This window comes from Lynx rufus, unplaced genomic scaffold, assembly GCF_022079265.1.
Source record: "Lynx rufus isolate CCGP_SWC_20201006 ecotype Redwood Valley unplaced genomic scaffold, mLynRuf1.p SCAF_25, whole genome shotgun sequence".
Lineage (NCBI taxonomy): Eukaryota > Metazoa > Chordata > Mammalia > Carnivora > Felidae > Lynx > Lynx rufus.
In genome coordinates, this window is record NW_025814840.1 from 17841523 (window position 1) to 18129159 (window position 287637).

The 287637-nt window shown below is 51.2% G+C and overlaps 1 protein-coding gene across 2 annotated transcripts; it reads right to left on the reverse strand.

Moving 5' to 3' along the window:
* Nucleotides 1-29392: 29392 nt before the first annotated feature.
* On the reverse strand, nt 29393-222489 carry GALNT2 (polypeptide N-acetylgalactosaminyltransferase 2). Of its 2 annotated transcripts, XM_047088639.1 has the most exons (16): nt 222315-222486; nt 122754-122847; nt 98806-98959; nt 66366-66464; nt 65794-65861; nt 65510-65575; nt 61888-62009; nt 59349-59436; nt 55677-55764; nt 54970-55073; nt 50378-50504; nt 45091-45183; nt 44682-44765; nt 42071-42197; nt 35919-36038; nt 29393-31853 (listed from the first exon to the last, which is right to left on the reverse strand). In XM_047088639.1, the coding sequence occupies exons 1-16, from the start codon at nt 222438-222440 to the stop codon at nt 31698-31700; spliced, it is 1716 nt and encodes a 571-aa protein (XP_046944595.1). In that variant the 5' UTR covers nt 222441-222486; the 3' UTR covers nt 29393-31697. The 2 variants fall into 2 exon arrangements, with proteins under 2 accessions (XP_046944595.1, XP_046944596.1); XM_047088640.1 differs by lacking the exons at nt 29393-31853; nt 35919-36038; nt 42071-42197 and adding an exon at nt 43521-43939 and having other exon boundaries at nt 222315-222489.
* Nucleotides 222490-287637: the final 65148 nt, after the last annotated feature.

A 287637-nucleotide genomic window follows, 5' to 3' on the forward strand; every position in this document is an offset into this window, starting at 1 on the left:
CGACTTCGGCTCAGGTCATGATCTCACAGTCCGTAAGTTCGAGCCCTGCGTCAGGCTCTGTGCTGACAGCTCGGAGCCTGGAGCCTGCTTCGGATTCTGTGCCTCCCTCTCTCTCCGCCCCTCCCCTGCTCATGCTCTGTCTCTGTCTCGAAAATAAATAAAAACATTAAAAAAAAAACCTTTTTAAATACATTGCATTTGCTTCTTTCTGGTGGTTTCTTCTGGGGGAGGGAGGGTATGATGAAGGAAATTCGTGAAAAGCATCATGGGATCTGTTGCCAGACTGAGTAATAGAAGAGGTTGGGCAAAGCCTGGCGAGCCCACCCTAGGGACGCTCCCAAAGGAAAAGAGTGTTGGCAGATAAGGGGGCCCCGGGGGCCTCAGGCATGTCTGGACACCTGGGCCTTCTCAACTCTGCTGCTAATCCTGGGGAAAGTCAGAGGGGTTCCCGTGGGGGCCTCCTCAGTCTCCCCCTCCCATTGTTCATGTTGGGGGTGGGGGGGCAAGTGGGAACAAAGGGTCTCTACCCATCAGAGGCCGGATTGTGCAGCCTGCCACTTGTCAGCTGCTGCCATCACCACAGCCTGTCATTCTCCTCCCCCTTTCCAGAAGGTTCTAGAATTGGACGCATGAAACGGGGGTGAAGTTTCTCAGAAGTTAGGTCCTTGTGAACGAGGGAAAATGGGAGGTGGTAGGCGTGGGGGCATCAACAAAACACAGGGGCCGTGACTTTGGCTTTGGTGGCGATATCCTACAAGGCCACAAGATGGGGCTCGTTGTGAACACAGAAAATATTTACGAGGGACGAAATGTCAGATCCCAGTTTCCAGTCTTCTTTTGACACTTCATCACAGAATGGAAAGATTTGGAGAAGCGTGTGCTTGTCAACTTAAAATCCGAATTAAAACATCCTCACTGCACATACTTGGCAACGTCTTAATTTTTGAGAGAGAGGGAGAGAGAGAGAGAGCGGGAGTGGGAGAGGGGCAGAGAGAATGGGGGGCCGGGGATCTGAAGCAGGTTCGTGCCGATGATCTCACGGCTCGTGAGTTCGAGCCCCGTGTCGGGTTCGGTGCTGACAGCTCGGAGCCTGAAGCCTGCTTCAGATTCTGTGTCTCCCTCTCTCTCTTCCCCTCCCCCACTCACACTCTGTCTCTCTCAAGAATAAACATTAAAAAAAAAAAAAGACTTCAAGGAGACAGAAGACCCTTTATAGCCGGGAATGGATGACAAAATTTATTTTACTGATACTAGGGTCCCAGCCTTCCCTGCCGTCTCTTGGGGCTCATGGGACTCCTCAGAAAAGCTAAGCTGCTTTCTGGTTTGAGAGAGAGGAAAGCTGAAGGAAAGCGGAATAAAGGCCATTCATTGAAGAAACTTTTATTGAACTCTTCTAATCTACTAGCTACTGGGGACGAACAAGAACGCTCTCTTCCGTCATGGGTTGTCAAACAGTGGGAGACACACACACACACACACACGCACACACAAATACCTCGTGACCAGAATAATAATAGCATGTTAAAAAAATAATCAAGGAATGGGGTACCTGGGTGGTTCCGTTGGTTAAGCATCTGATTCTTTTTTCTTTTTAAGTTTGTTCATTTTGAGAGAGGGAGAGGGAGAGGGAGGGGCAGAGAGAGCGAGAGAGAGAATCCCAAGCAGGCTCCAAGCTGTCAGCACAGAGCCCAAGTCAGGGCTCAGACTCATGAAATGTGAGACCTTTGGCTCATGACCTGAGCCAAAGTCAGACACTTGACCGACGGAGCCACCCAGGCGCCCCAAGCATCTGACTCTTGATTTCACCTCAGGTCGTGATCTCATGGTTCGTGGGTCCAAGCTCCATATCGGGCTCCGTGCTGATATAGTGCAGTGCCTGCTTAGAATTGTCTCTCTCCCTCCCTCTGCCCCTCCCCACCCTCAAACTATATTAGCATTTTTTTTAAAGAAACAATGACTATATTTTCTCACCCACAAATGGGGATACATTGGCTGAACCGTGTTCTGTCACTGGGGTAGCATATTTTTACAGGAACTGTTACAGGAGATCTATACGGGCCAGAGAGATGTCAGGTGTGAATATGACTTCACAAAACGAATCGTGCTTGTTTCATGGAGTAAAACTGGGTGACACTGGTTCATCTTGGGCCGAAGGCTCTGGGATTTGCCATGGGGAGAGTCTTGGACTAATAGGTACAAGCCCAACAACTGTGCCCCAGTTTAATCACCCTGATGCCACAGGGCAAGAGAACGTGAGATCCGTCCATGTTAAAATTTATGCTTAGAGAAGAAATATTCAATCCGGAGGGAGAAACCTCCTGAAGGAGTCAAAGTCGATTGAACACGGACGCTCTGCACCAGGCACACCCTGATTAGGGGACAGTGGTCGACTCACCCTCCCTGTCCCCCTCCCCACCCTCTCCCCAGTCCCAGGAACTAGAAAAACATGGGGTAAGACTTGTCATCAGGGACTCCCTCACCCGGTTGCCCCCGCCCTTAGCCACCTGACCTTGGACACCTTGTGGTAGCACTTTTTAGTCACGTTCACCATCCAACAGGGGAAAAAGTCTTGAGACCATGAGCAACTAAACCCCCCAGTCGACACCCATGACCTGCATGTATATTCATGGAGATAACGGGATGGAATATTTAAAAATCCAGAAGGATTGTTGCCCACGATTGGAGTTCTGGAAGAATGAAATGGAGGCGGCTTTGTCTGATTTCAACAGTGTTAGAATGAGAAAAAGAGGAATATTTAACAACCTGGTCTGACCTTGATTCAATCACCTTCCAGACCCAATTTTTGGTCTGCCGCCCCTCCCCCGCCCCGCGCTCCCCCCGCCGCCCTCCCGAAATTTGTCCTCCTTTGAGATGACGCCTTTCCCATGTCTGTCCAGCAGAGGGCAGCAAAGTACACCTTATGAGCCTCAACGAAGGTGAACCGTACAGAGCCTTCATTCAACAAGTATGTTCCGAGTTTGGGGTCCAGGGGTTGTTCTAGGCACTGTGGATACACAGTAAATGGGACACACAAAGTCTCCACTGGTCCAGAGAAAGGAGGGAGACAATAGAGACGCCTGACAAATCTCTGCCCTCCTGGGGCTTATGTTCTAGCAGTTGGGAGAGGACGCAGGAGCCTTTTTAAAAGATGTCGGGTATGTGGAAGAAGAAGAAATAGGTTTTGCAGGATGCTGGGGTATGAGGCAGAGGGAGGGTCAGGTTAGGTTCAGAGGCTCAGATCAGAGAAAGTTCCAAGGAGGAAGTCAGTCGAGCAGCATCAGGGACCCACTGCGGCTTACGCTCAGGCTTGCTGTGCTGGGATCATGTGGGGATGCCCGGCCCACCCCAGGCCAAGTGGGGGACCACTGGTCTAGAGCAAGCGGTGCCTGGGGCAGAGCAGGGCTGCAGGGCTGTGCAGGGCTGTCGTGGGGAGAGGAGGGGGCTATGGTTAGGCCCCAAGAGGCCCAGCGGGACAAAGAAGGTTGACTCCAGTGCTGCGGGAAAACCAAGAACATGAGCACAGACAAGCAAGGAGCAGTGAGAGGGGAGGAGGGGGGGAGGGGGGGTTAACTGGCTTCAGGGATAAGGGCAGGAAATGGTTACTAGACTAGGGGAGGGACGGGGAGGAGAGACGTGGAGGGAGAGGAAAGGGTGGGGTGGGAGCAGCCTAAAGCCCATCATGCAGTGGGGCCAGGGGAATAAGTACCCCCACACCTCTCTTCCTGCCCCTCAGGTCCTGCCACGCACTCGGGGGGCCAAATCTGGGCAGAGGACTGAGAGGCTCCCCCAACCAGGGGGAGGGCGGGGAGCGGCTCCGCAGAGGGGTGTGCAGCCCCCGGGACCGCGCCGGGGGTGAGGGTGGGGGGAAGGTGGAAGGAAAGCAGGGCTGCAGTGTGTATGGAGCCCAGCTCTGGAGGGGCTGGGCTTCCAGGGCCTCCCCGGAGTACTGCCCGGAGGAGGCGGCAGGGCCCTGGCTTCTGATGTGAAAACGGGACCCTATCTGCTTCCGTTTGGGGGGGCCGTCCCGAACAGCCAAGGGGAACGCAGAGTTGGTGGTGGGTTGGACACGGGGCTCGGACGCGCCCGGAGGTTGCCAGAGGGCCGCACAGGGTTTGCGGCGGGTCCCCTGGAGTCCCTGCCGCTGGGCCGCGCAGTACCTGCGCTTCACGGGAGAGGGCAGCCTGGAGCAGCAGGAAGGTCCTCCTGGGCCAGCCGTGCTCAGAGCCCAGGAGGCCCAGAGTCCAAGTGACCAGAAAGCCGGGGACGACCCTGGTGCAGCGGAAGTGTGCGGGACGGGGCGGTCTCCCTAGGCCCCACTCCTCCCCCCAGAGCAGGGAGCCAGGCAGACCCAAGGAATCCCTGCCGGTCCTGTTCCGCCAACACGGCCTTGCCCGCTCCGTGGGGGTCCCAGATGTGTCACACGGTCAGCCTCTCCAGGGACAGGCTCTGCTCCTGTGGCTTCTGGGGTAAGAGCACCTGCCTGGCTTCCTTCCCAAGGACCCGGTGACGACACTGGGGATGTGAACATCCGGGCACTGCTGTCCTCATTACCAGCACCACGGGCTCAGCCCGCTGAGTGACAAACCCAGGGCACACGGGAAGTCAGCACTGTCCCAGGCCACCTGCTCTCTGTCACCCAGTTCCTTGTACACAGGTGGGAGGCGGGTGCTGGTCCAAGGACAGTCCTGCGGCCCAGCCAGATGAGCCCTGCGTCTCACCTCACCAGGCCACCCGTGTCCGCGGGGGCTCCAGCTCTGTCTGGTGCACCTGTCCCCGTGCTGGCCAAGGAAAGCCTAGCAAATAAGACATTAAATCTCTAATAAACTTGTTATAATTGCATATGCAGATGGATGACGATAGATAGAGAGATGATCGATAGATAGAAAGCTGTTTTGGGGGGGGGCGCCTGGGGGGCTCAGTCGGTTAAGCGCCCGACTTCGGCTCCGGTCCTGATCTCGCGATTTGTGTGTTCGGCCCCGCGTCGGGCTCTGTGCTGACAGCTCGGAGCCTGGAGCCTGCTTCGGATTCTGTGTCACCCTCTCTCTCTCCGCCCCTCCTCTGCTCATGATCTCTCAAAAATAAATAAATGTTAAAAAAAATAAATAAAAAATAAAGCAAGCAAGCCAGCTGTCTTTTTGTGAACATAAACTGTGCCTGAAGCTGGCCTGGGCGTCCCCTTCTGGATCTTTTCTATTTCTGAGATCTCATCCTTAGCTTTCCGGGATGTTGCGGATCCAAAGCAACCGGGGTCCAGGCGGGGAGGGTCACCCGCGCAGGGAAGGCCTCCGGCGTCCACATGATGCCCTCTACTCCTGCTGCCTGTTGGCGGTCTTGATGCCCTGGGGGATGCCCTGTGATGCCGCGTTGGCCGTAGGTGCCAGGGGGCCCAGCAGACCTCCCTGCCCCTACAAGGCAGGTGGCCTTGCAGAGAGCTCCCCCTATCTAGATCTGAGGAGGCGGGAGGGGCAAACGGCTCTAAGACCTCCCCCACCTCCTCCTCCCCCTCTGCCTACCCAGCACACCCCTCGAACCCTAAGAAGTCACCTGCTTCTGAAGTCTGCGTGTTTTAGCAGCCGCCCCTGTCTGTGGAGGGTGTTATCCTCGAGCTTTAGAAGAGGGGCTGCCTCCAGGTCAAAGCAAAACGTGTTCACAGAAGTGAGGATTCCAGCTATGCTGATCCGCAAAAAGTAGAGAGGAGCCTCCAGGCCGTTTCCACGGCAGCTGCGCCATTTTGCATTCTCAAGGAAGGCGCACGGGGCCCCCAGTGGAAGGCGCACGGGGCCCCCAGTGGAAGGCGCACGGGGTTCCCAGTGGAAGGCGCACGGGGCCCCCAGTGGAAGGCGCACGGGGTTCCCAGTGGAAGGCGCACGGGGCCCCCAGTGGAAGGCGCACGGGGCCCCCAGTGGAAGGCGCACGGGGCCCCCAGTGGAAGGCGCACGGGGTTCCCAGTGGAAGGCGCACGGGGCCCCCAGTGGAAGGCGCACGGGGCCCCCAGTGGAAGGCGCACGGGGCCCCCAGTGGAAGGCGCACGGGGTCCCCAGTGGAAGGCGCACGGGGCCCCCAGTGGAAGGCGCACGGGGTCCCCAGTGGAAGGCGCACGGGGCTCCAGTGGAAGGCGCACGGGGCTCCAATTTCTGCACGTGCCCCGCCTCCCTCGCTGTCTTCTTTCTTTGATAACAGCCATCCCAGCAGGTGTGAAAGGGCATCCCATTGTGGCCTCAGGTCGCATTGCCCCGACGGTTAGTGATGCTGGCCTTTGTTTTTCGTATACCTGTTGGTTGCCTGTACGTCTTCTTTGGAGACATTAAAAACAGAACGACCACAGGACCCAGCGATCGCTTCTGGGCATTTACTCAAAAGAACCGAATCCGGGCCTTCAAGGATTCGCGCTCACGTGTTCACGGCAGTGTTTTCCACAGCAGCCCAAGAGGTGGGGACAACCCAAATGTCCACCAACAGGCGAAGGAATAAAGAAAACGGGGAATATACACAAGACGGAATACGATCCAACCTTTAAAATAAGAAAAGTCCGCAATACGTGACAACATGGCTGAACCTTGAGGACATTATGCTGAGTGAAATAAGCCAGACGCAGAAAAGGCAAGTAATTCAGGACCCCGCTTCTAAAGGCATGCCTCGGAGATATGGAGGGGTCTCTTCCAGGACCACTGCAATCAAGCAAATGTCATAATTGAGTCAAATAAATTTTTTGGTGTCCCAGGGCGTAGAAAAGTTATGTTTACACTTTACAGTATAGTTACTACAGATTTTGGTCTATACTACAGATAGTATATACTATAGTATATACTATATATATATATATATACACTACATATATACTACAGATAGTACATACTACATATAATATATAATATATACTATATAGTATATTATATATATATAGTATATATATAGTATATATATAATATACTATATATTATAGTATATATATAGTATATATAGTATATATATTATATACTATATATTATAGTATATAATATATACTACAGATAGTATATACTATACTACAGATATGTGGTCTAGACATAATAGGATTATGTCTAAAAAAACTGGGTGGCTCAGTCGGTTAAGTGGCCAGCTTTGCTTCAGATCATGATCTCACGGGTTTGTGAGTTCAAGCCCCGCGTCGGGCTCTGTGCTGACAGCTCAGAGCCTGGAGCCTGGTTTGGATTCTGTGTCTCCCTCTCTCTCTCTCTCTCTCTGCCCCTCCCCGCCACCCCCCCCCCGGTCCCGTCTCCCTCTCCCCACCCCCCTCTCTCTCAAAAATACATAAACATTAAAAAAACAACGTACAGACCTTAATTTAAAAATACTTTATTGCTAAAAGTGCCATCATCATCTGAGCTTTCGGCGAGTCGTAATCTTTTTTGCGGGGGGAGGGTCCCGCCTCGATGTTGTTGGCTGCTGACTGATCAGGGTGGTGGCTGTTGAAGGCCGGGCGGCTGTGGCCGTTTCTTGAGACAACAATGAAGTTTGTCGCATCGATTGCCTCTTCTGTTCGAGGACGATTCCTCTGTGGCCCGCGATGCTGTTCGATAGCACTTTACCCCCGGTAGAACTTCTTGGAAAATCGGAGTGGATCCTCTCAAAACCTGCCGCTGCCTTCTCAACTAAGCTTATGTGATATTCTAAATCCCTTGTTGTCATTTCAACAGACTTCACAAGCATCTTCACCGGGAGTGGACTCCAGCTCCAGAAGCCACTTTTCTCTGCTCGTCCCTAAGAAGCAACGCCTCATCCGTTCAAGTCTGATCATGAGAGGCAGCCCTTCAGTCCCGTCTTCGGGCTCCGCTTCGGAGTCCGGCTCTCTTGCTGTTTCCACATCTGCAGTGACTTCCTCCGCGGAAGTCTTGAACCTTCAGCCCGAAAAAAAAAAAAAAAAAACAAACCCCAAAAAACAACAACACCCGATATCTGCAAAGCGCAACAAGGCTAGATATCATAAAACGAGGCATGCCCGTAGAAGGTGCATACGGCGGTCACGTTCACAGAATCAGAGGGGGCTGGTGGTCGCCGGGGGCCGGGGGAGCGGAATGGGAAGTTACTAATCAATGAGCATAGAGTCTCAGTTACGCAGAATGAGCTAGAGATATCCTGTATAACTCGGTGCCTAACGTACTGCCTTGACCTTGAAAAACCGGTTCGGGGGGTAGATCTTTTGTTGTGTCCTTACCACAAATAAAATAAAATTGAAAAAAAAAAAAAAGAGTCATGAACCACGAGGGGTGTAGCCTGAGCGGCTGGAGGGGACCGTGGCCGGCAGCGAACGCCCCTTCCCGGCCATCAAGCCTGCGGGGGCCCGGCGCAGGCTGGCGGGAGAGATCTTCAAGCGTTTTGAGCGAAACAGATCCTGTCTCCATCGCCCTGAAATGGATCCAGGCTTCTGGGGACCTTCCCAGGGAACCCTACACTGACCTGGAGGGCCGTCCGTTCCGTGGTGACCTGGCGGCCCGCGTGTCATCGGGGCCTGGGGTTGTCGTGGTCTGGGAGCGGCTGGATGCGGTGAAGCCCGAGTGACGCTTGGGGAGACCATCCCTGCGGACTCCAAGCCTGGGGCCGTCCGTGGGGCCTTTTGCATCCGAGGTGGCAGAAGCACCATCCACGGTGGCAATTCCGTGGAGAGTGCGGAGAAGGAGACCGGCTTGTGGTTTCAGGCTGAGAAGCTGGGGGAGGAGGAGAGCCGGATCTCCGAGTGAACTAGATCTTCCGAGTGGCAAGAGGGCAGACCCCAATGCCTCGCCCACTCTGGTCCCTCTTCCTGGCATGGGCAGGGGCCAGGCTGTAGCAAATCCATTCGTTTTTGAGAACTGCCTTAAATTTTTTTTTTTTTTTTTAACATTTAGTGTTGAGAGACAGAGACAGACAGAGCATGAGCAGGGGAGGGGCACAGAGAGAGAGAGAGAGAGAGAGAGAGAGGGAGACACAGAATCCGAAGCAGGCTCCAGGCTCCGAGCTGTCAGCGCAGAGCCCGACGCGGGGCTCGAACCCACGAACTGCGAGGTCATGACCTGAGCCGAAGTCAGACGCTCCACTGAGCCACCCAGGTGCCCCCTGAGAACCTCCTTATAATCCAGAGGGGGACGCGGAGCTCCCTACACAGTATTATGCGCTACTCTCAGATTCAAATGTTTCGTCCGACAGAAAAGCAAAAGAAGGAAAGACAGGAAGGAAAACGGAACCGTGAGCTGGTCCCGTGGCGGCGGGACACGAAGCAGGCCGTTCGATTCCGCCCTTCGATGTCTGGCTGGCTTAGTCAATGAATCAGCAAGGTGTCTCGTCCGTGCACAGGTCAGGCGCCCGGTGTGGAGCCAAGACATGTTTCTGGACATCTTCGGTACGACGATAAACAAACGGCAATCTTTCCAGAATGGGGGGTAGGTTGGGTCAATCTTTCTGTACAGCTGGTGGATTACTCTTTTTTCTTTAGTATCTATTTTGTTTAAGTGAAATCCGAGTTCACTAACATACCGCACAATAATGACCTCAGGAACAGAGTGAAGTGATTCATCACTTAGATATAACACCCAGCGCGCGTCCCAACAAGTGCCCTCCGTCACGCCCCTTTGCCCCTTTAGCCCATCCCCCCCCCCACACCCAGCCAGCAGCCTTCAGTTTGTTTTCTGTATTTAAGAGTCTCTTACGGTTTGTCTCCCTCTCTGGTTTTATATTATGTTTGTTTCCCTTCCCTTATGTTCATCTGTTTTGTCTCTTAAATTCTGCATGACTGAAATCGTATGGTATTTGTCTTTGCCGGACTTATTTCACTCAGCATAATACACTCTAGTTCCATTCACACAGTTGCAAATGGCAAGATTTCATTCTTGCTGATCGCCAAGTCCTACCCCATTGTGTACATACACACATCTTCTTTATCCGTCCGTCGGTAGCCATTTGGGCTCTTTCCATACTTTCGCTACTCTCGATAGCGCTGCTATAAACATTGGAGTGCCCGTGCCCCTTCGAATCAGCACTCCTGCATCCTTTGGATAAATACTGGGTAGTGCGATTGCTGGGGCATAGGGTGGTTCTATTTTAATTTTTATCTTTTTTAAAATGTTTATTTACTTTTGAGAGAGAGAGAGAGAGACAGAGTGCGAGCCGGGGAGGGGCAGAGAGAGAGAGAAGGTGACACAGAATCCGAAGCAGGCTCCAGGCTCCGAGCGGTCAGCACAGAGCCCGACGCGGGGCTCGAACCCACAAACCGTGAGAGCGCGACCTGAGCCAAAGTCGGACGTTTAAACGACTGAGCCACCCGGGGGGCCCCAAACTATTTTTAATTCGTTGACGAACCTGGTCCACGTTAATCTTGCCAAGGACTGGTGGCAGAGATAGAGGGACCCCTGGGGGTCTCTCTCCATGATCTGATGATTGGCACCGAGTGCGTCGGAGTGTCCTTTCTCTGCTCCTGCTGGCAGGGACCCCGGGGGTGGGGGCTGCCGGCCCCATGTGATCTGGAAGCCTCGGCAAGTCCTCCTTTCCCACATCACTCACACCTCAGAAAATGCCTGCTTTGGTCTTCTGAGCATCTCCGATGTAGGATACAAAGCCCGCACCACTCCGAGGGTGATAGCTAAACCGTCTTCCGTGAATGGTTTCATGTGAATTAGTTAACTGCTATCATTCATTTTAACTCATCTCAGCCGGTCTTTCCAGAAGACTCTTCCATAAATCAAGGAGGCGGGTTTTAACTATTGCCCGGATGCCAGCTTGCAAAGACCGATGAGACCCCAGCAGTCAGGAGGAGGGGGGTGGAGACACAGTGAACCACCGCAGACCCAGGGGACAGTTCCGCGCAAAGCGCTGTGGAAACCTGAAAGAACATTCCAGAGAGCTGGAGCAGTTGAAAGCTAGGACTTCGGGGAAGCTGAGAAGAGCCCTGAAAATAGAGCACATTCCAGGGACAGGCCCAGCAATGAATGGGCCGGAAGTGGTTGGGAAAGGGTCCAGGAGGTCGATTGAGACCTGGTGATGACAAGTCAGGGCAGGAACACCTTTTCCTTTGTTTTGTTTTGTTTTGTTTGTTTTGCTACAGGGCAGGCGTAGAGGCTCCAACTGTAAAGAAATCATTGCTCTGCGAACGTATATGCGATTTTTCTTTTTCTGGGAGGAAGGTCCACAGAATTCCTCAGATTTATAAAGCATATATAGAGGCGCCTGGGTGGCTCAGTCCGTTGAGCGTCCGACTTCAGCTCAGGTCGTGATCTCACGGTTTGTGGGTTCGAGCCCCGCGTCGGGCTCCGTGCTGACCGCTGTTTCAGATTCTATGCCTCCCTCTCTCTGCTCCTCCCCCCCCTCGCACTCTTTCTCTCTCTCTCAAAAATAAACAAACATTAAAAAAAATTATAAAGCATATATAGTCTCAATAGTTGGGCCCCCTGCCTTCCTCAATGGCAAGACTTGGAGAGCTTTTTAAATTTTATTTCTTTTTAGGGAGAGAGAGAGTGTGTGAGCTGGGGCGGGGGCAGAGAGAGAGAGGGAGACACAGAATCGGAAGCGGGCTCCAGGCTCCGAGCTGTCAGCACAGAGCCCGACGCGGGGCTCAAACTCATGAACTGGGGGATCACGACCTGAGCTGAAGTCGGAGGCTCGACCGACTGAGCCACCCAGGTGCCCCAAGACTTTGAGAGCTTTTAAGCAGGGGTGTCTCTCCACGGGAACGCAGCTGCGCTCTGGCCCTTCCTCCTTCGGCCACGGGGACCACTGGGCACCTACTTTCTCCACTTGAGAGGAGCCAACATTGAAATGGATTTTTTTTTAATTTTTTTTTCAACGTTTTATTTATTTTTGGGACAGAGAGAGACAGAGCATGACCGGGGGAGGGGCAGAGAGAGAGGGAGACACAGAATCGGAAACAGGCTCCAGGCTCTGAGCCATCAGCCCAGAGCCCAACGCGGGGCTTGAACTCACGGACCGCGAGATCGTGACCTGGCTGAAGTCGGACGCTTAACTGACTGCGCCACCCAGGCGCCCCGAAATGGATTTTTTATAAAGTTGCTGCCAGCATCTTTATAAAGGGAAACATTCAGCAGAGCGCCTGGCTGGCTCAGTCACTACAGCATGCGACTCTTGATCTCAGGGTTGTGGGTTCAAGCCCCACATTAGGGGTAGAGCTTACTTTAAAAAAAAAAAAAGAGAGAGAGAGAGAGAGAAACATTCATTCTTCATGTAGTTCCTTACGCGTCTTCGATAGACTTGACACTGTTCTGGGCATCGGATGTCCCTGTTCTGAAGGATCTCATGTGCTGGGGGAGAGACATACAGTGGACATCACACGGAAACAAGAACATTTCAGAAAATGTCATGGAAATAGAAGAGAGGAGGGGCAGGGGCATGGGAGCCATCACAAGAGGCATCTCTGAGGAGGTGACATGTGAGGCTTCTCTGACAGTGAGGAGGAGGCGGGTCCTTCAGATTGGGGGGCAGAACATTCTAAGCGGCGGAAATGACCAGAGCAGTGGAAGTCAACTTTGTAGCTAAAACGGGCAAAAAAAAAAAAAAAAAAAAAAAAAAAGACGGGGCTGGAGGGGCCAGAGTGACTGGGGGGAGCTGGCAAGTGGCAGGGCTGAAGGCGGGGGGCACAGGGACAAAGCCCGGACTGAGCGGGGCCCCGGGTGGGAGGGACTAACACTAACAGTATTTCGAAGCCTTTGCAGTGTTTTCGTTTTGTTTTTTAAAATGTGAAAGCTGGGGCACCTCGGCGGTTCAGTCGGTTGAGCGTCTGACTCTTGATTTTGGCTCAGGTCATGATCCCAGAGTCGTAGGATCGAGCCCGGCGTCAGCGAGGAGCCCGCTTAAGATTCTCTTTCTCTCCCTCTCTGCCCCTCTCCCCCGGCTCATCCTCTCATCTCTCTAAGATAAAAACGATAATAAAAAAAATACAATGTGGAAGTAACCTCATCTGAGGTCTTTTTTTAAAATAATTTTTTATTTTGGGGCGCCTGGGTGGCTCAGTCGGTTACGCGTCTGACTCCCGATCTCGCGGTTCATGAGTGTGAGCCCCGCGTCGGGATTCTCTGTCTCCCTCTCTCTCTGGCCCTCCCCTGCTATTTCAAAATCAATCAATCCACTTTACAAAACACTGACATAATGGTTTATTTTGAAGTAGCTCAAGACTCACACCAAGAAGTGGCAAAAGTCGTCAATTTCCCATGTACCTTTCACAGGGTTTTGGGGGGACAGATACTTTCCTTTCTCTCGGGCAGGGGCCTTGGGGGTGGAATTGTGGAGTCCCGTGGAAACCCTAGGGACCAGGGTCGAGGAGGTGCCAGGCTGTTTTCCAAGGCAACTGTGCCACTTCGCATTCCCACCAGCCATGCGTGAGGGTCCCAGTTTTTCTCCGTCTTTGCCGACGTCTGTCCTTTCCGTTACAGCCGCCCCGGTGGCTGTCACGTGGAGCCTCATCGTGGCTTCGGTTTGAACTCCCCGCACGATTACTGAGGTTGAGCGGCGTTTCACGAGTGATCTCTTTTTTGAACGTGGCTTTCGCTCTCGGTGGAGACAGCACTGGAGGAAGGCGATCGTGGACACGAAGAGGCCAGTCTGGGGGGCGGGGGGTGGGGGGTGCCGCCGGGCACCAGAGGGCAGGAGCGTGTTCTGGGGCAGCTGAGGAAGACAGAAGCAGCCTGTGACCTGGGATACATGTTGGAGGAGAGAGTAAGGAGAGATGACTCTCAACCACGTGTGGACTACAGGTCAAAAAACAGAGCCTCTGTTTTCCGGGTTCCGTGAACTTGGCTATGGGGCCCCGAGTACTTCACTTACTTAAATCACTTCTTGCCTCGTAACTTGGAGCGCCACTCTGGGCCCTTGGAAGAGTTCCCAGTTGTCGAATATTTGAGGTGCCGTCAGGACAAACGGATTTATCCGCTACCGCTCAGAATCAGGGCCAGCGTTGGGCTCCATATGAAAGAGCGTCTCCTAATAATTGGAACAACCTGCAGCGGGTTGTGCCGCCCCGGCGGCTGGGAATCCGTTCACTGGACGGCAAGCTGCTGGTGCGTCTTAAATCGGCAGCCCTCGAAGACAGTGCGCCCTTGGTGAAGGGTGAGGTCCACTAGGACCCCAAGGCCTGGACGCTTTTGGACTCTAGTTTCAGCACTTGTAGAGTGAGAGTTGAGACCGGGTAATGTGGAAAGGCATGGGGGTGCTTTCACACCGGTGCTCTCTCCGGGTCTGGAGGCATGGGGTGCCCAGGACAGTTCTGGGTGGCGTGGGGGGGGGGGGGCTCGAACTCACGCGCCACGAGATCATGGCCCGAGCTGAAGTCGGACGGTTACCTGACTGAGCCCACCCAGGCGCCCCTCTATTAGCTCTCTTCGACCCTGACACTAACCTTATGAAGCAGGCACTTTTATTATCACTAATCTACAGGTGAAGAAACGGGAGCACAGAGAGGTTAAGCCACTCGGTCAAACCTCACGGCGCGTGGGCGATAAAGCCAGGGTGTGACTTCCCGCAGCCCCGCCCCCCGAAAGCCCAATCTCTCAGTCATTACATCACATCACTGTCGCATCAGTAAAGTGTGGCTTCCGGGAGACTTTGAGCCAACTGGGGAAAATCTGATTTTACCAGGTAAAGCTGTTTCGAAAATACGCAAGGCAGCATTAGAGTTCACGATCGTTGTTATGGCTTCTTCAAGTGGCAGCTGAAGGTGAGAGAAAAGAATGTTCAGAGTACGAACCTCTCTCCTGCCAAGCTGGTTTTCCCTGAGAGGAGGGAGTGAAGAAGGCTGAGTACGGTGGGGAGGCTGTCCTGGGGGTATCCCATCTGGAAAGCAGTTCCATGAAGGGGGAAAGCTGGGAGAGCCTTGCTGTGGCCTTAAAGCAGCTCACCAGCGCTCCAGGGGAGGTTCTGGAAGGAAGTCAACAGATTGTGGACAGTGATAACACATTGAGCTCTGGGAGGTGGGTGCTCCATTCACTCATTGACTGGGGACACCCCGTTTTTAGCACAGAACTTGCAGAGAAGGGGTTTAGTGCCTTCCCACCATGCAGAGCTCGCACCCCAACGAGAAGCTTCCGTCCCGATGTCCTGCTGGCCTGACCCTGGCGCTCGCTACTCTCAACGGCAGGGGAGCTGGCTCACTCTGGGGCATCTGAGGGACACGGTCCCCAGGCAGGCCTGCCTGGGCCGCCCGACAGTATATAAAGCAGCCGGAAGCCCACAGACCCTCAGAGATGCTGAGTCCCTCTGAGGCCGCCACGGGTCCAAGGCCAGGCCAGGAGGTCAACCATGTTCACCGGAGAACGTGCCACGGGGCTGGTGGATACTGAGAATCCGGTCATAGCCCCGAGGTCACTCTGTGCCGCTGCAGACGCGGTATTGACAACAGTCTACCCCGACGGGTGACTCACGCTGAACTGGGCACATTCCTTGGGGGAAGAAGCTTCATGCAGAAAACAACCCCAGCTTTTTTTTTTTTCTTTCTTTCTTTCTTTCTTTTTTTGTTTTTCTTTTTTCTCTTTTTTCCTTCTCTTTCTTTTCTTTTCTTTCTTTCTTCTTTTCTTTTTTCTTTTTTGTTTTTCTTTTCCTTTTTCTCTTTTTTCTTCCTTCTCTTTTTTCTTTTCTTTCTTTTCTTTTTTCTCCTCTTTTTTCTTTTTTCTTTTCTTTCTGTTTTCTCTGTTTTCTTTTTTCTTCCTTTTCTCTTTTCTTTCTTTTCTTTTTTCTCCTTTTTCTTCCTTCTCTTTTTTTTTCTTTTTTTTTCTTTCTTTTGTTTTCTTTTCTCCTTTCTTTTTTTCTTTTCTTTCTGTTTTTTTTCTCTTTTTTCTTCCTTTTCTCTTTTCTTTCTTTTCTTTTCTTTTCTTTTTTCTTCACTTTCTTTTTTTTCCTTTCTTTCTTTTCTTCTTTTTCTCTTTTTTTCTTCCTTTCCTCTTCTTTTCTTTTCTTTTTGTCAAATTGGGAAAATAAAGCCATCAGCTGCTTGGTGTTCCCTGTGGAAGTTCAGAGCTCAGGGGCGGGGCCCCACCTCCAGGGAACAGAGGCTGCAGGAGTGGGGGGGGGCACTGAACTTCTGGGGGTTCGGGCCCTGGGGATGGGTGGTCTCCCGGTCTCCGGGGCACACTGCCTTCACTCCTCCCCGCACGGCCCTGCCAGCCCTGCAGCCCCTCTCAGCGGTCACGGTCACGTGTCTGCACTTGCAGGGCGGAGGCGGTGTCCCCGTGGGAAGGCCGGCACCTTCCAGCCGGAGGGTGAGGAGGCCTGCGGGGCTCCCGACACTGGGGAGCAGCAGTCAGTGCGGTGGGGGTGCAGCTGGCACAGTGACTCCCTCTCTCAGAACAGCTCATTTGCGAACAGCTTCACCTGCTCCTTCTCTGGGGTTTTTCTGGAGCGGGTACCTCCCTCTGCTGCCACATCTCCCCCGAGGGACTCCCAACGTTTCAAAGCCCAGCGGCTCTCGGTTTCTCTTTCATTTCCTCCGGCTGCATGGACACCACGGAAGCCCCCCTTCCCCCTGCTGGCCTCCTTCCAGGATCCCCATCTCCATAGCTCTCTGGCCAGCAACCCTCTCATGACCAGTGGGCCAAAGGGCACAGGTGGTGAATGTGTCACCCTTCCCTGGGGACACCTTCTCTTTAGTGATGCCCATCAACACACGGTGTCTTTTTTTTTTTTAAGTAGGCTTCCACACCCAGTGTGGGGCTTGAACTCACGGAGATCAAGAGTTGCATGCTCTACCGACTGAGCCAGCTAGGCAACCGTCCCCAAGACACGATGTCTTAACAGAAGGAGCAGTAGAGAGGACAGTGACCCTCAAAGGTGTCTCTCCCTGGAATCTGTGAATATGCCGCCTCACGTGGCAAACAAGAACTTAAGTGGCACACGGAAGTAAGGTTGCTAGGCAGCTCAGCTGGAGACGGCGAGCTGGATTATTCTGGATTATTCTGGATTATCCCAGTGGGCCGGTGTCATCCCCAGGGACTTTATAAGTGAGCCCCTTCCCCAAGTGTGTTCACAGGGGAGGAAGAAGGGTAAGAGGTGCGGTGCTGCGGCCGTTGAAGGCGGAAGGGGCTGCACGTCGAGAGGCGTGAACAAGTTCTAGAAGCTGGGGAAGATGTGGCTATGGGATCCTCCCCCAGAGCCTCCAGAAGGGAGCACAGCCCTGCAGACACCTTGGTTTTAGCCCAGCGGACCCCAAGCCAGGCTCGGACCTCCCGACTGTAAGACTGAGCCACCGGGTTTGAGGTCACTTGTTTCAGCCCTGGAGAGACCTGAGGGCAGTTGGGACATGGAGGAGTTTCTCGATAAGCACGGCGTGAGCGGCTACCCAGCCTTGCAGGAGCTCCTGGCCTTGCAGAAGAGCAGAGGGAGCCGGTTTTCCTGGAAAGAGTAAGAACCCGGAAAGACAAGAGCATCTGACTTTTGTCCCTTCCGAGTGCACACGCGGAGGCCAGCCTCGAGACAGACTTCTGTGTTTCTGATCCGTGGGGGCAACGAGCAAAACGGTATTTTAACAGAACTGCCCCAACGGCCAACCCACGCGATCACGGCTGTTGTCTCAGGCGAAGCCCCCGCACGGAGCCCGAGTTTATCGCCACCGAAACCAAAGAAGACTGTAACACAGGCAGGTCAGTTGTGATCGGGCCAGGAAGAGGCCGGGCCCTCAAGTGCCACCTGCCGGGACGGGACGTCACGCCTAGGACGGAGACACAGTGGGCAGCGTGGAAGGACGCAGAAGGCAGGACCCTCCCACCAGGGGAACACCTCCGGCCCTTTTCCTGCCTCTCCCACCCCGTTTGCCTCAGGCTGACCCTGCGTTTAAGGACAGAGGCAGGCCCTGGGCCTCACAGTGACAGGCCACGTGCTTACGAGAGGACGCAGCTCCCGTGTGGCAGGAAGTGTGGCAATGGAGCTGGGACTCTCGGACTCTCGGACTCTGCACTGCATTTTTTAAAGTTGATTTTTGAGAGAGAGAGAGAGAGAGTGAGCGGGGGAAGGGCAGAGAGAGGGGGACAGAGGATCCAAAGCCGGCTACGTGCTGACAGCAGCAAGCCCGACGCGGGGCTCGAACCCACGAACCGTGAGATCGTGACCTGAGCCGAAGTCGGACGCTCAACCGACTGAGCCACCCAGGCGCCCCTTGGGGGGCCATTACAGAACCTACCACCATTCCACACTCTGGCGGCCAGATATTCACGTCTGTCCCACGTGCAACGTATATTCACCTCATCCCAACATCCCTGAGAGGCTCAACCCACGACAGCTTCAACTCAAGTTGACAAAAATCTCATCTTTATCTCATCGAAAGTTCCGAATCTCATCATCTAAATGGGGTATCGGTGAGACTCTGGATATGGTCCAACCCGGGGAAAATTTCTCTCTCTCTCTCTCTCTCTCTCTCTCTGGGCCTATGACACTAGGAAATAAGTTAATCTATTCCCCAAACACGAGCGGTGGGCAGCCGGAGAATAACAGTTACAAGATTCTCATTCTAAAAGGGCAACAGTGAAAGGGAAAGGGGGTCAGCAGTCCCAAGCAATTGGGAAACCCAGCAGGGCAGATTCCCTTAGGTTTCAGGGTCTGGGATCTCTCTCTCTCTCTCTCTCTCTCTCAAAAATAAACATTAAAAGAAAAGAACATAATACTTTTGGGGCGCCTGGGTGGCTCAGTCCGTTAAGCGTCCGACTTCGGCTCAGGTCACGATCGCGCGGTTCGTGAGTTCGAGCCCCGCGTCGAACTGGAGCCCGCTTCGGATTCTGGGTCTCCGTCTCTCTCTGCCCCTCCCCCACTTGTGCTCTGTCTCTCTCTATCAAAAAATAAATAAAATGTAAAATAAAATAAAATAAAAAGAACATAATACTTTTAAGCACGATCATATCTTAGGTACAGGGCAAGCCTGCCTCATGACCATCACTCAGGGCACCTGGCCCTTACTGAACTTTCTTTCCAGGCCCTTCTTTCTTCCTGGGCTGGAGGTCTGGCGGATGGCCAGCGTGAGCGGGATCATGACGAGGACGGGCAGAGCCCGTTCTCCGGGGCAGCTGTGCACAGCTGGTTCCTGCCTCGTTTGCATCCCCTCAAACACGGCCGTCTCAGCCACCATTCAGGCGGTCACGCCGGACGGCGACGAGCAGGACGGGATAGAGGGCGCCAGCCTTTCCTGAAAATGGGTTTTACCGACTTGCTCACGGCAACACGGGAGGCAAATCGCTTCACGCAAGGTCGGCCGTGCCAGCCGACACGGGCTGCTTCTTCCGTCACCCTGTGCCCTCCAAAGAGTGGGCTTTCCTGAGGGGACACCACGGATTCCTGCGTGAACAGCGTCCCCGCCCGCAGCCTCTCGCTCGGCCTTTCTGCCAACTCGTCCCACACATCGCGCCGGGAAAGGCCCAGACGTGTATGCGCTTTGGAGACGCCGGCAGGACCGGGAAGAGGCAGGTGGGGACGTGGCCTCGCGGTGCGAAGGTTCCCGGGAGCAGCGGGACCTCCTTCGGAACCACAGATCCGTCTCCTTCCCTCACGAGGACCAGGAGGTCCCCAGGCGGAGGAGGAGGATGGGGCCGCAGTCCGCGGCCCAGCAGCCTGGGTGCTAGCGTGGCGTTTAGGTCAGCCGGGTGTGCGGCGAGAATCCACGTGTTTTCCCAGCAGGAAAACACCTTAATACAAAATGTCTTAAGAAAAAAGCACTTAGGGGCGCCTGGGTGGCGCGGTCGGTTGGGCGTCCGACTTCAGCCAGGTCACGATCTCGCGGTCCGTGAGTTCGAGCCCCGCGTCGGGCTCTGGGCTGATGGCTCAGAGCCTGGAGCCTGTTTCCCATTCTGTGTCTCCCTCTCTCTCTGCCCCTCCCCCGTTCATGCTCTGTCTCTCTCTGTCCCAAAAATAAATAAACGTTGAAAAAAAAATTTTTTTAAAAGAAAAAAGCACTTAGGAGCTCACTGGAAGGGGCGGGAGGTGCTGGGGGGCTCTTTGTATCCTCAGCGTCGGTGGACACAACACAAAGAGCCCTGGGCCAGGCTTCGGGAGCACCGGCATCGTCCCTAGAGACCCCCGCTGCCCCGTCTTTATATGGACGGTGGACCTGGCTTCCTCGCAGGCGTCTGCCCCCTCTGGCTGCCCATGAGGCTACCATCGCTCTTCTGGAAAGCTCTGACATCCACGGGACAAACGATTTTAGTGGTAACACGGCAGGTGGTGTGACAGATTGACAGGTGGTGACCGTTTGGAGAAGGGGGATCTGTTGGACTCTCTCAATCCCATCACCCAGGCAACCTCTCTTCATAATCACTGGCCCTGGACCCCGGCCGCCGGGAGGCAGGCTGTGTCCGTGAACCTTGGCTCCGGCCCTCGCCTCCCCGATGGGGCCCACGGACGTGCCAGAGACCGTCCCTGCTCTAACGGGCTTCTGGACGTGGAGACATCTTCCGCGATTTGGATCTTCTGCCTCTGGGGCTAAAAGGACAGCAGGGCAAGAGAAAGGAGGAAAAGCTGAGCTGTCACCAGCGTGGCTGATGAAATTCGGGTCAGGTATGTGACAGCTGCGGTCCTGAGCAGTTCTTTCCCCAGAAGTGTCATCAGGGAGAGAGACTTTTTTGACAGACAGCAGTGTTGATCACCCTGGCGACTCTGCTCCAGGCCCTGCCTTGGCGGGGGCCACGGGTCGTCTCGGGGACCCCCAGCAGCGGGAGGACACTGTGCGTGTCCCCGGGAGGCAGCGGTGTGCTCACTGCACAAAGCGAGGACTCAAGAACCCGCTCCCCACCCTCCACTTCCCCACCTGCTCCTGGCAGCCGAGAGAGCGCAGGCAGAAAGGCTGGGACTTTGTCGTAATAACAAAGGGACAGCTTGGGGAGTGGGGGGTGAGGTACGGGCTGCGAGCCTTGCCTTGGGAGTGAGGTGGAGAGATCTGTCACTCAAAGGCTCCTGAACCCAAGGATCCCACACCGAAATCGCGAAGTGAGGATCCGTGATGTGAAATCCTTTCGAGCAGCAGGTGCCCGGGGTGGGGATGGTTTTCTGGCAAAGCAGGTCCGGGTAAAGGCCGAGTTGGAGGACGCCACCATCTTGTCCCGGCAACTCTGTTACTGTCATATCCCCATTTTTACCGACGAGGGAACAAGGGTACGGAGAGGTGAGAACACTTGATCCAGAATCCTACAGCCTGGGTTGGTGTGGGCATTGCCTTTTGCGTTTTTGCTTTTCAGCTCCCAAGGGAATGGCAAGATGCAGCCGAGGTTTGAGAATTACGGGTGTCAGACTCGGAGCAGGAGGTCTGGGATGTTGCGAAGCTTGTCATCTGCTGTCACCTTTTCACATTCTAACGTACTGGGGGTTAGCACTGCGGCAAATGAATTGCGGGGGAAGGGCGGACGTAAGTCCTCTGGGGCAGGGATAGAACACCCTGCTTCGCGACTCCCCACACGATGTCTTTCTCGTACGCGAAACACATTCACCCCGTCCCAACAGGCCCGAAGGCCTGGACCGATCCCAGCATCCACCACAGGTCCAAAATCTCGTCCGAACAGCACCCAAATCAGGCGTGGGTGAGACCAGAGGTAAAGGTGTTCTCGACGGTCTCAAACTGGGGTTTCAAAGCAGATGACAAGTTGAAAGAGGACTTCATCCACCTCCATTCGGACCTCAGTCGGCACCAATTAAATTCGTTTCAGCTTCTCTCTTCACTCAGGCAAAAGGCCCCCCCACAGGCCCAGCATCCCGCGATGCAACTACCCCCTGGGGAAGCAGGGCTGCTCCGAGCCGCAAGACCCCGCGTGCTTGACCCCGAGACAGCGGTCCTCCACCTGACCTTCATGCCGGGGCCACTGACCCTTGTCCCACGTTCTCCAAGTATTTTCAGCACTTTGGAGAGTCTTTGAGCCGCCAGTCGGCTGTCTTTCCGGTGTTGGCCTCACGGAAATAAATTCCTTGTTCTACCACCGCTCGTGTCTCTGCCTTTGGGTTTTGCCAGCGGTTTTGCAACCTGGTCTGTCTGGGACCCCCCCTGCGCCCCGGGTGAAGTTAGTTATCTGCTTCCAAAGTAGAACAGTGGATCAGAGGACAGATGTCCCCAAGCCCAAAGGGAGAAATTGGGAAGAAAGGGGTGGCGGTCCCAAGCACGTCTGAAACCTACAGGGCGAGTTCCTCTCGATTTTAAGGCTCAAGAATAACCCTCTGGCTCCAGGCTCTGCCTTCTGGGCCCACCAGGGTGGTGACCCTGACCCTTAGCCCTGACCCTGCTGAAACGGAAGAAGAGTCAGCTCTGTGCCCCTGGGGCTGTGCCCTCGGGCCGGTGTGGCAGTGACGGACACCTGTGACCTTTGAACTGTCTTCAGGGTCATCCTTCTCTTGGCCTGAAGGGCGAGGCATGCTCACAGCTGGATGGCTGTGCTGTGCTGTCCGGCAGAGTCCCAGAAGTCCGACAGCCTTCCTCCGTTTTGTCCCGTCTCTGGTCCCCTTGGTCTAAGTTGGCATTTCTGCTGGTGTACAATTCTTTCAACACTTGAGATGGGTCTCAGGAGTCCCAGCCCTCAGACAGGAGGCTCGTCACAGACCTGGATAAGCCTGCTTCTATTCCCAGCTTCTGCGGAGATGGCTATTGGGATCCTCGGGTGACAGGCCGATAGTCTCTTTAGCAAACTTGGCCCTGCCTCCCGTTGAGAGATCTCTCCAGAACAGGCTTTCCCACTTTGGGAAGTGCAGATAGGTGGGGAGTTTTCCAAATCTTCAAGTTCTGATTTCTCTTCCAGTTTGTCTCCTTTCTCTTGCATTTTTACTATAAATAGCAAGAAGAAGCCAGGCTGTACTTGCAACCATTTGCCTGGAAACCTCCCCAGCTCCGTACCCGGCTTGGTCACGTACTAGTTATACTGTCCACAAAACACTGGGACACGTTTCAGCCAAGGTTGCGACCACTTTTTGACAAGGTCTGCCTTCCTCCAATTTCCAGTCAATGGTGCCTCACGTCCATCTGAGAACTCTTCGGGAGCATTTCATGGTCTTTAACTTTTTTTCTTTTTTAGTTTTATTTATTTTGAGAAAGAGAGAGAGAGAGCAAGTGAGCATGTGCAGGAGAGGGGCAGAAAGAGAATCCCAAGCAGGATCTGTGCTGTCAGCAAGGAGCCTGACTTGGGGCTCGATCTCACGAACCATGAGATCATGATCTGAGCCGAAATCAAGAGTCGGACGCTTAATCACCTGGGCCACCCAGGTGCCCCGGGAACACCTTTACTGTCCATATTCTAGCAGCATTCTGTGATGATATATGCATCTCCCTAAGGCGATGTAAGCCTTTTCTTTTTTTTTCTTTTCTTTTCTTTTCTTTTCTTTTCTCTTCTCTTTCTCTTCTCTTTTCTCTTCTCTTCTCTTTCCTTTTCTTTTCTCTTTTCTCTGTTCTCATTGAGCCTTCAAAAGAATTGCTTTCATGCCCGTATTTCTACCAACTGTTTCTTCAAGGCAATCCAGGCTTTTTCTAACATTCTCCTCAAAACTCTTCCAGCTTCTACACAGTACCTAGTTCTGAAGCCATTTTCATACCTTTTAGGTATTTATTACCCAGCTCCTGGTCCCAAATTCTGCGTGAGTTTGCTAGGGGGGCCAAAAAAAGAACCACAGACCGGGTGGCTTAATCAATAGAGATTTATCTGCTCATAATTCTGAAGGCGCCAAGTCAGAGACAAGGTGTTGGCAGGCTTGACTCTTCCGGAGGCCTCTCTTCGTGTGTAGACAGCCATCTCCTCCTTGTGTCTTCATCCGGTCTTCCTTACGTCTGTCTGTGTCCTAATGTCTTCTTCTTTTAGAGACACTAGTCATGGGGCACCCAGGTAGCTCAGTCGGTTAGGCATCTGACTCTTGACTGTGGTTTAGGTCATGATCTCACGGTTCGTGAATTCAAGCCTCACATCGGGCTCTGCGCTGACAGCGCGGAACCTGCTGGGATCCTCTCTCTCTCTCTCTCTCCCTCCCTCTCTCTGCCCCTCCCCTGCTCGTGCTCGATCACAAAATAAATACGAACTCAAAACAAAATAAATAAAACATTAAAAAATAAGATTACAAAGACACTGGAGCCTACCCCAATAACCCCACTTTAACTTATTCACTCGTTCCAAGACCTTACCTCCAAATATAGTCACATCCTGAGGTGGTGGGGGGATAGGATCTCAACGTGAATTTTCTGAAGGTGGAGGGAACATAAACGGAGGCTCCATAATGAGCCTCAAACACTTTTTTTTTTAATTTTTTTTAACGTTTATTTATTTTTGAGACAGAGAGAGACAGAGCATGAACAGGGGAGGGTCAGAGAGAGAGGGAGACACAGAATCTGAAACAGGCTCCAGGCTCTGAGCTGTCAGCACAGAGCCTGACGCGGGGCTTGAACTCACGAACCGCGAGATCATGACCTGAGCCGAAGTCGGACGCTTAACCGACTGAGCCACCCAGGCGCCCCAAGCCTTGAACACTTTATTTTCCACTTCCTAAGACCTGACCCACGTGGCTTAATGATGTCACTCTGTGGCTGTGCCCTGCCCACCCCCCACTGTTGCCCCCTACTGGAGAGACCCGGACCATGCTCTCACCGGGTCTTGCTCCTGGCATGTGGCTGGGGGAGGGGAACACATAGGATGGAGAGGTGCTTAGCTGTCCCTCTTCTGAGGCCCCTGGCGCCACTCCCAGGATGTGTAATGTGCATGGAGAACTCAGCGTCTCTAGCACGGATCGCCTCGGTTCCCCTGTTCAGTCGCCCTTCCCTCTGTGGCCCCCATGTGCCCACAAGCCCGCAGCAGAAACCACGCTGGCTGGTGGCTGGTGGCAGCCGCCGCCCCTCCCTGGGAGGGAGGCGCTCTTCACGACTCCCCTCTTCTTGGCAATCATCCCGCGTGAACCGACTGTGCCCATTTCACGGCCCGGGTTAAATGACACGCCTTGGGTGACACAGGTGGTGTGAGGAACCACGCCCGCCCTCTGTCCCCTCAGCCCCCTCCGGCCACCGCCCTGTCCCCCCACAGCTCTGCGCTTGGGCTCCACGCTCCCCTTTAACCACCCACGGCCCCTGTCTCTTCGCTGCTCTTGTGAGCAAACTGGACGAATGGCTTGGCTTATGGGAGCCTCAGTTTCCCCGATGGTGAAACGGGGGTGACAACTGCTTTGTGGGCGGTGAAGATTAGAGGGGATTCGGAGGGTGGCACTTTGGTTCCAGGGCCTGGCAGGTCACAGCCAGGCTTCTTGGGGTCACCCCGTTCCACTTGCCTTTCTCGCTTCCCCTCAAGCCTTACTCTCTATTCTGAAACTCCCGCCCCGCATGGCACCCGGCAGTGGTGTTCCGTCGATCGCGCACCTCGCCCGTGTCGAGCGCTGGTGCGGCCCCGGGCGGGCCTGCGGTGAGGAGCTCCGTGGAAGCAGGTGGACCGTCCACGCAAGGCGGGCTTGGGGGTGACGGGCTCCCGGAAGACGCCGTGCCAGTGGCGGTCGAGAAACCTCTCCGTCCCTCTCCTCCTGAAGCACTTCTACAACATCCCCATCATGCTTCCTTGCTCCCTGGACGATCTTCTGCCTCCTGCATTTCCCGTGCGGATCCAAGAGAGCGAGAAGTCGGTCAGAGAACCCCAGGCCCCTTGGCCCACAGGTCATAGGTTCAACAGGCGCTTGGACGTCCTGAGGACGAGGGGGCCTCCCTGTGGCCCTTCCTGGGCTCCCTCCCTCGCCCGCCCGAGGCATTTATTACCTATTATTTCTCAACACGAATGCAAATTCAGTGACCGTGAGTCTCGGGTGCGTGGCTCACACAAGTCTGTCCCCAAGGGGCACCTCTTCTCACTTGGCCTTCAGCATCAGGGCGGGGGCCCAGGTCCAAGGTCAACGTCCGATTCACCTCTGCTTCGCTCTGCCTCACACACTGTTCCCATGTGATGCTGCAGCAAGGAGACGAACCCCCCGAGGCTCAGAGATGGTCCCAGATCGCAGACGTAAGTCGCGAGTGTCATCTACACTGGGGTTCTTAGAATTCAGGGCATCCGGAAACTTCGGTGGGGCAAAAAATGACATCTTTATTTTCACGAACCTCCAGTTGAATTGGAGAACTCCAACTGAACCGAGAACTTTGTCACCAGTTAAAAAAAAAAAAAAAAAAGGAAGAAGAAGAAGAAGATCACAGGGGCATCTGGCTGGCTCCGTCGGTAGAGCTCGTGAGTCTTGATCTTGGGTGTTGTAAGTTCGAGCCCCGTGTCGGGTGTCGAGATTACTTAAAAAAATAAAATCTTCAGAAAAAAAGATCACAGGTATTTTCATATTACATTAATTATTGCAGATTTTTGAAAATCCTGCTCATGCCCATCACGACTTTGAAATAACAGTAGCTACGAGATTAGAAGCCTCGTTATTTAATGCGTTAAGAAGCACGTATCACAAAACATTGTGATAATTGTGTCTCCCTCTAATTAGTCGTCTCTGTAATCCCAGGCCACGGGTTTTATTCATTTGAAAACCTCAGAAGAAACCCCACGTTGCCGGCAGACATCAGACACCGGGAGACTCAGAAGCCACCGCTCTCGAGGATGTAGGGACGCTGCGACCACATGGCCGTCCAGCTGTCCACAGGCCCCGCCTGTCCAGCTGCTTCCAGGACTCTTGCAAGGATGAGCAGTTCTCCCTTCCTGGTCCTCCTTGCCAGCAGAACCCATTTCCACGACTGAGGACAGTGGCCCTGGGATAGGACCGTTGCTGGCTGACTAAGCACCTGAGTGCCCGGTTCTGCAGGGGTGGGGTGGGGTGGTCACTGGGAAAGATGTGTCTTCTCCAAGGAGAGAAAGGAAGGGAAAGAGAAGGGAGAAAGGAAGGCAGGCAGGACAAAGAAGAAAGGAGGGAGGAAGGGGGGGTGGGGGGAGAGAGAGAGAGAGAGAGAGAGAGAGATAAAGAGAGGGAGAGAAGGAAAGAAGGGGAGAAAGGAGAAAGAGCCTGGGTGGGAGGGGGGAGGCGGGCAGTCAGGCAGAAAGCAGTTCGTTTTGTTCACGACAACGTCAAGCCCCAGGATTGACCTAGAACCCTGTCACCTGTGGATTTCTTGTTATACAAGGTAACAAATGTCTCTTTTAATCTAATCTGTATGTAACTAGGATTTCTCCCACCCAATCCAAAAAAGTGCTCTAACAGAGAATCTTCTGCAATTCAACAGCAACACGACAGCTCATTTCTGAAAGTCCTTCGGTGAGCCCGCATCGGCCACTCCACGGTCTCACATCTTGACCCTCACCTGGTGACCCCTCCCCCAGGCAGTTGCTCACACAGCGGTGAGAATAAAGAGACTCAGTCTTTATTCTCATAACTGTGTTCAAGGTCTGGTTCAAAGTCTGACTCCCCCGTGGGTGGAACCCGGGATGAGGACCACGGTGGTCCTTTTTGCAGCCCTGGCCCAGCAGGGCCCGGACCCCCAGGAGCTCAGGCAGGAGCCGACACGCCAATCTTTCTCATTACTGCTTTGAGACCCTACGGTTTTTTGGAAATGACGTACGTCATTTGCAGGCACACATAATACAGAAAATCAAGCATCTATACACTGTATTATTGGTAAATTAGTTAGGGATATTGGGAGAGAATTTTCTTTCTTTCAGGTGCATCCATAGACGGGAGAGAGCATAAAAGGTTTTATTTTGTTGGCTGATGTTTTTTTAAGGTTTATTTATTTTTGAGCGAGTACAAGTGGGGAAGGGGCAGAGAGAGGGGGACAGAGGATCTGAAGTCAGACGCTCAACGGACTGAACCACCCAGGCGCCCCCTGGCTGAATATATATGTATATTCTTTCAATGTGATTACTGCAGAATCAAATCGCTGGGTCAAGTCACATACTTGATTATAAAAAATGTTGCAGATCTGGTCCTCTTGCTCCAGTCCAGAGCTCATAGAGCTCCCCTCCCCCTGGACCAGCCCAAACTCCTTCCAGAACAGTCCAGAGGGCACAGCTGGCTGGACTACCCAGTCTCGGTCTCTGCAACGACCCCACTCAGAGGCTACAAAGCACGCTGTCCTCTTTCCTGGCATTTAATGTTTCCTCCCCTCCTACGTCTTTGGGACTATCAGGACAATATAGTTTCTCAACAAATAACGAAGAAGCTTTCCCTGATGTCAAAGCAAGACCCCTGCCCCCAACCCCACCATTCCTAAAGGACTCTGAGGGATACTGCACAATTACGCTAAGAGCTCTTTTTAAAAGATGGCAGGAGAACCAAGTTTTTGGTTGTCTCGAATAGTGGAGAAAGGGGATGCAGAGATGTGGCTTCCGGAACATTAAAAAGACTCATCTGTCCAGCCTTTTCAGTGACTCCCCACACCCCCAATCGCAATCCAAATTGCTCAACAAAAAAATCAGTCATTTCAGTGTTTTCTTGACATGCCGGTGGGGTTTTCCAAAGGTAGGTATTTCATTTTATTCAAAACAATTTTTAATGTTTGCTTTTATAATTTATTTTTTTAATTTTTTAATGTTTTAATCTTTGAGACCGAGACAGGGAGACACAGAATCCAAAGCAGGCTCCAGGCTCCGAGCTGTCAGCACAGAGCCCGACCTGGGGGCTCGAACCCACAAATCGTGAGATCGTGACCTGAGCCAAAGTTGAACGCTTAACTGGCTGAGCTCCCTGGGTACCCCAGCAGTAGCTATGGTAAAAGACAGAAGGGAAAGGACCTCAGCCAGCCTCAGATGGCACTGGAGAGCCCCAGGAAAATGGTAAGCAGGTATATAGATTTAAAATACTATAGAAGCTGGGGTGCCTGGGTGGCTCAGTTGGTTAAGTGCCAGACTTCGGCTCAGGTCACGATCTCACAGTTCATGGGTTCGAGCCCCGCGTCGGGTTCTGTGCTGTCAAGTTCAGAGCCTGGAGCCTGCTTCGGATTCCGTGTCTCCCTCTCTCTCCGCCCCTTCTTAGCTTACACTACTCTCTCTCTCTCTCTCTTTCTCAAATAAACAAACATTAAAAAAAATTAAAATGCTAAGAAGCTGTGAAAATATTTGCCCCCTGCCCCCACCCCGGTTTGGCATGCAGGCTCTAAGTGCCCAGGGCAGACTCCAGGTGAGCACTTAGAAGTGGCATGACCTTGAGCACGTTATAGCCCTTGACCTTGAGGAGGTTAAGGGCTTCCAGCAGCAGCCTCTCTGACCAGCTATAAGAGGCAGCCCATCACTCTGTCTCACAGGCGACGAGAGTATGTTCCCGGGCACGGCTCAGGGCCTGGCAGGCACATCGGGAACGTTCCACAAACAATAACAGTAACAGTAATTATTACAAATAAGAATAAACCCCGCGAGGGCGCAGCAGTAAAAAGTGAATGCGTTTTAGAAGTGTGATAGGAAGCGGGGTCCCCAAAGCAGACAGACCGTCTTCCTGGTCCTCCCACACTAGTCCCCTCCATCCTGTAAAGCCCGGGAATGACGTTAGCCACCAGCACAGAGCGTTATCTATAAAGTATCTTCTCTTTATTTAAGTTAAACAATTTTCGAGGATGGTTTCCATCTATAAAATGGACAAAGTACAAGCTCTGTACAGCAGTTCTTTTTAAAAATCAACTGGAAAAAAAATTTACCAAACTATATTTTGAGTTTGCAAAACATACTCACAGATACCATCGTTTTTAGCGTTTATGAGGACGTAAGAAAAGACCACCACAGAGAAGACGACTCACTTTGCCACGCTTTGCTCAAAGGGCTCTTAGGAAAAGAATCCGCACTTGTAAAAACGGGAGAGGGTGGGATCGTCCCGATGACTAAAAAAATAACGCAACCACAGTAAGTCACTTTGGCACACTGTGTCATGTAAACATAGCTCACCTGTAGACACTGGTTCCCGCCCCGCCTGCGTCCCACAGCCTCTCGCGGGTACCCGACGCTCTCCCCAGGGGCCCACCTGGAGTCGAGACCAGCCTCTGAGGACACAGGTGTGCCGCGTCGAGCCGGCTAGGGCCTCCCTGCCCGCTGAAGGCACCTCTGGGTGCTTGGCAGGGGGCCAGAAAGGAAGACACAGGACAGTCACCCGGCCACGCCTCTACGCCCGAGCCCAGCGTCCCGGAGCAAACACGCGCAGGGCTTGTGCAGTGGAGAACAAAAGACCGGGAAGATCCCCTTTCCTAGAGGAACAGGCAGGGAAGAGAGTGGCACTTTGCAGAGCGTCAACCCAGCGGAATCTTCTGGGGACGCTTCTCACTCTGTGACCTCCCAGTCTCTGCCCAAAGGGGCCCGAGGAGGTGAATTTCTGAGGCGCGCCCCACGGTGCCGCAGCTTGTGGGTGGCCGGCCTCTTTGAGACCGGGCCCGGGTGTGGGCAGCAGGCAGGAGAGGGGAGAGGGAGGCAGTGGCCGCGAGAATGACCAAGGAGCCACTCTGTCCCTGCGTGCGGGGCCGCCGCAAAGGCAAGGAGGACTCTGCGGGGACATTGCCGGGTGCCTCTTCCTGTAGTAGCTTTAGTTCCGGTCTCGTGGTTTATACCGACAGCTGCTTCCGAAAGCACAACCCTCGTGTTCCATGCCCTCCGTGTCAACGGATCAGGCGTCTTTCGGTTTGTACCTTTCCTAACGGTCGACCCAACGCCCACGACCGACAGCAGTCACCTGGGCCCGGGAGGGACAGTGTGGGCAGGCCAGATTCCAGAGCCCAGGGACCGTGGCCAGCCTTGCCAGCTCGCCCAGACTCTCCCGATGAGTCCGGGGCTGGTCCCTGACAGCTTCCTGCCATCACCTACTGAGGGCCGTGGGAAGGGGTGGTTTTTTTTTTTTTTTTTTTGTCTGTTTCTGTTTTTGTTTTTTTTTCCCTAAGAGAAAAGAAATTGGAATTTAAAAAGACCCAAAGCAACGTCTGCTAAAATAAGTAACCCATCCACGTTTACAGATACCGAGGGCACAAAATGTGGATCCCAACATTTGGCGGTGACTTCCGGGCTGAAGCCAACAGAGGCGCCCTGTGTAGGGCAGCCCCCCCCCCCAGCCCCCCACCCAGTGGCCCCCATAGCACCTGCTCATGAGGATGCTCCGGAGGGCAAAGGAGACCACCTCCTCCCTCCGGGAGAGCCCCGTCCCTCTTCCTTCCGGCTGTGAACTGCTCTGTGGAGAATTTACAAGATGAGAACAACCTACAGAAACCATAGGGAACTGACCGTACGTTCGTTCTATATACTTATATTTAGTGTCCCACTGTAGAAAAGTTCATACTCAGATACAGCAAGTACATCATGTGGAAGAGGGGGGGTCTGTGCTGGGAAGACAGCTGGGAATAGAGGAGTGGGGACAGGGGACTACGACGTAAACCTGCAAAGCGACGTGGTTCGCTGCTGTGGAAACCCGACGTGATTTCAATGGGATCAAACATGGAGATTTCGAGAGTTCTCCTCGTGGTGACGTAGCAACGACACCCCTTCCACCCTCCCTGCCCCCAACTCGTACGCGTTCGGGCCGCTTCTCCGCCGTCCCTGGGGGGTCGTCCGGGGCTTCCCCGGCTGAAACCGGGGGGTGGGGGGGGCACCGGGGGGGCCGTGGCCTCGGAAAGGGGGCCCGGCTGTCTCCTGTGAGGGGAGGAGAGCCGTTGCTCTCTCCTGGCCTCTTCTGTGTCCGCCCAGGCCCCGCGCCTCGCAGAAGTTCTCCGACTTTCAGACCGTGATGGAATACTGAGGTATATAGTTTCGCGGAAAGTTCAAGAAACATAATCAATAACGTGATCACCAAACTCAGCCCGACGGTGTAGGAGACAGGCCGGCGCGGCCTCCCCGGCTCTCCTACTGCTGCAGGTTGAGCGTGAACTTCCACTGCTGGGACAGGGCCGGGCTGCACACCTCCACGCTCAGGCCCCCGTTCTTGGCCGTGCGGCTGTCCAGGCACAGGTTGCTGCCCACGTGCCGCAGCTTGGAGTTGCCCTCGATCTGTTCCCACTTCTGCAGAAGACAGGAGAATGCCTTACAGTAAGGGTGCGAACGGAACGGCACGAAACAGATCCTTTTGGCGGGGTCTTCTGACTACATTAAAAACCCAAAGAACCAAGTATCTTTTTTTGGGGGGGAGTGTGGTCTCTGATCACGATGGATGGGAGTTACCAACGGGCCCCCCACAAAGCAGCCCCAGCTGCTGCGAAGCGCCCAGGAAAGAAACCTCCGCTCTCCGCCTCGGTCTGCAACTCAAAGCCTCCTTTTGCAGGCCGCCGGGGTCCGCTTCTCCTGTCCCGCCCTCTCCCTCCTGTGGCTGTGCCCTTGTCCGAGCACCAGCGCCCGGGCACCTGCTATCCTCAGTCATTACAAGGACTTGATGTAGGGACTCTGCATTCGTCCCCAAGAAGGCCTCATCTGATGATCCTTCACCTCAAGGAAGGAGCCCTAGGAAGCTGGCCAGCTCGGAGGGGACCCCAATCGTGCCCCTGGTTACTGGAAGGCAGCCCTGCCCAGAGGGCATGGCCTGGGCACCTCCACACTCTCACGTAGGCCCTCCTGCTCGGCTGAGCCAGAGGAACTGTGTCAGGTGCAGCGAGAGGGAAAGAGATGCTTGAGTGGCCAGAATGTCACGTTGAGGAATCTGTTTCTGGGCTGTCCGTTTTCTCTACTAGTCTGTGGGCTCCTTGGGGGCCGTGTGTGTGAGAAACTTGCCTCAGCCACACCAGAGTCTCCCAGTGCTCTGCCTGGCACAACCGAGTTCCAAACGGGGCACTTGGAGAGCACAGGGCAGAACGTCTTCTTACTCAAGCGTGCGCACCCTCCCCCCTACCAAAACCAAACCCAGCCCCCAACCCGCCAACCTCAACCCACGAGCTAACCAAAAACTCAATCAGCCAATCAACTCACCAATCAATCAACTCATCAACCAACCAACCAACCAACCAACCAAGTCAGGAGACAAAGCCCACAGCCTAAAGGAAAGGGAAGGAAAGGCAGGAAATCTGAGCCCCCCCACTCTGCTGTTTACCCCCATGTAGAAATCTCGAATGTTTGTTCTTTAAAAAAAAAAAAAAAAAGTATCACACTTTTTTCTCCCCAAAGCTCTCCCTTCATTAACATAGTCCGTGATTCTAATTAATTTTTTACACTGTGTGTGCTAAAGCTCCTTTCCGTAAGTATTTCTGCAAATCCTTTTGACACCGTGGAATTGAATTTTCTTCCTCCTGCCTCCCTTTCCCCTCTGACTCTGCAAATGCACACACAACACGAGCACACAGACGTGCCTGGAAACCAAATGGTCCAACTGGCAGGACGGTGCGGCTTCAAGATAAATTTAGCTGAGAAGCCTCGTCTCAAATGGCAAATGAACGAGGTGGGGAAGGAGGCAGAAGAGGTGGAGGGGAGCCCAGCTCCCTGGGAACCGACCTTCTGCACAGGGACCCTGGGATACGCATTCGCACGGCCCGCTAACCTGGAGTTTTTGCCAACAGTGAAATTCAGCGTGATCAGAGGAACACGGGGGAGGTCATGGCTAACTACCTGTCATCTCCTCCTTTCTGGCTCCCTGGCCGTCAGTCATTCCTCGCGCAGGTTTCCTCCACTGTCATGGGAAGTGTGTACGCCCTGCCCACATCCCCGTGTCACTCTGAGTGGCCAAGAATCGGGTTTGACAAAGGACACGGAATGAATGGAATCTGATTTCCTTCTCTGGAGGGGCTCTGCCTGTCATGTGTCAGAACATCAGCTAAATGGAAGGTCTTTAAAAAAATAACCCAACCCCAGCTGTGTCTCTGGAAGGCAGCGCCCTCCGCCCGGGCTCACGGGTCAGATTTCTGGGGCATCAAGGCTCTCCTGAAACAGCCCCCACATTTCCACGTGCCACAAAGCCAGAAGAGTCTGCAACAATTTTCCATCTCCTGGTGTGAGCCTCTCGGGGGGTCACTGACACTTCCTAAGACCTGGGACTACAGCAGGATTACCTGTCAACTCCTGAGATAAGACCAGCTCCCGCTAAAGTAGCTCCTCCAGAGGTTACGCGTCTGTTTTGTTCTGTTCTTTTAGGAGGTTTGGTGACCAGATAAAATCATCAGTTTGTCCCTTCTTTGTGCCTCCATGGGCGCCCCTGCCCCGTGACACTCCATGGTAGCGTGGCTGCAGCCTGAGCGGGGGGCATCACGGAATCCTGGGTGCATCGATGCCCAACCAGCAGGACTGTGGGCGGCCCGGGTCCAGGGGACAGGGGCCTCCCCGTTGGGCGGTTGCGCTCGCGGACTAGGGGTACCGTGCACTCCTGAAACCGTGCCGTCAACACAGATGAACGTTTGAGGACGGCAGACTGTGGGCAGACAGCCGTGCGGGGGAGGCACCCGCTGCTAAACCAGGGATTCCGCTGAGTAGAGGATGCGGGGACACCCAGCGGTCAGGCCAGCGGCGGCCAGAGGCAAGCGTTTCTCCGACAACGGGATATAATAAGCAAGGGACCGGGTTTTGGCCTCGGTCCTCCCAGGGGACCCTGGAGAGAAGATGCGGGTCTCAGCCTCCCCTTTTGTGAAGCCGGTGTTGAACTAGAAGCCCACTCAGGCTCCTGGCTCTGTGCCTCAGTTTCCCTACACCCATCCACCTGAGAAGAAGGGGCTGTATGAAGACAAGCCCGCTCCACACGTTGGCATGTTGGAAGGTCCTTTTGCGGCTACGTTTCTATTTCTGGCACTAGCCATTACCCCAGTCAAGAAAGGGCATGTCTCCATGTTACCCCCTGGGAGTATGTCAGAGCAAACCCGCTTCAAAGGCAAAAACATTCTAAACTGTTTGGAAACATACATACATACATATGTATATACATGTATGTATGTGTGTGTATATATACGTATACACGTGTGTGTGTGTACATGTATATACACACACACACGTATACACTTGAGAGAGTGTGCGTATAAGGTTTCATCCACTTGAACTTACGTAGCGTTTTTGTAAGTTTAAAAAGCAAAGATATTTAACAAATAAGAACGTAAGTTTTCTTTAAAATATCCAGCGGCATGGAGAGAATGAGACTAACATGTGAAATAAGCAATGCCAGGCCACTGGCTTAAGAAAGAAATACAGGTGTGTCTGCACAGGTCTTTCCTTCGGGGCTGAGGGTTTGTCAGCGCCCCAAAATGCAACAGAATGAAAGCACCCCCCCCCCTTTGGCGATGTTGTTATGAACCTCCCTTCCTTTCCTAGCACTTATTTGTGGCTCAGTGTTTCACTAACTTCTCAGCGGGCTCTGAGCCCGGGCCACGTTCCCTCTGCCCGCACGCACGCGCGCACGCACGCACGTCAAACCTGCACGCCTGCTCGGCCCGCCCTGCGCTTCCGGCCGACCCTTCCGCTCCTGGGCCCGAGGTCCTGTGCCCCCACGTGCAGGGGGGTCTGACGAGGCGGAAAGTTACGGGGTTGCGGTCATCACGTCCAGCACTCAGACCTACACACCCACAGCCACCACCGTCCGTTATCTCCTTGGTGCTCACCGACGTCACCAGATACTTTCAGCGTGCCCACAAACGAGCAGCTGCTACAGAGAAGCTTCCGGACAGGGGACCACCAGCCCTGCTTCCCTTGCACAGCACGGAGGGGAGGAAATGACCTGCCCCTACCACCGTGCCCAGGCTAGAGAAGGCAAGGCGTTCACAGACCTTCGGAGGAGCCGAGCATACAATCACGAAACAGATCGGTCAAGAAGTTACAGGGAGCCATAACCCAGGACGGGCCACTCATGGGAGAGCGGCTCACAGGGGGCAGAGGAGAGAAAGCACGCCATCCAGGGCCGGTGCCCATGGAGACCAAGGAGCCTTCGCAGCACTCGCACCCCGCGCCCTGCAGAGACACGACGATCCCACGTTCGCCCAGCACGGGATTCGCGGACAGCCGGCCACAGACGGGGGGCTGCCCAGCAGGGTAGGGGGACGGCGGGCAGATCGTGGGAGCTGGAGTCCGGTAGGGCAGCCGGCACGACAACAAACACGGCGTACGCGCTGCCGTCGAGGCCACGGAGGAAGCACCGGGAGGCCAGGCTGAGGGGCACGGGCACCCTACCTGTCTGCTGTCGTTTTCCCGGCAGCCCTGCAGCTTTATGACCGAGCCCGGCGTCCGGTCCACCACCGTCAGGCACAAGTCCATGTGTTTCACCGACTTCTCCTTCGTCAGGGCCCATTCCTGGAACGCAAAACTGCAGGTCAGGGGCGGGCCACGCGCGGGCCCGTGAGGGGACGGGGCCCCCAAAGGGAAAGGGTCACGCTGCGGAGCCGGGATGTGGAGCCCCCTGGGCCAACGCAGGGCCCACACGCGACTTTGCGCCTAAGGGCGGGGCTACAGCTGGGGGTGTCCGGGGGTGCCTCCCGGCGCAGCACCAAGGTTTTTGCAGACCGTCGTGGCAGCAGGGCTCCGAGAACGCCAGGAACCAAGATACACAGTATTAACTATGTCAGCCCCAGACTCAAATCAGAGCACCGCGCTCATCTTCTACCCTTACGCAGAATTCTATCAGGACAGCCCACCCGCGGCGTCATTCCTGCTGCGTGCCCGGGAAAGCTGCCACGATACAGCCGTCCTCGCAGTGACTCCACTGCGCCCTGCAGCGACCCAGGTGCTCTCGCAGGGCCGGGCCCAGGGTGGTGAACAGACAGGCAGGGCCCCGCCCTCGTGGGGCTGGCTCTCCAGCGGGGAGAACACGTAACGCACACATGAATGTACCACGGACACTTAGGCGCTATTAACTGCTTTGGAGAAACTATTTTCCTTTTCTTCTAAGGGGACGGAGATGAGAGAGGGAATACATTATCATTTTTCTAAAGTGTATTTATCAAGAGAGAGAGAGAGAGAATGAGTATCTCAAGCAGGCTCTGTGCAGTCAGTGCAGAGTCCAATGTGCGGCTCAAACTCACGAAGCATGAGACCATGATACGAGCCAAAGTCAAGAGTCAGACGCTTAACTGATTGAGCCACCCAGGCACCCAGGGAATAAATGACCTTTTAAAGAAGCCTCACTATTCAATACCCAGGTCACCCTGGGACAAATGGTGGGCCCCAGACAGGCAGCCCCCGCAGGGACTGGAAAAGCCGTTAGCCTGTTCTCCGGCTTCCTCGCTCCTAACAGGGAGGCCGACTCGGGCCAGTGCCCTCACTCCCCTCGCCTTCAACGTCCTCAGCTTTTAACTAGTGTTTCTCAAAGTGTGCTCCATGAGGAATTCTATGAAGTTAGTTCCAGGTCAAGTACACTTGGGAAACGGTGAGTTTGGGCCATGTTTCCCTCCGCAAATTCGGAAAGAAGTCTCTTAAAGGCTCTGAAAGTCCGAGGATAGAAGAAACCGCCCGGGCTGCTTTCCTTTGCGACTCTCAGACTCGGGAGCTCGGAGCCCTGTCCCCACCTGTCCCCACCAGCGGCTCTTGGCAGTGAGCTCTGCAGAGCGCCCTCTGGGAAGGGCCACGTGCCGCCTCTGAGGGGCGACTGCAACCTTCCACGATGCCGTCACTCAACAGTCGGTGCTTCTCAAGTGCCAACAGGTGCCCAACGTCACCGGCACTTGAGGGCGTCACTCACGGTACAAAGGCCCCCGAGAAGGAGGACGTGCATGCGGTCTTTCGTCACGTGTCCAGCGAGGCTTGTGTGAAACAATGGCACCGAGACACCCCCCCCCCTCCAGCTCCGGGCTAAGATTTTAGATGGTTCCGGGAAGCAGGTGTCAAAAGCCGCTGGAAGGGCTGCAAACAGATACCCAGTTAAAGCTCACGTCTCAATGTTTCTACGAGCTTCTTGCCACTGTGCGCTTAATTATTTTAAAGCCGACTTTAGGCTGAATTTCAGAAAAACTAATTCAGCTGTGCAAACAACACAGCTAGTTGCCACTTTGTTCTTCTGTGTTGCATTTCAATGATCTGGATTTGTCAAATAAAGTTCATAAATATTTAAGGAACGCTTTTTTTGAGCCGCTCCTCTTAAAAAAGCCCGGCCATTAATGTTCCCATTTCCTGTGTGTCTGCTGGGGCTCAGCCAGAAACCACATAACAAACCTTACTCTTCCAGAGCACGGGACCCTATTTTCAGTGAGGGAATGTTATCTACCCTCAGTTTTCACCCATGTGGCACACTCCTCAAGAAAGCATCACTTTCCGTCAGATCAGATGGGGCTCACTCGTGGCGGGTTTACGAGTCGGGTTCTCTGCAAGCGGCAGGCGTGAGCTCTGCCTTCCAGAACCACACTCCCCAGTACGGTGGGAAAAAGAAATTTTTTTAATCCTTTATTTTTGAGACACACACACACACACACAGACACACACACACACACACACACACAGAGTGAAGGCGGGGGAGGGCAGAGAGAGAGGGAGACACAGAATCCCAAGCAGGCTCCAGACTGTGGGCTGTCAGCATAGAGCCCAACGCGGGGCTCGAACCCATGAACCACGAGATCGTGACCTGAGCTGGAGTGGGACGCTTAAGGGACTGAGCCACCCAGGCGCCCCGCCTCGGTTCAGTTAAACAGAGCAAATGCCTCACACCCTTGGTCGCATTAGCTACGTTCTGAGTGCTCTGTCGCTGCAAGTGGTCGGGGAGAACCGCACTGGACGGGGCGGACCAGAACACCGTCCCCACTTTACAAAGCACGGCTGGATGGCGCTGATCTAGAAGGCGGCTCTCTCTGGGCCTCAGGCCGGTTCTCGGAGGAAGGTGTTCCCGGGTGTGTGGGTGAAAGTACACCACGTCGTCATACTGCCTCCCGGTCCCTCAGTGATGTGGCCTCTCCCTCGAGGAAACTCTTCACTGTGCAGCTGCTCCTTTAGAATCACCCGCCTCAGGAGCTTTCGAAAGCCCCAGTGCTCTGTGGCCCCGGGCCAAGTGAAATCCCAGGCTTTCTGGGCATGGGACCTGGCGTCCGTATTTCTTAAAAGCCGTTGGGGCTATTCCAGCACAAAACCACAGGAGGAGTGCTCAGAGCGAGTGGAAACCTGCTCCCTGGAGAGGCGGGGCTGTGTCCTCCTGTCTATGACCCCTGAGGCGGCAGCACCTGGCACAGCGGGTCCCCCGCAAATATCTGCTGAAAGGGAGGAAAAGTCACCCTGTGCGAGAACAGCAATGGTCTCACAACAGGAAAGGGGAAAAAAGAGTGGGAACGGGTTGGCTCCGCACAGGCCGTCACGTGTGTTTGTCACGACAGCCCCAGGCGCGGCACCGGGGTCTGCTGTGCGCAGGCTCTGGGACAGGCCAAGGTCGGGGCTGGGCCACAGCACCGTCGCCTGTGTGCACAGCTGGGAGCAGCCGTGTCTGGGTGGCCTCCTCCACTGTCCCCAACTACTTCCTCCCCCGAAGACGGTGCCCTGACAGCAGCTCGCCACCAGCGAGCTCCGATGCCTAGACATCAGGGGACTATAACCAGGACACCTCGGACACTGAGAGGGGGAGCAAAGAAAAATTTCACGGGGAGAAACAGGTGTAAACCGAGAATGTCCGGGGCAAGCCAGAGGCGTGTTCGTGGGCTGAGATACCAACATGCAGGCGGCAGCCGTCACTGGTGGGGGTGATCACATGGGCCACCGAGCGGTCGAGAGCCAAGCACAGAGCCCCGGACAGAAGCTGGTGCCTGAGACGCTGACGGCAGGGTGGGCGGTGACGGGAAATCCTTCACGGCCGGCCGGCACACTTACTTTTAGGATGCCCTACAGAGGGGCACCCGGCTGGCTCAGTAGGCTAGGCCCCCGACTGGATTTCGGCTCAGGTCACGATCTCACGGTCTGTGAGTTCGAGACCCGTGTCGGGCTCTGTGCTGACGGTGCGGAGCCTGGTGGGGATTCTCTCTCTTCCCTGATTATGCTCTCTCTCTCTCTCTCAAAATAAGTAAAGAAACATTAAAAAAATTGCTTTCAGACGTTCTACAGAGTAAGACTTCTCACTGCCCAGGAGAGCTGCTAAAATATAAAGGACTGAGCCCTTTAACTTTCACTGGATCATCAGAACATCGCGAATGTGACAGAGGGGAACCCCAGGAACGAATTGGGTGAAGCCAAGGCAGAATTATAAAACGCCTAACAACAGGGATGGTAAATAACTTGAAGGCAAACTTTCAGCAGTTTCATCATGGCTTTGGACACAAGCAGATAAAACCCCCGCCTGTCCCCGTGCTCACACCCCTCCCACCTCCCACCGCAGCCCCGAACCTCTACTGCTCGGCGTAGAGGGAGCCATCCCTGCACGGCCTCCCGCAGTCAGACCTGGGCCGGGACAAGGATGACAGCAACGCCACGTGACCCCGTGTCATCCCCTGTTGTGTGAGGCTGAGTATGTCACGGAGGCCATGCGGTCCCCAGCAAGAGGTGGGATCACATGTAATTTCACTGCCTCGGACTGAAAGGCAGGAACAGTGCCTCCCCGCCCCCCCTCCCACCTCCTGTCCCCAACCAACAAACTGCCCGACTTGTGTCCTCCCTCCTCCTCTCCTTCCTTCCCTCTTTACGGGTCTTCCTTCCAGCTGACCCCTCACATTTGGGGGGCCTGGGAAAGAGTACAAACGGGGACCCACATATCACAGGCTGAAATACTTGAAATCCGTAAGTCCGGCTGCACCCAGAGGCTGGTCGGGCGCTCACGCAAAGCTCACAGCCTGTCCAGAGGACAGAGGCTCTGGGGACAGAGGGGACACCCTGGGAGCCCAGGCGGGGGGCGGTGGGGGCGGCACGCAGGTGCTGGGCCGGCCCTGGCTGCCGCCTGAAGCTGGCTCCCCGCCTCTTGTCTGATTTAGGGTGTCCGGACCATTCCAAGCATCTGCTAAGATGCCATCACCAAGTGAAGGGAGCATTTGGGGATCGCACTCTGCCTAGATACTCCCTGGGGGTGGGGTCTGGAGCCACCAGCTGTACATGGGAGCAGGGGCCCTCTTTTAAAAATAATCCTTTTTTGGGGCGCCTGGGTGGCGCAGTCGGTTAAGCGTCCGACTTCAGCCAGGTCACGATCTCGCGGTCCGGGAGTTCGAGCCCCGCGTCGGGCTCTGAGCTGACGGCTCAGAGCCTGGAGGCTGTTTCCGATTCTGTGTCTCCCTCTCTCTCTGCCCCTCCCCCGTTCATGCTCTGTCTCTCTCTGTCCCCAAAAAAATAAATAAACGTTGAAAAAAAAAATAATAATAATCCTTTTTTGGGGCGCCTGGGTGGCGCAGTCGGTTAAGCGTCCGACTTCAGCCAGGTCACGATCTCGCGGTCCGGGAGTTCGAGCCCTGCGTCAGGCTCTGGGCTGATGGCTCAGAGCCTGGAGCCTGTTTCCGATTCTGTGTCTCCCTCTCTCTCTGCCCCTCCCCCGTTCATGCTCTGTCTCTCTCTGTCTTAAAAATAAATAAACGTTTAAAAAAAAAAAATAAAAATAATCCTTTTTAAAGAAGGCTCTGGGATCAATAAACCTGGATACACCGAGTTAAACTGCCTCCCAACCCCCGCCTCACCCCATTTAAACTGCAGGCCCTCTGAGAGCTTGGCATATTTTCAAGGAGGTAAGAGTACTTAGCATTGCCCAACCTTTTTTGCGTACAAAGCCCATGGTTTCCCAAACACCTATTATTATCTCATTACAAAATGGCTTTCTAGACTGTTGTCTTCTGGAACATGTAGGCCACGGTTAGGCCCATCAAGCCTTCTTGGTCTCATTTTCAGGGAGGATAGAAGGTGGTGGGGTTTTATGCTTCCTGGAAAAGTTGTGTGTGTGTGTGTGTGTGTGTGTGTGTGTGTGTGTGTGTCAGACCGAAGCTAGTAATTATTAATTTTTCTATCTAAGCCGTTGCTGTCTAACAGGCAGGGGGACCAGGAATGACTCTGGCGGCTGCCACAGGGACTGTGGTTAAGTACCCATTTAACTGGGGCATAGGTAGGTGTTGACAAGCACATTCGGAGACTGGACACAGATGGGGACACAGAACAGGTGCTCTGGGGATGAGCACACATCACAGGGAGGACGGAGGCAGCAGGAAGACGAGGAAGAGGAGGAGGAGGAGGAGATTAAGACTGGCCCAAGGCTGCTGACAGGCTCCACGCCTCTGATCCGGGACACCCCACCCGATCTGGTGGCCGTCTGCTAGCAGGTGACAGGCAGGAGCTACCTCACGGACAACTGGGGTCACAGGAGAAAGGCAGCAGCTAGGACTTGTAACGTCAGGGCCCCTTCCCCGTTGTCTCTGGGTCTCCGGGAGCTAAAGTCCACCCCACGCACATACCTGGTTCCCCCCTGCATTGTGGCACTCGTAAACTCCGACGACACCATCAGCAAAATGTCCCAAAGTGTCCAGGCAGTTGGTTCCCTGCTGCAAGGCCCCAAAAGCTATATCCTGGTGGTCGGGAACCCTGGAAAGCAACGGGAGAATCGTCTGCTTAATTCCGCGGGAGCCCCCAGCTCCCGCCATCCACTTCCTCTGCTTGGTGACTTTATCTCAGGCAGCAGGAACCACGCGAGGAAGGCCTCCACTAGGCCCCGTGCCCCTCCCCCACTGGCGGGCGGTGTCAGCGAGGCAGCGTTTCGCCCACGTCCTGGATTTCTAAGCCCGGCTGAAGATCACGTTGGAGGACGAGTCTTTGTATTCCACGTCAGGGAAACGTTTCTGGAAAGGAAAAGCTCCTGTGTTCTTCGGTGTTGGTCCGTTGGGAGTTCTTTAGGAAAGCAATGAATGAGGGGCGCCTGGGTGGCTCCGTGGGTTGAGTGTCGGACTTCGGCTCAGCTGACGGTCTCGCAAGTTCGTGAGTTAGAGCCCCACCCTGGGCTCGTTGCTCTGGGCCCAGAGCCTGCTTCGGAGCCTCTGTCCCCCTCTCTCTGCCCCTCCCCCGCCTCGTGCTCTCAAAAATAAACCTTAAAAAAAAAATTAAAAAAAAAAAGATATGTATTTAAAAATAAAAAAACAGTAAAAGAAAAGCAGTGAGCGTGGTCACGTGCCGCTTGAACTTCCCAGAAAACTTAGGATCTGACCTTCGCCCGGAAGAGGGGAGAACCTGAGTGGCTTTGTCGGGCGGCCTTGCCACAAACAGACCCAGGTCATGGTGGGGGGGGGGGATGACGCGCCTTGGGATTCGACCTGCATCTGCACCCGGCCTGGGCCCTGCACCAGCTGCGTCGTCTCTCAGACCTCCTGCTCTCTCCACACCTCACCCCCCTCTTCTGCACAGCACCCGAGGAACAGTTCAGCTGCAAGTTATCATGTAAAAATACTGCCTCGTAAGTCAGGCTCTTGGGAAGCACTCGGTAAGTGGCAGTGATTACCACGGCCACAACACAAGTACGAAGTTGGTGTCTCTCTTGCCTGGCGCAGGGCGGGGTCGGGGGCAGCGGAGTCACCTGCCGGCACGGTGCGCGATGCTTCGGACACGGTCCAGTGGCACCTCGGGGTGAAACCGCATTTGATGTCGCTCTTGCCTGGCATCATTACCCACTAAGACCCAGGCCAGCAAATACGAGGTGGGTGCCATTGGGGGGCTACGATCTGCTGCTGGGAGGCCCCGCATGAGCTGAGAGAGAGAGAGAGACGACGACCGGGGGGCTCCCGCTGGTGACCGACACCGTTCCCAATCCCCAGCGAAAGCCATCCTTCACAGAGGGGGCCGGGGGGAGGACACCGTCCCGCTCTGCCCGCTCTTCCGGCTGGGGGTGGGCGGGGGGAGGGGGGCAGGACATCGTACGTTGCTTTAAAAGCCGAGGCAACGGTTCCAGGGAGGGATGTGCGCGAGTAGCCGCGATGAGGGCCAGCCGCATCATCTAACCCTCCAACGCGTCTCTGTGACAAGGGCTCTGGAGGAGCCGTTAGTGCAAAAGATCACGGTGGGGGCTGTCGCGTTCCCGGTCCCCGGGCTGGGAGACACGGGACTCGCGGTGGAACGCTCTGGGCATATTCAGAATAAGGGATGTGCCGCATTAAAGCCAAGAGCTGTCTGGCAACCCCTTTACGAAGATGAAGCGGAGATGGATCCCGAAGGCCGGAGGCCCGCGCGCCCGCCGATGAGGGTATCAGTGCTCCCTCGGGACGCGGGGCTCACATTAATTTACAACGAGACGCCGGGTGTGGACAGAAGGCGCGGAAGAGTGCTTCTGATGAGCTCTCCTGGAGGGAAGCAGGGCGCCGGCGTCATGACCCCCATTTTACGTGGGGTAGAGACCAGCCTGGAGGAGGGAGGCGCCGTGGGTGGGGTCCCGGTCCCCGCGCCCCTGCTGGGTGCCACCATCGGCGGTTGCACAGGAGGGGGCGGTGGTGCCCGGGCAGCAGGGGCCAAACGGCAAGCGGCAGAGTGGAGGTATTCTTGGATCTGCGCCCGGGTCGGTGCTGGGTCTCAGCTCCCGACTCTCGCCAACTGGGGCGAGACACGCGAGGACGGGGAGGCCCGGGGCGCCAGAACCGGGAGGCTGCACGGAGGCAGCCGGGCAGGGTGGGCACAGCGCACACACCTGGGGGGGGGGGCGGGCGCTGCTCCTCGGGCCGCTTACACGGCCGGTTAGAGCACAGTCCTCGGCCGCTTGGCCCCTGCCCCCCTTGCCAACGGGGAAGGAGTTAGATGAGGGGACACCTGGGACTGTCTCCACCTCTCCAGAGAAGGGCAAGGGAACGCGCGGCAGGAGGCCGCCATTCAGGGAGCACATTCTCAGGGCCGCTTGGCGACAGCTGCGGGGGAAGGACACGCAGCTCTCACTGGGGGGGGGGGAGGGGGTCCAGCTCCTGGCCTCCTGTCCGAGGTGCAATCTTCACTTCCTCACCTTCCGAGGCCTTGCCGCCTCTCCGATACTTGCTGCTCCTAAGCCCCGGCGAAGTGAGACCCCCCGCCCCCCGCAGGTCCCCCCGGGGGGCTTACCTTAATTCTGGGTAGACGTTTTCGAGGTACCATTTGAAAGGCTTGCAGCTAAGCTTCTTCCTAAGCTCCAGTCGGCTCTGAATACTGGAGAAGAGGGAAACAAGATTCCTTTACCAATCTGAAGAACTGACCGGCTCCCTCCATCAGATCTGCTCCTGAGAACGGCACTGAGGCGGCAGTGGACCTTGGACCCCGCACGCTCCTGTCCCCATGACCCCGGGCACCTCCCGCACCCCGCCTGCCCGAGGCCCTCGCCCGGTCCCGAGCAGAGGCCCCTGCTTCGACCCCCGGGCGCCTGTTCTCGACTCTGGAGGCGGTGTGGTTTTTGGGGTGCGGGCTGACCACGGGGCTCCCCCCACCCCCAAGGATCCCGAGCAAAGCAGCACGAGAGGGTGCAAGTTACACTTACTTTCCATAAGGGACATTTCTGGCAGAAGGCACTGCTGCGTAATAGAAGTTTTTGTATTCGTCCATCCAGACCTCTGCTGCCCGGCGGGTGTTACTAGAAACCAAACAAATCTCCTTGAGCTGTGATCTGCTTCCTTTCCATCAGCGTCACGCTGTGTGTGCTCGTCCGCTCGGAGTGCCACTCAGGAAGGTCCTCCGACGCCGGCCGGCAGCTTGGGCAGCGGCGTAGAGAGCGGGCTGTCCCCGCTCAGCACCCAGGCCCGTGTCTGCGGGTAGCTGGCATTCAGTGGGTGCTTACTGAACAAACAGAGCTCGCTTTCTCGGGTTGCGCGAAAACGGATTGTCAAAGAGCAAAAGTCGGAGTCAGAAATGCAGCACAGGCAGGGACTGGGAAGAAGAGACTGGGGCTGTACCATCGGGAAGGACAAAGCGTCACGGCAACAACCCGTGCGAATGTGTGCGCAGAAGGAAGCACCCGGGAGGACAGCCGAGAACCCCTCGGCCTCCACGGCCCTTCTCATCACGGCTCTCACCCTACCAGACGGCCCCGGGCAAAAGTTAAAAATAGATAAGAATTCCTATTAAAAAAGACTTTTTTTTGCCTGCAGACCTGAGCTGACAGAGTGTCCTGTTTGGACAAGGAGTCGTCACATGAAGGGGACAGCAGCTTTACGCCCCACACGTGGGGCTCTAATCAGCTACCCCGTGCTTTTCTAGAAGGCAGGAAAACCACATGCTTCGGTCTCAAAACCATGATGCATGATCAATAAGGCCTCTGGAACAAGCTACTTTTGCACACATGGCCTGCGTTAAAGGATTCACGCGCACAGACGTCCACATCTGACCCTGCCGGCATTCTTTGCAAAGCATGTATAGAGCAGCATTCATACAGGGGGCCTCTCTGCTCCCAAGTCCTGGACTCGGTACCAAAGTAGACTCACCACTCCTTAAGAATCCGTACAGAACACATTATGTTCTTCCACAATAAATTATTAGGGAGGCAGCGTTCACCTTCGAAAAGAATTCCTTTTCTCTACCTTCGAAAAGAATTCCTTTTCTCTACCTTCGAAAAGAATTCCTTTTCTCTACCTTCGAAAAGAATTCCTTTTCTCTACCAAAAAGGTCTCTTTTTAAGTAGGGAGGCTTTCAAATGATGTGAGCTACAATTATGAAGATAATTTCTATTCGGGGCATATATCTTTCACCTAAAGTGATGCAGAGCCCCTTTTTCTCTTCCTGAGATAGAAGATGAACTGTTCCAAGTGCCATCTACTAGACAGACAAGACAATACGAAATAACATGGCTGTCCTCTGACCTGGCAAGTTCCCGCTTCTACAACCTACCTCGTGGAAATTTATCGGCTAGGAAGGAAAACACACATGTGAAAATACGCTCACTTCAGCATTGTTTATAATGGCGAAGAAAATTAGAAACCATACGACCATCGACAGGGAAGTGATCAAATAAATGGACTTCTCTGCAGCCACTGAAAATACTGGTGTGCGTCTTACATGCTGCCGTGGAATGACGCCCTTGACTGGCTGTTGGGTGAAGAGAAAACAGGCTAGGGAACAGCACGCGATAGATATGTGCGTGCAGGGAAGGGAGGGGGAGGGGAGGGGGCTGGAGAGAAGGACCTACCACATTAGAAGACTACCATCTTTGTTAATGAAATTGGCGATACTGTTTATTTTCGCTCTGTAAGAAAGACGTTCAACAACGAGCATTTAAAGATCTGAAGTGCCCGGGATGCGGGATCGTAAGTATTATTTCTCAGAAGAGCCATTAAATATGCTTACTGGGATTCGGAGTCTTACCAAGTGGCCCATGCCTCAACTTAACACCCAATCTCCAACAGGCTGTGTGACGTCAGTCCTCTGGGACCGGGATTGCTCATCAGTTGGATGAAACGGTTAGATTCAAGCATCTCCTAGGTCCCTTTCAGCCCCGAACGCTTCCAAGGTTTTCTGAATTCCAATCACACAGTGGTTTTGAATCACCTAAGTCATTAACCCATTTCGCAATCCCTAAACGCAAGGCAACATCCTTCTGTCTGCTGAATAGAGAAAGATCCATAGGTAAGACTCAACCAATAAGCTTCACGTGCTTACTCCGCCCCAGTTTCCATTCATTCATTCAAATATTTATTCAGTACCTACTATACGCCAGTCTTCTTGGTGCTATGGATACAGCGGCACCCAGAAGGGTCCACTTTGATTTATCCAGGTTTTCCTTGCCTTTGCTTCCTCTCTGCCCACCCCTACGCTCAGCGCAGACAGGGTAGCTCTCTCAGAAAGCAGGCAACAAAAGAAGGTGTGAGTCACACGGGCCAGTTCTACTGCACGGTGGGAATAACAGAAAACAGTCCGGTAAGAAAGTAAGTTTACACCGCTGGGTTTCCTGTATTTCATTTCAATCGCATTGGTGAAGTCTCGCCATTAACTCGAAACCTAAAACCCAATACCCGTCTCTAAGGGATGTGCCCCACCACCCAGCTGCTCTTCTGACTGGGGCCATCTCTGGCCTCCGGGTAAATTCTAATTCACACATACACTCCAGCACGCACACAACACCCTACAGTCTCTTGAGGGGCCTGCAGGAAGCAAACTGGACACGTCGCGACGTCGCCCAACTGGCCCACTCTCAACTGGTCTTGAGGGATGTGGCCGCCACATCCAGAGACACGAAGCAAGGATTTGCAGGTGGGTCACAGCCTTACCCTTTCTAAAGTGCCAGTGCCCACATGTGCACACGGGAGGGGTAAAACAAGGCAGGATCCCACTGGGGCTGCTTGCTCCATTCATTCACTCACTCATTCATTCATTCCTCCCTCACTCACTCACTCGCTGACAAACTAACCTACATAAATGAGATCATCCTCTGCGTGTCGTTCTACCGCCTCTTTTAGCATCTAGATAAAAAGATCGGTATGTGGTAAGGCCGTGGAGTCCGGAGCCCGGCTCCCCGAGTGGCAACCTGGCTCAAGTGCTTTCCGGTTGTGTGAACTTGGCCGGAGGGATGACGCTTCCGCCGCCTCAGCTTCCCTTATCTCTGAAGCGGGGACCAATCAGAGTACTTCGTTCATAAGGTTTTAGGAGAATGACGTAAGCTAATGTTGGTAAAGTACTGAGAAACAGCCCGACGCACACCAATCGCCACATACGTGTTAGCTCTTGTCGTGAAGTCCCAATTGTTAATGGTGAAATACTTACACACTTGATGCCGCATATCAGAGGAAACCAGAAAACGCGGAACTGGAAAGGGACCTCAGAAACCATCTAATTCGGCCCCCTCATCTTTTAGATGAGTCAGCTGAGGCAGAGGGCCGCGGAGATGCGCCGCAGGCCAGCAGATCTCTGGGGGCCTGGGTCAGTCTTTTGTCTGGGCCTCTGGTGCACAGACTTCTCGGGGGCCATAAGTTACGGCGAAGAAGTTTCCCTTCTAAACAGCTTAAAAACGACACTGCGTAAAGCAATGTTCTGTGTATGTTAACAAATACCTTGTGCTGGTAGCGACCAAGGGCTTTAATATGTCCACACGAGAGGCTTTTGGGAGGAATCTCATGTTGTCCCCGGGAAAGAACAAACCCCTCACTGTTTATTTCGTGGAGCTCGCTGTAGAAGAAATACTTCCGTTTCTGGTAAAGAGCAGAAATGACGTCAGATGGCATTCGGGAAAGGACGTACTGTTGAAAGAGGGTAATCTGGCCGGAAGTTTTATTTGATACTTGGCCTCGCTGGAGGCTCCCAGAACTCAGACCCTCCGTGCTGACATTTTCACTTCTGCTGAAATAATTTTCACTTCCGGGTAATAATAACGTGTGTGGTGTGCAACCTGCACTTGGAACCTAAGCTGTAAAACAGTGGACCAGAGAGAGGCTGTTTGTTCTCCCGGGCTCACTTCTGCTCTCTCTCCAGCTCTCCGGGTTCGGTGGGGGCACCGGGTTGGCAAAGCTGACCGCAGGCCTGGGGCTCGCTCATAATTCCCGGCCGCCGGTCTCCGGCCACAGCCAGGCCACCGTAATCGCTGCCTGTTGGCGCTCCGCTGTCACAGCCACAGCCCCGTCCGCGCCACCTTCTCTCTGCCTGGGCCCCCGCCCCTGCCATCGGTTCCTCCTGATGTCACCTCCTCACCACCCTCTGCCCAGAGGCCATGAACACCTCGCTAAAGCTTAAAACAGAGAAGTCAGATACCTGCTCAAAAGTCAGGTGCCTACGGTAACTCCCCCCCTCCGGCATCCAAACATCATCCCGAGTTTCCCCCCACCTACAGGGTGCTTGGCTGGGGCTGGTCGAGCTCTCCCACCCTGTCTACTGTCCCCTTATTCCCTAGGCTCCGGGCCCACCTGGTGGCAGACACCGATCTCAGCGCCGAGGACCTGCTCGTCCTGCAGGGAGCGCCGTCCCCCAGGAGCCCAGAGCCCCTCCCTCCCACCTCTGGGTCTGAAACGAGGGCGCAGAGGGTCCCTCTGTGTCCAGTCCGCTCCCGCTCAGCCATGTGACCACCGGTGATCCTTCTCTGATCCTTCTCGCGGCATTTATCAGTGGCTGCCGTCTTACTTAGCTATTCAGATGTGGGGCTGACCGCTCCCAGCTCCCTGGGGCCAGGCTGGCCACGGGCCTGTGTGCCGTTTTATCTTTAGCATCTGGAAGACTTCCCCAGAAGACACCCGTAGGCCCACGATGGGTAATTGGCCTGTCTTCTTCAGAAAACTCTTGATTTGGTATCTTCACATTTGCGAAGATATTTCTGTCATCTACCATAAATCATTTCCATACGCCGCGTCTTTTTGGCGTGAATTTAGTATGGCCTGACTTTCGTGTTGTTCACATACGGTGCCCTGAATGGTAACATATCAAGTTCCTCTTGTTCACAATAACGTTTTCTCACATATTCTGCCAGCGGGGGGGTGGGGGGGGGTGTCCAGTTGTCTGAGCTTTCACACGTGTACAGACTGGTGTCATTACTACCACATCAGGATGCAGGAAGGCACGGTCACCCCGGACACCCCTCAGGCTGCCCCCCTGTACTCACGCCTCCGCCCCACCCCTGTCTGCTCCCTGTCACCGTAGCTGTGTCCTTCTGACACCGTCCTAGAAACGGGATTAAACACCATGCCACTTGTCACTCAGCAGAGTGAGTGGCACCCGTGCTGCTGTGGGCACAGTCGGTCCCCGTCCTTGCTGAGTGGCACCCCAGGGAAGGACACCTGCTTCCATACAGCCCGAGGTTAAGTCCCGTGGCCACCGGTGTTCCCGTCCCCGCTCAGCCCCTCATAGCCACTCACCGGGCGAAGACGGTGCCGCTGCCACCCGGGAAGGTGTAGGGGTGCTGCTTCCGGAACACGTGTCCCACGCGGCTGCAGGGGACGATCTCCAGGCTGCCGCCGCACTGCCACACGCGGAACGAGATCTCTGAGGCGACGAATGAGACAGGGTGACTGACGGAGCCCTGGACTGTTCTTAGCAGCAGCTACCCCAGACAGGGCACAGACATCCACCCGCCAGTAGCCCATCAAAGGGCTCTCGTGCCCTCGTCTCCTGAAGGAGATGTGAACAGGGAGCCTGCCTCCTTCCAGAACCTGTCCTGAACATTCTACGGTGGGGACACTGGACACACCCAGTAGCTCCTGGCTCCATAGCACAATCAGGAAAGTATGTGCAGGCAGGTCAGCCTGACTGTAGCGAATACAAGTTGCGTGCCTTAAATATACACAACGTTAAATCGTCAACGGCACCTCAATAAAGTTGAAGAGAAAAAAAAAAAAGATGGAACGAAAGTTCGTACTGCGGTTCACCAAGAGGGTGTCTCCACAGCGGTGTTTTTTTACAGAAATGGGAAGTGGTGTAGACAAAAAGAAGAAGGTCAAACAAACTCCCTACCCTGGGACATTTACTAGCTTAGATTTGAGCACAGATCCAAATTATGGAGTCAGCTAGATCTGTGTTACCAAATCCCATGTTTGCATTCAAGAATTCAGTTCCAAATTAAAAACAAAACAAAACAAACAAACAAAAAAAACAACAAAAGAGCACGCAGAAACGTTTTTCAGATTCAGACGAGACACCTGCAGACAAGTGCGATTCTCTGGTCTATTTTGAACATGGAGGGACTCCAGGCACAAGACCTCGCGTATCCGTGCGGCATCACAGGTATTAACTGATGAAATGCTTGCCCTGAATTCTTCACCAGCGGGTTCGTGATCAGGGGCTATTACGTTCGCACTTGCTTTGTATCGACACCCTTAGAAAAGGCACCAGGAAGGTGTATAAACATCCATGAATTAAAAAGCATGAAACACCCACAATGGAGCTTCGATGTCAGATGTAACCGGCCACCGTATAGGCCAACTTCCTCGACAACTTATTTTCAGGGCACTGACCACAAGTAAGCAGCTGGACTTTCTCTCTTCAGGAGAAAACGACCCTCCCCTTAAATTCCAAAATTTACGCTTATCCAGAACTGTGCATTATTAGCAGGCTGCAAGTCACCTGGAAAGTTCACAGGTGCCTTTGGACTGTGGTAATGACCAAAGATGCCCGAGTAACACAGAACCCTCAGAGCTGGCCATGGACTTCATTGGTCAGTAACCAATGGTTCACCTGCTTCGACACAGAATCTACCTGCAGGAGTAATGAGATGCTCAGGCCAACTTCAACATACACACTGCCCTGAGCGTCTGTACTGGGGAAAAGCTCGGCGCGTGGCTGGCTTCTGGAACAGCCCGGCACCCTCTGACCAGGCACCTGTCCTCCTCACCAACCATCTCAGTGACCGCAACAGTCTTCATGGTTTGTATAAAAAGGGCACTTCCTCGACATCACTTCACACCCGTAAGAACACGGTGAGGAAGCGAGATAGAATGCACAGAATTAGCAGTCACTGCTGGAAGTATAAAAGGGTCGGAAATAAGGTGGGATTAGGGCACACCACAAGCGAGCTGCTGGATAAATCCTCCAGGCAGAGCCCTGTCCGTGGCAGTAGGCGCCCAGACCGCACCGCTGAAGGCACGTAACACCCCCTCGGTCACGACGGGAGTTCCTAGGACTGGATCTAGCAAACTCAAGTAGGAAACCCCTCGTTGGCTCGAGAGGAGTGATCCATGCAGCTGCCGTGGGCCTCTCATAACCAATTCCCTCGCAGCCTTGAAAAATGTAGGGTCATGACCAACCCAAGTCTCTGCCGTGACGGGTTTAAGCTTTGAATAAGAAGTTCTCTGCGTTTCAGGAGAATAAAAATTTAAATATACGCTCGCCTAACTGGAACATTCGATCTGGGGGCTAGGAAGGCCCTGTGGCTTCCGTGGAGGGCGTGTGTTAAACCAGGAAGGGATCCATTCAGAGACCTGGCGGGAGATTTGGAAGGCCACACAGAAGTACGATTACGTTCAACTCTGATTGCACTTGAACTTGGGGACGCTACAACTTGGGAACGATTACGCAGGATAACTTGGTGGCTTTTGGATCAGGCCACTTGTTTGCTTCTCGGCTCTGCTAACAACCAGCCGTGAGGTCTCGGGCAGGACCTTGGTCCTTCAAGAAAGCATGAAACGAGACGCACAGCGCTGGCGAAAATCTCTAGGTTGCGCACCCGAAACTAACGAAACCGTGGCGCCGTGCCTAACTACACCTCAACCGAAAAAAAAAGAAAGCAAGCACAAAATGAGATGATGCACCGGAAGCAGTCAGCATCTGGCTAATGCTGTGGGGACACGGCACAGAGGACAAATCACGTGTCCAAGGAGCCTAACGCCTACGTCTCACAGGGGCCGGGGACCAGGTTCTCCGTCTTTCTTTTTCATTGCTTACGTTAGACTTACGTTGCCAGCTAGGAAAAGCGGAAGGTGCAGTGGTTTTGGGGGGGGGGTGCACCTCGAGGTGGCCTTGGGTGTTACTCGGAGCACCCCACCTCTCCCGACACACGTCCACACCCACCCGGCGCTCAGAAAAGAAGTCAGAGAGGTGTCAAACAGACTCAGACTGGGGACTTCTCTTGCTGAAGCCCTACGCCTGTTCACCCTCCAGAGCCAGTGGGAGACTCCTCGAGAGCGGCTTTACGGAGCCGGGCAAGGGAAGGGACGATGCCAGACGGCACCCACGCAGGGACTGTTCCAGCCCCTTCCTCTCTGTCCGGTCCCACCCCCACCGAGGCCCCTCAAGCCCTTCCGCGGGACGTCACACATGGCACAGCTACATAAATAGAAAAACCAAACCAACAAAAACTCCAGGGCATTTAAGAAAACGGCCTCCCCTCCCTCAGGTCTCTGGTGACATGTCCCCTTTGGTATTTATATCGACACTCTTCTGTGACACAAAGGCTGGCTGCCACATCATTGGCCTAATCCATGCTTTCAGCTGACAGCACACCTTTTGAAAACCACAGTCACCCAAGTGATGCCCTGTCCTACTGGGTGGTCCCGGCTGGCCAGATTTCCACGAAGCCATCAGGAGATGTCTGGGGACCGAGGGTGACGCGGAATTCTCTTCAGAAGGTTAATCATTTTTCTGAAGCCTTTCGTGCTCAAACGACTTTCATACAAGTCCCCCCTACCTGTCACCGTGTCATTAAAAAAACAACCAAAAGGAGTTTGACTCATGGTCCTTTGTCCCAGTGTTGTTACTGAGCCCAAAGAAGCTTTCAACATCAAACCGAGGCAGACAAATCTCCACAGAGGAGACGCTATCACTAACTTTAACATCATAAAGTCAGAGAAATAAAACAGGCGCGGCGAGCTTTTTTCTTCTAAACTAACAAAAAATGTCAAAGTTTCTGTTACGGGTAAAAACTCCTAAAACTGACGGTGACATCATTTGTCCTCTCCTTTGTCCCTGCCCTGCTTTCTCCCAGGGTTTGCCCACCCAAGGGCGGATGGTACCGAACAGCGTCAATAGCTGAGGAGAATCAGTTCAGGACCCCCAGCAAAAAACGACGATGACAACGACAAAAAACAAAACCAACCAAGCAAAAATCAAACAAAACAAGAAATCTTTTCATCTCGATGCAGTAAGTATGGTGCAGGTACTAACCCAGACCAGAGTCTATAAAATTTCATTGTATAGAATTGGGCGCCTGGGTGGCTCAGTCGGTTCAGCGTCCGACTTCGGCTCAGGTCATGATCTCGCGGTTTGTGAGTTCGAGCCCCGCGTCGGGCTCTGTGCTGACAGCTCAGAGCCTGGCGCCTGCCTCGGATTCTGTGTCTCCCTCTCTCTCTGCCCCTCCCCTGCTCAAACTCTGTCCTCTCTGTCTCTCCAAAATAAACGTTAAAAAATAAAATAAAATTTCACCGTCCCTAAACCTGAGGAAAAACGATTAGCACGGGTTAGTAAAAACAAACAAACAAAAAAATCAAACTAAATGAGAACCGTTCACAAAGTAGTCAAGGAGGGATTAAATGCCAAGGCCTCTTCACGCCGTCTGATTTCCGGGACTACGGTCAACCCCACGAGGCTGGCCCGGACTCACTTTCCACTCTACACGGCTGAAAGCAAATCCTATAGCCTGAAGCCCTTCCCCGTGTTTGTTAAGCTCGCTTTCCAAACCCTCGGGTCCACACGACATTGAAAAGTTTGCATTTTCCTTCAAAGACAGTGTCTGTCTTCTAGCATCCCTCATTCTAACTTAGGGCGACGGATTCTAACGGCCAACCCAAGACACCTTGAAGAGAGAAAGGTAGGTTATCGATACTTATTCGGGGACGGACGGGGTCTGATGAACGGTGACTAACGTCTTTATAGCTGGTTGCCAACTGGCCGCCTGTATACCACAAGCTCTTGCCTAACAGCCTCTTCCGAGCTTCCGCTTTTCAGTCGGGCGCCCTTGCTGGGCGGAAGGCCACGGCTTCACCAGGCTTGGAGAGCCAAGACGCAGGCTCACACGTACCCAGGTTCTCTCCTCCCCACACGTCCATCATCATGTCGTACTTCCCCAGCTCTTCAAAATAGAGCTTGTCCATCACGAACAGCCCTCCAGCAATCATAGGGGTTCTGAAAAGGCAGAGAGGGTGGAAGGGAAGAGAGGGAGAGGTCAAAGGTCAAGGACAGCGCTCCTGCATTCTACTGCCAAGGTCAGGTCTATAAGGTGAGCTTAAAAACGAAGCCACAGCCACCGTTCCCCAGTCGGGGCTTAGGATGCTGTCGCTGTTTTTCCGCTGCTGACTTCAAATGCTTCCCGCCTGCCCTGCTCAGACGCTCCCACAGCGCAAGGGGCCGGACCCGGTCCCCTACGAGACAGTGACCACTGAAGCCGGGGGCACTCACTGACAGGTGGCCTTTCCGTGCCTCCGTTTCCTTAGAAGATTACGAAGAACGATACGTATAAGCTCTCAGGAGATTCTGCAAGCGACCCAATAATATCAGCTGCCCTTATCCTGGAGCTGGTTCCTCACGTTAGATGCGACCCATCACCTCTGTGTCTCCCGGTGAGCCTGAGAGGCAGTTAACTGAGCCCCTACTTCCTTCCCAGTAGATGCCCTGAGAACTCAATGTCAAGTGCCGGCAGGAAGAGGAAGAGCTTAACTGAGTGTCTAGAAAACACGGGGCCTGGGGTCTCACCTGTGAGGGGCACCCCAAAGGATGCCCGGCACTTACTTTATGGGGGCGACCGGGTTCCCCTGGCGGGATCTTCTCTGCTCGGGCGTCATGTAATCCCATTTGAATACCAAGTTCCAGTCAAAACCTGCCGGCCACAGAGAAGACACAAAACACAAGGCGCCGATAAGTACGAACTGTGCTCCTGCACCTCCGTCCCTCACGGCTTAGACGTATTTGTATTTGATGTTTGGACTGGACTCACTGAAACCACACACAGCAAAAAAAAAAAAAAAAAAAAAAAAACAAGAAAAGAGCGTGACCACGAAAGCCGCAGCAGGAGGGAGAGGGCGCCCGGGGGACCTGGGCGGGAGACCGGCAGGGAAGGCGCATGCTGGAGAGGCTCCCTCTGAACAGAAAACGCGGGTCAGGCTTTCCTAGGATGAAAATGCCTGAGGGTAACGGACCCAGGGAGAGAAGGGGGGTCCGTGTGGAGACACCCTGCACACCCGAGGGCTGTAGGGAGGCGAGAGAAAAAAGAGGGACAAAGTCAAATCTGCCACCGGGCCTCCAACGCTGTCCTGGGGCAAAAGAAGAACGCAGGGGAGGGGACAAGATGACAGGGTCCCTGGGCCTGCAACCTGGGATCCTCTCAGCGTCTCCTGGCTGCAACCAAACCGTATGGGGGGGGGGGGCAGGGGGACCACTTTTTGACGAAAATGAGCCAAATACTTCCTTTGGCTGCCAGCGCAGTGGGCAGCAAGCTGCAATTTCTGAGAAATAACGGCCGCCGTCCCAAGTCACTTCTAGAAGCCACAGGCTGCTTGGGACAGCCGAGCGCAGGCCCGGTACCTGCCCGTGGTTTCTGACGTTTGTATTGCCGTGTCTCGCCCTTACTCAGAAGGCACCCCGCACCGAGCCGTGGGTGCCCGCACACCCCACCCGCTGATGCTCCAGAGATGCACGAGGAGACCACTTCTTGGTGACAGGGGGCTCACGATACTGCGTTTCCAACGGTCTGGCCATGGGGCCTGGGCCAGCAGGTTCCGTGCAAGGCCTAGGTTCGGATCTCTCTTCGGGGTGCTCTGACGTCAAGGTCTGGCTGTCCCGCCAGCCCCCACGTCTGTAGCCTGAACAGGGCAGGGTGGGAGGTGTGAGCCGGGGGTCTCCTGGGCTAGCACGGCACGCCAGATGGCCCCTCCAGAGGCATGGGACCACAGAGGCCCCCCCGCTGGTACCGCCGAGTGCCACAGGCTAGCAAAGAAGAGGCGAGTGGCTGGGGGGGGGGGGGCAGGCGGCAGAGATGGGAGCCCAGGCAGGAAACTGAGGCAGGCCCCACACTGGCTTTCCCGAAGAGCCCAGCGCTCCCCGAGGCCTGCCTCAACCAGGGAAACGACAAACGTCCTGCCTGTGTGATCAGCAGACAACGCAGAGGCCCCAGCGGGCCAGGTGACTTTAACACCGCCCGCTGCTTGCGAATGTTCATTCTTACTTTATTAATTTGGTCCAAACAGACAAACTATGTTAGGTTTTGAGAACGTGCTAAAAGTGCCGTCCTTGATTTTTTTTCCCCCTAAAGGGCTCCCGGAGTAAACCTGGTGCCTCTTCTTCTTCCGACCCCGGCAGGAGGCCTGAGCCCCACCCTCAGAGGATCTGGGTCCCTGCACTGGCTCTCACACAGGAAGCTGCTCTGGGAGCAAGAGAGCCCATCAAATCTCAGCTCTTGCAAGTCCTCGGGGACGAAGACATTCTGAAGACCGACGCTTTCTTGGTAACTAAGGATCTGTCCCCTTTAAAGCGGCCAAACCGTCTCGCCGTTTGCGGAGAATCGTTTTTGAACTCCGTGTCTCCTGATGCGCGAATCGTTTTTGAACTCCGTGTCTCCTGATGCACGTAGAGCCCTCCCACGGCGACGGCCCCGCTGCCGATGGCTCGGGACGGGGGACCTGCCTGGCCACATCACAGACCTCGTGCCGGCGAGGCTCATCCCTTCGCTGCCCACGACACTAGCACCCCGCTTCTCAGACGGGCACGCGGAGGAGCAGAGGTCAGCTGGCAGGCGGGGCCAAAAGCCGGAGTCGCCCGGACCGCCCCGGCATTCTGTTTCCTGAGGCTGCGCCCGGTTTGAGAGTTCCGCGGTCTTCTTTTCTCCGTGCCAGGCCATCAGTGGCTCCCGTGTCTGTCTGCAATAGTCCGTCCTCGTGGCATCCACTCAAGGTGTTGGAAGACGGGCAAAGCGACCCCTAGGTTCACACAGAGCAACTGGGGTGCCGCTGGGCAGGTAGAAAAGACTTCGTGGACCGTAGGTGGGAAGGGTCAAGAGCGAAGACATTACACAGGCAGAAGGCACAGGCTCTGACGTCTCTTTCAGCTGCTTTGAGCGGTCTCAGCTGACCTCCTGGCTCTCAGCCGGGCTCCGAGAGGCGTGACCGCCAACCGGCCGAGGTTCAGAGCACAGAGCGTTTATGACCGGGCGGTGGCAGAGCCCTGTGTCACCAGCCACCCCCTGCCCCACCCCCACCCCACAGTCCCAGGGACAGAAGGACACTAGTAAGAGCCGCGTGTCACGTGACCAGTCCCTTCGAGGGGCCAGTGTGATCCCTACGCTGCCATCAGCACCATGGAGCCCTGCACGAGACCGGCGGGTCCCCAGGCAAGGCCCAGGAGCCCGCGGGGGTCCACAGACCCTTCTGGGGGTCTGCCACGTCAAAACCGTGTTTATATTTACACGAGACCTTATGTAAGTGCCTCTTTCAGGCTCACTCTTTCAAAAGCCCATGATGGAGCTTTCCAGAAGCTGTAGGACGTACGAGATCAGCACTCTGATGGACAACTGGATGTATATTTGCATCGCCTCGTGTTTTAACAAGTTCTCGGCTTGGATTTCTAACCCAGCAAATGCCGATACATGCAGCCAGGACAGTATGGTCGCACAGGGGTTCTGTGGGGCCTGTGATAATTTCTGGGAACGTGAAGAGCACGAGAAAAGTCACCAACGGGGCCCCAAGGGGGCTGGGTGTGACAGAACACATCCGGACGCTATGAGGATCAACAGGAAGCTGGTGTGGCCACTTACACTCGAGGGGACCCGAAAGTGAAGCAGGATGTGAATGGTCGGCTGGGGGGAGGGGGGGGTGTGTAGGGGGGGACCTGCAACCAAGCCACGCGAAGGGGTAAAATCAGCAGGACTTGGTGATGAGTGGGCTTGGGTGGTCAGCGGGAATTGGGGATGACCCAGGTGACCCGGGCGGCAGGGCAGGTGACCTGGATGGCTCTGCCACCAGGGAGAGGCAGGCTGTCGCTGTCAGAGGAGCTGGCGTCACAGGGGAGGCAAAGCCAGGCCCGATACTGAGCTCTGATGCTCACCGCACACGGCCTGTCAGCTCTGGTGGATCCTCATCCCAGACTCCGACCTGGGAAGGCTTAATCTTCCGATTAAAAATGACACCAGTCGTGTGTACTGAGCCACACGTGTCATAACAGCCACAGAAGGCCAACGAGATAAGAGAAGAACAGGAAACACAGGAAGTCCTCTAAGGGAAATAAGGCTATTTTTCGCTCTCTTTAGGAGATCCCACTTGTCGAGCACAGAGACACCCTTTGCTCGCGGTGCGTGCACCGGCAGCGTGAAAGCTGCCGTCACTGTCACTCGAGACGCTGAGAAGGAGCGGCGATCGGACACCACACAGACAGCAAGAGCGAGGCGGGGGGGGGACCAGGAGCCGTGCTTACCGCCTTTCAGGTCAGCGGATGCCCCCACGTACTGAAAGTTGTCCATATTGATGACGTCGATGATGGGGGACACGACCCGAGTCCTGTCCTGAAACACAAATGAACAAAAGACAGGAGTAGGTATCACAAACAGAACAAAGGATCCCACCCCACAAAAGGCAGGCATTCGTGGCAGGCAGTTTCAGTGAAACCCACCGCTTGCCATCGCTAACCACGCTGTGCTCCAGGGGACCTTGGGGCCCCCCTCCAACGCGCGCGCCCTGCCCTCAGCCGTCCTGTGGACGGGCCCTATTCTGTGCCGAGCAAGGTCGAGGGTGAGCGGGCAGAATCACTCCCTGAGAGGAGGCAGCCGTGGGCATGGGGTGCCTCAGGTGTTTGCTGCCCCGGCTGGAGTCAGGGACCGTGCCAGGGTCCCCAGCGCGCTCTTCCGTTTTCCCAAATGTCAAAACGCCGACCACGGGGCTGCTTTCATCCTGAGAGAATCTAAGCTCATATGCACTGAAACATCAGAGCTGTGAGCCACGGCCTTGGGAGTGGACTCCTGGCCGAGACACCCACACGGCAACGCTAGGGCATGAGGAGAGTTACCAAGTATTATTCCGGCAGAATGGAAGCCAAGTCGGCTAGAGAATTCCAGACTCTACGCAGGTCTTACCTGTGATTTCTATCAAACAAGAACATTTTTTCCCTTAGACGGAGGCATTTCCTTATGCCGCGGTTATTATTCTGGTAAGAGTTTGTGAACATAAGGCCTTTTAACCTTCCTGCCCTCTTTCAAACGAGATGCTTGATGCTGGGGAGAGGCGCTGCCCCACGCGGCTAGTTAACGGAAGAGGAAGTGCTGTCCTCCAGCCATTTACAGAACCCGTGTTAACCAGAGGAAAGACTTCGAAAAACAAATTGGTAACAGAATCAGCAGAGCTAAGAGCCTAATACATCAGAGGAACACGTAAAAGAACAGTATAAAGTTCTGACATCACCCAGGAGCGAGTTTACGGGACACAAAACCCCGTGCGCCGAGAAGGGAGAATCAAGTCTTCCCTTGCCTGGCTCGGTCCGGACCTGGGGATGGGCACCAAATAGCATAATTTGCTCTCCTTCTCAGTCCACTTCTTTTGTTTTGACTTCTTTTTTTTTTTTTTAAGTTTATTTTGAGAGAGAGAGAGAGAGAGAGCGTGAGCAAGAGAGGGGCAGAGCGAGAAGGAGAGAGAGAGAATCCCAAGCAGGCTCCGAACTGTCAGCGCAGAGCTCAACACGAGGCTCGAACCCACAAACCGTGAGATCGCGACACGAGCCGAAATCCAGAGTCAAACGCTCAACTGGTTGAGCCCCCCAGGCGCCCCTTGACTTCTTCTGATAGGACTGGAATTGGTGAGAGTTGCAATTTTCCACTCCTTTTGTCCTTACTTGAGGAGAGAGTATTTGAAAGAATTCTGACAGTTTGATGGCAGAAGCCTGCAGTCTCCACACACGCTAATATCTTGGCTGTGGCCTCTGCGACCAGGGAGGAGTCTGATTGTGTGAGAACGGGCCTGGAGAGGACGGGATTCCAGAGGGTTCTTCTCTCGGCTAGGTGCGTGTATAGGTGTAAGAGAGCTCAGTGAGAGGGGATGCAGCAGAAACTGCTTTGCAACCCTGGCTGTGTCTCCTGCATGAATTTTGGATGTGTTATTAAACACTTAGTTAACCCCCAGGTTCCTCATGGGGCAGACGGGGTCAATACGTAATTTATCTAACACATAGTTAGCGTTCGGTGAACAGTCCTGAATATCGTAGTATCACTAATAACTGGGACACGGAGTCAAGATCATCAATACCGTCATAACATCATCATCACTGGTAGCTTGTGGTTATTGAGTATTTCATGATTCAGTGCCCCTCAGCTACCCGTGTCACGCGTGACTCGTAAAAGGCCTCACTTGTTCGTTTCCGATTTCTCCAGTACTTCCGTTAGGTTCGCTTTATCACCCCAAAGAAACCCTTTCTCAGTACGGAGAAAAGAAAAGTCAGGAAAGCAAGCAAAAGGAAGCGAAATGACAAAAGGCCGAAGGTAATACCAGTGATGACGTTTCTAGCGACAGAGGTACACAAATTGCGCCCCGGGGCACCCTGACAGCCTCTAACGGTCAACTGTGTGCTCACGGGCACCCCGTTCCGCCACGAGCCGGCAGGCTGGGCTCGTCGGCGAGCAGCATGGCTGGAGGTGGCCAGCCTGCCCTCCCGGCCCTCTGGAGGCAGCGATGGCATCAGCCCCTCCAAGTGCACTTGCTGGACGCCGGGCGCTGTCCTCAGCGCTCGACCCCTCCTGAGCTCAGAGAGAAGGCGGACCCTCCTAAGAGGAAAGGGACCATGGGAAACTGATCAGGCTCTCGCCAGCCTCCGCCGCTCCTCGCCTCCGACTCATCAAAGTGATTTTCTCTCCAGTGATAAGATTCCTACAGTGAACGGAATACTCTTGGAGAGGTTGTGCCAGAGGCACGTTTCCCCCCCTTCCCTTTCCAGCACGCGGGAGGAGCCCAGCACGAGCCCCGGGCCTCACCTCAGCCACCCTCTCCAGGAGGGGCTCCAGCCAGTGCTCGTTGCACTCACAGTGGCTGTCCAGGAACGTCAGGACCTTGGCCTGGGCCGCATCGGCCCCCCGGACCCGTGAGCGCATCAGGCCTGCGGAAGTGATTTCAAAAGCGCATCAGAGTATCTGAGAAAAAGGCAACAGAACAGCACATACAGCATTGACATCCCCCCGCTGCCCCCCACGGCTCTGTGGCCCTCTTGCCGGGCACAGTCTAGTACAGAGTTGGGGGGCAGGATCAATCCTGCCCCGTGGTTACCAAGACAGGCTTCTGTCAGGATTTCCGTTCCTAAGTTCATTGGAGGACGAGGAAGGCTACTTTCTTAGAATGACTGCCCTCTGAGTCAGGCCCTTAAGAACCTGAAGTCTCCTTTATCAGGCAACTGAAACGTGGAACTTTTCCGACTACCTTCTTCTGACGCAGCAACAGTTTTCTCCTTAACTGGGGCAAGGGAGGTGTTACTCAGACACCTTCAGGCGCTGGTGGTACCGATTTTAATGGCGATGACGTAACGCTAAGGGTGCTGCAAATATCTTTGCCTGTCCAAGACCTACCACAGCCGAAGAACATCGGTGGCAAATCCCGGCTGACCGGGTTTCACAGAAAATTAGTTCCACGACAGGTCAAATTTCCACAGTTTATGTACTGTGGTCTGCTAATAATATGGATCTTTTACTATCACACCAAGTCTTATCACAAGTCGTATCTCTGTCACTGGATGACGCGGTCATAAATGGCTTTTGCTGTGTATGCCGGGCTTTCCGCAGTGTCCCCTGTCATGATTACCCGTGGTTGTGCATTTCACAATTTCAGGTACCTGTGGTCAACTGAGGTCTGGAAGCCAGGGGATCCTCCTTCTGACATATCATCAGAAGGTCAGCAGTAGCCTAACGTTATGTCACAAGTCTGTGTCATCCCCCTCCCTTCATCTTATCATGGGGGCATTTTATCACCTCACATCATCACAAGAAGGGTGAGGACGGAACGATATTTTGAGAGAGAGAGACCACATTCATGTAACTTTTATACAGTATAGTTATAAATGTTCTATTTTATTATTAGTTATTATGGTTTATCTCTTACTCTGCCTAATTTATAACTTACACCTTGCTGGAGATACGCACGTATAGGGAAAAAGTTTATTCAGGGTCCCTTACTATCTGTGGTTTTAGGTGTCCACTGGGGGGTCTTAGAACGTATTCCTGTGGATAAGGGGGCACAACTGTATATGAAGATGATGTGACTATTCACGACCCGTGAGGACAGCGTTTTCAAGTTCCTTTATACAGAGTAGTCAAAATGGGTTTTCAATGATTCTTCTAGATCTGCATGCTATGGGAGGGGGAAAAAAGATAAAGGCTTCTAGTTCTGGTAATTGCAAAGTCGAGAGTCTTAGCTTGTATTAGACAAGCTCTTGCTCAGAGAAGAGTTATAAACTCTGACCAAAAGAGAAAAAGCAAGAATCGGAAAGGGCCAGACAGCAGTGAGAAGCAGGCAGAAACTGGAGGGGATTCAATCCCTGAAAGGAGAAAAATCACAGGGAGTGAAGCCCAGGGGTGTGTGGTGTTTCTCCCGAGGTTACGCCACGACCCGCTGCAACACAGCCTTTTTGGCTGGAGATGTCAGAGGACAGAGTTCAGGGTTTCGAGAGGGGCTAGAAACTGAAAGGAGGAGATCCCGGAAAGGAGGTTCGTTCGTCCCAAATCTGGAGATAACCTCCTCATAAATCCTCGGCTGACTCCTGAACTTCAGGCACAAGGGAGACCCCGTGGAGTCCGTGAAAAGAAACAATCAGAAGGCAGAGAGAACTGAGATTTCAGCCGGTAACCACCACGGGACACACAGTTTGGCACAGGGCTCCCACCAAGTTAGAAGGGCTGGGTCATCTTTGAGGCTCCCCAGCCGATTCTAATAAGCAGCCAGATGAAGTCACTGGCACATTAAAACCCCCGCTAAACAAACCGAAGGCCGTTCCTTCGCTGCCATAATGTTTCACGCAACTGATTTTCTCTGACATCTACGAAGAATTACGAAGCACCTGTATAGATGTTCAAGTACATGGGAGACATACATGCACACACGGACACCCAAGCGCACACATACATTCCCGTGTGTGCTTTCTCTCACTCAGTACCACCCGCTTCATTTGCTTACAGGTTTCCTTCCCACACTCTGTCTTCCCACAGCGGCCCCTCCCCCTCCCTTTCCAGAACAAAGCATCAGCTCACGTTCTCACCCAAGTGAACATCCTAACTTAAAGCACTCAGAGGCACTGATGTCTAAGGTTAAACTCTGACAAGGCCAGCAAGTGATCTGTCAGTTATAAAATGCCACCATGAAAAATAATTTCTTTCTTTTCCTCCTCTTCTTCTTTTTTCTTTCTTTCTTTCTTTTTTTTTTCTCCTCGTGCTAGCAGGCACTTTGGGTTTCAGTTCAAAAAGTTATCATGCAGTTTGTTTGGGGGCACATGTAATGCAAGATTTTGGTTTGACCTCAAGGTTTTGGCTTATTCTAAGCTTGGGAGATAGATGCGAATCCAGCAAATAGAGCTTCCCAAGGGCAGGGCCGATGCCACTGTTTACGTATCTTGAACCTGAGGAACGATGATCTTGGTTGGTTAAAACATGGTGCTGATGGCACTGTCCTAATAGGCTCAATCACTTTATCGCTGATGAAATTCCTGCTAAGAAAAGCTGCCCGGATTGGCTCTGACCGGGCTGCACGGGAACCGGAAGGAAGAGTATATACACTGATCAGAGAATACAATCACCACTCCAGGATCAGCGGAGTCATCCTCAAATAACTAAGATGGCATGTTTTAAAGCTGTGCCGTCTTCCTACCCTGAAGGATTTCTCTGGACCATGGAGGAGCCTAGAATCCAGCCACCAAGCCCTTCAAACAGCATCGATACACTGGATGGTAATTGCGTTGTGGTTTTAGCTTCCTTTCTGGACGCTTCAAAGTAATACTTCCCCCCCCACACACCCTTTGGAGTCTCTCTCCTAACTGCCAATCAAGTGGACTCGATAAGCCCAGCTCCGGCAGACAAGACTGACCGCAGGTTTTGCGGCTGGCCTTTGCAAAATCCAATAAGCATGTAATTGCAGCAACATCTCCCTTTTTGGGATGGTTCACCTTCGGCAGGCTGTCAAACTTGAATCCGTTATTTTATCAGATGCCGGGAGCCTGGCGTCACCAAACTTCTCATTGCTAAATCTTTGTTTTCCTTCTAAACTCTGGTACTCCAGGGACTGATAAGACTTCCTGGGTTGTAAAGGGAAGAGAGACGCCAATTTTCTAAATACATAAATAAAAATGTAATTTGAACTCTTGCCCTAGTATACAAACAATTTCAATTAAGCTTTGAATGTCCTCCCTCGGCTTTGCTGGGAGAGGCTCCCAAGAGGCTCCCGTAGAGACAGAGAGAGAGAGAGAGAGAGAGAGAGAGAGAGACACACACACACACACACACACACACACACACACACGAAGACTAGAAAGTTAATTGTTCTTTTAGCTGAAACATTTCGGGCTCAGGAAAAGTCAGAATTCAACTGTCTTGGTAATTGAATTAAGAAAAAGAGTCTTACCTTCTCGCCGATCATTTCTGAGAACCCGCACCTTCTCAATTTTCCCCAAGAGAGCCCCGTCCTCAGCTAGGGAAAGAGAGAAGCAGAGAATTTGGAACCTCGTTTGCAAGGGCTCTGTATTCAAGTATTGTGATTCCCAGTCATCGGTGGGCGGATCTCCTGGGGCATCAAAGAGGCACCTGTTTCTTTACACGGCCCAGATTTCTGACGTTTTCGGGCACTAAGGAAGGCCGGCGCCCAGGAGAAGGGCCAGGCAAGGGGCAGGAATCCGTCTTGGTACTTACGGTCATTGCTGTAGTCATCCACCAAGATGATCTCTTTTATGAGGTGGGGCGGGCTTTTCTTAAGCACACTGAGGAAACAGAAAGATAAAGGTTGGGGCGCCTGGTGGCTCGGTCGGTGAAGCATCTGACGTCGGCTCAGGTCATGATCTCACGGTTCGTGAGTTCGAGCCCCGTGTCGGGCTCTGTGCTGGGAGCTCAGAGCCCGGTGCCTGCCTCGGGTTCTGTGTCTCCCTCTCTCTCTGCTCTTCCCCTGCTTGTGCTCTCTCTCTCTCTCTCTCTCAAAAATAAATAAACATTAAAAAAAGAAAAAGAAAAAAAAGAAAGACAAAGTTTGGAGAACTTGTAGGGGTATCACTTGGGGTGGGGGATTCTCCTGCGACGGTCCCAATCCTTGGCTGGAGAAGCCATCAATCAGCCGCTCCTTGTGCTGCGGTCAGGTGACCCGTCTGAACCCCCAGCAGACAGCTCTGGCCTGGCACGCCGGGGATGCGAGCCGGGTCCAGCAGCCCTGCCGGGGACCACCGCCCGTATGGTGCAGCAGGTGGGCACTGGGTGGCCTCTCCTGCCCTTACCTGACCACTGTCCTCAGCAAGGCCGACCTGGCTTCGTTGTGGAACGTGATCACCACGCTGGTGGCTGGTAGGTCCACCCTCCACTGCTTCCGCTGACATCTGAGGGGAGAGAGACATCGTCCTCTGAACGCACCTGGACCAGCCTCGGAGAGGCCCTGGAGGGCACGAGCCCGAAGACCCGCCGGGATGGGCGTTCTCGGGTGGACCTGCTGTCTGCAGGAGGGGCTGGCCTATTCTGAGAGAAAGTGACAACAGGACATAAGGAAACAGAAACACAACCGGAGTTACACGTTAAAAGAGGATTTCGGCGAAAAGTAACATATTGAGAACATCTTTCTAACGCGGAGAGAGGAAAAAAAAAAAAGCGTGTTTTAAAACAGGGAAGTCCCATTTCTTCCCACATGCAGATACACCTCTAGAGATGTGCTTTTCACAATTCACAGTGGTTATTTCCGAGGGGTGGAACCGACTGCGAGTCGATGTTCTTTTCTCATCTCTCCGGCAAGCATGTGGGGCCTCTATGGTTCTCGGCAAAGCTGTATCTGGAACCCGGCTCTGTCCCCCTGACTGCTTGGCCGTCTCCCCACCCCCCCCCCCCCGCCAAGGGCAGCAGGGACACACGCCTGTCACCCTGTGTTTGGGGGGGTGGGGACGGGAAATGCAGCCTGTGTCCCAACAAGGTAGGCGGGAGTGGTGCAGGCTGGGGCGGGGTGAGGGGCGGGCCCGTGGGAACCTGAGCCCGGCCGCTCTCACGGGCGATGTGGTCACAGGGACCACGGATAAGCTCCGGGCAGATCGAAACAAGTCACGTCTCGAGTCTGGCCTCCACAGACAGACACAAGACCGCAAGGACACAGGATGGCTGTGTTAAAAAACAGGACCCCGGCAGCTCTAGGTCGAAGATGCTAACGTATCATACGCTAGAGACAGAAACGACCCATCAAGGTAGAGCCGGCTCAGCAGAAGCCGTCTTCAGGGACCGTCCCTTCAGGGCAGGCTCCACAGACTTGGAGAGCACAGAACACGCCAGCATAAAGGTGATGGTTCCAGAGAGAGAGCAATACATCTGGGGTGGGCTCACAGCCTGTCAGGACCGCCGGCAACATTCGGGCAGTTACCAAAACGATGGGACCACTGATAACCCGCTTGGGAAAAAAAAGGCTGGGAAGACATCTTTGCCCTGAGGGAAACGGAAACAGTTCTCAACATCTTTTTTGTGTGTGGAAGCGTGCAAGTGGGGGAGGCGCAGACAGAGGGGGGGGTGGCGGACAGAGGATCGGAAGCGGGCTCCGTGCTGACAGGTTGACGGCAGTCAACCCGATGCGGGGCTCGAACGCACGAACTGCAAGATCACGACCTGAGCTGCCGTCGGACGCTCAACCGACTGAGCCACCCAGGTGCTCTTTGACCAGCCGTGTTAACACCCCAGGCCCGAAGGGTGCAACGGTTGTGCCATGAGCCTGCATGAGGGTAGGAACCTGTCAGGTGGCCCCCAACGCGGTCCCTCCACCCCGGCCTCTGCGATAGCTGCACAACCTTCCGTGAGGCCAGTGCATTTGACAAACCCTGTTTTTCCCTGTCAGCTCTTCACGTAGGCTACCACAGCTGTTGAGCGATGGGCTTCCAGAATAAAAGGGGTCTATCTTAAATGGCCAATCAGTGGGAAAGGGAGTCGGGTTAGAAACAAACAAACAAACAAACAATCTCTGGTGCCCAGCCACGGCTGAAAGTGTGTAAGCAGTGAAGGACTGAAGCCTTCACACTAAATTTCCATGACTGGGAAAGACGACCTCAGAGAAGCAAATTTGGCAAAGGAGCAGAAAAGCGGTGCAATTAAAAAGCAATGAGGTCCAGAATCGCAAAATGGGCTTCCTTTGTTTATTTTGGTTTATCTGGATAGCCTGATTTTAATTGCTCACGAGGACGCCGCATAATATACCGGTCATGTGTTTGGGGGGGGGGGGGAGGGAGGGACGGGAAATGCATTCTGGAATTAATAGCGGACCTCGTTACGGCTCCCGACAGCTAAGTCCTTAATGACAAGTAGATAGACAGGCTGGTTTTGTTGTTTTTCCTTTTCTTTCCATTTCAGAATTAGCTAATTGTTGGATGAAGGAAGGAAGGAAGCCAACTGGTGGATGCCAGGTTCAGCTGTAAACAAATTACCGACGAGCGCTGTTCCCCAGAACTCCATCCGTAATGCTAATGAGCAAGAACTCGCGTTAGGAGGGTAATACCCTCTCCAGTGAGGTCCCACCTAACACAGCGTGAGGTGCTGAGCTAAGCAGGTTGCGCCCTGACTTACCGAGCGGGCGACGCGGCCACGCGAGGATTAAAACTGGGAAGCATTTTTCATGCCCAAATCACAGTCCACTTAACCAATCCGATCACGTCCTATTCTCCCAGTTTGCTGTTCTCCGCGGGAGCCTCATTCTCCGTGAGCGCTGGGAAGTCTCACGTGTTTCAGGACCCAAAAGGGCTGCTGCAGGCACATTATTTTATTAAAACTCTTCTACGTGTCCATAAGGCACCACGTTTTGCCAGGATTTGGCAGTCAGGAAATTTAAAAGGCATCCCGTTATTTTTTTTAAGGTTATTTTATTTATTTATTTTTGAAAGAGAGAGAGAGAGAGAGAGAGAGAGAGAGAGAGAGAATGAATCCCAAGCAGGTTCCACACTGTCAACGCAGAGCCCGGCAATGGGGCTCAAGCTCGCGAACTGCGAGATCAGGACCTGAGTCGAAATCAAGGGTCGGACGCTTAACCGGCTGAGCCACCCAGGCGCCCCCAGGTATCCCATTTTTCAAGGCAGAGGGCTAACAAGCAAAAACGGAGAAATATCTTACCCCCCTCCCCACCATGAGTTCAGAGTGGATGTGTGTATGGATGTGGATGAATTCAGATCCGAACTCCTCACGCTGAGCCAAGAGAAGTGGGGGGGGGGGGACGGGTGGCAGGGAGTGAAGAATTTCTTTAAATAGAAACGGAATCAATCTTGCATTTAGAGTTCCATCGTTGCCAAGCAGTCTTCACTACTCCGGAGCCAGCGAAAGGCGGCCCGATTTCGAAGATCACCAGGGAAGCTGGCGGCCGGGGGCACGTTCATACTTGAGCGTTCTTTGGGAAAGGGATACAAACTGCAGATTACTTCAAGTCAGCGCAGGAAGAGTGTGCGGCCAGTCCTGGCCTCCCGCTGATGCGAGCTGGCAGCGGTGCGAGGCCGAGGACACGACACGGGGCTCTGGGTCAGGCGCCGAGGACTGGAGCTCGCTGGAGTCTCCACGGGTCTGCTACTAAACTGGTCATTCTGGTAACTTCCTGTCTGGTCAAACGGACACGTGAACAACTGGAGACAGAAGTTGTGTTTTGGTTTTTTTTTAATGCTTAATTTAGTTTCATACTTCTCTGAGACCACATGGCTATCATGATCTGAACTCGTGACTGGCTGGAAACGAGAAAAATGGCCCATCTCAATGACAATGTGCTCCTGAGCCCTTCAGGGGGAAGAGGGGATTTGTCTCCGGGACAGACTCGTCTCTGATGCAGGTGTCCTATTTGGGGCTGGTCACAAAGTTGCTCAAAGAACCAAATGTGCTGGGACGCTAGGGGCTCTGGGTAATAATGCAGACGAGTAATAAGGGATGTTTTCTACGCCTCCCCCAGCACGCCACTGCTCACTGTCACCCAGCTGATCTCGTATTTCTGCAAAGGGCCTGCGGTAACCTTGGTCACTGACTGTGTCATCTGTGAAGATGGCCCTCGTAATCTTGCATGGTTGTCGGGAGAACTGAATAAAAACCTATTAAAAAAAAAAAAAAACCTCCGAAAAGGCGAAAGGTCACTACTTGTAATGCAGGGTTAATAACAGGTGTTTGGTGGCTGTTTGTCATCGGTGCGGGGAGCTCGGTGTGGAGTTTTCTCCAGTAACGTGGAGTTGAGGCCGACGTGATGGGCATGGGACAGACAAGCACACACGATGGTCTATGGGAGGACAGTGTGGTCACTCGGTGGGAGAAGGGTTCCCAGGTCTCCACGAAAAGCGCGGTGGATAGAATGGTAGGGGGATGGAAAAACAGGCTTCGGTAAGAGAGAGAGTTCTAGAACCTCTACAAGGTGCAGAGCAAGGTCACGCTTATTCTGAGATGGGCATGATGGCCAAAGGGAGGGTCACGGGAATGAAGACACACTGGGTGAATAAGTTCCATCTTCCTGAAACGCCTGTTCAACTCAGATTTTGTAAGGAAAATACCGAGCAACTCGATCGATGAGTAGTTAATTTAGCAATTAAAGTAGTAATTAAGCATTATTCGATGTTAGCATAAAGACGGGTGTCTATCATGGAGGAAATGGGATATGTATACCCTTTAAAAGAATAAAACAAAGTTGGGGCACCTGGGTGGCTTGGTCGGTTAAGCGTCCGACTTCGGCTCAGGTCATGATCTCACGGTCCGGGAGTTCGAGCCCCGTGTCGGGCTCTGGGCTGACAGCTCAGAGCCTGGAGCCTGTTTCAGATTCTGTGTCTCCCTCTCTCTCTGCCCCTCCCCTGTTCATGCTCTGTCTCTCTCTGTCTCAAAAATAAATAAACGTTAAAAAAAAATTAAAAAAAAGGATAAAGCAAAGTTAAAAGCCACGTCAAGCTCATGAAGGCATCTTCTGGGTGCCCGGCACTCAGAGGCCGCTTGGCCCCTCTGTGAAGCCAGTAGGGCACTTCCAGCCGGTCCCACAAGGGGGATGTGCAGACCCCAGGACCCTGAGCATTCGACACACAGCCCGTGACCTGATCACAAGTCGGGATTCTGGCGTAGGTGGAAATGTGCCGGCAACGGGAGCCTTGAATGATTAGTTTCTGCAGCCCAGACCTTACTGTGTGCCCCCTCCCCCCAGCCGCCTTCCGGCCGCGTCTCTGCTTCCCGGGGAGCAGCTCAAGGGGAAAAAAACACCCGGCTGAGGCAAGGCCACGGTCTCGTTCGAGGTTCTGGTTGCTGTCGTATGCATTTCTCTGTATAAATCGTGAAGCTGGCATCCTGGGTTCCTTCAATCTGTGAGCGCAGTTCGAGTCCGCCTCTGAGAGACAAAGCTGGCTCTGGTTTGCGGACAGTGAAACAAAGCGAAGCGGAAGGGTGGGGGGAGCGAAGCTTCCGTTCCTGGGTTTGCAAAGCCAAGGGTCCAGCCTTGGACCACGATGCACTCGCTGGGGCCTCTGGGGAAGAGGGGCAGATGCCGCCTTTTTCCCAGGCCGCCTCAGCACCGGCACACCCGCGTCGTGTGCGCGCGGAGAACTTCACACCTACGATCCGGACAGCAACATACAAGCACCCATGCGCCCCCCGCTCGGCTTTAGTAAATCTTGGTATTTCACGCTCACCGCTCTAAGGCTTTCCACGGCGGGCCAACGCCACGCCTCATCCCTTCCCTGCTGCTGGCTGACTTCTCCCTGTCAGCAATAACACAGTGGTGGGCGAGGTCTTCTTACATGAAGCTTCTCGGCCATTAGGTCCCCGCAAGGGGCCAGTCACCGATGGATGTCCCTCTTCAACTGAACGTGAGACAGTCAACTGCTCTCTATAATGGCTGTTACCAGTTTCGCTCCTGCTCCCAAGGCCCCGGGGTTCATGAGGCTCCACGGTCTTCCCGCCCCTTGGTATCACCGGAGTGTTTTTATTTGGCCAGGCAGACTGGTACGAAACAGCTGTTCGGGGTTCCACTTTTTATTACCTCCTTACTACTTGATGACAGGAATTTAGATCTTCTGGACGTCATCCTTCTGTCGGCCAGATGCACTGTAGGAACCTTTTCCAAGTCTGTGGCAGATCCTTTAATTTTGTTCGCGATGTCTTCTGTCAAACATGCGTCTTCAGTCGGACTTTTCAAACTGTGGCCCTGGGGTAACGTTCTGATGACCTAAGGTCATTAATATATTCTTTGTAGGTTTTCTTCCAGATGTTTTAACTTTTATTCATTTATTTTATTTATTTGAGTGAGAGAGAGAGAGAGAGAGAGAGAATCCCAAGCAGGCTCTGCACGATCAGCACAGAGCCTAACGCGGGGCTCGAACCCGCGAACCGTGAGATCATGACCGGAGCCGAAACCAGCCAGCTGCACGCTCAACCGACTGAGCCGTCCAGGCATCCCTGGATGTTTTAAAACTTTTACAAATACGTTTCGCATTTACATTCTCTAACTGCCCATGTATATTTTTATGAATGGTAGGACTAAGTGATCTCATTTTTTCTACACGGATGATTCGTGTCTCAGTACCGCTTAACAGCTCATTACTTCACCCCTGGTTTGGAATGTCACTGCTGTCACATTGCATTTTTTATATGCAGACGTCTACTGCTGGTTCCATTTCTTTTTTTTTTTTTTTTAATTTTTTTTCAACGTTTTTATTTATTTTTGGGACAGAGAGAGACAGAGCATGAACGGGGGAGGGGCAGAGAGAGAGGGAGACACAGAATCCGAAACAGGCTCCAGGCTCCGAGCCATCAGCCCAGAGCCTGACGCGGGGCTCAAACTCACGGACCGCGAGATCGTGACCTGGCTGAAGTCGGACGCTTAACCGACTGCGCCACCCAGGCGCCCCTGCTGGTTCCATTTCTGCTCTGGTCACGTAACCTTGCATTCGCACCATGCTGCCTTACCTGGAGGTAAGTCTTCGCCTCCGACAAGGCAGGCTGCCTACGATGTGTAGTTCTTCATTCAAGATGCTTTATTGGCTATCCGGGGCCATCTGCCTTTCCTTATGAATTTAAAGATCAGTTCTTGAAGTGCCATGAAAGAAAGCACCATAGGACACTGTACTGAATTCACAGATTAATTTGAAGAGAATCAGTATCTTTATAATACTGAGTGGGTTTGGGTGTTTTTTTTTTTTTTTGCCCTTCAGTTATGTTTTTTTTTTTTTTAAGTAATCTCTACGCCCAACGTGGGGCTCGAACTCACGACCCCATGATCAAGAGCTGCACACTCCACCAACTAGGCCAGCCAGGCACCCCCCCTTCAATTGTGTTTTGTACTTTGCTAGTTTTCTCCAGAAAAGTCATGCACATCTTTTGTTGAATTTATTCCTAGTTACCCCTACATTATGCTCGCTATACACAGTGGGATCTATTTTCCCATCTTCTAACAGGCCAGTGCTGCTGCGCAGTTTTGCATGTGGCCGCAGTACTGAGCAACCTCACCGAACTCCTTAGTTCTTTTGTTTTATGATTATTTTTTTAGAAGTTTATTTACTTTGAGAGAGAGAGTACACGAGCAGGAGGAGAGGCAATAAACAGTTTATAGGTTCTCTTGGATTCTCCACTAATCAATTCATCCACATTTTGTTTTTTTCTTTCCATTTCTTACAAATCTTACGTTTCTTGTCTTAATAAGGCACTGGTTATATGACCTACAACATAATATGCGATTTAAAAAAGGGGGGGGGCTAGAAAACATCCTTACCTCCATCTCATCTTTAATGTGCCCACAATTAGATTTCTTTCTTTCTTTCTTTTTTTTTTTTTTTTTGAGAGAGAGTGCGAGTAGGGGAGAGGGGCAGAGGGAAGGAGGGATGGAGAGAGGGAGAGGGAGAGGGAGAGGGAGGGAGGGAGAGAGGGAGAGAGGGAGTGGGAAAGAGAAAGAGAGAGAGAGAGGGGATCCCAAGCAGGTTCCACGCCCAGCACGGAGCCCAACACGGGGCTCGATAAGATCATGACCTGAGCCGAGATCGAGAGTTGGATTCTTAACTGACGGAGACACCCCCACGCCCCCAGAATTTCATCATTAAGCAGAATGCTTCCTGGAGATGTTTTATAGACTACCTTTAATTAGGTTAACGAAATTCCCTTGTAAGTGCTATATTTTGCTGATTTTTTTTCTCTTTCATCTATTAAAGATGATCATATAGCCTTTCTTCTTTACTGCATTGAGGTGGTAAATTGTATTAATATAGTTTTCTGTTGCTCAGTCAATCCTCCTTTCCTAAAATAAACCCTAACTGGCCATGACTGTTTTTAAATAGAGCTGTGTTAGATTTGCTAGTATTTGGTTGAGATCTTTTGAATCAATAACGTAACTGTGACTGGTCTGCAAGTTTCTGTTCTTACACTTTCCTTTTCCAATCTCGGAACAAGATTCTCCTGCCCTCACGAAAGCATGCACGATAGCTTCCCTCGTTTTCTATTCTTTAAACTACTCTGTGGTTTGTGTAAACCCACCTGAGCCGTCAATGTGGGGAAGGCAAACTTTTTATTGCCCAGACGGTCTTTCATGGCTTGTATTTATTCATATTTTTAATTTCTGGAGTGATTCTGGTAATTTCCATGTTCCTAAAAAACCATTCCATGTAAGTCGCATTTATTTGCATTAAAGTGTACTCACAATTTTCTTATGGTCATTACAAGCTCTACTGTATTAATAATAATAACTGTGCTATTTTCCCCAATACTATTTTATCATGGTTTTTCTTTATTTTGGTTAATCAGTATTCTTGGAGATTTCTATTTTTTGAAGATCAAGTTTTACATGATCCTATTTTGTTGTGTGTGTGTCTTTCTAGTTCATTAAATTTTTCTTTTTCCTGCATTATGTCCTTCCTTCCGCTGTTGAGGTTTTTTTCACCCTGTCTTCTTCCACCTTCCAAGGTCACAGAGTGGGCCGGGGTTAGCCTATGCAACAAACAGGTGGCTTCAAATCCAGTCAAATTCTCTAGACGGAGAGACAAAGGCAGTTCTGTGCTCAGCCAAGAGCAGGGCGGGGTGACGTGGGGAGACGGTGGCCTTAGGTTTCGGAATGACTGGCTGTTTAACTCGGGGAAGGAGCCGCGGGCACAGGTCTTCATCTGCTCTGCCAAGGTACACACTGAGGGCCGGGCCCCGGGGGAGACAGGGCCACCCTGGGGGCTGCTCTGACCCCAGTCTCTCCAGCAGACCCAGCGTCTGAAAGTGTGCCGGCCCCCTCGCACACCTGTGAGGCCGGGGAGACAAAGCAGGAGAAGCTGTGTGAGGGTCAGGCTCAGACAGCAAAGCCCTGATGTTTCGGAAACCCTGACATAGATGAAAACAGATCCGGTCACTTCCCAGCCCCTTTGCTCTCTGCTTGTGTATGGAGTATGTGGAGGGGGGGGGGGGAGGGGGGGAGGTTAACACCCAGGCCACTGGGAGGAAGGCCGTCAACAGCAGGTGACCCCAAACAGGCCCCGAACACACATTTGTCCCCTTGCTCTCACCCACAGAGACCACACTTCCACGATTTCCATTCCAAAGGGAAAAAAGGCTGGGTCTATTTGTCCCCGTGGGAGCCACAGAGCCCAGATGGTTAGTGTCAGACTCTCAGAAGGGCCTATTTCTTTTATAAATGTTTATATTCATTTTTTTTTTAAATTTTTTTTTCAACGTTTATTTATTTTTTGGGACAGAGAGAGACAGAGCATGAACGGGGGAGGGGCAGAGAGAGAGGGAGACACAGAATCGGAAACAGGCTCTAGGCTCTGAGCCATCAGCCCAGAGCCTGACGCGGGGCTCAAACTCCCGGACCGCGAGATCGTGACCTGGCTGAAGTCGGATGCTTAACCGACTGCGCCACCCAGGCGCCCCATGTTTATATTCATTTTTGAGACAGACAGAGAGAGAGAGAGAGGGAATCCAAGCGGGCTCTGAGGCCCGATCCAGGGCTCAATCTCAGGAACGATGAGGTCATGACCTGAGCCGAAACCAAGGGTCGGATGCTTAACCGACTGAGCCACCCAGGTGCCCCCCCGCAAGAGCCTACTGAAAAGTAGATGCCTTGGCCCTGCCCACCCGAGTAAGTCTGAGTGACGCCTGAGAATCTGAGTTCAGAAGCTCCCTCTTCCCCAAGTGATGCTGATGCAGGCTGTTCTCAGGCCTCGTTTTAGGAAAGTTTGCAGAAGACCGAGTGACAATGGTCCTCTACTATGGAGTTGTAACTAGACTCATCTGAGGAGCTCTGGAATTATCCATGGAATTCTGATACGGACCACAGGGCACAGAGGCTAAAAACCACTTCTCTAGAGGACTGTGGTTTCCCATTCCCCCTCCACCTCAACCCGAGTCCCCGTGTCCATCACGTAAGGACCCTGCCTGTGCCGTGTTCCTCACACTCCGGCCAAGGTGAGAAGCCCGGCACTTAGAGGGTCAGGTGCGAGGCTTTGCAATAAGGCTCCAACGCATCTGGGCCCTGTGGATCGAGATCTGGCCCACACCTCAGATCTGGGCTCACAACAAGAGGTGGGCGGGCCTTGCAACCGATCGTTGTCCCTCTACCTTCAGAGCATGAGCAACATTTACAGGCCAAACTAGGTGGGTGCACCCTTCACCCCCGGGCGCTTCTTCTCTGGCCACCCATGGAGATCAGCCTCCCGTGGCCATGTTCACGGTGCGCTTCGCTACGGAGTTCTAGGAAGGTTGGACAGACAGACCATGGGGTAGAACGGGTATTAGAAATGGAACAGAAGAGGGGCGCCTGGGTGGCGCAGTCGGTTAAGCGTCCGACTTCAGCCAGGTCACGATCTCGCAGTCCGTGAGTTCGAGCCCCGCGTCGGGCTCTGGGCTGATGGCTCAGAGCCTGGAGCCTGTTTCCGATTCTGTGTCTCCCTCTCTCTCTGCCCCTCCCCCATTCATGCTCTGTCTCTCTCTGTCCCAAAAATAAATAAACGTTGAAAAAAAAAAAAAAAAAAAAAAAAAAAAAAAAAAAAAAAGAAATGGAACAGAAGAAAAAATTGAAAAGGCAGAAGAAGAAAAAAAAAAAAAGAAGCAAGCTAAAGACCTCTCGTATAATGTTCATTTAATTAAAACACACTCTTAGTACTCCTCCAAACAGTGATAACGGCATAATATTCCACCTAATCAACTAATTTCTGGTCAGTCCTAATAGCTAGAGAGCTTAGTCTACAGAGGTCTTTTAAAGCGGAAGAGAACCAAATCCTAAGACATTTGAAAACCTCTACAGGACTCATCTGAAATTAAGCTTCTTAAAAATCTAGTTGGCAGGAGATTTGAATAAGCCCCATTAATCACCATGGGTTTGTCTCGCTTTGAAATTACGAGTCTCAAACAGCCCCCTCGCCTCCCACAGGTTCTCGTATTCCGTACTGCATTGCGAAAGGGAGCATGTTCTAAGACAAAATATTTATCCTCGCTGTGACGCCAGAAGCTCGAGCCGATCTGATCTCCCACACTCCCCGTGGAGTCCTCTAGATGCCCCGGAAAGTCAAGGGTTCCAGAGGTGAGAGCGCACACACGCCCGGGGCGGGCGGAGGCCACGCACGAACACACACTCTTCACACACCAAACACTCCAGGCTCAGCACCGGCTATAGGAAGGGCCGCCCGGATGCACACGAGTGCTCTCCTCCCGAGCCGGGGGGCCTCAGGGTTCCCCTGGCCGCCTTCAGCAAGCACGCCGTCTGATGGAACCCAACTAATCTTTCATTCAGAGGGCGTCATCTGCCCTTTACTGCCTCCAGTTTTACAGACACTAAATGGTAACTGAACACTTCTTCAGGAGTCAAGAGCCGTTGCAAGCTGAGAAAATAACAGTCCTGGACGAAGCCATCTGAACTTCATCAAGCGTCCGAGAGCACTCGAGCCATCAACCTCCTGCCCACCGTTCAGGCGGAGGCAGCTCAGAGGCAGAAAAGCACAGGACTTGAAATGATCCTTCTTCCTGATGCCACGGAAGACGCTGTCCTCTCGGGATAGAAGCCCACGCCGCTTACGAGACACTAAGAACCACGTGTTCCATTTCTCGCCCCTGGTCTGTCCCCCTGGGACATGAGGAACCCATTGATCGGCTCCACTCCACCACCTCTGCTCCCAAGGGCGGCCACCTTCCTCCCTGGTACGTGAACTCCGGTTTCCAAGCTGCCAAGGGTTTAGTTTTTATCTTCACTGCTCTGCGAAGAGATGTGCTTCTATTTTTATCTGCTCCCCACAGTCTCGAAGCGGCTAATCCTTAGGAGTACGCCCTCTTAGGGATTCTTCGGGCAGTTGGCTTTCTTTTCTTCCCTGTGTCTTTCTCTTTCAGCCGTCGCTGCAACACTCGGGCCAAATAGTGGACTTCGGGTGGCCACTGAGCCGCGGTCTGACCTCTGAAACTTGGTAGGAGAAAGCTACGTCCTGTCAAGGGTGCCGTCTGAAGGGACCGCCCTTTTCAAAGTTGACTGTTGGAACAAAGATGAACTGTTCGGATAACGATGCTAGGAATCAGAGGTTGTAGTGGACCCATTCTCTCGCAAAGCCCAAGGCAGACAGCTCAGTCAGGCCACTGGACAAGCCTAAGAACGTAACCCCGACGTAGCAGGTTCCCTATTCTAACTGCTCCCTTGGTCCTGGCCTATCAGCGTTCCACGCAGAGAACAGAACGGAACACCCAGCGTCTGTCTGTCCCGGCATGGCTTGTTCACATTTTTTCCAACCAACGTCCGGATGATTTGTTTGCTCGTGTCAAACGTTAACAGCAATTTCTGGAATCTTGGGGGAAAAAACATCAGCTTCTAGTTGGTGACAGAATGGTATGCTATGGTGAAGAATGATAAGGTTATTTGACCTATCTGGGCACTGACAGTTACTACATGGATGCAGCAACCTCAGTCCTGCTGAGGCTACCGATCCGTGGGATGTCTTCTCGGCACACCTGAAGGAGGGGGTACATGCTTCCTGGAAATGCAGAGATCGCCCTCTCTTGCTCCTTTCAGACAGATTTTGTTTGGGACGAATTGCCAAGTCCTTGAGGCAAGTCCTGATTGGCCCAAGACAAACTCGTTTTTCCCCGCCTCGGTCATGGTCACAAACACCGTGACTTAGTTCTGGCCCATGGACTGTAACAGAAGGTTTGCTGGGCAGACTTCCAGAAAAGTAATAAGCTGCTGAAGGAAAGACCGCTTCTGACCCCTTTACTTCCTGCCTTCAAAGTGATCACGATGCATGGAGCTATGGCAGCCTTTTTATAATCAGAAGGCAAAAAGGATGGGGCTGAAAAAATACTGAATACGGTGGTGAGGAAATCAGAAAGTTCTCAGTCTGCCCGAAGCCTTAGAGGGTCACCCCCACACTTCTAAATTTAATAAGCTGTCTTTTTTGCTTAAAGTACCCTAACTGATATGACACGATACGTAACATAAGCAGAAGGGCTTTGGGCTTCTTGGTGACAACACTAACAGAAAACAATGAAACAACATACACAGAGTTTCAAAATAAGACGTCCCACTAGAATTCTGTGCATCGTGAATTTACCATTCGAATACAAACGGAGTGGGAAGTAATTCTCAGGTGAGCAAGCCCACAAAGCATTTCAGTTATCTGAGCTGCCTGAAAACATATTTGAAGATCTACTTTAAAATCAATAAATAAAAAATAAATACATAAAACCAAGACTCCACTTACGGCCTGATATGGTAGGATGCATGAAAACGACGTCAGCATTAGCGTCTAACAGGCTTACATAAATATGGTTATGCAAATAAAAATTGCTTAAAAGATCGTTATATCAAAGAGAATTTTATTAAGTGATTATACAAAATCATGTTGACCATAATCTGTGTTGAATTCCAGATAAATCAAGCCAATCAGAAAATGAGTGGGAAAAAGTAAAAGCATATTAGTTCCTGACCTGAAGATACATACGGTTTCATTCTTGGCAATAAACCAAAGCTCCTTCAATTTCAGTGGTTTCGTTGAACTTTTTTTTTTTTTAAACTTTTTTTTTTTTTAACGTTTATTTATTTTTGGGACCGAGAGAGACAGAGCATGAACGGGGGAGGGGCAGAGAGAGAGGGAGACACAGAATCGGAAACAGGCTCCAGGCTCTGAGCCATCAGCCCAGAGCCCGACGCGGGGCTCGAACTCACGGACCGCGAGATCGTGACCTGGCTGAAGTCGGACGCTTTCGTTGAACTTTTTTAAGTAGGCTGCACACCCATCGCAGAGCCTGAACTTCCACCTGAGATCAAGACCTGAGCTGAGATCAAGAGCTGGAGGCTGAACCGATTCAGCCACCCAGGCGCCCCGTTGAACTTTTATAAACACGTAAAGTGGCAACTAGTTGACTCCCATGTAGGAAACAACTTTCCACGTAGGAGGGAAAAACAACCGACAAAACAAAAAGACCAGCAAAGTCAAGCGTTTTCCACTGAATAGAAGAAAGAAAACGGTGGCAAAAGCACGCATGAAAAAAAAAACAACAAAAAAAACCAGAATGACATAAAACATCAGAGAACAGATCTACCGTGAAAATGGCAAAGTGTTCTATTAGACCATCAGGTTGGCCTAAAAATAAAAATACAGTGCTAGGGTTGCTTAGAAAAGACCAACCTTAATCAACAGGACACCGACACGGAAGGAAGGCAAAAATATATCAAGAATAAGCAAAATCAAGAGATTAACTTTATAAAAAAATAAAACGCGTGGCAAAACAGAAAACATCAGGGGAAACGCCAGAGGGTAATTTTATGTTAATAAAGGTATAATCCATCATGAATATACAATTTCTAGGCTCCGAATCACGGTCTTCAAACGTATCAAGCAAATACTCTTAGAAATAAGCAAACAAGGGGTGCCTGGGTGGCGCAGTCGGTTAAGCGTCCGACTTCAGCCAGGTCACGATCTCGCGGTCCGTGAGTTCGAGCCCCACGTCGCGCTCTGGGCTGATGGCTCAGAGCCTGGAGCCTGTTTCCCATTCTGTGTCTCCCTCTCTCTCTGCCCCTCCCCCGTTCATGCTCTGTCTCTCTCTGTCCCAAAAAAAATAAATAAACGTTGAGAAATAAGCAAACAAGCAGAAACTCATAGAACTGTGGTAGGAGCTTCAAACCCTTCTATCAAGTAGACGATGAAGATCAAGGGATTCTGAATGCAATTAATCCTGTTGGTTGAACACGTACATTTTGAACTTTGAAACAATTAGAGATACGACTGGCCTTAAAAAAAAAAAAACCAAAAAACCCACACACACAACAACAACAACCCATGAGATATTTATAGAAATGAGAAGTGAAGAACGTAGCCTCCGGAGTCAGGCTGCCGTAGTTCATAGACTCCAGCAACCCCGAGTTATGCAACCTTGTGGATTCTGTTTCTTCACGTATGAAATCGCAGGACCCAGAGGAGCACCGACTTCAGAGCCGTTGCAGGAATGACATGAATAAACACCTAAAAAGTGTCGAGCATGGCGTCAGGGAACAAAAAACACAACTGCACAGAGTTGCCACTGCTGACACCAATCTCATGCCACAAATAAACCCCCTCCCCCCCCCCCCATATCCGCCAAGTCAAATCACCACTACTGGTGATTTCTTCAAAAAGAAAACAAAAGAAAAAAAAAACCCACATCGATTTCTTGCAATTTTGAAACTCTCTCAGAAATACGCGTGGTATTAAAAAAGAAACCAAAAGAATTCCAGAAGAGTGAGAAATGACACTTTGGTCATTTAAAAAGTAGGTTTAAACATAACGAAAATTGTAATGCTACATTTTGTAATACGGGGAAATTCAGCCAAAGCTGCCTTCCGGAAACGAATGTAACAGATGTGAAATAAACATTCAATTCTGTTGGGGGTGGGGAGGAAAGCAGAAGGAAGAAAATATAAATAGATAATATAAAATATAAATAGCTATGTAAAATATAAATATATAAAAAATATTATATATACTTAACTTAAATATAAATTTATATAAAAATATAAAATATAAATAGCTAAACAGATATTAGAATTTATATAAAACCCAAGCACTTGGTTCCTAAAGGATGTAAAGGAAGAAAGAGTAAAAGGCAAAGAAGAGGCATAAGGAAAAAAAAAACACCAAAAAACAAAAAACCAAAAAACCAAAAAACAAAAAACAACTCCAGAGAGACAAACCCCAGGCATTTCTACACAAAAAGGAAATTTAAGTGCATATGCACACAACGCTATGCCAATAAGTTTGAAAAGTGAAGCTTATGATCTTCTGGGAAGATATAAATTATCAAAATTAATTCAAGCACAACATAGATAAACCGACCATATGTCAACATCCAAGGAAGCATTTTAAAAAGTCATCAAAGGACTACTTTCAATCCAGCAAAAACAGTTCTAGGTTTAGATGACTTTTATAGGTGAATTTCAAGAAACAATTCCTTTGTAAATAAGTTTTTCTTAAGCATCTTTTTAAAAAAGACAGTTGTTCTAAAATTCATTTTACAAAGTTAGCTTAAACACGAAGCCAAAACCAGATGAAGGGAAGGGAGGAAGGGAGAAGGGGAGAGCGAGCGGGAAACCACAGATCATTTCAATTATGGATCTTAATCCAAAACCTAAAATAAAGTAGTAGCCAAACTCAGCAATATATGGAAGACATTCTGGTAGATTCTCAGAACCGAGTAATACACTGACATTTAAGACAGGACTTCCTTTCAAGTGAGGGGGCAAAAAAGGTTGTTCAAATATACTCACCCCCAACACTGCCGGCATGAAAAATGAAAAGAAACAATCCCCACTTCCGTCCCCAGAGAATCAGCCACATAAACATAAAATGGAACACATAAAGCCACGAGAAGTGAAAGCTATATTTAAAATGTTTCCTATGGATCACTGAGTGAAAAAAAGCAGAATGCCAAACAGCAAATATAGTATCGTATTTTTATATAATTACATGCACCTCGCTATCAGGGGATGGAAGAGACACATGAGGAAGGTCACTCCCAAGAATGCTAATGCTTATTCCAGTCTACTGAGGTTTTTTCGATAAGGTTAATCCCTTTTAACCCTTTGGTGTGATTTCCTTTTTTGGAGGGTGGGCTATACAACAAACAAACACGCGTCTGCTTTTTAATAGCTGTTAAGGAAAGAAAAAGAAAACCGTTTAAGAAACTGGGTGCCTTTTGGGAAGGTCTGATACAAGCTGTCCTACGCAAGGCAGAACAGATCTTCTGGTGGGGATCACTGCGGTGTAGAAGGCACAGGGACAGACTGCAGAGATTTTGAGCTACTATTTGCTTAAGAGGCAGTTTGCCAACAACAGGAGGGGGCGTCACCACCACCACCACCAGCACCATCATCCGTGTCTGACCCTGGGCTCCTTGGGGCTGGTACTGCTTACACCCCAGACTGGACAGATCCTGGGGTCGTTTTCCCCTCAGAAGGCTGTGACGAAGATGTGTTCCGAGGATGACACCACCGAGCACTGGAGGACACCTCTTTTTTTTTTTTTAATGTTTATTTTTTGAGAGAAAGAGACAGAGACAGAGCATGAGCAGGGGAGGCGGAGGGGGAGGGGCAGAGGCAGAGGGAGACACAGAATCCGAAGCAGGCTCCAGGCTCCGAGCCCGATGTGGGGCCTGAACTCACGTGGTGTTCCGAGATCATGACCTGAGCCCAAGTCAGACTCTTAACCGACTGAGGCACCCAGGCGAGGAGGACACCTCTTTGCAAGTGAGATTCTAGAGCCGACAGTGCCAATGGAGTTATTTCATAAAAGCAGCCGCCAAGGGAGATCCAGGTGAATATACCAAGAGCTATGTATTAGGTGCTAATCTCCAGGGTCACCTCCAGGTGACTCCAGAAGCCTTCCAGGAGGTCGAGTTGGCTGAAGACGACTCCTGGCATCTCTACTCCCCACTATGGCCTCTCCTATCCCACGGAACATACCAGAGCTCATACATCTGGTAACTTGGGTGGTCTTAATCTCAAGCTATGGTAACAGAGGATGAGGCTCTGACCCTCCAGGACTAGCTATGCATCATGTGGCAGCAGAATGACATTTACTTTGCCACTCTTCTTTGTCTACCTAGCAGGACCCCATACTCCCTAATTTACAACTCCGAAATTTGGCACTCTGTACAACAACAACAACAAAACCCTCCTATCCTATCTGGTGGCAAGACCTGGGCCCACGTGCATTCATTTGGCAGGAAAACCTGACCTGGACTGCTGTCTGTCATCTTTATTCATCTCGCCTCATGTGAATGTTCATTAAAGTTTTCCTGCAAAAAATACTGGCACTTAATTGCAAGGTATCGCCCCAGAATTAAGGATCTCATGTAATAAAACCGTGAAATGTATGTACCGCGATATCTGTCCGGAGTGGAAAAAAAAAAAAGAATTCCTCAGGAGTTTAAGTGAGGGATTGGGGACTCGTATAATTACAGACAGTCTGTCCCCGAGAAGCTTCCTAATAAAATACCTGGAGAAAGACTATGGGCAGCTCTGGAACAAGGGAATACTTGCAATAATCCTTCCTTCCTTCCTTCCTTCCTTCCTTCCTTCCTTCCTTTCTTTTTCTTCCTTCCTTCCTTCTTCCCTCCCTTCCTGCCTCCCTTCCTCCCTTCCTTCTTTCCTTCCTTCCTTCCTTCCTCCCTCCCTCCCTTCCTTCCTTCCTTCCTTCCTTTAGGGGCAGTGCAAGTGGGAGAGGGACAGAGAGAGAGGGGGGACAGAGGATCTGAAGGAGGCTCTGCAGTGACAGGGTGAGAGCAGCGAGCCCGATGCGGGGCCTGAACTCACGAACCGCGAGATCATGACCTGACCCAAAGTTGGACGCTCAACGGACCGAGCCACTCAGGCGCCCCAGCACGTGCAGTAATGCCGAGGGGGAGAAGCCAGGGACTGGACTGAGAGGCAAGGAGAGAAGGAGTTCACTTGGAAGGCATGCCAGGAGAACAGAGAGGCACTCCAAGCCCCGTGGATGGTTCACAGTCCCACGTTCGACAACCAGAATCAGACAGGCTTTCCTCTAGCTCCCGACAACATACGGGGGCCGTTCCAGGTTCCACACACGGCACCTGCACATCGACATCAAGAACAGGCAGCACCTTGGCCTTTGCACTTAGTGTAAGAGAACATGAAAAGGAATTGCCAGCCATAAAAAGGTGTTGGCTGCAAGGGTCACAGCGTGGATACCGGAGGAAATACAACAATCACCATGAAGGGGGAAAACGCCGTGGAGAACAAACCTGCTAACGCGGAAGCCACTGTGGCGATCAGAAATCTCTCCGTGCTTAATAAAACACATTCAGGGATGGATAACGGAATGGTTTTAAAGACCACGTTGAACTGTTTCCAGATCCCAAATGTCTGGCCTCTATGCAGGCTTGTGCCCTGAATTCCAGATTTTCACGTATCTCCACTGCCCACTTGAGCCTCCCACTTGGATGCAAAGTTCCCTCCTGGCTTTGTAGCAAGGCTGCCCTACCCACGGCTGACGTTCATGCAGCGCCTACTGTGTGCAGGTCACCGTGCTGAGGGGCGTACAAGTGTTAACCCATTCATTCCTCATCGCGGCCCCATGACATGCCCAACTTATACCTGAGGAAATTGGCGCAGGGGGCTCAGCGCTGTGCCGAAGTCGGGCAGCTCAGAAGGGACACCGGGATTTGAACTTGGGCAGTCGGTAGCAGCACCCGCTAGCCCTCCTGCTCCTCCTCTCAGGAAGGGGCGAGTCCCTTCTTCAGGCTGTTGAGACAAGGTCCTTGGCCTCATCCTTCAGCCCTCCACACCCAACCGTTCAGCATCACCTCGACTCTACCTTTAAGATGCATCCAGAATCCAACCACTTCTCATCAGCTCTTCTGCTAACCCACGGCTCTGAGCCAACGTCAGGGTCCCTTCCGGGGGTTTCTCTGCTTCTGTTCTCGCATCTCCCACTCACACCCCCAAAACAAGCCTGATCCTAACACAGCCACCTTGAAAAGACCGACGCTTTGCACACCTAATTCAGACGATGTTCCTCTGCTCTAAAACCTGCAGCGGCTCCCCTCTCTCAGAGGAATACCCAGCGTCCTTACAAGAAGCCTCCAAGGTTCCCAGGGGTCCTGACCCCTCTCACACCTCCTCCTCCCCCTGCTCAGCCACGCCGGCTTCCCTGGCCACCCGGATATGCCTGGCACACTCCCTCTTCGGGGACTTTCCCTTGCCACGTCCCCTACAGGGAATCTTTTCCCTGTTATCCAGATGGCACTCCCTTGTCCCTCCCTCAGATCTTTGCTACATGCCTTCCTGCCAGTGAGAGCCTTCCCTAATGACCTGTTTACTTTCCCCCGGTTTTACTGAGATATAATTGGTATAAAGCATTGAATAAGGTGTGCGGCATAACGATTTAACATATACTGTGAAGTAATTAGCACAGTAAGTTTAGTTAACATCCGTCATCTCGTATAGACAGACACAAAGGAACGAAGGGAAGAGAAACTTAGTTTTCCTTGTGATGAGAACTCTTAGGGCCGACTCTCTCAGCAAGTTTCAAACATGCCACACAGCAGTGTTAACGAGAGTCACCGTGCTGCATAGGACACTCCCAGTACTTATGGATTATTGCCACTGGACGTTTGTGTCTTTCGATCACCTTTCTTCAGATCTCCCTCCTCCACCCCCACCTCTGGCAATCACAAACCTGATCTCTTTTTCTAGAAGTTTGTTCTTCTTCTTCCTTTTTTTGTTGGATTCCACATATATGGGAGATCGGAGAGTAATATTTGCCTTTTTCTGACTTATTTCACTTAGCATAATGCCCTCAAGGTCCATTCATGTTGTCACAAATGACAGATTTCCTACTTTTTTATGGCTAAAGAATGTATCATTGTGTGTGTGTGTGGTGTGTGTGTGTGCATGAGACATTTCTTTATTCATCCACCTATGGACACTTACACTGCTCCATGTGTCGGCTGTTATAAATAGTGCTGCTATAAACATTAAAAATGATGCTGCTATCTCTTTGAGATGGTGATTTCATTTCCTTTGGATAAATACCCAGGAGCAGAATTGCTGGACCAAAGAGTAGTGCTATTTTTAATTTTTTGAGGAACCTCCATGCTGTTTTCCAGAGTGGCTGCACCAGTTGGCATTCTCACCAACAGCGTGTAACAGTTTCCTCTTCTCCACATTCTCACCAACATTTCTTATTTCTTGTTTTGATGATAGGCATGCTAAGAGACGTAGTGGTATCTCCTTGTGGTTTTGATGTACATTTCCCTGAAGATTAGTAGTTCTGAGTACCTTCTCATGTACTTGTTGGCCACTCATATAATTTCTTTGGAAAAATGTTTATTCAGGTCCTTTGCCCATTTTACATAAAATTACATATATATATGTATTTATATGTACCTATAATATATATGTATTTAAAATTATATACATTTAAAATTTACATGTATATATAAATATATATACTTAAAAGTATATATTTTAATTATATTAAATATTAATAAAATAGATAAAAAAATACATAAATAAAAACACCCAGAAAGAGCTATTGAGTTGTATGAGCTCCTTATATATTTTTTATATTAATCAGATACACGATTTGCAAATATTTTCTCTCATTCTGTTGGTGCCTTTTCATTTTGTTGACTGTTTCTTTTACTGTGCCTTATCACTTATTTAATATTGGACCTCTGACCTTGACTATCATACTCTCTGACTCCACGCTTAGTTTATTTCTCTCTGTTGCATTTAACATCTTATTATCATAGAGTTTAATCACTCGTTTTTGCTGTCTTCCACTCCTACCCCCTCAATCTAAGCTCTAGGCAGCAGAGAAATTTTACAATCAGTTTTGTTCATTATTGTTTCCCTAGTGACCAGAAAAACACCTGTCACACAGGAAGCTCTCAAATGCTTGCTAAATGAACGCATGAATGCAAGAGTCAAAAAAATATATATATATAAAACTTCAAATCTGAGTGCAATTTTCTTATTGGGGTATTCTTTTAACAGATTCAAATTTCCAAAGACGTGGATTTTCTTCTCCCATCATTGCCTGATAGAAGAAATCACAGTTGATCCAGCGTAGTTGAGTGTTAATTTTAAGTCTGTACTTCTATTTTTACAGATTGGGATAGAGATCGGGGTTCTCAAAGATTCGGCCACACCGCTTAGCACTCCAGGGTATGTGGGGACTGGTCAGCTCTACCAGCGAATGGGCAGATGTTCCAAGTGCAAGAACGCAGGTACCGTGAGCTGGCAATGCCGCTCCTCTCAAGCTCATCAGAAAAGTCACAAGTGATCTCTGAAATCACAGTGTTCCAGAAAAAGTAAAATATACAGCCTAAGGGGCTGAGAGAGTCGAAACACATTTTACACTGTTTTGACTGTTTCCTAAAATAGACAAAATCCTTCCCATTAAAAAAGAAGAGAAAAAATTTTAACAGTTACATGGTGGTGGCGAAGCAACGGGTTTAAGACGGTGGCTGAAACAGGATGGTTTGTTCAGACCCAAAGATTCATCACACTTACCAAGCAACATACTGAGGACCCATTCTTCTTGCACTACTTTCCTTTTGAAACAGGTGGAAATCGCTATTTCAGTTACTTCCTCAACTGTTTTCGGTCAATGCCAACACGATCCAGGGTTGCGCTGCACGACAAGACCCAGACCTACAAGACCTCAGCACAACAGAGCTGTTCAGACGAAGAAGGCTGAACGTCTGCCCTCAATGGCACACACGTATCGAGAGCAAAGCTCTCAAAGCTGATTTCACATATACACAAGCTGCTCGTCACACACGATAACAATACGATAATATTCTGTGGGGCTGTTTGTAGTTTATGAACCTCTTTCAAACATATCTGAGCCTAACGACTATGTGTAAGATGGATAGGGCATGCACTGCTGTGGTTTCGCAGATAAGAAACTCAGGAGTTTAGAGAGATTGTTCCGACCTCAGTCTGGGAGTTAAGTGACAGAGCCATTAACCACTCAAGTCCACAGCTACTTCCTTTTCTCCTTTTTCTTTTTTTAAGTTTATTTATTTATTTTGAGAAAGACAGGGAGAGTGAGCGTTGGAGGGGCAGAGAAAGATGGGGGGCGGAGAGAGAGAATCCCAAGCAGGCTCTGCACTGTCAGTGAGGAGCCCCTTGTGGGGCTGAAACTCACAAATTGTGAGATCGTGACCTGAGCTGCAACCAAGAGTCAGACACTTAATCGACTGGGCCACCCGGGCACCCCCATAGCTATTTCTACTTATTCGGACTGGGGATAGACAGTGCTGCTCAGAGAAAAATTTATGAACCGTCAAGATTCAGACTGAATTTGGATTCCAAACAGAACACTCAGGGTTTTTTTTCCCTGCTTTCAGTAATAGCAAAGTTCCTTGGTATAGACCAATCTGCCCACAAGAAGCAACTAGAAATGTTGGATGAAACACACCAAAAAAATCTATTTGAAGGCACTGGAGAGTTAACAAGGCAGCTGGGTGTTACAGGGCCGGGTTCCCAGAAAGAAGAGAGGCCCCCAGAGTAAGGCCAACATTCTCTGATCCCTCCTCCCCTCACGCGGCGTGAAGCCGATAGACTGGAAAAGCTAAGCAGAAGTGATGGCTTTGCAGGAGGCGAAGCAAGGTAAGTTTCTGCAGGTGTCACGGAGCTGTGGAGGCCAGAACTGCAGTTCGGGTCTCGCCAAGGAAAAAGGGGCTCTAATAACCATCGCAGACTTCCAGGTGGAATCCCAAAGGGCTCCCTTCCAATAGCAAAAGAGAACCGGGAACTCATCAGTGTTTTACAAAAGACTGAAACCCAGCTGATGCCAGCTCAGTGCCACACCTGCCCGAGGCGATCTGCCCTTTTTCGCCTGTCACAGAGCAAAACGAAATCCTCTTTGGAGGATGAAAACATCAAGGAGGCCCTTTAAATATCTCTATTATTTGTTCATACACAACAAAATAAAATAACTAAGATTAAGAATTCAGCAGATGGGCTTAAAAGCCAAATAGATACGGGAGCACCTGGGTGGCTCAGTCAGTTAAGTGTCTGACTTCTGCTCAGGCTGTGATCTCACAGTTCATGAGTTCGAGCCCTACATGAGGCTCTGTCAGCCCGGAGCCCACTTCGGATCCTCTGTCCCCTCTCTCTCACTGCACCTACCCACCCCCCACCACTCTCTCTAAAATATGAATAAACGTTAAAAAAAAAAAAAAGCAAAATAGAGATAGCAAAGAATCAGTAAACCAGAAGGAAAGCCAATAAAATTACACCTAGGTTAAAGCACAAAGAATAGAAAAGGATAAATAAAATGGAAAAGAGCACAAGAGGGACACAGGACATGCTGAAATCTCTAACAAAGATGTATTTAGGGCCCAGAGGGAGACAGGAGAGAAAATGGGGCACAAGAGAAGCTTGGCAAAGACAGGAAGCAACAGATTCAGGAAATCTACAAACCCAAACAGGTTCAATACAAAGAAGACACTTAGGCACATTTCAGTGAAATTTCTGAAAACCAAAGACAAAGAGAAGTATCTTTAAAGAAGCCAGAGGAAGAAGTTAAAATGCCTTCAAAAATGCTACAGTAAGATCAACAGTTGATGTTTTACCAGAAACAATGGAAGCCCGAAGACCACAGAATGACTATAGAAAAGTTGCCCAAGCTTCGGTCAACCTGGAATTCTAAATTCAATGAAAATACTTTTCAAAAATAAAAGTGAAGTAAAGGACAAATTTATTTGGAGACAATAAAGGGAGAGAATTCATTGCCAGAAAACTGGCACTAAGAGAAATACTAATAGTTCTGAGACAGATGAAAAATGGTCCCAGGAGGAAAAGTGAAAATTATAAGAAATAAGGAAAAAACATAAATACATGAATAAATCAAAAGGATATTTACTACACAAAACACCAGAAGATGTCCTGTGGAGTTTACACATAGAGAGAATTAGACCATATGGCAATAAAGAGTGTCAAAGAGGGTAGGAGAGCTAATGGGGTCCAGTGCTATGAAGTCTGTGCATTATTCAGGAAATAATAAAAATATTCATTTATATTAGACTCTCATAAGTGAAGAATGCGACAAGCTAACAAAGAGAGAAATACTTAATCTAAAAGAAGCAGGAAAGAGGAGGAAAAGGAACACAAAACGTGGCATAAATAGAACATTGACAGAGATGCCAGTGTTAAACCCAAATACATCAGAACCTGCACTAAATGTAAATGGAGTAAATATTCTAATTAAAAGACAAGATTGTTGGGGCGCCTGGGTGGCTCGGTCGGTTGGGCATCCGACTTCGACCCAGTTCATGATTTCTCAGTTCGTGGGTTTGAGCCCTGCGTCAGGGCTCTGTGCTGACAGCTCAGAGCCTGGAGGCTGCTTGAGATTCCGTGTCTCCCTCTTTCTCTGCCCCTCCCCTGCTTGCGCTCTCGCTCTCTAAAAATATGAATAAACGCTAAAAAAAATTTTAAAAAGGACAAGATTGCCCTTCCCGGACCACCCAGTGGACTGGACTACGCCACTGTCCATTAGCCACCGCCTCTCCCCCTGCACTGCGAGCTCCTCAAGCACCGAGAGGACCTTTGTGCACACCGCTGTATTCCCAGGATGCTGGTGGAAAGGGGACCGAAGAAGAAAGAAACAAAATCACGTTACTCATTTAGGACCATCCGTCTCTGCCCAAACTATAAGCCAGAGTCCCAGCCGGGGGAAACTGAGCCACACGTGTGCACAGGCACTCAGGGATTGAGCTTTCAAAACGTTTGCTGCTGATCTTTTTACGAGAAGGCCTCCACCAGGCCCTTCGGAGCTGCTCACACAAGGCACAGACAGCGTCCACTGTCTTCGCCTTATATCGTCTCCCAGTCCGGGGCATTCTTTGTTTTAGATGCAGAGGAGGCCTCAAACGGTCAAAAAGGGGAACGGATAAGGGGAAAAAGAAGAGTAGCCTGTTGCCGGAGCTGGTTTTTATAAAAACACTACAAATAAAAGCAAGCAAGACAAACACAGAACACAACAGGCTGGTGAACGGTGGCGAGGCCGTGGCCGGGATTGCGTGCGTCAGGCGCGGGTCAGGCCGTGGGATGGGGCGGCGGGGGGCCCGTGAGAGCAGAGAGCCTGGAGGCCGGCCGCCTGCGACTGTCCAGGTGGCACGCAGGTCCCTCCCCCGTCCCCCGGGGAACAGAAACGGAGCACACTCTTCTATCACGTTCCCGAGGAGAACTGACCCCGGAAAGACAGAAGCAGAAACCTTGCTTCTTCTCAACCTCCCGGGATTCCACCAGCAATGGCAGTGGCCAATCGGGATCGATTGCTTTTTAGGTACTTTCGGGCCTCGTGCCTGAAGACCAGGCGTGGGAAAGCCACCTGCCAAGGGCGAGGGCGAGGCGGCACGCTGTCAGCGACTCTGCTTCCCGTGGGGGCGAGGCTCCTGGGCTCTCTGGAGGCGGGCTCTCCATCCCCCCCACCCCCCACTTCTGGAGACTGGCGGATGATGTCATCAGGAGAAGGATCTCCCCACCCACCTCGCAGGAGTGCCAGCAGATTAAATAAAATCAATGCACATAAAAGGCTGAGCGCAGGTCATGACGCTGATAAAACGTCCCAATAAATATTTTGTTGCCGTTACTATGCAACAGAGCTTAAAGCCTCGCTGTTGTGCCGCAGCCAAACCCCCTCTGCCCCACCGGCCACAAATGCCCGCGAGGCCACCTGAAACTCAGAGGGAGCTGGGGGGCCCCTGCTTAGAGAAGCACCTGTCTCCTGTCCCAGGACCCTGCCGGTGGGACACAGGAAGGTGACTTGGGTCTGCCAAAGCAGGTCTGAGCCCCGCTGAGCTGCCGAGGGAGCAGATCAGCTCTGTCCCAGAGCAGCCGCCACAAAAGAGGGTCAGCTGCTCACGCATGTTTGTAAGACGCCACTTTTATAAGAAAAATGTGAAATGAAAACAAAGCCCCGGGCCCCAAGAGACCCCCACCCCCCAACTCAGGAGAAGCCAGACTCCTCCGGAGCCACACTCCTCTCCTCTTGTTTCCCCGGATCTTCTGCTCTCCTAAAAACCAAACTCTGTGTCCCCCTAACATAACGGCCCACACCAAAGCCTCACTCCGAGCAGCTGAGTTGACACAGAAAACTTTTTCTTGGCTTTCACGGTGTTTACGCTCACTGAGTAACAATGAAAAGTTGGACTGTATCTTTCCCCACAACCCTTAATCCCGATTAGCTACTCTTAAAACCACTGACATCAACGCGGACACTCCAGCCAGACTAAACAGCCCAGCCGGTTACTTCAATGCCTGCCCTCGTGTTGAAAGGTTTCTAAAAAATAAAAGCAGGAAAGAAAGAAAAGAATGGCCCCTCAAGAGTCCCCCTCTCTGGGTTTGGGCTGCATTACAGCTAGACGTTTAAGAAACTGGTTCAAAACACAGCCCTTGGGTGATTATCCTGAACGGAACAAAACCAAACCTTACGAGTAACCCCAAATTTACAGACAGAGTAAACACAGTGTTCCTTTGATTTCAAGGCTGCCATGAGGTGTGCACCTTGGACAAACTTCTCGATCCTTTGTGGGATGCAGTTGAGATCACCCGTGGTCAGGAGCAGTACTTCAGTTTTAGACGCAAAAATGTTTCAAAACCCTTCATTTTTAATTTAGTGATCAAAAAAAAAAAAAAAAGAGGGGGGGTAGCACAGAGAGCAACTTGCTAGAAATTCAACTTTTGACACCTGAACAAAATCTGCCCTTTTATCAAGCGGTTCTCGTTTTTAAGGGACTTGGATAAATAAATGGAAAGGAATGGTGTGCAGCTGACAGGGAAAAGAAGAAAACAAGGGAATAAGGCTTTCCGCCCCTAAAGGTTTGTTTGATTTTACTTATATACACAATTTTAAAGCAAACCAGCTCCAGCTTTCCCCAGTAGACAGAACGATACTCTATATAAACTCCTTGGGCTGCGCCTGATTCCCGTACTTGACTTTCCCGTCAGATGCATTTCTAGGCAAACAAAACAAAATACACACGTGTGTGCGCGCACGCACTAACATGAAACAGCGCAAAACTCTTCTGAGTTGGACTCGGGAGGGGCTTTAACACACCCCTCCTCACCCCTACTCTAACAGGGTAACAAGAGTACTCCTCCCCTGGGACCTCAGCACCCAGAGGACTACAGTCAGCGGTCGACCATGTTGGACTGTACTCCAAGTGTTGGCCTTGGCTTTAATTCACAGCTGAATTTCAATGGCGGTCTTTGAGCCTCTCCTCCTTTCTATGTTCGTTGCCCTGGGGGGTGATGTCCATCTCACAGTTTTAAATGCCACCTGTATACTGACCATTCCCAAGTTTACATTCCCACTAAGACCGTTCTGCTGAACACCAGACACATATCCAATCACAGACAACGTACCTTGGACTTAACATGTCCAAAGGTTAACTGCTGATGTGTCCCCCGCACCCGCCCCACTCAGCCCCCTCATCTCAGTTAAGGTGACCCATCTCTTCCCTTGTTTTAGCCATACATCCTGGAGCTCTGCTTCACGGCGTATCACACCCCTCATCGGACCCACTGCCACATCCTGTTGGCTCCCCCTTCCATACATATCTATGTCTGTCCAACGCTGTTCTCTATGATCTTTTGTCCGGGCACTAACAACAGCTTCCCAAAGGTGGGAAGGGAAAGACCTAAATAGTCGGAAAAAGCATTTTCAAAATTCCCATTGGCCTTTAATTTGCTTTTAGCCTTGGTAATTTATTTGAGATTTCAAATAAAATTAAATGAAGTTGGGGGGGGGGGCGCCTGGGTGGCTCAATCGGTTGAGCGTCCGACTTCGGCTCAGGTCATGATCTCGCGGTCTGTGAGTTCGAGCCCCGCGTCGGGCTCTGTGCTGACAGCTCGGAGCCCGGAGCCTGCTTCCGATTCTGTGTCTCCCTCTCTCTCTGCCCCTCCCCTGCTCATGCTTTGTCTCTCTCAAAAATAAATAGATATTAAAAAAAATTTAAATGAAGTAGGGGAATTTTTTTTTTTTTTGAGTGGGCAACTGTACTGTTAAGACTAGGATGGGCTCCTATTTTCTAATTTCTAAGGCTTATTAGAATAAGCCAACATTTCCTGTATGTCAGATCTACATTTCACTCCTGACAAGCTTTTCTAGGCTACTTACTTCTATGTATGTATTTTTTTTTTTTGCGGGGGGCGGGGGAGGGTGCCCAGTACATTTTATGTACTTAAAAAAGGTAAATAAAACATTGCCCAAATATGTGAAGTTTTGTTTTGTTTTGTTTTTGTTTTTGCAAGGCTCTGAACACCTGATGCCTTGTATCTATCCCAAAGGACAGGAAATAAAGGGTGGGATGTAACTGCATTGCTTTTCAGTCCTGGAAGAATGTAAACACGTTATGTTTATTTGGGGTTCATCATGGGGTTCATATGATCTCTACTGCTAAAAATCTCCCTTATTCTTTCATGACTCTTAGTATCACTGATGACTTAGTAGGCGCTCACCATATGTGCTGAGCAATACATTCACTCAACAAATATTTACTGAATTTCCTGAATGCCGTCAGTCGTCCAATAACGATCCTGGCGGCAGTATCTCACTATTCTAATGGGTAAAGACAGATGAACATGTAAATAAGTAAGACATATGGTGTGTGGGTGGTGATAAGAATTATGGAGAAAATCAAGGGTGGGGGCCAGGCGGCTGCACTCCTCGGGGAGGTGGTCGAGGTCAAGGGCCGCCTCGCTGAGGGTGCCTCTGAACAAAATCTCAAGGGAGGAGAAACCAGCACCTTGTAGACAACGTGTTTCTCCTCATGGTAACCAGAGGTGATCGTGTGCCATCATCGTACAAATGCTACCGGCCACAGGATTAAGGACTGGAGGGTCTGGGATCGTGACCAAGATCTATGTGACTCCAAAAACCTTGTTCTTAATGAACCACGTGCATGGCTTTCAGATTCATCACACATGAAGGCTGAATTCAAACGTGTCCATAATCCTAGACGAAGGGAGAGACGGCGAGATGGAAAAAAAAAAAAAAAACCAAAAACCCAACAAAACAAAACAAAACAAAACATTTATGTAGAAGGTCAAACGCTTTAATAGTTCTCAATGAGAGGTATGGTGGAGGTCGGGGGAGATTCACAGAGGCAGCTTGATCTCCTTAACCTGACATTCAGTATGAGCTTACGCTCCGAGGACAGCACATTGGCTCAGTTTCAGGCATCTGACTGACTTGGGGAGACATTAATTTAGCCAAAGTCAAACCAACACGGAAGGCATCCCAGCTGTTCGTTTAACACATGCAAATGAAAATGCCACTGTCACTGGCACTAAAATTAAACTCACCTCTAACACATCCCACCATGGGAAGAATAGTCAAACATCTGCTTGGACAAACTCGTATTTCAAAAAACTGGAAAAAAAAAAGCTATATACGCACATATATTTAATTTGGGGGACTTTGAAGCCCACACACTGATGAGCCATCACAAAGACACTACTTTCTCTCAGCTCTAAGGAAAAGTCACAGCCGAAAAACCACTCACAACCCAACGGTGCAGTGACACTCACACCGTCTCATGGAGATGTGATTCGAAGCAGTTGATTCAAACCACCAGGTAAGGTTTCTGAGCCAGATTCTGCTGGAACGTCAACCACGCTCTTGAGTTTAGGCCAAGCCCCTCTTAAAAGCCACAGTGCCCCTTTCTGGCCTTAAGTCCGCTGCTCCTAATCACTGGGCAGGTTTTTAACAAAGGGGGACCCTCCCCTCCCACTCCGTGCAATGAAGACAACCTTTGTGTCCAGAGTCTGACTCTCAAGGACCGTGTAAGTGCCCCCGAGGAGCGCTTTGCAGAGGCGGGGTGCAGACAGTCTGGTTAGCCTGGGGATGGAGGGGGGGGGTGGGGACACCGGCACTCGTGACCTCTCCCCAGAGATGCAGGCATGTGCATACACACAGCTCCAGGACTCGCAGGGTCCCAGAGCCTCCGTGTGGGCTCCCTGGGGTCCGTGGATCCCAGGTCAGCAAACCTTTTTAGATAGGCTGTTCAACAGCTAACCCTGCTGAATTTAATCGGGAGCACAGCCTAAAGACTGAACAAAGCTGCCTGTGGAAAAAAAAAATGAATGGATTATAGGAGACATTAAACAAAGACCATCTCCTGGACTGGATTTAGAAAAACGGTAAGATTCTTAATATTATGTATCACATATAATTATATATCAGCCATATGTTTCATATATTAAATCTCTCTCTCTCTCTCTCTCTCTCTCTCTCTTTCTCTCTCTGATGCACACACACACACACACACACACACTGCGCACTTAACTCCTTGGTCCAAAAGTCCTGTAAATTTACCTGCTTATGAGCTGCTGTGGGAGCACAGAGCTGTCTAGAACACGCACACGCAATAAAACAAACACGCAAAAAGACCGTTAAGCAAAGGGAGTGATAACCTGGCAGCTAAATGGTTAACCGACACGGTGAAGTCAAGTTCCCCTGAAAGCAGGAGAGGAAAACACCCTTTCCGTGCATGCTACTAATTTACAAAATCAAGCCAAACTTGAAGAAGTGTTCACGTGTAAGGTAGCTGACTGTCGTCCCTCGCCAGCTTACCCTCCTCTCAGTCCCTGGGACACACACGCAGGGCGATCCGATCGCTGATGGGCTCTCTGGAAGCCCAGCGCTGCCTGTCACGGCCTTGCCCCTGTCCTTCTTTCTGGATGCCTCCAGCTCAGGACTCCCCCCTCCTTCGGGTGTTTCCTGACCTTCCCACCTCCTGGGGGCCCTGGCTGCACTGCTTTAGAGCAGACTGTCCAAGCCCTGGGGTACCACCCCCCCTCGCTTCCTGGGTTGCACCTGTTACCCGCCCCACCCCACCCCTGCCCCATCCCCAGCCAGAACGGGACTGGGGCCAGAGACTCTTCTGCCTGGAATCCCAGGACACGAACACAATGTCTGAGTCGCAGCGAATGTGTCATCCATGACGATGAATGACTCCCTAAGTAACCCGGTGAGCAGGAACGCCTACCAAACAGCCAGGAAACAGCTGTCCTCCAAATACAACTCTTTATTTTTTAACAATCTGCAACAAGCCCAACCCCACCAATGATCTCCATGTGACCAGCCTCCCAGTCAGAGCTCTTACCAGCAAGGCTGAGAGGCGTAGCGGCAGTGAGGCCTGACAGTAAGCGGTGACAAACTCACGTTAGAATGCCTGGAGACCTCATCAGCCGAGCCCGATGAACCCCGGAGTGCCCTCCGCCCTCGGGGCCCAGATCCCTGAAGAGTCAAGAGAAGGACGTAGTCCTCCTCTGTCTCTGTGTTTCAGCTCAGTGTCACATCCGCCCTGCCGGGGTTGTTCCTTTCGCCTTTCCAGTCTCTAGAACATTTCTGAGTTAAGCTGTCCTAATAGAGCAAGAATTCAGATTTCCTTCCTTCCGACGACGCTACGAACTATGGCAAATTACGCGTGTTTGGGAAGGGGTTTGAGAGATGACATGCCCTTCTCGTGCTGACCCCCCACCCTCTGGCCAGCCACCCACGGCCTCTCGATACTGCCTTGGGGGATCCGAAAGACTAGATTCCCATCCCCAGCGGGCCTGTCTCTTCCAGGGAGTGGAGCCCCAATGCCGTATGCCTTTTCCGAGTTTTACCGCCCCGTAGAGACACGACGCGCGTTCAGTGTCCCAGAGTAAAAGAAAAATGCTGCGTCGTGGTCAAAGCTACTTACCAGGTGTGGGAAAGCAAGCGGAGGCCCCAGGCCGACACACAGCTTAGTACTTACTGGTCATGTCTGGTGTCCGGGATGGCTCTGTCCATCCGCAGCTTATCACTTTCCACTTGGTTGAATTTGTTGCGGGCGTAGGGGTCCTGCCCGGAGCGGACCATTGTCCCTCCGACGTAAGCTTCCTGGTTAAAGTCCCGCCACCGCACTTTTCCTGAGAGAAAGAGCAGACACAGGGTGTGGGACGAGGGGAAAATGAGAGCAGAGGCCAGCATATGCCACGTGAACGGTGTTACCAGAAGCCCACGGCTTCCTCTGATGGCAGTTTTCGTCCACAAACTAGCTGAAAACAGCCCAAGCAAGCATCGTCACGTGCCCAGATTGGAAAGCCGGATGCTGACAGTTTGCAACGAGACTCGGACCTCCTGTGCTGTCTAGTGAGCGATATTCTGTGCCAGCCAAGGTATCCGTAAGCATGGTTCCACACACACTTGGTAAGAAAGGAGATTGCTACCTGCTTGTTGCACCTTTCCAGGGATTACGGTAAGGCCCAGAAGCATCCCAGACACGGTGAAAAAGATAATGTCCAAATTACACGCAAGGTTATCCTGTCGAGTCACATCGGGTGACACGAAAGTAAGTGTTTAAACGTGACATGACAAAGAACAGGCGATCCCCACATCCCTCGGTGAGACGCTCTCAGGGCTTCTTCTCGAAGCTGCTGCCACGTCTGACCCCACGAGGAGGTGAGAGGAACCAATCCTAGCACGGACACCTTCTAGCACACGTTTCAAGAGGGAATGGGGCCAAGGTGACCTGTCCATGCGTGGGTCAGCCCTGACTCGTGATCAGATTAGCTGCTGCCACTCTAGAAGGCCAAGCATGAGGTTCTCCAAGAACACGACAGCGGAGTGGGGAGTTCGTACTGGGACCTGGGGTAGGGGCAGTACTGGCTGTAGCTGGATCTAGAGGAAAGAGCACTGCAGGCTGGGGCGAGGCTGGGCAGGCCTGGGCATCATGAAGGCAGACCCAGAGACACAGCAAAGGCATCAGTGCTCAGAGGGAAAGACAGAAGGAAAGACCGACTCAAGGCAGAGAGAATATTCAGGACTTGAAGTTCGCCCTGGCTTTTAGACCCCTGTCTACTGCTTGCTACCTTTATGATCTTGGGCAGGTTTTTAAAATTTTATTCTTTGAAATAAGAGTTTCCTAAAGATCAATGAACTTAAAACAATGAAAAAAGGTTTTTCGTGAGGACTGAATGGCCTACTATGTGCCAGTTTGGTAGGTGTAGCAAACTTGAACCAAACTCAAAAAAAAAAAAAAAAAAAGAAAAAAGGAAAAGATTAACAAACCTGTCCCCAGGAAGCTTATGAAATTCCCAATGGTCACAGTGCTCTGAAGAAAAGGCCTTAAGGGGCAAATAGTTCTGGCATCGTTTTCTGTGGGGTGTCTGATAGGGGCTCTAATGTCCGAGTAGACACCCAGACAAAGGGAGGGAGTGGGCCACGGAGCCCTCTGGAAACAGCATAGGAAAATGCTCAGGGAACTGCGGTGCAAAGGCCCTGGGGTGGCAGTGAACTACCTTACCCCATTCAGGACCGGCCAGGAAGCCAGTTTAGCAAAGAGTGAGGTGCTGGCCAGAGACGTGAGAGCAGGCCTGTTGACAGCTACCCACAACAGGCACATGTGTGCAGGCCACAGGTCTTCTGCCTCCTGTCAAACGCTGGGCTGTTCAGTTAAACTCAACAATACCTACATGCGTGCTTTTCCAACATGGATCTCTCCGCGTCCAATCAAAGGCACGTCCCGTTTCTTTCTCTAGTTCAGAGATGAGGAAACTGAGATTCGGTTACATGAGATCTGTTCAAGGCCATAGAGTAAATTTTCTATCCACAAGCTCATCTGTTTCTTGCTGCGATTGTCCCGCGAGGTCAGAACCCCCATCTCATCACAGCTGGTTGCCGTGGAAATGATGCTTGGGGTCACAGAGGTCCGGTCTCTCAAATGGAAAAGCAGTTTCAAAACTCATGAGCTCCCTGGCTATGACGACGCCGTGCCCCCGACAAATGTCTGGTTAGGTTATGGGAGCTGGCCAGAGTGTCAGCGTTTTCTCCCGCCTAAAATAAAACGTTTCCAAAACACCTTTTTGGAAACATGCCTTTCATGCTAGGGCAACCCTGGAAATACTTCTGGATCCTCCTCTCTCCCCACCTTTCTGCCTTCACCCTCACAGACTCTTGAGGATAGCGAAGAAAAACACCACCCATCTGTGCTTGGGCTAACACAAATCAGAGCCTCAGCTAAGATCTAATTCTGCAGTACTTACTACGGAATCCAAATGAGCTGGTTCCAACTAATGTGTAAAGGCCGGAATATTCGTTACTACCACGAGGAACCAGGAACCATGGAGCCCCAGCCACAAGCAGAGAAGGGACCGTCACCCAAGAGAAGTTCTGTCTGTCACTCTGCTTATGCTCTCCGTGACCCTCACCGGGAGCGCTGGGGACAGTAAGAAGGGAGTCAGCTTACTCCTGGCCTGTGTGGGGCAAGGCTTCTGCTGAGTTCCTGGGGCTTCAATCCCACCTATAGATCTCCTTGTAATAGAAAACCTTCCCCCCTTCTAGAAAAGACATGAGGACAGCAGAGGGTTTTACGGGGTTCCTGATGTCGGGTGACTGTGGGGACTTGGCCCCAAGCCATTGGTGTATACGAAGTGTGGACTCTATGCTAGGCATTGTGTTGGCTCCTGCAGATACAGTGAGCAAAAACAGACCTGATGCCTGCCCAGTGGAGGTCATGTTCTAGGAGATGGAGGGAGACAGATAATAATAAAATGACTATACCAATCACTGTCTCATGAACAACTGAGCTAGGTGTTCTGATACTGAGAAATGTAGTTCTACGGAGGCACCTAACAGAGGAAACCGATGTAGACAGGGGGAGTAGGGAAGGCTTCCCCCGGGGAAGGAATATTTGAACTGAGAATTGAAGAACGAGTAGGAGTAATGTAGGAGAAGCCATCCTCCAAAGACTGCAGGAACCCCCTCTGAAGCAGCCCACAGTGACTCCTTCCGACTTGGGAACATCTTCCACAGGACCCTCGTGGACTCTGCCTTGCCTTGGGACAATTTTCCCAAGGCATGCGACCATTTTACTGGAGACAGGTTATAACTGGTTTTTCTGTCATGGAAGTTCAGCAATATGTCAGAATACGGGAGGGACTCTCAAACACGTTTGACTATGACACACATTTTATATCATGTCCCCGACACATGAACACACATACGTAGGCACACAATTGAAATGAAGGTTTCAGCCTTCCTCTGTGTGAACAGATGGATCTATTTGACCTGTTTTGCTTACGTGGGTGCAGCACTACAGAAGTGGCTTCATGCTCGAATAATGGGTCACACCCCATAATCCGAAAACCACGGGGCTAAAGAACCGTTATAGAAATCAGTTCTGTATTATATCGAATTCCTAGGGCTGGAGCCACCCAAAGAGCAGAGGCAGGAAAGAGAGAGCATGGCTCTCAGAGGGCAGGCGTGCCCCATCCCAACCCGGGCATTAGGGGAAGCAGCCAGGTGCAGAGACAACGGAACAGGCTGGGCCTCAGTTACAGGTTGGGGAGAAACAGTCAAAACAACAGGTACAATGTCTGAAGAGCCTGACTTTTATTTTTTTTTTTAAATTTTTTTTTTCAACGTTTATTTATTTTTGGGACAGAGAGAGACAGAGCATGAACGGGGGAGGGGCAGAGAGAGAGGGAGACACAGAATCGGAAACAGGCTCCAGGCTCTGAGCCATCAGCCCAGAGCCTGACGCGGGGCTCGAACTCCCGGACCGCGAGATCGTGACCTGGCTGAAGTCGGACGCTTAACCGACTGCGCCACCCAGGCGCCCCTGAAGAGCCTGACTTTTAAAAAATGCCGTTCACAAATCATCGTGTACTTCTTTCACTGTAAAATTTTTCGAAAGTGCATTGGAAATGAAGAGCTTTAGAAAACAAACAAAAAATACACGAACACCTACAGACAGTGAACTTGGCTGGCTAGGCAGAAGCAGAGGCCATGAAATACCCCAAAGATATAAAACTGTACAAGAAAAGGGGGCGCGGGGCGCCTGGGTGGCGCAGTCGGTTAAGCGTCCGACTTCAGCCAGGTCACGATCTCGCGGTCCGTGAGTTCGAGCCCCGCGTCGGGCTCTGGGCTGATGGCTCGGAGCCTGGAGCCTGTTTCCGATTCTGTGTCTCCCTCTCTCTCTGTCCCTCCCCCGGTCATGCTCTGTCTCTCTCTGTTCCAAAAATAAATAAAAAAAAAAAAAGGGGGTGCCTGGGTGGCTCTGTCAGTTGAGCGTCTGACTCTTGATTCCAGCTCAGGTCATGATCCCAAAGTCGTGGGATCGAGCCCCGCATCGGGCTCTGTGATGAGTGTGGAGCCTGCTTAAGATTCTCCTTCTCTCTCTCTCTCTCTCTCTCTCCCGCTCCACCCCCTCCCCTGCTAGTGCTTTCTTGCTCTCTCTCTAAAATTAAAAAAAAATTTTTTTTAATTAAAAAAAAAAACAAAACTTTGCAGGAGAAGCCAGAAAGCAGCTCCATCACCAAAGACCATAGAAAACCACCTGCGATTAAAGAACACACGAGGAGAAAGTGGGCATTATCCTAAGAACGCCTGGGAAAATTGTTTGCTTATTAAATGAGTGATGAGAGTATTTAAGAAGAAATCCATTTCTGGACGACAGACAGATTCTCTGAGAAGGAGGAGCTGTGCGGCCCCATGAGTGTGGAAGCCTAGGCTTCTGTCAAATAGACTCTTCCCAAAGATTCCTGCGCGGGCGGGACAAGCCACCTGTCTGCGACCTCGCGCTGACTTATGGGGCTGGGTGAGGATCCCCACCCCGATTCCGGATTCCAGCCCTCTCTCTGGCAGCCTCCCTGGGTCCCCTGTTCCCCTCTGTGAACAGCACAGCCGGCTCAAGCCTTCCCTGTCCTTCAAGGTCAAGCTCCTCTGAGAAGTAGGATCTTTGGATCTGCCCCACCCCCAATGCCTGCCACAGGCACACCCCCTCCCTCCCCTCCCCTCCCCTCCCAGCTGGACTGGGAAAGAGTTCCTCACCCGAGGGCCAAACCTCCTGTTTTGTTGCTAGTTCTTACCCACAGACGCCAGCACGAGACGCACACCGCATGCACGAAGACTGGCCACCCCTACAGGTGGTCTCCACCTGGGTCCAAGGCACCTGAGACTGATCCTAAAAAAGCACCGCAAATCCTGCACGCTGCTCGGAGGAACCCAGCCTCAAAACGGCTCTCAGGGGTGGCATCGCTGTGCGGACACCCGCATCTGAGAAGCGCTCTCCGCCCGTGCTGGACAGCGGCTTTTCTGTTCGTCTGGCTGACGGCCCTGGTCAGATCACGGGTCCCGGTGCAGAGAAGCTGAGGACGCGGGGTTAACAGCGGTCCCATGCCAACCCCCGGGACGGATGGGGCTTGGAGGCCCACAGCCAGCGTTCACGGCACACAGGCTGAGGAGCAGGGGCCCAGCTCACCCACCCTCCCTGAGCCTCTAGTCTGTATGCCATCAGAACATTCTGCCTCTGAAGTTGTTACGAAAAATGATAGTGATGACGGCGATAATAATTCCTAAGCCACTGACAACCGACCGTCCAAAATGAACTGGCTTAGTAGGCGGAACGGCTAAACACAAACACAATTACCTCCACTTTGCGGGTGTGGCCGCCTCACTTGGGAGGGTCGCCAGGAGCTGCTGAGCCCGTCCAGCCCCTCCAGGGGGGAGTCCCACCTCTGCAGCTGACCCTGAGAAATGAGTGGGAAGCACTGCAGGGGATCCTCGTCTGCCAAGGTTCCTGTGGGCACCTGCCCAGGTGAGCACAGGCCGGAACGTGCAGGCCAACAGAGTCCACACCTCCCTGCTGCCCACGGGCACCTTCTGCCTCTGATCTTAGGGAGAAGGGGGCCCGTGGCCAAGTTCATCTAAGTCTGCGCCTCGTGATCAGCGAGGCCCCTCAGTGTCTCACTTGAGTGGCTTCGGAATTTCTTAGGGGGGATATCCCAGGGGCGTAGGCAGGAAGTACAGGGCTGAGCAGCCTATCTTCCATTCCTCGGGGTGCCCCCCCTGTCCTGACCCCTCCCCACCCTGAGGCCAGCTGCAGACGGAGATGCCACCCTTCTGCCCAGAAGGGGAAGGGGAGGGAGGGAGAGGGTCTCCCTGTGAAGGCCATGTGTGCGTGGGACAGGGTGGGGTGGGTTTCCCGTGGAGCCCCAGAACCCATGCTGTCACATCTTATGGCTGGAAGATTCTATTTTTTTTCTTGAGAGAGAGAGAGAGAGAGAGAGAGAACACTCGAGTGGGAGAGATGGGCAGAGAGATAGAGAGAGAGAGAATCCCAAGGAGATTCCACACTAAGTGTGGAGCCTGATGTGGGGCTCGGCCTCATGACCCTGGGAATCATGACCTGAGCAGAAATCAAGAGTCAGAGGCTTAACCAAGCGAGCCACCCATGGGCCCCACGAAAACTCTCTTTTAAGGGGCATCTCAGCCTTTTGTTCCTGCTAACATTTGCAGTCCTGGGGAACTACTCAGTTCGTAAGACGGCCATTCTATTTTGGGCAAACTCACTGTAAGGAAGTTCTTAATTCTGGAGAAAACATTCACTGCCTTCTGTTTTCCCCAAGCTGGGTGAAACGGGCCAGTACGGAGAAGATGCCAACCTTGAGCGAGTGAGCACACATAAAGGAATGTAGCCTCTGTCCTCGAGCTGTATATGTCATTAGTGGGAAAGGTACGCCAACAAGTGGTGTGGACAAGGAATCTATAATCCAGGGACAGGGGCTCAGAAAAGTCCCCAGAGAAGGGGCATTTGGGCTGGGTCTTGAGGCACGAGCAGAAGCCTGACGCACGGAAGGGCTGTGTGGGAAGACGCGACAGGATGGAGGGAAGGACGTGTGAAGACAGGGGTGACAGGAGAGGAGAAGGCCAGTCCGTGCCCAGCCCCGAGGCTCACCCCTGGCTCAACTGCTCAAACTATAGGTCCACATTCTGGGGAGCACAGAAGTTTCGAGCGGGTGAGGGCCGATCAAATTTGCACTCCAGGAATACAATTCTGGCCGCAGGAACAAGGATGGACGCTCAGAGGGGGAACCTCCAAGGTACAGACGTAGACGATCCCCCCCAAATCACCTGCCCCCTCAGCTCCCTGCTCAGGAAGACCCTGCCTGCACCCGAGGATGAGTCCCGGGTCCCCACAAGCACATCTTTTCTCCTCGAAGCCCAGCCCTCATGGACCCTGAACCTGTGAGGGTCTCGGCTCACCCAGCGCAAGGTAGGGCTGCTTCTCAACATGGCCACCACCTCCCAGAGGCCCTCGCGTGTGTCCGCAGCTGTGGCCTCGTCCTAGGCCACGCCTCTTCCCTCTTCCTCACACAGGACTCCATTCCAGCCACAGCTGTTCCACAGACCTGCTCACAGAGGGCCTTGAAAGTGCTCCCTAACCCTCTAATAATTTAACTCCGAATTCTGCCGAGGACGGGGCCCAAGTCCACCCCTGAAAACAGAGATGACCGCGTATGCCCCGTCCTCCCCCTGGAATTGCAGACAGCCGTGGGTCCTCGCACACCTCTTCACCCAGCTGAGCCCACAATATCCTCCTAATGCATGGGTGCCCTTTTCCGTGTGAATATCAGTGTCTATAGAAAGGCGATGGAAACTGAATGGAAACTGACGAGCTCTGCACTCTCTCCTTGATGCCCTGGCTCTGAGCGCAGAGGGTGGGTGGAGTGGGGACTGGCCCTACTCTCCGGCCCGTCCCCCAGCCCCGGTGCACCTTGCACCCGCTCTCTTCGCTGCCTGGTTTCTTTGCTCTTTTTTCCCTCCGCTTCTAGGCAGCGGCCTCAAATCTGCCACACGGTGCGTGTTGAATAGCGCCAAGCAGTATCCCGCAAATTGCTTCTATGGCCTGCCATCCCCCGAAGCCTCGGCTTGTCCTGTCGCCCCTCTCACAGATCCGTGGTGGAGCTGGAAACCTGGGCCTCCTCTGCTGCCCGCCCGCCTGCCAGATCCGGTCTCTGCTGGGAGCAGAGGCCAGTCCAGGGAAGGGCCGGCTACTTCCCACCGCCCCCCACTCCCCGCACCCTCGGGTTGACCTCCGAGGCCTGCCAGTGTGGGCTAGCTGAAGGGCACGGTCCCCTTCTTGCCTTCTAGCACAAGAAACAGTGTCTGGAGACGGGGGAGAGTGAGGCCCGGGGCAACCACCTGCTGGGACAAGAGCCCGGGCCTGAAGGGAAAGATCAGACCCTCATGAGTCTCTGCTCGAGGGCCCCGTGGGGAAGGGGTCCCTAGGGTTGGCAGTGAGAAGACACTTCCAGCCACCTGTATGTGCTGGTCCATGCCTCAGACACGTACGTGCCCGCTCAGTGCCAGCCGTTTCCACAGTGCTTCCCTGGCCACACACACCTCAGCCCCAACGATTTCTTTTGTTTTCTGTTCCCGTCTTTTTAATTTTTAAAAATGTTTATTAATTTTTGAGAGGCAGAGAGAGACAGAGCGTGAGCAGCGGAGCGGCAGAGAGAGAGGGAGACACAGAATCCGAAGCAGGCGCCAGGCTCCGAGCTGTCAGCACAGAGCCCGACACGGGGCTCGAGCTCACAGAAGGTGAGATCATGACCTGAGCCAAAGTCGGAAGCTCAACTGACTGAGCCACCCAGGCGCCCCTGTTCCCATCTTTGACTCACGTGTTACACCTGCCCACTGACATTCTTCTGTTACACCTGCCTCCTTCACAGGACAAGCTTTGCAGCCTGAAGTTTCTTGAATCCAGAGTTTCTTCTCTCCCTCCTAATCCCCCCCAGCAGCCTCCTGAGCTACTTCTAAAAGCTTTTCCCAATCTTTTTCTTCCTAGTTGAGGATTAGCAGTCCACCCGCCACACACACATGCCCCAATCCAATCCACACGGGAGGACAGCAGGGCACCCCGCGGGCAGAGAGACCAGCTGGTCCTCATAACCATGCATGGTCCACGGGGCCCAGTCGGAGGCTGCAGGCGGGACAGGTGCTGAGGTCCATAGGGGGGAGCCCCCTGCTCTGTGGCCTGAGGTCAGGGCCCGTTCCAACTGGTGCGGGGGTCCTAAGTGCCACCCAGGACAGCATTTCCACGGGAAAGCTCATTCTCCTCTCCTAAATAACCAACCCTACAACTGATCTTTTGGAAAAGACACTTTTAAAGCCAGGGAATTGCTCGCATTTGGAGGACTCGTTCAGTTCGTTTCAGTTTAAAAGAATACATTTCCAAACCATGCCATTTCTTTCTTAAAAGTTTTTCCCCTAGGCCTCATCTTTAAGGAAACAATGACCTCCATCTATGCAAATGAACTTCCAAAGGGTTAACCTCACAAAACTTGTGAAAACCCAAGTGCTGACATGTGCCCCCAGGCACCGGCCTGTTGTCCACACTCACAGGCCTACGCGGGGAAGGAAAGTGACGAAAGTGACGTGGCTGGTGCGGGTCCCACCGGGCCAGCGGATTCGGGTGGCTGGAGACTTCTGGATGCTGCGGTATCATGGCCGTTCCGCAGTGCCTCACTCAAATCCTCCCTGGGAAGGACGGCTTAAACAAACTGAACGCCAGTCTGTATAAAACAGAGCCGCTTCCTCCCGGAAAGCAGCCAAGAAGGGAAACAGAATGTAATTTACATCAAAGGACAGAGCTCTCAGATTTATTTTGACCTCCTGGTTGATCTCAAACGGAATGTAGTTTTACTATGCTTCAAAGAAAAAAACAATTCTTCCTATTTTTCCTCTAGAAGGTCATCATGCTACCAGATGAGGAAAGAGAATGGGTCAGGGCTAGGATCACAGACAAATGTGTCCATTTAAATGACAACGACACGTAAATGACACTTTATTTTCATTTGTCACTGGGTAGCTGGTGTGACAGGACATGGTGCTCACTCATGAGAAACGGTCTCCTAGAATAAGAAATCCTACACAACGCATTTTTAAGGATGAAGAAATAGGAAAAGCAAAGATTACAAGCACTTTAATCACTTAAAGAAGACACCAAAAGAAAAAAATCAGAATCGCTGCAGGGTCAATGTTCTTAATTTATTTAAATAATTTATTTAAAATTTATCTAAATTTATTTAAAATTCTTTGGTGCCATCAAAATAACTAAAAAACCACACGGGGACACAGTTCTGCTTTGCATTACGAGGTCTACACCTGGTTTGGAATCCAGGTATCTTCGTGGATTCCTTTTCCAAATTTGAAATAGGAAGGAACTCTTCATTCTCTATGTGACAGTGTCTAATTATGAATAATTTGGTTTGACGTCCATGGTCTCTCCTGATCATCTCTTCCATCCCGAATATTAGTACAAGTATCAGAGTGAACAGAACCGAAGCTGATACACGGGTGGGAAAGGCTCTTCACCAAGACCCCTGTCCTCTAAGGGGTGCCCAGGCAGCTCAGTCAGTTAAGTGTCTGACTCTTGATTTCGGCTCAGGTGATGATCTATCTCGTGGTTTGCGAGCTCGAGCCCCTCGCGGCGCGCGGACACGGCAGAGCCTGCTTGGGATTCTCTCTCTCCCTCCCTCTCTCTCTGCCCCTCCCCTGCTCATCTCTCTCTCTCTCTCTCTCAAAATAAATAAACACTTAAAAATAATAATAAAAGAGGCACCTGGGTGGCGTTAGTCAGTGAAGTGCCTGATTCGGCTCAGGTCATGATCTCATGGCTTGTGGGTGCGAGCCCCACATCGGGCTCTGTGCTGACAGCTCGGAGCCTGGAGCCTGCTTGGGATTCTCGGTCTCCCTCTCTCTCTGCCCCTCCCCCGCTCACGCTCGGTCTCTTTCAAAAATAAACATTAAAAAAACATTTTTCAATACTAATAAAAAAAAAAAAAAACCCTAGCATCTAGCCACCGCTTACAAGTTTCCAATGATGGGGAAATCATTGCTTCAAAAACAGCCCGTTTCATCAGACAGCTGGGATTGTTGACATCGGCTTCCTTATACCGTAACAAAAATTGCTTGCCTGTAACTTTCACTCTCTGGGAGTCTCAAAAAAAAAAAAAAAATTAGTCTTCAGCCTCTTTTGTATGGCTGCCTTCCAAATATTTGGACATCACGATTCCATTTTCCCCTCCTAGGCCCTTCCGTAGAAACATCCAGTTATTTTAAGTGCTCCTCATCAGATGCTGTTTCCGGCCCCCTCACCGTCTGAGTCATCATCATCTGGACCTGCTCTAACTTATGAGCGACTCGGAAAACCCTGTGCCCGGAAGGGAACGGGATACTTCAGGGGTGGCCTGTCAGCACACACAGCACTAGATGCCATCCGGATTGTTCTGGATGCCGTACTTCTACCTATCCAAGCTTACGCTCATTCTACTTTATTTAAAAAAAAAAAAAATTTTTTTTAATGTTTATTTATTTTTGAGACAGAGAGAGAGCATGAACGGGGGAGGGTCAGAGAGAGAGGGAGACACAGAATCCGAAGCAGGCTCCAGGCTCTGAGCTGTCAGCATAGAGCCCGATGCGGGGCTCGAACTCACGGACCGCGAGATCGTGACCTGAGCCGAAGTCGGCCGCTTAACCAACTGAGCCACCCAGGCGCCCCAAACTCATTCTACTTTAATAGCTCTGTCACACTTCTGGCTGGTGACCTGATCTGTGGCCTCGCTTTTGCTTTGCTACTTGTTGGAAGGTGGGGGGGAAAGGACGTTAGAAGGTTTGTTTTCCGATGGTGGCTGAGATGCAAGGAAATTGTTCCCCCTGGAAGACCATTTGGCGATTAAGATGAAAAAAATCCTTAAATACACACACTGCCATTGACCCTGCGGTTTCAGTTTTCGGAATTTATTTCAAGGAAGTAATTAAGGGCATCTCAAGAGTCACCTCAGAAGATGTTCGCTGGAAACCCTCTCTGTGTCCTACAACACAGGACAAGTTCAAGGAGCTTATGCTAATGGATATACTGCGGTCATTGAAAATGCTGCCGAGGGGGTATTGACGGACACGAAAAGGTGTTTGTGATGGAAAACGCCAGGAAGAAATGGGTGGAAATACAGTGTGGTGCCACATATGTAAAAATGTTGACATAACCAGCTGGTAGGGGCTGTCTGTGGCCTGTCCTGAGCTGAACCAGGAGGAAGAGGGAGGAGGGGGGAGGGAGGTGGCCTCCAGGACAGACGCAGGGAGAACCCTGAGGTGCTACTGCTGGGAGAGAGGGGCATGTGTGGGGACACTTCTCAGGTACTCCTCCAAATCGTCAGCAATGTTACTCACCTCGCAGACTTGCCTATTTTTTTCCTAAGAACTCACAGAAACGCCGAGAGGCCCAGGAGCTGACTCCGAAATTGTGTCTAGGGCTCCAGGCCTCCTGTCCCTGGGCTCGGCACAGCCGAGGGGAGGCAGACACCGGCTCACCTCAGTCAGGTGGGACACATGCCCAGAACGAGTCCAGAGGAACACTCGGTGGGAGAGTAACAGTGGTTAGTTTGGGGTGGTAGAATTATGTGTGAACGACTGTCTTATTTTTTTTTTTAATTTTTTTTTCAACGTTTATTTATTTTTGGGACAGAGAGAGACAGAGCATGAACGGGGAAGGGGCAGAGAGAGAGGGAGACACAGTATCGGAAACAGGCTCCAGGCTCTGAGCCATCAGCCCAGAGCCTGACGCGGGGCTCGAACTCCCAGACCGCGAGATCGTGACCTGGCTGAAGTCGGACACTTAACCGACTGCGCCACCCAGGCGCCCCTATTTTTGCTTATCTGAATTAAATGTTCCACATAAGTATATTACACTTACGTATGTGCTTATTTTAACATTTATTTACTTATTTTGAGAGAGAAAGACAGAGAGGGAGAGAGAGAGCATGGGGAAGGGGCAGAGAGAAGCGGGGGGAGAGAGAATCCCAAGCAGGCTCCGCACTGTCAGTGTGGAGTCTGATGTGGGGCTCGATCTTGTGACCGCAAGATCACCACCTGAGCTGACGGCAAGAGTTGGGACGCTCAGCTAACTGAGCCACCCAGGCGCCCCATGTTGCTTGCTTTTAGGGTATCCTTCAAGGATACTCAGCCACTTACTTTCCTAACAATGACACTGGGCAGACCTCCGGCTCGGGCCCGGGTCACAGCGAGCCACACAGAGTTAGCCGTCCCACGGCTGTCCCACCGTGCTACCCAGGCAATGCGGCTCACCGGGCGCACGGCGCACAGAGATACAGGGGAAGTGGGTTCGGTCGTAAGAAGCGAGGAAACTCTAACACATGCTACAACATGGATGAGCCTGGGGGACACTGCACGGATCGAAACATGCCAGTCACCGAAGGACAACCTTCCCTGGGGTGTCTGGGGGAGTGGAGTTCAAGGAGACACATAGGAGAGCGGTGGCTACCAGGGGCCGGGCGGGGGGGGGCCGGTGGTGGGGAGAACGGGGGTTAGTGTTTCACGGGGACAGAGTTTCAGCTTGGAAAGGGAGAAAGTTCTGGAGACGGATGGGGGTGACGGCCGCACAACGGTGTGAACGTACGTGATGCCACTCAGCTGTGCACTTAAAGACGGCGGCCACGGCAAACGTTCCGTTATGTGTATCTCACCACGATTTTTTTAAAGAACGCACGACGCCGGAGCCCCGTAAACCCCTCGAAAGGAGAAAAGGTTCAGGAGAGCACTTCTCCCGACTCTGTAGCAATGCAGCGTGAACACACAAGTGGCTCATCTCCTCTTTCTTCTGGCAGGTGGGAACGCTAAAACGTTTCCATTAGCGTCAGCGGCAATTTGCACCGGGACTTGGGTTCTATTACGCATTTCGCCATCCCCGTGTCATTCAGCTCTGCGTAAATGCAAGCAATTTCTGTTTTGAGAAGTCAACTGTCTCGGGTAATGAGGCAGCGGCGGGCAGGGGAGGGGCGGGAGGAGACACCCCGAAGGATGGGGGTCCTCCCAGACGACACACACTGTAATCAGGACTCTCCTCTCCCTACCCGTGTCTCTCCGAGGCCTCGCCCCCTTCCACGAGGTTGTAACGAACACAAGAACGATAGCAAGGTTTCGGAAAGGCAAAAACAGAATCTACTCTCCAAGGACACGTCCCCATCTGAAGGACGAGAGCCCTTCAGATGGCCCCTGTTCCTCGCTGTCCTGGATCATCGGCCATCCTGCCCACTGGTCTCATCAGTCAGACGGAGAGAGGCGGAGGGCACAAGAGGAGAGGACACAGGAGGGCATTTACTGGGAGAGACTCATTTTTCAAACCAGAGAGCTTTTTCTGTACCCAGGGGCGGGGAAGGGGGGGGGGAGATAAAATTCGTCTCCATCAGATAAATTTTCAAAAAACACAAAACCTGACTAACACTCTATTTGCCAGAACACTTTGAAAATCAGCAGTGAAGGGTGCCTGGGGGGCTCAGCTGGTTAAGTGCCCCACTTCCGCTCAGGTCATGATCTTGAGGTTTTAGAGTTTTAGCCCCGAGTCCGGCTCAGTGCTGACAGCTCGGAGCCTGGAGCCTGCTTCGGACTCTGTGTCTCCCTCTCTCTCTGCCCCTCCCCCGCTCACACTCTGTCTCTCTCTCTCTCAAAAATAAACAGACATTAAAAAAAAAAAAACTTAAAAAAGAAAGAAAGAAAGAAAGAAAGAAAGAAAGAAAGAAAGAAAAGACAGTCAGCACTGAAAAGCAACTTCAGTGACCAAAAGGGAAGAAAGGGGCCCAGAACCTAAGGACCAAAGGCCTTCTGCTCCAGACCTGACATCTACAAGGAGGGCGATGGGACACAAAGACATATCCTCACCCCGTCTCCAAGATAGTACGATTGGTGGTCCTAATCTGGGGACAGAGACTGGAAGGCAACAGAAAGGTATAGTTTAAACAACAGAGTCGGGGCACCGGGGTGGCTCAGTCAGTTAAGCGTCCGACTTCGGCTCAGGTCATGATCTCGCGGTTTGTGAGTTCGAGCCCCGCGTCGGGCTCTGTGCTGACAGCTCGGAGCCTGGAGCCTGCTTCAGCCCCTCGCCTGCTCATGCTCTGTGTCTCTCTGTCTCTCAGTAATAAATAAACGTTAAAAAAAATGTCTTTTTTTTAAAAATAAACAACAGAATCAAGGGATCTCACAGAAGAAAGTGTGGCCATGAAATAAGGAAAATGAAGCTGAAAATAGTCACTATCCGTCTAAGGTCAACTACCTGGTGGCAGCGCTGAGCGCCGCGCCCCAGTGCCTAGCTCGGTGGACAAGTGTCCTTGTCCTCGAGCCCCGTGCTTCTCGCGGACAGCTCTCACATTCCAGTTCCTATGAGGCCACTGTTTCAGAAATGGCCAGAAAAAATGGAAAGTGGACATGGGCTGGGCTATCCCAGTGCATTTGGGACATCAAGAATCTCACAGTTCCTCCTCAACTTCTAGAAAGCAGTCGTCGTAGAAGGACATGTCCACGTGAGCATGCTGTGCTACCTCCGTGAAGCCAGTGGCCTCCCAGGAGGCAGGACTCCCCCCATGAGCATGACCACAGCCTTCTCTCCAAGGCTCCAGGAAACCGGCCCAGGGAGCAAAGAAAACAAACGACTCCTTCCTTCTTCTTTTTTTTTGAGACAGAGAGAGACAGAGCATGAACGGGGGAGGGTCAGAGGGAGACACAGAATCTGAAGCAGACTCCAGGTTCCGAGCTGTCAGCACAGAGCCCGACGCGGGGCTCGAACTCATGGACTGTGAGATCATGACCTCAGCCGAAGTCGAACGCTTAACCGACTGAGCCACCCAGGCGTGCCACGACTCCTTCCTTCTTTAGCCAATTTGCAGGCATCGATCTGGCTTCAAGTGCCTGTGACCCAGACCAGGTGCAGTTCTACCAAGGGAAATGCAGGATTAATTGAGTCACCCTTGACCTTCGGGAGCTTCGACAGAAGGACTCCTGGCCAGCGTGACCTGAGTGAGATGGGAAGCAAACTGCTTCATAACTGCCCCCCACCCCCAGCCCCTGGCCTCTCCCGATGACAGTGGGATCCAAATAAACAGAACTGAAAGATGACGCCGACCAGATCTCTCACTCCAATTTTCGGATCTCCTTCACGGACCGGGTTGCGACTCAAGAACTTGGTGAGGAAATCCTGGGTCTCTAACAGGCAAACGCTAGATCTGGGCCGTTCATAAATCCAGCTGCTGGTGCTCACGTTTGCGGTTCCATTCCTGCACCCTGGTCACCAAGCCCTTCTCGGCTGCGCCCTGGCTCAGGGTACAGGCTTCTCTGTGCTCCTCAAGCCCCGTGAATCGACTGCTGAGCGTGGACGACTAAGCTTCCACCAGAAAATGAAGGCCAGGACCCCAGCCTCCGGGCCTCCCCTCTGCCACAGCCACTTTGCTGGTTGGCTTTATTAAAAAAATCCCAAGAGTCTACCGAAAAGCAGCGCGGGCTGGGACGGGAAATCGAGTTGGGAACAATAATCTGGGCTTTTGGAAGCCATGGCGGACCCAAGAGCGGGATCCCCAGAGTGGGGCTTTAGGGGTAAAGCCACAGTGGGTCTTTCCAAACCCTTCATAATATTTTATTTAAAATGTGCTTTGGAACGTATCACTAGATTCGCGTGATAATATGTGTTTAATCTGTAAGTGTCTTAATATAGATGGAGGAAGGAGAGCTATCCTCAAAATGTTTTTGCTAATAGGGCGTTTGGTCAAAAAAGCGGGAGCCGTCGCGGGGGGCATCACTGCTATCTCGCATCTGATTCCTACATCTGTCAGTGGGTTTTGTGGCCATGTTAAAAGACACCAGGCTCCTATATTTGGCTTCGTGCTGCCTCCTCCCACCCATCTGTCTACAACTGCTAGCTATCCAACACCTAGAACACAGGAAGCTGGGTTTCTGAACAACCCACTTTACCCAGAGGAAAGAGCTGTGCACAGTGGTTCCTTGCCGACCACAAAATACTGGCAGTGTCCATCATTCTTGCGGAAAATGTGTTTCGCAGCCAGAGCAAAATAACTTCTTTTTTTTTTAATGTTTATTTGGTTTTTGAGAGAGACAGAGCGCAAGCGGGGGAGGGGCAAAGAGAGAGGGAGACACAGGATCCCAAGCAGGCTCCAGGCTCTGAGCTGACCGCACAGAGCCCGACGCGGGGCTCGAACCCACGCACCGCGAGATCGTGACCTGAACCAAAGTCGGATCCTCAACCGACTGAGCCACCCAGGCGCCCCAGAGCAAAATAACTTCTAAAGAAAAAACTCACGTGTACGTGGATTTAGCGAGGAAAAAGGTTACAACTCAAAAGGTTGAAGTTCTTCGGCAAAATAAAAGGACACGGTGCCTTCAGCAAGTTATCGGTAATAACTCAAAAAAAAGGGACCGTCAGTACATTCCTGTCCTATCTCTGAAGAAAATCAACTGTGTAACAGCTACAAACATGACAGCCAGGGGCAATACCACACTGAATTGATTTTTAACTAGAATATGACTCTTAGTAGTAGCTGGTTTACACCCTGAAGATGGCCTCCCCCTCACGCTCCCACTCCATATAGGACTTAAAATCCACTAGAACACTTGGTTTTAACGGAAGACAACCCACAGGAAGTCTCTCATTAATCCACACAGTAGAAGCGTATCCTATTATTATAATAAAGAAATCCTTATTAGCGAAGTATTCCGTTCAGATGCTCCCCACTGCGTGGGGAATGCCCATTTTACATAGGAAGGAACCTTGGCTCAGAGCTGCATGACTCATCCAGGAGTTGGGGAAGAAGGGAGGGGGCCGGCCTAATAGATACATCTAACGTGCTCACACACGCATGCTCCCGTCTAGCGCAATTGGGACAACGGAAGGGTATAGACAAAGGGTATAGACCTGCACTCCCTGGGGTGATACGTATCCAACATTGGTTAGACACATGAATGTACAAACTCCCCGTCACCACAAAGTAAAAATTTCGTGAGCCAACTTCTGGTTTTCCGGGCCAGCGCGTGAAGAGTTGGGAAGTTATCACTCCATCCTAAGCTATCGACGACTCTTCTGAGTTCCCTCAGAGAAGTGAGATCATAGAGCAAACCGCTACTCCAAAAACTGGAGACACCCAAAGGTGAATACAGAGAATCACAACTTACTGGAGGACCCATCTGTGCAGGAACCTTGTCCGGGTAACGAAATCAGAACGGTGACAGATGAACTGCTGGAGGGAGGTCGCTGTGGACAAGCCTGAGAGCTAAAAACTCCAGGGGCATCAGTCATAGGTGGCCCCCCATACCTCTGTGAGTGTTTACCTCCAGGAGCTTAACCAGGTTTCTGGACGACAGACCCCTTCCTTCATGCTTCCAGCAGGAGAGGAAAAAGGATCATTTGGAAATATGCCAGAGCATTCTGTTCTTGACAAGGCCTGCCCTCAACAGAAGCTATTTTACCACAGCCTAACCCCATGGAAGTTTATCAGAGCCTAACCAACCTGGAGAAAGGAAAATGCTGGACCCAGCCTGCCCCTAGCCTTCTGCGTGGAAGAAGGGAAATACTCCTTTCTAATCAACTTTAGCTGCCCTGTCCCACCCATGTGGGAGAGAAACTGGGAAGCAATTGTGAAGTTCACAGCCCAGGGGCACAGGCTCACTAAAAGATGAAACCTAGCAAATGACTATAGAAGGCTTCCCCTGCCTCCAACACCTACCTTATCACTACAGGCCTATTTACTTGAGTTCCTTTTACCGAGCACATCATACTCGGCTTTTAAGAAAAACTTACAAGGCATACTAAAAGGCAAAAAACAAAGTTTGAAGAGACAAAGCAAGCATCAAAACGGGCTTAGATATGGCAGGGATGTAGGAATTACCATACCAGGAATTTAAAACAACTATGATTCGTATGTTAAAAGCTCTAATGGAGGGGCGCCTGGGTGGCTCAGTCGGTTAAGCGGCCGACTTCAGCTCGGGTCATGATCTCGCGGTCCGTGAGATCGAGCCCCGCGTCGGGCCCTGTGCTGATGGCTCAGAGCCTGGAGCCTGTTTCGGATTCTGTGTCTCCCTCTCTCTGACCCTCCCCCATTCATGCTCTGTCTCTCTCTGTCTCAAAAAATAAATAAACGTTAAAAAAAAATTAAAAAAAAAAAGCTCTAATGGAAAAAGTAGACAACATGGAAGGACAAATGAAGAACAGAGAAACAGAAATGGAAATTCTAGTCAAGAACCATACAGAATTACTAGAGATCAAAACACTGTAACAGAAATGAAGAGTGGCTTTGATGGACTCATCACTAAACTGGGCACAGCTGACGGAAGACTCTCTGAGCTTGAGGATATGACAGTAGAAACTTCCGAACTGGAAAGCAGAGATTTAAAAAACAAAGAACAAAAGAACGCTGAAAGAAATCAGAATGGAGTTATCCAGGAAATGCTGGATAACTACCAAAATGTACACACATGTATAATGGGACTACCAGAACGAGAAGGAAGAGAGGCAGGAATAAAAGATTTATTTGAAGTGGTAATGACTGAGAATTTCCTCACGTTAATGTCAGATGCTGAATCACAGCTGCAGGAAGATCAGAAAATACCAAGTGGGATAAATAACAAAAAAGACAGAAAACATAAAAAACCAAAAACTACACCTAGACATAGCATATTCAAACAGCAAGAGTCAAAATTTTATTTTCATTTACTTGTATTTATTTATTTTTTTAGGATTTTATTTGTAAGTCATCTCTGCACCCAACATGAGGCTTGAACTCACAACCCCAAGATCGAGAGTTGCATGTCCTACCAAGTGAGCCAGCCAGGTGCCCCTTTAAAAAAATCTTGAAAGAAGATGGGGAGGAAGGAAACAGAGAAACAAAGATAAGAATTCTACCCAGCTTCTCATAAACCGTGCAAGCAAGAGAATGGAATGAAATATCTATAGTTTTGAGAGAAAAAAATTGCCAACCTAGAATTCTATACTCCGTGAAAATAATCTTCCAAAGTGAAGGAGAAATAAAGACTTTCTCAGATAACAGAAATTGAGGCAATCTGTGGCCAGTAGACCTGCCTTGCAAGAAATATTAAAAGGAACTCTTCAGAGAGAAGGAAAATAATACAGGGCAGAAACTCAAATCTCCATAAAAAAGTAAGAACATCAGAGAAGGAGTAAGTGATGGCAAAATGACAACTTTAATTTTTTTTTAAGTTTATTATTTTTGAGAGAGAGAGAGAGAGAGAGAGCGCACACAGGGGAGGAGCAGAGAGAGAGAGAAAGGGAGGGAGGGAGGAAGGATCCCAAGCAGGCTCCGTGTTGTCAGCACAGAGCCCAATTCAGGACTCAAACCAACAAACTAAGATCATGACCTGAGCTGAAACCAAGAGTCAGACGCTTAACTGATGAAGCCAGCCAGGCGCCCCCAACTTTAATTTTTCTCATCCTCAATTGATCTAACAGGTAAAGGTTTGTTCAAAATAATAATAGAAACAATTTTGCATGCTTATCTATAGTATATATATTTAGGTACACACTATACATATGAAATGAATGACAGTGATGATTCAAGGAACAGGAGGGAAGAATTCTTAATATGTTGTTATAAGATACTTACACTAACTGTGAAGCAGTCTAGTGTTATTTGAAATTAGACTTGGATTAGTTCTAAATGCATATTGCAAACACTAGGCCAACCGCTAAAACAATGGGAAAAAATAGGAGAGAAAAATGGAATTATGTAAAATGCTCAATGAAAGCTACAAAAGGCAGAAACAGTGTAGAAGACAAAAATAACAGAACAAGGCAAGGAATAGAAAAGGCTAACAAATATGGTACATGTCAATACAACTATAGTAATAACCACCTTAAATAGCAATAACACACCAATTAAAAGACAGAGTCAGAGAAGATCAGTAAACAAGACCCAACTAGCTGTATATTGTCCTCAAGAAATCTACTTCCAAAACAGAAAGCACTGAGCCTACATGGGTTTACTGATGAAGTCTACCAAACACTTAAGGAAGAAATCATTACAAATTCTCTACAATCTCCTTCAAAAGATAGAAGCAAAGTTAATACTTCCTAACTCATTCTATGGAGCCAACATTACCCTAATAACAAAACCAAAGACATCACGAGAAAATGGCAAACCAGTATCTCTTATGAATGTAGATGCAAAAATCTCCAACAAAATATTAGCAAATTGAATCCAAAACCATGACAAAGTAGGACTGATCTTAGGTATGCAAGACTGGTTCAACATGTGAAAGCTGATTAATGTAATCCATTTGACAAAATCCAATACTCCTTCATGATAAAAACTCTATTCTAGGAATAGAGGGGAAACTTCTTCAGCTTGATAAAGAACATCTACAAAAAACTTAGAGCTAACTTCATACTTAGTGGTAGGAAACTAGAAGCTTTCCTGCTAAGATCAGAAATATGGCAAGGAAGGACACCTGGGTGACTTGGTTGGTTAAGCATCTACTCTTGATTTTGGCCCAGGTCACGATCCCAGGGTTGTGGGATCGAGCCCTTTGTTGGGCTCTGTGCTGAGTGTGGCGTCGGCTTGCAACTCTCCCTCTCTCTACCCGCCCCACCCCCTGCCACCCCTCTCCCCTGCTCATGCTCGCTCTCCAAGATAAGAAATAATATGGCAAGGATGTTTACCACTTTTCAACATCATACTAGAAGTCCTAGCTAATGCTAGGAAACAAAAAGTACGCTATAGATTAAGAAGGAAGATGTTTGCAAATGATATGACTGTCTATGTAGAAAATCTGAAAGCACCGAAACCTCCTGGGACTAATAAGTAATTACTGCAAGGCTGCAAGATACACCGTTAATATATAAAAACCAACTGCTTTCTTATATACGAACAATGAACAGTGGAATTTGAAATTAAAAAAACAATACCATTTACATTAGCACCCCCAAATGTAAATACTTTGATAGAAATTTAACAAGATAGGCATAAAATTTGTATGAGGAAAACCGTAACACTGACAATGGAAATAAAGAAAGAACTAAATAAATGGAGACAGTCCACGTTCATGAGTAATAAGACTCAATACTGTCAAGATGTCAATTCTTACAGCTTGATCTATAAATTCAACACAAACAAATGAACATCCCAGCAAATTATTTTCTGAGCATCAACCGATTCTCAAGTTTATACAAAAGGCAAAAAAACAAAAAACAAAAAACACAAAAAACAGAATAGCCAACACAATATTGAAGATGAAGTACGAAGTTGGAGGACTGACATCACCCAAATTCAAGAACTACTATAAAGTTAAAGTAATCAAGACAATGTGGTATTTGACAAAGGCGCAAAGGCAATACAATGGGGCAAAGGCAGCTTTCTAACAAACGGGGCTGGGACATCGGGACATCCACATGCAACAATCAGCCCATCTAGACACAGATCTTCCACTCTTCTCAATAGTTAACTCAAAACGGATCAAAGACCTGATTATGAAGCCAAACTATAAAACTCCTGAAACAAAATGTAGGAAAAAAATCTAGGTGATTTTGGCAATGACTTTTCAGATATAACGTCAAAGGCATGATCCATGAAAGGATTGATAAAGCTCAATCTCATTAAAATTAAAATATCTGCTTTGGGAAAGACATTGTCCAAAGAACAAGAAGACGAGCCAAAGTCTGAGAGAAAGAATTTACAAACGACATATCTGATGGGGGATGGTTATCCACAATATGGAAAGAACGTTTAAAATTCGGTAAATGGGCAACCCGCTTAAAAAAAAAAAAATGGATGAAAGACCTGAGCAGGTACTTCCCCAAAGAAGACAAATGGAGGGTAAATAAATTTATCAAAAGAAAGTCAGTATCATATATCGTTAGGGAAATGCAGATTTAAGTAACGAGATTCCACTTCCAACCTATTACAACAGCCCAAATCAAAAACACTGACCGTACCAGACGCTGCCGAGGAAGCGGGGCAAAAGGAACTCTCATTCGTTGCTGGTGGGAATGCAAAATGGTACAGCCACTTCGGAAGACAGCTTGGTAGTTTCTCGCAAAACCACACGTACTCTTACTACGTGATCCAGCCGTCTTATTCCGTGGTCCGCACCCAAATGAACGGAAAACTTACACGTACGCACAAACCCGCCCAGAGATGTTTACGGCAGCTTTAGTCACAGCTGCCAAAGCTCAGAAGCAACCAAGATGTCCTTCAGGAGGTGGATGGGTAAACTGGGGTCCACTCAGACAACACAGTCGTATTCAGTGGTGAGAACAAATACACCATCAAGCCACGAGAAAGCACGGAGGAAGCGTCGATGCACGTTACTAAGTGAAAGAAGCCAATCTGAAAGGCAACGGGCTGTATGATTCTAACTAGATGACGTTCTGGAAAAGGCCCAACTATGGAGACAGAAAAAGGATCGGTGGTTGTCAGGGACTGGGGCGGTGGAGGGATGAATAACTGGAACACCGAGGACGTTTAGGGCAGTGAAACTATTCTGTAGGATAAAGCAGGGGTGGATTCACGTCACCGCACATTTGTTCAGACCCACAGAACGTACGGCACTAAGAGTGGACCGTAACGTAAACTAGGGACTTTGGGGGATTACGACGTGCCGGCGTTGGTTCCCTGAACGTAGCAATGGACCATTCTGCAGGGACATGCTGACAGCGGGGGAGGCGCGCATGTGTAGGGGCAGGAGGCATGTATGGGAATCTCCGCACTCTGTGCACGATTTTGCCGTCAAGCCTAAAACTGCTCTAAAAAATAAAGTCTTTAAAAAAAAAAAATCTGTGAACTGATATATACCATCCTGTATTTTCTATCTTATTCCTTTTTTTTTTTTTCCCAACAAATTTTGGTCACCTCCTAAGTATACTTATTTCACCCCCCGCTAAGGAGCTTGAAGGAAGTCAGCCAAACATGACTAGAGGGCAGTGTCTCCAGCAGCCCTCTGCAATCCATGCTGTCTACTCCGCGGGCTCCACAGGCGACAGAGGGCCACACGTGACTCATTCGTGGTTTCTGAGCAAGAGGATTTCCCAGCCCCCAGCTCCCAGCCCGAGGCTAGATGGGTCCCTGCAGTTACCTGGAGGGAGGGTCTCCATGCTTTGTGCTTTCTCATCCCCGTTGCTGTGATGTAGGTCTTTCTTTTTAATTGGGTCAATTTCATTCCAGTCCTCCTAAGGGGAACAAAGACACGAAATGGGTTGATCAGTTCCTCAAGCACACCTTCACTCACCAGTTCAATAAACACTTGAAGTCTTGGGACGCCAGAGAGCCCTGGGGACGTAACAAGGAGGGAGAGAGAATTCCCATCCCAGAACTTCTCGGAGGGTGGAGGTGTGTGTGGGGGGTGGGGGGGGGGGGGGGAGAAAAGCGTGGGAATGACCTTTTCCAAGGAAGGATTTGCAACTTCTCTCTTCATTTTATATTTACACTGCATATCTCGGGGAAGGCAATACTCCGGAAAACCCAGGGCTTTGTGGATTTGTGAAAGTAGGGGAAGGGAGGTAGGGAAAGTAGATTAAATAAAATAATTCAGTAGTGGTTAAATTAAAGCCATTAAAATGATGGTAGCTCTCCAGACATCTTAGATGGTTAAGGACACCTTAGGACCAGATTTCTCCCTCTTGGGTCCCTTTGAGCCCTCCTCTGACGTTGCTAAATGATTTGTTTAATTCTGCTGAGTAACAGTGGAGGGAGGAGGAAGGACCAGCCAAGCTTTTCCTCGGGCTTCACTCTAATAGGACTGCCAATGGAACAGAGCTGTAAATTAAGGGTTTAATGTGAAACCAGAATAAGATATAAGCTCTGGCAGAACTTATTCAGCTCATCTGCACAAACAATTTACTCTAATCCATCAACATTAAATCAAACCAAAAAACATCTCCATGACCACAGAGCTAAATATATCTTTCAACCACTTGGAATCTGATTTCTCTGAATCAAGTAAGAAAGATTTCTGTAGAAGAACCCAGATCATCAGAAATGTCCTACGGCTAGTCATTTTCCTACACAGATTTCCGTGAGCCAAGCCGTGTCGACTGGCCATTCTCTGGAGCAGATGTTGTCGGGATGAGCCCTCCCTGGGGACAGACCAGACCAGGTCTGCATAGGTTTGTCCGCTAGCACTCCTCCAGACCAGCGTGGGCTGCGTGTTGTGCAAAAGGGGACCACTGGAGACATTCTGGCTCTCTCAAACGTAAAGTGAGATCTGCAAGGAGGGTAATTCTCAGGTGCTGGGCCAAATCAGGCATTTTTCCCAAATGCTGCTTGCTTTGCCAATAACCTCCATTTTCACTCAAACGGTACAGTAACGAAAGAGAACCCATGCCTAAGCTTCCCCCCCCCACCCCCCTTGAGGCCAGCTTTTTCTTCAGCTGCTTCTTCAGTGCTATAGCTGGGTTTATCCCACCAGGGCCACCTCGGGAATGATGGGTTGGGGGCACCCGGGAGGTGCAGAACAATGGGCTGGAGACAAATGCTCCTGTGCCTTGGTGGTCCTGTCCCTGCCCACACCTGTCACAAGACCTCTGCCCTTCAAATGCCCCAAGTCCTGTGACTTCTGAAGAGTTTATCCTGCATTTTAACAAAAGTATTAAAATGCACCAGTATCCCAATTTATTTTTGGCGGCAAGCAGTTTTTCAAAGGTATTCATAATTTGGCTTTTGAGACCATTTGGTTAAAAATAAACTTTCAATTTACTATCAGTGATGATTTCGCGGAAAGCTTGGCAAAGGCGTGGGAGGAAGAGAATCTAACCTATTGCCTTTACAATATACGGAAATGTATGAATACTAAATCCAGTGAGTAATGAAGTTACCAGAGTCATGCTGTGCGTACTTTTAATTAAGCATTATTAATTTTTATTTTGTAGCTCGCTTGTAGCCTTTTGTGGCTAATAACTCTCTCCCCCCCTGCAGGCATTACAGTGGCGAAATGGATCAAACCATTTAACCTTGTACTTGAATAAAATCAAAAGTGAAGGGTGCTGCTGGGGCCAGTGCCCCAGAACCAAGGCATTGTCTGTACTGTTGACAAAATCAGCATTGAGGCAGGTCAACCATCAGTGCTCTCTCAGAAAATAAATGCTTCCTTCTTCCCGCAGGCAAGACGGACTGGGTCCAGAGGCGACATTCCTTAGCCTCCCTTCCCCCTCCCAAATCCACCATGCCCACCCTAAAACCAAAGCTGGGGATGAGAACATATTGAACGGCCAAGTCCCAAGCAGGTGAAATAACGCTAAGGGCCAATTATGAATGCCTGCGACACACGTGGTGTTGCGCACGGATGCTTCACAGAGAATTCCTAGTTCACAACGGGACGTGGAACTACCTGGGTCACATAGTGGGTAAGAAGCTAAAGTTGGCCTTTGATGAATCAGGCCTCAGTTTAAACCAAGTTAGAAGAACCCGACTCTCACAATATCATAAAAGTCCAAGGATACAGGGCGCCTGGGTGGCTCAGTCGGTTAAGCGTCCAACTTCGGCTCAGGTCATGATCTCGCGGTCCGTGAGTTCAAGCCCCGCGTCACGCTCTGTGCTGACAGCTCAGAGCCTGGAGCCTGCTTCGGATTCTCTGTCTCCCTCTCTCTCTGACCCTCCCCCGTTCATGCTCTCTCTCTGTCTCAAAAATAAATAAACATTAAAAAAATTAAAAAAAAAAAAAAGCCCAAGGATACGGTGCCAGGAGGTCGTTCGCAAAGGACTCGTTCGTTCTGGACTCCCAAGTTAAAAATTGCAAATTACCACGTAAACTACCTGCTCCCAGAGTAACATGAGGAGGAGGAGGAAGAAAAGGGGGAACTGTCTAGGCCACTCAAGCCCCATTCTAGCCACTGCGCACACACTGAACTTCCTTCCAGTGCTATTACTACCCCCATTTTACAGGTGAGAAAGCCGGGCACTGGAAGCTTAAGTACATAATGAGGTTAGATTCAAACCCCAGGGGATGGATGGACTGATTGATTGATTTTTAAATTTTTAATGTTTATTTTTGAGAGAGAGAGAGAGAGAGAGAGAGAGAGAGAGAAACAGAGCATGAGCGGGGGGGGGGGGTGCGGGGAGAAGAGAGAGAGAGGGAGACACAGAATCCAAAGCAGACTCCAGGCTCTGAGCTGTCAGCACAGAGCCCGACGCGGGGCTCGAACTCACAAACTGTGTGATCATGACCTGGGCCAAAGTCGGACACTTAACCGACTGAGCCACCCAGGTGCCCAAACCCCAGGGGATTCAGTACCGGAGTCCACGGTCTCAATCATTCTACTGTACTGCCTTTAGGTAAAATAACTTCCCCCACTACCAGCTAGATAGACACGAGTAAAGCAAAACAATGTATCAGCCATTTGTTCATCTCAGGATATGTCTGATTACTGTAAATTCCTAATTGTTCAGGATGATTGATCCGATTCACTGGCTGAGACAGCCGGTGCCCATGTACAACGCACACCTTGTCAACAGCTCACCCTTCCAGACGCTTGTCATGTTCCACTCTCCTCCTGTAACCCTGACCCATGGCCTTTGCTAGATGGAAGAACGTCCCCAGAGATACAGTGAGGAGTGGGCAGGTTCACCTTGGCTGAGCGTGCCCACTCGGGCGCAAACAAGCATCCCACCTGATGGCACAGTGCCACAGACCCTGCAGAGTGTGGGGAAGGCTCCGAGAAGCCTGTGGCCAAGAAGTGACACCTCAGCAGAGATCTGAGGGGTCAAGAATGGACCTGGCAAGGAGAAATGATGGGGCTCTGGGGGAGATGAGGGTTCTGGTGGAGGGAAGAAAATGAAAGGTAGAAAATGGGAAGGCATGGAAGTGGTGAGATACTGAGACTTGAGACTTCCGTTCCAGAAACATCGCATTGGCTGTAGTGTAGGGAGCAGACGGAGGGGACAGAAGAGAGGCCAGGGGGCCACGAGGGCAATGCAGCAAGGGACAGCGGGGAGCCGGCTCAAGCCTGGGTCCTAGAGATGCAGAGAGGAGACCGGCGCGACCACAGGGCGAGGATTGGAAGAGGAAAGCAGGAAGGAAGGAAGGAATCCGAGATGGAGAGTTCTGACCTGGGCGTTTCAGACAGGAGGGGCATTCACAGCTAAGGAACACGAGAAAGTTGTCTGAGTGGGGCAAAGAGGGGAGCTGGGAGATACAGACGAGCCTGTTCAGGAAATGTGGAGGTTCCCGCAAGATACCGAAAGGAGGTACCTGGCAGACACAGGAGACACACGGCTGGAGTTCTGGAAAGGCAGGAGGCCATCGAAGCTGCTGGCGGGCATGTGAGACCATCGGCTGGGGGTGGGGGGTATGAGCCAAGTGAGAACGGGTCGCAGGGCAGAGGGAGATGCAGGACACACGACAAATTGGGAAGAGCCCTGGCCCACGAGCTGGAGCCTCGGGGTCTCGCCACAGGGATCTGAGGAAGTCACCAGCCTCCCTCCCTCCGTTGCGGCACCGGGCTGAAGGTCTCATGGTCCCTGCCTGCCCTTGGCGTTCCTGGGTACCGGGTATTCTCAGCACTTTTTTATACTTTCCACCCATTTCACATGGTTGGTATGCAAAAGCTCTTCAGGTCCTTGGAGGGCAGGAGGGCTCTGTCACATTTCTGGTGTATCCCATGGCACCAAGTGTGGCACTGGTCTCAGGTTGGTCACATGATAATAAACGCTCACCCTCACGCTACTTACTCAGATTGATGACTGGCTTCGCCCACTTTGCAGTGGAAGCTTTTCATGACAACACCCCCCCCCAATACATCTACATACATGATGAAACGCATTTACACCAGCGGGGGGGGGGGGGGTGGGGAGGGGGTGTGGAGGCTCGTTTCAAAGGGGAAACGTGTGAAATGCAACAGTGTGGAGAAGGCTCCAGTGCCCAGGACCCGCTGACAGGCGGGACGTGTTACCAACTGATCTGTTTGTTTCCTCCCATTTAAGAGAAAATGATGCGGTGACAGGCAGGTCCTCTTTTCAGTGACAAGTAGAAACGGCTAAGATTAGAGGAGTAATGATGCGGTTTGATGCTGGGTCAGAAGTTGCAGAGCATTCAAGGCCTGGGATCCGGTCAGCCTGCTGTTATTCCCCGGGGGCGGCAGCCTCCTCTCTGCTTTGTGTCTCTGGCTTGCAGAGGAGGGATACTGACATGGAACTGACATGCGGAATGACCAACGCAGGCTGAACACGGGACTGCGGATCAGGCTGCAAAGTGGGTTCCCTCAGGGAGGTTTCTTTAGCCAGAGGTCTGCCACCCATATCAACGATCATGGAGCAGGGAGGATGCTGCTACCCCCCACCCCACACCCCCCACTCGTCTTCACTGTTTAGACCACAGTGTGGGAAAGACCCGGAGAGAGCCTCACCTCTGGCACTGAGGCTGTCTCTCCCTTGGGAAAGGGCATATGAGCCCAGATAATGCAAAACGCAATCTCCTGTCCTCCCACTTACTCACGTACCTGGGCTCGTGGCTATTATTAAGCGTATTTGAATTGGGTGAGTTTTCACAGAGTCTTTAGAAGTTCTAGATACACACTGTGCCCACGCTGTTCTTACGAATGGGTAACAGAAGCAGTCTGTTACCTGAAGCACAAATGGTGATCAAGTCAGGCTGGGACTGAGATCAGATGGAAATAAATGACGGAGTGATGTCTATTTATCTAGCATAATTAGAGAGAGCAGCAGCCAAAATTCATCTCGTTTCTAAGACGATAAAAGAGCAGTAGGTTTTAATAAAATGACACGTTTTTCAGAAATAGTCAATCCAATAGGTTGGTTTATGGCATAGTTACAAAAATTAATTCAGTGTAAATATAGCTTTATTTATTTAAGGAATATTCCCCATCATATTCCCAGTATGATCTGTCTTTGTTTCAAAATAAGAAGAAATACAAAAAATAAATTAAAAAAATTAGAAGCGGGGGCCTAGGTGGCTCAGTCGGTTACGTGTCCGACTTCGGCTCAAGACCTGATCTCAGTTTGTGAGTTCAAGCCTCGGGCCTTCTGCTGTCAGCACAGAGCCTGCTTTGGATCTGCTGTCCCCACCTCTCTCTGCCCCTCCCCCCCTACTCATGCGTGCACTCTCTCTCTCTCACAAAATAAGCATTTAAAAAAAAAAAAGGTAAGAAGAAATAAATAAAAATTGGGCTTGGCTTTTGCCAGAGAGGCTGCGGAGGGAAGAGCTGTGAAAGCTGCTTCCGGGTCACGGGTGTGGAGGCAGAAAGGCCTCAGTGGTGGTGTTGGGGCGGGGACAGCGAGGGTCAGCGAGCTGTGCAAGCAGCCTCTTCCGTACTAACAGATCGCCATCGACTTGTTAAGGGCACCGATGGGTCCAACCCTTCTTGTCCCAGATGGGAAAAGCGATCGGCAAGGGCTAAGTGACTTATCAGGTTATCAACCAGCGCAAAACAAGTTCCCTCAAACCCGAGGAGCCTGAAACAAGAAACGTTTATTATCTCACCCAGCTTCTCAGAGTCAGGAATCTGGGTGGTTCCGGCTCACGGTCTCTCATGAGGCCGCCGTGAAGACGGCGGCCAGGGCTGCCAACCATCTGAGGGTCTGACCGCGCTGAGGGGCCGCTCCCAAGGGTGTTCACTCACACGGCCGCCGGTGGAGGCCACAGTGCCTTACCACGGACTCCTGCCCAGGGCTGCGCGAGTGCCCTCGCAGCGCGGCAGCTGGCCTCCCCCACGGTGAGAGATCTGACGGGAGGGGAAGGTGGAGGGGAGACAGACAGAGGGAGGGAGGCAGACGCCAGGACTCCCTTCACCACTTAGTCTTGGAAACCACACACCGTCACACCGGCCACATTCTGGTGGCGGGGAGCACATCCCTACGTCCAGCCCACGTTCAAGGGGAGGGGAGTCAGAGCCCACGTTCTGGCAGAAGAAGACTGCCAAAGAACTGGTGAACGTGTTCTGAAACCACTACGTTCATTCCATGCCCAAGACCTGAAGGGTGGTGGAGAGGAGGACAGAACACGGCTACAGCCCAGTCAGTTATCCACACGTGGGGGCCACGAGGCGATGAGAGCCCGAGAGCAGAGTCACAAAAGGGTCAAGCCTGCGCAGTAAACCGTTCCCTCATCTCACGTGGACCTCTAGTCCACAGGCCAACATAAAGACTAATGCCACTTAGGGTAACGCGTTTTTGGATCCCGAATCACCCCGGAAGCAAACATACCTCCACGCGTAAAACCAAGACGAGAAAGGTGGATGCACATTGTGGGCGCATCAAAGGCTGCCTTTGTAAATGTTAAGTGGCTAACACTTGTATTTGGTAACAGAGATAAAAATATCACCGTGGGGGGGGGGGGGAGAAAATAAATAGGTTGTTTCTAATCTCCCGTTACTGAAATATAGTTTCTCACTGTTAAATTTTTTCAGCTGACGAGACCATATGCTCGGAGGCAGATTAAGTAACCAAAAATACCTTCTGAATGACTACTTGGCTTTTTTTCTCCTCAATTGTCTACTTTCCACTGTTACTTAATGACTGTTCAGTAGCACCTCGACCACAACCAATCCGTACAAAAACATTCAAGTTCTGGGGGCGGGGGTGGGGGGAAAGGCCAGGTTGCCAGATTTGTTGAAAAGATGTGATCATTTATATTTCCACAGCCCAGTGACACTGAAAACTAACTGAATTGTTTACCTGGGGGCAAATTTAAAAAAAAAATTGTTTTTTAAATATTTTGGAGAGAGAGAAAGAGAGAGAGAGAGTCAGAGAGTGAGTGGGGGAGGGGCAGAGAGAGAGGGAGACACAGAATCCGAAGCAGGCTCCAGGCTCTGAGCTGTCAGCACAGAGCCCAATGTGGGGCTCGAACCCACGAACCATGAGATCATGACCTGAGCCGAAGCTGGATTCTTAACTGAGTCACCGAGGCACCCTGCAAATTAAAAAAAAAAAAAAAATTTTTTAACGTTTATTTATTTCTGAGAGAGACACAGCATGAGCAGGGGAGGGGCAGAGAGAGGGAGACACAGAATCTGAAGCCGGATCCAGGCTCTGAGCTGTCAGCGCAGAGCCCGATGTGGGTCTCGAACCCACGAACCGTGAGATCATGACCTGAGCCGAAGTTGGATGCTTCACCGACTGAGCCACCCAGGGGCCCCCACCTGGAAGCAAATTTTTAAGAGTCGACTTAGTTCCCTGCTAAAGACCAAGAACTCCCACACCCCAGCATTCTCACTATAAAGTGATCTACAGAGGAACCAGAAGGACTATTTATTGTTTCTAATGTTTCCGGGTGGGTATCCCCCCCCCCAGAATAGTGCCGGGAAATAATTCCTAGGTCTTTTTATGAGAGGATGAAAAAAACCTGCTGATGTGAGGTGTCACTATTGAAATTCTTCTTTCCAAATAGGGTGTGTGAGCTGTTAATAAATTGGTGAATGGAATTTTAACTCACTGGGAAACAGTCTAAAAATGTTAGAATACCCAAGGAAAGCCCCTTTAGTTAGGCTAGTAGTCAGATCACTTTGAACCCTGACCAAACATCTGTTAAAAACAGAAGCCTGTACCCTACAAACACTATGCATTTATAAAAGAGAGAGCTTCTATAACATCATACAGCAACTACACTTAAATGACATTTTTTTAAATCAAAGCAATGAGACATGACAGTAATTAGAGGAAAAAAAAAAAAAAGATTTCCACTTCTAAATAAGTTCCCACTGAAAGCAATAACTTAAGAGGAAAAGTATTCCCCTACCTCCCAATCAGAATAGAAAGGGAGCATAACATACTGTAGAGACCAGAACTATGCTGGCTCAGTCGCTCAACCATTTCTGAATATTCTCCAAGGGCACCAGTGAGAACTCCCCCACCCCAGGTTTCATTGCTGGGGGAGAGCTGGTCACACAAGCTGGAGGAGTACAAAAAGCTCAGGGTGAGCTTCCAACAGCAACCTCCGGACGGTTTCCAAAACCTTTATTCAGGTTAGTGTCAAAACACAGGAAGGGCTGAAGAATCGGGACCTGTGTAGAGCAGCGGGGAAGGAAACAAGACAGAAAGCCCAAGTCTCCCGGCTTTCTCCAAGGCCTGGTCCTGCCCCAGCCAACTGAATCACAACCTCTGGGTATGGGATCCAGCTAGACGGTTTTCCAGACGCTCCCCAGGCAGCGTTAATGCACAGTCAGGGTTAAGAGCCACCAGTCTCACTGATGCACTTACGGTTTTTCCCATTCACGACTCCAACTGAGCTCATGAAACCCAATGCTGCTAAAATGGAAGGGCCAAGTGTCTACGGTGGGTTCAAGTCACAGGCTGCTTCGTACATGATCGCTTGCTCACAGATGAAAAACACACTATGATAAAGGTCACGGCTTTGTTTGGTTCACAGCGTCGTCTCAGAGAAATGCAGGCTGCCGAGCAGTACCGTGGGGGCTGCTGGTTATTTGGAAGCTGTAACGATCCCATGGACCGAAGTCGTGAGTCAGAATAGCACTGCTATTTCTCCCCTGTTATTCAACTTTTCTAACATGCAGAGGGCCAGGGGCATCACCCTGCCCACTCTCTCCGTACACGGCCAATTGCCTTAATTTAGTCATCATCTTCCTGTTTAGATCCCCGTGGCCACGTACGGATGCAAGGTCCATCGGTGCCCCAGCCCGCTCAATCCAGAAACTCCAGAACCTGAGATGCACCGAGGAAAGGTTTTGGGGTGTGTCATGGGCATGGCAAATTGATCCGTCCTAGCCCACGAAATGTTGCCAGGGCTCCGCTAGACTGTAAGGCACCAAACAAGTTAGACATGAAGTCTCATCACTGAGAACATCAAACTTGCCTTCCTCCGATTTGAGGGACCTGCCTTCCCTCATTAGCTCATTCACTGATTGGTTAACAGGTATACGTCTGTTACTTCTGTGGTCTTCCTTCCCCAAACCCTTAACCCCAGTCTCATCAGGAGAAAAACATTAGACAAACCTCAAACACGGGGTAGTTTGTTTTTTTTTTTTTTTTTTTTTTTTTACCAAATCCTTGACCAGGACTCCCCAAAACCATCCAGGTCACCAAAGGCAAGAAAGGCTGAGGACCGTCATAGCCCAGAGGAGCCTAAAATGATCACTCAAAGAAAAACTCAAGAAATCTGACTAAAGTAGGGATTCCAGTTCATAACAACATATCAGTATTGGTTCTTTAACTGTAATACATGTATCATACTCATTTTTTTAATGTTTATTTTGAGAGAAAGAGAGAGAGACAGAGAGCATGTGCACACGCAAGGGAGGGAGGGAGGGAGGGAGGGAGGGGGGGAGAGAGAGAGAGAGAGAGAGAGAGAGAGAGAGAGAGAGAGAGAGAATCCTAAGCAGGCTCCGAGCTGTCAGTGCAGAACCCAACGTGGGGCTTGATCCTATGACCTGTGAGGTCATGATGTGAGCCTAAATCAAGAGTTGGGACGCTTAAGCGACTGAGCCACCCAGGTGCCCCTGTAGGATACCAATTTCAGATGGTCGTAATAGGGAAAACTGGGTGCAGGGTCTATGAGACTCTCTGTACTAAGTTCCCATTTTTTTTTCTGCAAATCTAAAGCTATTCTAAAAAATAGTTTAAAAATTTTTTAAATTAAATGTGTGCAGAGATCTTATTTACATAAAAGGCAAATAATTACATTAAACACTCCTGGTTCAACGTCTGTCAACTACGTATTTCTAGGGTGTCTTGTCACTTTCTAATAGCAATTTCAATCCCACTCCCTCTCCCGGCAGGGAGCTAAGGTGTGAATCTCTTGATAAATGCTGATTTTAAAGCCAATTTTTGCAATGAGACACACAGCCCAGGAGCAATCTATTTCACACCACCATCTTCTCTTTTCAAGAGCAATCAATTCATCCTAAACGCCCATGCTCACAGTAGATGACCAAAGCACTAGGTGGCCCAGGGCAGGGGGGGCACGAGGCAGGCTATTAACATGCAGCTTTTCTGCATCCCTGCTCCTAAATAAGATTTTATGAAGCAAGACGGCTCTGGGGCCAAGTCATAAACATTCCCGAAGGCAAGAGCAGCAGTTTTTTAATCCAGAGCCCCCAAGTTAGCTGAGCACCTGCTATTTTAAGGAGTCGTTTACAGCCTCATTTTTTTAATCGTGTGATCGGATTCCACCTCTTTCTTCCTAGAATCAGAGAAATAGCGTCTCCGATTTCGGGGAGGGAGGTCTGCGACAAAGCCGCTTTCTAACTGCTGCTTCTTGTTCTGGAATTTTCAACGTTAGCTGAAGCAGGTTCTCTTACTTTAGAGAAATGATGAATTTCCGCAAACTTGACAAGAAAATGGCTTTTTAAGAAATGTTTATTTTGGAGAGAGGGAGCGTGTGCACAGGCATGAGCAGGGGAGGGGCAGAGAGAGGGGGGGAAGGGAGGGAATTCCAAGCAGGTTCTGCACTGTCAGCGCAGAGCCCGACTCGAGGCCCGATGTCACAAACCGTGAGATCATGACCTGAGCTGAAATCAAGAGTTGGACGCTTAACCAACTGAGCCACCCAGGCGCCCCAAGAAAATGTCTTTTTAGAAAAAAAAAATTGTGTTTTAGAAATATCATTTCTCCTGTGACGTGTGCAAAAGTCAACTGCGTATTAAAGTGTTAATAAATGATGAATTCAGAGGTGTATGGGGTCTCACAGAACTAACTGCGCTGCAATGCTTGCTACCCTGTCAAAAGCAGGTGCCACTAACTCGTACATTTACTGATGAAATCCCTCCCCTGGGCACCTCAGGTCCATACAGTTGGTTCCTTCCTTGCTCGGTTCTGTAACCACTGGCGTCGAGAACTGTCTAAGAGAAAGAGCCTCCCTGGGCATCAGATCTGTTTTCAAGAGCATCTCCGGGAGAAAAGTGAGTTCTAGAATGACACGCCTTAAGGCGCTCCAAGGGGCCCCGGGTTGGGAACTAAATGGAACATTTTCAATTAAGTTTTTGTCCCTCCCTTACGTAATCCCAGAGCGTGAGGGTCAGAAGTTCCTGGTGGCACAGCCCAGGTACAGCTGACCAGGTGCGAGTGGGAGGGAGGATCTCTTACCAAACCCTCGCCCCATACCCAGCACTGAGCCGGAACTGGTGTTTTCTCGCTTGTTCCTCTGCCCACCAAGGCGGATACGGCAATTCTTCCCCACCCTGAGGCTCCCCTCACAGTACCTTACCCGTGCCCCTCAAAGGGGAGACGCTCAGTTCAAGTACAGCTCGGATTTCAATTCCTTTTCCTTTGGGGACAATTAAATTCAGAGAGACCTGGGCGTTGGAAAAAGGAAAGAAACAGAGAAGCGAGGGGGAGAGGAGGTGGCTTCCCCAAAGCTGCCCTGGGATAGAAGGGGAGGGTAGCGGGAGCCCAGCACACCTCCACGGCCAAGGCCAAGGCCATGCAACCTGAGGGCTGAGGAGGGAGGTGTTGGGAAAATATATATTAATTCGTGGCAAGGTGAGTAGGTAGGACGACGGTGACCCATGTGGGTCTTTCCAGAAAACCAATGAATGTGGCCGGAGGACCGGAAAATTCCACGTGTGAGGCACGCAAAGCAAGGAAAACACACTCAGGAGCATCTCCGTGAGGCGGTGGGGAGAACCCATCTCAAGTTTCTAACAAATGAGCAGCAGCACACGGGAACTATACAGCATTCACCTTGATTAGTTTAAAATTTACATGTTCTCATGCGCATTCTCTTCATTCAGGGCGCGATGGCTCCCTGCCCGCCGTAGGAACGAGACCCCCCCAGCCCTAGGATGGCTGGCCCAAATCTGTTTTTTCTCACCGGGACTTCCTTTTATTAGTTGCAAATTCTTCTTTCACAAAGGATTTGCGCAAACAGAACACGGTCATACATCGTTAGCCCAACTTTACGGATAAGTAAACAGACGGGGAAAGTAGGTTGCCGTAGTACAGGCTGAGCCCGGGTTCCACGCCAGCCTGTCCCCAAACACTGTTTTTTGTTCCACTGTGCCACGCTCTTTTCTTAGGAGGTTATTTAGATCAGATCAGAGGGGGCCAAGTGGGGCGTTCGCATCCAGCCCCTAGTTTGCGTGGCACGTAGTGGAGCCCTGCACCCCAGAACAGGGAAAGCCCCAGCCCAGCCGGCAATGTCTGGTCCAGGGATGCTGGTTGCCCCGGGAACCTCCCTCCCTCTTGTGTTCTGCCAGGGGACAGGACGGACAGTGCCGGTCGGGGGCAAGCTGTTTGATCCCTCAACCCCTGGCAGGTTTATTTACACGTCCATTCTCTGCCTGCAACAGCTGGGACATTTTCCACACTATTCCAGCGCGCGGGATTACAACATGGGTTGCAAACATCCCGCTATCTTATTAAAAAGCAAAAGGAGACAGTGTAAATTAGCTCAACCTGACCGGAACTCAACTGGGCACCACGTATCAAGAGCTGGAAAGACACTTACAACCTTTAAGCTGAGAAATCTCATTTCTGTGAGTTTATCCTAATGAACTAACCCGAGATCAGGAGCAAGTGTTCTGCATGAATGTTGTAGCATTGTTTCTGAGAAAAAAAGAAAGAAAGAAAAAACTTCAAACAGTCCCCAGTAAGCAGGCTGCTTAAATTGTGTTATAGCCCCTCAAAAGAGTATTATGCAACCATTAAAAATTATAATTATAGGGATCACACAGCCATATGCAAATGCTTCTAATGTGTTAAAGGGAAAAGCAGGAAACAAAATTTTATGTACACAATGAAACAACTATATAAAAATACGTAGCCATATGGATTAGCTTGGAATGAAACGCACTAAAATAAAAAAGGGTTGTGTTAGCGTGAAGAATAATGAGCTTTTGTCTCTACTTCTCAAACTTTCTGTCATGTTTTTAAATTACCTTCATGAATAATAAATTTAAACACAGACATGTTTAGGTTGGAACTTCAAACCTATGCACTATTTCATATCATTAAGGCATTATGGCAGTTGGCTTGTATCTGGCGGCAGGCTGGGAAGACCGCCCAAAGCAGCTGGAGGACCAGGGGCGGCACAGGAGCTGTTTCTAGAAAGAGGTTGTGAGCCTGGCCTCTGCTCTCAAGGCGTTACGTGAAGACGCTATTCTAGAACCCAGGGAGGTCTCCATCTTCCCTCAGGAATTGGGAAGGTCCCTGCTGTCCCGGACAGGGTTTGGTTCTTCCAGGCCTGCCGAGGGGCCCTTCTTCTCTGTGTCCATCTCCTTCCCTACCGAGCATTCCCTCCAAGAAACTGGTCAACAAAAGACGAAACTGATCTTGTGTGCTTATGGCCACTGCTGGCACTGACCTTTGGAACTAAGAGGTACACTGGACACGAACCTTGAGTTCGCAGGAACCTACGTGCTCAACTGCCCCTGTCCCTCCAACGCAGAACATGGACGGGATGAAGCTAACAATAGCAGTGACGCCACCTCCACAGAACTGACATACAGAGAAGTGGGGCCGCTCTGCGCCACGAGTGGTAGGGTAGCTCTAGGGTAGTGGTGGGGTCTCTCATTCTTCACTGAGATGCGGTATTAACGCCCCCATTCAAAGACAAGAAAACTGAGAACCAAAAAGAGGATCAAAGGCACGCAGCGGCGTCCAGCGTCACACCCCGCTGAGTGGTCCAGGGTCCGTGCTCTATCCACAACGCCCAGCCAGTTCAGGGATGGACTGGCTGACCCAGTGCCTGCTCGGATAGTTAGAATAGCTAAATCCGGCTCATCTAAGTAAGTGAAGTGTCTGGCTCACAGTTTGTTAGACAGTAAGTGGGGACCGCCCATCCTTCCTCTTACCGTCTCTGATTCCATTTCAGAAAAATTGTAAGTTACGCTAATGTTGCGTTTCAAACGTTGTTCTCCTTACTCACACACTTTATCTCGTTTAATCATAATGGGAAAGATGGGGAGAAGGTGATTTGCTGCAAAGAGCTCAGGCCTTGCAGGCAGATTCAGATTTCCTGAGCCGGAGCTCACGGCAACAGGAATCATGTCTTCCATCCACGGTGAGGTTGCAAGAATTAAATGAGGTAACATGCATCATGATGATGCTGGCAAGGACCGACAGTAGGTTCTCGATAAAAAGTGAGCCCCTGTCCCACACAATCACCTTATAAGTCATACGGCACTCCATTTTGTAGCAGAGAAAACTAAGGCACAAGAAATCACCTGAGTTACCCAAGACCCCATAGTTACTGATAACCAGTCACAAGCCTTCGTTCCACTGCAGACCCACAGAGTCTATGGAATTCGGGAATCACCACCAGGAAGTGCGGACTCCACAGAATCTGTCCAAGTGGTGCTCGTATCTCATCTCTGCACTGAGGTCTGAGAAATTAACACTCTCTTTCAACGTAGGGTTTTGTTTTTTTAATGCTGCATTCCAAAGAGCCTATTTACATGCTAATTTACTCTCTACAGGCCAAAGATTGATGTGTCCATTGGCTTTGAAACAAGAAAGAACTAGATGCAAATCCAGGTTCCAGAACTTTATAAATGATCCATCTAATACTTTTTTTTTAGTGGTTCTTGTTTGTTTGTTTTTGAGAAAGAGTGAATATGTATGAGCAGGGGAGTGGCACAGAGAGAGGAAGAGAGAATCCCAACCGGGCTCCGTGCTATCCGCGTGGAGCCCGACACGGGGCTTGAACCCACAAACCGTGAGATTAGGACATAAGCTGAAACCGACAGTCGGACACCCAACCCAGAGCGAGCCACCCAATCACCCCACAGTCTCTCTAATTCTTGGCAGCATTATCCAGAAGGCTAGACTCTGAGAGGATTAGAGTAGGTGTATGGGAACACCGCATATGCTCCAATATCCAAGCCGCATCGTAACAACCTTGACGATGTGTCCGACCAGATATAGTAAGTGCTGGGAGGAACACACTAGAGAGCTGGCTGGCTTACATGGTTGCGAAAAACGGCAAAGTTCATCTGAGTCCAATCAAGCAGGACATGCACACTCACTTTCATTCCTGCGTACACGGGCTTATGCAATAGCACTATAACCCTGAATCTTCCCAGCACAACTTCCCAATGAACTAGGAGTGCCGGGAAGTTTTCAGTTTTTAGGAAATTTTGCTAGTGGGTCTTACCCAAGGTTTATACCCGAGCTGCTGCCAAAAGGGATTGGGTAGCTTAAAACCAAAGACCTAAATAGCAATGTAAAAGAGATGAGACACCGAGACTGAGGAAATGAGGAATCAAAATGCTGTGGTCGCCTTGAATTTTAATTCTGAGCTTCCCAGGGACAGAAGTAAAAGAGGAGTAAGGGGAACGAGAATTAGGATATAATGAGACTCAGTCATAAGCCAGAATATATATGGATGCAAGTAACCCGCCAAAGACAAAATGGTACGTGATCAAGTCGGAATCTCAACTCAGACCAGACTCCGAAGGCTATGTATGCTGCAACTAACTGCGTTTTCGGCTCCCAAGTCAAGTCGTAAGTACCTTAAGAGAGACTGAATTTCTGGTGGAAAATCCGCAACTTGTCCTGAAAGTAAAGGATTGATTGCAGTGGATTAAACAGGGTCACGTTTCTCGGCTCCTCCTCCCACGGGCGCTGGAGTAAAAGGGCCCTCCCCTCGCGGACGCTAGGCTTGGCCACGTGACCTCCTCTGGCCAATCGGAAGCCTGGGACCACCAGGCAAGGCGGGGCTTGTAACCGGACTTGCCCTCTCGGAACACAGCCCCAGGGACCAGGCCACCACGTTCAGGGTGACTTGCCAGGCAGCACCAGATGACGACAAGGATGGGGAATGAAATAATACAGGAAATCCTCAAGAGCAGCTTACACAAAACAGGAAGCGATCTTCCATGGCCGTCGCCCATAAAAACCCTGGGAGCGCGAGGTGAAAGGCCAATCAGTCAACGGATTCTGCATGAAGCAAAACCAGTACCGTCCACACAGTCGGAGCCAACAGCCCCCATTTTAGATATTATACCTCCCCCTGAGTAAATAGCAAAAAGGATCCAGGAGAGCCTGTGTATCAGCGGGGCTGAGTTTCTGCGCTTCAGAAGCCATCTCTGATATAGTTATGCATTTAACAAGTTTTGGGTTTTTTTCTTACCTAATGCTTCCTATACGCCAGGTCCTTTGCTAGCTAGCTGGCAGAGAGGCAGAGATAACTGTGCGTGGTCAGGCCCTGTAGCCGAGAATATCACAGGTGTAGTGAGTATAAGGTGTGTGCTGTGCTCTTGGGCACGACCTAAGGCTCAGCTCTCGTCCGTAGAGTGGGGACAGCGGTCGCTGGTCACCGCACAGGATTTCCTGCTAGAGTGCCTGACGGATACTATATATTCAGGAACATCGGTACTGCTATTAAAACTACAACCTTGAAACTCGTGAAGTATCCCTTCCCTATGATACGGACGATGGGCTGGAGAAGTCATCGGTGGGAGGAAGTGAGGAGGGACTTTTGAGACGACAGTGGTCATCCTGCAGAAAAGAGAGGAAGGTCTGACCAGTGAGCAGAGACTTACGACACGGGCCCAGAAGCCAGGGAGGAAGCACCCGGGTGGGTGGCTCCTGGAGAACACACCCCACGAGGTTATGACTTCAGCCTCCTTGCCCTACCCTCCAACGCTCTCGGGAGTCATTCTGGGTCACAAGGCAGGAACGGAAGGCCTGTGGGCTAACTCCTCCAGAGCTAGAAACAAACTGGCAAACAGGGCTTGGCCAAGGGCTTGAGAAAGCTGGCACTCCCCCAGGATTCCGGCTCCCGAGAGGCATCTTGGTCTACCAGGTGCCAGGAGAAAAGGGACGAAGGGAAGAGGGGGAGCACTGTGGCCAGAGCCAGCCTGCCTACAGGTGGTGGGGAAACTCCATTTCCCTCTCGGAGCCGACCAATTTTCACCTGGCCCTGCCCCACTTGAGACATCCAATTCGGTCTCCACTGCGTTTAGTGGTACAGCTACCCAGTCGGAACCAAGATGGCCCTGGGTGATCTGGCACCCCGAGGCCACTGCACACGCCACGGTTCCCTGTGGACGCGGTGTGTGGTCCTCCGGCTGGCCATGGCAGCGTCCAGCCCTGGGGCCAAGCACAGAGCAAAGGGACCACCCTTTTCCCACTGAGAAAAGTCTGGCTCGTGTGGTCCCAAACGAGACTTCAGTTTTAAATGTTTTGCTCAGCGCCGGCTAACACGCCGAGCGGGGATCCACGTAAAGAAACAAAATAATTAGGTGGACGTCTCTCGTTGACCCCAGTCTCACACGAGTATCTCCTTTCTTGAGACCCTTCTAATAAACTCCAGGGATTACTAAACACGGGAGAGAAAGCAGCAGGACAACTTGGCTTCAAGGGCAAATACGAGTCACGCGCAGATAACATTTCTGTGGAGGCAGGAGCAACCAGGAGGAGAAGGGAAGACAGCTCCCTGGGTAAATAAAATATCACATCGATTGCAGCCCAGAGTGCAGGGCGGCTGGTGTTCTCCCCGGGGCTGGGCAAGCTCGCATGTTTACAGACGACGGGTGAGACAGCACGCTTGTGATATGGCTCTATTTCAACCCCGGATTTTTGTCTCATCAAAAGACAGTGTCGGCGTCCTCAGCAGACACGTGGGGTCTGCCCCTTCACCCGCTTCAGGCACGTGATGCAAGAATCAACAGACCGCTGCACAGGCGCCGGCCAAGCCAGCGGCAGGGGCCGGGGCGCCGCGTGGGAACACTGCCTCGGAGGCCGGTGGTCCACAGCTCTGCGGATACGGGGGCAAAGCCGTCAGACAGCATTCGTCCAACCGACCGTCGGTGCACAATTTTTAGCCGTGCTAGGATGGCAAAAGGCACGAGCTCCCGAGGGAGAGTGAACCTGACTTGACTGGCCTCCAGGGAGAGAGGGTAGGGACTCTCACCACAGGCCAGGCCGGCTGTCTCACGGGATGTTTCAAGAACTACCCGCCTACTGGCCGATCCTGCTCTCAGGGGAAGAGGGGGCCCTCTGGCTAAAAACGTTCTGCAGACCAGCCACCGGTCCAGCATGCGAAGTCTGGCAGTGTCACAGGACGCCTGAGCTTTCGCTCCAATATTGGGCATTTTTCCAAAGCAAAAGCCTAGGGACTCTGCATCTTAGTGTCCCCATCTCCAGAAAGGGGAGCGTACGTTAGCAATGGCCTCAACCCCCCCCTCCACAATCCCTCAACAGATCCACTGCGTGCAGGCTTGACCCACAAGCTGGAGAAACGCACTGGCCCCTGGCTGGGCCCTTATCTGTCCCCTGTGCGACACGAAATGCCACCATCACCCTGCCGCCCACTGGCTGGGTGGTCCTGAGGGCTCACTGTTTTATGTTCCCCCAGGTACAGACACTTCCAATCCCCCTGCAACCAAGCTCCACCCGACCCACCCGGGATCATTTCTTTCTTTAAAAAAAAAATTTTTTTTTAACGTTTATTTATTTTGAGAGAGAACGCGAGCAGGGGAGGGGACAGAGAGAGAGAGTGGGAGACACGGAATCCAAAGCAGGTTCCAGGCTCTGAGCTGTCAGCACAGAGCCCAACATGGGGCTTGAACCCACGAGCCGGGAGATCATGACCTGAGCCGAAGTCGGACGTTCAACCGACTGAGCCACCGGGCGCCCCATTTTTTTTAATGTTTATTTATTTTTGAGAGAAAGAGAGAGAATGAGCGTGAGCGGGGGAGGGGCAGAGAGAGAGGGAGACACAGAATCCGAAGCAGGCTCCAGGCTCTGAGTTGTCAGCACAGAGCCTGACCCGGAGCCGAAACCCACCAACTGTGAGACTGTGACCTGAGCCGAAGAAGGACGCTTAATCAACTGAGCCACCCAGGCGCCCCACCACCCGAGCTGATTTCTTACTGACCCTCCCAACTGCCCACTCCCGGGCCTGTTCCAGCAGGTTCCCCACATACGATGCGCTCCTTCTCGGTTCCTTCACTTGGCTCATGATCTGTTTTGAATTAAGGTATGCTTTACATGCGGTGAAATCCACTCTCGTGTGCGGCTCTGTGAGTTTTGACAACTGTGCACATTCATGAAACCACCTCCACAAGCAAGACGTAGAGCAGTTCCCCCACTCAAAAAATTCTCCCGCATACCTTAACTCGGCCTCTGGCATCCCCTGAGCAGCCTTCTGTCTCTATAGCTTCACCTTTTCCAGAACGTCACGTGAGTGAAATAGTACGGTAAGTGACCTTTTGATGTCAGCTTATTCCCCGCACCTTGCGCATGGAGATCCGTCCATCAGCACTTGCTCTCCTTCTGCCCCGCGGTGGTAACCCACCGTGTACCTGCCACGCTCCTTGTGGGGGTACCACAGCTCGTGCGTCCGATCTCCAGCTGGGGACAGCCAAGGGACTTCCAGTTTGGGGCAAATGTGAATGAGGTCGTCATGAATTCCGTGAGCACACGCACTGCCACTGCTCTTGGAGAAACGTCTAAGCTGGACTCCTGGGTGGTACGGGAGCGTATGTTTCACTTGACAAGCCGCCCAACTCTTTTCCAAGCCAGCCGCGCCATTTTGCCTTCCCACCGGTAACATGAGAGTTCCAGCCGCCCTGTATCCTTGCCAGTACTTGGTATTATCGTTTGGGTATTTTTTTTATTTATTCATTAGGTCATTCTGTATAGGTACATAGTGACAAAGGGCAACTTTCTTATTTGCTGGAATTATGCTTACGACACGCTGGCCGCTGTGCTCAGTGGCTCATTCCCTTTCAATTAATGCCCATTCCAAATCTCCACAGTGAGTTCCGGTATTTTCTCTGCTTTTAAATGAGGAAACGGAGGTGGCCTTCGATCCGAGGTCAAACGACCACAACATTCGTGGCCTTAAGTAAGATCTCTCTGAGGATGGCCTTCCTTACACCTTCACGGATTCTCTATAGTCATTTGGGCTCTTGCTCAAATTTCGCCGCCTGTGTGACGGTTTCTCCAAATCGTAGCGTAATACAGCCCAGTCTGACCTTGCCTTTTAGGGCCCTTGATCAATTCCCTAATTATTTCCTTTCTCTCCAATTAGAGAACCAAAGCATTCTTCAAGTAACTCACGTGTCTGGTCTCCCCAACACTGCTTTTCATCTTCTCCATTTTAGGCACTGACTGAAACGAATCAGAACACGTAGAAAGTGTCTGGAAATTGAGGGAGAAGGCGTGCTATAAAAAACAGACGCTACAACTTGCGTGTCAGGGCCCAGAGTTCCACAGTGCTTTATGCAGCCACAACCTGCGGGTCGTATTCTGCCCCACCAGGGGGTCAGAAAGTTCAGGCAGTTTAGAGAAACTGTGGCAGGTTATGGGTCACTGTAAAGCACCCCCGTCCCCAGTTGCCACAAACTGCTCCATGACCAATGATAATAAAATAGCCAGTGTCTGGAAAACAGGGTGAAAACAGCTGGTGACATCACGAAGGACGAACCAGTTTTAGGAAACAACCTTGAAAGCAAAAGAGGCACAAGACGGACTACCGGGGACGAGGGAGACTTCTTAGGACGACAGTGCAAACCAGTGCTAAAGCCAGACCACATCCCCAAACAACACAGCAGACCTCAGCCATGTAACCGGAAGCTGCTGGAAAGCAGTCACACCTGGAGGCCAATTAGCACACGCAACCAATTCGTCATGTGCTTGACCCCACCATGTTCCTTTCCCTACAGGATTCAGAAGCCAGGACTTTGCTACAAATCTCCGTACTCTGCTCCCTCCTCTTCCCCAACCTCAGCCCCACATCATCGAACCAGCTAGGCTTACGTGCTGTCCTGTCCCGTGAGCATTTCAGATCGATGACCCCACATCCTAGAGAACGAAAGCCTTTCCCTCTATTTCTATCCATCGCCCACAGAAAGCTCCCAGTCACCTTCACCTCCTCCCTCCCCTCACCCCATCTTCTGTGTTCCAAGGGTCCTACCAAAGTGTCTCTCACACCGCGCCGGCCATCCACAGGGCCAGTGCGCCCAAGTCCGTGGCACGGACTCCACGGTGTCTCCTGACCGGACGCGACGCCTCCCTCTTCTGTCCACGTGGAAGCCACCGAGGAATCTGCCCTTTTAAATTTTTCTTACATTTACTGATTTTCGAGAGACAGAAAGAGACAGAACACAAGCGGGGGAGGGGCAGAGAGAGAAGGAGACACCGAATCCGAAGCAGGCTCCAGGCTCCGAACTGTCGGCACAGAGCCCGACACGGGGCTCGAACTCGGGAACCGCGAGGATCGTGACCTGAGCCGCAGCCGGGACGCTTAACCGACTGAGCCACCCAGGTGGGGAATCTGCCCTTTTAAAGCAACACTTCCATCCTCTGTTCAGAGCCCTGGAGCAAACCGTGTGGGCCTCGATGTTTCATTTCTTAGAACTCGCGGGGCCTTCTCTTGACCTGGCCCCTTATCTCGGCTCTCTTGGTCAGCACTCCCTCCTCCTGTCAGCCTGGGTGATTCTTGACCTTCTGTGACTTCCTCCCTCTGCACTCCTCACTTGGAAACCCCGTTTGGGGTTTATAATCACTCTTCCTCTTGGAAATGGTCTTCAGATTATAAAAGCTTTAGACCCACAAAGCCTGGATCTGCCCATGGGACTGTGCCCGGAGGGTCTCGAGCCGTTGCTACCGGCTCTCCCAGGGACCAGACGCCATTTGGCCACACACACCCTACGCTTTACCCCCCTCGTGGCACTTGGGGTGGAGGGAACTTAATGACCTATGCCCAAACACTTCAATTTCTGATCTGTTTCTGAAGGTTCTGGAAGAAGCCAGAATTTCTTTATCGTAAACATCTGAAGTAAAGGCCGTCCTGAAAGAGCTCCCGGTTGAGTTGTATGCCGCTTCTCGGTCCGCGGACAGCCCAGCTGAAGCACCGAGTGGGAGAGAGAGGTGGGCTGTGATGGGTCAGAGGCAGTGGGCCCATCTTCGGGAACAGACAGAGATTCTAGACAGAGAACCAGGGGCAGGCGGGGCAGAGAGAGCCAGAGCTCAGCACGCATGGCTTCGACAACCCTCGGGCAAAGCACAGTGGGTGAGTGCCCTCTGATTTCTGCTCTACAGATATGGGGGAACGTGACGCCCTTTGACAGGTTGAAACCCACAAATCCGGGAAACTGCTTAGAGGCCAGACACGGGCTCCGCACCTAAACTCAAGTGCTTTCTCTTTTCTTCCTCCAAATTTGTTAGTGAACGTATAGTGTAATATTGGCTTCGGGAGCAGAATTTAGTGATTCGTCACTTCCATACAACGCCCAGTGCTCATATGTTCATCCGTTTTGTTTCCTAAATTCCACGTGTAAACTTTAGTACTTAAAACCGAGCGGGGGGGCCGCCCTACCTGGGAGTGCTCCGAGGTCTGGAAAACAAAGTCCCAAACCTAGACCCTCCCACCCCCCCGCCCCGCCCCAGCAAAGTCTCAGTCCAAATTTCCCCATTTTCTAAGGACACCAGCCATGTTGGAATAGGGCCCACCGTAATATAATAACCTTAGCTTCATCTGACGACCTCTGTAAAGACCTTGCCTCAAAATGAGGTCACATTCTGAGGCCACGGGGGTTAGGTTTCATCAGATCTTTTTTGAGGGGACACCTATAAATAGCACCTCTCTCCCCGAGATTTCGCAGTGGGGGGCAGAGTATACAGACAGAAGGGCCCAGACACCTCTCACTCAGCGGCTGGTTTTCACACTGACCTGTGCCTATTCGTTGGCATTCCGTCTGGCTCAAGGCTGTTTCTTAAAAAGGCAGAAGGCACAGCTCTGGCCCAGCGGGGGAAAGCGGGCACAGAGGTCAGTGAGCTAACGGCCTGTGGCCCGTCTCTATTAAGCATCCGCCCCACATGGAGAAAAGCTCATCCATCGTGGGACGAAGGGCACACATTTTGATTCCAAGCACAGGGTGTTAGGGCAGCTTGATTTCTGACAGGACTGAACAGTGCACTATTCAAAACGTACAAAATATACATTCCCCTTGCACAATGGGGAAAAGTTCTTGGCATAACAGCTCAACAGACACTCTGATTATGCAAGCTCTTTTCAAAAAGCGTCGGGCCTCCAAGAAGCTAATCTGACAGAGACTTATTGTTCTCTCCAAATAATGGGTGAAAAAAGACACCATTTCTGAGTCTTTAGAAGACAGACACCCAGGCAGACAGGCCCACACCATCAATCTGTGCAGAAGTTGGTAAGAGGCCGGGGCACCAGTCGCTTTTAGGAACGTATCAATTCCACCAGACTCCAGGGAAGGAAAGAGAGTGAATGTTGAGGGCCACCGGCTGGAGGCCCCCAGGCCCCACGGCCTCCTGCGGGCTGCGGGCGTGCCAGGAGGGCCGGAGACCAGAACAACGGCTGCAATCCATTTCGCAGGAGTGGGGAGCAGGGCCACGGCCAGACGGGCTGAGCTCACCGTGTCTGACAAAAGGAACTTTTCACAACCGAGACCTTTGGGTTGGAATTATGAAAAGAGAGCAGGGGTGGGGGTGGGGGGTCGGGAGGGCACTTTGGGAGACGGGTGACTGGTGAGTTGAGAAGGCGTCCTCACACAAAACTGGACGTTCTCTACGACTTATTTTTCAAGAGGACTGGGGTAAATTAACACCAAGGTCACTGTAATGCTTGTTTCAACGCATTACCGGTATGTTTTCTGTTTTTCTAATATACTCAAATGTCCTTATTGGGAAAGAAAGAAAAGAAAGAAAAGAAAGAAAGAAAAGAAAGAAAGAAAGAAAGAAAAGAAAGAAAAGAAAAAAGAAAAGGAAAAAAGATCTTTAAAATGCTAACTAAGGCTGAGCCCTCATAAATTGCTCTTTAGGGTGTCTGTCGAATCTGACCACAGAAATACTCTCATATGTAAGAAAAACTGAACCGACGATCTGTGTGTCTGCTGTATCCCAGGCATGGCACCAAGCAGATTTGTTTTCATTATCTCTTTTCGTTTTCTCTCCTTTAAATGCACTTAGAAGGGCTGAATGCATTTTAGTCACGTCACCAGGTATTAAGTTTTACTCACAGTGGTGGACAGGAAAACCCAAGGCTCAGGGAGACGCGAATGATTTTCTGTCCCGAACCAGAGCCAGGCACAAGGCAATAAAACAGGTGACAGGGTAGGAAGGCAAAGCCTGAGAATGTGAACGAGGGTGGGCCAATCACTATCTGGGCAGGTGCACCGGGGAGCCGGGGACGGGGATGGGGCCGGGGTGGGAAATGAAGGGAGATATGGGGAACGGCCGTGGAGGAAGATGGACCCTTCCTCATGACAAGTGATGTGAAGGAACCATCTGAAGGGTGGACCAAGGCTGCACATGACGATGACAGTCATCTTGTCACACACAAAACATAAAATACACGTCCTTTTTTTGTGTGTGTGTGATTTTATTTATTTGAGAGAGAGACAGAGACAGAGACAGAGAGAGAGAGCACGCTAGCAGGGGAGGGACAGAGAGAGGGAGAGAATCCCAAGCAGGCTCTGCACTGCAGAGCCCAGTGAACCGTGAGATCATGACCTGAGCAGAAACCAAGGGCACTTAAGCAAGTGAGCCACCCAGGCGCCCCAAGTATGTGTTCTAAACCAGATGAGCTACTTATCCTGCTCCCCAGTCTCCCCCTTTATTCCTCTCCTGGCCATGCACTAGCCCAGCAGCTTTCAAATTTTTTTGACAAAACCCACAGTAAGAAATAAATTCAATGTAGAGACCCAGTACTCAATTCATACGTCAGTATATATACTATATATATATATATATAGTACATACACCTGTGCACATATGCACACACGTCCCTATATATGTGACAAGCTTTATAAAATAAACCTATTTTTACCATGTGTGATGTGCCCCAATATCTTCTACTTAATTTTTCTTTTAAATACGGATGCCATCCCTCCTAAATGAGTTTCACGACCTACTTTGTGGGTTGTGACTTAAAATCTGAAAAACCTTGCTCTAGCCTTTGGAAGAGTCACGGTCAAGGTTCCAGACTGGTATCAGGTACGCTTACAGGCCACGGGTTCGAGCCTGAGTCGAAGAAGTAAAAGGGAGCCCGACACCCGGACCCTCCGAGGGCCTTCCTTTTGTTCACCTGTAGCTGAGGACCCAGATGAACACCAGGGGCTGTGCTGTCCTTCTTCACACCTGCGTGGCAGGGGCCTGGCCCAGGAGGGAAGGTGCCCCAGGGGAAGGCAATCCTGAGATCGGAGAACTGGAAATTCTCCTCCCGGGGCCATGCTGGGGAGGAAGGGCAGTCAGGGTCTCAGTGCCCTACTAAGGAAACATGGGCCATGCACTACCTCCTTAGCGTCCTGTGCTCTGAGGACATTACATTTCTGGCTGGGCCGTCACCACTGGCTGCCTGGAGGCACGCAGAGGGACAAGCCCACCTTTGTCCTACCCTCGTCTGGATCTAACCGTGCCGTGCTGTGTCTGAATGGGAACGGTCAAATCAAGAGATCCAAGCACGAGGCTCCTCCGGAACCCGTCCTCAAGGCTCCTCCCTCCCAGAGGATGCAGGGACTCGAGGCACAAGGAGGGAGAAGGCGACCACAGGGACCAAGTCACTATGCTGACGAAGCTACAAAATCTGATCCAGGAGGCCACACAGAACCTGACCGTATTTCCCCAACAGGAAGAATGTCATGTTCCAGGAAGGAAACAACTCAGGTAGTGGAATTTAAACAGAAAAGAGCAGGGGCGCCTGGGTGGCTCAGTCGGTTAAGCGTCCGACTTCGGTTCAGGTCATGGTCTCACGGTTTGTGAGTTTGAGCCCAGCGTCGGGCTCTGTGCTGACAGCTCGGAGCCCGGGGCCTGCTTCGGATTCTGTGTCTCCTTCTTTCTCTGCCCCTTCCCCACTTGTGCGTGCTCTCGCTCTGTCTCTCTCTCCCTCTCTCAAAAATAAATAAATGTAAAAAAAAAAACTCTTTAAAGAGAAAAGCACTGAGTCAAGTCACACAAAAGCACGAAATACACCTGCACCCCAGTCCTAAGAGTTGCATACTGTGGCCCTAACTGGGGGTGATGGGAGTTGCTTTGAGACTACAGGAACAGACTCCTCAGGGAAGGAAAGGCAAAGGCGAGCTCCTCTGTGCTCGGAAGACGGCAGGCTTCCATCCGGGAAACTCATCAGAGACGAGCAACGGAGCAGCCCCCATTCAGAAGGCTGACCCCACTCCCTGGATGGGAAGGCAGCAGTTTCTGTGCCTCCTGCCATCTTGCAGGGGTGAGGGGAGGGCCGGGTGGTCCAGCACAGCCTCAACCGGAAGAATACTGCAGAAAACTCTACAGAGGTGCCCTGGACAGGATTTACCAGCAGCGCTTTAAGTTTCAAAACAAGACCAAAAAAAGAAGAAAAACCAAACCAAACAACCCAGAAAAACCCTGAAACCGCTGCACGGGGAGGAAAGACATCTCTAGAAGAAAGGTTTACGCGACAGAAGAGAGGAGACGTTCCTTTCAGAATAAGAGCAGACACGCAACCCCCCCCCCCAACTCCCAACTCCAACGGAGACATTCACTTCTGGGGTGGGGGGGGGAAGCTATTGACTAAAACAAAAGCAGAAGAAAAGAGGAAGCTCGAGGTAGCTGTTTTAGCGTAGCTTCCTAAAGTAGCTTTCAGAAAGAGGTTCAAAAGTTTTTTTTTCAAAAAAAAGGATTTTTGTCCGTTTTATCCCAACAGAAGTCTCTGGGAGCGGGTATGCCACCTCGGGAGGCGTATGAAATCCCGTCTTTTATTTCAAGCCTGTCAACTGTCTTCTGGGTGCTCTATCTCTGGCGTCCTTTGGCGGAAAAAAGGAGCGAGTCCCCTGCGCAGAGAGAGAGGAGCGCAGGGAGGCAGGCAGCTGCCCAGACACCAAATCACCTGACGGCTCCCTGAGTGAAGCCCGGGGGTGGACGGCAGCCTAGCAGGTGTCGGGCGGCCCAGTGGCTCCCCAAGCCCGTGCAGCCATCCCCACCCTGGAGGCTGTCACACTGGGGGGCTGTCACTCTGAATTGCAGCGTAACTAGGGAAGGCGCCGGCGGGACACGAAGGGTCCGTAAGGATTAAATCAGAGCGGGAGGCCCGCAGGGGCACCCCCACACGTGCTCTGATGCCCCCCCAGGGAAGCCCTGCCGCACTCGTTCGACGGCCCGCCCAGCCCCCCCGGAGACGAGAGCCCGGAAGCAGTGTCGCGGGTGTCCCGTCACGCCACGCCCTTCTGAGAGCGAAGGGAACTTGGCTGCAAGTTTTCCGCTCCGGACACAGAACCGTCCGATCGATCTGTCTGTTCGTATTCACACGGCTGAGATGTGAAACAACAAAACCAAAACGGAGCCCGTCGCCCACGTCGTTAAGCCGGTCTAGGCGCCACCCCCCCCACCCCCCCGGAGAGGGACGACACCTCGAGCAGGTGGAGCTTTCAATCCCCTAAGTGCAAGGATCCCCACACTTGTGTTGTACTCCCGTGTGCCACAGGAGTCCTGCGTGTCCCTGTCACGACCGTGGCCTGTCCCGGAGTCACTGCAGAGGAGAAGGGACGCGTTCAGCTCGGGAACCTCCCTCCCCGCAACACCAGACCCGAGAGCCACCACAATCACAGAGCGCCCCAACCACTAACGCTGCACACACGCTGTGGGCCCCAGAAGCCTGCAATTAGGCAGCAACCACGGCCGATGCTCCTAACTAAACCCTAAGTGGCCCTGCACTGCCTCCCTGCCGGGAGACACGAGATCTGGGCCACAAGACAACCTCAGGAGCTGGAAAACGGCGGCAGCAGCTGTTGCAACCAGACGACCAAGAATCCGACGAGGAAAACCCTTGAGGAGGCTGCACGCCCCGGAAGTGACTTTGAGGGAGCGAGACATCTAGCCATCTCTGCAGCAGGGCGGGGCGGGGGGGGGGGGCACAAGGGGCTTCTCCAGTCTGTCAGGCCCTAAGGAACACCTGACTCACAGGTTGAGAACAGGGTTCGCCGTCACAGAGACTGTACTGAAGTGTTCCAGAAGGCCCCTGGTGGGTATCACGGTTCCCGATTGCAGTCTGGGAGAACAGTAGCTCGTTGCCGTGTGCTCGCCCTGAGTGAGCACTGGGTAGGTACAGGGCTCTCTCGGGCGATCTGGCTGTCCTGGGGGACAGCCCTCATCTGTGGGCCACTGCCTCTGTCAGCTGGGTCAGCGCCTCGGTTTTTAAGACTCAGAGCCTAAACACAGGGGAGGGGGAGGGGCGGCCTGTGTCCCCTGGGCTGGGCACCGACACGGGCATGCCGAAGGCTAGCACCTGCACTTGTTACCGACGACAATGGTCTTAAGGGCCGGCAAGTGTAAGAGTTTCAGAAGTAAGCTGGATGGCGCACGGGGTGGTGTTTGCCACGAAGATCTGGGACAGGTGCCTTCATCTGAGCCCTCTGATCTAGGGCCTCCAGTGAACAAACATCCTTTGGGATACTGCTCAGCCAGAGGTCCCAGGCTGCAAACCACGACACCCTCCAGGTGACACTGACAGAGAAGCTTCCCATGCAAAGGAGAGGATGGCAGGGGCAGGGTCACCCCCCCCACACACACCAACCGCGGGAGGAGGCAGCCTCTATCAACAGTGACCCCAGACCCTTAGCCCCGGCCGGGCAGCCTGGTGAGGTCATCAGCCAGCAAATGCTCCTAAATGGAGACAGGATCCGCTGAAAGCGCCCTGGCCTGAGATCCCACAAGAGGGGAGGGAGGGAGGGACGAGGGACCACAGGGCCAGGAAAGGGGAACCAGCCCCGGATGTGTCCGCTGCTTCTCTCCCAGGGGAGAGGCGCTCGCCCACCCGACTCCGCAGTAGTCCCAGTCAGAGCCCGACCAGCTCTCCAGCACTTTCTGCAGGGAGTCAGGACAGGCAGAGGGAACCCCGGGCAACACCACACCTTCGCCAGGAAGGAGGCTGTCGTCTGTGACAAGTTTTCAACCATAATGAATGTTTTTCACGAAATGAAAGTCACTACAACTCGCGATCAGTGGAAACCAGGCAGTGACAGAGGAAAAGGCTTGTGGGGCGCGTTTCCTTTTCTTTATCCTTTGTATCGGTCAGGGGGCAACAGGCTGAAAGGAATACAAAAGCAATTTCTCCCAACCGAGGATTGTGTCAAATCACAGAACGGCATGGGACTGTCCTCGTGGGCCATCTCCCCGGACTCAGTGACGCCACCCCCCCACCCCCCCAATTCTCCAGGCTCAGCCTCCATTTCTCCAACTCCACCCCTCCTTCCCGATCCCCTCAGAGAGACCCTCCTCATGGCCCACGTGCCTCGAGTCTGGCTCCTCCCTCCTCCCACACATGCTCCCAGGGGAACATCCCATGCACTTGCAGGGCCCTACGCGACTCTCACCTTCTGCCTTCTCGCAGGTGCATTTCCAAGCACCCCCCACCCCACCCCACCCCCGCCCCAAGCATCCGAGGCAACAGGAGCCACGCCAACTCCCTGACATGCCCTCACACTTCTTAGACAAGACCCCCTGCCCCACCCCAGCACGGACCACACCTCCGGCTCAGTCCCGATCACGCTGCACTGAAATCAAATGATTCGTTCGGGGTGCCTTTCCTTCCCCTAAAGACATCAGCCCCCTGACCGCAGGGTGGGCTCCCCGCTCTGACAGCCAGCGTGTGGTGCCCGCGCAGTGACAGGCGGCCCGGCAGTTAGGGCATTCCTGAGTGCTTCCCCAGCAAGCTTCCCAGGGCCGCACCTGCCTCTCCCCAGCCTGGCAGGGAAGGGAGAGACGCAACGGCCCGCACGCAGCACTCAAACGGAAAAGGGAGAATATCCTTCTCGGAATGAGGACAGATTCCGAAACGTGACTGAATCATTGACAAAAAAAAAACGCTGGAGGCGGAGGGGTGGTCGAGCTCTCGGCCCGGGGGGCTGGGGACGGGACTCGGGACCCTCCAGCCCTGCTCCTCCAGGGCCCCCCGTAACCAGTCACATGAAAAGGGATGGGCAAGAATAACCAGCCGGCCTTTATCTGCTTCTCGTGTCCGACTCCAAAGAACAGAAGTCCGACGGCTGTCTTTTTAATTCCCGGCTCAGGAGGAAGGAGGAAAAAGTGCTTATTTTTAGCCGAGCCAAAAAAACGTAAGCGTCCACAGATCAATAAGGAGCCAAGGCGAAGAGAGAAATCTCACAAGAGATCAGAACTGCCAAGAGAACCCCCCTCCCCGGGCAGCACGGGAGACGTGTGCAGGGACCGCCCGAAGCGGCCTGGACAAGGCGGGGACCGTCCTCTCTCTCTTTTCTGGATAATTAATCTCAGGATGATGAAAGCGCTTGCCACAAGCTTCTCGAAAACACACACGCTTCCCAGAGGAGCTGGGCAAGTGGGTAAGGAAACGAGCGGTGTGAACTCCCGTTTTCTCCGCAATTAAGTTGTTTACAGAGACCTCCTTTCACATGTGATCTTTCCCAGTCCAGACGGAACCACTGCCACCAAGAGGACAGCCGGTTCTCAGCGGGGCGTCCGAGCTGGGCCTGGAGACACCACTCGGCTTCCTCCTGTGCCCGCTGCTCGGAGGCGGGACCCAACACCCACACGGCCAAGCACACCAAGGGGGGTGGCTTTCAACACCAGCTATGAAGCGGGATTTTTATTTTTTTTTAATGTTTACGTATTCATTTTTGAGAGAGAGAGAGAGAGAGAGAGAGAGAGAGAGAGCGCCCCTGGAGGGGCAGAGAGAGAGGGAGAAGGAGGATCCCGAGCAGGCTAAGAGCCAGATGTGGGGCTCGAACTCACGAACCGTGAGATCGTGCCCTGAGCCGGAGTCACAAGCTCAACCCACTGAGCCACCCAGGTGCCTCCCAGGATTTTTTAACACAGAGATGCCTAAGCCCCGGCTTCAGCAACTGAATAGCGGCGTCCAAGCACCCCCAGGTGATCTGGCGGGCTGAGAGCCGCAGACTCGGCTGCATTGCCTCACCCACCCACAAAGTGTTTCAAAAACAAAATGCAAAGGGAACTGGAGACTGGCTTCAAATACTAGACACACAGGGGGCCAGTGGTTTCCACGACAAGCCACCTTTCGAGGCCGAGGCCTGACCCAGAGGCTCCCAAGCCTTGGGTGCCCAGGGCAGGGACTTAAAATGTGGATTTTGGTGCTTCTACCCTCAGGGATTCGGATTCAGAGGGTCTGGACTGAAATAGGCCTGCTCTCAAGCGACACAGGGGCACTCTGGGCAACGGGGGTCTGAGGACAGTCTTGGTAGGAAGGTGGAAGAAGGGGGATAATGAGTGAGAAAGTCCGCGGACCTCATAGCAGAGCACATACCCTGACCCGGGAGGGGCCGCCGGGGAGCTGCTGGGGCGCTCGGCCTCTGCTCCCCCTGCTTCTGCAGGTTATCAAGCAGGGAGGGTCCGACTTCTCTCAGAGAACTTTCCCGAAGGCCTGAGGAGAGATCCCTGAGGGTCGCCAGAGGCAAACTGCGTGGCCACCCTCCGTGCTATGTTTGGCAGCCGTGATTTCAGAAATGCTCGCCATAACCTCTGCGCCCATCAGCCACCATCTCCCGGGGGTTCTGGCACTTCCTGAAGGCAGCTCCTCCCCAGTCTTCCAGTCTCTTCCTGCCCTTGTGAGAATACAGACACAGGCCAGCGAGGCTTCCTTTGAAGTAGGCATCGCAGGCAGAAAAACAATGCCTGGGATTTGCTTGAAACTACAGTGGGGGGGGGGGGGGAAGCACAAATAGGAAAAGACAAACCAAGCACAGCAAAATCCCCATGACTACTGACGGGGGTGGTTGACACACAGGAGTTCACTGCTTCCACTGCTGCGGGTTTTGCAACATAAAAATAAAAAAAAAAAAAACTGTTGAGAAAAATTACCAAAAGCCTATATATTTATTACAATCAATAATCGTAATTCTAGTGGCAAGGAACAGAGGCCACATGGAAGCCACTAGATCTGTGGTCTTTTGGATATAGACAAGTGACCCCAATCGCCCTGACCTGGAGCTACCGCTCCCCCCCCCAGTAATCATTAACACTCCCAAGCACCCCGGACCCTAAATTGCACAGTCCCTCTAGACACAGGGAACAATGAGCCTGTAATAACAGGGTTCGCTCTTTGAAACGCGGCCCCAAAGCAGCAGAGTAACATTTACTCCCCTGACCTGCTCTACATCATGATCTAGGTCAAAATACTGACCCAGATCTGCTTTCACACACCTCCTCGCTATAGACACCAGGCTGTAAAGCGTTCACGACTGGGTGATGCTTTTGGAAGCTGAGTGTATTTCAGCAGACTTCAGACGCATGGTTGTGTTCGAAAGGGTGCTATTTTAAAACTGATTAAGATTCAAAGGTTAGCAATTAAAGCCATTAAAAACAAAACTCCTGGTATCTGACAAATGCCCAAATGACAGGAGGAACATCATCTGGGAGAAACAAAATGAGCTATTTAACGCCGAACGCGGTGACAGTCAAATGCTGCCCGAAAGAAACGTCAACAAACAGCTGTTACAGCTGGAAAGCCTGGCCGTCTTATGAATGTCACCCACTTGGTGTCACAGATAAAGACGGGCCCAACCCCCTCTGAATTATCAGAGCAGCAACAGAGGCCTGGGAAAACCAGGGGCTTCAATAAGGGCGTGGGACTGACACTTTCCCAGGCAAAAAACAATATGCTGCATAAAGCCAAGAAAAAAAAAAAAGTGTTCAGGGGCAGTCGGATGATCCCTTTCTCCTTGGTCCCTTCTGCATCTGTCACGTCTCTTTACAGAGCAACAGCGGCATTCACAGAAAAGGCAGCTGGTCTCCGAGGTGGGTTCCTCCCGGAATGTCAGGGTCACCTGCAGGGTGGGAGCCGGCACAGTGTGCTAACGCGCCCACCTGCGCACACCCACGCTGCTGCCCCTCCCGTTTCCCCGAACGATCCAGTTTCTGGGTTTCATTCCCGCGGCCGCTGTAAGCGGTGGACAGATGGACAGAGTGCCCCGTTCATCTCTTGCCAGAAAACAACTACTCGCGCCACAGAGCCAGTCAGATGGTGTCTTCCCTGGGGTGCTCAGATGTGGACGCCGAGAGCCAGAGAGTAGGGACCCTGTCCAGGTCGCGATGCCCACTGGTGACCGGGCAGAGAGTGCCCCAGGGCCCTGATTCCTAGAGTCCACTGCTAGAAAGGACTCCTGGGTCCTGCCTCTGGGGTCAGGCTCCAGGAACCCCAGAAGCCAAGCCGATCAAGTACCATCCCCTCTGCCAGCTGCTCACCCAAAGTCAGCCCTCCAGCCCACTCCTCAAAGACCAGCTGGGCCCAGGGGCTGACCTGCTTACACACCGGGGGGCTCTCAGTGGTAGCCAGTGCGAGGACCCGGTGGGGTGGGGGGACTCCCCACCTTTTCCTGGTATGGATACAGGCCAATCCCCGCTTTGGGTTTAAAATGAACATTAGAATAATAGAAGTGAGTATTCAGGGGAAAGAAAGAAAGAAAGAAAGAAAGAAAGAAAGAAAGAAAGAGAGGGAGGGAGGGAGGGAGGAAGGAAAAGGAAGGAAGGAAGGAAGGAAGGAAGGAAGGAAGGAAGGAAGGAAGGCAGGCCCATGAAAACCAGCCTACCCAGGCACCTGGGTAAGGCAGGGGGCTGAGAAGTACCCAGAGAGCATTTAGCAAATAAACAATGTATTTTATTAAGGAACTGAACAGAACGGGCAATGCCCAGTTTATAAAAGACTCACCAGCAGCCTGGCCTGTCTTCACACTGCATCTCCACCTCGTCTTCCCCACCCTCCCCTGTCCCTGCAGGGGGGCGGGTGGAGGTTCTTGATCCTGAAACGGCCCAGCCCTTTGGACTGACACAAGCACCAAGTGCGATGATTTTTCAAGTTCCAAATTATCAACTCACAGAAAACTAAAAAAACAACTGTTTTAACGTTTATTTATTTTTGAGAGACAGAGCGACAGAGCACGAGGGGGAGAGGGGTGGAGAGAGAGGGAGACACAGAATTCAGAGCGGGCTCCAGGCCCCGAGCTGTCAGCGCAGAGCCCGACGCGGGGCTTGAACTCACGAACCGTGAGATCATGACCTGGGCCCCAGTTGGACGCTTAACCGGCTGGGCCACCCAGGCGCCCCCCTAAAAATGTTTTATAGTCCCTTTGAAATCACTTGCCAAAAACCAGGAAGCAGCCCATGAGGACGCCAGGAAATAGAAGAAAGAGAAGACTCTTCCCATCCCCCATCGTGACGTGGCCCCATGGTGACTCCGGTGCCGCCCGTGACCTTCAGCAGGTGGCCCTGAGGAAGGGCGTGTGTGGCTGTAGTCAGGGTCTCGCCTCAGCTCCCCTAGCCACAAACTTACACTTGGCACGAATCGCTCAGCAAGGCTTGCGGAGAATTTCCTAGGCTCTGTGTTCTTTACACGTGTCACCTCCTCTAACTCTCTTAGCTGCCCGAGGTCAAGAAGCCAAGTAAGCCCATCCGAAAACACATTAAATACATAAAAACAGAAAACAACCAGTGCTGGCCAGGATGCGGAGAAATCAGAACCCTTGTGCGCTATTGGTGGGAAGGCGAAAGGGCGCAGCCGCTGGGGAAAACCGTATGGAGGTTCCTCATAAAATCAGGTAAAAGCGGAATTACCCTACGACCCAGCAATCCCACTTCTGAGCACAGACCCAAAGCAACGGAAAGCAGCGACTTGAACAGACACTCGCAGACCCGTGGTCACGGCAGCTTCTTCGCAAGAGCCGAATGGTGGAAGCAATGCCGAGCGTCCATCTGCAGGTGAACGGATAAACCAATCCTGATACGTACGTACGATGAAATACTACTCAGCCTTAAAAGGGAGACCGATTCTGGCCCAGGCCACGACGCAGAAGAACCCTCGGGACATTACGCACGTGACGCAGGCCAGTCATAAAAGGGCGAATACCGCGTGACTCCACTCGTATGAGGTGCCCAACAGCAGTCAAATCCACAGAGACAGGAAGTGGCCTGATGGGGGCCGGGCGCTGGGGGAGGCGGAGGGGGGGAATGAACGGGGAGTCAGTGTTGAATGGGTTCAGAATCGGGGTTGGGGGAAGGTGAAAACGTTCTGGAGGTGGACGGTGGCGGGGGACGCACGACAGCGTGAATGTTCTTAATGCCACTCAACTGCACACTTAAAAAATGATTACGTGGAAATGTTTATGTTATACATATTTTTACTACAATTAAAAAAAAAATTCGTTTTTTAAGCCAAGTAAGGAGCACAGCCAGCGTCTGAGGCCGGCGTCTAGACTCGGAGCCTGTGGCTATCTTTTTTTTTTTTTTTTTATTTAAAAAAAAAATTTTTTTTTTCAACGTTTATTTATTTTTGGGACAGAGAGAGACAGAGCATAAACAGGGGAGGGGCAGAGAGAGAGGGAGACACAGAATCGGAAACAGGCTCCAGGCTCCGAGCCATCAGCCCAGAGCCCGACGCGGGGCTCGAACTCACGGACCGCGAGATCGTGACCTGAGCCGAAGTCGGATGCTTAACCGACTGAGCCACCCAGGCGCCCCTCCTGTGGCTATCTTAAATGATGGGTAAGGCTCCTTCTTTCAGGGGTAATATTAAGACTCGCTCTTGAAAATAGGGTGAACATTTCTGAAATAGATCAGCTCCCACCGCTCTCCCGCAGGGTGACCGAATTCATATGTGGAAAAAAAAAAACAACAACAAAAAAACCAAAACGTCATCTGTTTTCATGTTTTTAAGAATCTTTATCACTGGCTGTGCATTCTTATTCAGTTTGCGGGTTATTCCTGAAACACACACCTTTGTGAGGAATGCTGATGTTTTCCCACGAAGGCACAAAACCAGAGAAATGAGGATACAGCTCTTCCCAAACCACAAAGGATCCGGGAAAGCAGAAGTCTTGTTTTTAATTCCCTTTAACACCATTGTTCGGTAATCAGAGAGGAGAACCTCCGCATAAATTTAAATACTGTGTAAATGGGTTGTATAAAGGCACACGCTATGGGCATCACCTTATTTTGCGTTATGCTAAACGATTCAGACAATTCATTTACCAGGGAGATACACACAAGCCTCTCCCTGAGGAAAAAGGGAAGGGGGGTGCTGGGGAGGAGGGTTTGTAAACAAGATGATATCTAAACACTGACACAGACAGAATCAGGCGTAGGAGGGGAAAGGATGAAACTGTAATACATTTGCAAAAAAGCCTCCCGCGGTGGAAGTTAGCCACTCTAGGAAAAGCAGACACAGATGGATGCACCTGTCATCAGAAGAAAGCACAGGGAGAAGAAAAAGCACTCGGGCTTCCACACTGAAACCATGACTCTTCCGATCTACCAGTCAGACCTTGGTGTGTCGAAACTTCCTAAATATAAAATATGTCCACGCTTAAATTTCACCTAATTTCCTCCTGCAAATATAAAATTTCCTAAGTTCTCCTCTCAATTTCCGAAATTTCCTCATTTAAACATATAAACTCAGAGAAGGGGAGTCTGTTTTAGAAAGCAAGGAAAGGGAAGCTTAGGGATGTGGTGACTGCCAGTGGTCGATGGTCAACAGTGGCTGGAACAAGCCAGAAACTTCTACTGGTCTCAGAAGACTGTAACTCCCTGAAGGCGCTCTCCGCCTCGGTCCCCAGCAGGTGCTTGGGCATCAACGGGTGAAGCAGGAGGGCGGGGCCGCAACCGGAGAGGTGCAGACAATGACCCGCGAGGTCACTTTTTTTCTATCAAGCTGTGCTGGGACAAAACCCAAGGAGAAAAACGTAAAAGGGATGGGTGAGAGAGATCAGGGTGAGGCACAGCTCCCTGTAAAAGAAATCACAACTTAAAAGCTAGGGAATAACCACAACATCGAAAGACTTGGAAGGAAACCTTTTTCTCCAACATCAAGTCAATCGAAATCCAAGGGTGCGTTCCAGTGTTCATTAACGAAGGAAAATAAAAGCGACGCCACATACAATGGCAATCCTGCGCCACATCCTACTTTATCTCTATTCTCCCTTCTTTTCAGTGTGTCCAGTTAACTCGAGCTGGGCACATCCAGAGAGCCCAGCAGACCCCATGGGGGTGGCAGGCGAGGGAGTGTGTAGCAGCGGGCCCCCACCCCCGAGCCAGGAGAATTCAGATGACAGCAAGACCCTTCTGCAAAGAAGCCAGTGATTCACGTCCACTCCTCAGCCTTGGAAGAGAAAGAAAGAGATGCTCCCCTCGCGGCTAGAACGGCCTCGGGCCGGCGGCCCAGCTGAAGGTCACCAGCAAGCGGCCTTTCGGGTGGCGGCAGGGGAGGAGGCGCAAGGCCCAGCCTCCGCGCCTGATCACGCGCACTGCTGGGCGACAGCGCTGAGCACAGTATGAGTCAGAAATGGACTTGGCTCCCGGCGACATCCTCCTGCTGCGTCTGCCATGCAGCACAGGCCCAGCCTACACTCCGTTCCACGATGGGGCCCACGTGACTCCTCTCCACAAAGCACCTGTGCCTCCTGGCACCCATTCATGCTGGAGTTAGGGATACCATCTGGCTCCGCCCACTCAACCCTGGAGAAGCCCCCGTGCTCCCCTCAGGAAACGGGTATTAAACAGAAGCTCCTGGTGGGGAAGGATCCGCCTTTGTCTCAACAAAATGGTCTCTCCGCGGGGGCGCCCGCGAGGCTCAGTCACGTAAGCGTCCGACCCTTGATTCAGGCTCAGGTCACGATCTCACGGTCTGTGAGCTCGAGCCCCACGTCGGGCTCTGCACTGACAGTGCAGAGCTTGCTTGGGATTCTCTCTCTTGCCCTCTCTCTCTGCTCCTCCCCTACTTGTGCTCTCTCAACATAAATCAAGAAGCTTAAAAAATAAATCAATAAACTTTAAAAAAAAAAAAAAAAAGGGTCTCTTAATGTGGGGACAACCCACCGACCACTGGAAGCCGGTGTCATCCCCAGGCCCCCGTCTATCTGACTCACTTCCCCGTGCACGAAGCCTGATGATGAAGGAAGCCAGGTCAAGAGCTGGGCTAGGCTGTGGGAAAAGCAAGCCGATCTCAGCTCTCAGGTCGAGGATGTTCTTGCTGAATGACCTTGGACTAGACAAATGACATTTTACTTTCCTGGAAAATGGCATTACCAGAATCTCCTTCCTCTTGCCCCTCTCCAAGTCCTGTAAGGCTACAGACAAGCAGTGGTTGGAAGCGTCTAACAATAGCATCAAAGCAGAACACTGCCTCCAGGATTTCTCAAGTTACCCTGTCACGCCCGGTGCTCCAGAAGCAAAGCCCTAGACATTGGCGATCTGAAGAAAACACCTTCCTCTTTAGGGCTGAGTGTACTGTGACAGGGAAGGTTGTGGGTCTGGGTCAGCAGGAGGTCAGGAGGCCGCTCTGTGCTAGAAATCACAGCCGGAAGAGAACACGAGACAGGCCTTACGGACTTCACTGTATTTGGAAATGCGAGGCTAAATGTCAAAAGTACAGTTCACCGACTCGGGCCACAGGGTAGGGACCTTAACTCTCTCTCGGGAGCTCTGTGCCGGGGTCATCTGTAGACAGCTGGCAGCCAGACCCAGCGGCTCGAGGGGACGCTGGACAGAGAGACGAGAAGGAACGTGGTGTCGATGGAGTGTCTACGATGCGCCCAAGAAACGCTGCCAGGGTTTTACACACATCAGCTCATTTCACTCTCTTGACAAGGCTCCAGGAAACATCCTTTTCACCCTTATTTGTTAGAAGAAAAAAACCGAGGACTGCAAATATGGCACGGGTCTCAGACCCCTCAGACGATAAACGGCAGACACAGAATTCAAATTCAAAGCCAGACCGCGGAGGGTCCTCCCCGCCCCCCGCCCCCCAATCTCTGCAAGGGGACAGGATGAAGGGCCGACTTCCCCCTACAAGGCAGAGGCTGACGGCTTCTGTGGCTTACGCCGAACAATTCAAAGAAAGACCGGAGGAAGACACCTGGGCCGAACTCAGAGTTTCAAGGTCAGCACGGTGGAAATTCGGAAACTAGCGTCTTCTCTGAGAAAAGCATCACAACGTGAAGTTCCAAAGAGGAAACACAAGCCTCAGGAATCGGCGCGAGAGGAAAATTCTGTATTGGAGGAAAAAATGTGGGTGTCTCAGTGACTGCCTTCCTCTGCGGCCCTTACAGGTGCACCCAAAATCCACGCTGGTGCCTCAGGCTTGCATTTCCAACTCTCCCCCCTCAGCAGAGTCAGGCCCACACATCGAACGTCACCTGCTCAAAGATGCACGGTCTTTCCCATCGCGACGTCTCTGAAATGGAGAGGCGCCCTAAAACCGATGGCGGAACACGCTGGTCACAGCTTTCTTTTCTCTTAGGGGTAATGAAATAAATGATGGCGCCTCTTACAATCCGTAGCGCCTAAGGGTGAATTTTTGTTTTGTTCTGTTTTGTTTCGTTTTTCTAAGATTGAGTTTAACGTTAGAACGCTGCGAAGTTCTGTAACATTTCATCGTTTAACATTTAGATGATTCAAAACACTCTAAAGTGTCTCGTTGGAGCTTCGCCAGAGGTAGTAAGCCAGATAGGTTTTTTTTTAATGCCCATTCTTCTTTACTTAAATAAAAATGGAGAAACCGAGGCAGACCGCTCGGTGATTTGCTCAAGCAAGTGGCAATACCAAGCCTGGGCTTGAATCTTCCTCAAGCTGGGCCCGTGGGGAGGAGCCTGAAAGTCAACTGCAGAGGACAAAGGTCAGGATGCCCTGATGCCCTGTGAACTCACTGTGTTCTTCCCCGGCCCCGCCACACCTCTCCCTCCGGTAGCGAGAAGGGTGAAGGTTCCAACCAAGAGAGGTCCCTTGAGCGGATGTGGGGGGGGGAAGAGCTTTATCAATACAGATCATCACTGGCGTCAAAAGAGGCTGAGCTAAGGCAGCTAGTCCTCCCCACCCATCCTGGGACTCCTTCCACCTGGCCACAACCCAGAAGGAGGGCAGGACAAAAGAGGGACACTTAGAAGCTGCTCCCCTGGAAACGAAGAAATAGTGACTGGCTGTGGAGCCTCCACCACTGGTTAGCTTCCTGCAGGGGAGGGGGAAATCAACTCACTTTCACTTCTCAAAAATACTCAAAAAAAGGGGCACTGGGGTGGCTCAGAGGGTTACGCATCTGACTCTTGATCTCGGCTCAGGTCTTGATCTCAGGGTTGTGAGTTCAAGCCCCTCATTGGGCTCCGTGCTGGGCACGAAGCCTACTTAGAAAAAATAATAAGTATAGGGGCGCCCGGGTGGCGCAGTCGGTTAAGCGTCCGACTTCGGCCAGGTCACGATCTCGCGGTCCGTGGGTTCGAGCCCCGCGTCGGGCTCTGGGCTGATGGCTCGGAGCCTGGAGCCTGTTTCCGATTCTGTGTCTCCCTCTCTCTCTGCCCCTCCCCCGTTCGTGCTCTGTCTCTCTCTGTCCCCAAAATAAATAAACGTTGAAAAAAAAAAAAAATTTTAAAAAAGAAAAAATAATAAGTATAGGGGCACCTGGGTGGCTCAGCTGGTTAAGGCTCCGACTTGATTTCAGCTCAGGTCGTGATCTCACGGTTCATGAGTTTGAGCCCCGCATCGGGCTCTGTGCTGACGGTGCAAAGCCCGCTTGAGATTCTTTCTCGGCCCCTCCCCTGCTCACGCACATTCTCTTTCTCTCTCTCGAAAATAAACAAACATGTAAAAGTAAATAAATAAATACATACGCACATACTTGGGGCACGTGGGTGGCTCAGTTGGTCGAGCATCTGACTTCGGCTCAGGTCATGAGCTCATGGTTCCTGAGTTCGAGCCCCACATCGGGCTCTCTGCTGTCGGTGCAGAGGCCACCTCAGATCCTCTGTCCCCCTCTCTCTTTGCCCCTCCCCTGCCCATGCTCTCATTCTCTCAAAAATAAATAAATAAATAAATAAATAAATAAATAAATAAATAAAATTTAAAAAATAAAAAACAATTTAAATACCAAATAAATTCAGATAAAGAGTTAAACACAGAAATCAAGCCAACATGCCAAACACCAGAGTAATATGTAAGTAAATATTTATCTGAGTTCTAGATGAGAAGGGCATTTCTGAGGTTAAAATCCATGGAAGAAACCATAGAGGAAAAGACTGGGAATCTGCATATAGCAATGTCTCCCTGTTTAAAAAAGAAAAGAAAAAAGCGGAAAATACTACCCCTAGAAACAGACAAAGGGATGTAATCTGTAACCTCTATTACAAGGCGCATACAAAGTGATGGGAAAAAAAACGGGCTACAGAATCAGTTAATACACGCGGGAAGCTGTTCAATTCAATAGAATTAAAGTATTGAAAATGGCAGTGTCTATCTCCCCTAGGCTACGAACAAAGACTCTATTTGCAAACGTTAACATTTCCATTGGCAAAGGTATAAAAGAGGCTTCTGGTCCAAGTATAGACTGGTTCGACCTTTCTGGAAAGGAGCAGACAACACCTATCAAAAGCCTTAGAAAGGTTCGAAAGTCTCTGACCCTGTAATTCCACTCCCAGGAATTTATTTGAAGGAAACGGTGAAAAATGCAGCCAAGGTTTGTGTAAAAATGTGTTCGTTGTTAAGTTAAATGACCAGCAGGGAATCAGCCAGGTAGACATATCCATGCAATCTTAATAAAAAAAAAAAACTTGTCAGATCATGTAAAAACACTTACACGAGGTAGGGTTAAAATTTTCAAGCGAGGGGGAGAAAAAAAAGGGAATAGGTTATTATTACCTCTAGTATATTTTTTTTAATTTTTTTTTAACGTTTATTTATTTTGGGGACAGAGAGAGACAGAGTATGAACGGGGGAGGGGCAGAGAGAGGGAGACACAGAATCGGAAGCAGGCTCCAGGCTCTGAGCCATCAGCCCAGAGCCCGACGCGGGGCTCGAACTCACGGACCGCGAGATCGTGACCTGAGCTGAAGTCGGACGCCCAACCGACTGAGCCACCTAGGCGCCCCAACCTCTAGTATATTAAGAAAAAAGAAAATCAAGCTTAGAGGGAACCATGGCCATGGTGCTTATACCTATGGATGATGTATTACTCCTTTCCGCTTCCCATGGTCTTCTGGAGTTTTATCATTAACGTGTGGCCATTCTATAATGGGGGAGGGGGTGTAAGCACCCTCTCACCCCACGCTCAAGAAACACAATTCCAGAGCAAAGGGAGGCCGGCACAACAGCTACTAGAATGTTCCTAGAGGTATTCAGAAAGAAGAGAAACATCTAATACGGCAGGCCTTTACTCTGCAACAAAATGCTCAAAGCGTGTTTTTTTTTTATTTTTTTTTTCTTTAACATTTATTTATTATTGAGGGACAGAGAGACACAGAGCGTGAGCAGGGGAGAGGTAGAGAGTGGGGGAGACACAGAATCCGAAGCAGGCTCCAGGCTCTGAGCTGTCAGCACAGAGCCCGACGCGGGGCTCAGACTCACAAACTGTGAGATCATGACCTGAGCCGAAGTCGGTTGCTTAACCAACTGAGCCACCCAGGCGCCCCTCAAAGCGTGTTTTTAATCACCCGTTTAATTCTTTCAACCACTGGCTTGTACAGGATTCAGGAAACGTACGAAAATTGCCCGTTTTCATTGGAACGTTGTCGTCCCGTACTTCTTTTTTTCCCAAGTCAGCTCCAAGACAGTTTGCAGGTCACCGTGGCTCACTGTGGTGGTCCCTTCCTTAAGCCTCCTAATTTCATATTTACCAGCGAGACCCAGCCCTGAGACAAAACCAGAGGAGGGGCCCGGGCAAGCTGACAGACAAGTCTGCTGTCTGTCCCACGGACCCCCTGGGGGGTCAGGCAGAAGGGGCCCAGGACCCAGAGCTCCCACGGGCTTTCCGGGCAATCCATGTAAACCAGGTACCCACGCCACAGGCCCAGCCAGATGGCCACCAAACCCCTCCTAGGAAAGGAGTCGAGGATGTTCTTTCCCCAGAAATCTGGTGAGCTGGTGGGTTCCTGGGTCAGAGGTCCTGACGTCCCCATCTCTGCCATACAAACCGGCTCAGAAGACGGTTACCCCAGGGACCCCACGCCTGGACCAGCCAAGTCCCTGCGTTCCTAGATCTCTGGGGCTCACCCCCCATGTTTCCACTCCCATGAGAAACAGAAAACAGAAAGCAGTCGGGTGTGGAGGGAGCGTGGGGCTGCCCCCCCCCCCCCCCCCGCTGCCTCGGCCCCGATCCACCCAGAGCTCATCCTCCCCCCGCCCGAGGTCCACCCATCCCCCCAGCCGCCATCCTGACCCAGTTTGCTGCTTTGCTGGTGGCCCACAAACTCATTAAAGCGATTTAGCCATCATCAGCCAAGCGTGACTCTGAACACACGGAGCTGTCTCAGAGACTATCAAACCTGTCTAAGTGGAAATTCCAGACACTCTGCGGGGCACAGCAGGCAGGGGCTCCCTGCTTGGGCAAGGAGACAGGGTCAGCGGAGGCCCCAGCGGGCTCCAGATACAGCGTGGCTGGTGCCGGCTGGCTCCCCCCTGAGCCCCAAACTGCCTCTATGCGCAACCGGTGTTCCTTTAGGCAACCCAGCCAACAGCGGGGGTAAACACAGGGCTCCTACCCCTCCCAGCTGGGCTCCCAGCACAGTGGAGCCTCTGCGTAAGTTAGCGAGAGCACGCACAGCAAGCATCTAGAAAGGAGCATTTAATGAGTGCTTTCCAACTGCCAGACCCCGTGTTAAGTGCTTTTCCAAAGCCACTTAATTTACCTAACAAGGAAAGCAATAGTGGCCTCTGCTCTGCGCTGACAGTAACTACAACGGACGGACGGAGAGATCACACACAAAGGGAACACCGCTCTGGTGGAAGGAACTTCTCAGAATCCTAACATGTGAAGGATCCGGAGAGGATTCTTGCACTTGTGGGTAGTAGGAGAGTAGTTTTCAAATATTTGGGAGATTTTCAGGTGCAAGACGTGGGAGGGCCAGGAAGTTCCAAATTGGTGGATGTCAACTAACCGGAAGTTTCAGAGGCACAGAGGACTTCAGGGGCTGTCTACCCGGCCCCCCGCACTTCACCAATCAGGAAAATGAGGTGGCCCAGACCTTTCTGCATGGCTCAGACAACATCCTGAGGCTACTGGGGGCCTGCTCAGAGTGTTCCAGCAGGAAGGTGGTGCCCGTCCTCAGGGATGCTGCACAGGAAGCATCTGGACCAGACCAACTGTGGTCCCTTTCAGTTCTAAGACTCTGACGCCAAGTGAACTGCAGGACGCAGGCACCTTTTCAGGACCAGGGCGTGTGGCCACTGCTGAAGGACACTCGGGTATCCTGTCTGTCCTGTCTCCTCTCAAAAGGTTCCGATTTGTGGCTTTTCTCCCCAAATAGCACACGGGCTATAGGATAGGAAAGACAGAAGTATTAAGAAATAGCAAAATTCACAGCCTATCTGCAGTCAGAATTTGGCTTTAAATCCTGGCAACGTGATCTATTTTGAGCATGAGACAAGTTTGCTAATTCCTAATGAGCCAGATTAGAAACAGACTACAAACGAACAGCACACTCATCACAAAAGTATGAGAGTACCCAAAATACACCGCATTACTTATGCACCGCTAACAGCGGCATGTGGCCACCGAGCAAAAACAGTGTCACAGTGCTGCAGGAAGAAAGGGCTTGCGGAAGTATGACAGATCACCCAGAAAATCCTCTCTGCCGACTCTTAAGTATCCAGAACACACCAGGCTGAGCTGCCCCGAAGGATGCTGAGGCACAGGAAGTCCCGGACGGGGCAAGCACAAGGTGCTCTGGGACAGAGTTTAGGGGCGCGGACCCAGATTTGGAAAGACGGAGGTTCAAGAAGCCTCTTCTCGGCTGGGCCCTTCACGGAAGGGGGCTCTGGCACAGGCGAGGGGGAATTTCAGGAGAACGGGGGTCTGGGACGCAGAAGGGGCTGGGAGATGCTTCCCTGTCCCAAACTCAGGTCCTCTGACCGTTCAGGCAAGACACATCCAGAAAAGAGAAAGGTCTCACGTGGATGCCCCAAAGTCCCTTGTCTAAGATAGTTCCTGCTTTTCTATGTCCCCTCCCCACCCGAGAAGCAGTGAGTCTATGGAGACAAACCTGGAAACCAGTGGTTCCAACCGCACTACAAGAACCAACTGAGGATCTTTACTGAAGAAATGGGAAGGACCACGGATGCCTGGGCTCCCCGCCTTCCGACTGACAGGCACTCTGGGGGACAGGCGGGGGGCTCCACCAACTCCCAGGGACTGAGGAGCCCAGAGCCAGTCAGCCTGTGGCACCACAGCACCCGCGTGACCCTGTCGATGCCAGGAGAGCCAAAGGTTCTGCAGACACCACTCCTCTCTATGACCCCACGGACGCAATTCTCAAGCGCACCTGCATTTAGAACTAGCTGCATATGGTGAGTGGGGTGTGAGAGAGCAGCTATAACAGGAGGCCTGTTGGAAGGCAGGACAGATGGCCTCACGTGGGCTGGGAGGGCGCTAAGTCACAGCCGAGCCGCACAGTGGCCTCTCGGGGGCCCAAATGCCACCCCCCCCCCCCCCGCCTCGCCCCCACAGGCACTAGAAAGGACCCAGAGACCATTCCTGCGACCATCAGGCTTGCAGTGAGAAACTCCAGGGAAGAAAAATGACACCTGAGGCAAACGGCCCAGCTCCATTTGTTCCGGCACCCCACAAAGGCCACGGGGTTAATGAGTCCTCAGCGAGCACAGAGGGCCGCAGTCGCCCGCATTCAGGGCAGGACCACGAGGACACTCTGTCTTCGCCTGCAAAGACGCTCTATATTACACACCCTGGAAGCAACGCTCTGGCAACAAGGAGTGAGTTATAGCACAATTAATTCACACCTGGAAAGAGTTCACGCAGCCAGCGGTATGCACGGGGTGGCAGACAAACAGCACTGATGAATGGAGAGCGTGGGCACGTCGCCGGGGACAATTAAGGCACACAGCGAGGGGCGTCGATGCATTCGGTTCTTTCCAAAAGCGGCTTCTCGCGAATTTTAAAGCAAACGATTAGGACAGTCCTCCAAAGCAGGCGAATACGGAAAGCCACCGAAATGAGCAAGGGGGGGGGGAGGGGGGGCGGTGCCACCAACGCCAGGCTTGAGGAGGGGTCTCTGACCCTGTCCCTCTTTCCAAACAAAACACCGCGCGGCACCCAATGGGGGTGGGGGGAGCGTTTGCCTTATGGATCTTTCTCAGGCTCTGGCGCTCTGCAAAATATTACCATCCATCCCGTTAACCCACCACTGGGAATATAAAACCCCCAGACTGAGCAATTAGGTTGGAAGTTTACAACCTCGCGGCTTAGGTCTGGAAACCGAAGTCAGCCACGTCAATCCTCCCCCGCTCGCTCCCAGCCCCGAGGGGGAGAGCCATCAAGCGGTGCCACATGTCATCACCCCCGGGGCGCCCTGGCTGGCCTCAGGAAAGCAGACGGCCTCTGCCCCCCTCTGCCCCGCGGCCCTCCCCTCCCCCCCCCCAAAGCCGATGGCCCAAGGCCCTCGTACAACTCAAGAGACGGGCCTTTTGGGGGCTGGCCCAGAGCGTGGCCATTGACGGGTCCCCTCTTTGGCCTAGTGGTGCTGGCATTTTTCTACTCGCCTCGGGGTGGGGTGGGGTTTGGTGGGGGAGGGGCCCTCTCAAAGCATCCGCATCCGTGAGGCCTCAGCCGCGGGCCCCTATAAACTAAGGTGAAGAGTCACGTGGTCCCGGGGTTGGCAGGCTCCTTCCTCATCCCGTTCACGCCCATTTCCTCACAGCACCCCAGGAGCCCTCGAAGCCCGCCCTGACCTCCCCCTCTGGACTATACACCTCATCAGGCCCCTCTCTGCCTGCCCCACAAGATCTGGCCCTGTCGGTGCCCCCACTCCAGGCTTTGGACTATCCCCGCACCCACCCCTCCAGGCACCCCGCTCCACTTAGTTCCCCATCTCGGGGTCTCTGCTCGGGCCGTCCTGTGCACACCCACTCTCGTCTGTGTAACTTGCCTCAGGCTTTAGGTACGGCTCAGGGGTCCCCCGCTCCAAAAGGCCCTCCAGCGTCCTCCCTCCCCATCGGTCCGTTAAGGGTCCTTCCTCTTTCCCCTTGACCCCCAGCCTTCCCACACCGCAGGGCCGCTATCCATTTATACGTGGCCTCCACCTACACCCCGTCCTACCCCTCTCTGGCGTATCTGGCCAGTGAAAACACAGACTTGACGGAAAGAAGGACAGACAGGAGGGGGAACTAAGAACTCTGCCGAAAATCCGTTTTAGAGGGATTGGCATACGTGCTCCAGTTCTGAAGAAATGACGATATAAAGCATGACGAGAGGTTTAAAAACAGCTTAACTTTTCACTTAAACGGAAGACTGGAATATCACTGGAAGAGCTCTCAGGATCTGGCCATCCGACACAGAGTTGCCTTGTTACCCTTCACACCCCCGTATACCTTGCTCGTTGCCTGGAGGCAGCTATTGGCCTGCCCAGAAGGCCCAGCTCTACAGCCTACCCAAATCCAGGACCCCTGAGAAGATAGTCCCACGATCCCGCCACTCAACTTTGGTTTGGTTTTGTTTTGTTTTGTTTTAATGTTACTGACCTTTCCATGGGTGCGATACCGCACAAAATTTAAGACACAATCTTGGCTGAAAGGCTCACAGTCCAAACACACAAAGTAAACCTTTCATCTCACATTATTCAGTCTGCCTTTAATTTAAGCCGCGTGATGCTATCAAACTCCAGCCCGGCCTGGCGTGACATCCTCAGGGAGGGGCGCCCAGCAAATTGCAGAATCTGGAGAACACAGAGACCTCTTACCAGCTGCTCTTTCTTTCTTTCTCCACGGCCCCCCACTACCCTGTACAACTTCCTTCGCCCCATCTCGGTTAGTTTGCTTTGGGGAAACCGACGCTACGTTGGAGCTGGGTGACGGGTTACCGCATCTCTGTTTACAAATGCTCTAATCTGGTCCTGACTTCAAACTCTGGCAGTCTCCTTTGGAAGTCTACTGACTTCAAACATTTTTCCGCCAACAAGGCATAAGCAGGCTTGGGAAGAATTCACATGTCACAAGAGTAAAGAGTAACAGCTTGGTGGGGATCAGCGTACACAACACGTCAAGTCTTTTCGACCTCATCAACAAATAAAGCAGCTCTGAAGGTAGGGCTGTGGTCTGTTTGGGAGAGAAGGAGGCCCGTGAAAACAGACGGGGGTGCAAATGAATGCTATGATCTTCCAGTATTCGTACGATCGATTAGAGCACAGCAACCTAGATTTAATAACCACACAGTTGGGTTCTCAGAGGGAAAGACCACGGTCCCGAATGGACCCTAACCTGTCACGGGGGGAACTGGGTGGGGCTGTCGGAGGAGGTCCTGCCCACCCTGAACACCCTCATTTGGGTTGCTGAGTTCACGAAAAGGACTCAGCCCAAAAATCAGTAGGAGGTTCCAAGATCCCGTCCATGCTTTCTCCAAGGACCTGAAGAAATTCTGTGTATTCCGGAACACAGGGCAAGCACTTTCCAGTCCCTCTAAGGGGAACTGGCTCCTGCTTCCTTGAAGCACCAGGAGCCCTGCGATTACTCCCAGTATGTGGCACTCACAGCTACTTCCCGACAGTACAACCAGAGGGACGTCTCATGCCATCGGCAGATCTGGGGAGAACTTCTAATTATACTTTCTTTGCTTTTTAATAAACGTAAACATTCCACTGGTGACAAGGCGACACGGTAGCTTGGCCCAAGCCCAGTATGACCACAGCTTGGGTCAGGAGGGCTCTTCTCGTGGAGGGACAGCTCTCTCCGTGATGCTTACCAACAAACCAACACACCGAATTCTCAAGACCAAGTGCGTTCCCCTCTCCTAGTCTCTGCGTCTGCATCAACATTAAAGAGAAAAATACAATAAAAATTTACGGCGCGAAAGTACCTACCAAAACTTGTACTTGATTTAAGTCCATCTCACTCTATGCTGGATATTTCTGACATCATGCAGATCTGAGAACACCTGTGTCTCTTTTTAAATCGGAGCTAGATGTGTGAATTGTTTACGTCCCACTGGAAGTCCAAAGGGCAGGGACAAAATCTTTAGCTCATCTACATGTCACTGTGGGCATGCTTTAATTACATGGTGAGAGCTGTACTTTGGGGCCTACAAAGTTCACCACCAAACAGAATGACTAAGAAAGTATTTTTATGGCATGCTCACACTTTCAGAGTGCTTGCACAGTGTGGGTTTGTGGTTTGGTTTCTAGATCACATCTGCTCAGTGTGCAAGTCATTTTCAAAGCTGCAGATGCTAAGAAACAAACAAACAAGGGTTACGATCACGGGGCTAGAGTAGACAAAAGAAGGTCATTAAAATATTCTGTTTCCCGAGGTGCCTGGGTGGCTCAGTCAGTTAGGGGTCGGACTCTTGATTTCAGCTCAGGTCATGATCTCACGGTTCGTGGGTTCAAGCCCAGCGTCAGGCTCTGCGTTGACAGTGTGGAGCCTGCCTGGGATTCTCTCTCTCTGCCCCTGCCCTGCTCACTCTCTCTCTGTCTCTCAAAATAAATATTTCTTTAAAAAAACATCCTGTTTCCCACAGTACAGAAGGGCTTAAACACACCTGCTGCCTTATAAATACACACACACACACACACACACACACACACACACACACACACACATTTCCCCTTTTCATGTTAGCAGAGAGCTAGGAAGCAAAAAAAAAAAAAAAAAGCCTCTAAGAAATGACATAAAGGTCTGTCACAATATGGGCTTAGGCAGGACAGTCTCAAATGGGTACAAAACTGAAAAGAGGTAAGGGGGCCCGCTCCCAGAAGCCTAAAACACCTAAGAGTCTAAACTTAACTGTGGAGGCAACACAAATACGGGCATCACTGGGTACAGAGGAGCTGTTTTCAGATCCTGGAACTCACACAGTGGGACTATAGGCCACCCTTCAAAACAGTCCCCTTGGCAGGACTGGCTTCCCCCAGAGCCAACGGCATACTTTTCATCCTTTAAGGCACACCTGATTTTTCGAAACAGCTAACAATCACTCAGAGACAAGAGTAAAATAAATAGGGCAAACGACCAAGTTCAGTAATTTCATTCTTGCTCAGAAACTCACAGTGTGTCCCAAAGAGCAAGTGCGATTTTCTCATGCAAGCCCGTGAACTAGGTGTTGGTGGCAATGCCAGAAGCAGAGCTCCAACAATGCTCTGAACAGTGACAGTGTCGGGAAAGTGAGTGGGTAGCCCCTTCCCGAAACAACATCTTTGAAGATGGCCCCTCCTCTGAATGCACACATACTGGTGAGTCTATGACATCCAGTCTCGTGATTTTACAGCCATCCCTTGAAACAGCAATTCGACACGTTCCCCAATTCAACGTAACCCCAAATAAGTTATGCTTAACGAGGGGACACTGGGCGCTTCAACAGCTAATCAAGAAAATCATGAACCACAACCCTGCAGAGACATTAGCACCCCCGTAGGTATGTGCCAAAGCCCAGAAGCGTGTACATGCATTACACATGTGCGCGCGCACGCACACACACACACACACACACACACACACACACAGGCTGACAGCGCATCCCCCAATCATCTTTAGCGGGTTTATCATAAATACAGATAATAAATTCAGTGTTAATAATAGCTGAGACCTTTAGGATCTTCTGGAAGAAGACACACACTCATCCCCCTCCATTGACTGATCGACTGGGGTTTTCTGCAAGAAAATGATGCATTAAAAAGATACAACTAAGAAACAAGATCAAACGCAAGCACGCACGCCAACACGGGACTTCCCCAGGACACCTGCTTCCCAATATTATGACTTGATAAAGTGTGGGTTTCACTGAGAGATCAGGTTGGGGGAGAGGTAGGATCAGTGTGCAGTCACTGATTTGGGGGCCTCGAGGCTTGGGACTCCCAGGGTTTTTTTGCCTTTTTTTTTTTTAATGTTTATTTATTTTTGAGACAGAAAGAGACAGAGCATGAATGGGGGAGGGTCAGAGAGAGAAGGAGACACAGAATCTGAAACAGGCTCCAGGCTCTGAGCTGTCGGCACAGAGCCCGACGCGGGGCTCGAACTCACAGACCGTGAGATCATGACCTGAGCCGAAGTCGGACGCTTAACCGACCGAGCCACCCAGGTGCCCCTGGGACTCCCAGTTTTTAAACCCGGATCTAACGGTGAACAATTTTTTTTTTTTTAAGGCAGAGGTACGCCGCTTTTCTTTTCCCGCCAACTATGAATGAGTCGGTCTATCAACCTCTAGTTAAACAAACACACCTGCGGGAAGTGACAACAGCCAACCGACACTTGTGGGGCAAAGGCTCATGAGGACAGGGGCCCTCTGCCAAGCCCTGGCAACTGGGCCGTTTACAAGAGGCAGTGCTGCCCAGGGGTTCAGGGCAAACATGAGGATCAGAGAGACCTGGGCTCAAATTCTAAGTCTCCCCTCTGCCCTTCTAGCCGTGTGACCCAGAGCCAAGCTGCTATCCTCCCAATGTCCCCTTTACAGGAGCTACGTGAAATGCATTCTGTCATAGCGTGTGTCCGCCCAGGGCCACCGGGAGGACTGGATCTGTACGTTAAGTGCCTGGTGCAGTGACTGGGAAAATATCCAGTTGTTGTTCCTTATGGTGAGGTCACCAAGCCTCCTCCAGTGTAACTTTCCTCCACAGGGGACACGCACACAGCAGTAGTGGGTTCCAAAGGTGACACCGTCCACCTTCAACAGGATCAGGGTGAAGGGCACCTGAGTGGCTCGGTCGATTAAGTGTCCGACTTCAGCTTGGGTCGCGATCTCACAGATCATGAGTTCGAGCCCCACGCTGGGCTTTCTGCTGCCAGCACGCAGCCTGCTTTGGACCCTCTCTCCCCCTCTCTCTCTGCCCCTCCCCTGCTTGGTCGGTCAGACTCCCTCCCTCCCTCCCTCTCTCTCTCTCTCTCAAAAATAAAACTAAAAGAGGATCAGACTGAGACAGGACACTTGCCCAGAACCAAAACGGATACAAGTGCTCTCCTGCCCGGCAAAGCGCATCCTTGCCCAAACCTGGAGAATGCAGAAACAGTGCTGGAGCTCTCCCCGCTAACCACGTAGCCCATCAGAAAAACGGATGAACAAAAGGAAGGAGAGATCCAGGGAGCTGAACCAGGGATTGAGGCAGAAGCAGAGAACACAAGAGAGAGGGAAACAAGGAACGGAGGAGGTGAGGACAGGGAAGCAGAAACGGAGTTGCCCGCTCCTGCGCGAACACCCTGCTGGTGCTTCTTCCGGGGTTGGGAGCTGTTCTCCAAGAGTGGTTCGGGGACTCCTCACGTCCTCACGGGCCTCTGCCGGCACACGGCAGGCACGCGGAGGGCTGCCTCTCCAGCAGAAAAGAGGGAAGAGCGGGAAGCAGACATCCAGGTCCGGAAGCGGATCCAGACCCGGGTGGCGTCAGGGGAGGTGGCTGCAGCCCACCTGGACACGGGCTCGAGCTCACTCACTGCTCTAGGCTCACGGCTCCACGGGGAGCACCAGAGAAGGGCCGTGGCGCTGGCACGGCACAGCACCGTGGAGAAGCACCTGGTGTAAACCCCCCCCAGGCAATGCTTTCAATAAACCTGGAGAGAGATGGGGCAGGGGAGGCGGGGGGGGGGGGGGGGGGAGTCCAAACAAAGTCAACCAATTTCTAGCCTGGTGTCCACATCAAAGTTTGCTTACGAGCCATTCCGCCTATCAAAGAGTTAAGGAAGTCACTGGAAGTTTTCTCTTAAACAAGCGGTGGTAGGTGTGCCAGCACGACCCAGCCTGAGGCTCCGCCGTGTCTGGGCACGTCTGATGACCGGGGGCCATGGGCACCGGAGAGAAAATCTACTGGAAGGTGTGTATGTAAGAGAGAAACTCTCCCTCCCAGGCAGCCTGCAGAAGACGAGAACAGTGACTCCTGCAGAGGGAAGGGCAGAAAAGGAGCTGAAGGAGCATTTCAACATCCAGCTCTGAGCCCCCGGGGTCTAGACGGTGGCGTCCCGCTGGCACAGCGACACTGGAAGAGGAGAGGCGTGCGGGTTCCATTTAAACATAGAACACAGCGTTCCGCAAAGCAAAGACTCCAGGGACACAGTGATAGGGCTGGGCACCGGGGGGGTTTGCGGCTGGGCAGCCCCAAGAGACGCACCCTTGGCAGGGACCTCGTTGTTCTCGGGAACAGTCCTGGCCAGGGCCGATTAGGGCGTAGGCAACATCCACAGGGCGGACCAAGACGTACAACGTCAAAAGGCTCTTCCTGAGCAGCACGCCCTGGACCGCTTAGAGCCAAATGGAGGGGCTCTGGCAGGAGACGGGGGTTACCCTTCCTATATCATAACCTCCTCCTAATCCCGGCTGGGAGTGGGGACCCGGAGAAACTCAGGTGTAGCCTTTAGAAACCTCTTGCAAGGGGCGCCTGGGTGGCGCAGTCGGTTAAGCGTCCGACTTCAGCCAGGTCACGATCTCGCGGTCTGGGAGTTCGAGCCCCGCGTCGGGCTCTGGGCTGACGGCTCAGAGCCTGGAGTCTGTTTCCGATTCTGTGTCTCCCTCTCTCTCTGCCCCTCCCCCGTTCGTGCTCTGCCTCTCTCTGTCCCAAAAATAAATAAACGTTGAAAAAAAAAAATTAAAAAAAAAAAAAACTGTAATGAACTGAAACAGCTATTTGAATTTTTTTTCAGGTTTTTTTTTTTTTTTTGAGAGAGCGTGAGCAGGGGAGGGGCGGAGGAGGAGAGAGAGAGAGAGAGAGAAAGAGAGAGAATCACAAGCAGGCTCCACACTGTCAGCCCAGAGCCTGATGCTGGGCTTGAACTCACGAACTGTGAGATCACGGCCTGGGCCGAAGTTGGATGCTTAACTGACTGTGTTCTCCGTGGCGAGATCCAGGTCACGTCTTGCAGGGTCAGGGCCACAGGTTGGCACGGTGTGGCCACAAAGATGACAGGAGCAGAGGATCTGAGGCAAGGAGGAACCACGTAAGAAGCAAGCTCCCCACGAGTCTGCTATGGTCCAAATGTTTGTGTCGCCCCAAGTTCACGTTTAAACACCAACACCCAATATGGTGGCGTCAGGAGGTGGGGCCTCGGGGGGTGGTTAGGTCACGAGGGTGGAGCCCTCCTGCCTGGGAGCAGTGCCCTCACAGAAGAGACCTCCCTTCCCCAGGTCCCCTCCACCAGGTGAGGACACAGGGAGAAAGCGATCTGAGAGACGGCTCTCGCCAGGGCCCGACCGTGCGGGCACCTGACGTCAGCCTTCCAGCCTCCAGGACTGCGAGAAGCGAATGCCTGCTGTTGCCCCGCTGTGTGGTGTCGTGTGGCTGAGACACAGACAGTCCGTGCGGGCGCGACGGAGAAAAGCCGAGACGGGAGCCAGGTGGGGGAAGCTCGCTCACGCACAGCCCTTCCCCCGCCCCGCCGCCAAACGGAGACTCTGATGGGGAGCCTGGCCGCGCTTGTGGTTCAAATCCTACAGGTCACGCTGATGACCCAGCAGACGGTGGCGCCGAAGGGGACAAAAATGGAGGGGGGACCACCCCGGAAGGCAGGCCGACGGTCCCGGTCACTACGCGTGACTGACCGCCCTCATCGATGTTAAGGCCCGCACAAAGGAAGTGGTGACGTGACACACGACCGGCCCCGCCTGTCATTACTGATGCCGCACCACGTGTGTACCGTGAGCAGGAGACCAAGCCAACGTTCCGGACTGGATGAAAAGGTGAGCTGGGGACACGTTCCCTGGGCCCCGGTGCCACTTCCATCCCAGAGAGCCAGCTCACTGGGTCACATCAGGACGCACCAGGTCAGCGGGACTCTGACCCACGATCGGCCCAACCCTGTTTCCGGCGTTCGGGTCACCGCAGGGCCTACTTGAGGCCAATCACCCTCCTCCTGCTGAGGAACCCCTCCCACCTCACTACCACCTAAAAATGACTCTCTCCAAGATAAAGAGGTAATCAGAGGGAAAATGTCAACTTATTAACCTCAAACCTCACCCCGCATTTCACTGAGAACCAGTCACGTGGGCGGATCCCTCCGCGAGCCAGTCTGGAGCGACCAAGTGACGGCAGAGAAAGGGCAGGAGAGAGGACTGGAAACGAGGCATGAAATCATCAGGAAGCTAAACTGAAAACCTGATATTCTGTGGCCAGAAAGGAATCGTGGCGGCCCAGCTCCCAAAACCTGGCATCGCCGGGCACACGGTGAAGCGAGTGGGAGGCTCCCACTCCAACTGGAACCGGCTCTGAACCTGAACGGAATATACGTCAAAACTGGCTTCCCTCAGGATGCCAATCTGCCACCCAAGGCTTGTAACACGACGACTCTCGCTCTGTCACACGGAGCGCCGCACAGAGACGAAGTCCTCCCTCCGCGGCCTCACTCTGTACATCAGAGACATGGCACAGGCTGGCACGTGCCGCGAAGAAAGGAACCGGTGACTTGCCCTCAGTCGCGGCGATGGGTCAGGGCAGCACCGGAAAGACAACGCCCCCCTCCCCATCTCCCAAATCGGCGCCCTGTCCGCAGGCCCAGGAGCACCAGTGACCCCCCCCTCCCCTAAAGGCACCTTCACAGGGAACACGGCCTTTTGTCTCACCGGGTACCGACAAGCTCACGTCACTCCCTGGGCTCCGAAGGCCACGAGGGGAGAATCGGAACCCCCCCACGTGCCGGCCACGGTGGCGAAGTCCCGATGGGCACCACCAGCCACGACACATTCGGAACTGCTAACTAACCCCCCCCTTGGCCACGGTCCGTGCCATCCACTCCCCCGCACACCGTCCGGGACGCCGCACTGTGATTTCGTTGCGAGATTTTCAACTCTTGCCCAAGACCGTCAGGGGCCGTTCCGCGCAGGGAACGGCTTGCCCTCGAGGGAAGGTCACGCCTCCTGGCCCTCACATAGCTGCCCCGGTCCCTTCCCCGGACGACTGCTCGGAAACAGGCCCCTGCTGAGAGCGGCCGAGCCCTGTGGCTCCACGTACAGACCGGACACAAACGCCAGGCCGACTGCGCTGTAAAGGAAGGAGAGGAAAAGAGCAAGGAACTTGGCGTGAGGAAGACCGGGGAGGCCAAGAGGAGAACGGGGCTCACCCTCTCTCCGGGGCCCCCGCCTCTCCAAGCTGGACAGACGCGGCCCGGAGCCAAGCGTCTCATCGGAGTGGACGCTCTCGGCCCTGGGGTGCTCCCCCTCCGCCAGACGCCGTGCTCCGTGCGCGGTGACCCCGCAGGCCGCTTTCTGAAGAAGAGATGCCAAGTGCTGCCCAGACAAGCACCGCCCGGTCCTTCCGTCCGGCTGCCACCCAGGCAGCACCTCATCAGCAGGCCCCACGGCGCCGGAAGAGAGCCCCACAAACGTGTGCGTGGAAGGGCAGGCACGGGGGTGCCGAGGCCACCCATCGGTCTGCCCAGAGCCCCTCGCCCCCTCCCACAGCTATCGGGGAGGCCTCGGTGGCAGGACAGGATGCGGTCACGCTGCACGTCTTGTGAGCGCACGAAGACACCGGGCCGTAGCGGGAGAGACGCCTGCTCCGGGTCTGCTTCTGTCCTGCCCAACAGCCCCAAGCAGACGGCGGCCAGACCGGGGCCTCAGGGCGCTCCCCGCCCCCTCCCTGGGCAGGCCCAGGGAGGGGACGAGTCGCTGGGCGAGAACCCAAACCGGACAGCCCTGCTCCCGCGCGCCTCGCCCCCCCTCCCTCTTCTCCGGTCACCACCCCCACCCCACAGACAGGAGGAATGGCTCGTGCTGAGACCCCCGGGAGAGGACGTGACAGACGGTGCGGTCCCTGGGCCTGTGCTGCCACCCTCTCCCCTCCTCTCCACCTGCCTGTCGGCGCGGGCCTGGGAACGTCTCTGACAGACCTGGAAGCAAAATGCTTTCAGAGCCTTCGGGCTCCCGGGCGCCAAGGGCAACCTACGTGCCTCGGACACACGCTTGAAATGCAGGCACTCGGAGCATCTTCAGAGGGAGCACCTCCTTTCTTGGAGAAGTGTCCCGGCCCGTGCACCGGCACCATGACGACCCCCCCACCCCCACCCCGCCACTGCCGGAGGCACCAGGATCGGGCATTGGTGCTAAGCGAAGCCAATCAGTTCCTCCAAGGAGGTGCTGGCCTATAGTCCACGCTGGGAGGCTGAATCCAGGACAAACAGGCGGAGGATGCCCAAGCCGGCGACAAGCCCTCTGCAGAGAGGAGAGCGCAGTGACCCAGCGTGGCTGCTGCGGTCTGGGCCGTGACCCAGTCCGTGCCCTGGGCTGCTTCCCCGTCCCGCTTCACCCTGGCCTTCTGAGGCCAGGCAGCCTTCCTACGCTCAGTGATATGAGATACCCCCACATCCCCGTAAGAAATTCCCTTCTCCGCATAAGATAGCCCTCAGCAGGCAGCTCTTACTTGTAACCAAGAGGATCGTTTAAAACGGGATACATGAGGGGCGCCTGGGTGGCTCAGTCGGTTAAGCGTCCGACTTCAGCTCGGGTCACGATCTCGGGGTCCGTGAGTTCGAACCCCGCGTCGGGCTCTGGGCTGATGGCTCAGAGCCCGGAGCCTGCTTCCGATTCTGTGTCTCCCTCTCTCTCTGCCCCTCCCCCGTTCATGCTCTGTCTCTCTCTGTCTCAAAAATAAATAAAACGTTAAAAAAAATTTTTTTTCAAAAAATAAATAAAACGGGAAACATTAAAAATCAAAGAACAACAAATACAGGCAGCTGGCATGCGAATCCGGCGGCCCTTCCCAGGTGACGCAGGAAAAGAACAAGAAGCATGTTGCGCCCAAATTTCAGGTCCTGAGCTCCAGACTCCGCGTTCAGGGTACTTTTCTCTTTCCGCGGGAGGACCATCTTCCATTTCGATCCTGCATAAATTTCCAGAGGGAAACAGTTTTCATTTTAAGAAGCTTTGGTTCCAGGCAACCCGAAAGTTAATTTAATGCAACAAGCTAATCACGACGAGAGGCGGAACAGCTAACGTATTTCCATTCAAGGGCTGGCTCTGGGGTTTACGGGGAAAATCAGAAGCCAAAAGTTTCAAGCAATCCCTGACGATCTCAGCTGGCTAGAGGAAGCCGACCTGGGTCCCTGGGGGTAGTGCTTTCCACAGGACGGTGTCTTGGGCAGCCCAAGAGCACCATCGGTCAGAACTGAGTGGGGGAAGATTCCCCGTGGAACACACACACACACGTGTGCACATACATAGGTGCTCACACAAATAGACACCCACCCACACACACATATTCTCAAAACGCCTTCAACTCTTCCATTACCTGCTTCTTCCCAAGCCACGTTTCTTGTATTCGAAAGCCCTGTGGTCTGCGCCCATGACCTGCCCAAAGAAAACTATATACCATGGCCTCTTCCGCTTCTCCACGAAGGCCAGGCTCATGTCCAAACCCCTCTGAACTCATACTCAGTGCATCTGCATTCCTGGTCTCACTTAAACCGGAAAAGTCCCTAGAAAAATATGTTGGAGACAGAAACAAAACAAAAACAGAAAAGCCCAAGGGGGGGGTGGAGGGGGGACCCTCAGGGCTCAGGCAGAGAGGTCTAGAAACCAAATAAAGGACAACAGCAACGTGTGCAGTTTCTTGCGTTACGACTACGTCCAACACCCCGTTACACTCACTCATCCGGTCCTCACACGAGCCCTTGGTTACCCCCACTGCGTAAGAGGAGAAACTGAGGCCAGGTAACAGGGCGGGGGACAGGCCCCAGTGAGCCATCCTGGGGTCACTCCGTGTCCTGCCCCAGGACGCCCTGTTCCCTGGAGTTCATGGCAGCCCAGTGACTCAGACAAGAACAGCCCAGAATATTCTCTGCTCCATCCTCAGAGCATGCACGGAGTCAAGACGGAGATCCTTTCCTCCCCCCTAAAATGTCCCTACCACACAGGAACACCGCAAAGGAGAGGTGAAGGAGGCAGTCACAGAGCTTAAAAACCACCAGAGCATTTAAACAACGAGCTACAGGCCAGACAGACAACCAGAGGGGCCACTCGGTTTGGAAGCCATCCAGGAACCCACAGGTCAGGGTTCACTGGCAGCACTCACCAGCTGCTCGGCGCTGGCATTCTGAGCAGGAGAGCCGCCCCCGGCCAGGGGGGGACCATCGCCCCCCCCCCCAGTGCCTACCAGAGGGCAGGGGGTCAGGTGAAGGGGGCGCAGGCCTCCCAGGCGGTGCTCCGCCTCGGACCCCGCTGCAGAAACAGAAACAGACCTGGGACGATCGGTAACCCACGTCCAAAACGAGGTAGGGGTCAGCACGCTTATGACACGGAGTCATTCGGCCTTCTGACTTGGGGTCTCACCCGAAGGCTCCTCCCTACGTGCGCCCGCATCCCACCACCCTGCGTCCCACGGCTGACCCTGCGCCCCGAGGCCTCCTGCCCCAAGAAGCGCCCTCAACTGGCCCGCCCCGGCCAGCCCGCCTCTGCGCTCCCAAACCTGCGCTTCTCCTGCTCCCGTCCCAACACCACGCAGCCTCTGAGGCCCTTCCTCCTGCGAGCGCCGTTCCTCCCCGCTGGTCTCCACCGCGCTGGCCCCTGCGAACCGCACGGCTCACGCTTTGCCAGGAGGCTTCCTTGCTCGCTCCTGTCTCTTGTGATTACACGGGGGGGAATGGCCCACGGTGTGAAATCGTAGCCACCAGGGCCACCCCGGCTTTGGGAGCCAAGTGGCAGTGTCAACGTGTAGGCCTCCACCACACCCTGAAGACAACGTCCTTCTCTTTTGTTTCGAGTGTCCTCCCGGGGCACTGGGCAGAGTAGCCGAGAGGCTCGGGGGGAGCTTTGCACACCGCCTCAGGGCGCTCTCTTCCCAGCTCTCCAAGCCAACTCCCCGTCTTAAAAGTCTGGACCTCGCTGCTTGTCGTGTTCCCGCCTCCACCCACCACCTCTTGCCACACCTGCTGGGGGGTACCCACAATCCTCCCACCATGGTTGTGGGTCACTTTTCCACGGACCCCAACTTCAGAACCGTGAAGCGCTAAGATTCGCCGGCATGTTCTGCCAGTTGAAAGATACCTGCTGAGCAGATGCCCTGTGCTGGGCGTGGGGGGCTGAGTGGGAGACGGGGAAGGTCATCTGGGGAAGAAAGAGGTCTTCTCACAGTAGCAAGAGCCCTCCTGCCTCTCCCTGGGTGCTCTGTGGTCTAGGAGTCTGGGGGTCTGGAGGCCCTGGGTTGGGGGAGGCAGGGGGCACCAAGAAAAACAGTAAAATTCACTGTGCTTGGTCAAGACCAGCACTGAGCCTTTGCATGCACCATCCAAGGTGGATGTTTCTATTTTCCTCCCTTCCTAAACAAGAAAACCGAGCAAAGCAGGTCAGACTCCCAAGTCCACTTGCGGGCCAGACGCCTGCCCCCCTCACCTCCCCTCCCCGGAAGAAGGCGACGGGCGAGGCGGGGCCAAGCCAGCCCCCAACCGCAAGAAGGTGGTCAGATCTAGTCACACTAGTTACCTAGCAATCTAGCTGCATCAAAATATCCAGATGGGCCCCAGCTGGGCGGCATGAACTTGAAGCAAGAGGTGCGGGCTCCCGCCTGGGCAAGAGAATTCAAGGGGAGCTCTCCCGCCGCCCACCCCGGCCAGTGTGAAGGCAGCGGTGACTGAGAGGGGGCCCTAAGGGGGTGTGAACCTGGAAGGACCATGTGGGGCTTCCTGCCCCCACCCCCCGTGCCCACTTGGCAGATGCCCCTCCACACGCTCAGATCCTGGCCTTACAAATTCCCAGGGTGGAAATAAACAGGTAAACAACTCTGCCAAGGAGAAAGTAACCAAGTGTCCTCAGAGATACAGGAAAAGGCTCTGGTAGCAGCAACGGGGCGATTTATTTTAGGACGACGGTTCTTAACCTTGGCTGCTGATGTCCATCCCCCTGCCCCAGCAGACTGCGAGCCTGAATGAGGGCTGATCTGGCACCAGGCCTTCCGTAGAAGCTGCCTCTGGGTTACTCGTAGCCTGGGTCACTCCGTGCTCCCTGCAGGTGAGTATGGTCTTGGCACACGTTACGCTTCTCTTGCATTCCACGGGGCCTAGGACAGTCTCTGAAGAAACGCTGGTTGGTTTCTGATGAATCCTGATGAATGATCTGCCAGTCAAAAGCACATCTCTAGGGGCGCCTGGGTGGCTCGGTCGGCTGAGCGCCCGACTTCGGCTCGGGTCATGATCTCACGGTCCGTGAGTTCGAGCCCCGCGTCGGGCTCTGTGCTCACAGCTCAGAGCCTGGAGCCTGCTTCAGATTCTGTGTCTCCCTCTCTCTCTGTCCCTCCCCCCTCATGCTCTGTCTCTCTCTCTGTGTCAAAAATAAATAAACATTAAAAAAAAAAAAGCACATCTCTTAAAGAAAGGAGCTATCTTTTAATAAGCAGGGTCCATTTGGGGCATCTGGGTAGCTCAGTCGGTTAAGGGTCTGACTCTTGATTTCGGCTCAGGTCATGGTCTCACGGTTTGGGAGATCGAGCCCCAAGTCCAGCTCCATGCGCTGATATGTATGGAACCTGCTTGGGAATTCTCTCTTCCTCTCTCTCTGACTGACCCTCCCCCGCTCATGGGCGTGTACACACACACACACACACACACACATTCTCTCTCAAAATAAAGAAACTAAAAAATAAAATAAAAAATAAGAAGGGTCCACTTATCAGTTTAGTGTTAAAATTCTGGTATCTAACCTGAGCAGTTTTCGCCTGCCTCATTTCACCACTGTCTCTAAATGTCAGTAGCTCTAAATTTTATAGATGCTGGAATTTCACAACGTTGCAGCCAGAGTCGTGACCTAAACGGTAAGCAAGCCACAAGGTGTACATGGGAGCCAGTCCCAGCCGGGCTAGAGGATCCAGGTGCAACCCCTGGTGGTTCCAGACACAGATACGTGTCGCAGAGAGGCTGACCGTGCAACCCCATGCACGCGGCAGGGGCGCTGGCCCTCCTCCCGCTGACCCCTGATGGGTCCCCTGCCGCAACCCACAGGGAGCCTGTGTGGCCCCACGCCCGCTGCTGTAGCGGACCGCCCACCTGCTCCTCCCACACTGTGCCTGCAGCAGGAACACCTGGGTGTGCTCCCTAAGCATCTGGCCCCAAATCACCCCTCTGAGAAAGCCTCCCTCCGCAGCCACATCCCGTTTCCAGCACTGCTGCGGCCACTTCTCTCGGGGAGACACGGATCTCAGGGCAGTGCTTTGCAACTGCCAGGGGAGGCCGGCAGTGGCGTGTGAACTCAGTTCAGTGGGTTGAACAATTCCATGTGGCTCAGAGTGAGAGCTCCGGGTGGCAGTGAGCTTGTCTTCTCCTGCTGTGCTTCCCCCGAGCCCACATCCTGTGCGATGCAAGCCAGTGAGCCCGATGAATGAGCCTGTCCAGACCGCAGCCATACTCAGCAACACCCTTCGCAGCACTCGACGCTTTACACAGAGAACATCCACCTGTCCGCACCTGCGCGAAGAACGGGGGCCCACGACCCACCCGAGGCCACAGAGCCGGCTTCAGAGCGGCTTCTCTCCGCCCTGATCTCTGACTCTGCTTTCCAACACCTCAAGTCTAACGAACATCTTCTGGGAAGACTTTTTGCCTCGATTCTTCATATAAACCAAACCACCTTCCAAAATTCCTGCTCTGGCAGCAAATGGAAAACCTATTTGGAAGTTTAAAGACCTCTGTGATTCTCTTTAATCAACAGCTTAAGATACACACACACACGCGTGCTCGCACGCATCGCACACACACGCGTGCTTGCACCCATGTGCGCGCACACACACGCGCACACACAACCTGTGAGAAGGAACTACAATCCCTCTTTTCCTGACTACAGTCGCCTCTCAGTCTGTGCAGGTAGCTGACCGCCCCCCCCCCCGCCCCCGCAGAGGAGGCAACCACCTTCATTTATCAGCCGCTGTCTGTGCCACCGCCACCCCTTATCTCCACCCCTGCCAGTCTTCTCACCACGACAGTTAGGTCTCTATACTCCCAGAGCACCCGTTCTGCTGACAGGGTGCAACCTGCTGAAGAGAATGCCCGAGGAGCCCAGGCTTCCTGGCACTGAGGTCGAGTTTCCAGAAGCAGCTCCTTCTTGTGCAGGCCGGAGCACTGCGTTCGGGGCTCAGCCCACACGGATCCACGGGGTGACCCCCGCGCATCGCTGCCACGTGCCCACCAGCAAGCCTCACAGATGCGGGGCCTCCGTTTTATCACTGAAATTAGCGGGAGAATAATATTGCCTCTTCCGCGGCGCCGTTCTAAGGATCAAATGAGACGGGGCACGTGACCAGGATGAACTCATGCATTGCATCCACACGGGAACACTTGTGCAAGTGAAAGGGAGTGTGTTAATCGCCACGCCGGGGCGGCAGAGCATCCTGGGACGGCCCAGGACACTGGCACGCGGCCAACCTACTGACTTAGCGAGAGGGACTGTTTAAGTGAGGGCTGATGAGAAGTATCACCGATGCCTGGCTTACAGAAAGTGTCCGATCCTTGTTCATTACTGTTACGTCATCCGATACCCCTCTCGAGCCCTAAAGCCCACGATGTAAAATTCTCAAGAACAGGCATTAGACACAAAAGGCCAGCACTGAGGCCACAACCTCCGTGGCCGGGTCCCCAGACAGTGGGCCAATCACCGCTGGCTTCTGCAACTGCAGGGACACGGAGGCTCAGGCGTCCAGGGACCCGCCCCAGGGCCATAAGGACGCACCAGGTCCCCGAAGCAGGCACTGGGCCATTATCTCCACCCACGGCCATTCCTCGTGCTGAAACCTTTGGGTGATGGAACACCCTCCCCGCCAGGCCTGGCCAAGTTCACAGAGAGGAATAAACTTGCTGCCCGGAGATACGCGGCTCATCCACGCGGAGAACACAGAACGCTGCTATCACTCAAAGTCCAGGAAACGGAGGAAATGGTGCCTGGCAATTCTCCAGTGCGGAGCCCTGAGCGAAAAAAGCTTGCATACCCGAGTTCGTGGAGTCTCCAAGTGGTTAATGGACAACTCTTGCACAAGACTGGCTCCTAAGAAGTCAGGCTGGAAGACCGGACGAAAGGAATCAATCGTCTCTGCTGCGTTCACCCGAACCGCTATCGGGGAACGAAAAGGGCCGCCAACAAAGGTGAGCGGGAAAGGCTGGAAGGACACGGTGCGTGCTGACACCGGCTACTGGATTCGGTGGCAGGGCTACATCCGCCACTTAACTAGTGGTCCGCCTTGAACACGTTGTCCAGTCACTCCTGGGGGGGGGGGGGGGGGCGGGGAGCAGCGCCCAGCGTGTAAAATGGGCATCGTCATCCTCACGAGCCAGTAGGACATCGATCCCAAAGCAGAGTAAAACACAGGTACCAGTCTCCCGTAAAGCCACAGTGTGATGACGGGAACCGAAGCCCTCACGGTCGTACGCCGCCGTTGACGCAGCTTAGGCGCTTCGCCTGCGCTGACCACCAGGAGTTACGTAGGAGGCGGGTCAGAAAGAACATGCTCCCACAGGAGCTTAAGCGAAAGCAACACAGGGGTCATTGAATCGAGACACCATCAACTGTGGGGCACACCATTACTTTTCCATACCGCTCAGGAGGAAAAATTGTATCAATTAAACCATGAAACACTGTCCATCGTGAGCATCCTGGTCTCAGAGATGTTAAAACACGGCGGGGGGTGGGGGGGATGTGCATTTTAGAATTAATGAGACACAGTGTAACGAGGACCCCAGGGTGGCCTCGAACCCAAGGTCTAGTCCTCACTGGACAAGGTTCGAGGCCAGTTTGAGCCCACTGAGCAGTGGGTCTGTGGTGGAGAATGCAATTTAATCACCCCTGGGAGCTCGCATGCATTCCAGACTCCCGGCGCCTCCTGCAGCGTCTGAGTCAGTGGATCTGGAATGGGGCCTGGGGATCCTTTTCTCAAAGCTCCTCGGACGATGTGTCATACAGGCCCTGGAAGGGTTCCTGCCGCCCTCCAGCTGGCCCTCGCCAGCCGCCCCGCTGCCATGCCCTGGGCTGAGAAAGTGAAGAGATGTTCCCGTGCCTAGGGCGCCCTGTGCCAGCCAGGGAAAAAGCCCGGCCAAACGGACAGAACAGGATCTGCTCGCACGGCGGGCCCCCTCCCTCCCCCTTCCGCTCTAACCTCTGGCATCGGGACACATCTTCCGCGAGGGACGAGCCAGACCGAAGGTGTGGGTCTGTATCTGCAGTGCCATTCTGTGGCCCTCCCACGCTCCCATTTCTGTTGCGTTTCTCATGCACGCTTTCCCCCGACTCTGATTCATTTTCTGACTATGCAGTTGCAAGCCTCCATTTAGAACGGGGGGGGGGGGGGGGACTGAAGGCGTCCTGTGTGGCATTTCCCTAAGTCAGCTGTGACTCAGCCTGGCAAAGCCCCAAGTGCCTTTACAGAGGCTTCCTTCTGCCCCTTTATTAGCTCAGCGAGCAGCCAGGACTGGTAATAACAGGCCAATCGCCGCTCGGGGCGCATTTGCCGCCCCCCCCCCCCGGGACCCAGGGAGAGAGCAGGAATGCGGGGGCCCCTTCCTCCCAGCTCTGCAAACTTCATTTACATTTTGAAGCGTCAGGGGACACGGGTATAGCACTCCAGGATTCCTGAAGCCTATTAAGAAAGGAGAGCCGAAGTGGGTGGCGAGGGCACGAAGCAGCTCCAGCCACCTGTTCCCGCCTCCCACCCCTACTCGGCACACATTTTTTTATGACTCAAGGTATCCAACGAGGCAGGGGTTTCAAAGCTTCCCATGTCTGATGCTAGAGCAGCAGGGGGTTGAGAACCCGGATCACCAAGCTACAACGACAGCTACAGCCCTCTGACGGCCACCAGCTGGCTCTGACAACCCAATGTACCATGGGAAGCGAGGGATTCCCCGGCCGGCCGTGCCACCCGATTCCCCACAAGACAGGATTTCAGGTTTTTTTAAGAGAGCGGTTCCATTAACGAAGCTTTGGGGAAAGGAGCCAGGGTGACGCTGGGTGAGAGGGCCCTGTGCCAAACGGAGGCCAAGCCCATCTGCCCTGCCTCCCGCAGCACCTCCCGGCCGCCCCGGGGCCACCGGCTGCAAGGGGTCTAGCTTCCCCATCCCACATCGCGGGGGAACGAGAGAAGCCAAGGGTGCTGGGGTCAGAGGGAAATGCAGCTCTGCACCGAACAGGAACGCAGGGCGGGCCCCGCGTGGGGAGCGCGCAGTGAGCACGGATCAAGTCGATTCGTTCATTAAACCCCACGCCTGGCTCTTTGGGGCAAGCGCTGGCACCCTGAGTAAGGAATCGTGCTGGAGAAGCACGGCATCACTCCGGGAGACGCTGGCCAGAAATCAGCGCAAGGGCAGGTAGGAGCGACTCTCGCGGAGGAAATGACCAGGGAAGGAAAGGAATAAACAATGAGCCATTACCTAATAAGAGGTTTGTCTACACCAGCGAACTTGTTCCAGAACCGAGGCCAAAATCAGGGTTAACTACCACAGTGCCTACACGATCATTACGCGTTCGGGGGTTTTGGGGTTTTATTTTGTTTTCTTTGTTTTTTTTTTTCTTTCTTTCTTTTTTTTTTTTTTTTTCTTAAGCCACCTACTCTTCTCCTTAGAGCCACAGAGAAAATCCTGCAAGAATCTTTTTCCTGGAAACAGACACGGCCTTGAGAGCCCCAGGGATATAGATGGCCCCTGCAGTCCACCCACCTCTGCCCCAAACCCCACAGGAGGGAAGCCCACTTGTATTTCTTCTCAGCCCAGCGGCGGAAGACGGAGGCCTGCTCGTGGCTGTCGACGGTCGTCCAGGAGAAAGGCGGCGGCTGCCGGAGAGCACCTCCGGGCTCAGCCCAATTCTCACTCCACAGAAAGTGATCACCTTTGCACAAAGGCAGCACAGTCACTCGTACCCACGGGCAAGAACAAGACAAACCAAGGTGAAGGGAGTAAAAGCCCCATTAGGTCCCGCGATGTGCAAAGGGAGATTCCGCCACTGTTATCAACATCCATTAAGGGGATCTGGGACTCCTTGAAATCTACGGAATGATTACTAAAACATGAAGGACCACAACCCTCTGCCTCTGTAAATAGCTCTTTCTAGCAACGGCTTTTCTGGACAGCCTCACCCAGGAGGGAGCAGAGGCTGTTAACAGTTTCTCTAAAAATGGACTTGACTAGCGTTGTGAGAACCCCTTGCGGTCGAGTGCTGTGTCCCAGGCACCGCCTCAGGGAGACCTAGGTCCCAGCCTCAGCGTGACCTGCGGAAAGCAAAGTGTCACTACTGATCCCACGGAGGGAGGCCTCAAATACTAGCCCTCCCCATGCCACTTCTGAGTAGTCCCCACCCCCCTCCTGGCCCCCCCCCACCCCTGCCCCCCTAAGACAGTCCCTTGGCGCACCGTCACGGCTGCTGCGATGTCAACCAAGCCTCTCTCTGCCACCTGCCCAACGAATCTGCGTTTCCCTCCGCGCCCACGACAACAGCTGGCAGTGACTCAGTTTGCTCTTTAAAAAAGAAGAGCCACACGCCGCCCCGAGTCCCCGCGCCAAGCGCCTGTCAGTCCGACCAAGAAGCCCGCGTAGCCTTGTGTCAGATCGACGAGGAATTTCCACCTCGCTCTTCCAAGATCCCGAACTGGGTCCAAACGTTCCCCCACAAAACCGCATCGGTCACAAGCTCTTCCGGAAAATAACCTGGGAATTCCCAAACCGGAACGCGCCCACTCGGGCTTATAATTTCAGAGAGCCACTGCTTCACTCTCTGAGACCAAAGTCACGGATTTATCTTGAAGCTGGAGTTACCGTCTCCAGCAGGAGCTCCCCGGAGCATGGAGCATGCCCCACCCCTGCGTTTAGAGCACGGAAACCCGCGCTGCCAGCCAGGGGCTCCCGGCTGCCCGGCCCCAGTCGCTCTAGGGAAAGTAAACGAGCACATCTGCCCTCAAGGGGCTTCGCCGGGTCTCCCCTTTCCTGATGTTAAAACAGAGTCAGGCTTGTTTTCCTTCCTCTAAAAGAGGAGGAAAAGTTTTAGAACTTACTAGCACCTAAAATTCGCTCCCCTCCCCGATAGGCAATCTGTCTTTGCACTTGAACGCAATGCGGACGGCTCACCAAGAAGGGCAAACAGCACAGTAAGAGCGTTCGGGAACCGAAGACAAGAGAGGCTAATTTAGGAGGCAGCAATCCACTCTCCAACCACTTCCGGTGCTCCCGTCTGGCAAAGGGAGGAACAGGTGAACCGTCCCCCAAATCTCCCCTATGAACCTCTCCCTACGCATCAACCCTTTACCCCAGGCCAACCGGCCCCCAAGTGCCAGGAGAGGAGTCCACATCATATAGCTTCTTGAGGGAAGAGAGGGAGCTTCTCAGGAAGAACACACACAAAAAAAGCGGGGAACGAGAATCCGTCACAGATTCACAGAACCCAGAGTTTGACTTGAGACTCGTGCTCTCCCTCCGTCACCCTTACGTTGTTTATTAAACATTTACTCCTGTTTATGAAGCACGTACTCCAGAGTTTGGCTGACCAGGACCTGAAAACCTATGAAAACACCCTCAGGATTGTGTCAAGAATCTGCTAAGTCATCTGAAAAGCACCTGTTTTATCTGTCTTGACAAATTGGGGACATACTCTGCAGGCTTAAGAATTTCCGCTCAACACACACACGCTGGCACCTGACAGACTCAACAGCAGGCAGACGTGTCTGGGAAAATGGGTGCGCGAGTGACCGGACCCAGGGAGCACCTGATAGGGGCTGACCACAAGGGCCAAAGGGTCACAGCCACTCAGAGAAGGAAAGGCTGGTGGACGTGATGGTGCAACATTTATTGCGAAAGTCAGAATTACAGTGAGGCGCCCTTGGCGTTCAGCACGTTCAGGAAGTGTCGGGGGAAATACACACACACATACAGCTGACCCTTGAACCACACAGGGGTTAAGGGCACCAACCCCCTACAGAGTCGAAAATCAGAGTCTAACTTCGGACTCCCCCCAGATTTAACTTTTTTTTTTTAATTTTTTTTTTTTAACGTTTGTTTATTTTTGAGACAGAGAGAGACAGAGCATGAACAGGGGAGGGGCAGAGAGAGGGAGACACAGAATCTGAATCAGGCTCCGGGCTCTGAGCTGTCAGCACAGAGCACGACGCAGGGCTCGAACTCACGGACCATGAGATCATGACCTGAGCCGAAGTCGGACACTTAACCAACCGAGCCACCCAGGCGCCCCCAGATTTAACTATTAATAGCCTACTGGTGACTGGAAGCCTCACAGAGAATGTAAACAGTTGATGAACACATCTTGTCTACAGTTTAGGTATCACGTGCTGTATTCTTTTTTTTTTAATTTTTTTTTAAATGTTTTTATTTTTGAGACAGAGAGAGACAGAGCATGAGCAGGGGAGGGGCAGAGAGAGAGAGGGAGACACAGAACCCGAAGGAGGCTCCAGGCTCCGAGCTGTCGGCACAGAGCCCAACGCGGGGCTCAAACTCACGGAGTGTGAGATCATGACCTGAGCTGAAGTCGGACGCTTAAACCGGCCGAGCCACCGAGGCGCCCTTCATGTGCTGTATCCTTACAATAAAGTAAGTTAAAGAAAGTGTTATTAAGAGAATCAGAAGGAAGAGAAAATACATTTACATACTGCACTGTATTTATCGGGAAAGATCTGTGTTACCAGTGGACCTGAACAATTCAAACCTGTGTTGTTGAAGGGTCAACGGTACATACATATGGAATGTGTGTGTATATGTGTGTGTGTGTGTGTGTGTGGGTGCATAGTTCCCCACACTTTCTAAACACCTGGGGTGTGTGTGTGTACGTTATGCATGCATATATGTATATTCCCCCACTTCCTAAATGTGTGTACATATGTACATAGGAGTATGTGTGTATGCAGACTTACACGTACACGAACACACACACACACACACACACACACACACACACACACAGACTCTGGAGTGAGGCAGCCTTGCATGTTAATTACACCTGTCGAACTGAAGAGCACTGTGACTTTGGGGAAGTTATTCAGCTCCCTGTGCCCGTCCATTTGCGGAAGCAGGTCAGTGATACCTACACTTCACAGGATTTGCGATGACAGAAACCCTGGACGCCCCCCTGTGCACGGCAGCAGGCGCACAGCAGGTGCAGAACTAAGGAAGTTTCTCCAATGTCCTTTGCAGCTATTTGAGGAATATGAGCTACCCCTTAGAATTTGGAAAACTGAGGCACGGAGTGATGGGGCAAGTTGCCTGGAATTGTAGCAAATGAAAACCGCTTCCCGGGGCACCTGGGTGGCTCAGCCGGTTAAGCGCCGACTTCGGCCCAGGTCATGATCTCACGGGTTCGTGAGTTCGAGCCCCTCATCCGGCCTCTGTGCTGACAGCTCAGAGCCTGGAGCCTGCTTCGGATTCTGGGTCACCCTCTCTCTCTGCCCCTCCCCTATGCGCTCTCTCTCTCTCAAAAATAAACATTAAAAAAAATTTTTTTTTTAAATTACTTCCAGAACTTGACCTTTCATTTTGTAATCACTGATTTAGCCAACAGTATGTTGAACCCCTACTCTTCACCACAGACTGCATGAGAAACTGGGAGAAACCATGGGCCGTGCCCTCCGCACACCTAGGTCCTGGTGGACAGGAAAGAAATGCTATTACCTAAACATCCACAGTGTCTGGGACGCCAGGCCATGGAGAAAGCAGTTCCTTAGGGTCGGACATCTCCTAACCCTGGAACAGAAAGAAGCTGAGAGGGGCGCCTGGGTGGCTCAGTCGGCTGAGCGTCCGACTTCGGCTCCGGTCACGATCCCGCAGTTTGTGAGTTCGAGCCCCGCGTCGGGCTCTGTGCTGGCAGCTCGGAGCCTGGAGCCTGTTTCCGATTCTGTGTCTCCCTCTCTCTCTCTGCCCCTCCCCTGCTCACGCTCTGTTTCTCTCTCTCTCTCTCTCTCTCTCTCAAAAATAAATAAACGTTAAAAAAAAGAACAAGAAAGAAAGCAGCCGAGAATGACAGCAGCAACCGGCCCCTGGCAGGCACCTGGCCCAAAGGAAGGACGATGGAGCCCTCTTGCCCGGGTTTGCAAAGCCATCTGGAGAGCCAGATGGAGGGAGACTCCAGGAACTCCTGGCTGGCAGCCTCACGACATGGGGGAAGAAGAAGTGTCCTTCTAGGAACGAAGGCCAAAATGCCATTAAGCTATCCACAGTGAACCCTCCGAGGGCAGGGGCAGTTGCCAAGAGACAGGCAGGGCCCGTGGCCGTATAACATATGGTACCCCCAAACAGGGTTTCCCTGCTGGCATCTTTAGGGCGTCCCAGCTTGGGACACGTGAACAGCCCTATCAAGGGGAGAGACGTCTTCCTGGTGAGAGCTACCGAGCCGCACGGACTTGCTGTAGAGTCACGAAACATACTGATGGATTCGCGCGTTCGAGAAACTTGCAACAAAGAATGTGTCTTAACTCTGTCTGTTGTCCTAGACTCCCAAGACATATGACGTGACGCGCCCCTGCCCCGCTCCCCCTGTCTGGGGCTTGGAGAACTCCGGCATCGCTGTGGTAGGACGACGGGATAGCCTTTGTACACGACTGAGAATTAGCAAAAGGGGCAAAATGGTGCCAGTAAAGAAAACAAACCTGGGCCAGGGGACGCGAAGACTGCTCTAGGTCCACAAGCAGGCCCAGAGCACAACGTGGTGGGCGGCTTGTGCTTTGCAGAAACGTCAACATCAAAGATGCCCAGGAGGATACGGCAGGATAAGGAAGGCCAGCTCTTCCGAGAAAGCAAGTCAAAGTCTACGGTGAGATGGCGATGCTGAACATGAAAACTCAAGGAATGATGGACTTGTGACACCGTATCAGTTAGACTTTCTAGCCAATCTCCCAGACTCACCGAGGAGTGAATTCCCCCAAGCCTCATGCCACATCTCGGGCAGTCCACGGCATGCAGTCAATAAATAAATATATCCTAGAAAGGGATACAGCAAATCCACAAGACGTCTGGGTGGCGGCCTCAATGCCTATCATCCCGGATTAATTTTTGTGGCCCTGGGAGAGTCTTTCCGGCTAGGGCCAGCCCCCAGAGATCCCAGCAGCCTCCAGGAGCCTGCAACCCTCACAATGGCTCAAATACGGAGGATTTGTGGGAACTTCTCGCTTTGGGTCAGGCTGGGCTACCAACAGGGTCAGGTGGTCCAACCCGGCTAATCACTGGGAGGAAGGACCACCGAGGCATAAGGTAGACACCCAAGTTTGGAGAGGGACGGGGTTAGCCCAGTCCCCTAACACGCCTACCCTGAGCTGGGCTGTCGAGGTGTGTGGTGAGCGGAAGCCAAGTGGCCGAGGACAGGACGTGGCCCATGTCCCTTCTCAGAGCTGCTCCCCTCCCCCGCGTCGTGAGGGACCCTCCTGACTGGGAACCTATTCTTCAGAGGATGCCAGGCCCAATACTCCCAGCAGGACACTGGTATGCTATGGGGGTCTGGAACCTCCTGCCACATTAACTCTGGAGAAAATACACAGTATTTAGATATGCCTTCGAACCTCATCATCCCACAAGTAACCCCTTATAGTTCAACTCTCTGCTGAAAAGTGGAAAGGGCTGGAAGTTTCTAGAAAAATGCAATTATAAATGGCCACTTACCCAGAATGCAAACAAGGATATTCAGAATTTATTGTGGTGTTGACTACTAACATTTATATACTCTTTTAAACAAGGGATACTCCTGGGGCGCCTGGGTGGCACAGTCAGTTAAGCGTCCGACTTCAGCCAGGTCACGATCTCGCGGTCCGTGAGTTCGAGCCCCGCGTCAGGCTCTGGGCTGATGGCTCAGAGCCTGGAGCCTGTTTCCGATTCTGTGTCTCCCTCTCTCTCTGCCCCTCCCCTGTTCATGCTCTGTCTCTCTCTGTCCCAAAAATAAATAAACGTTGAAAAAAAAAAAAAAAAAAAAAAACAAGGGATACTCCTAGATATTAACTCATATTTTTTAATCTCTAAAACCAAAGTAGAATTTGCAGTGTTACTGATTTTATAAAGCCCGACCTAAAGACTCAGATGCATGCGTTGCCGTAAGCTGCCCATCAGGTAAGTGCCATACATGTTACCATAATTCTCTACTAGTTAAAGACATTTCAAAGTTCCACAATGCCAAAAATAGATGATTAGTTCATTTTTAAGCTTAAAAATGTAAGGAACGTCATTTACGACAGCCAACAGGTAAAAACCACCCAAGCGTCCACTGACAGATGAACCGAAAACGTGGCCTATATCCACACGACGGGGTATTATTCAGCCTTACAACGGAAGGGAACTCTGACCCCCGCTATGATGTGTGTGGACCTCGAAGACACTAAGCTAAGTGAAACACCCCAATGGCAAAAGGACAAACACTACACAATCCCACTCATACGGGGTTCCTAGAGGAGTCAAACTCATAGAGACACAAAGCAGAAAGGTGGTGGCCGGGGGGCTGGTAAGGGGGCAGGAGACTGGGAGTTAGTGTTTCACGGGGACAGAGTTTCACTTTTACAAGACGAAAGAGTTCTGGAGGCCGATGGTGGGAAGGGACGCATGACGACGTGAGTGTACTTAGGGCTGCTGAAATGTACACTTAAAAACGGTGGGAGAGGAAATACACTTGGTTTGCCAAAGAATGGTAATCTCGACAGGATAAAAATTGTATCTCCCGAGCGAAGTACCTGGTGTTTTAACAATCTGGGTGAAGCGTTCGTTAAATTCGGAGTCTGGCGGGGAAAGCTCCTGAGGTCCCCTGTGATCCCGGGTCTGAGCTGTGCAATCTCAGACATGCCCTTTCTCTCACTCTCCATTCCCTCCTCCCAGACGTGGGTTTGGACAGTAACTCAGCATGATCCTGATGTTCTCTGAACAAATTTAATAGGAGGAGGGAATCATTCTGTTTGCTTCTAAACAAACCATTCAGACAGAAATGAAGGAATTACTCATTCCGCGGAATCTTTTTACCATCTGTTGCTGAAGGGACGTCTTCACTGAATGGGAGCCTGAGCTGGAGGACCTCAGAGTGAATTAAACCCAAGGAGGAAACGTGCCTTCCAGGTTTCGGGTCCCGCTGATTCTATGCTTATACAGAATTCAGGCCAAATGGGTTTTCCCCAATAAATGAAAGGACTACTCCTAAGGAGATTCGACCTGGACAGCAGTTCCCAACCTGGTACCCCCGCTCCCACCCCCACCCTGGGGCTGCTAAGGATTACAAGGAAGAGGCTGGAAAACGGAATTAATTATGGATCAAGAAAGACTTTTTTGCTTAATGGATTAAAAAAAAAATCTCTTAAATAAGATGAGGGTCAAACGCAGAAACATTTAAGAGGTCCTGGAAAGGAGGCCGGAGGGCAGGAAGGCTGAAGTGGGGCCCTCAGGACATCCTTTGGCACCCTCAGGGATAAGCAGCAGCATTTTCTCCTCATCACCCTGCCCCTCCTGATTCCCTTCGACAAGACATGCATATTAACAACTATCACGTTTGAATCACTTAAGCAAATGACTAAGCTGCATTGATAAGGAATCCTTTAGTCATAATTATCACAGATAAGTACATATTTAATATGCTCGGTTTCAGTAATTAAAATCCGAGGGGAAAATCTTCTATCGTGGCTCAAGCTGCACTGGCAGGTTCTAGAATGAGAAGAGCCACAAACTGGAGCTGGCCTGGCTCAGCGAGAAGAATCGTGACGGCAAATATGGAGCGCGCGGCTCCCCGCTCCCCAGCCTGGGGTGGCTCCAATTACCTTCCTGCACAAAAAGTCCTCCTCAAGTGCAGTGGCTCAGACGACGATGACTGATGGCATCTCGGGGCGTTCTGGGTCGCCTGGGCACCTCTCGTAGCCCACCGGTGTCACCGGGGTGAGGCCACAGGTACCTGGCGTAAGGTGTGGGTGGCCTCTCTCACCTGAGGCCTAGGCCCGGGTTGCTCCTGCATGCGGCCTCCCCCCCCCCGCCCCCCCAGAGTCTCCTGTCCTCCTGACAGCTCCCCAGGGCCTCCTGCATACCTACCACAGGTTAGCTTCCACTTCTGAATCGGTTTCATCTATGTGGGGAGATCGCCAGCCCCCTGCAGACCTGTGGGGACGATTCACAATCACCTAACGGTGACTGGTTAGTCCCCACCCGCCTGGCTCTTTATCATCTCCTTTCCCTAAACTGTTTGGCTCTCTTTCTCGTTTGGTACTTTTTAGGTCCACTACACATATGCCTTTTAACATCAGATGTTCTGGGAAAGTGTATTTAAGTCAAAAGTAACACTGTTATTACCCGCCCCCCCATCTACTAAGTGATGGAACTAAGGCTCTGTAACAGGTGGATTAGATCATCCGAGTTTACACGGCCGATAAACGGTAGAGGGTGGGTTCAAACCCATTTATCAAGACTGCCTTCTTGGCACCCCCTTCGTGCTGCCTCTCAGGAGTGAAAGGATACACAGGATGAGGCGTGTGGCCAGTGGCGCCCCCCCCCCCCGCCACCCCCGCAGGTCTCACCCTGGACCGGGTCAGAGCTGTAGGAGACGGGGCTCTCTCAGAGAATGCCTTTACCCAGCAACGAACTCCGGGCCCTTGCTTCAGCTTTAGGTGTTGACCTAAACAAACGGCTCCTTGTGAATCCCTGCATTTGGTTTCTGATATTCTTTTCCCCAACCAACACTATCCATTAGGATGTTCAGTGACCTTTAAAGTCCAGTAGATCAGCAGATTCTTACCAAGTGTAAAGGCTATGAACGTGTTGGTCGCTCACAAGGAAGTGCTTCGTTCTATTAGAAAATGAGGACTATTTAACCCAGCACGCTTCCTCTGGCTACCGAGCTACAACTCTGTGTTCCACTGAAGGAGTTTCCCTCGGTTCAGTGTCAGGAGATGTGCTAAAAAAAGTGCATGGGACTGCTCTCTAAATGGGGATAATAATGCCTGCCAGGTAGGATTCTGTTGGGGGTTAAACCCAACACTGATGGGCAACATCTAACCAGAACCTGGCCCAACCGAGATGCTCGATGTTCATTCCCCTATTCTCCGCGCTCTTCTATTTTCTTCCCCTTCTTCTCCTCACCCTAGGCCACCACCTCCCCACCCCTGCAAATTATCTGGCCGATTTTTAAACTGTCGGTTTTGATGAGTCTGTGTTTACACATAACATATATGCTTTTTCTTCTGAGCTGCCTCAAATCTTTTTACAAGTGCGTACAGCTTAAATACACAACAGCCATCATCTAGAAGTTGAAGGAAATTTCAGGGTTGTTGCATAAGGGACGTGGAATTTGGAGATAAGGTTGGAAAATGTCACCCTCCGAAAATAAAGCCAAAAAGAACCAAGAGAATGAATGGCATTAGCCATCTGGGGCCATCTTTCCAGGAAATAGCTCAGTCGAGCCGATGATTTAGAAGTGTAGTTGATGAGAAGCGAGTATGTCTCCCATCTCACAGAGGAATCAAAAACAAAATCTCATCAGGATAACTTGAGCACAAAATCTGAGGAACGTAACATAAACTGTAATCTAATTAAGTACAATATGTCTCAGGAAATGATTCTGCCGGCTGAATACTGAATACTGAAGAACGCTGAAAACAAAGTCAGATTTATCAGCCGGGATCCAACTGGAAGTCAGGCACCACACAAGCTTCTGGAACAGAGGGGCTTTAATATAAATCGTTAACTAGGTGTAAAGTTGTTAACTAGGTAACTGAAAGGAAGAAAATCCTACGGTATCAGGGAGGCCGCTGCCCCTAGGATCGAGGGAACAAAGGCCAGAAGTGGCAAGGGCTGAACCTTACACACTCAGGGAAGGGGTCCTGGCACCCAGACCGACCGCTGAGGAGGGGGCGCGAAGGCGGGTGGGGACCGTGATGGTGGTTTCTCCGGCACTGGGAAAACCAGACGCAGCTGGTGCAGGTGAGGGGGACAAGTGTCCCTGAGGGCCGCTCGTGGGAAGAGGGAGCCAAGGGGAAGGACCGACTGCCCCTCCCCCAACTCCCCCGGGGCCTCCAGGGGAGCCGCTGGCAGAGCAGAAATGGGCTGATGGGCAGAGTCCTAGCTCAGGCATCACAGAGCAGAGTCCAGAAGGATTTGGGGCTGAGATAATAATAGTTTAATAAATTGCACATTGGGTTTTTGTGAAAAATGAGTCTCCACTGCTACCCTAGGGAGACAGTATTGATTCTATACACAGAAATATCCCCAGAATGGTGAAGTCCAATTCATCAGGCTTCACAAGCAGAGGGAAATAAGCCTACAGAAAACATAGCTGCTCACCCAGCTCTGTTGTGGCCTCCTGAGTACACGAGCCCCCTGGAGCCTGCTCCCAAAGGCATGGTTCTCGCCAGGAACGAATGAACCGCCATTCTTATTTACCAACACTTTACAACTCTGGTTCACGGAAACCCCAATCTTTGACTGATAACTTCCTAGATGAGCTAATAAAATTGAGTTTCCAAACCTGTGAGATCCTGGGCCGGTGGCAATTCACTCTCTCAAAGCTCTGTCTGAAACAGCTTAGTGTCTGCTCTTATGTGACCACATGTGACTGACGTGTATTTGACCACGTGTGATTGACCACATGTGACGCACACACTGGATAATTCATCAGGTGTTCTGAAGAAAGTGATCAGGCAAGTTTCAACTGTTTCTACAAATGTATTACACACACATACACACACACACACACACACACACAAACTGTGCAGAATAAAGAAAAGAGACGCAAAACTTCAACCTCCCCATGAATAAACCTACTCATGGCATTCATACATTCTCACCAGTTTATCCTCCAATAGAGAATCAGCCCAAGTCCGTGGACTTCAGAAACCTCAGAAGCACAGGACCTCCAGCCCTTTCCTCCCCACTGTATTTCACAAGTACACAAGGTGATCCATCCTAAGAGTTGACAAAGGACAGATAGGCTACTGGAGGGTCTCCTACCTTCAATTCAAATGGGCAAGGGCAAGGCCGTGGAGGGGAAGCAGCCAGGCTGCTGGGCAGAGCTCTTAGAACCACCAGTCAATTCCAGGAGAGACAGCTTTGTTTATTTCCACCCAGAAGATAGTGGCTCACAGGCAGTCTGACGACAAATGTCATGAAAAAGTTCCCAACACTCCCAATCAGATGGTACATGATCCAGAATAGGCTGTCTGGAATTATTTTTTTCTGGAGATTTAGAACCACGCGGTCACTGATATTCAAAAGTATGGGGTCAAACCTCCATCCTCAAAAGAACAAAGCCCCCCAGATTTAAAAAATACAGAGAAATAAAATCCATGGACTGCTCAACTCTTGAATACCCTACTCCCTATATTCATTCAGTCCAGAGCCTATAAGAAAAGTCGTATTTTCTTTAAGCTCTAAACTGTCATTTTGGTATCTTTTGATTATTATTTTTATTGCAGACAGCAAAATGCTTAGAGATTCCAGAATAACTCCTATGACTAAGAGCCTCATTCACTAATCCAATGGGCAATCCATTATACGCTCAAAAATATTCAACTCTGAATATAAAAGCAAGCACCCAAAGAGAAGACCCAACTCAAACTCAAAGCCCACAAATCTGACCAAACATACGTGCAGGGACCCCATGATGTTCAGCAGTTACAGCCAAAAGATGGAAACTCTCCATAATGCCCCCCGGACCAATTGTTTCCAAATCTGACTTCATGAGAATCGCGTGTGGGGAGCTTTTTCTAAAACATGCCTCGGCCTAATGGCCCAACGTTCCAATTTAATTGGGCTGGGGTAGGTTCTAGGCACCTGTACTTTTATTTATTTTTTTTTTATTTTTTTTTTTAACGTTTATTTATTTTTGGGACAGAGAGAGACAGAGCATGAACGGGGGAGGGGCAGAGAGAGAGGGAGACACAGAATCTGAAACAGGCTCCAGGCTCTGAGCCATCAGCCCAGAGCCTGACGCGGGGCTCGAACTCACAGACCGCAAGATCGTGACCTGGCTGAAGTCGGACGTTTAACCGACTGCGCCACCCAGGCGCCCCTAGGCACCTGTACTTTTAAATCTCCCCAGGTGTTTCTACTGTGCGGTCAGACTGAGGAACACTGGACGACAGCGAGGGGGATGGGCAGGGATGAAAGGTGTAAACTGTAAGGAAAACCAATTTAGACACGGGGAAGAATCAAGTGGGGAGAAGCGGGAAGATGACAGCACACAGAGTCTGAGGCTACTGCAGTCCTTGACGTTTCATTTCAGCGCAGCAAATCGAGTGCAAACAATGGGCAAATTCCTTCAGTCTGTGTATATTGCATTTGTGAAATTCACTAATGAGCACTGGTCATCAGATGCGGCAGCTCATACAATATGGAAACTACGCACGTCCTACAGGCCACGTCCCCTTCTGTCCGGGGACAGTGTGCACAGGTTGTCAAGGAGCTGTGTCGGATGCTAGCTTGGTGCCCGCCCCACGAAAGAAGGGCGCAGAAGCCCTCCAGACCAGGATCTTCATTCCCACCTCCGCAGACACCTTCCCTGGTGCAATTTCTCCCTGTGGTGGAAGAAAGGCATGCTGACCTCCACAAAGTGACTTCACATTTCTGCTGAAATGACATATGCACCTTTTCAGCCAGGAAGACGCAAAGGTGTGGGAGCGCATGCCTCTATGTGCGTGTACATCCACGTGCACAAGTACATGTGTCAGTAGCTGCAGACAGGGACTTTCCAGCTGAGTTAAGTACCACACACACACACACACACACACACACATTATACTGAGCACTTTCGACCTACATGCTCGGCACAGGGTTGTACTAAGTGCTTGACAGACGACATCTCATTCCATCCTCATAACAAAGGAGGGTCTGTTATTTCCATCTTACAGGGGAGGTGACAGACTTAGAAAGGGGAGACTGGACCCAGGCAATGCCTCCAGAGCTCAAAGCCGCTCAAGCCACCTCTCCACCCACACTCCCAGGGTTCTCCAAAAGCACCAGGAGCGCGGCAAACATACAGCTGGGGAGAAGGTGCTGTGCCCTAAACGCAGTCTATCAATAGTAGGTCATTAACTGCGTCAAGAGATCCAACCCAGGAGATTCAGCCTGCAACTGAATCCTCACTCTGCAAAAGTGAGGTCCTGTGTTGGAGGTGAAACCGAAGAGGAGGAACAAGGAGTGAAAAGGCAGATCAATGCCCTTGGCACGCAAAGGACTCATTTTACAGCTGTTTTCCTCCCCGGCCAACAACAATACCACCCTCTCCCCCCCCCCCCGCCACCCCCCCGCAAAATGTAAAAGACAGAAAGCTCCAAGCTCCGGAGGGGGAGGTAGTCAGGCTGTGGATTTTCCCTCCAGGCCTGCCGCTTCCCCTGTTCTCCCTTCTCCCTTGACTTACACGTTCTTCCAGCCACCTGCACCCCATTTACCCACCAGGAGGTCCTCTGCTAATTGTCGAAGGCTGAACTAACCACTTCTCAGCGCAGGGCAGAGCGATGTGCCGTTATCCCTAATCGCCCCCATCCACTCTAAATTCTTGCTCAAGGGACTCCAGACGCCATCCCCCAGGGTCTCATTATTCTGTACCTCCAAACTCTCCAAAAGAATGGAGGACAGAATTTTCTCGGCTCCTACGGATGCCAGGTCCTGGAATCAAATCCTATGGCTGGGTCTCTGCATTCCACGAGGGCGGACAGAACGCTCCCCTGTTGCTCCGCACATGTCCCGTGGCACCTGCGTCCCGACCTGGACTCGACGGGTTGGCTACGAACACTTCGCGGGTTGCTGGAGGCATTCCAACATGTGCTACGGCTCCCTTGGCGAGCAGTGTCAAATTACTTCAGGGGGGCGCCGACCAAAGTGTGAACAGACCGCACGCCCACCCAGCGGCCCTCCAGAAGGACTGCCTGCAGGCGCCCCCACATTTCACAACATAAATCCGCCTCCGTCCCATCTAATGCCCTAAACCTCCCATCCTCTACATCAGAGGTCAGTGGTGTGTCAAAACTTCTTACCCCAGTGGCCACTGAAGGCACAGAGCTTTAAAACAGCCAATCGCAGGCAGCTCCAAAAGCTCAGGAACGTAACGCGCAAGAGAACGTCAGATGCCTAATCCGGAGCCCAGCGGTGCGTCTACACAGCCAGGCAGCCTAGAGACCACTTTAACCTAGGTGCCTGACTAAAGATTACCATCTAAATGCACAGCAGTTTTACGATGATGGATTGGTGGAAGGGGAGTTCATAATGAAAAACTCTTTGCTAAATACAGCTGGAAGGAACGAGGACGGTTTAAAAACAACTGATAATTCTATCGCTCAGCTCAGTATGTCTCTCTCTTGTGCCTCAGCATCCTGCATGGTCTCCCTGCACTCCTCCTCGGGAGAGGTGAAGCGGCACCCCGCTGATTAAGGCGCGATGATTTAACAGCACACATACAAATACAGCTGGGGCCCGTGGGGCCGCAACAGCAATGCAGCATTTCTGGAGGAAAGAAATGCTCAGGGATGCACTGCGCTTGGGGGAAAGCCAGACTTGCACCCAGAAACGATAACGGCTCCCTACCTTGAGCGCTTCTGCCAGACCACAGCCGTTACAGACCGGAGACCGTGCAAAAAGGGGCAAGTGGCTTGAAACTCAAGGCTAGGGCACGCAGCAGGGGGGAAAAGCTCAGGGGAGAGCGGAGGCAGAGGCCAGGATGTGTTCTAATAGTATCACGTGGTTCACCAAGCAGCAGACCCTCCACTGAGTCTGGGCTCACAGCCATTCTCACCACGGTGGCTCCCACCAGTCTGAATTGCATCTCACTGCCCAATGTTTACAGAGCACCAACAGTGTGTGGGGTGCTGAGCTACACTCGGGGAACCCAATGACACACACGAGTAAATTCCTAAATGCTTACTGACCCGGTGCCTCCTTTGCCCACCGTGCTTCTATTCGCAAGCCTTCTTTTGCTTTTCGTGGCCCAAGCACACCAAATCCAGTCTGGCCTCAGGACCTTTGCACGTGATCCTCTCCATGACTGGACGGTCTTCCACCACGTCTTCGTGGCTGGATCCTTCCAGTCATCAGATCTTCCCCAAATGTCCCCTCCTTGGTCCTGTCTGCTGATTATCTGAGCCCCCTTGGAGCTCCATGTGGGGCTATCCAGTACCGGTCTGGTGGGCCTTCAACCTGCACCCCTCCCAGAATGCAGATTCCCAGATCCTCGGTGGCTTCGTTCCCCAAGGTCAGACACACCACGGCTGCTAGTGCAGTTCTACCGGAGGGAGAAAGGCGGGAAGGGGAGGAGCTAATAAGCACACGCCAGGCCTCAAGATGCTCACAGGCTAGCGGGATGCAGGCGATTAGAACTTACACCAGACTGCTCAGCGGTGCAAGAGCATCCACGCTGGCACGCGGCGGGGGACCCAGGGATGACGGAAGGCTGCGTCCTACTATCAGGATCCGGAGACGCACCCCTCCTCCCCCGAGGGCACACAGCCCAGTGTCTGCGGCTGGCGGAGAAGGGCTTGGGCCAACCCACAGCTCCGGGTCCTCCCCTCCTTTGTCCCTCTGCTCGCACGCAGATCGGAGGACGGGACGGAGCAGTAGGGCCCCCTCCCCGGGGAAGGCGCTAAGAGACACGCACGGGGATCTTCAACGCTTCACACACACCCAGGTATAGTGGATCCCAATCGTTCCAGAGACGCCGAGCACAAACATACTGCCCCCATCGTTACCGCGCAGGGGAAACTAAATGCTGAACGTTGTCCGTCTCTTGAACTCTCTGGGCACCACTCCACAGTCCCGACAGCCTTTTTAAAGGAAAGAGCAACGCCTTGAAACAGGGATTCTCTATCTTGATACATTTCTTCGTGCCGCCAAGTACCGGAGGGCTGCCGACAACCTTTAAAGGTCATCTCTTAGCCCGGCTCCCCCCACCCCCCCCCCACCCCCGTTGCCTAATTAACACTTAAATGTGTATGTTCTTTGCAGAGGGCTTCCTGACCAGCACGCCAGGCAAAGGCCATATCGCTAGGCCTTGTCCGCCACTTCTCTGTGTGCAGACCTCCCAGGCCAGGATTGTTCTTCTCACGGCGCGACATTCCCTTCCTGGAGCAAATAAATAGCCCAGACACAGGAGGGAAGGCTCCCAAGCCAGACTCTCCCCCAGCTCTGACAGGGGAGGGATGAACAGAGCTCGCCACAGGGGGCGAGGGAGCATGCTGGATCTCCAAGGAGCACGCTGGATCTCCTAGGGTGGGCCAGCTCCTGAGGCCTTGGGAGGAGGTGACCAGCCTAAACGTCTGGGGGCCGGGAAGGCAGGACGTGAAGCCAGACAGCCACGCAACTGCCGTCGCATCAGCTCGCTCCCCCCGTGCCATTAATCCAGTAGGTCTGCTTTGTTCTGGTGCCTCTGGGGACCACACTGCACTCTGACCAACTACAGTATCTTCAAAACGTAACCCAAACGTGACACTGCTGGCCTCGCTCGGTGCCACAGCTTCCCCTTAAAAACAGGGACCTCCCCAGGGCCATGCGATTCCATGTGGTCCAAGAAAGGGAGACAGTCCGCAAAGGAAGCGGGCTGCTCCTGATTTCATCCCTGGTCCAACGACTCACACCACGACGTCACCATCAGCTAGGGTCTCTTCCTCCGAGCAAGCCCCCTTGTCCATCAGAGACGCCTGGAGTCAGCCCCAGAAGCATCTGCGGGAAAGGAGAGTGAGCACGCGCAAAAAGTAGGGCGCTGGCTAACCCGTGTCAGTAAGGCCGCCGTCATCTCGTGAATTTCCAGCCACCTTCAGTTTACAGATGAGGAAATGGAGGCCAGTAAGGGTGACGGCAACACCTGAACCAGGCTCTTCGAGTGGGCACAACCAAACATCCGGGTTTTTGCATGGAGTGTTCTTCTCGACATCATTGCACGGTTTATCTATTAATCTGCAATCCAGTTGTACGTTGTCTTAATTAGAGGCATCAGAGAAACCACACGAACACCCTGCTAATTGACAGAACGAGTCCTCAGCCCTCACTGGGGGGGCTCTGTCGCGTTGCCACGGATTATTAATTTGTCTCCCACTTGTCACTCACCTACAGTTTCAAAAGCAAGCCAGAAACTGTACTGATGAAACCAAAAGAACGTTTCCTAATTAAAACCTTGTGGAAAAGTTTCCAAATAACATGCCGCGTTCAGATAATAACAGCTCAAGATATTGAAAAAGCCAATTGCCTATTAGAGTTAAAAAATTAATTACACAGTCACAGAGTTAAAAACCACATCCTGGGGTAGTTTCAAAGACGGGAGCTTACGGGGTAAAACCGGGAAATGAGCTCCCGGGAACCTCACGCTGGAGGAGAGGGCTCCGGCCTGAGCCTCCTGCCTCCGGTCTGCCAGACCGCCCCCCCGCCCATCGACTCAGCGCTCACACCGGAGTCCCTGCCCACCTCACCCTGCCCAGGTCACCCACCACCTCTGGGGCTCGGCTTCCTCACTGAAGAAGGAGCAAAGGCTGCAGGAATCCCTTGTGTCCTTACCCTCCTTCTAAAATGAAGGTCCCAGGCAAGCTCCACGGAGGTGCAGGTACTTTCCGGAAGGGCAGGCTCATCTGCTTAAACACGGCACAGGGCGGCTGGCTCCAGTGAGCACAGGAGCCCTGGGCTCGTGAACACCTGCCACGGAGGGCAGCCCCACCCGGCTCGGGGCGCCAGCACCTGTCACTCTAACGTGAGAGTTTTCCGTCAGCACCAGCAGGTGTCAGAGGCACTCACTACAGAAGTACCAGGCCCCATTCCGCCTCGTTCTTCACTGAACCACCCGAGGAGATCCATAAATGAGGAAACTGAGGAACGGAGGAGTTAAGGGACTTGCCTGGGTTTTACACAGCCACCTGGAGAAGCCAGGCCCACGGCTCCCGTGTATGCATCCCCTCAGCCCTGTGCCCCCAGGGCCAGCTGTGCCGTCCGGAGGGCCCCTGCACTGCACAATCGCCCTGGGCTCTGCAAGGCGGTTTCCAAATGCCCCAAGGTGGATTTACCGAGTTGCCCTGGCAACCCCCTGAGACCCGGGCTCCCCACTGGACACCGGCTCTTAGGCGGCCACTGGCCAGAAGTCACGCCGCATCGCGCACGGAGCCCGGGTCATCGAGGACTCCGCTCTGCGGGCAGCTCAGACCCTGAACACACACCGGCCCTCCACAGGCCCCTCTTTCCCTCTGCCGAAACCCACATAAAATCTCAAAGTACTGAGGAGAGCTTTGCTTTCAGAGACCGATGGTGCAGGTGGTAGGGACACCAGCACTTTGCGATGCTTGCGTGAAGCACCAGGCGGATTAGATCATCAGAGGCCCCACCTGCCTCTGTGAACCCGTCGGCGAGACCCGGCGGACCACAGCGAGGCTCCTTCTGTGATGCCCGCCCTCAGGCCGGAGCTCAGGCCACCTAAGAACCCAGAACACACCCCCTCCCAGCTCACTGCTAGCTCACCCACATCCGCAGCACGCAGTGATAAAGGTCACGGAGACGATCGCCAGCCCCAGCAATCAGCACCTTCCAGGTCTGAAGCTGCAGGTCTGCATTAACGAGACAGAAACCTGCCGTTTGGCACGGCACACTCTTGAGTCAGGGACGGCAGCTCTAAGATCACGACGGCCACAGCCGACTCTCTCCAAAGCCGTATTTTAAGTAGTTGGGGAGCCATTACAATTCTAGCCCCAACACTGCCACTGCATGACCTGTGGGGCAAGTTCATAACCTTGGGGCCCGCTGGAAACTGCACGCATGAGTGCAGGAAGAAAACCAGTTCCTGACACTCTTCCGGGCATGAAGAAACGAAAGATAAATGAGCAATGCCTCCAAAGTGCTTCGGGCAGCTCGGTGACAAGGCTGACATAAATTGGAAGTATCAGGAATTATACCTTACAGAAAACATGCGTTATGAGGAGCGCCTGGCCGGCTCAGCGGGAAGAGCATTTGACTCGTGATCTCGGGGTCGTGAGTTCAAGTCCCACGTTGGGGGTAGGGATTACCTAAATAAAACTTACAAGAAAACACATGCATTATCATACGTTTGTCACAAATGTCTCATTCACAAATCCAATGTAAAATATGAGCTGTTACCAACGATATCCTGCTGGGGAAGAAAGGAATAATATATATTTATTAAGGGTCTCCCACCCTGGCTTCCCAAATCATCCATGGCTCCTAATGGATTGTTTATGACAGCAAGCAGACTGCCCAGGATGAGTGGAAAAGCTAGCAGGACTAAACATACACGTTTTCTGCCCACTCGCACCTGTCAAATGAGAAGGATACAGTCAATGTAACAACATCCAAGTCAAACTCAGGTAGGTGACAGGGTCTCTGGGCCACGGAGGAGGCTGGTTAGGTGTAAGCGATCTCACAGAACACCTTAAACTAACAAACACTCTCCCACCAAAACATTCACCAAGGTTAGTAATTTCCTGAGAGTTTACACAGATAATTCTTATAGAAGAAACGGTACCAAATAGAAGAATATTTTCCTGGTGATACAGGTGACAGTTCGAGATCTTAGGCAACCTCCGAAGCATCCTTTGAAAAGAATCACCACTGGGGGCGCCTGGGTGGCTCAGTCGGTTAAGCGTCCAACTTCAGCTCAGGTCATGATCTTGCGGTCCGTGAGTTCGAGCCCTGCATCAGGCTCTGTGCTGACAGCTCAGAGCCTGGAGCCTGTTTCAGATTCTGTGTCTCCCTCTCTCTGACCCTCCCCCATTCATGCTCTGTCTCAAAAATAAATAAATGTTAAAAAAAAAAAAAATTTAATCACCACTGGGTATTCCTAAGACACACAAGACTGATGTATGTCTTTACTAACGGTGATGCTGATTTATGAGAAATATATATTCTCTCTTCGTCCACAGGTCCTGGCTTACGACTCCCCAAACCCTTGAACTGCCTGTTGTCCTCAGTTCCTGAACACCCTTTAGGGCCATAAAGGTGAAATGGGTGTCTCGTGAATCTTAACAAGCCCCCTTTCACAACTGGGTTTATGTTAATGAGGTGACTTTGGAGAAGCTCTCAAGATGGGGGCTGGTTGCCAGGGGCCCCAACCGTGTGATCAGAGGGCTGGAACTTTCAGTCCCACCTCCCCAATTTCTTGGGGGGGGGGGGTGGAGAGCAAAACATGGAATCGATCACCCATGGCCAATGATTTGGTCAGTTATGCCTATGTAATGAAACCTCCACAAAAACCCAAAAGGAGGGGGTTCGGAGAGCTTCTAGGAGAACCAGAACACTTCTGTGTGCCACCACACCAGGCCTCAAACTCCATGAGGACAGAAGCTTCTTTGTTTGGGACTTTGCCCTATGTGTTTCTTAATCTGGCTATTCATTCATATCCTTTGATATCCTTTGTAATAAATCAGTAATCTAGTCAGTAAACGGGTTCCCTGAGTTTTTGAGCCGTTCTAGCAAACTAACTTTTTACCCAAGAAAAGGGCCTTGGGAACCTCTAATTTTTAGCCAGCCCGTCAGAAGCACAGGGAACAGTCTGGGCTTGTGATTGGCCGCAGAAGCGGAGGACGATCTTGTAGGACTGAGCCCTTAACCCGTGGAAGCGGGCACCGTCTCCAGGCAGACACTATCAGAATTGGATTGAACTCGTAAGGCGCTCAGCTGGTGTAGAAGCATTGTTTGCTAGAAACCTCCCTACAACAGACATGTTGGAAACTGGGACCAGAAACCTTTCACTGGCTCTATCCCTAAGCCTTCAAGTTGCTTTTTGAAAAATTTTGGTTTTCAGGGGCGCCTGGGTGGCTCAATCAGTTAAGCATCCGACTCTCGATTGTGGCCCAGGTCATGATTTGCACCCATAAATATCTAGTTTGTACCTACAAAAGATAAGGATTTTCAAAAAACAACCCCAAGACCATTACTGCCACTAAGAAAATTAATGATGATGCTTAACATTTCAACTGCTATCCAATCCCTCTTCAACTTTCTTTCTTTCTTTCTTTCTTTCTTTCTTTCTTTCTTTCTTTCTTTCTTTCTTTCTTTCTCTAGTTGGCTTGTTCAGCGATTCTGAGCTCCATGAAGGAAGACAGAGTGCCTTGCTCACCCCTGCAGATCCCAGCATTCAGCAGGGTTAACCTGTAGATAGAAAACGCTCCAAAGTGTTTTGGAAAGGGTTCCTGCTCATCACTGCTCACCGCTCAAAAATAAAAGCCAAGAAGTACTTTTGCTTCCATGGATTCTGGGGATTGGGAGTGAACAGATACAGATGTACACGTTCCAATGGGGGCTACCATCTCCCTCTATCAAGCACAGTTCCCTTTATCGAGCACAGAAGGCGTGGAGCCGAGTTCTCATAAAGGGGAGTAATCGCACACGTGAGAAAAAGAAGACCGTAACTCATCAGTTCTAAGATGCGCTATTTCTCACAGCTTAACATGAAATCGGGACGCATCCCACAGTGAATGAGCCTGATGACACTGCGGGCCAGGAAAAGGGCCACAGTGCACCTGTCGTCACAGCACCTGCTCAAACATACAACACACCAGTGGCAAAGTCCACGTGATGCACGTCAAGTGGCCTGGAAGAAAACCCCAGAAACAACAGTAAAGCACTCGTAATCCTTAGAAACCAAACCAAGTAGGACAGAAATGAATGGGGAATTGGGGAATGAGGGAAAATTCCCAAATGAGTTAAAATCTGGCTAACTCTACATAATTGCCATGCTATGTTAAGAGCCCAGAACCAAGAGCTTTTAGAGCTTTCATTGATTTTTTTTTTTTTTTTTTTTTTTTTTTTAATGCTGCATCACCAAAGGTCTTGGCAGTGCAGATGACTTTGAGGAAAACAGGCGCAAATATCTCGGAGTCAAAAAGTAGACACTGAGAAAGTTTTAGGAACACCTTACCCCATATATTTCATGTGTATTTTCCTTTTTATCTATGCACAAGCGTGATGTATGGAAAAATCAATGTCTAATTAAGTCCAAAAGAGCTCTTTAAATAAGTAGAAAATAAAAACGTTAACTGATAAAGAAACCATTGTGTCACAGTTCAATGAACAGTGGCTTTTTTTTTTCTTGCTCAGTGCTACATAAAATAATGGTTTTATGGATAATGGCATCTTAGACTTGATAAAAAGAGGTATATTCCAGATGAAGGGGAAAATCGGTGATTATCAAAAGTGAGCAGCGCCTGGGTGGCTCAGTCGGTTGGTTGAGCCTCCGACTTCGGCTTAGGTCATGATCTCATGGTTCGCGGGTTCGAGCCCCGCATCGGGCTCGCTGGTGTCAGCACGGAGCCCACCCCCCCTCTCTCCCTGCCCCTCCCCCTCATGCTCTCTCTCTCAAAAATAACAAATAAGCATTAAAAAGAAGCGAGCGGCAAGAAACACAAGTGGGTGGGTTCTCAGCACAAGGGAACAGGGAAGGGCCAGAAGGGGCACGGGGTGGTGAAAAGAGGGTAAGCCCTGTGAAGGTTACAGAGCAAAAGCTCAAAATCTAGGTTGAGGGGAGAGCCCTTGAGGCGGGAAGCGCCAAGACAATGAGAGTTGAAGGCATCCCACGCAGGGCCAGCCAGCTCACCATCCAGGACAGGCCCGTGCATCCCCCACCCCCCCACGCAAGAGTCACCACCTGATAACAGGGTACCTAGTTTATGGGCATCTCCCAAATGCAGACCTCTAATTTACATCAGCTCCTCCAGCTGTCCCTGTGATTCAGCTGAGACAGGCAGACCCTGCCACTCACGTGTGTCTGTCTTCTAGAGCAGCACCCTTCCACGAAGAAGGCCCCCGGGGCAGAGCTAAAGAAACCTCCACAACTGCTCCAAAGTCTGAAGGTCTTTAAAAGGACCTTTCCATTGCCGCCACGGAAATGCTCCAGTTGTTTTTTCTGGAAACACGCTGGGGGCGCTGCGCAGAACCCCATAACGTATCTAATGACTCCTCGTAAGTGCCCACAGTTTCCCTGAAAAGCAGCTGGGTAATCCCACGTGAGAACCGGGAGGATGTGCAATTTCCCACCGTTCCCCTCCCTACCACGGCTGTGGGCAATGAAGTCACATGTCCATTTTATTTTCCACAAATACTATAGACCACGGAGCCTCAGTGTGACCCACTTTGCCAAGAACCACCTCTCCAAAGCCCGGGTGCCAGGCCAGCTTCTGCCCTCTGGTTTCCTACAGACTGGTTTTCCTGCAGGAATCAACAACCCCCATCACCCAGAGCAGCTCACAGAGATGATGTCACAGTGGGAATCCCGTGCCGCAGCAGGTGCACAGGGACCCGCGAGGATTCCTCATTAAATGAGAATACGCCTGGAAAGCGCTCCGCCAACGTGCAATGTCATTTAACAGTGTACTCAACGATGGACCATGGACGCCGACCGGGTCCAGCTTAGCATTTCGCACAGATCGGCTCAGAAATCAAGCGACAGGATCGTTCCACAAGCACGTTCTACCGAGTCGATGCACGTTATTAACCTGCAGGCACCTAGAGCGGTCTCAAGCCCCAAGCGGGAGACGGGGGCGCGGGAGTATGCACACCGTGGTCACTACGGTGGGTACACGCATCACCCGAGACAGCCCTGCGACAAGAAGCCCCAAGATTTCCACGTCACAGAGGAAATTCCACCAGTGACAGACCAAAGGCGACAACCTTCGGGAAAGAAAACCAGCTCTCTCGTTTAGCAAAAGCAAGCGAGAAGACAGACCACCAGAAGACAGGACACAGCTGGAACCAGGGGCTGCGTGCGAAGCCAAGGGAGCCACAGAGATTCACCTGCTTCCACAGTCTGGGCTCAAACCTGCTCAAACCTCACTTTGCCGTTGAGCCTAAGGGACCACCGAGGCACCACAACCACCCCCACCCAGCTCCTAATCCCCTGACGCTGCTTTTTTTCTCCCTTGGCACTTAGCACCTTTCTCCACCCAACACCATTTACTAACCTCTCCTGTTTCTGTCTGGCTCCCCCCACCCCCAGAATGAAAGTTCCATGAGAACGGGGATTCTGTCTGTTACATTCCCAAGTACCCAAACAGTGTCTGTCACGTGGTAGGTGCTGACGAAATACTCATTGAAAGAAGGAATGGAAGGGAGTAGAACCTGTTTTCATGTCTGCTCCTGCGGGAGGGGCAGCTGACGACTGTGGTCTTCAGGACCGGCTGATGACCGACGGATAAGAACACGTAAAATGTGGGGCGCCTGGGTGGCGCAGTCGGTTAAGCGTCCGACTTCAGCCAGGTCACGATCTCGCGGTCCGTGAGTTCGAGCCCCGCGTCGGGCTCTGGGCTGATGGCTCAGAGCCTGGAGCCTGCTTCCGATTCTGTGTCTCCCTCTCTCTCTGCCCCTCCCCTGTTCATGCTCTGTCTCTCTCTGTCTTAAAAAAAATAAATAAACGTTGGAAAAAAAAAAATTAAAAAAAAAAAAAAAGAACACGTAAAATGTAATCACATAGCGCAAAAAGGTGAAAATGAAGAAAAGAGCCAAACGGACCCGATACCACCATCGAAGCATTATGTGTGTGCTCCAAAATGCCTTCCGGGAATGTTCTGACGGGGCGCAGCAGGGCGAGGGCGCCGCCACAAGGCACGGAAGGGGCACGGACAGACCAGCTACCAAGAGGGAGCCACATCCCACACCGCGGGCAGGCAGAAACCCTCCAGGCCTCGAGCTGTAGGCAAACCCCACCGCCTCCGGAGGCCCGGGGATTCCTCCCATCAGACAACGCTGGGTCGGCCATCCGCCAGCTCTGCGACGTTGGGCAAGTTGCTCACCCTCTCTGTGCTTCAGTCTTCATCGGAAAAATGAGAGGACTAAAAGGGCCGCTACGAGGAGTCACCGAGTCGACATCGATAAAGCATCAGGCCTGGGCCTGGCACACAGCGGGTGTGCACCCCGGGGTCCACCTTGACCGCACAAAGAGGCCATCCTGTTCGGCAGGGGTCTAACCATAAAGGTTGCATGGGAAAAAAAAAAAAAAGTCAAAGTTCACACAGACACTGCAGCGGTCCTTAATCAGGGGCGATCCTGTCCCCCAGGCGGTACCTGGCAGGGCCCGAAGACATTGCCGGTTGTCACACACGAGGCGGAGGCCAGGGAAGCCACTAAACGTCTGACAACGCACAGGGCAGCCCCACACAACAAAGATGAACTGGCTCCAAATGTCCGCCCGGCCAAGACTAAGCAACTTCTGATCCGGAGTGACCGCTGCCCCAAGGGGACCCTTGACCCTGACAATACACGTGTCCTGATGTGGGCTCTGGAAATACAGTAACCCTGTCCCGCCCACGCTGACCATACCTCCTCCCAGAGTCACCGGGCAGGAAAGTGCCCGCCCTGGCAGGACCGGGCGGCCCGCCCTCAGGGCCTGAGGGACTCCGCGGAGGGCAGGGGCAGAGGCAGGTGGCACGTCCCCAGGCGGCCACCCCTGAGCCGCTCGCGGCTTCGCGACAGCCAGCTCCCGTAAGGCGTGGCACCCAGGGCCCGTCATCCCCAAAGCCCAGGAAAGCTGCTTCCGTGTAAGCCCAGGAGTGAACGGCCCCGTGTGGGGCCTTTTTGGTTTTTCCAAATCCAGCCTTCTGGATGAATCACTGCCTTCTCCATTCCAACACGCGAAGAAACCCAACCCGTATAAGATGACACGTTCCCCGGGCCCGTTATACTGGACATGACAGAATGCAGAAACACCGAGGCAGAGTGAGGGCAGGGGACCGACGGGGAGGAGGAGGGGCTCCAGCAGGGAAGGCCTGGTTGGCTCGAGTCCGGTTTTTCATCTCCTAGAAACGGGCACACGGTCAAAAAGGAGAAAGGCAGGGGAGGCTCTCCTGACCGGACAGGTAAACCAGACGGGCATCTACCTGGCGTTGATCCTGAAGGTCAGGCACGTGGCCAAAGGCTAGAGAAGCCCCACACCGGCTAAGAGACAGGGTCAAGTTCCACTCTGAGGACCTGAGTGTCCACTGGAGTGCTCCCTCCAACCCATTCGATCTAATTCTCAAAGGAGGAGAGGCCCTCGCCGGGCCCAGCCTCTCCTGAAACCCCACTCAGGAGGGTTTGCTTATGGAGGAACCAGAAGTCCTCCCGAAAACGCTTCACCAACAAGGCAGTCTGGAGGCAAGGATCTGAGACAGGAGGAGTGAACACAGATCCCAGCAGCAACTGAGAATGAAACACTCCCGCCTCAAGGGGAAAGGTGACCTTTCGGGTCAGGGGGGTGACACCAGGCCAACACTTCTTGGCTCTGAGTGGCACACCGGCGGGGGTGGCACCCCACCTGTGTAAGTCCCACTGCGACGTGGACACAGAAGCGGGGTCCAAAAGGCCCCTGCAGTGGCAGGTTTTCAGTTCTCTGGGTGCTGAACACGGAGAAGGGATCCCAAGGGAGGACCAGGGCGGCCAGCGTCTCGGGGGCATTCGGGGTCTTGAGGGTGGCATTTATTTCACAAGCAGAACGGAAGCATCCCCCTATTTTAATCTGTGTGGCATCGCTGTGCAGGTGCATTTCCACTTGGACATCCACCCAGCTCGTGCATCGCCGCATCGCCCAGACAAACCTTCCAGAACAGGATTCACAAGGAGCACAGCGGAAGAACTAAAAGAGGCGAGCGGATCTGGCCCGGGTGTGGCAATTTTCTCATCCCATGAATTCGGCTGGGCCGGCTAGGAGACTTCATAGGTTTGGTCTGGTTTCGTTATTTCCCCAGGAATACCCCACCTCCTTCCCCGGGATCTCAGCCAGCACCTCAAAGTCAGCTCCTGCCTTTGCCTGTGTCTCTGCCCCAGGCAGCCTCACCGGTACCACCACCCCCCCCTCCTCTCCCTCTTCCCCCTTCTCCTCCCTCTCCTCCCCCTTCTCCTCCCCCCTCCTCCTTCCACTAAGCCAACTGTCTCTGGATTTGCTAGAAGGTAGGCAGCACAGCATTGCCTGCTTTGAAGTCGACGTCTTCCCAAACGTGACTTCCAGCTCCGGCAGAAACAAGATACTATGTGTACACATAGCTACCGATCCGAACATAAATGTATAAATATCCCTGGCTAGTCATTTCCCCCGACCACCTCTCCATTACCTCTCCCCCCCCGGTTCCAAACAGGAAACCCACCATTCACCAGGAGGTGGGGTAGAGGGATTTCCGGAGGGCCTGAAGCCCACGCACAGCCTTTACCAGCCAGGTCTCCCCACCCCTACCTCGAGGTCTGACAGCCTGAGCCAGCCGACCCCTGGGGACAGCAGCTTCTTGCTCGTTTCTGCCAGAGGGTTAAGGGAAGCGCCCGTTACTTCTGCACAGCTTATCAGCCACAACCTGCTTCCCTCATGTTCGAGCACCCAGAGCAGACACGACATAGCTCCGGAACAGGGACCCTGGACTTGCTTTGGAGAAAAGTTGGTATCACGGTGCCACGTGTCGGATTCTCTGGCTGTAGCCTTCTCCCCCCACCGCTGCCCTGCCTACCCTCGGCTTCACACTCCCATCTCAAACAGAATTTCCTTCGACTCTACCCTGCTCATAGGGGTGGCTAGGTGTCTTCTGGGTACCCTCCTTGGCCTCCACCCACAGACAGGCTCACAGACCCCCATCGTAACACATGGCAGCCTCACGTTCAACCTCACACCACTCACGCTGGAGGAAATACCAGCCATCTCCCCTCCTGCCGGGGGACGCAAGGCCGAGGAGGGCCGCCCGGATCCCAGGTGGGGACCCCCGCTCTGACACCACAGCTGGGCACGAGAGAGCTGGCGCATCCTGACCCCTTCCCAAGAAGGCGGTCCTTAATGTCACTCTTTGATCCAAGCCCAAATGAACCAAACCAATCAATCTTGGAGGAACGGGTGAAGGATGAAAGCACAAAACAAAAGCATCAATGGTTTTCCAGAGGACAAGAAGACACTTGAGATTCCTGGTTCACTATATTTTCAAGGAGTCATTTGGGGGGGCGCCTGGGTGGCTCAGTCGGTTAAGCGGCCGACTTCGGCTCAGGTCACGATCTCACGGTCCGTGAGTTCGAGCCCCGCGTCGGGCTCTGTGCTGACCGCTCAGAGCCTGGAGCCTGTTTCAGAGTCTGTGTCTCCCTCTCTCTGACCCTCCCCTGTTCATGCTCTGTCTCTCTCTCAAAAATAAATAAACATTAAAAAAAAAAAAAATTTTTTTCAAGGAGTCATTTGGGGTTTTTACTTTTTCTTTATTCTCCCTACCGCCCCAAAACCATTTATCCGGTGTCTACTCTTTCTCAACACCTTCCTAATGGCATCTAGCGCCCTGCCACGAGGTGAAAATGGTTATCCCCGCTGCAAAGATGAGAAACGGAGGGTCGGAGAGGTTCAGTTAAATTAGTAGAGGTCACTAAGCAGAAGCGGGTAGAGAGCTAGGGTCGCTCAGTGCCAATAAATGGACTCATTGCCATGCCTCTTCTTGTGAACGTCCGCTGCCCAGCTCAAAACGCATTACTGTCTCCCTGTGATCAACCAAATTAAGAACCAGCCAGTCAGCCCGGCACACGAGGCCCTCTAGAGCCTAGTCCCAAAGTCCAGTTTCACACCTTACTGTTGCCCTACGACGTGTACCACACTCCCCCACCGCTCCCTCTATCCCCCACATGCCTCCGACAGGACCACCCCCGAAGCCCCTCAAGGAAGGGTGGTGGAAAGCGAACGGGCTCCCCGGGCCCGGGGTCCGTCCTTCAGCTAACACCTTCCCTTCCCTCCCGAGGACGTGAGCAGCGCAGACCAGGGGTCTCAGGTTGACGGACTCTTTTTTTTTTTTTTTTAATGTTTATTCATTTTTGAGAGACAGAGTATGAGCAGGGGAGGGGCAGAGAGAGGGGGAGACACAGAATCCAAAGAAGGCTCCAGACTCTGAGCCGTCAGCACAGGGCCGGACGCGGGGCTCGAACTCGCAAACCGAGAGATCACGACCGGAGCCGAAGTCGGACGCTTAACCTACTGAGCTCCCCAGGTGCCCCTCGGGCTGACACAGCCGTCAACTTTACATCCCGGGAAACCCTTCCCTTTCCGTCCTCCACGGCCACCCTTAACCCTTAGGCAAGTGCGCTTCAACAGATATCCCTTCTTCTCTCCTTACAGCCTCACCCACGGCCAACCTGCCAAGGCCTGGGGGAGACTTAACGTGATTAAAATTGTAAAGCGTTTAAGATGCTCAAAGGAGAGACATCCTTGAAGTGCAAATTATTAATTCAGGGGGACAGAGCCAACTATGGGAGGGGTGATCTACATAAATGTAAAGGAAATACTTTTAAACAATATTACGCGTAAACCGATTGACCTCACACCTGACGCCTAACGCCCACGATGCTTCTGAGCACCTGCTCCTCCCGTTCACCTTATTAGATCTGCAATCCGAGGTGCGGCGGCTCTCTGGGTTTTGCCAAATGGGAGAGTAACGGTCCTGGGATGAGTTATTTAACAGGCAGGGCACACAGTGACAAGCCCGGGCGGGGGTGCTGAAGCAGCAGAAATACCAGGCAGGCTCCCATCAGACAATCCCCCGAAGTCTAATACTGAACCCGTGAAAAACATCAGGGCCGAGAGACACAGGCTAAGCACTGACTTGCATGCTAGGAAACAAGAGAAGAAACACTAATTCCACTTGCACCTAAAAAACTATAGCTAGTATTTAAATTCTGCCTTTCGTCCCACATTATCTTTTTTATGTCCATACTTTACAAGCAAAAAAAAAAAAAAAAAAAAACTACATATTTCCTTTTATCATAAGGATGAACTAAATCTGAAGAGAGGCTTTTTAGTCTTTAAATCCCTGGAAACAGTTCAGAAGGAAGGAAGAGTACACAGTTTTATACTCTAGATTAGGAAATTCAAGACGGCGGGGTTTTTCTATTCAGGTCCTCCAGAATGGTCTCAGGGCTCCGACTTTCATACCAGGGTCCACAACACTAAGTTAATGAGTCTTTTACTGCGATTTCAAAAGCTATTGCATTTACACACCTCTTCCTCAACTGACAAATCACTAAACCATTCTAAGGGCCGGGATTAAATTTTATGGTTCGTTGACAGAAAGAATAGAATCCCAAATCACCAATCCATGTATAATTGTTCATTTCCCACACATTTTTTTCCTACCTGATCTCTTATCTCCCACTAGGTCACAAAGAGTTCTGAGATTTTTTTTTTTTTTTAATTAAGGATACCACTTCAGAGGCCAACACAGGAGACCCCCTCAAAACCCTGCAGCTGAAGCCCACAGGGGAGAAGTCGGCTTCTCTGGATGCTAAGGCCACACCGTTGCTGTTTCTAATCACACGTTTCTCATGAAAGCGACAAACCAAGGAAAAGAGCTCTACCAGTGTGGTTTATTTGTTTTTCTTTTGCATGAAAGGCAGAAGGCTCTGCCAGGTCCCACCAGCACACCAAGCCATGCAGCCCTGCCAAGGCCCGGTTTACTGCACAGCAAAAGTTTTGAAAATAATTCCAGGTTAACGCGAGCACGGTTTTCAAAGGGCCACACTGCTCCTGCTGCTAGCCGGGCTCTTTACCATCCAAGAACAAACAAAAGCCTTCAGGTACATATACAGCACTTCCCTGCATTACAAAAAGAACGGGGCTAAGGGCACACTGTTAGCTCAGAACTCAGCTAGGCCATTTCAGCACACGGAACGACTTCATTTCTGCTCCCTCCAGACAAAGCAACTCCACACGATTCCCCAAGATTAAACCAAGATACCTATCTCTATCTAATTCCTTCGGGTGAGAATGAATGAATGAATGAATTGAAACAAACAAACAAACGAGGGAAACCTCTGAAGCAGCCAAACCCCATCACGGACTTTACAGGTCTGACTGTATGGCTAAAAAAAGTCCGTTCATAGACACTCAGTCCCGTTTGGCTTGTTCCCGAATACCATTCCCTGCTTCCTGCCCAACCCCGCGGTCCACCTCCGTGAACTCAGAATTTCCTGGGTTTGCGGTGACACTAAACATCACAGCGATGAGGGTTCCAGGATTGTGGAAAAGATAACGCTGCTTTCAAAGCCTATTAGCCACCGAACACCACAGGCCAGCCGGCAGCAGGTCCACGGCCAAAGCCCTCCTCTCCCAGCACGGCCGCAGGACCGCACCGTCGGGGCTCCTCCGGCCGCTCGATTTCCTCCCGGATACGCCCGGCTGTCCAGACTGGCTTACACGGTCCCCACGGCCTAACCGCCCGACCCTTGGGAGCCTGCTCAGAGCGCCCACAGAAAAGGGACCATCCCCGCGTAACGGCGAGCGGGGCTGGGGAAGACAAGCGCAGGCGGCCACGTCCGGGCCGCGCCGGGGCCGAGAGGGGAAGGTCGGGGGAGGGTGGGGGCGGAGATGTCCGTGGCCGGCCTCACTCGGGGCGCAGAGGCGCGCTGGCCCTCCGCTGACAACCGCCCAGAGAGTCTCTTTTACCCGGCACGGGGCCGGCTGCGCCCCCCTCCCCCAGAGGTAAATGGCAGAGAAAGGGGCAGAGACCCCCGACATGCACCCCACCCAACACTCCCCGCCGCGGGGTGACAAGGGGGAAACGGGTGAGGATTTGCAGCGGCTCGCATCAAACGCAAGGGAAGAAACTTGGACTCCTCTCTCCCGTACATGACACTTTGGAAAGGCAGCCGCCTCTCCCTCCTCTCCTCCCCACCCCCTTTTGTGTGTCCCACACCCCCACCGCTTAAACTTCCCACCGCAGGGGATGGGGCTCCCGGCGGCCGGACAGGACTCAACTTCAATTACGTGTGGCAGACGGAGGGGGCCGGGCGGAGGGGGGGGGGGCGACGAGAAAGGCGTCCGGGGCCCCCAGTCCTGCGGGGCCGCGCCGGGTCGCCCTCGCCCGAGTCGGACCAGCGCAGAGGGGCTGGGTGCGCCTCCTGCCCTGGGGACTCGGCCGGGAGGCCCGGGGGGGCGGGGAGCGGGGACCCGAGAGGAGATCCGGACGGAGGAGAGCGGGAAGGGAGGGAGCCCCCCTCGTTGCCCCGCGGCCACGTCCGAACAGGGGGGTCCGCGGCCGGGCGGGGGGCGCGTCGGCGCGGGAGGGGCCGGCGGGGGAAAGGGAGTCGGGGGCTTGGGGGGGGGGGGAGCCGGGCCCGGGCAGGGCGCCCCACTCACCTTCCTGCCGGCGCCGCCGCCCGCGCCCGCGGCCAGCGCGGAGCCGCCCCCCGAGTACATGTAGTAGGCGATGCCCAGCACCCACAGGAAGGCGAAGCAGAGCAGCATCCGCGAGCGCCGCCGCATTCTCCCCTCTCGGCCGCCGGCCGCGGCCGCCGCTGCTCGCGAGTGCTGCCTGGGGCCGGCGCGGGCGGGGAGCGGGCCGGGGGAGGAGCGGAGGAAGGGGAAGGGCGCGGCGGCGGCTCCTCCTCCGGCGCGGGTTGCTGCTCGGCGGCGGCGGAGGCGGCGCGCGCTCGGCGCCCGAGCTCCGCCCCGGGCCGGGAGCGCGGCGCGGCGCCCGAGCAGGAAGCGGCGGCCTCGGAGGCGGCGAGCGGGTCAGGGAGCAAAGGGCGACCAATCGGCGGCGGCTGCGGGGGCCGGGGCGCGGGCCGGAGGAGGGGATTACCGCGTCTCCATGGCTGCAGCACGCGGGGCTCCGCCGGGAGGGCCTCCGCGGGGCCGGCCTCGGCGCCGCCCCCGCTCGGGCCGCCGCCCCGCCTCCTCTGCGTCCTCCCCGCCGCTGCCCTCTCCGCCCCCCGTGAGTGACAGGTGGCTGCCCGGGACCGGGCGGAGCGCGCGCACACGTGCGCACACACACGTGCACACGCACCGGGGACGCCGTCGGTCACGGCTGCCTGGCGCCGCCCCGCCGAGGCTGTCATCTCCTCGGTCCTGGGTCTTTGGGACCGCCTCAGACCCTTAACAGGCTCGCTCTTACCGCTGGCCGGCCCACCTGAGGTTTTTTTTGCTGCAAACCCGCCTCCTGGCCCCGACTTAGCTGCTGCGAGCAGCAGTTTTCTTACTAATTTTACAGCAAAACATCCCCGATCCCCAGGTGTCAATTTTATGTATCCATTTAGTCAGAGGTGGGCGGGGGGGGGGGAGGGTCTAGAGGTCGAATAAGAGAGGTCAAGGGAACATTTTTCCGAGGGTGCACAGCACTTGAATAACAGGATTATTTTGTTTTATATTGTTTTTAATAACCATGAAAGAGGAAGAAGGGAAGCAATATATATTTTTTAAATCTTTTCCTTTCCGTTTGCTGCTTTCTTAAAGAAGAAAGGAGAGTTACGACATAAGCATCTTAGGAAAACACTCCTGTCTTGTAACAAATCGCTGTCACCTTGAGGATGCCCTTGCAACACGCGAACTTTCCCGTGCTCCTAGGAAAGAAAGAAATGTTACTTGGCACTCGATACTTCAAAAGTGGTATCGGGGGCTTCCGGGTCTGGAGGATAATGGCAACTGCCTGAGTCTGAATCCCTACTCACATCTTCAGCAAATACAAACACAAACAAACAAGCCTTCAGCGCGACTAGGCGAGGGAATGCCGTGATCTGAACTTCTAATTGCTTCTTAAGTAGAAGAAAGAAAAGACATCAAATTCCGGCACAGCTCCCTCCACTGTTGCCAAGGACTTAAGTGAAGTCCAGGCTTAAATCCTCTACAAAGAGAAAGTCCGACACCAAGCACTAAAAACTGAACACAGGTCGGGTACTTAACAGGGAAGAGGCTTGAAAGAGAATGGGACAGGAGGTGGCCGCCTTGAAGAAGCCTTGCTTCTGGGAAAAGTCAAATAAATAAAGAAAGGGTAATGCCCTTTGGAGGCCTGGCAGTAAAGGGAAAGAAGGAAGTAAAAAGGGCAAATTAAAGACCCTGCGGAAATAAAAGACAGCCAGGCCCTCCCCCGCCACTGTTATCTATTAAAAACCGCACTTCACTGTACAGATAGAAGAGAACATTCCTGAACTAGGAACCCTGTGTCAAAATTCCTAGTAACAGAATAACATCAAATTGACTGCATACCCAGCCACCTCAAAAAGACAGCAAAACATTATTTGCATTTCCTATGATGAAAAAATGAATCCTAACGTTTTCAGCTGATGAAAATACACACACACACACACACACACACACACACACACACGAAACCATGAAGCAGGAGAAATTGTAACACCACACATCAAACTACCAAATTGAGCAAAGTATCGTGTATTTGGACACACGTGTGTGCACATATGCCTACATATCTACAACTACAATCCAAAATTCGAAAACTAAGAACAGACTAGACAAAAATTAGGAAGAAACGCAGCAAAAGTTGGCCAAATGCAGGAAAGCAATTGAAAATAAGACAAAACTGTCCGAGAAACAAAGAAAACTTACAAAATGTCCGAGGGAGAATAGAGTCAAATAAAAATATGTAAAAGGACCCTGAGGAATGGCAAGAAAATCATCAAGAAGTTGAAAATGAGATAAAGAAGTAAAAAGTGTTCAGAGATAAGTGGTTGAAATGAAAGGCAGTAAAGAAGAACCAAAATACATATAACCGGAGCCCTCAAAGTAGAAACACAGTGAAACTGAGTGAATATTAAAACTGCAATCCCAGGGGCGCCTGGGTGGCGCAGTCGGTTAAGCGTCCGACTTCAGCCAGGTCACGATCTCGCGGTCCGGGAGTTCGAGCCCCGCGTCAGGCTCTGGGCTGATGGCTCGGAGCCTGGAGCCTGTTTCCAATTCTGTGTCTCCCTCTCTCTCTGCCCCTCCCCTGTTCATGCTCTGTCTCTGTCCCCAAAATAAATAAACGTTGAAAAAAAATAAAAAAAAAAAAACTGCAATCCCAGATGTCATGTTCAACATGATAACTCTATTATGAAAGATACATGGTAACATGTATGATATATTTCAAGGTGATTAAGAGAGTAGGTCCTAAGAGTTCTGGTTACAAGGAAAAAACATTTGTTGTCTTTTTTGTATCCATATTTCATTTGGATACATACGACGGAGATTAACTGAACTTGAAAGTGGTAATCATTTCACAGTATATGTTAGTCAAATCATTATGCTGTGCCATTGATACAGTGCTTATGCAGTATGCCAATTATAAAATTAAAAATGGGGGAAAGCTATAATCCCAGGAAAGAATTCGGAAATAAAAGAAAATTTGAATTACATATCAAAAGTAACTTCCGTGTACCTTGGAAAACTGTTCTGGAATAATCAGCTCCAAACGTATCTTAGTCAAATGATTAGATTTTAAAGGCAACAAGATCAAATTACTTGTAGAGTAATACAACGCAAGGCAACAGGGAAGCAGCATTGACAAGAAACTCAACGCAAGAAAATACCAGCCAAGGACTTTTGTGTCCAGCTCCAGACAGACAGATCGGAACTGGGTGCAAAATATCAGAGACCGTTATATGCCTTTCCTGGAGAATGAGCTTCCCCCAACCAAGAGAAAACTGAGGAAACAGCAAAATGACTGATGGAGAGCATTTATATATTTAATTGAGAATAGTATGTACATATTACACTTTCTGATTAAGTAAGACGGGTGCCACTAAAGCAACTGAAGGAGAAGGGGAAGAGAAAAGGGAAAACAGAATCCTATCGTTGTCTATTAAATAGGTAATAAGTCACATAATGGTAGTCACATAATGATCTCATCTATGTGAGACCACATAAAATGGATAGATAGACCAGATGTCAAAAGGTTCAGAAACAGGGGTGCCTGGGTGGCTCTATCAGTTAAGCGTCGTGAGTTCAAGCCCCGCATCCGGGCTCTCTGCTATCGGCTTGGAGGCTGCTTTGTATCCTCTGTCCTCCTCTCTCTGCCCCTCCTCTGCTTATTCACTCTCTCTCCAAGTAAATAAATAAACTTAAAAAATGATTAAGAAACAAAAGAAGGAACTAAAGGTGATATAAAAATGTAAAACGTAAAGACAAAGCAAAATGCAAATATCCCCAAATATTGGAAACCCTATTCTAAAATCCTAAGAGAAAAAAATTTTAGAACAGCAAAGAACAGGGGTGCCTGGGTGGTTCAGTCAGTTGAGCGTCCGACTTCAGCTCAGGTCCTGATCTCACAGTTCGTGGGTTTGAGACCCGTGTCAGGCTCTGTGCTGACAGCTCAGAACCTGGAGACTGCCTCGGATTCTGTCTCCCTCTCTCTCTACCCCTCCACCACTTGTGTTCTGTCTCTCTCTATCAAACATAAGTAAAAATTTTTTTTAAAAAAAGCAAAGAATACATACTAGATAATGGGGGGGGACCACAGTAAGTATGGCATAATACATGTGGTAATTATAAAAGAAAATAATATGACAGAGTTGAGACTAAACCATATCACTATATCATTTACAAATGGGCTTAATTTGCCTACGAAAAGATTTTCAAATTTGTTCATAAAAGAAAACCCAAATCTACAAAAAGCAGGAGCTGTGATCCTAATATCAAAGTAGAACAGACCAAAGAAGACCAAATGAAACAAAGAAAGACACTTTATAGCCCAAACTTCAAGTCCCAATGAAGGTGTATCAACTACCTATCAGGATGTACACTTATTGATCAGAGAAGTAAAACCATTATTAATGCTATAGAGTAAGGGACCTATGATAGGGTTTAAACTTCGTACAATGTTGAGGGCAGAAAAGAAGTCAGTGGAAGTCTGTTTCCATTGTGTGTGGTAACAGGTCTAAAATCACTATAATGCGCACACGTGGCATTCAAAAAAAAAAAAAAAAAACAAGAACAGAAACAAACCTAGATGTGGAGGTCTGGAGTCACTGAAGTCACAGAATCTTGAGCATGTGGGGTCAAGGAAATAAACAAGTCACATAAACACAAACACTGTATGATTCCGCTGATATGAGGTACCCAGAGTAGTAAAAATTCGTAAGTACACGGTTTCGGTTGGGGAAGATGAAAAAATCCTGGAGGTGGGTGGGGGTGATGCGTAGCACGACAGTGTGAATGTACTTCGTGTCACTCAACTGCACACTTGAAAACGGTTCAAGTGGGAAATTTCACGTTATGTGTAGTTTCCCTCAATTAAGAACATGACGTGGCAATTGGTTTCGCACACATCGTAGATGTGGGGATAAAGGAGTAAGATCCAGTATATAAAGAACTTAAATATGGGGATGGGCCAAGCACATAGTAAGACAACGCGTGGCAAAGATCTCAAGGGTCTGTAAACGTATGAAAAAATATGTTAAATTTCACTCATAATAGAGTTGCAAATTAAAACTACAGAGAAACTGTGAAACCAGCCCCCCCCCCGCCCCAGACATTGGCAAGAATTCAAAAGCTTGAGAAAATGGACTATAAGAAAGACTATAGAGGGGCGCCTGGGTGGCGCAGTCGGTTAAGCGTCTGACTCTTGGTTTTGGCTCAGGTCATGATCTCACGGTTTGTGAGTTTGAGCCCCTCATCAGGCTCTGCGTTGACAGTGCAGATCCTGCTTGGGACTCTCTCTCTCCCTCTCTCTCTTCCCCTTGCCTACTCTCTTTCTCTCTCTCTCAAAATAATAAACTTTGAAAAGTAATATCTTACATATTATATTTAATAATATATCCGTATCCGTTTACAGAAGTCTTCCATAATATGTCCATATCTGTTCACAGGAGCCTTCCTTCTTCTTGCTATTATTAAATTAAAGGGTATTCTTTTTTGTTTTTTTACAAATTTTACACATTTTTTTTATTCATTTTTGGGACAGAGAGAGACAGAGCATGAACGGGGGAGGGGCAGAGAGAGAGGGAGACACAGAATTGGAAACAGGCTCCAGGCTCCGAGCCATCAGCCCAGAGCCCGACGCGGGGCTCGAACTCCCGGACCGCGAGATCATGACCTGGCTGAAGTCGGACGCTTAACCGACTGCGCCACCCAGGCGCCCCAAAATTTTACACATTTTTAATGAGTATCTGCCTATTTTGCCAACACACACACATACTCACGCGCATACAGTAATGATATACCAGAAAGCAATGAAATTAGTTACCTATAAAGGGCGAGAGGATAAGGTAGAGGGGATAAAAGGAGTTACACCTCCCTCAGTATACCTTTTTCCTGGCTTTGACTTTTGGAAACATGTTCAGATAAAATCAACAAAGACGGCAGGGCGGGGGAGCCTAAAAATGGAATCCAAAGAGAAAGACCTGAACCTAACTATGTTACAAATGAATAACGTACCTAGACTGCAAGGAAGTGAAAGAACGAATATGTATACCTTTTAAACAAAGTACTTGGGCTGTATAACCTCAGCCTAGAGAATGAAAGAACTTCAAACAATTTTTGAACTCTCCTTTATGGTTTTTTTTTTTCCATAGTGTTATGATGTGGCAATTAAGCTGTTTTATGCATATTGTGTGATTGAGCATAAAAGAAAATGTATTGCTTGGAGAGCTAGGGTTTTCACTGTGGAAGAAGGGAGATATGAGACGGACTGATGTATAATGAAAGACAAGGAAAGGGTGAGGAAGGCAAGGAAGATTCCTGTAGAGTAACCTGGAATTAGAATGAACAGTATGAGCTGTAAATATATACATATAGATATACGTACACACATATACATATACCTATATGTACATATTTCCTGGATCTGTCCACTGAAAAGATCCCAGAGCAATGATACCTCAGTGGCAATGAGCACATCTTGCAACCAGATCTTGGTTTCTAACACCATTCTCCACCATAAGTTTTCCTTGGAGAGATGACTGAACGACTAGAGCCTAGAAGGTACTAGATGAGCCTAGAAGATCTTGTTGTAATGAAAAGTAAGAAATAGAGGTGGAGGAATGTTAGAACATCACAGGTACCAGCTGGAAGGGTCCCCATTGGCTAAATCTAGCCAGTGTATATGTATCAAAATAAATATTAAATAAAATAGTAATCTATGAGTACATGCTGATAATAAATAGATAACCGAATGAAGGAAATCGTTTCCCTAGCATGCCAACTGATAAATGTGAAGGGAAGGGTGAAATTGAGGAATCACCATCTTGCGACCATCACAGTAAAGATTGGTTGGTGGAGACCCGTCAATGGACACTAAAATGTGTGTGTTTGGGGGGGGGGGTGCATGGGAAAGGGGAGTTTGATGAGAAGGAGGATATTCACAATGACTTCAAATTATCTTTCAACAGAGTACTTATTCATTGCAGAGGGAACTTAGTAACTGTATAGTGGGAAAATTGGACAACACCTTGGCCTGGTGATCCAAATTAACATCACTCATGAGGGTCAGATAGATACCCTGTGTCTGCAGATACCCCAAGAAGGACACATCACTGTTTGGGTATTCTGGCCAAGGATTCCTCACTTGAATCTAATCGTGAATCAATATCAGAAAGAAAAAACCACCAACCTGAGGAACATTCTGTAAAATAACTGGCTTGTCTTCTGCAGAAATGTCACTGTCATGAAAGACAAGGAAAGGGGGGCGCCTGGGTGGCTCAGTCAGTTAAGCGTCCGACTTCAGCTCAGGTCACGATCTCGCGGTCCGTGAGTTCGAGCCCCACGTCAGGCTCTGGGCTGATGGCTCAGAGCCTGGAGCCTGCTTCCGATTCTGTGTCTCCCTCTCTCTCTGCCCCTCCCCCATTCATGCTCTGTCTGTCTCTGTCTCAAAAATAAATAAACGTTAAAAAAAATTTTTTTAAAAAAGAAAGACAAGGAAAGGGTGAAGATCTGTTCCAGATTAGTGGACCTAAAGAGACATGCTAACTAAATGCAATACGCGATCCTGTGTGAGGGACCAAAGAAGCCTGTGAAGGACATGAATGGGACAATTAACAAAATTGAACTGCGGACTACAGAGTAGGAAACGGTAGATAGCATTACGTACCCTAGCACGCCTTAGCCTATCGTACGGCGTTGTACTTTCTGACGTTGATAACCGCGTTCTGGTTACCCAGGAGATTCTTGTTCTCAGGAAATGTGAACTGAAATCCAAAGTTAAAGGGGCAAGATATACACGAGTTACTCCCAAAATTTCCGAAGAAATATAGACAGAGAGTAATAAAACATGTGGCCAAAATACTAGAAAGTCGTGAGTCTGGGTAAAGAACGTGTGGGAATTCTCTTTGCAACTTTTCTGGAAGGGCGATATTATTTGATATCGATATTGGTTTCTTTATATTTTTAAATTTTTTTTAATGTTTATTTTTGAAAGAGAGAGACAGACAGACAGACAGAGCGTGAACGGGGAAGGGGCAGAGAGAGAGGGAGACGGGATCCGAAGCAGGCTCCAGGCTCTGAGCCATCAGCACAGAGCCTGACGCGGGGCTCGAACTCATGCACCGTGAGATCATGACCTGAGCCGAAGTCGGACGCTTCACCGACGGAGCCACCCAGGCTTGAAGTCACTTGAAAAAGTGATTTAACTTCCAGTGTGTGGACCCTGATTATTAGTTTCATTTTGCAGGTTAGGAAAGAGGCGAATCCCGAAATCATTTAGCTGAGGCTACGCAACCGGGAACTCAAAACTCCACCACATCGGTCTCCCCGGGCCTACTGTCGTCAGAAGTGTGAAGGGCCCTGTACAACTTCACGATCCTTGTGTCTTTATACAACAGAACCTCTATTAGAAGCTCAATTTGCCTTTGCCTCCAGTATTTAAATGAGGGCAAAACACCCAACTAAGAGAGGGCAGGAAAACAAAATTACAACAACTTACGTAGGACCAAAATACTGAACACTAAGATCATATTATCAGAACTTCTTTTATTCCCCCCTCCCCCACATTTGAAGTGTGTTTCTACAGAGCCTTTTGTAAAAAAGGGGATATTAAAGTGAGCTGCTCAGGTCCCATCGGAGTCACAGGACGTACCACAGGCTGGCTTTAAGGGGAAGGGACATTTTGGACTATGAAAGTTCCATCCATAACGAGTCAAGGACTACCGCCCCCCAAAGTGCCACTCTTTTCTTTTTTTAATTTTATTTTTTTTAATGTTTATTTATTTTTTTGAGAGAGAGACACACACACACACAGAGTGTGAGCGAGGGAGGGACAGGGAGAGGGAGACACAGAATTTGAAGCAGGATCCGGGCTCTGAGCTGTCAGCACAGAGCCTGCTGCGGGGCTCGAACCCGCGAACCGCGAGATCAAGATCATGCCCGGAGCCGAAGTCAGTCGCTTAACTGAGCCACCCAGGCGTCTCTCAAAAGAGCCACTCTTAGGGACAGAAGCTCACAACTCCCATACCCCGTGGATGCGTGTGGCGGCCACCTGCCACCGGCTTCCCAAAATGTCCTGACTTGCATCGCGACTGAGAAATAAGAATTCATCAATGTGATTTAAGTTAAGGAATCCAGTGGCCCTAAAAATATAAACATTAATGATGTGCTTACTGTATGCCAGGCACTGTTCCAACACCGCTGGAAACGTCCCCAGCAACCTGCACGCAGCCTCCTGGGCTCGTGGACACAGAGCCCCTCAGCCCGCGTTAGGGGAACGTCAAGCCGTTAAGGATGGTGAACCTTGGTGCTCACGCGCCTGGTTCTCGCTTTTCATCTCCTGGATCATTCTTCCTGGGGCCTCACCCCAGCCTCTCGGTCCAGAAGTGTGGAGACGAGCTCCAGATAAGAGCCAGAACGGCGGCCCCGTAGTCCGTCAATCCCCATAGCTCTTGTCCCCCCGTCCCCACTCCCCGAAATGCTTGGGTCGTAGACCACATGGGCCTGGGGGAAAGAAGGGCATCACCACAACAGGCCTAAAAAGGAATTCTGGTTGATGGCTTCGAAGTGACCGTCCCCCCCCCCCCCCCCCCGCAGCGCCTCCAAGTCCTCCGTAGTAATTCACGTTCTCTCCAGGCAATGTCATGTTGCCGGATGAAAGGCCTGGGCTGCCTGTGCGCTTGAGAGCTGGCCCAGGAAGTAGGGGTCCAGTGTCAGGACCCCTGAAGGACGCTTGGCACCTTGCCCCGGCCGCATTCCACAGAGACGACGGAGAACTGGTTCCTTTAGTTTTTGCACGCTCTTGTATGGTAGCCCTTCTCTCCCTGGGCCCTGGGCGTCAAGCAGAAGAAGGAGCGGAAGCTTCCCCGACCTTAGATGCTCCTCCCCTTCCTCCCCTGCAGCCTGGGGAAGAGCTTCTAACCAGGGGGCCCCTCAGTTCATCGGGTGAATGAACTCCCGGTGCACCTGCCCCCACAGTCCCCCGGAGAGGTCTGGGGTCCCGGGTGAATAGATCTCCAACTCAACTAGACTCTTGCTCCGTATTTCGTGTTCCCCCACACACCGTCCCATCGAGTGCCTCACGAGGTACGTATTACTCTGCTCATCTAGGAGGCCCGGAGAATTCGGGTAAGCTCTCCCAAACCCTTCGCGCAGCTAGAGGACAGCAGCACCAAGGGCAGAGCCTGGTCACCTCACTGTAAACCCTCAGCCTCCTCCCCCACCCCCTGGCCACGCCAGCTGCAGAGTCCCAAGACCGGCTCCGGTACGCGTGGATGTTCTGAGGAAGTCTCTGGCTTATTTATAGTTTATACTCCACTCACTTCCAAAGATAATTGGAACCATCTTACGAAACCCACAAACACACATACATAAGATGTTCAGAGAAGTGTTGTGTAGGCAGACCATGTAATGGGGGATTTTCCATTCCCCCCCTTCCCCCTGCCAGATTTCTAATCCTGGAGAGCTTTGTAAAAATATAATTTCCTGAGATTCCCATCCCAGACCTACTGAATCAGAATTGCCAAGAGAGGAGCTGACTTGTAGATACTGTTTTTATTCCACAATACAAGGAGATACAGGAGACTAGGGACAGATTTAAGAGAGAGAGAGAGAGAGAGATCATACATCGTATAGCCGCATGGACTGAGAAACTCTTATGGGCCCAGGGCAGCTCCCCGTGTCCCAAAACAACACTTCCCCTGCGCCTGCTTGAGGGTGGACGTGGTCTATTCCGGAAACAACCCATCTTTGGGGCCCAAACAACCTTTCATCACCCAAGGACCAGAGAACACAACGACGCCCTGTGAACCACAGGTCTTTACCACACCTGCAAAACCCTGAATCTACAAGGAACAAAACCTAGAATTCGGTCTGGGAAAGCACAATCGTTATGTGGTCCAAAAGCAAACATCTCCGACTCGAGAATAAACGAAACGATACTAGACTCTGGTTTGAAGTGATCATTAATTGTTTAGCTGTGAGAATGCTGTTGTGGCCGTAGAGAAAATGTTCTCATTCTTGGGAGGTACAGGCTGAAGTATTTGGAAGGTGGAGCGTCATGACGTCTGCAACATCAAATGACCGTGCAACCAAGTTTTTATATTTATCCAGGGTTATAAAAATATAAGCCTGGATAGATCTATGGTATAGAGAGAGAAAGAGAGAGAGAGAAAGCAAAGGAAGAGGAGAGTTCATTGTTGAATCCAAGTGGAGAGCATTAGGGGGGCTACTGTTCTATTCTTTCAGCTTTGTCTATATTTCCAATTTTTCAAGATGAAAAATTGGGGGAAAAAGAAAGAATAGAGAACAAATGAGGGGAATCTGGTGAATAATTACAGTGAAAAGAACCACAATTTTTTCCTGAGAAAATAAACAAAAACACAGACATTGTAGCCAGACAGAAACATCCGGCATGCTTGGCTGGCTGTCGGGCAATCAATTATTCAACAGGTGTTTATTACAGGCCTGTGCTGGGTCTAGAACTTCTCTAAACAGTAAAAAGGAAACAAAATTGTACACTACGGAGTTCCCGTCCCCGAGGCCCTGATGATTAAATTCCGTTTCATGAAACTTTTTTGCTCCGGATCTAACTCCTTGGGAGAGTCTAAAACGGCACCTAAGCTATACCTCTGTAGGCAAAGACTTTTCAGTGCCAGGAAGACTGTCCTTGTCAGAAATTTAACCGGGAAGAGAAATAATACAGGACGTGCCAGGATGTCAGAAAGGAGAGGTTATGCTAAGAAAATCCCTGAATTCCCCCCAAAGGGCCAGATGTTCTGGAAACGTGACATGCTGTGTCTGGAAGGCCTAGGAAGGGAGGTGAGAGCAGAGCTGGGTCAACAGCAAGGGTGGACGGAGGCAAGGTCTGACCTCTGCCAGGATGAGGGATGCGGGAGCCCTGGAGACAAGAGAGCTCAAGAGTGAGGCCTAAAGAGCCTGTAGACGCGATGAAGAAGGTTCCTGAGAGAGGGACACAGCCAAATCCCGTCCTCCTCCAGGGACCAGCAAGGAACAGGGAAGGTGGGGGGGGGGGGGCGAGGAAGTCTCTGGGAATCACGTCACCCCGGGGCCGGTCAGGTCAGCTGTCAGGCCAGGGATCAGGTGAACAAGCCTAGTGGTAATTTCAGGGGGTATTTTTGCTTACCAGGGCGTAGAAGAACATTTCTCCCCATGAAGGTAATTGATCATTCCCGAACATTTCATGGAATAATCGGGGATAAAGGGCTCAGAGTATCAACTCCTACAGAGATCACAGTCACCCGTTCCGCAAAGACGTTTTTGAGTATGTGCTTTGTGGCCAGGCTCTGCTCTAGATTACTGGAGCACACTGATGGAGAGAAAAGTCTCAGCCTTCAGAAAAACCTCATAGCATCTAGGGTAGCGTGCACAACAATTCACGGGTGAACAAGTAAGACAGCGTCCCCGACCCATCTACTCTAGACCGGGCTGTGGGAGCAGGGACCTGGGGGGGTACGTCCTCAAGAGTAGCCTGAGGGGCCTAAAGATGGTGACGAAGAGACGCCAGGCTCGGGGACAAATCTTCTAGGCTGCTGACACCCCCCCGCGGTGACGGGCCTGTTGCCTTCAGCATCCGCGGAGACAAACAGAAATTGCGTTGAAGTATTTCTGACACGCAGCTGTAAGCAGGCGGCTCTGCTTAGAATGATTTATGAAGATGCTTTGTTTTTCTTTTTTGCACGTAGTTGACTTTGAGTAAATGAGCCTTGTTCCTGAGGAATTTCTAATCAAGGTATCGCCGTATAAAACAGCCTTTGCCCTCAAGGAACTTACGGCCTTGCTTGAAAGACACACGGAGCACACACCCGTGGAGTAGACAGGAAGGCAGTAAATAAAGCGACACAGGGCCGGGTACGGACAATTAAGGGGGCAGTAGAGAAGTTAAAATGCAATATACATGATAGAGAGCAAGCCAGGTTGCTTTCGGAGTCTCTTTGGAATTTCCGAGTGAAAAAAGGTTTAATGTGCTTAATCTCCTGCTGTATTGATCGGGCTCTAAATCAGAGGCTGCCCTGGATGGCGGCTATGAGAAGTCAGAGAAGGGACAGCCACGTCAGGGTGACCGCAACATCAAATTTGACCCAACAGGCCATGGCGGAGCGAGATAGACCACAGGCAGCGTTTTACAAGAGATGGAATAATGGGTCATTCCAGGACGCCCTGGGAGGGTCGGCTGCACCGAGGGGGTAGGAATGTTGAAGAGGGGAAGGAGGCTCGGGGTGAGAGAGGCCTCCAAAGCCTCAGAGTTCAGGAAATAGGAGGACATAAGGGAGAGTTCTATTTCTTCCTTCAACAGAAACCTGTTAGGCAGGGGGTCCTGGCTGGCTCAGTCGGGTAAGCGTCCGACTCTTGGTTTCAGCTCCGGTCATGATCTCACAGGTCGTGGGTTCAAGCCCCGCGTCGGGCTCCACGCTGACAATGCGGAGCCTGCTTGGGATTCTCTCTCTCTCTCTCTCTCTCTCTCTCTTTCTCTCTCTCCGTCTCTCCCTCTCTGCCGCTGGCATGCACGTGCTCTCTCTCGTTCTCTCTCACAATAAATAAACTTAAGAAAAAAAAGGCCCATTAGGCACATGCTCGGTGCCAGGCACTGTTCCAGCAACTTGGGTTACACCAGGGACAAACATACTTAGGTTCCTTCTGGAGTTTCTAGTCTAACAGAGCGATGAGACGAGGGAGGGGAGGGGTTGGCCCCAAGCGTTGTGTATAATCAGGAAGTAAACAGCATGCCGGGAGCTAGAAGTTGCACTGGATAGGGGACCAGCAGAACCAGGGAGGGGTGGGCCATGTGCGTGCGTGGTCAGGCAGGCCCCGTGGAGCAGGTGAGATCCTAGCCTGGATGAGGGGGGGTGGGTGTGAGAAAACTAGCCAAGCAGGTACCTAGGAGAAGGGCCTCCCCAAGCAGGAGCCGGAGTGGCCAGTGCAAAGGCCCTGGGGCGGAAGCTTGTCTGGCGTGTGAGATGAACCTAGGGAGGCCAGTGTTGCTGGAGCAAAATGACGGTGAGGGAAAAGAGGTCAGAGATGGGCCAAAGGCGCAGTTGAGAATGTGGCCTACCCTAAGGACTTTGGCTTCTATTCTGAGCGAAGCAAAAAGCCTCCAGGGGTGGGGCTTGGGGCAGCAGAGTGACCCGGTGTGGCAATGACTGCTGGGTTGAGATTTGATCGGAGGAGGCGGGGACGGAAGCAGGAAGATCCTTCCGGAAGGGACCCAGACGGGAGGTTAGTTCAGGCCAAGGTGGGAACAGTGGAGGAAGCGCTCTAGGGGGGCGGCCTGTGGATGTTTTGAAGGTAGAGCCCACAAGATTTCCTGCGGGGAAGGAGGTGGGACACGGGAGGGAAGGAGCAGCTAAGGCCGATTCCGAGGATTTGGCCCCGAGACCCTGCCAGTCGGGAGCTGCCTCGGCTGAGAAGGGAAGGGGGCAGGCAGGGCTGGCTCTTGAGGGCTGGTCAGGAGTTCGCGGTGGGATGTGTGGAGTCTGAGACGTGTCCGAGAGTCCCCAGGGAGCGAGTCAAGAGACCGTTGGATGCACACGACTGGAGCGGGGAAGAGAGACCTCGGAGGGTCTGGCTGTAGAGGGGGCGTAGAAGGCAAGAGATGACAGAAAACACCATGAGGCGGGCCAAGGACTGAGCTCTCTCTAACATTACTTAAAAGTTAAATACGGCAGGGGCGCGCGGGTGGCTCTGTTGGCTAAGCATCCGACTCTAAATTTCAGCTCAAGTCCTGATCTCGGGCTCATGGGATTGAGCCCCCATGTTAGGCTTCATGCTCAGCATTCTCTCTCTCTCTCTCTCTCTCTGCCTCTCCCCTGCTTATGCACGCACGCTCAAAATCAAGAAGTGAACCTTTTCTGGAAAAAGTTAAATACAGTCAAATCCACTGTAAGCCTAGGATGCAAATGAAGAGAATGGAGGAGGGGCATCGGAGGGAGAGAACTGAACGGACCCTGGCGTTTGGCTGCAAACAGGAACAAAGCAATGGGGCGATCGGTGAGACGGGGATCCAAAAACGAGCACTGCATTTAATGACGGGGAGTCTGTGAACCAGATTGAACAGTGAGATGACTTTGAGTCTGAGGAGATGGCAGGCCATCTGGCGCAAATGCCAGTCACCGTCAGCAGTGGGACGGCCCCCTGAGAATGGCCATCGTACGGGCGGGGCCGCCAGTGCCCTACTCAGCTGGGTCTTAGCCTTGCTCAACTGTGGATCCCAACAGTTGAAGTCGGAAATAGACGAGACCGCTTAACTCCTTCTCTACCTAAACCCATGGTGCTTATTTCTTATCGTGCTTACTTGAGGCATTGATGAAGGTGTTTTGCAATGACCGGAACATCCCAACCTCTGGAGCAAAAGAGCCTGGATGGCAACAGAATGCCTGGAAGACCGCCCCCCCTCCCCAACCAAACATCTCCTTCCCTGCTCGTCATCGTGGGCTGAACACGTGCTCTCTGCCTGCTTTCTCGCACATACCCCCTGAACCTCTCCCATAAAAGTCTGGTGTTTTATGAGGTCAGTTAAGGCTTGAGCCGGCTACTTCCCCAGGCTGCTGGCCCCGAAATGAATTTCCCCCTTTCTCTCACCCCAACCCTTGTGTTATTGCCTTCTCTGGCGACAAGTTTATCCGAGTTTGTTCTGCAACAGGGTTGGCGAACCCAGCCGGGAGCTACCCTTCTGATTTGTCCAGCTCCCTGGGGTCCCCGGGATGGAGCAGTTGGCCCCAGCAGTGCCCTGGGGCTCCCCCATTCATTTCCTTAGTTAGCCGCCATGACGGATTGGTCTCTGACGTGAAGGAGGGGGCAGAAGGGAGTTTAAAATGGAGAGAAAGTGGAAAGGACCCCTCTACGTGGCCTGTCAAAGGAAGGAAAGGGGTGACACGGGGCCGGGGGAGCCTCAGCAAGAGACATCAGCCTTGTGTGTTGCAGGGCAGGGGCGGACTCCTTGGAAGGGTAGAGACCGGCCTCGTGAGGAATGGTGAGAGCGGGCCCCAGACAAGGGGAATGGAGGTCTACGGTGATCAGTCTTCTGGGGCCGCCATGACAAACTATCACAGAGTCAGGCCTTCAACAAGTCATTCAACAACAGCTCTGGAGGCTGGAAGTCCGAGGCCAAGGTGTCGGCGGCCCTGGCTCCTCCTGAGGCCTCTCTCCTTGGCTTGTCGATGGCCGTCTTCTCTCTGTGTATTCACATGGCCATCCCGGGTGGTGTCTGTGCCCCAATGGCCTCTTATAAAGACACCGGTCAGATTGGATTAGGGCCCACCCTCACGACCTCAGTTTACCCTCTTTAAAAGCCCCGTCTCCAAACAGTCACTTCAGCATAAGAGTTTGGGGGGTGGCACAATTCAGCCCATAACACATAGAGATTAGGTGAGGACCACATTTCCTCCCGAGATGGCAAAGCCCGTGTCAGAATAAAGCGGCGGTGGAGCGAGGGGCGGATGCCGTCAGCGAAATCTCCCCACCAAATTAAAAGTGAGGTCAAGAGCAGCCGCGGTTAGGGGTCCAATAAACGGAATTCTCTCCGCTTAAGCAGCAAATGGGGGGACAGGAAATGCGGCCGGGCTCCAGAGGAACCGATTCTCTGAACTGAGAATCCCACGAATCGCGTAACCCCCAGTCCCGCCCACGGCTTCGTTCTTCTCTCTCAAGCATCTGTTTCCTTTTCTTTTCTTTCTTTCTTTCTTTCTTTCTTTCTTTCTTTCTTTCTTATTCACTTCTTTTAGAGAGAACACGCAGGGGAGAGGGACAGGAGGAGAGAGAAAGAGAGAGAGAGAGAGAACATCTCCAGCAGCTGCCGCACCGAGTGCAGAGCCTGACACGAGAGGCTCGATCTCACGACCCTGAGCTCATGACCTGAACCAACATCAAGAGCTGGAGGCTCAACCAACTGAGCCACCCAGGCGCCCCTCAAGCACCTGCTTTATGCACTTCAGGGCTGACGAGACCAGGCGTGGCCCTCTTCCGCCTGGCCTCGCATGACTTCCCAGCCCTCCCACCTGCAGATTGTAGGGATGCTTTCTGAGGCTCAACTGTGAGGAGCTGAAGATTTGGCTGGTTTGAGTCACATGCATCCCCCTCTCCGCGTGGGGGAGGCACCACAGAAAACAAATCCAAGCGAGGGTCCGTTGTAGGCTGCTGGTGGAGAGGGCACGGGCAGGTGAATTCAGGCGTCTCCTGGGGCAGGGAAGGAGTGGGGCGGGTGGGGTGGAAAGAATCCGAGCCGGGGGCTTGCAGAAACCAAGAGGAGCCTGCGTACAGATCAGAGGAGAGCAAGGAAAGCCAAGACGGGGTCTGACTGGCTATGGGAGTGTGAGAATCAGGAACACGCGAGAAAGAAAGTGCAATTTCCCCAGAGAAGGACAATTTAGGCTAGGTAATGCTTTGTCAAATGTGATTGCGTATAATGAGGCAGAACAATAGAGAAATGAGTGAGGCCTCAGACACTTTGCAGGGGCTGCAACAAATATCTTGGTGTCGTTCCTTTCATGGGCTTAAAATACAGGCAACTTAATTTTTTTCTGGATGGAATGAAGGGGGTGGGGGGGGCGGGGCAATGCCACGGAGAACGGGTTTATCGAGTAGTTCAGCCCCAGGGCAGAAACCCATCCACTCTAGAATGAAATGCATCTGCCTGAACCGCCAACAGGGGCTTCGCCTCGGGCGTGGCTACAGCTGGCTGGCTGCCTGGACCGGCTGGGGACTTGTCATGTCACGTGTATTTCAGCAGCAACTGTCGGTGACGTTGACCAGAACTCCACGCGCCGAATGCTACGGTGCAGGTTTATAGAAACGATTAGTTGAAACCACGTCTCCCACGCCCTCATTTGCCCATTCAGCACTTCGCAGAGATGTATAGTCAGGGTCTCCTGGGCTTTACTGCTCTGTGGTCTGGACCTGGGGGCCGGGGTCCAAATGCCACATTCGCAGAAAGGTAGCGCGGCTCTCTGTCCCCAAGGGTTCACACACTAAACCCATTTTGTTTTTCATTCAACGAGTAAAATACATTGTTACTCCCCCTTCTATGTATTCAGCTCTGGTTCTCTTCCTTTGTCCCCCGCGCCCCAAGGGAGAATGTGCCAGATCCGCAATCCTACGCGGAGGGCCCGGGACGTATGGCCCCGCACCCGTGTGGATAACACTAGGGCACGGTCTCCCAGGTCAGCACAAGGGGTCTCACACCGAGGCTGCTACAAGCCTCCCGGATCCGGCTGGAACCTCTGGTTGCCGGTCCCGTGAGAAGTGGTGAATGACGTCGTTCGCGGACCCGGAAAGTCTGGTGATGGTTTACTGGATGCCTGTCTAGCATGGCGCCTCAAAACCCTTTAAACGTCCTCCCTGAAGTTTGATTGCCGGCCGCGTTGTGACTGCCGCTTTCTCGATGCGGAGCCTCAGCCCCCCTCAGCTGCCGGGGGACCTGAGTTCCACCCACCAGTTGTGTTCTCCTGGAGCCTCGATTGGGAAGTAGGGTGACCAGCCATCCTGGTTTTTGGCCTGGCACTGAGGACACGTGACACCGTCGATGCTAAAATCGGCCGAGGCCCCGGGGCACACCCCGCCAAGTTGGTCACCCCATCTGAGGCTACCTACGCGTGGGAACAGGCGGGGCTGGGGCATCCCGTTTGTTGGCCTGGGGCACAGGGTGATGGCGGTAGAAGCTTCCTCTCGTGCCGTTCTGTTTGCGTGCGTGTGTGTGTGTGTGTGTGTGTGCGCGTGCGTGTCTATAAGCCGCCTAGAGCCTATTTTCAGCCATGCTCTGGGCTTCCGAATGTTCTCTGTGGTATCACTTGCCCTGAGCTAGCTAGAGGGAGCTCCGTGGCTGACAAGCCCGTGGCTTCTGGTTTAGTTCATCCGAGACTCAATGGCATCAGAGACCATCGCCGTTTCTCCGCTCAGTTGTCCAGCTTAGGTGACTCCCCTTGTGACTGTAGGATGGCCGTCGCATGCAACACGAGCTGTGGGTTTTCCTCATTGGTGTCTACTGGGCGAGAGAGTGTGTTTCTACCCCAGGATCCCAAGCAAGACTCTAGAAGTTCACCCTGATTGGACGGATTCGGGCCATAGCCCCTCCTCCCCGCCCCCCACCCCAAACATTGACGTGGCTCCGTGAATGGAAGGTGCCAATGGGCTTTAGGTGAGTTAACTGGTTCCCAAAGGACGTGGACTGTACTGGCACGGAGGAGATAACCAGAATTAAAATCAGCTTTCTGTGAGGAAGCGGAAGGGTGGGCGGGAGTGGGGACCGGGGAGGCAACGAGGGTCATCACATGTGGCTCTTGCCCCTGCGGCCTATGAGAACTGGAGGTTCAGCTCAAACGTGACCTCGTGCATGAAGCCTTCTGCAGACCCGACATGCAGGGACTCCCTCTCCCCTGGGCTCTGATTCTCTGCTTATTGGGTACGGCACGCTCACGTATATCGGACGTTCGTATCCGCAGGCGATGATTCTTGTACCTGTTCGTCTCCCCGCGTGCCCTGCAAGCTCCCGGCAGTGCACGCTTGCACGCTGCCTTGCGCCCAATGGCAGAGAGTGAATGAATGAACGAGTGGATGAATGAAGAGCCCCCTCAAAGTCCTGGACTTGTGCCGTGCGAAGTCTCTGCTAAGAGAGAGAACTTGCGCTATGAAACCAGGAACAGCTCAACTTTGTATTGACTTACGCATCTGTTAGTTGCACGGCGCGGGGACTCAGGCCTCCGCTGTCTCCAAATACCCTTTGTCTCACTGCTACGGCTTGGTTAATCGATCATCTTGGAACATCTGCCTCCCGGGAGGTCTAGGCCCTTCCCTGCTCGTGCGAGACTGAGTGAGGTGGGGTGAAAGAGTGGTCAAGAGCTGGCTTTGATGTGGAAAGGGGCTCTCCAGTCGGCTCCACAAAGTAAGCGGTTTGAAGTCAAGGTGAGGGCTCATTATCGCCAAGCCTCCCCGTCACTTTCCCTCCTCGGTGGGGTAGGGAGGAGAGCGGAGAAGACAACTTCTTCCTCTTCTTTTTTTTTTTTAAGACACCTCTAATCAAAGAGAGCTCTGTAGAAGGGCTGAAAGAGAAAAACCTGTCATTTTTAAATGAGCAGACCAGTTGTTTCAAAGGAAATTATTAGCATATTTCCAGAACAGCATTGTTAAAGCGGGCTGGAGAATGCGAAAGCAGGAAAATCAAATGCCGGATGTTAAGCGGAGATCAATCAGGTCTCAGTACCGAAGGGGCTGGATTCAGAGACCTCATCAGCCGACGTTTTCCGTAATTATTTCTTAGTTTCACATGCAGCTAACGTGACTGCAGAGGGGCCTAGGCCTTTCCTCCTCACCTGAGGAGAGCCCACAGTCCCTCTTGAAAATCCCAGAGGAAGCAACCGTGGGAAACGGGAGAGACAAAAAGCCACACACCCACTTCCCCCCAAGACTGTTCCGGGCAGCGCTTGTATCATGAGATGCTCTATAATCATCTAAGGTTGGGAAATGCTCCTTACTCTGAATCCCCTCCAGGTATACGACGGACATCGATATAGTAAAAGCCCTGAGAAGTCCTGCGGACAAAGGAAATCCGTTTCACTGCCGCTAATCCCGGACTTCTCCGGGCGATTTTTTTTTTCCTTCACTCGTAATATGCCTGCGGAACTAGAGTTTCAATTTGAGAAATACTGCCTTGGCCCATTTTCAGGCCACATTTTGGCCATCAGCTTCAGACCCTTCTCCTAGCAAAACTTTCTCAGAGAACCACTTTCCAGTTTGAAATTGGACTTTCGTGTGTTAATGCTACCCATGCTCTAGGAGCAACAGAGGATCCCAGATACTGAGGTCGGGAGAACGCCCAGACCCCACCTGCAGTGAAGTCCTTACTAAGAAGATCCTGGCGGGGGGCGGGGGTCAGGAGCAAGTCTGGTAGCAACCAGGTGTGGGGTCCAAACAGAACCCCAGATTATGAGTTTGAATGGCACGGCCCAGGCTCTACTGGAAAGGAGCAGGGACATGCAGGGATAGAAGGCCTGGCTGGTCCTGTAGATTAGACAGGCTTTGGTGGGGTGGGTGGGAAGCCATAGCCGTGTTCCCACAAGGGGCTCCAGCAACTCAGATCACCTTAAACAACCTGCATAGCAGACATTAGCCCTAGATTCCATATGCCCCAATAGAGAGGTAGTTTCTCCTAATACATTCCTTGTCTTGAACTTCATTGATTCAGGGGTTAGCAGTATGGGACAAATAGCCAGCAGGTAGAACTGGGGCCAACCCAGAGGGACAACTGTCCTGACTTATAAAAACCAGCAACTTGAGCGGCCGGGACCCAGCCTGGCGGGCAAAGCCATTATTAATTGCTAATGCCAAGAGAGAAGTTGGGAAACCAAGGCGGGAAGATCGAGGGTACCGTGCCAGCTGTGTGCAGTTGTGTGGGTCGCGCACTGTACCAGGGTGACTAGCGAAGGAGATGGGCAGGGGCTGAAATCTAGCCTACATCCACCTGCCAAGCTAGGAGCCCTCGTATGAGACTATGTGTACCTCTGCAAAGGAGTATCTTTGACTCATTCGTGCAAAAGCGGAGAACTACACGGATGTGAAGTAGAACCTCGGCTTGTGAAACGAAAGACGAATGGGGGCACCCGGCTGCGCCCCTTAGCACATTTGACATAGCAAATTTGGGCAGGGCTTGGGAAGTAAGCTGAGACTGTAGGCAAATCCAAAATCTAAAGCCGGCAGGGATTGCCAGGCAAACAAGGCAGAGAGGCAGGGCTTCACCTGTGGTCCGTCCAGGGGAAGCCAACCGTCTTGTTCAGACAGAGCTTCTTTGAAAGCCCCGAGTGCCCACCCCGTGGTGCCCTTTCATAAGAGCTAAAGGCGTGCTTCTGACCTCAGCGTCTGGCCATGTATGAACTCCGCTCTATTTTTAATAGAGTGACAAGAGCCAGGGATTTCAGGAAGGCTTTACGGGCGGGCCTAGGAATGGGGCTGGAAATGTAGCACTAACGGAGTTTAAGCTCTGCGGTGTCAGTCTTTGCTTGGGCTTCCGGTGGCTGAGGGAGCCTCTGGCAGTGACGTTCAATAAGGGTCGACGCAGGCAGACGAGCCTTGGGTGGTGACCAGTGGTCTCGTGGCCAAGGGTTTTAGATGGGGTTTACTCCTGCCATTCAAGTTCCTTTTCTTTTCGTCCGCCACCGTTACGAACGTATGGGTCCCCTAATCTGGTCACCCAGACTTTTTTTTTCTCCCCCTCATTCGAGCCTGCTTTACCCTCCTTGCCTCCGGCAGTTATTCTTCAATTTTTTTTTAATTTGTTTAATATTTGTTTATGAGAGCCAGAGAGCATGAGTGGGGGAGGAGCAGAACGAGGGAGACCCCAGGATCCGAAGCCGAGGCTCCAGGCTCCGAGCTGTCAGCACAGAACCCGGGGTGGGGCTCTGGCTCACGGGCCACAGGATCGTGACCCGAGCCGAAGTCCGATGCTTCACCAACTGGGCCACCCAGACGCCCCTACCATTCTTTTTTTTTTTTTTTTAAATTTTTTTTTCAACATTTATTTATTTTTGGGACAGAGAGAGACAGAGCATGAACGGGGGAGGGGCAGAGAGAGAGGGAGACACAGAATCGGAAACAGGCTCCAGGCTCTGAGCCATCAGCCCAGAGCCTGACGTGGGGCTCGAACTCACGGACCGCGAGATCGTGACCTGGCTGAAGTCGGACGCTTAACCGACTGAGCCACCCAGGTGCCCCTCCTACCATTCTTTAAATCTTTCCATTTTCTTTTTTTTGGTTTGTTTTGTTTTTAACGTTTATTTATTTTGGAGACAGAGAGAGACAGAGCATGAACGGGGGAGGGTCAGAGAGAGAGGGAGACACAGAATCTGAAACAGGCTCCAGGCTCCGAGCTGTCGGCACAGAGCCGGACGCGGGGCTCGAACTCACGGACCGCGAGATCGTGACCTGAGCCGAAGTCGGACGCCCAACCGACTGAGCCACCCAGGCGCCCCAAATCTTTCCATTTTCTAAGTCTGAAGGCATCTTTACCGGATTGCTGTGTTTCCCACATTTCAGAGAAAATAAATGTCCCCAGAAATAAGCTCCTTGAAACTTTCTACCCAGTCTTGCTGTATATATATTAGATATAATTAGATAAAATTAGATATTATTATATATATATTAGATATAATTAGATGTATATATATTATATATATGTATATGTATATATATTAGATATAATTAGAAACACATGGGTTTTTTTTTTAAATGTTTATTTTAGAGAGAGGGACAGAGAGAGAGGAAGTTCACGCATGAGTGAGGAAGCGGCAGAGAAAGAGGGAAAGAGAGAATCCCAAGCAGGCTTCTCGCTGCCAGCACAGAGCCCAGCGCGGGGCTCAATCTCACGACCGCGAGATCATGATCTGAGCTGAAATCAAAAGTCAGACCCTCAACTGACTGAGCCACCCAGGTGCCCCTAGAAATACAGATTTTGTCTGTGGTTCCTGGCCAGAGCGCCTAAAACCATTGTAATTTCCTAAGTGATAAGAGTAATGGGGGGGGGGCGCCTGGGTGGCTCAGTCGGTTGAGCGACCGACTTCGGCTCAGGTCACGATCTCCCGGTTTATGGGTTCGAGCCCCACAGGCTGGCAGCTCAGAGCCTGGAGCCCATTTCGGATTCTGTGCCTCCCTCTCTCTCTGCCCTTCCCCCACCCACGCTCTGTCTCTCTTTCTCTCTCAAAAATAAATAAACATTAATTTAAAAAAAAAGAGTAATAGGGACATATTTCCATGATTATATTTGTTTTTTTTTAATGCTTATTTATTTTTGGGAGAGAGAGAGAGAGAGAGAGCTGGGGAAGGGTAGACAGAGAGGGAGAGAGAGCATCCCAAGCAGGCTCCGCACTGTCAGCACAGAGCCCAGTGTGGGGCTCGATCTCACGAATCGCAAAATCATGACCAGAGCCGAAATCAAGAGTTGGATGCTTAACTGACTGAGCCACCCAGGTGCCCTGATAATATTTGGTTTTTGTCCAAGCTCAAGAGTGGGGTGAGAAAGGCGGAAGGAGTATCTTCTGTTGTTCTTGACAAATCCCATTGTCCACACGAGTTTATGTTAACGAAGTGGATTTCTGAAAGCTTCGAAGGATGGGAGACCGTTTTCCAGGGCAGCCAAGCTTATGACTAGAGGGTTGGAAGTTTCAGCCCCACTCCCTACCTCCATGGAAGGGAGGGAGGCGGGAGGGAGAGTTAATCATTAACAGCCAGAGAGTTAATCAATCGTTTCATGTAATGAAACCTCCCTAAACATTTAACCCAAGGGGATCAGAGAGCTGCCAGGTTCATGACCACATTGAGGTGTTAGGAGGGTGGTGCGGATGGAGACGGTGTGGAAGCTCTGAGCACCCCCACTCCCAGTCCTTGCCCTATGGCTCTTCCTGAGTTGTGTCTTCTACAATATATGAAATATAAGTAAGCGTTTCTCTGAGTTCTGTGAGCCATTCTAGCAAGTTATTAAACACAAGGAGGGAGCCGTGGGGACCGTGATTTACAGGCGATCAGTCAGAAGTAGAGATCACAGCCTGGGACCTGAGGTTAGTGTCTAACGTAGGGGACAACCTTGTGGGACTGAGCCCTTAACCTGTGGGGTCTGCGCTAACTCTAGGTAGTTATTGTAAGAATTGTCTCACGTGAGAACAAAACCACCATGCATTTGGTATCAGAGATACAGTGAGAGTATAGAAAAACAGTTGTTTTGTCTTTTAATTGCAAACTTGACCTCTAATGGTGTTTATCCTTTGCTCATTTTCTCTTGTGTGCGGGAGGTGATATCTTTTCCAGCCCAAAGAAAAAGATTCCCCTGATTCTGTCTAAGCTTTCAGTTAGTGTTTCCCCCGCTGTCTCCCCACCTCACCGCAAAACTTAAAAGAATATCATAGAAATCTGCTTTTCCCATGATCGAGGACGGGAACTGAATGTTCCTCCCTACCTTAAACGAAGTGTCATAGAAAGTTGGAAAGAATTATAACAAGCAATCCTTCAGACACAGGCAGTACATGACTGAATTGCTGAGAGAAGGGAAATAAACATGGTTAAGTCCTACAAGTGACCCGGCTTAGTGTCTGGAGAGAATTTCCTGGCTGTCTTGCAGGGATGGGGTTCCCAAACAGTCTGATGATCACACTGAGTTGAAAAGAAAGAAATTTGAATTATGGGGCAAGGTGGTTAGAATTCACAAGACGTAACACGGTGGGCGGGGGGAGGGGGAAGATCTTCACAGAGAACGAGGTCTGGGTATCAGTAGAAGTAACCAATCAAGTCTCTAGGTACCTACTGATATGCCCAGGTGGGAAAGGAAATTACTGGAATCTTGGTGGGGGTGGGGGGAGAACCCCGTAAAACGGAAGGCCCCACATTCTTAGAGCTCACATGTGGGTAGGAATAATTTGTGTTCCCACCAGCCAGAGTGAAGGGACATTGTAATGCACAGGACATCAGGTTTAGCCCTCAGGAAGATACTATCTTAGTCATCGGGATAAATTAGCCTAAACTAAAGACTTCTGAAGACTTGTCCTAAAACACTTAACAGCAAGCCTTGAAAGGAGGAGAGACTCCAAGCGACTTAACGGCCTTTTCAAACTAAGCCCAACACTTTTTAAAGGACCACACAAAAAACCCCCCAGCTCCCCCAAAATGTAAAATTCACAATGCCCCCTATCCAATCAAAATTCCTTGCAAAAGCAAGAAAATATGAACTCTGATTAGGGGAAAAGTCAATAGAAACAGGTACAGAAATGATAGAAGTAATAGAAATAGCAGAAAAATACACTAATAGTTATTATAAATATGATTCACTGTGCAATAAAGTACAGAAAAAGTAAATATGATGAGGCAAGAAATGGGAAATATAAAAATACCTGAATAGAACTTCTAAGGATGGTGAATACAATGTCTGAAATAAAAAATATATATACACTATAATTAATAGTAGATTAAATACAGCAAGAGGAAATATCAATGAAAGTAAAGACATAGCAATAGAAACTCTTTAATTTGAGTACAGAGAGAAAAAAAAGAAAAAAGAATATCAGTGGTGTGTAAGAAAATATCTAGCAGTCTGATACACATGTAATTAGGGTTTCAGAAGGAGTGGGAAAGAGAGAGAAAAAAAAAACAATTGAAGAAATAATGGCCAAACGTTTCCAAATTTGATGAAATCTACAAAGCACCGATTTAAGAATTTCAACAAAATCCAAGCAAAAGAAATATAAGGAAAATGACACCAAGGAACATAATAAACTGCTGAAAACCAACGATATAGGGAAAATTTTGCAAGCAACCAAAAAACAAACAAACAAACAAAAAAACCACACAGAGGAACTTAAATAAGAATATCAGAAGAATTCTTGCCAGAAACTATGTAATCCAGATGACAATGGTTTCTTTTTATGTTTTTTTTTTTTAATTTTTTTTTTTCAACGTTTATTTATTTTTGGGACAGAGAGAGACAGAGCATGAACGGGGGAGGGGCAGAGAGAGAGGGAGACACAGAATCGGAAACAGGCTCCAGGCTCTGAGCCATCAGCCCAGAGCCTGACGCGGGGCTCGAACTCACGGACCGCGAGATCGTGACCTGGCTGAAGTCGGACGCTTAACCGACTGCGCCACCCAGGCGCCCCTCTTTTTATGTTTTTGACCAAATAAAACATAAAGTTTTGACAAAAAACCCTGACAATCTAGAACCTCACACCTTTCAAAATAGCTTTCAAAAATGAAATAGAAATAAATTTTTTTTCAGATAAACAAAAGCCGAGCTCTTTATCACCAGAAAACCTGCACCATAAGAAATGTTACAGGCAGTTAGTTCTTCAGGGAGAAGAAAAATGATTTTTGATGGAAATTTGGATCAATTTCCAGTAAAGTATTTGGAAATATTTAGAAATTAGGCAACATTCTTCTAAATAACCCACGGGTCAAAGAAGTCACAGGGGAGTTACAAAATATTTGAACAACAAAAAAAGGAAGTATATCAAATTTTTTTGGTTTCAGCTAAAGCAGTGCTTGGAGGGAAATTTATAGCATTCTATGCTTATATGGTATACGTGGACAGTTCCAAAACCCAATGAACTAGGGTTCCTTCTCAGTTAACTATAAAAGGAAGAGAAAATTAAGGCCAAGATAATCAGGAAAAAAAGGAAATAGTAAAGACAAAAGACATGAATAGAAGAGAAAATATAATAATAGAGAACAATGAGACCAGAAGCTGATTCTGTAAGAAGATCCATAACATTTATAATTCTCCCCAAGCCAGACTGATAAATAAGCATTAAAAAAGATAAGAGATGAAAAGAAAAATAAAGAATAAAATGAGAAAAGACACAAATTACTAATATTAGGTACGAGAGAGGAGCACTGTTCCAGATTCTACAAACATTAAGAGGATATAATGGAATAGTACGAATAATTTATATCAAGAAACTCAACTCAACTCAATTCAATAAAATGCCAATTCAATACAATGGGCAAAGGCCTTGAGAAAACAAACCTCACTTAAGAAGAAATAAGTTATGGGGCACCTGGGTGGCTCAGTTGGTTAAGCGTCCGACTCTTGATTTCAGCTCAAGTCATGATCTCATGGTTTGTGAGTTCAAGCCCCACATTGGGCTCCACACTGTCAGTGCAAAGTCTGCTTGGGATTCTCTCTCTCCCTCTTTCTCTGCCCCTCCCCTGCTTGTGCACTCTCTCTCTCTCTTAAAAGAAATAAACTAAAAAAAGAAAAAAGAAGAAGAAGAAGTAAGTTATGGATAACCCTATACCTATTAATGAAATTAAATTTATACTTTAAAATTCTCTAAGAACAAAAAAAAAGAAAATTTAGGGTAGAGAAACCTGTAAAGCACTATCTCAGTTAGGTGGTCAAAGTTAGTATCCATAGTGATAAGTTATGTTACTAGCATGTACCCTTAGTATGATGTGATAAGAATAGTACTTTACCTCTGTGGTCTTCCTCCCCCAAACTCAACACCACCGTCTAATCAGGAGAAAACAGTAAAAAACAAAAAACAAAAAAACCCAATTCCAACTGAGAGACACTCTACAAAATACCTAACCGGTATTTCTCAAAACCATCGAGGCCACCAAAAACAAGGAAAGTCTGATACTGTCACAGCCCAGAGGATCCTAAGGTGACAGGATGACTAGAGCTCATGTGGTACCTTAGACGGGATTCTGGAACCAAAACAAAAACAAAAACAAAAAGAAAAACAACAACAACAACAACAACAACAACACCCAAAGGCAAAAACCAATGTCAGCTAATAGTTGTGACAAAAGTACCATATCAATGTAAACATCTTAATGGAGTATATGGAAGGTGTCTGAACTATCATCATAGCTTCTCTGTAAGTCTACAACCTTCCTAAAATGGAAAGCGTATTAAAAAAAGAAAAATAAAAAAACCTTCTTACAAAGAAAACTCAGACCCGGGAGGCTTCACTGGTGAATTCAATAAAACATTTTAAAGGAATAACACCAGGACACCTGGGTGGCTCTGTTGGTTGAGCATCCAACTCCTGATTTTGGCTCAGGTCATGCTCTCAGGGTCATTGGATCGAGTCCTGCGTCAGGCTCCGTGCTGACTGTGGAGACTGCCTACGATTCTCTCTCTGGGGCGCCTGGGTGGCTCAGTTGGTTAAGTGCCCGACTTCAGCTCAGGTCATGATCTCGTGGTTTGTGGGTTCAAGCGCCACGTTGGTTCTATGTTGACAGCTCAGAGACTGGAGCCTGCTTTGGTTTCTGTGTCTCCCTCTCTCTCTCTCTGCCCCTGCCCCACTCGCGCGCTCTCTCTCTCTCTCAAAAATAAGTAAACATCAAAAAAAGATCTCTCTCTCTCCCCAACTCGTGTGCACGCTCTGTCTTTAAAATAAATAAACAAACAAATAAATAAAATAATGCGAATTTTATACCAGCTCTTCAAGAAAATAAGAAGAAAGAACATTTTCCAACTTTTTCTGTGAGACCAGTGTTGTCCTGATATCAAAACCATACAAAGACATCACAAGGAAAGAAAATTGCAGACTGAGATCCTTTGGGGACGTAGAAACAATTCTTAGCAAATAAATAAAGTCTAGTAACATAATCCAGAATACGTCACTACCAAGTATAGCTTAAACCAGGAACGCAAGTTTGGTTCACCATGTGAAAAATCAATGTAAGTCATCATGTTAACATTTAGAAAGAAAAACCATGTGATGATCGCCAACAGAGGCAGAAACAGTCTTTGGCAGAATTGAATATCCGTTTACGGTTTTAGAAAACTCAGCAAACTAGAAATGGAAGGGAATTTCCTCACCCTGAAACAACATCATACTCAGTGATAAAAGACACATGCTTCACCCCTTAGATCCAGAGCAAGACAAAAACGTCTGCTCTTGCCTTTTCCATTTCGCTTTGTACTGGATGTGTTCACTGATCCAGTGAGTCTAGAAAAAGAAGCCAAATGCACAGAATTCAAACGCAAAAAAATAAAACTGGTTATATTCACGGATGTTGTGACATGATTGTTCATGTATCAAATGCTAATGAACTCACACTATTAGGTGAGTCGAGCACTATCAAGGTTCCAAAGTCAACTGTATTTCTGTATACCAGCAATGAACAATGACATTAAAAATATAACATCATTTATAATTCCATCAAAAACTATTTAGCGTTATAGTCCACAGAATAGGGGCAAGGCCTGCACATTGAAAATTACAAACTGGTGTTGAGAAAAATTAGAGAAGACCTAAATAAATGGGGTGATATATCATGTTCGTGAACCGGAAGCCTCAATATTTTTTAGTGTCGCTTTCCCCAAAATTGATTTATAGATTTAGAGAATTCCAATCAAGATCCCAGCAGTTCATTGGGTAAACACTGGAAAGCCATACCGAAATTTTCTAATTAAACGCAAATGACCTAGAAAAAAGCCAAAATAATGTTGAAAACTAAGATCCACGTTGGAATACTCACACTGCCTGACTTTAAGATTTACTATAAGGACACACGATTTGAGAGAGTGTGGCATTTGTGTTTAGGTAGAAGGTCAAGGGTACAGGATTTCAGCAAGAATGACAGATTAAGGACCTCTAAAAAGCCCTTCTTTCATTAGGGCGATGAGACCACTGAAAAAAATGCGTCGGGTTCAACTTTTTCTGATCTGTGGAAATTGCCCAAAAGCTTGCAGCAAACTGGGGAGTCTCTATTCAAGAAAAACAGCTGACTATCAGTAAGAACACTGAGTTTTGTGGTGTTGTAACTTGCCCTGTTCCCATCCCCATTTCCCCAGCTCTGCAATAGCTTTGAAAAGCAAACAGCTCGCCATCCCAAGAAAACCAGCAGCCTGGTAGCCGCTAGAGGGGGCAGAACAAGGCTGGAACTCTTTGAAGCCCCTTTCCCAGAGAATTGTCATCATTTGACCCATTTGGTGGTTCTTTAAAAAGAGACCACTCTCGAGGTTTCTCTTTATTTGATCTGACTAGGAGCTTGCCAAGTGTGAAAAGCCTTTTCTCAAGGGGTGTTTGTTAGAAACAGCCAGGGGTAATTGCTTAACCTTGCAGCTGTCTGAAGCAGTGGATTAGCATTTGGGGAAAACAAAAGGTTACCCAGAAGCTTAGAAGTAAAAGCTGGGGAATGAGATGTCTATAAGAAGCTTTGAAAAGCTCTGAGATATTCCTGGGAATTTAGAAGTTCACATGCACCTGTAGGGCTAGGCGCATGCCCGGGCCTATGAGAATCCTCAGAAACGACCTGAGAAGGCTCTATACTCTCACCTCTGGCTGACCTTGAGGCTGTGTGACCTTGGGGCAAGCAATCAGTGAAGGCCAGAGCAGAAATGTAGGCTGCCTGGCTGCGGGTCGAATATATTCCTCGACATAGATACACAAAGCCCCACAGCAAAGACTGGGACACTTACTGGTTCCAAGCGTTTAAGGAACTTTTTGATGAGCTGACCATTAAGCTGTTCACGCAGAGACTTCAGAGGCCACACATGACAAAAACTGCAGCGTCAACAGAATTCGTTCAGAAAAGTCACGAAACAAATAACAGCAGCGATAGCCGTCGACCCTAGAAAGGGGTAGGTTCTGACTTCCAGAATTGCCCCACTATATTAACGAAAAAGAATGAGACAAGCAAAGGAACAAGAAAGTCTGGGACATGGACAGGGCAAAAAAGGAGTCAGCAAAACTATCTCTAATGGATTATAGACATTGGACTTACTAGACGAGATTGTAAGTCAGGTAGTTTGAGTATGTTCAAAGAACGCCTGAGCAAGAGGAAGAAAAATGAAGAAAACAAAACAGAGCCTCAGAGAACTGTGGGATACTATCAAACATATCAATACATGCATAATAAGACTTCTAGAAAGAGAGGAGAAAATAAATCAGCAGAAAGAATATTTGAAGAAATAATGGCTTAAAACTTCCCAGATCTGATGCAAAACATTAATCTGCATACTCAAGAACTCAGTGAAGTCCAAGTAGGATAAATTCAAAGAGATCCACACCTAGACACATCGTAATCACACTGTTGAAAGTTGAAGACAAAGAGAGAGCCATGAAAGCGGGAAGAAATAAACAATTCTATTGAACCTCAAGAAGATTAACCGTGAACTTCTCATCGGAAACCATGGAGGCCAGAAGGATGGGATGACATATTCAAAGAGCTGAAAGAAAAAGAATGTGAATTAAGAATCTTACATCCTGGGGCACCTGGGTGGCTCAGTCAGTTAAGCGTCCGACTTCAGCTCAGGTCATGATCTCGCGGTTTGTGAGCTCGAGCTCTGCATCAGGCTCTGTGCTGATGGCTCGGAGCCTGGAGCCTGCTTCGGATTCTGTGTCTCCTCCTCTTTCTGCCCTCCCATGCTCATGCTCTGTCTCTCAATAATAAATAAATGTTAACAACAACAACAAAAAGAATCCTATATCCAGCAAAACAATCTTTCAAAAATGAAGAAGAAATTATGACATTCCTATATAAACAAAAGCTAAGAGAATTGCTTTCTAGCCAACAAGCTCTCCAAGAAATACCGATGGGAATATTTCAGCCTAAGTGAAAGGGCAAACAGTAATGTGAATCCACATGAAAAAATAAAGAGTTCTAGTAGGGGTAACTTCATGGGCAAATATAAATATAAATATAAAATAGGGGGTGCCTGGTGGCCCAGTTGGTTGAGCATCTGACTCTTGATTTCAGCTCAGGTCATGATCCCAGGGTTGTGGGCTTGAGCGTTGCGTCGGGCTCCCATGCTTTGTGGAGCTTGCTTAAGATTCTTTCTCTCTCTCCCTTTATCCCTCTCCTCTGCTCATGCTCTCTCTCTATATATAAAATAAAAATAAATAAATAAATAAATAAATAAATAAATAAATAAATAAGAGTTTTAGACCATGTTCAATATTAATTCAAATTGGATAATAAACCTGACTTAAGAATAAAATTATAGAGGAAACTCAGAACAAAATAGGAAAACTTTTGACTTATGTTGAGCAAAAATTTCTTAGGACACAAGAATCGTCGACAAGGAAGAGTAAATATATTGGGCATCATCAAAATTAAAGATTTTGCTATTCGGAAAATGCTGATAAGAAAATGAAAAGGCAAGCTGCAGCCAGGGAAATGATATTTGTGAAACATACATGTGATAAAGAGTTTGAATCTGGAATATATAAATAACTTTTACAACTCAAAAAGAAGACAACTTAATTGAAAAGTAGATGACATTAAAAATTTTTTTTAACATTTATTTATTTTTGAGAGACAGAGCAAGACAGAGCATAAGTGGGGGAGGGGCCAAGGGGGGTGGGGACACAGAATCCAAAGCAGGCTCCAGGCTCTGAGCTTCAAGCACAGAGCCTGACGCGGGGCGCGAACTCACGGACCATGAGATGGCCTGAGCCGAAGTTGGATGCTTAACCTACTGAGCCACCCAGACGCCCCCCAAAATAGATGACATTTTGAATAGACACTTCGCCAAATTAGATACGTAAATAAGCCTCTGAAAAAATGTTCAACATTATTTGTCATTAGGGCAATATAAATTGCTATCCCAATGATACTCTACCACATACCCAGTAGGACAGTTAAATTTAACGAGATTGCTAATATCAAGTTTTTTGGTAAAGATGCGTGGCACCTTTGCCTAAATTTGCCACTTTGGGGGGGGGAACTCTCACCCATTGCTGGTGGGAATGCAGAATGGTATGGCCACTTTAATGAACAGTTTAGCAATTTCTTCTAAAGTTAAGTGCAAACTTACCTTATGCCTAGAAAGCTTTTTTTTTTTTTTTAACGAGGTGTTTGCAAAATAGAAATGAAAATATTGTCCACATGGCCTCGTATGTTCCCGGAAGCTTTATTCATAATAGTCTCAAACTGGTAACAACCAAATGTCCATTGGCTAATGAATGGGTCAACACCTTGCGGGATATTAGAAATGTAATATATTGTTTGGCATATTAGGGAAGGGTATTCAGCAAGAAAAATGAGCAAACTGCCCCGACACACAGTAACATGGATGTATCTTCACAGCATTACGCTAAGTGGAGAAAACCAGAAACAGAACACGACATAATGAGTAATTCCATGTAAATGAAATTCTAAAAAAAGGCAACACTACAGGGACAGAAAGTAATAGTTCGATCCGTGTTTGCCAGGGGCCGGGAGTGGAAACAGAGGATTGACTGAAAAGAACACAAGAGAATTTTCTGGTATCATGAGATTGTTCCATAGCATGGCAGTTATACTGCTATATATATTTGCTGGAAGTCATCAAAATGTGCGCGTAAAATGGGTGAGTGTTATTGGCTATAACATTACACCTCAGTAAAGCTGATTAAAAAACACATCCACAGGGGCACCTGGGTGGCTCAGTCGGTTAATCGGCCGACTTCGGCCCAGGTCGTGATCTCACGGTTCGTGAGTTCGAGCCCCGTGTGGGGCTCTGTGCTGACAGCTCGGAGCCTGGAGCCTGCTTCGGATTCTGTGTCTCCCTCTGTCTCTGACCCTCCCCTGTTCATGCTCTGTCTCTCTCTGTCTCAAAAATAAATAAACATTAAAAAAAATAAAATGAAATAAAATGAATAAACGTTAAAAAATAAAATAAAATAAATAAAATAAAAAACACATCCACAGAGCAAGTAACTTGACATTTGTTCTACTTTGCTCCCTACCACGGCTCAGCCCACACAGTCATCGGCTCTGTCCCCACCTTTCTACGGAGACTTCTCCGGGTTCATTAGCTGCCTCTGCCTTCATTTGCCAGCTACGTGTTTTTGATCACTCCCTCCTTGCCGATGTTTTCTCTGCTGGCTTTCGTAACCGCCCTGTGTCCTGGGTTGTTCTCACCTCTTGCTCCATGTTGGTTTTCTTTCCAAGCTTCTTCTCCGTCTGCCCCTCAGAGGTTGGTCTTCGCTGAGATGCTTCTGTTTTCAGTCCTCCGCTCTCCTCTAAATGCTGGGCACGACTGATCTCATCCCCACATGACCTCGCTCATCGTTTCCAAACATAACAACCCAGACCAACTCAGTCTTGGCACCCAGCGTGTCTTAAATCATGTCAAGGGATATAAAGAAAGCCTGAGACGAAATGAATTCAAGTTCGCTTCAATTAAACCCAGCCTATACCCACAACTGGAAGAGATCTGTGAGCAAAATCCAATGAATGTTAGTGTTGCAACTCCAGGGAAAGGTTTATAATCGTGGCTTCGAGCTAGGTGAGGTCTGAAGTTCAGCCACACAGATGAGACCCCCACCTGCCATTGAATGATGGCGGAAGGCCCCCCAACTCCTTCTGCCCCCTCCCCCCATACGCACAATGTAATTCATCGCGACAATTCTATTCCTTCTTAGGCTGAGTCCTCAGCTCACCTGCATAGCTAACTGTGAGATGAGCTGCCCACTGGGACTCTTTTCCAGACGGGAGAACTCCCCTTTTGCTGTGCCTTCTCCTTTTGGTTCCAGGGCATTTTTTTTCAACCAGGAGACTACCTCATAAAGCAATGTGCCTGCCACCCTCCATGAGTCAAAGGGGCATGTCACTGTGAATTTCGGAAAATAAAATCACCAGTCCACAGGGAAATGGATTTAACACAGTGGTGTTCATAAAGCACCTCTCCTCAGCTTCCTAAGCCCAGACTGTAATAATTTAATGTTTTTTTCTGCCACGACGCTAAGATTTTTCCGAAACAGAAAGTCAGCAGTAAGACGAAGCCTACATCCTCCCCCATTACCAAGGCCGTGGAACTAATGCCTCTTCTGTAACCTTGTGCCATGACCACGTGGAAATCTTCCCACCAGTGTGCCGATTTCGGACGCCCGTCACCTCCCTGACTCACTGAGATTAAAGCCCCGGTTCTCAAAAAGGTAGGCAAAGAAAAAAGGTTTTGGTGTATGCACGTGGTCGGACTTCTTTTAAGTCATTTCAAATCATGAGCCTTTGCCCTGAACCCCAAAACACATAGCCCATAGCAGGGTAAAAACAGGGGTGCCTCCCTGGCTCAGTTGGTAGAACATGCAACTCTTGATCTTGGGGGTTGTAAGTTCGAGCCCCGTGTTGGGGGTTGAGATTGCTTAAATAAAACAAAATCTTAAAAAAAATAAATCAATAAAAACAAAAACAAAACAAAGCACCTGGTAACCTGCCATATTGGCCAGACAGATGTTTCGGAATCGGTTTCCTTCTTATGGGCTTATTATTAGTAGTAAACATTTCTTGGGGCTCCTGGGGTGGCTCAGTTAAGCACCTGACTCTTGATTTCAGCTCAGGTCATGATCTCACAGTTAGTGGGATTGAGCCCCAAGTCGGGCTCCGCGCTGATAGCAAGGAGCTTTCTTGGGATTCTCTCTCTCCCTCTCTCTCTGCCTCTCCCCTACTCACGCATGCACACGCACGAGCTCTCTCTCTCGCTCTCTAAATAAACTTAAAAAATTTTTTCTAATTAAAGCTATATATCCAAGGTTTTAAAAATATACAAAAACTATGTAAACACTTCTTAAAACATAAAAAGTAATAAATGTTCCCTCTGAAATTTGGGGAAATGGAGAAAATACAAAGAAGAAAGCTAAAATTACTCGTAATTCCACCGGTAAAGGACTACTGTTAACATTGTTTTATAGCTTTCCAGTTTTTTTATGGACATGTACAACTGATTTGCAAGGATTTATGTGGTCGTGCTATATCTACTGTTTTATAACCTTCTCCTTTTAATAATTCACATTTAGTGGACTTAGTCTTCATATACTCTTCCAAAATAGTGTTTTTAATATCTATGGTAGCATTCCATCATATGCCTTGTATCATTTCTATAACTAGATCTTATATTTAAAAAAAAAAGTTTCAGTGGTTTCTATTTGCTTATAAATATCATGTCCTTGCATAGTGATCTTTCACACACATGTATGATATGCCTACAATTTTTGACGAGATGAACCGAGGAGTCTGAAATTCCCTTAAGGTCTGGAACATTCCAATTAAGAGCCTGTGCCTCTAATACACTCTTCCAAATGAGTCTTCTTAGAGCTCAGCTGTAACCCTGCCTCTTGCGGAAGGCCTTCAAGGGCACGTACCGAATTAGCTGTTTATTCCTTAACTTGGTGTTCCAAGACCCTTTTTCTAGTTATGTACCAGGCACTTTACACACATTATCTCTAATCCTCACAAGTGGTCGGAGGCAGATATCATTTTATGGTATGGAAATTGATATTGAGAGAAGTCTGATACCTTGCCCAAGGTCATATCCCTAATTAATGGATATTTGAATCCAGATCTGCAAAGCCTGTATTCTTTTCCTCGGTGACTGTCGCTAATGCTCACCCAACCTCCATGGGAGAGAGGAACCTGTCATACGTGCGGGAGCCAGTCTGCCAGGATTCGAACCCTGGGCTGACATGTAGCTTTGTGACCTCACGCGAGTTACTGTCTCTGTCTGTATTTGTTTCCTCATCTCTAAGATGTGGGTAATAACAGTAGCCACCCCACAGGGATGTGGTAAAGATTAAATTAGTGACTATACATAAAGTGTGCAGACTTATGCCTGGAGCATTGGAATATTAATTACTTTTATTATCATTACCATCACCGTCATCATCGTCGTGGTTCTTACTGTTTTATTTTAAACAGGTGAAAAATGTTCAACCTCCCGGATAAGCTCGAGAAATGCAAATTAGGCAATATATTACATTTTTTTCTTTACAAATTAACGCAAGAAATCGTTCAAACCGCTGTAACACTCAGTGCCGGTGACGGGCCAGCAGGACAGGCATCATTTATTCTACTGCTGAAGGTATAAGTGGGCATAAAGTTCTTAAAGGCATTTTTTTCAACATATGGGGGAAGATTTTTTTTAATTGTTATTTAAAAAACTCGTTTCTTATTTGAGTGTAGTTGACACACAATGTTACATTGGTCTCAGGTGTACAACAAAGTGATTTGACAAGTTCATACATTATGCCGTGCTCAGCACAAGGATAGTTCCCATCTGTCACCATACAAGGCTATGACAATGTCATCGACAATATTCCTTATGCTGGGCCTTTTTTCCCCTGTAACTTATTCATTCCATAATGGGAAGCCTGTGTCTCCCTTTCCTCTTCACCCGTTTTGGCCAAGCCCCCACTCCCTTCGCCCATGGCCACTGTCAGTTTGTTCTCTGTGTTTCCAGGTCTGATTCTGCTTTTTGTTTGTTTGCTTATTCATTTGTTTAATTCCACAGATGAGTGAAGCCATTTGGTATTCATATTTCTCAGTCAGACTGCCGGTTGCCATGGGGGCAGGAGGTGGAGGGACGGGCAAAATGGCGGAAGGGGAGTGGGAGATACAGGCTTCCAGTCCCGCGAGCGCTTGTGTTGTTTCCGACGCTTGGCCGTTGTGAACAATGCTGCAATAAGCATAGGGGTGCACATATCTTTTCGAACCCGTGTTTTCACCTCCTTTGGGTAAATACCCAAAATGGAATTATTGGATCATGTGGCATTTCCATTTTTAATTTTTTGAGGAAACTCCACACTGTTTTCCACGGTGATTGCACCATTCCCACCAGCAGTCTCTCCGCATCCTCACCAACACTTGTTATTTCTTGTCCTTTTGATTTTCGCCATTCGAACAGGTGTACAAGGGTATGTCATTGCAGTTTTGATTTGCATTGCCCTTATGATGAGCGATGTTGGGCATCTTTTCAGGTGTCTGTTGGCCATCTGGATGTCTTCTTTGGAAAAATACCTATCCAGGTCCTCTGTCCTTTTTGTAATTGGATCATTTGGTTGTGTTTTTTTTTTTTGTTTGTTTGTTTGTTTTGCTGTTGAGTTGTAGAAGTTCTTTATATATGTTGGATATTAACCCCTTACTGGATATATTATGTGCAAATACCTTCTCCCATTCAGTAGGTTGCCTGCTTTGTCGATGGTTTCCTTCATTGTGCAAAATGGTGTTCCTACTATTCCATTCCAGGAAAACCAGCCTTGCTGGCCATTTCCCAAACATAAACTGATTCCTTGATCCATGCCTTTGCTCACACTGTTTTCTGCCCCTGGCATGCCTGTCTCATCTCTTCTTAATACTAAACTTTATGGCCAGTATTTATTGATGAGGCTGGTAGAACTGAATCCTCCTTATCTTTACAAAGCTACTCTCTTTCTTATTGTTGCATAATCCCTCCCTTTTTCTTACCCCACCTGTGACTATATTTTTCATCCCGTCTGTCCGCTTTCAGAGCTGTGCATGTGCTTGCTTACTTTCTTACTTCACAAAAAGCTTGCTGAGACATTCCCAGAGACGGTTCTGGGAACCGTCACATACATAGCGTGGAGAACAGTATGAAATTGAGCCAGACAGTCTGCGTTTAATTCCCAAGTTTGCCCTTTACTACCTCGCGCATTATTGGACTTCTCCATGCCTCAGGTTTTTTTTCCTCTGTGAAATGGACATGACAATAGGACCTACTTTGGGGGGTTGGCAGGGGGATCAAATGCGTATATATGTGTAATATGCTTGGAATCATGTCTGAGGCATAGCGAGTGCTCAGTAAATGCTTGTTAATGTAATTTTACACGATAAGCCCTGAGTAGGTGCTAGTTGAGTGACTGGAGGCCCTCAGGAATCATGATTAGTCACTAGACATTTGTCTGAGCTGTGCGGGCTCTCTCTGGCTATTATTTGCTATCGTCAGGAATTATTTCCTAGAATTACTCTTGGTGGTGGTGGTGGTGTTGTTAATGGGATTCAGAGTAGGCGTGGTAATTATTGAACTCTAATCTCTGGGTCAAAAAGTGAAGGCGTAAGTAAATCTTGGAGACGTAAGGAAGAAAATAGCCTTTGGCAGATGACTCTTCAAAATGTCTCCAGAAGCCAAACTGCTTATTTCTCTTCATGTGTATTTGTTTTTGAGGGAGAGGGCGAGCAGGAGAGGGGCAGAGAGAGAGGGGAACGGAGGATCCCAAGTGGGCTCTGTGCTGACCACAGAGAGCCCCATGCGGGGCTCGAACTCATGAACTGTGAGATCGTGACCTGAGCTGAAGTGGGATGTTTAACAAGCTGAGCCACCCAGGCGCCCCAGTCAAACTGTTTCTGAGAGCACCGGCCCCCGCTGATGCCGACCGTGAACCCTTCCCCTGCTGAGGGCGTCCTGGGGCTACAGCAATAGTATTGTTTGGCTTGTAGTGCTGTGTATAAAAAGGTGATCAAATATAAGCAGGCATGAGACAAGCTGCAGTTGTCCAGTACATTTTGTTCCCCTAGAACTTTTGCTCCCATCGGAAAGAGCAACATGGCCACCCATCCCACGGGCTCGTTTACCTGCTGGTGCTCTGACCTCTCACTTTCGAGCTCCTGCCCAGTTGGAGCTCCGTCTCCAGCTCTCAGGATTTTCCAGCTGCCCCCTCTTGGCGGAGGAGTTATGCAGGATGTTTCTATGCTTTCAGTGGTTATCCCAGGAATTGCAACCTACGTTCTTAATGTATCATGAACGAACGTTAATCTGTACCGTTACCCTCCTTCTCTGCCAAAATTATTGTATTGTATCACCCGGTACCAAAATCCGCTTCTCTGGACTAGCGACGAGCCCTTCTGCCATTAAAGGGGCTATGCCAAGGAAGAACAGCTTTCGGTTTTCGTGCCAACATCAATCAGTTAAGTAAGAACCAGAGTTCTGAAGCGATCTTCAAGGTCAGAGGGGAATATAAGCCCTGGAGAGTGTTAGGAGACCAGGAGGAGCCCAGTAGCCATCAGAGACTGGATAAGAGAGTAATCAGAAATAAGATCGTGTTAGAAAAATACAACCCACCAAGATCAAATCATGAAAATTGAAAATCCGAGCGGACCAGTTATTGTAAGGAGATTGAATCAGTGATCGAAGGAATTCCCAACAAACAAAAGTCCATGGCCAGATGGCTTCAGTGGTGAAATTCTCCCAAACGTTTACAGAAAAGTTCGTTCCAAACCTTCCCTAACTTGTGCCTGCTTAAGGTTCTCTCTCTCCTTCTGCCCCTCTCCCCCTTTGTGATTGCATCAAAAAGAATAAAATCCCTAGGGTGAAATTTAATCGGAGAAGTGAAAGAGAGGTATGCTGAAAACTATCAGATGTTGATGAAAGAAATTGAAGAAGATACAAATAAATGGAAAGATATTCTGTGTTAATGGACTGGAAGAATTAATATTGTTAAAATGTACTACTATAGAAAGCCACCTACAGAGTAAATGCACTCCCTATTAAAATTCTAGTGGCATATTTCCCAGAAATAGAAGAAAAACCATTCCAAAATGTGTATGGAACCACAAAAGACTGAATAGCCAAAGAAACCTGGAGAAAGAAGAATAAAATTGGAAGTATCATATTTCCTGATTTCAAACTATATTACCAAGGTATAGTAATGAAACAATACGCATTGTCATAAAAGCAGACACATAGGCGAATGGAACAGAATTGGGAGTATAGAACCAGGCCCACACATATGTGGTCAATTACTTTATGTCGAAGGAGCCAAGAATATTTAATGGGAAAGGGACAGTGTCTTCAATAAAGGACATTGGGAAAACTGGACAGCCACCCATAAAAGATGAAACTCGACCCCTATCTCACGCCATCCACAAAAATCAACTCAAAATGGATTGAAGACTAGAACCTAACACCTAAAACCATAAAACTCCTCAGAGAAAACATAGAGGGTAAACTCCTTGACACCGGTCTTAGTAGTGATTTTTTGTTGTTGTTTTGAATTTTATAGCAAAAGCCAAGTCAACAAAAGAAAAAACAAACAAATGGGACTACACCAAACTAAGAAGCTTCTGTACAACGGAGGAAACCACCAACAAAATGAAAGAGCGATGGTACAGAGTGGGAGAATGTTTCTGCAAATCATCTATCTGGCAAGGGGGTAATACTCCCCAAATGTAAAGAACTCCTACAACTCAATAGCAAAAAACCAATCTGATTAAAAAACGGGCAGAGGAACTGAATGGACACCTTTCCAACGAACACGTATAGATACATGAAAAGGTGCTCGACATCACTGATCGTTAGGGAAATGTAACCAAAACCTCAGTGAGATAGCACCTCACAGTTGTCAGAATGACTGCCATTCACAAGACAAGAATGTTGTCTTCGCGTTGGCCAGAACGTGGAGAAAAGGGAGCCTTCGTGCATGGTTGGTGGGAATGCAAACTAGGGTTGCCACTATGGAAAATAGTAGAGAAGCGTCTCCAAAGATTAAAAATAGAACTACCGTGTGATCCAGTAATTCCACTTCTGGGTATTTATTTATTTGTTTTTAAAGCCTATTTATTTATTTGGAGAGGGAGAGAGAGCCAGCATGAGCAGGAGAGGGGCAGAGAGAGAGAGGGAGAGAGAGAAAATCCCAAGCAGGCTCCGCACTGTCAGCACAGAGCCCGACGCGGGGCTTGAGCTCGCCAACCGTGAGATCTAGACCTGAGCCTAGATCAAGAGTCAGATGCTTAGCCGACTGAGCCATCCAGGTGCCCCTCCACGTCTGGGTATTTAAATGAAGGAAAGGAAATCACTGTCTTGAAAAGATATCTGCACCACTGTGTTCACGGCAGCGTTAGGCAACCAACGAATTAGGTAATTAACCAAAACATGAAAACAACCGAATGTGCAACCTAATGTGTAGTGAAATAAGTCAGAGAAAGACAAATACTGTATCATATCCCTTATATGTGGAATCTCAAAACAAAAAAAAATTCATAGATACAGAGAATGGCCTGATGCAGAGGCGGAGTGGGCGTGTGTAAGGCGAGCAAAGGATGTAAACATCCAAGGCAAGATAACTAAGTCATAGAGGTGTAAGTTACAGCACGGAGGGTAGAGTTAACGATCCCGTATTGGCATATTTGAAAGTTGCGAAGAGAGTAGACCTGACGAGTTCTCAGCCTCACTGGAAAAAATAATTACAACGCAAGAAAAACTAATTATACGTAGACGTTACCTAAACGTGTCGTGATCATCTCACAGGACATACATATAGCAAATCGTTCTGTTGTACACCTTGGACTGACTCCCTGTTTTATGTCAATTACATCCCAATAAAACTGGTGGGGAAAAAAAGATCTGGCTCATGAGAGACCTTAGCAGCTCAAAGGCTTCCCTGGGGTTCGTTTTAGGGTTTCCTGGATTACTGGCGACTCAGTGCAATATAAAAGCATGCGCCGTCTAGGGGAAGGGGCTGTCGGAGGGGCACGGCAACACACGGAGACCTGTGAGTGACGTCCTCGGGCTGGTTGCCGTCACACTGGGGGAACTGACACGCAGAACAAGGAGCTAACAAACAGGGAAGTGACGGAAAATACCGGAAGCGGGATGGAAGGCCGTTCATCCTGGGTGGTGCTTTGCATCTGCGAATAAAAGGCGGGACGCCGGCTAAGTGGACGGGGTGGGAGTGGGGCTCAGCCTTGAGGCGGCCTTTGGAGGACTGGTTCTGTGTCTTCTGTTGCTCGACATGCCACAGATTTCCTTAAATTACTGTGGAGTCAGGTGGAGAGGCAACAGTGTTAGCCACGTGTGTGGAAAAAGATAAATCCCCTCCTGGATGTGAGCCTCTGAAACTTGAGGCCCCAGGTTTCCAGACCCTCCTAGGGAAGCACCTGAGAGTTCCCAGGGGATTCTTCTTCCATTCAGTTGGTTTGCTCACAGGATAATCAGACATCCAAGAACAGGGCTGAACTAGGCTCTTTTCCCTGCTCCCCATCTCAGCGTCTGGGGCGGGGGGCAGGCTTTGAAATCACAGGGGGCAGACAGTTAAATAGAATACATGAAATCTAGAGAAGCAGGCTTTGTCCAGAGAAAGATCCAGCACGCTGAGGCTTGCAAACATAAAGCTCCAGGAAGCCATTGGGTAAATACAAATTGGGAAAGCCAAGCCCTTCTTTAAATTGCTTTTGGAAGAGAAGTAACCACAGGATGACATTGTCCCCCACTGCCCCCCCAACTCGCCCCGCCCTCACTGCCTCCCTAGGCATAAAATGAACACACTGAAGGAGAAGCTTGACCCGAAAAAATATTAAACTTAATCGGTGTCCGGTTCTTAATCTTTCTAGGGTGCAAGCTGGGTACCACTGACGTCTAACTGGACTGATATGCAAAACTAAGGTTGTTCTGGGCCTCTGTCCCACCCCCCACCGGGTACTCTCAAAGAAAAACCAAGATTGCCAATAATACCTTAAGGTGTGAGCTGCCCCCACGGACATTTGCGTTTAAACGTACCAGGGCCCCTCGGTGGCTCTGACAGTTAAGCTTCTGACTCTCGGTTTCAGCTCAAGTCGTGATCTCACCGTTTGTGGGTTCGAGCCCCACATTGGGCTCCATGCTGGCAGCGCGGAGCCTGCTTGGGATTCTCTCTCTCCCTCTCTCTCTCTCTCTCTCTGCCCCTCCCTTGCTCACTCTCTCTGTCTCTCTCTCAAAAACAAATAAATAAACTTAAAAAAAAAAAAATAAATGTACCAAACTTTCAGGGGCACCTAGGTGGCTCAGTGGGTTAAACATCCCAACTGCAGCTCAGGACGTAAACTCTCAGTTTGTGAGTTCGAGCCCTGCATCAGGCTCTGTGCTGACAGCTCAGAACCTGAAGCCTGCTTTGGATTCTGTATGTCCTCTCTTCCTGCCCTCCCTCCACTCATGCTCTCTCTCTCTCTCTCAATAAATAAACATTAAAATAATAATAATAATAATAAACAAAAGTACCAAACCTTCAACCTGAAGGACATGTCCAGAAAAAAGAGTTCTTTGGGCACCCAGAGTCTGGGGCTCCACCTGTGACCCAGGATGGTTCTAGAGAAAAATGATTGGGAGCCCCTTTTTTGAGTGGCTCACTTGAAGCCAATATAAATGAACCCCATTTTTTGTGTTCTTTTATTCCTCCTGTTCTCCACCCTGGCTGTCCTCAAACCTGATCATCCTAAGTATTCATGCATCAGCCAATGTATTTCTGCATTTCATCTGACTAGGGCAAAAGTTAATCTAATTAAAAACTTAATCAGGCGAAGCAACCAACACAATGTGGAAATCCAGGATTTCTACCCTTTGCATAATGTACAAACAAGGAAAAAATATATTTACCTGAATAATTAGCAGTTTCAAAGTGTCTAATAATTACCACTTGCTGGGAACAAACTCTTGGAGAAGAGGAAAGGTGGAATTAATTTAGGGGGCTGATCAAGAATGTGTTGTGGGTTCCCTGTTTTCAAAAACAAAGTCAACTGAAAAAATGTGAAGATCTAATTGTCTTTATTAATCGATTCGTGAATCTGGCAGCATCCCATCTAGCTAACAGAGAGGAGCTCTGTGGAGTTGTACCAAATGGAAGGTTTCTATAGGAAGGAGGATGGGCCAAGGAGTTATCAGCAAAAGAAAAGAGAGGATTGTTTACCAGCAAAACAAACAAACAAAAGGCTTGTTTCAGGCAAGGTCACTTTCCCTGGTCAGAAAATTCCTGACCGGTTAGAATTACATTTCTGGGGGAAGTTGAAACTTGTCTTCAGTGACACCATTTTGGGCCCGTGGTTTTCTTTTAAACACCTGGTTATTGGGGAATAATGAGGCGCCCGCCTACTGAACCAGAACCCCTGGCCCAGGCAGACCAGGAAAACCAGCGAAAATTCAAGGACAAGCAAGGACATCAAGAATGGGCTAGGACGACCATCTGTTCGTCACAGCCTGTGGGGCCAGTGGAAGGGGGAGTGAATTTTGCCTCTGGAAGATCTGTCTCAATCTCTACAACTCCCTGCAAGATCCTCGGTTTTCTTATCTGGCCAATGGGGACCCAATCCCTACCCATCTTGTTCTAGGCACCGCCTGGGGGAATGAACGGGTTGTCCGAGAGCGTGATAAGCTCTAAAGCACTACAGCGATGTTAGATATTTTTAATAAATGACACTGCTTATATAGTAAACAGGCATAGGAAACAGTTGAATAATCAACAACGTGTATTGGAACCTTGAGATGGCAGAGCACAGGGAACGCAATGGCACCCAAGGACATAATACCCAGCATGCCTAGCCGCCTTGAAAAGAGTCAACCAGGGGGTACCTGGGTGGCTCGGTTAAGCATCCTACTTCGGCTTAGGTCACGATCTCGCGGTCCGTGAGTTCGAGACCCGCACCGGGCTCTGTGCTAACAGCTCAGAGCCTGGCGCCTGCCTCCGTTTCTGTGTCTCTCTCTCTCTGCCCCTCCCCTGCTCTCACTCTGTCTCTCTCTCTCTTTCAAGAGTCATAAATATTAAAAAAATATTTTTCTTAAAAAAACCAAAAGGGTTCAACCAGGAAGTTTGGGCAACGGGTGTTGGATTAGTTCTGACAAGTAGGTAAAGTCTGAGGAGCATGAGGGTTTTAAATCCATGAGGCCGAGGAAGGCGCTCTTCTGGGCAGATGAAAATCACAGTATTCATTCACTCATTTAAAAAATTATTTGCTCAACAAATGTCTATTGTGTGTTTGATCTGTATCAGGCAGAGGAACAAATGCCTCAAGGCAAGAAATGTGCAGTGCATACTTAAACCTTCCGAGCCAGCTCTGAAAGCATCCAAAAGAAAGAGACAAGAGCGGCCGAGAGAGGAGGGGAGAGAGTGGAAGAGCCAACAGGCGGGTTGTGGCCCGATCAAGGAGCCCGAATGAGTGTGCGGCTTTGATTCAGTGGGTGCGGAGCCGCTGCCCTTGAAGACAGACCCAAGGAGAATGAATAAATCTTTCCTTGTGCTGTGGCGGACGTTCACCTCCCTAACAGCCATATGTGGGGAGCAGATTAAGAGGCATGTGAACGGCAGAGCGCCCAGCTCGGGGGCGCTTCTGAGAGCTCCTGGAGGGAACCCAGGAGAAGTTCCAGAGCTGTGCCAGTTCAGGCGGCCAGATTACAGATCACGTGGCTGCCTTGAGCCTGACAAGAGTCTGTGACCGCGCCCCCCCCCCCCCCCCCGGCTCCTTCTCCCGGTGGAAACCCTAGTTCCATCTCCCCAAAGCCTTTGACTTTTTGAAGCTTCTTAAGATCGAGACGATTCCAGGGAATAAAATGCGTCAGTCTGGGCAGAGGGCTGCACAAGGGCAAAACCCAAGGCACTTTTGAATAGCCCCCATCAGCCCAGATCGGCTAGTAAGAGGCACCGGCCGCGAACGGGTGGGCAGAGAGGCTTAAACTGGCTCACTTCCGGCATGCTCTCAGTTTGGAAACAAGATGGAAACTCGTCCTCTTTGTTTCCTTATCCCCCACGTATACTACTGGGTGGAAGGAAAAGAGAGGTGGTCACTGTCGGTTGAATCGGTGCAGTGGTCGAGATCAGGAGGTCGGGATTCTGTCGCGCCTCCCTTATTGGTGGGTGGACTTATGACCTTGGGAAGTCACCTTGTCTTTCTGGGTATCTGTTTACTCACTTTCAAACTGAAGATGTTGGGATTCGCGCTGTAGTCCTCATCTGGAAGGTGGGTGATAGAGGGATGGGGACATCGGCCTCTGAAAGGAGGGCAGGGCGGGTGTGTGCAAATTAAGCATTCCGTTCATGCAACTGTAACAGCTCTGGCTTTCCCCTTCCCGACAACCCCCCCAGGCACAATTTCTAGCTGCCCGTCTGAGGTCAGACCTAAACAATGCTGCAGGTGCGTGTGGGCTAGATGAGGGTCAGAGGGTGGGGGTCCCTGGGAATCTGTCCCCTCACCCTGATGTCCCAAAATTCCATGTTGACTTTTTCAACTCCAGGACCCTCGACATCTGTAAAGCAGCATCGATCTTCCCGTCTCCAAAGAGGAAATCTACAAAGGAGTGACACCTTACAAGAAACAGCTGAATCTTGAGTCTTCGAGGACGCTGAAACGCAAACCATTAATCTCCCAATTTCAGGGCATTGTGACAAAGCTGTAATTAAAACAAAATTACACTAACCTGAAGATCCTCCCCCCCCCCCACCTCTGGGAGTTATATTGTCCAAGCCTTTTGTGGAAATGAATCGGAGGGGAAGTTTTCAACTCTGGTCTTCCCCCGGGCTCTGATTCCGGTTTTCTCTTTCCACCCCCTCCGTGATGTGTGGTCCAGTCTCGGTGGCCTTTCTCCACTTGTCCCCATGTGGTCTCTGTCCTTACGGCCCTCACTGGGCTCCCAGGCGGGGTGCAGTGAACACCTCACCGGGTTCTGAGGGCCCTGGTCTCCTTGTCACAACCATTGCACTCACACCTTCCTGTCAGTGAGTATTTCCAGCCCCCATCGTTTTCCTCAAACCTCCCTGTGCCTTCTTCTTAGAACAACATTGCCTCTTTTTTTTTTTTTAATGTTTATTTATTTTTGAGAGAGAGACAGAGACAGAGTGCAAGCAGGGGAGGGGCAGAGAGAGAGGGGGATGCAGAATCGGAAGCAGGCTCCAGGCTCCGAGCTGTCAGCACAGAGCCCGACGCGGGGCTCGAACTCACGCCCCGCGAGATCACGACCTGAGCTGAAGTCGGACGCTCGACTGACTGAGCCACCCAGGTGCCCCTGCAGGTGCCTCTTACTCCACAGGGGAAATGGAGCCCATCTGGAAGCAGCATTCTCCTGTCCCCGTGCTCCCCAAGCCAGCCAGCCCCCCTCCTGTGCCTCAAGGTCTCCACTCTGGACCCTCTCCCTCAGCCACCTCCATCTAGGAACCGACCCACTTCTCCCTTTCCTGCCGGTTCATAAGTACCCCATCCATACGTAGCATGAAGAAGAAAGGCTGCCTTTCCTTAACGGAAAAATAATCAAACTCCCTGCTTGGCCATCACGTGATCCTTAACCATAGAAGGGGCCTCTTTCCACCCTCCCCGTAGTCACCCCCACCAGCACCTCCCGCTTGGAAAAGTGAACCCATCAGCAGGCTGTCGGTGGTCTCTTGCTCACTCTCAGTGGCCTGCCAGCCCTTGACACCTCGCCTTAGCATTTCTCTCAAATGGCGCCACCCACGTTTCCCAGTGCCCGGTGGTTCGATTCAGTGCAGAGTCTTCGATTATGTTTGTTGCCGTTTGACTCTTGCAGAAGACATCCCCTCTTCCAGTGCCCAGGCCATAGGGATCCTCGTTTCCTTCCATCTGCAAGTGGATCCTTCCCCGAAGTCTCTGTGTCTCAGTATTGCTTGTCTCATGGCTCTACCCTGCCATCTCTTCCCTTACAATTTTCACACCGCAGTGTGTGGCTTGGAACCTGCCCATGGAGCTCCGGGCCCCCAACTCTCCATACCTATCAAATCTCCTGTCAAATGTCCCTCGGGCACTTCAGGGTTGATCTCTCCCAAATCGAACTCGTTGCCCTCTTTTCTAAATATTCTCCTAATGTTTCTTCTCTTTGACGAATGCCGCCGCGATTCGTGATGGCACCCAAACTCACCTCCCAATTGTCTGGTCACCTCCTCTTCATCCATGCCACACCTGCGTTCTGTGGGGCCTTCTCATTCCCCTGTAACAGATGACAATTTCTCTCCTCCAGACGCTCTCCATGCTGCTGCCAAGATAACTTTTTTAAAACCACTCCTGGGATTTAGACCTCTCTATGGCTCTCTATTGACTTATGCCAATACAAAATCCAAATCTCTGGGCAAGGCCAAGAGGCTGTTTGTGATCTGAACAAGGTGAAAAGCCAGAAGACCCAATGATATGTGAGCCAAATAGTCACCCTCTGATCTAAGCTGTCTGGGAGCAAACTCAAAAGCCTAAGGAACTTGGTTTTGTTTCTTAAACAAAGGAGACCAGTAGAGATACGAAGGTGCATAAAAACCAGGGGGTCAACCTGGGCTGGTCGGAACGCCAGAGCGACCAGGACGCAAGCAGGGCAGACCGTCAGCTACTCAGGCACACTCCCATCTTCCTCCCAAGTGTCTGCTCCAACAGCTTCTTTTGGTGTGGTTACCATTCTCCCTTCCAGTCGCTCCTTCGAATTCAACTGTTTGTTTTCTTTTTCCTGGAATGTCTTCTGTTGCCTTGTAGTTGTGTAATACAGCTCTCCCGTAACACGCGTTCAATAGGTATGTTACCCACTCTTTGAATAAATGGATGAATGTGTCTTCTAGACCAGGGAGATCCCAGTAACCCACTCGTACCCAACAATAAATTAGGCTGGATGAATTTACCCTAAAAATCAGGGATCAAGTGGTCGGGCAAAGATCACAGAGCTTTTATGGGGAGGAAAGGGGGGCAGTGGGTTCAGGGAAGGAGGAGGAAGGTTCATAACAGGGTGTGGTTCTCAAGGAACGGGTTGGGATAGGCCCGGTGAAGGGGTTCTGGAAAGCACGAAGTCGCAAGGTGACTGGGGAGTAGCGCTGTGTGGTACAGTTAATGAGGAAATATAAGAAAAGGGCATCAGGCCCTTCCTGGTCCCATCTGCCCCTGGCCCTTGCCAGTGCACCAGGGACAGGCCCACAAGACCTTGTGTTCCTGCACCAGCCACACTGGCCTTGGTAGTTTCTGGAGCTCACCAGGTTCTTTGACGTTAGTGCTCCTGGAATCAGGAGTGTTCTTCTCCCTTTGTTTTCAAATACAGATTTTATCACTCTTCAGCTATCGTGAGGCCCACAGATCAGGAGATGATGCCATGGAGAAGAGAGTTTCTTACTGCCATGGACTGAACTGAATGTTTGTGTGCTCCCCCCGGCCCCATTCCTGTCTTGAAAACCTAATGCCCAGTGTGATGGCATTTGGAGATGGGGCCTCTGGGATTCAGAGCCCTCATGAATGAGACCAGCGTCCTTATAGGAGAGGCCCAGAGAGTGTCACCGGTGGGAGAGTCTGTGTTGTGCGAATGGAGGTCTCCGTTCTCGGGTTTCCCAAGAGAAGAGAAGATTTACATGAGGATCCACGCTTGACAAAAGACAGCCAGGAGGAAGGTAGCGAGCACAAAGCAGTTTATGAAGGACAGCACACTCTCAAGATGGGAGAAGAGGCAGGCCCAGAGGTGGCAACCGCCCTGAGGCCACAGGGGATTTTTCTTTTCTGGGGTCCTGGCCGGGGTGGTCTCTAATGGAGGCTGCTTCCAATCATTTGAGGGACTCCTCCCATAGGTCAGGAAGAGGGAGGTTTTGACCCTACAAGGTTTGTACCAAACTGTCATGGCAGTCTTCCCCCATGGTCGGGGGGGGGGGGCATGACCACAATGCAACGGAATTATAATGAGTCTAGGGGTTACTCTGCGGCAGGGGTGGAAGAGGAGAGAGCATGTCCTGCACCTGTGACTCTTGATATCTTAGCCCCGGAGTCTTAGAAGCCACAAAGTCAGGATGTTGTGCCCTTAGGCTTCTAATGCATAGTTTATGTATCACTACCCTTGCCTCCAGCTCACTGCCTACTCTACCATAAGCTCCTTTGCTTCTTCTGCTCTGTAAGGACACAGTGAGAAGATGGCCATCGATGAACCAGGAAGGGGGACCTCCCTCGACATTGGATCTGCTGGCACCATGATGTTGGACTTCCAGCCTCCAGAGCTAGGAGGAATAAAACGCTCATTGTTTATGAGCCACCTGATCCCTGGAATTTTGTTCCATTGGCCTCAAGACAGATATACAAAGAGTCATGCTCACAGCTTTCAAGAGGAGGGGGATGCCACCCTATGTGGGACACCAGCACCAGGGTCGGTCAGGAGGCAGACAGAGCAGGGGGAAATGTGAACCTTGACTGTAGTTTCCATGGGAAAGAACAAGTAGGGGAAGAAGGCTCAGGACTGGCTAATTTGGGGGCTCTGGTTCCCTTAATTGTCTGGTACCTCAGTTGGGGCGATTGGGGCAAGAGCCCAGCCTGGATAGAGTAATGCCCAGCAACATCAAGAAAAGTAAATCGACATGCGGATCATCAGATTGAACCTACGGAATACCCGACCTAAAGACCTTAAAAACAACCACAGAAAATGAGACAGTAAACAAAGTAAACACCATTAGAGCGACAGCACAGTCCTCAACAGCGACAACAGAACATAGACTCCACTGGACTTTCATTTTAAAGTACAAGGAGGAAATAACCGATAGCCTGGAAATCTACATCCATGTAAAGGTTATTTACGAGTCGGGAGAAACAAAGGTGTTTTCGTACAAACAGGGATTACAATAATTTTTTTTGCCAAGAGAAGCTCACCGAAAGAATGACTAAGTGTATGTGTCAGGAGTAAGGAAACTGAACCGGGAAGGAAAGAGTAGGTTACAGGGCGCACAAAGGCGAAGTAGGAGATTCGTAAACAAAGGAATAAATCTACCCAAACATTCGACGTAAAACAGGTAGACCTTGAGCCACATTCTCAACGTGCTTTCCTCCAACAAATATTTATTGAGCACGTAACACGGGCCGGCCATTATTTTAGATGTTGGTAAGATAATGGCGAATAAAACAGACCAAAATGCCTGCCCCGGATGCGGGTTATAAATAAATAAGCAGAACATTTAGCATGCTGCAGGAGGATGTGTGCAAAGGAGAAAAATTAAGCAGGGGCAGGGGATAAGGAATGTTGGAAAGAAGGGCAGGCATAAATAAAACTTCATCCTCACGGTTGGAGGTTGGTCAAAGAAACGGGTAAGTGTGCACAGTTGGCTGTGAAGAAATCTGGAGCTTGGGTGTGTGAAACACCCACCCACACACACACACACACACACACACACACAGAAAAACTAACCCACAGGCCCAAAATGGCGTCACTCAGGTCAAGTCATCAAAGCTGGGTCTTAGCCTCATTGCAATTTCAACCTCCCCCAGAAATTTAAGTCTTAACTGGCCAGTCAGGAATTTTCTGAGCAGCACCAACGAGGTAACCTCTTGTCATGGCCCTCTCCATCCGCCAAAGGAAGATGAGGCGACCCACCTGACAAGACCCCCTTGTCCGTTCAGGCAAGGCGAACTTGCCTGAAAACAATCCTTTCTTTTCTTTTGCTGAGAACTCCTCGCTCACCCTCCTTCCTTTCAAAACCTCCTACTTTGTACCGCTCCTGGGAGCAGCCCTCTACTTGCCGGACGGGATGCTGTCCGATTCCTGAATCATTTAGTAAAGCTGCTTAGATCTTCCAATGTACTTGGTTGAATTTTGGTATCTTAACAGGTGTACGAACCTTTGGTTCTCTCTCGGCCTTCACCACGGTAGAGGCAGGACTGCCTTTTTCCCCCAACGAATCCAAAGTGACTTAAAAAACATAAGAAGAAAGGGACATTAGGAGCGGCCATCCCTGACCCTTGAAAGGGACAATCTGTGAAGATGAGTGCAAGGTCATGGGCAGTGAGGGAACTCGCCATCAGGCAGTGTGGGGGTGGAGAACTGTGGGGAGCCAACCCTGTACTCCCCAGCTTTAGAGAAAAAGTAACAACCCACCTGCGCGGGGGCCCATGGACCTGAGAGGGTCTTGGTAAGTTGGAGTGTTATTAGAATTTAACGTTTGGAAGGGTTTGAGAAGAAGTGTGCTTAAATCAAAGCCTTTTTGAGGGGAAGTAAGAAACAGATTTTGTGGGTTGTGGCCAGTCGTAAATTTGTTTTAGTGCCAGAGTTTTTAAAAAGTGGATTTTACCACCTATAAATCCGTTTTATTTATGAACTTCAACTTGATCCATTTCCTAACGGTTCCTTTGCATAAAATGGGCTCTGCCAGCCTGATGTTACTTGGACTGGGAAGCAGCACAGTTGTGAAATATGAGAGACCCCCAACTTCTAAAACTCGAATTTGTCTAATTTGGAAACAATATTGATGAACAGTTTCCAGGACGGGAGCTGTAATGAGTAATTACAGAGGGACACTCTGAGTAATGAGGAGGGACACTCTGCCCTGCTCACGTGGCCCCTTGGAACTGATGTCCATCTACTCCGTGGGTGAAATGGTTAGAAGCTAGATCTCACGACAGTGAGACCATGACCTGAGCCACAATCGAGAGTCTGATGCTGAACCGACTGAGCCACCCAGGCGCTCGGCCCCTAGACTCATTATAATGTCTTTGCATTGAGGATACAGCTCCTCCTCCCATCTCATGAAGAAAGGCTGCCATGACAGTTGGCAACCTTGAGGGGTCAAAAAGTCCCCCTCCCAACCTGTGGAAGAAGTTTCCCAAATGATTGGAAGCAGCCTCTATTAGAGACCACCCCACCGTAGGTCAAAGCTCCTCCCAGCCTAGAGGGACCCAATACTGTCTAATCCCAGAACAACCCAAGGGCCAGTTCCACCTAGAGGAACCTGCTCGCTCTCCCATCTTGAGAGTATACTTTCCCTCGAATCAACCGCTCTGTGCCTGCTACTTTCCTTCTGGCTGTCTTTCTTCGAGCACAGATCCCCACGTAAATCTTCTCTCGGGGAATCCAAGGACCTAGACCTCCATTCACACAACGTGGACTCTCCCACCGCTGGCAAAATGGACTTTATTAAACACCGTGCTGGCAGTTAACTTTCATCCAGGTAGGGGCTCCGTGGGAAAATGAATTCTGAGTTGCAAACAGCTGAATTTAATCAATTTTTGCAGCTCAAACTCACGGAAGGTGTGCAAAACCTGATGACAATGATATAAGAACAGGGAGAAAGATTCCTTGCTTGATGGGAGGAAACATGCCTTGCTCTCCAGCCCCAGAATACTTGGTCGAATCTTGGAGCGCTGAACTTGGCTCTGGGTCGGGGGTGGGAAGAAGCTCATATCAATCAAGCTAAAGAGAATGAGTCGCTCCCTAACAGGAGGACAAGCAGCGGGTGCCTTAAGGAAACCAGCTAATCAAACACAAACAGTGTGCCGCGCCCTAATTCTCCCCTAAGCAGGTGACCACTCACTTCCTTTTTGGGAGGGAGTGGGCCTGGGGCTGGCAGGGGTCATCCCCTGAGCCACCTGGCCAGGGGTGGGGATCTGGGGTGCCCGCTGCCGCTCCTAGACTTGGGCAATGCTCTCCTAGAGGGGTTCAGGTCGACTGCGGGTCAGGGTCAGCTGTGCGGAGTCTCCCCTCTCTTGTCGTCTGAGCTTTTGTGAGAACACACCTGGGAAGGGCCACCGCTGACGGAACCAGGGACCTGAGACCTGAAGTCTCTTACTTCTGGCGTAAGGAGATGGGAACGTGCCTGATGAAAGGGAGACCTGAGCAAAATAAATTCTGCTGTCTTCATGCCAGACACCGAGCAATCTGATCGTCAGCATCACGTGGGGAGCTTTAGAAAAAAAGAAGCATGCAGCTATTTGGACCCCACCCGGGGCACACTGGATCCGGAATTCTGGGGGTGGAGTCCGGGAATGTGTAGTCTATCAAACTTCCCAGGTGATTCAGATTACAAACCAGGCTCGCAAAAATCTAATATAATGAATCCAAATAGAATTCTCACACCGGTGAGTCAATCATTGAAACCCCAGGGACGTACAAAGAACTCTTTGAAATCAATAAGAAAACTATGGCCAATACCACGGAAATAAAGACGACAGCGGTTTGACTTAAAAAAAAAAACGCAAACCGTCAATAGTTCCGTGGAAAGATGTTCATCCTTCCTATCAAAGAGATGAAGCAGCCAGATGGAATGGTTTTTACCCAATAAATTGGTGACAGTGAAAACACTAGATTATTCTTAGCATGGCAGGGTATGAGGAAGCCCATACTTCTGCAGCCTGTTAGCGGGAATGTGAATTGATATAATGTGTTTACAGATCCATTTAGCCATTTCTGCCAAGATTATAAATGAATGTCAAAATTTTAAATAAACATGGCTTTCGTGAGACAAAGATCTTACTCTACAGGTATGTTTGAGGAAGCACACAAAACAAATAATGGTCCTTGCAGCCTCGTTTATAATCGCCAGTTCCGGCAACAACCTAAACGTCCATTAGTGGAAGACGGTACGTAGATTAAGGGACAGCCACGCGATGGATTCCTGGTCAACTGTTAAGAATGAGCTAGATCTCTGTGTGCCGATAAAGGCACAATCTCTGGGAGATGCTATTTCGTGAAAACTGTGTGGTTGGAATTCATTTTGGGGAAAAGCAACATGGGTCTAAATAGGTATTTGTGTTTATACGTGCACAGAATATGGAGGAGGGAACGTGAGAAACTGTAACATGAAGTTCCTTCTAGAGACTGGGAATCAAGGGTCAGAGAGGTGCTTTTAGTTACTTTGCCTTTGACAACTTTATAAATCACTTGAATTTTACCATGAGCATGTGTTACTTTTGTAAAACAAAAGAAGGCAAATAAACGGAAATAAAGAAGTGAAGGGGCCCCTGGGTGGTTCAGTCTGGTAAGCGTCCGACCAGCTCAGGTCACGATCTCGTGGTTCATGAGTTCGAGCCCCGCATCAGGCTCTGCGCTGACAGCTGGGAGCCTGGAGCCTGCTTCGGATTCTGTGTTTCCCTCTCTCTGCCCCTCTCCCGCTCCCGCTCTCTCCTTCTCTTTCTCTGTCTCTCAATAATAAATAAACATTAAAAAAAAACCAAACAATTGCATAAACTTACAGTAATCCAGATATCGAAGATCAATCTTTCCTTGAGGTAGAATTAAATATGCATCACCGAGTTGTTCCCATGGAAACTGGATGGCCAAAGGAAGATTTGAGGGTTGAAAACCAAAAACTAGTTCAGGTGCTTAATGATTCTAATGAGCAGTATCACAAGATCCAAATAAGTATGGAAGAGAAAGAAAAAACACTATAGTTAAATTAATAACATATATATATAATTTATAATATAATAGAATTTATTATATTATATGTCAATATATAATATATAGTTATTATATATTAATATATTGATATCATATGTTATATATAAATACAAATATTATATTATGTTATATATATATAAAGGCAGACACACCAGGGATTTTTGGATGGCTACAACGTGTCTTCCCTTCCTAATGGTGCGGCCTCCTCCCTAGGTGGCCTTGCCTTTGGAATATTAATGCTTGTTGGTCTAATACTCTTTGTATGTCATTTGTAGAAGCTGTTGCATATTCCAGAGAGATAAGATGTGCAAGAAAATTCTGCTAGCCCAGATGCTCCAAACACCCTCCCATTCTATTGGACCTCTGAATGACCTCTGAACCTGCCCTGACTGCCCTTCCCCTGTCATTGCCCCCCTTCAGCAGGAAGTAGTGAAGATCGGTCGTCGCCCCACTTCCTAATGGCAGTTGGGAGTCACGTGTTCAGAGGGGGGAATATGATAGGAGAAGATAGGAGAAAATAGGCAGAGAGGGAAAGGATAGGACCTGAGGTCCCTGGGTGGGGAAAAACACAGATTTTGGAACGATGCTGGGAATGTGTGACCATAGCAAACCCCCTCGGGTATAATGTCCCTGTTGAGAATGTAATAGGCCCCACCTACTCCCCTTCAGGTCCCCCTCAGGAATTTGACAAAAGACCTAATCTCACCCCTCACACACTGGAAACGAGCCAATCAGGAACGGACAACCCAGCACTTAGAGGTAGCAGGCCAATGAGGGGGAAAGGAAGAGGGAGGATTGACCAGAACCTTCTAAAACTAGGACTCTCGCCTATAGTCCTTGGGCATTCTCTCTCGAATATCCCCTCTCTGCAAAGAGAGCTTTCGTATTAACCTTCCTTTCTAATTTTATACTCTAATAAACTTTTGCCTGCTGAAAAAAAAAAGCAAAAACAAGAAAAGAAGTGAAGACTGACACATACACAAACACACAGCCTCCGTGGGTACGGCGGCCTCACTTTCTGGTCTTGTTCCCTGTAGCAGACGCCCCTGGAGGGCCCATCGCACCTCCTGGCCCACCCCTGATTTTTGCTACCATGAGTTTAGACTTACTTCCAGCAATTAGCATCTGCCACAGGACTGTGTCCTTCCTCTTTCTACCCCAGGACCTTTACTGATGCCCCGAGTCTGACCCCTAAGAGGTCCCGGTGGCATTCTTCTCAGATGGCCTGACATAGTCAAGCCTTGAGAACCTACCCTTCCTCCCCAACTCCCTCTCTCTGCTCCCTCACGCCTCCTGCTTTGGGATCAAGGCCCGAATAAACCACTCACCCACGTACTGGGCACAGGATCTGCCTTGCAGGGAGCCCTGAGGAAATCGCTCCCACAAGAACTGTTGGTCCTCGGAAGCCACTGTTCCTTGAGGCTGGGGCACGGCTCTGCGGAGGTGACCGCTGACGGTGGTGGTCACATTAACAGTGACCACGATTCAGCGACACGGCAGGCCATCGGCTGTGCGGACAGCTGTGTATCATCACCCCAGTGACGTGAAGTGGAAATTATTCGGATCCCCATTCTATTGGGAAAACGGGGGTGACTGGGGTCACTGGGTCTGAGTCTCAGAGAGCCGGGGTGGACAGGCAGGCGGTGCCCCAGCTTTAGATGGGCCAGCTCGTGCTTCTGGGGCCCTCGCCTGCAGAGTATGATGGTTGCAGGACACATCCTGTGGGGCCCCCGGTCAGCGGAAGTAAGAGACCGAGTGCAAATCTAAACTGGACCGGGGCACCCGGGTGGCTCCGGCGTTTAAGTGTCCAACCCCAGCTCAGGTCATGATCTCACGGTTCATGAGTTCGAACCCTGTGCCGGGCTCTCCGTGCTGACAGCTTAGAGCCTGGAACCTGCTTCGGATTCTGTGACTCCTTCCCTCTCTCTCTGCCCCTCCCCTGCGCGCGCTCTCTCTCTCTCTCTCTCTCTCTCTCAAAAATAAATGAAACCATTTAAAGACAAACAAACAAATCTCAACTGGACAAAACTAGGCCAAGAGATTATGATGCAAGAATCGAGCAGGGTGGGAGCTGAGTGGTAAAGATGTAGAAGGCATATCCTCTCAGGACGGAGGAATCCCTTCGGCTAGGATCCAGGGAATCTTCCCTTTATGCCCCCACCCCGAATTCCCCGCTTCCCATCGATAACTTGGAGCTCCCTTTGGAGAAGGCGGGGAAGGGGGCTCAGCGAACTTGTCTTACCCTGTTTAGAAACTTCCAACAGGGGCGCCTGGGTGGCGCAGTCGGTTAAGCGTCCGACTTCAGCCAGGTCACGATCTCGCGCTCCGTGAGTTCGAGCCCCGCGTCGGGCTCTGGGCTGATGGCTCGGAGCCTGGAGCCTGTTTCCGGTTCTGTGTCTCCCTCTCTCTCTGCCCCTCCCCCGTTCATGCTCTGTCTCTCTCTGTCCCCAAAATAAATAAACGTTGAAAAAAAAATTAAAAAAAAAAAAAAAAGAAACTTCCAACAAGGCCCAGGTGGCAAGCGCTCCGGGGCCGGGGCCAAACTGGGGGCGGCCCCGTGGGGGTGGCGCCATGGCGACGGGCATCACACACCTGGTCGTGACTCCTCTTGGTGGTGGCCTCCCTGTGGGCATCACGCGTGGCACGTCTCTACAGATTAGCCCTCCGGGAGTCTAGGAGGACAAACCACTGTCAGACACGACAAGTCCCTTGTCCTGAACCACAGGGTGTCCTCCCAAAATCTCATGGATGAGGGGTCCAAGAAGGGTGCCAAGCAGGAAGGCAATTCAGAAGGACAAAGGAAAACAATTTTCTTAGCGGCGAGCGCCAAGAACAGAGTATTTGTTCTTTTACACGGACCAAAGCTCCAAGTGTTCTTTGAGTAATATTTAATCAAAGGATTGTTTTAGGTGGGTAGAGAAGCAAACATCTGAACCCAGGATTGACTAAAATTCCCTCCCGGGAAAATATCCTGGGCATGGAAAGCATCTATTCTCAGGGGGGTTTCCTGTCTCCATGGGCTTCAGGGGAAGAAAGAATAATGAGCTTGTGAGCCGTTGGCCCAGCCAGGGCAGCGGGCCGTGATCTGGGAACTGGGGCTTTGTGGCAAGGTTTTGAAAGAGAGACGGGAGGGATGTTGTGGGTTGAATTGGGTCACCCCCAAATTCCCAGGTTGGAGGCACAGCCCCCGGTCCCTCAGAGTGCGACCTTAACTGGGAATAGGGTCAATCAGACGGAATTCGTGAGGTTGAGGTCACCCTGGAGGAGGCTGGGCCCTAACCTGGGATGATTGGTGTCCTTATTAAGAGGGGAAATTTGGACACAGACACGGACACAGAGGGCGCGCCACGGGCAGATCAAGACGGGGATGAGGATGATGCTTCCACGAGCCCACGGGCGCCCCAAATTGCCAGCAAGCTGCCGAGGCTGGCAGAGGGGTCTGGAACACAGCCCTCGGGAGAAACCAGCCCTGCCTATACCCTGGCTTTGGGTTTCTATCCGCCAAACCGGGAGACAATGAACTTCTGTGGTTCGAGTCACCCAGGCTCTGGTACATTTTTCCCCGCGGCGTGAACAGACTAATACAAGGGTAGGGGCCACAGTGGGGACAGTGGGAGGACAGAGGCCACCCGAGGAAGCTGCCCAGGGGGCCCGGCAACCAATAAGAATGAGCAGTCCCGAGGGCAAGTCCCGGCTTCTCCAAGGGAGTGGGGCCCTTCCCCTATCTGCACATGTGCCCCAGATAGAAAAGCAAGCTAGGTTCCTGCCGTCTCCCGCCGGCAATCTGCTCACACCGTGAAGGAGGAAGTAAAGATGATTCATATTGTTATCTGAGGCCGGAGGGAGACAAACACACTCTGGGTGAGACCCAGCCACTGGAAAGAAATAGAAACGCCCATCATGCCTCGCCCACCGCTGGCAGAACTCAGTATTTTCTCTGCCCCCCAACCTGCCTTCTTTTAGGATTTGCTGGTGGATCTTGTCTCATGCCATGTGGAAAAACCCTTGTGAGAATTCACTCTTCTTCCCCAGAGTCTCCCTGAAAGGAGTTTCATTATCTAGAGTGGCAGTTTCACGGAGGCGTAGGGAGGAAAATCCCAGAACACTGGATATGACTATCTGGAGGACGGAGATCTCTGATGAACAGCAGTGATTTTCGTCTGAGAACACAGCACATCGGCGCGCCCTTTACTGACACCGGGACTGCCCTGGGAATTGCCCTCATGGGTGGTGGGTACAGGGAGGGTCTGGCCGGGCCGGGCTGCTGTCCGCTGCCGTTTCTGGGGCCCCGTGACGTTGGTCTCTCCCTCTTCTCCCCCCCCAGCCTGTGGTTTGACCTCGTGCCAAGTGTTGTGACCCGGTGGCCCCAGGTTGGCTGTCCAGCCTTGTCAACCTCTGCTACTGTGGGAGCAGAGACCTGTTCCAACGCAATGGTGCCCATCTAAACTTGTCTGTCCCCTTGGCCATCTCCCCAACACGCACAGACACGCGCACCCACGAATTCCTCCTCTTTCTTTCCTTACTCGGTGAATGGCACCGACGTCCTCCTGGTCGCCCAGTCTCAAAATCTGTAATCTTGCTTCACCCGAATCTGCCCCGTGCAAGCCATTGGCAATCAATCCCTGGCAGTCTACCTCCCGCGTGTCTTCACGCCTCTCCCATTCCATTTGGCTTTTCCAGGGCCAAGGTCTTCACCGTGTCTCCCTTAGACACTGCAACGGCCTCCAGATTTCACCACTGCCTACCCCCAGCCTTCCCGACCCTGATCCATCCGTCCTGGACCCCAGAGGCATCTTCAGAAAGCACAGCTGCCCAGCCCAGGTCCCTTCCTTCAATGGCTCCTCACTGTCGTATCTGAGATGCTCTGCAGTCTGGGGAGGGGAATCGGCACGGCAGGTGCAGGTGCGTGAGCAGAGAGTTTTCCCCTCCCTGCCCCGTGTTGCTGGGTGGTTAGCAAAAGAAGAGAAGGAAACTTGCTAGTCCTTTCGCATAACGCTGCCCCAGCATGGTGCTCTAAGGAAAGCAGAACCATCTAGTACCCTTTCCACTCTGAGACACCTGAGGGAACATGGCAGGGGGAGAAGCAAAGTGGGCCCAGGCAGGCCAGGGTAGGAGTGAGGACAGAACTAGGGGCACCCACGTGGGCCCTCAGTTTCCAGGTCCGTATCGATGCAAAGTCGGGTCCGAGCCTATAGTGAGAGCCCAGAGAAAGGGGCACTGTGTCCCAGGTCCCCCGCCTGCCACGGGTGACGATGGGCGGAGGGCAGTGCTAATGGTTGGGGTTAGTGATTCCCTTCTTCCCCTCTTGCTTCTGGTGGAACCAGGGCAGGGCTGCAACTTGGCAAAGAGAGATGGTGAGTCCAGCTGGGGGACTCGAGGATGCGGACCTGGGGCCAACCGACAACCCTGAGCAGGGACCGGCTCTTGTCTTAGCACCTCTCACACCCGAGACAGGCACCGGGCCACCCTGGGGCCACTCGGGACCCTCCTGACCCATTGCTGCGTTCGCAATTCCCTCTGTGAGGCTCCTCGCCACCTCCAAGCGCTAGGAGGTCCAGCCACCACGTAAGACCAGCTCAAGCGTGGCCTCCTCCAGGAAGTTTTCTCTGATCTCCTGAGTCAGGATTAACTTTCCCTTCTCTCGCCTCCCTTGGGGCTTTGTTCATCTGGCAAACCACTCATCACGTTTGTGTATTTTTGTATCGGAGCGTGCAACTCCCCAGCACTTGGCGCGGCGCTCGACAGTCGGTACCGAAAAGATGCTTATTGACCGAATAAAGGAAAGAACGAACGGATGAATGTAGTGAGAGCTGCCTTTATCTGGACTCCTCTGCAGTAACCAGCATGGCCTTACGTCTCATTGCTTCTCAACAAACGGCTAACTTGTTCATTTCACGGAGCTTGTGATTAGCATCCTCTTATCTCATGTTATGATTTGTTTTTTTGTCCCCACCTCCTATGGGGGAGAACAAAGGGAAATGCCCAGAGCTTCCCACAAATACGCCTTCTGAATATTCCCAGCAGCGTCGACCACTTGGGGCTCTGTGCCCTGCGCTGGGGTGCGTGGGGAAGGCTGGCTGGCCGGGCTGCCTTCTTGGAGGATGCCCAAACACCTGCTAACCTGAGCGGCGCGGACTCGGGACAGTACCTTTTGGCTATTTTCCAAACTCTGCGCACATCCCTGATCTTCTTGAGTTCGCCTGACCCTGGAGGGGGAGGCAATGCTGACCATGGCCGCCTTGCTTTCTAGACGAGGAGAGGCACTTCTGAGGAGTGAAATAAAGGGCCTGCCCCGGGCCGTGGATGCCTTTAGCTAAAGATCTGGCCCTGCCCAGAGCCCAGGCTGCTTCTTGTCCTGGCTGGGGCAACGCAGGCTCCCATCAGCTCCCCAGTCCTCGGTGACAGGATTCCTGGGGCCGCCTCGCTCTCTTCCGTGGATCAGAGGCTTGTCCCTGCTCCTGAGATCCGGAGGCGAGAGACCAGGATTAGTCTGGCTCCAGGCCAAGGCAATCTTGCTGTCCCCTCAGAGCGGCAGCAGGGCCCGGACACAGCCTGGGCCGCCTAGGGCTTTGTCTAGAAACTTGCACCGACCTCCCCCATCCCCACCCCATGGCCCGTTACCCGCCCTCCTCCCCCAAAGTCTGACTTTCTTTTCAAACCCACAGCTTTTGCAAAGCACTGGAGAGAAGAAATCGGTCTGGAATTTTAAGCCTCTCAGCATAGTTGGCTCTGCCTGCAACCCCGGGGGTGGGGGTGGGGGGGGCGCGGAGGGGGGAGGCTGAAAGCAGGGATGGGTCGCCCTCCAGTCTCCTCGCTCCCGCTCCGGGGTGGAGGTGGGGCTGGTGGTTCCGACTGAGGTCCGAGGCCGCTGCCCGATGCCACTTCCTTGCAGACAGGGCATTGCCGCCCTCCCAGCTCCTCCTGCCGCACCCCTGGAGGGGGGCTCACACTCAGGACAGCCCGCCATGTGCCAGGCACCGCGCAAAGCACCTGCAATGCGCGTTCCCTCATGTCACGTGCACAGTCAGCCTCGTGCAGCCTCCTCCCCTGATGGGACGAAGGCTCAGAGTGTTCAAGGTGCACGTATAAACCCACCCTGTCTGACTCCAGACCTGAGCTCTTGACGGGGCCGGGTTTTAGGATCTGGCTATGGCGGCCCCAGGGGAGGAGTCTGACCCAGGGAGTTTGCCTTCTGGAAGCCTCTTTCCTTCCTGCAGACTTAGATCAGACCCTGCTCCTGATGTACCTTTTTTCCTTGCCTTGGATATAGCGTGCTGACGTTAGCCTCTGCCAGCTCTCGTGAGACCGTGCTGACGTTAGCCTCTGCCAGCTCTCGTGAGACCCTCATTTGTCAACACCCACTGTCACGGCCTCAAGACAAAGGAATGGGGTGACCCAGCGTGAGAGGCTGGGAACCAGGGTGGGATAGAGGTTCACAGTAGGACCTGGCAACTGGCCTGCCCGGGTCCAAGGGCTGGTCCTGCTTTCTGTACGACTTAACCGCTCTGTGCCTCGGTTTCCTCATCTGCGACATGGCGGTGCTATTTTTTTTTTTTTTTTTCATAAACCGTATCTCCCCGGTCAATCAAAAGCGAACGGTTGTGAAATGCACAGACAAGAGTGAAACTCTTGAGTGTCACTCCCAGGCGGGACTTGACTTTTCTTTGGCCCCCGAGTTAGAGGAGGGAGGGTCTCTGTGGCCACCTGCCTGCCCGCTTCAGCTTTCCGCCTCTCCCCCTTCCTCCTCCGGCTCAGCCTCCCTCTGCCCACCAACCAGCACCGGGCCCAGGGCTTCCAGAGAACATAGCTGGAAACCCCCAGGATAACCAGTAGTGATTTACCTCATGTCAGGCGAACGCTGAACGTGGGACCAAAAGTAGCACTGGCCGCTGTTCATCAGTCAAACGGAAGCAGCATTTTCTCTTGTGAGTTTTTGCAAGTTGTGTTAACTCTTCCAGACCCTTCTGACGGAGCTTTCCAGCGGCGCCTGACCTGGGCAGGCTGGGCGGGTCCCGTCCCCAGCGCAGGCACTGGGCCAGGTGAGCGGACTTCCCGAGAACCGAGCTGGGCTCTTTTAGCGCAGGTTTCCGGGGTTCCCGTGCCCATCCTGAGACCCCAGGGCAAGCCCTTGTGCAGAAGTACGTCCCGGCGTGTTGGGCCAGGGAGAAACGAGGGAATCGGCACAACCCAGGTCTTCTTCTCTCGGCCAGGCAGGTCTCGCCAAGGGGGAACTGACATCCAGGTGTGGAGATGGGGCTTCTCCTGGGCCCAAGGACATGTGGCCTCAGGCACATCCTGGCACGTCGCGGCTCCTCGCTGGCCGCATTACATGGACCCCACTCGCACAGATACCTGTTGGTTCTAGCTGTACTGTAGGGAGATTTCTAAAAGAGACCCACGCTTTCTGTTTCCCAGATGCAAAAGTACACTGCAATGCATATCCTCTTACATTCTTATTGCTCCCGACGGGGCCGAACCCTCCTCGCTTTCTCCTACCTCCGTGCCAAATAAATAATTCACCGCAGGCGGAAATCAAAGAGGTAGTCAAAAGAGAGAGAAAACCAGGGGGGCGGAAATCAGGCAAACTGGATGGTGGTGTTCTCTTCCACGAAGCCCGTCACGGCGGCTCTGGGGGGCGGGCGTCCTCGTCTGGCGGGTCGCCAGGATGCCTGCCGCCCGAGGTCTTTTCGCGTTTGCTCGACTGCCTCATTTCAGCAAGGACGGTTCAGCTTCTGAGGGGCAGGCAGGTATTTCTGGAGGCAGCTCGACCGCCAGGCTCGATGGTGAGGAGACAAAAAATAAGCCACCAGGGGAAAGAGGGAGCAGGAGAAGGGACTTCTCAGCGCGGCATCTCCTTTTCTCCCTTTGGCAGGACTAACGCTGAGGAAGGATCGCCAGGATTATAGCATCTGCTCAAGGGAGGCCGTTGAGTACAAATTCCCCATTTCCTTTCCCCTTCCTCCCCGCCTGCCCCATCACGGGAACGTCTGGATTTTCCCTTCACGAGTCATGGCGCGGGCCTGTCCTTGGCCGGCAGTCAGAGCTGCTTCTGACAAGGTTCTGGGATTTCTTGGAGACCACTTCTCAGAGCTTCCGAAAAAGGCACATAATCCAAGTGACTCAGGTTCTCCCCGTGAAAGTGCTCTGTCTTCATTTTCCCATTTCACAGCTCAAAACGAGGGGCAGCGAGGGGTTGCAGGCCTCTTCCAGCCGGTCTGGCCTGCACCTCCTGAGATCGGGAGCCGCGCCAGGGGAGCACCCGAGGAAAGGCCGAGA

Bases quoted from the DNA above. Each gene is read 5' to 3' on its own strand.
- GALNT2 (XM_047088639.1), bottom strand. From the start codon at position 222,440: ATGCGGCGGCGCTCGCGGATGCTGCTCTGCTTCGCCTTCCTGTGGGTG. The intron at 55,765-59,348 runs GTAAGCACGGCT...TGTGGCCGGCAG, and splicing joins ATCCGCTGACCTGAAAGGCG to GTTTTGACTGGAACTTGGTA. The intron at 42,198-44,681 runs GTAAGCCCCCCG...GTTGCTTTCCAG, and splicing joins AACGTCTACCCAGAATTAAG to GGTTCCCGACCACCAGGATA.